The sequence below is a fragment of the Micrasema longulum genome, unplaced genomic scaffold (assembly GCF_059751315.1).
Source record: "Micrasema longulum isolate JH-2025_06_02 unplaced genomic scaffold, ASM5975131v1 h1tg000309l, whole genome shotgun sequence".
Classification (NCBI taxonomy): domain Eukaryota; kingdom Metazoa; phylum Arthropoda; class Insecta; order Trichoptera; family Brachycentridae; genus Micrasema; species Micrasema longulum.
Window position 1 is genome coordinate 364,421 of NW_028277513.1, and position 226,837 is coordinate 591,257.

The 226,837-nt window shown below is 32.3% G+C and overlaps 3 protein-coding genes across 7 annotated transcripts; 1 reads left to right on the plus strand and 2 right to left on the minus strand.

Annotated features, from left to right (window-relative positions):
- Nucleotides 1–32,374: 32,374 nt before the first annotated feature.
- Nucleotides 32,375–38,741, minus strand: LOC148282624 (uncharacterized). Of its 2 annotated transcripts, none has more exons than XM_088224800.1 (3): nt 38,361–38,741; nt 34,536–34,777; nt 32,375–33,609 (listed from the first exon to the last, which is right to left on the minus strand). In XM_088224800.1, the coding sequence occupies exons 2-3, from the start codon at nt 34,737–34,739 to the stop codon at nt 33,283–33,285; spliced, it is 531 nt and encodes a 176-aa protein (XP_088080926.1). In that variant the 5' UTR covers nt 34,740–34,777; nt 38,361–38,741; the 3' UTR covers nt 32,375–33,282. The 2 variants fall into 2 exon arrangements, with proteins under 2 accessions (XP_088080926.1, XP_088080927.1); XM_088224801.1 differs by having other exon boundaries at nt 38,200–38,739.
- A 39,652-nt stretch (nt 38,742–78,393) lies between these two features.
- On the plus strand, nt 78,394–182,847 carry Zip89B (Zinc/iron regulated transporter-related protein 89B). The gene is made up of 3 exons (XM_088224802.1): nt 78,394–79,175; nt 178,489–179,256; nt 179,960–182,847. The coding sequence occupies exons 1-3, from the start codon at nt 78,857–78,859 to the stop codon at nt 180,040–180,042; spliced, it is 1,170 nt and encodes a 389-aa protein (XP_088080928.1). The 5' UTR covers nt 78,394–78,856; the 3' UTR covers nt 180,043–182,847.
- A 3,727-nt stretch (nt 182,848–186,574) lies between these two features.
- Nucleotides 186,575–225,878, minus strand: LOC148282626 (synaptosomal-associated protein 25). 4 transcript variants are annotated; one of them, XM_088224803.1, is made up of 7 exons: nt 225,777–225,878; nt 224,558–224,599; nt 211,330–211,378; nt 206,860–206,977; nt 205,868–205,996; nt 205,116–205,260; nt 186,575–192,895 (listed from the first exon to the last, which is right to left on the minus strand). In XM_088224803.1, exons 1-7 carry the CDS (start codon nt 225,876–225,878, stop codon nt 192,830–192,832), a joined length of 651 nt encoding a protein of 216 aa, XP_088080929.1. In that variant the 3' UTR covers nt 186,575–192,829. The 4 variants fall into 4 exon arrangements, with proteins under 4 accessions (XP_088080929.1, XP_088080930.1, XP_088080931.1 ...); XM_088224804.1 differs by lacking the exon at nt 211,330–211,378 and adding an exon at nt 213,579–213,627; XM_088224805.1 differs by lacking the exon at nt 186,575–192,895 and adding an exon at nt 195,403–199,230.
- Nucleotides 225,879–226,837: the final 959 nt, after the last annotated feature.

The following is a 226,837-nucleotide window of genomic DNA, read 5'->3' on the forward strand; positions in this document are numbered from 1 at the left end:
TCACAGTAAAAGAACCTTTCATTCAAGATTAATAAAATTTTGAAGAACATTATTGAGTGCATTTGCTCACCATCGCGTAAATTTTTTTTTTTTTTTTTTAATTTGAAAATTTATTTATAAACCCTTACGGATTATTACATTCATTTTACAAAAATATTATATACATTTTTCATTCATACTCTGTTCAAAATAATATTTTTTAAATCTTTTGAAAAGTTTGTCTGAGTCTTTTGTTTAGTTTTGTCTGGTAGTTTATTGTATAATTTCAGTCCTGGTTCATTAGTCTTGATTGTCCTTGTCTTGTTTTAGAAAGTTGTTTGTGGAATTTTTCTGATATTCTCGTATTACGTCCATGTTGACTACAACTTTTAAATGCGTTTTTAGCTGCAATATTTCCTAGTCCTTAGACTTCCATTTAAAATTTAAGATCCACGTAGAAAAAAAATGGCGAAAGATCGTTCTAATCATCTTGCGGATTATGGAAATACCATTATCATAGTTGGGTTAATGGTTAATTTATATACCACAATTTTTGTGAAAACCACCTTAAGGGCGCCGCGACCCGCCGTACGATAATCAAATATCCCAGTGGCTCAATCACAAATAACTATCGACGTGCTAATAAGCGACGTGATAACAATTTCTCACCGTGGTTGTTTATCGTAATCGCGATCACAATGGAACATCCGTGAACACCTAATATTAAATGTCAAAATATTTACGTTTCGTGACGTATGATCCTGTTGTGCAATCAAATATTTGAATTTTACCCGTGTAAATATGGAAAATATTCCAAAACTGCTTTTTTCGTTTTTTTTTATTTATTATTATTTTTTATTTTATTTAAATCTTAAAATAGGGCACACATATCTTACATATTGTTATGTGTGTTCTAATAATAACATTGCAAATATATTTAATTTATAAATTGTTTATCACATATGTCTTGACCATTATTTTAAATTTTGATATGTTTTTTTCTTCATAAATATTTTTTTCCATTTCGTAATACTTTTTAATTGCTTTAAATAAAATTGAATTTTGTGACTTTGCCTTTTTCCTAAATGGAAGTCTAATTTTGTTCTTTTCTCTAGTATTGTTATTTATCATGCTATTAATTGCATTTATCCAGCGGTTGGCAAGCCAAATGTCAAGAAAAGCAGTCGCCATAGTAATTTTTATTTAATTTTCACTTTTTTGTATTAGATAATAATAATAATAATCGAAGTTTACTAACAAAAATAACAATTACTTTATCTACTACATACACACTTAGGTAATAGATTTATCTGGATCATGTCAAGTCTGCCTAACTAGATACAACCTGTTTTAAGGCAGACATTTTTATGCAAAAAATAATCAATAACATTACTACCTAGAGTTAATTTACTATACAGTTATACAATATTAATTTATTATTTAAGAATGTATTTTGAGTAAATTTTCCAATTTTTCTCGACCTAAACTCAGTAACCATTTTTTTTTACAAATTTATTCAATTGAATCCGGGTCATGGTTTTGCAATCTTTGGGTAACATATTGAATATTTTGGGGCCCAGAAACCTGAAATTTCTTTGCCCGAATTAAGAGTTTGTGATAGACCCCATGACTCATCCTCTAGTTTGACTTCTGGTAGTGTGGGACTGTTCCTTTTGGGATTTGATAGAATAATTTACTTTCACAAATATTATTATTCTAAAAATATAAAATTGCCTTATATCTAAGATCTCAAATTCCTCAAATAACATGACGCTGGGGTACCTAAAGGGCTTTTTAAAAATTATTTTAATGATTGATTTTTGAGCAGATTTAAGAGGTTTTAATATAGATTTATAAGTGCCTCCCCATCCTATTATGCAATAAGTTATAATTGAGTCACATAAAATAAAACATAATTGTTTGAGTTTAATTAGGGATAAGATGTTACGTGTTGACTTGAAAATATGGGAAAGTTTTCTAATTTTTTGTGTTTTATATTCTATGTGTTCTGTCCATTTAAAATATTTATCAATAATTATTCCCAAATATTTTATATGGTGTACCGATTCAAGAGCATATTTTTAATTGAAGGTTTTGTTTAGGCTGTCCCACTGTGGTTTTACTAAATGTTATATATTTTTTTTCGTCAATATTTAAAGTTAAGAGATTGTTTTCCAGCCACATTTTTATTATATTGACACCGTTTTGAGCCGCAGAATAAGTTTCATCCCATTTGTCACAAGTAAAAATTAGAGCAGTGTCATCTGCAAATGCAATTATGTCACAATTTTTTATGTGTGTCAGACATAAATCATTAATATACAAAATAAACAAAATCGATACTCCTTACTATTTTGCAAATGCAATATATTGTATTTTTTTTTATAGTAAACGCCGATTTTTTGCCAATGAACTGTATTTATTTACGAGGAAAACAAAAAACAAATCGACACGAGTGTCGACACGAGTGTCGACTTAGAGATTACACACGCGTTGACTCATGACTGCGATATCTTAAGCATGTTCATTATTGTTCATTGTGACCGCTCAAATGCTTGGCATGTTTGTAAGCACGTCGATAGTTATCTGTGATTGAGCTACTGCACATCTTACAGTCGCAGAGCGCATGTACAATTTGAATTCCAGTTCCTTGTTTCCAACCATGATATCTAGGCTTTTCTGACAGAATGCATTAAGTCATTGAAATAAGTTGCGAGATAAGCGAATCGGGTTGTGGTCCCGTGGCTAGTGTTGCGGACTCACGGATCAGAGGTCCGAGGTTCGAACCCCACTCTACCCCAACTTGATTTCCATTTTATAATAGTGAGTTATTTACAACTCGTTGAAAATGGCCACCAAAATTGATATATTCGGGTAAATCGTTAAATATTTCTTTTTTTTTTTAAATTATGTTTATTTTATTATAATATCAAAATTTTGAATTGGTTAACTATGTTATGAAAATCCCTCTCCTCCACTCCTCCGCTCTATTTCCTCATCCCTTAACCTTCTTACGAGTTTTTTTTTCTCATGTCTTATATAATATATTATTTGTCTCTTTACTGTGTAACATATTCTCTCATTATATTTGTGAAAAAAATTAACTGAATGTAGGTACCATTTTTTATATTTTGTATGTATTCTTATATAACAACTGTTGTTTTTCCTTAATAAATGAAAATAAAAATAAAATTAAAAGCTTTTTATTCTTTCAACTCATTATTTCTCTCACAATTTTCTTGTATTTGAATTTTTTTAAAGCATTAAAACAGTAATTTTTATTCTAGGTCATTTTGCATCTATATTTAAAAGTATTTTAGTTATATTTTTTTTTATATTTGAGATACAGCAAAAAGTCACAATGCTTTTATATTATTTATTTTAATTCTTACCTTTGAATTAATATTATATTATTTCCATTTATGTAAATACGTGAGTAATAAGATATACAAACTTTTGAAAATAACTTTTTTACTTTGATTTTTAAACTGCTTACTTCCATTTGTGTTTTTTTTTTTTCGTTCTTATTTGCACTAAAAATAGTTAATTGATAACCTCAGATCATAGAGCAATATTTGAGTTTATCCAAATGTTTGTAGACAAAAGACTGGATTGCACCCCCTAGGAAGTCATTAAGATTAATTACAACAGGGATGGAGAATACTTTAAATAAGGGAATATGGAAGTCTAGGCACTTACATGACTTACATTTAGACAAACTCACATATTGTAACAAAACCAACTGGTCCAAGAAGAAGTTTAAAAACTGGAAAATTGTTTTCAGGCGTTGCCTAGTATGTGAAATAATTCAGTCAGATGAATATCTTCGCAACAATAAAGGTTTCAGCTCTTTATCTTCACTAAAATCGACAGATTGAGGAATTTAAGAAATATGGATGTTCAAACATAGGCAAAATGGTGAATGTTACACAGAGTGTAAAGTGGCCACTTAAACCAGCCAATGACAGGTCATAAGCCCTGTATGTGCCTAGACTTCCATATTCTCTTATTTAAGGTATTCTCCATCCCTGTTGTAATTTGTTAATCTTAGATCATAGAATTAAGATTACGTATAATTATACCTAATATGGAAACTTAACTGGTCCATTTGAATTAAGTCTAACTGTATATACTATAAAAAAACTATGTAATTATACTGTATGTTTCCTTAATAAATCAAAATAATCTCAATAGAATTTCATCAACACAAATTCTTTAATAAAACGTGATAAATTCATTGTAACATTAAGCGGTCGCATCACGTGACATTCCAGTTTCCGTAAAAACAATTATTATTCAAATTCGCAACATACACGAGCTTTAATGTTGTACTAATTCAATGCTGACAGTTCGTCGGTAGGCTATTACCCGTATGCAGAGGCAAACCTTAAGGTGAGGAAAGTACATTATATTGTCTTCACCTTCGGGTTATTCTCTGCATTTGAAATTAGAATGTACTTTCCTCACCTTAAGTTTCGTCTCTGCATACGGGTATATGTCTCACTTCGAGGACGCACAGGAGTTGGTCGTCAACAAAGAAACCATGAAACAATTTTTCATATTTGCATTTTTATGATTTGCCCAAATATTCAATTTTGAGGGCCATTTTCATCGAGTTGTAAATAACTCATTATTAGAAAATGGGAATCAAGTTGGAGTAGAGTGGGATTCGAAACACAGACCTTTGGTCCGTGAGTCCGAGACACTAGCCACAGGACCACAACCCGATTTTATTTGTACATACGAAATGGCACAAAAAACACTGAAAAAATTCGTTTCCCAGTATACGAACGTTTTTTAAGCCAGTTTGCATAGGCAAATGCCCGTTCTAAGAAACCGATTTGTTGCGGCAAAATGCCTTTTAGTTAATACCCGTGTTTGGCAAAAGTATGAATAAATATATTATATTCTTAAAGTTAAACATGATTAAATAGAATTTCAAAATATTTAGTAAACTAAGCGCCCTTGAGGTATTTTTTTATTTTTATTTATTTCAAATTACATTTGTGTACATATTAAGCGGCGCCCGTGTTAAGCCATAATTTCTAACAAAAAAATACAAAGTTAATTAAAATAATTAATAATTTATAAATAATTACAATCAGAATGCAAGAAATAACATCAAATACTTTGTATAATAATGACATATGATACAATATCAAAAATAACAATTTAAATAAAAATGAAATTCTAAATAAAAGAAGTAATATTAAAAACAAATAAAACTAATAAAATATAAATCATTCATAGATGAAGTCACAAACATAAACCAGTATGAAAAATAGTAATATCATTAAAATTAATGGAATATTGCCTTGTGGTGTAATGGTCAGCGCGTTTGTCTACCATGCAAGAGGTCTCGGGTTCGATTCCTGACATGGTTGATATTAAATATTTATTGTCTTATATTATTTCATTTAAAGATTCATTTCATCGTTTCTTTGAATCCCATAAAATAGGTATATTTATGTTTTTCCTTTTTGAAAATGTTTTTTTATTTTTTATATCTGAGCATGTTTTTCACTCTTCATTTTAATTCTTACATTTTAATTACTTTAACAAAAAAATTTCTTTATTTTTAAAATTATTTCCATTTGTAAATACTAACTACAAACTTTCAAATAACTTTTTTTACTTTAATTAAAAATTTTAAACAAATTCCATCTATGTTTTTTTTTTCCTTCCCTTTTTTGTACTTTCATTGATAACCTTACATAATATAATTATTATATAATATGGAAACTTCACTGGTCCATTAGAGTTAAGTCTAACTGTGTAAAATATAAAACTATGTAACTGTACTGTATGTTTCCTAAATATAATAAAATAAAATAATTTAAAAAATTAAAAAGGTGTTTTCACACAAGAATATTTCATAGTCCCTGACTGGTACCTGAATCGTAAGACTGATAGCCTTACCTTCATGTAACAAAATTGATTGAGATATTCTGTGATTGGTAAGTAATCAGTAATGCAACAAAACAAAGAATGGCGCTATGTAAGTTATCCATAGTAATAACAATCATTTTAACAAATTTTTCAGATTCCTTACTATTTTATGTAATTATTAATTAGTGCTTAAACATTTTTTTTTTTAATCATCAATTTACTATTCCCTTTCCGCACCGAATGGTGCTTAGGGCACTGCATTGGTACACTAATCTCAGCGTATATTGATCACTCTTATAACATGAAGGTAAGGTGATCAGTCTTTCACTTCAGGTACCAGTCCAGGGACTATGAAATATTCTTGTGTAAAAACACCTTTTAAAATAAATATTTCATGTCAACCATGACGGGAATCAAACCCGAGACCTCGAGAATTTTTTTTTTACGAATTTTGAAATGAAAGGGGTCTAAAAAGTTGCCGTTTGGATTACTCGGAATGCAAATAATATCAAAAAATATATTCGATACTATTTTTGGCCCTCAACTAGAGCTTTCGAAAAAGACAATTTTTGCGCTAAACCGGTTGTTATTTCGTATTTAAGTAAGAAAATCAGTCCAATTAAATGTTTTAACGTGCATTAAACATTATTAAATAAGAATCTAAGGGCGTGAGTTGCACTTTGTTTTGTAATAAATGGGTAGCATTGTTTTAAAGAGCCATTGTTTTCGTCAATATTAGCCAGGTGCTCAACGGAATCAGTTCCGCGGAGTGTAAACTTTTTGCATTTCGGTAGTTTTAAAACGTGTTCAAATTTATAATGTGATTAAGTTGTACGAGTATCTTTACTAACAAAAAGTAATTTTATAAAAATAGATAATTAACAAAATGTTCAGACAGTGATAAACTTCAAACCTCGATTGAGGGTCAAAAGTAGTATGGAATATTTGTTTAAATAACTTTTACGTTCAATGTGATCCAAAATGCAACTTTTTAGACCCCTTTCACCTTGATGTCTAAAAAAATTAAAAACTTCATACATCATCGGCCCTCTAATGAATATGTGTAAACGTAAAATATGAATTTATTAAATGAAAAACTTTGTTTTTTGTACATCTATTATTTTGATGTTCGTTTTTTGTAAAACTAACCGACAACAACTAGTGACGTCACGGGTGGAGTAATTTCAAAATTAGGAAACTTTAAAAAATCATAGCGATTAGTTCAACAATCTATAAAATAAAAAAATATTTTTAAAATCACTTAACTTCCTCAGTGACGCACCTAGGATTTTTGAACCGCAGTATTTCATTGTTCCAAGACTGCCACCTAAAACGAAAGACTGAACTTGGTTTACCAATGCAGTGTACTATGCACCACATGGAAAGGGAGATGATGATGGTATTTATATATTTGTTACGTATTAACTTAACCAATTAGTTTCAACGGTTTGTTTATTGGTTGGCTGTAAGATATTGCTTTTCGCAATAAGCCCGCCTGAGTGCAGATGTTATTGTATCTACTTGAAGTTTAGCAAAAAAATATACTAAAAAATCCAACGCAAATAATACGGCTTCACGATTATTATCAGATGCATAAATTTAAAGTATATTTATGTACAGCAGATATTGCATAGAAATCTGTCTGATAACATTTATTTACTTACAGTACTTGGTCAAATTTAATAATGGAATTCGCACGAAAAACTTGTTTGGCACGAGATAGCCTTGGATCAGAGATTGATGCTAGACAGCAGTGAATCACAGGTGTGAATACCATTTGAGTGTTTTTTTTAATACATTTCATTATATTTAAATGTCAGTCAATATTGAGAATATCCCTAAAGGATTCAATTTGGGTCGACATTTTTTTTCTCGGCAATGCACTCAAATTTGAATGATTCATGACATTTACCAAAGCTATTGTTGCAATAGTTACAAGATTCTCTTCAACGACAACTTGTGACGTCACGAGCGGAGTAATGTCTAAATTACAAAACTTTAAACATCAGTCAATGTTGAGAATATCCCTAGAGGATTCAATTCGGGTCGACATTTTTTTCTCGGCAATGCACTCAAATTTAAATGATTCATGACATTTACCAAAGCTATTGTTGCAATAGTTACAAGATTCTCTTCAACGACAACTTGTGACGTCACGAGCGGAGTAATATCTAAATTACAAAACTTTAAACATCAGTCAATGTTGAGAATATCCCTAGAGGATTCAATTCGGGTCGACATTTTTTTTCTCGGCAATGCACTCAAATTTGAATTATTCATGACATTTACCAAAGCTATTGTTGCAATAGTTACAAGATTCTCTTCAACGATAACTTGTGACGTCACGAGCGGAGTAATATCTAAATTACAAAACTTTGAATATCAGTCAATGTTGAGATTATCCCTAGAGGATTCAATTCAGGTCGACATTTTTTTTTCTCGGCAATGCACTCAAATTTGAATGATTCATGACATTTACCAAAGCTATTGTTGCAATAGTTACAAGATTCTCTTCAACGATAACTTGTGACGTCACGAGCGGAGTAATATCTAAATTACAAAACTTTGAATATCAGTCAATGTTGAGAATATCCCTAGAGGATTCAATTCGGGTCGACATTTTTATTTCTCGACAAAGCACTCAAATTTGAATGATACATGCCTTAATTTACCAAAGTTATTGTTGCAATAGTTACGAGGTTCTCTTCGACGACAACTCGTGACGTCACGGGCGGAGTAATTTCTAAATTACAAAACTTAAAAAAATGATAGCGATGATAATACGGTACATAATAATATATTTGGATTAGTTTGATTTTCTATCAATAAAAAAATAATATTTAAAAAACCGCTCAACATTTCTACAATTTACCAGAGAAGACATATCTATATGAACATTTTTTTGAGTTTGTCCAAATTTTTGTAGTCAAGGACTGGATTCAACTCCCTATGGATCTGATTATATTAACATATTACAACAGAGACGAAGAACATTTCGGAGAAGGCAATATAGAAGTCTAGGCATCTACATGGCTTATGATCTGTCATTGGCTGGTTTAAGTGACCACTTTACACACTGTGTAAAATCAACAGATGAAAGAACTGAAGGAACATAGATGTTCAAATATGGGCAGAATAGTGATAAATTTAGTAGGTAGCCAACTTGAATACAACTCGGTTATATGGCCTTAAAGTGCTTATAAATAATATCGAAAGAGAACAGCATAAATGTTTACGTTTCGTTAATTTTAAATTAGGAATTCCAGTTGATCATATTAATTACTCATACTTAAATAAATATTTAAATGTACAAACATTAGAAAATAGAAGAAAACTGAATGATTTGTTATTTTTATTTAAAATATTAAATTCAATATTTGATTGATCCTAACTGTTGCAATCAATTAACTTTGCGAGTTCCGGGCCGGGTTACCCGATTTAATAAACTAGGTATTATATTTAAATGTATCTACAACAAACTACAGTGCACACTCGCCAATCGGGAGAATTCATGCGTTTGCAAATGAATACGTAAATGATATAGATATTAATTACACCAACAAGCTACAAAAAGTGGCTTGGTGGGATTTTAGTTTTAGTAAAAATATAACAAGTGAAATTTTTTTAAATTGTAAAAATGTATAATTATGCTATTAAATCAAATATTAAGGCAAGTAGACTAATAAAAATGCTTATATAGTTTTATTACACTTTCATTTATAAATTATAATTGTTATTACCTTATATTTAAATGATTTTAATTTAAAGTCTTTTATTTCCATAATTATATAAAATCATGATTTACAACCCTGCTTGCACTTTTATATAACATAGAAATTCGTTTAGTCTCCCACCAGTCTGACGATGTCGGTTACGACGAAATCCGGCCACTGGCAAAAATTTATTAATAAAACTATTCTGTATTTTTATTATTATAATTAAAAATGCAGTTCCACCAAGAAATGTCCGTAGAAAAACTCAATATGATATAGATATATTAAATATAACACTTTTGAATTTTAAAAGGCAGTGCATCAAGTTACTCTCTTCAAATTGAAATACCTAAATAATACTACGTTGATTTCAATTGTGTACCGTTTATTTACTTATGTACGAGTTTATTCTAAATTATTATTTTTCTAACTTCTTCTAATTTTATGATTCTTTCAATATAACTTTTACGAAAAAATCCACTTCTGTTCTCTCCCCTGCAACATATGGATGTATTATTATGTTTACTCATATATTTTCTGCAGGCCACTGCAGGGTGGATCCATTCACCGTTGTTCGAGCGATGGCGCGATATGCTAAGACCACCATAAGTGCTGCAAATGTAAAATTTTATTTTATGTTTATATTTGTTTATTGTTATATTTACGTTTATTGTTATATTTTTGTTTATATTTATAATTATGTTTATGTTTATATGGTTGAATTGGCTCTGCACTATATAGCCATTTTACTGGAATAAAATAAAATAGTAATAATAATAATTTAATTTTTTGTATGCAATTTCTGAATTCCTAATTTTTTAAATTAATTTTATTGTAATACCTACGATTATAATGCTTCCTGTGCAAAATTTATATTGACTGTTTTTTAAAACTTTAGTGTCTATGTATTCTTATTTTCTGGATGCAATATAAGTAATAACTTTTACAAAATAAATAAATAAATAAAAACATAGCTAAATTAGACTCAAATTAAAATATATAAACGGTTATCGTTTAAGATAACAGTATATAAAAAATATTGTACAAAACTACGAAAAAAAATATTAGTATTTGCTAATCTATTTTTCTAGACTTTGATAACCTTTCCAGGGCCCCGATTACAATGGGAAGTTAACGTTTATCTTTAATTTTATCTACAAAGTAAAATGAAGTTTTCTCTGTAAAAATCAGGATATGCATACATTTTTTTTTTCTAAACATGTTCCACTATAGGTTACCGACGAAGATACTTTAAATGTTCATGCAAATATACTCATTTTCGTACACAAATATCGATTTTTCTTTCGACAGTCGAAGATAACTCTCAACAATATTATGAGTTCGTCCAAATTTTTGTAGACAAAGACTAGATTCAACTCCCTGGGGATTTGTTAATATTAGCATATTACAACAGAGATGACGAAAATTTTTGAGAAGGTAATATAGAAGTCTAGGGCTTATGACCTGTCATTGGGTGATTTAGGTAGCTACTTTTCAAACTGTGTAACATCGACAGGTGAAAGAACTGAAGGAATATAGATGTTAAAATATGAGCAGAATAGTGAATGTGGCCACTTAAACAAGCCAATGACAGGTCATAAGCTTTGTAGAGGCCTGGAATTCTAGATTTCCTTCTCTAAAATTTTCTTCATCTCTGTTTGAAGATAACTCTGTTAAATTCTCATTGTAATCAGGGCCCAGGGCCGCGATTATGAACGGCTATCTTCATCGGTATAAACTGAAACGGTATAAACTAATATAGATATTTTTGTACGAAAGTGTGTATATTTGTATAAAAATTTAAAGTATCTTCGTTGGTAACCGGTAATTAAAACATGTTTAGAAAAAAAATTGTAAACATATTCTATTTTTCATACAGAAAACTTAATTTTACTTTGTAGATAAAATTTATCTTCAATTTTATCTACAAATTAAAATGATGTATTATCATTACATTTTGGCAGCCTCATTTGGCTGCCAGCCGACTGAGATACCCGGAGGATCTTCGTGGGCACCATATGCTTCAACTAGGGAGCGGACATGGAATGATGGTGATGTAGTTTCTCAGGAATCCCGAACTTTAGACTTAATAAACTGAGATATTTAACCTATTTGTTCAAACGGTTAAGTATTGACGCCCAGATAAATATTATGAAAGTGGTATATTATGCACTTGTACAGTCATAGCTTTCCTTTGGAATAATTGGACGGGGGGAACATTTTAACAACCATATTAAACCATTAGAAACTGGTCAAAAATTTATATTAAAAATAACGCTTCTGAAAAATTGCACTTTTCCCTCTTTCCAATTATTCCAAGAAGCTTAACTTTTGGAAATAAGACAAATATATTGTTTTCAATGTTTAAAATAAATATTTAAGAACCAAAATGTATTCGCATGTAATTCAAATAGATCAAGTCTAAGAAGGAATCGTTTGCTACAATACCACATTGTAAAACGAGCACAGAGACCTGCCTATTTTATGGGCTCAATTTTTTTTAATTCTTTTAATCTGATAATATTTCATTTATCCCAAACTTTCAACCTTTTCCCTATTTTAAAAAACACGCACTACCCTGTAATCAAACTAAAGATATTAACTCTTTAATAATACGGAACATTTTATGTTTTTTTATTTCCTTTTTCAATAACTGTAAAATAAAAAAGTACCTTCTTATCTTTTACAGAATATTATCTTTTCTCTTTTTTATATTACACAAAAATATTATAGGTACCTGTCGAATTTTATATTACAATAAAAATGACATTGAAATGACTAAAACCATCAACAATGACGTGCAAAAACTATTAGAATGGACAAACAAAAACTTCTTAACACTAAATGCCAAGAAATGCAATATAATACATTTCGAAACACAAAAGAAGAACCATAACATGAACATAAAAATAAACAACGAACCTCTTAAAGAACTAGAACATGTGACTTACCTAGGACTCACAATGGATAGACAATTAAAATGGACAAAACATATAGACGGGCTCACTGAAGTAATGGCATCCCTACATGGCCTCTTTTACAAAATTAAAGATTTTATACCAAAAAAGGAAAAAAATATGATGTACGAAGCCTATGTCAAAAGTAAATTGATCGCCTTCTGGGGAACTGGTAACAAGACAGACATAACAAGAATACAAAGACATCAAAATAAAATTCTTAAACTAACATACAACCTACCCTACCTGACCTCTACGACTGAACTGTACAAAAAAACACACCAGTTTGACATAAACTACTTGACTAAAATTGAGACCTTAAAAATTGTGCACAAAATAAAACTGGGAAACATACAAGACGACGACATAATATTAGCCAAAAATGCTGACATACACAAATATAACACCAGACAACAACAACACTATCATATTGAAAAAGCAAAGACAGATACAGGACAGTCAAAAATACTACGTAATGGACTTAAACACTACGACTTACCTAACTACTTGAAAACTTTTACTAGAGACGAATTTAAAATCAATCTGAAAAAGCACATGATGACTGAACTAACTAGACTAGACGAGACATAAAATGACTAGACAATATAAAATTTCTAATGTAACCCTAACGGGTTTTTTAAAATTGTAAATAAATAAAAAAAAATATAGGAGCGAAAAATTCATAAACATTTCTTGTATACCCACGAACAGGCCATGCCTTTGTGGGATATTTTTGTTTACTATTTTTACAGTTAATATGAATTTCATTGCCATGTAATTATTATTTATTTTTTGATTATTCTGTTTTACCTCTTATGTATATTGTAAAAATAAACAAAAAAATGTAAAAAATAAAAAATAAATAAAATCTGTCAAATCACCTTAATCTTAAATGTAAGACGGCGTATGATTGTTATTCTAATTTTTATTATATAATAATTGGGGTTAACCACCTGCGTTTCAAAAGGGGAATCCTACAGCGAAACAAAAGGAACAGTTGCTTTTGTTCAGTGATCCGTGATCTATTTGTCATTATTTTTTATTGGACATTCATAATTAGTTTGTTCTGTTTTTATATCTCGCCAATCAACCAATGTTAAAAAAACACCGGGGATTTTAAGGTATTCAAATACCTGTTAAAGTACCGCGAAACCGTCTAATTTTGCCCTGGATGGATATTTTGCTCAAAAAGTCTAATCTATGATCAACCTTTAAAAAAGTGTATTTCCATTTGATTTTGGTAAATTTGGTACAACGAAAGTAGATTTATGTCACTAACTTCCCTCAGAAGCTTTAGTCACTAACTTTACTCAGTGGCTTGTCAGAACTTATTTCTTTTATTAAACTTCTTTTAAATTTTTAAATTTCTTTTAAATTTTAAATTTTAAACTTTTAAATTTCTTTTATTAACGTTATTTCTTTTGACCAGACTTTTTGTTTGGCTGAAAGATATTGCTTTAAAATCCCGCTGGAACAAAATTACACACGTTGCGGTTGTGGTTCAGATACGACCCTGTTTAAAAAGTCGTGTTTTTAATTATTTTATGCCAAGTTTTTCAATATTATTTAACCATTAAAATACGTTTTTTTCCAATAGAGTCAAAGACAAAGGATAATTTTTAAATTTTTATTTTGTTATTTAATACGCCCAATTCACACTTTTACTATAACTTGTTAATTGAATCGGCATTTACATCGTAACGCTTCATTATAAATTATTATGAAAATAAAACTTTGTTATTAGTGTTACACAATTTTTATTATTTTACAAGAACACTACTACACTTTCGGGAGAGCACTCCTCCCATCGTCTTCCCACGTATTAAATCTTAGACTTTATTGCAACTTCCACTTATGTGCTAAATTTTAAGAAATAAATTCTACTTAATGTCCTGTCCCTCATTGATCATGTTTTCATGTCTGTACTTTAGATAACTATCCATTTATATGCTAACACCTTAGATAAATGGAACAAAAACCCCTGCTCTAAGTTTCACTGATTAATTTGTTTATTTTTGTTTAAATTCTATGACATTGTGAACAATATACTGTGTTTACTGTATTAGTTTTATATCACCCGTCGATGGTTTTATTTTCATGGTAATTTAATAATTTACTATAACTCGGTCATTGATTTTCATGTCCCGACTTGTTAGAAAATCCTTGTTTAGTCGGGACTAAAATCAATAAATTTATTTATATATCAACGGTTCAAAGAACCTTTTACAATAAAAAGTTTTACAGAAATAATCACAGCAGTGAACAATTCATTATGTAATATATAATATGAAATATAACTATATAATTCAACTAAGTAATTAAAACTAAACAAATTGGTATTTTTTTATTTTTTTTAAAAACTGCAAAAAATTAAAAAAGATACATACCTACAAATACAAGATGACAAATAAAAAATAACAAATAGAAGTGAGAAAACCTAAATGTGGTTCTAAATATAAATATAGCTAGTTAAAATTGAGAATAACTTAACATAAACATAAAGTGACTAGTATTTAGCTAGGTTATAATGAAAAAGAAAAATAGTGCTACAATAAGATTTCATAAATAATACGTTTTTTGGATCAATGTGAAAGCTTAAATAATCTTAAATAATCATTAAATTATAAATTATACATTAATATCCAAAATACATAGTAAAATATTATTTATGTTTAAAGCATTAACTTTGGAGTCAAACATTTTAATTAATGTTAGTAAATATTAATATATAACCACTTACCAACTTTTGTAGTCAACCGGTTTCGAGACGTACCCATCTCTTCGTCCTCTCACCTCTTCCCTCGCACCTCTACCCCCCCTCCCTCACAACTCCCTACCAATTCTTCAATACAAGATATATTATTTTAACTAAGCTTTATGTATGTTTAGACATGGTGGTGTTTGCATCTCTAGATACACAATATATAAACTACGGGGATGGTGAAGGTGGAGGTGTATGTTAGTATTTGCATGTTGGTGAAGTGAGTGTTTTTTTTACATATTCGAGAATTTATAGTACTACCGAGTCTAATCGGATCCATTTCCGTGGGTCCATATATATGTTAAGCAATATGTATTTTTTAAATTACTCCGCGTGTGGCGACTTGTTCTCCTTTCTTTTCGGTCAGTTTTGCCGATTGGTCCATTAACGGTTAGTAAACCGGAAATCTTCCACAACTCTCTTATCATCGATTGATTCATAAGAACTAGTTACGTCGTTCAAAGTAATTCGTTGTTATTAAAATATTTTTTAATATTTTTTCGTACATTTTCAAGAAACTTTGCCGTACATTATTTTTATTGTAAATATATATTTATATTTTTTTTTAATTACACTAGTTTAAATATTTATGAACTTATTAGGGCTTTTTAGGCTATGCCCGTGTCAAGCCACAATAAATAACAATAAAAATACACAGTAAAATTAATTGGATCAAATTATAATGACATAAAATAACAATCTAGATAAAAAAAAGGTAATAAATAATCAAATTCCAAAGAATACAATGCAAAAAAGTTAATCAGAAATATTTTTAAAAATATAAATTATACAAATTACACATAATCAAATATACAAATTAGTGGTATCATTAAAATCAACAAAATAATAGTAAAATAAAGTAGTATTAAAAAAAAAAAAAAATAAGAGTATCATTTAAATCAACAGAAGAAGAATATATATATAAAAGCATAATTGAAATGATAATTGAGATATGTTTTCTATTTTGTGTATAATGTTCCTCATGGCCCTACCAACCGTGCAAATCGCACTCGCTTTTCGAGAGTTATCGTCAGAAGTTTCTCCGTCCGTTCTCTTATTGTCCATCATGATTTGCGAGTGCAAAATTATGGTTACCATAGTATATTTGCCGTATTAAAAATATTTAGCATTTTGTGAATGTTTTCAATGTGATTCTTTACTGAGAGTAAAAAATACTTAGAAACTACATCCGTGAATCCAAATCATTATGTCCTTGAGTTGCTGCATAGTTAACTTTGGTTGGACTTCTTTGTTTAACTGAAGATGGAGTTCGTAACTAGTGTGTTTTTATGGTAATTATAATAACCACGAATTAGTATCTACGTACCTACATTTATACAGAATATGTACGTATGCATATTAAATTAATTTATGTTAGTACATTACGTTTGTTGGATTGTGCCGTGAATTATGGACGCAACACGAGGAAGCGAATTATCATTAGCGATATCAGAAAAAAACATGGGTTTCACAAAAATATTAAAGTCTTCTAGTAATATATATTACTACACTATTCAGTGATCTTCGAACAATTGTAAAACAAAAGATTATTGTTTTTATTTTATTTATTTGTTTTTTTTTTTTTTTGCACAACAACAGGCCAAGAGGCCCAATTACAGTTGTGAATTACATCACAGAACACCCAGGCTTGATAAAAATCACATTGATTTTTTTGTGTTCTCACCGGGAATCGAACCCGGAACCTTGCGTGTGTGAGTCAAGCGCCTTGACCACTACACCACGGAGGCCGCCTGTATTATTGCTCATTGCTATATACACAAAACTGTTTCCTTTTCTGTTAATCCTAGGTTGTTCGCAAATTAAATTATTTGACGCTCTTGTATTTACAAGATTTGAGTTTGTCCAAATGTTCATGGACAAAATACTGGATCTCACCCCCTCGGGGGTCATTAAGATTAACAAATTACAACAGGGATGGAGAATACCTTAAATAAGGGAATATGGAAGTCAAGGCATTTACAGGGCTTATTACCTGTCATTGGCTGGTTTAAGTGGCCACTTTACACACTGTGTACCATTCACCATTTTGCTCTTTAACTTCACTAAAATTAACAGATGGAAGAATTGAAGAAATATGGATGTTCAAACATAGGCAAAATGGTGAATGTTACACAGTGTGTAAAGTGGCCACTTCAACCAGCCATTGACAGGTCATAAGCCCTGTAAATGCCTTGACTTCCATATTCCCTTATTTAAGGTATTCTCCATCCCTGTTGTAATTTGTTTATCTTAATGACCCCCGAGGAGGTGAAATCCAGTCTTTTGTCTATGAACATTTGGACAAACTCAAATATTGTAATGGAACCAACTGATCCAAGAAGAAGTTTAAAAATTGAAAAATTGTTTTCAGGCGTTGCCTAGTATGTGAAATAATTCAGTCAGATGAATCTCTTCACAACAATAAAGGTTTCTGCTCTTTAACTTTACTAAAATCAACAGATGGAAGAATTGAAGCAATATGGATGTTCAAACATAGGCAAAATGGTGAATGTTACACAGTGTGTAAAGTGGCCACTTAAACCAGCCAATGATAGGTCATAAGCCCTGTAAATGCCTTGACTTCCATATTCCCTTATTTAAGGTATTCTCCATCCCTGTTGTAATTTGTTAAACTTTTGTATTTAACAATATTTTTAGTCCGTCCAAATTCCTGCAGACAAAGACTGGATTCAGCTCTCTGGGGAGCCGCTCACATTAACATATTACAACAGAGATGAAGAACATTTTACAGAAGGTAATATATAATCCTAGACATCTACAGGGCTTATGACCTGTCAATGGCTGGTTTAAGTGGCCACTTTACCCACTGTGTAACATTCAGTAAAATGTTCTTCATCTGTGTTGTAATATGTTAAAGTAAGCGGCTCCCCAGGGAGTTGAATCCAGTCCTTGTCTGCAGGAATTTGGATGGACTCTAGATATTGTTGATAAATTCACCCGGTCCATGAAGAAGTATAGAAATTGAAAAAATAACATTTTCAGGCGTTGCCTAGTATGTAGGTGAAATAATTCAATTAGATGAATCTCACCCGCATAAATAAAGGTTTCAGCTCTTTAACTTCACAAACATCAACAGATGAAAGAATTTAAGGAATATAGATGTTCAAATATAGGCAGAATGGTGAATGTTACACAGTGTGTAAAGTGGCCACTTAAACCAGCCATTGACAGGTCATAAGCCCTGTAGTTGCCTAGACTTCTAAATAACCTTCTCTTAAATGTTCTTCATCTCTGTTGTAATATTTTTTGTTAGTTTCAAAACTTTTGATTTTATTTAATATTAGTGAATATTTGCATAAAACAACTTACCGGCTTTTCTACGTTTACCAGTTTCTTCAAAAATAATCATTTAAATAACTTAAAAAGATCCTATTATTTTTATTCATACAACATAAAAACTCTTACCCTTGTCACTTTTGTACTATTTATTTTAAAAATAAGTATTTTTTTAAATAGGACTTATACCAAATATTTTATGTTTTTTTTACATACTTGTAACATATTATCCGAATCACTAAACCTTACGAAAAACTTTAAAAATGTGTCGATATTTTTAAATAATTCTAACTTATTCACTTCTTTTCAGAACAGGGGCAAACGCAAAATATAATTGATACACTAACGAACCTTTCGTGTATAATTCCTAGCATTCTCCCCAATAGATGCTCAGGTATATAAATGATTATTATTGTTTGATTCACTCTGATTTACACTTAATTAATCACTTCAATTTAATTAATCATAAAATAATTGTTGCAGTCCAATATTCCCTGTACAACTGATAAAAAGTATTGAATTGTGACTTTAATGTATATCCTATAGGAAACGTGCGCTTACGTGGGGTATCTACCAACAAAACCACAAAATTACGATATAAAATAAAAATTTTAAAATTACTCATTGAAATGAAATCGTTACTGTACAAATTGTACATACAAAGAGATTCTCAAAGTATGGCTACCTGTGATGGTGAGACAATATACATTTTTAAATTAATTATTTTACATAAATTTATGCAATGAAAAAAGTAAAAAATAATGAAACGTCGAATCAACAAAAAAATGGTTCGGGAGTTCGGGGACATGACATTGGTATTGTCTGACTGCCAATGTTATTATGGCTTGTTTAAACATCTGCGATCCAAATTGCTCACTAGAAAAACTAAGACCATTATTTACAAAACTCTCAACAGACCGGTCATTGCATATGGTAATATCTAGGAGTTTAAATTGAATCTCAATTATCTTTTACAAAAAATGAAGACTATACGAGTAAGAAAATCGCAAAAAAGGTATCCTTATTAGGAAGGATAAGGAATAAACTAGACCTTAAAACCTCTCTGCTGATATTTAAAAATATTATAGATCCCCACATTGATTATTGCTCTAGTATTTTTTATTTAAGTAATAAGAGAGATTGAAAGAGACTCCAAATAATACAAAACAAAGCTATGAGGATAATATTAAGATGTGGGAGACGCACGAAAGTTAAGAAAATGATTCAACTTCTAGATAGTATGACAATTGATCAAATAATCTAATTCAATTTTGCCAATGAGATTCACAAAATTATTAAAGGAATCTAGTATCGAGATATTTTCAAAACAAAAAAAAAATAATGAGTTCCTAACTCTGCAACAAGAGGATCTAAAAATATAAGACTAGAAGAGAAATCAAATCATTATGTACAAGGGAATTAAGTTATTTGAGGAAATGACAGAAAGCATAAAACATGAAAAAAGTGTAAATATATTTAAAATTAAATGTAAAGAGTATATATGTAAAAATATATGGTTATTCATTTTAATTTAGTTATTTATTTACATACTTAAGTTTGAGACAAAAGTACTAACTCCGTGGGACTAAAAGTTCTGTGTTGAGATGGGACTAAAGAACAGTTTGAATATTATAAATTAGCATATTACATTAGAGATGAAGAAAATTTTAGAGAAGGTAATATACAAGTCCAGGCATCTACAGGGCTTATGACCTGTCGCTGGCTGGTTTAAGTGGCCACTTTACAACTGTGTAATATCCACCATTCTTCAATTCTTTCATCTGTTGATGTTTGTGAAGAAAAAGAGCTGAAACCTTTATTTATGATAATGTTCTTCATCTCTGTTGTAATATGTTAATATTAACAGCTCTCCAGGGAGTTTAATCCAGTCCTTTTATACAAAAAATTGGACAAACTCAAAATAATGTTGGTAGAAAGAGTACAATGGTAATAAATAATGTTAGAATAAGTATAGATGTAAATATTGTGTTGTAAATATATATATTAGACTATGTTTATCATAGAAATTAATAACTTTTATATGAATATATATACATTTTTTAAAAAAAATAAAAACCTTTATTAGCATAAATAAACAATACATTCAGTAAAAAAACGGAACTCTTAAAGTTGAACTTGCCAAAAAACTTCCTCATTGCGTTGTTAAATTTCTTTGATTTTCACGTCTGTTCAGATGTGCACAATGAGTTCTTTCTGAGTTACTATGCCGTGTCGTTTGCACTGTTTTCCGACGTTTCGGATCGCATTACAGCGTCCATCATATTCAGTTTGCTATATGCAGCAGGAATGACTGCGACACGGCGCACCGTCGATTCGTAAATCATATTTACATGATGTTTTCTACGTATAATGTCTTCGCAAATAACATCAACCCTGATGATGGACACTGTAATGAGATCCGAATCGTCGGAAAAGAGTGCGAACTACCTACGACATTATAACCCAAAAAGTGTTGTTGCGCGATTATTAGGTTTTTCCAGAATTTTAACTCTGTAATTCTTAAAACCCGCACGACTTTTATTCAAAGACACTTCATTGTCATCGAGAGTGTTTGATATTTTAAAAGAGCACATTAAGCTCTCAAGGACTCTACTCAAATAAATATTTATATTTACTCTTTTTGATTGATGTTCTTAATGATGTGTTGTTGCACTAGTTAGTACCAACTATATTCGTCCCAACTCAACAAAGGACTTAAGTTCCATGGATTTGGGACTTGCGTCCTTATAATGTAAAAATTTAAGAATTTAGAAATAAATGAAAAATAATTATAATAATAACAATACATTTATAGTTTTATTCCTTCTTCTCTTAGTGCCCTGTCAGGTATCCCCGACGTCGGCAATCACTCTGACAAAGGTCTCTCTGTCCTGTGCTGCCCGAAAAATCTGCTCCACAGTCCTGAAGCCAGTCCAGTCTAGTATATTTCGCAGCCAGGACATCTGTCTTCTTCCAGCCCCTCGGTGACCCTAAATCTTGCCCTTTAAAATTAAATTAAGCAAGTGGTTATTTTCTCCACGCATAATATTCTTAGGAAGTCTAGGCATTTACTGGGCTTATGACCTGCCATTGGCTGATTCAACTGGTCACTTTACACATTGTGTAACATTCCCTATAAGCCCTGTAAATGCCTAGACCTCCATATTTCCTTTCTAAAATGTTCTCCACCCCTATTGTAATTTGTTAATCTTAATGACTCCCTTAGGGGTGAAATCCTGTCTTTTGTCTTTGTAGATGTTTGTACATTTGTACAAACTCAAAATATTGTGATAAATTAATATGGTTGCATACTTTTTTTTTCTATTGCAATCTACTTTTGTATATTTAGTTAATCTTAAAATTGTAACTTTACAAAATAGAGACTAGCTTTTGTACTTGGAAAATGGCTTACACTGCTAAAGTTATTTATTCATTTGAAGTTACATAATTTCGAATAATCATGAGAGTTAAAAAAATATATTTACGAAATAAAGAGAAAACTACAGCAATACTCATGAAAATAGAATGAATATTTGAATTTGATAATCATTTAAAATTCGGTGACTTTATGACTAGAGGTGTAAGTAAGGTGGTAAAATTACCGCGGTATTTTACGGGAATTTTACCAGATTTTGGTAAAATACGTTATTTTACGGTAATTTTCGTTTAAAAACGAATATGATGAATTAATTTTTATTTTTCGAAGATATAACAAATACGAGTACCTTTGCCATATTACATGACAGTGAAAACCAGGTTTAGATCGTCAGTTGTCGAGATTTATTATAATTCCGGGACGTTCAAGGTCATTCGGTACGTACTTTTTAAACTTTTTTTGATAAAAAAGATTATGATGTTTTGAAACTTAACAGGATCGGTGGATACAGGGACTGAAAAAGTGGTGCTTAAAATCAAAATCGAGTCGAAAAATAAAAATTAGTCGGTGATATTCGTTTTTTACCGAAAATTACCGTAAAATACCGTAAATTACTGTATTTTACCGCGCCTTTTGGTAAAATTAAGAAATTTTACATCCATACTTATGACCCCCAAAACAAAGAGTGCGTTGAGCGTGGACCGCAAACACTTGAGTTTCTTAAAAAAAAAACAAAGTAGAAATTGTTCAAAAGGTTGAGAAACATTAAAAAATAAGTTGTCCTTTTTGTCTTCTTAGAAGTGAGGGGTATTTTCCCAGAAATTTTGTTTAAGTTCCGACTTGGGTGGACTTTGATTTGAATATCAAAGTAAATACATTTCATCAAAGAGCGTGGCTCTAGCGCAGGATGACAATCATGGCATCGATCGGCAAATCATTGACTATTAGTGATCGCGCCACTCGCCAGATAGCAGATGGACGCTCGAGTTTTGCTTGTTTTACTGGTTCGTGGATTTGGCGTTGCTAACGAATAAATTTCACAATTTTTATAACAAACTACCTCTGATGCAGCGAGGGATTTTGCACAGGATTAAGTCTTATTGTCATGATCTATCATACTTAATCATTATGCCATTTCTTTTGTCGTTAATTATTTTTTTTTACTTTGATTTTATTCATATACTGTTTACTTTTAATTACTGTTTTAATTAATGGCATGTAATTTAATGGTTGACATGAAATATTTATCGAAAAGGGTGCTTTTACACAAAAAATATTGAATAGTCCCTGGACTGGTACTCGGAAGCGTGAGATTGATCATCTTACCTTCATGTAACAAAAATGATCTAGATACGCTGCGATTGGTATGTGAATGCAGTGCCCTATGCACCATTAAGTGCGGAAAGGGAATGATGATGAATTTTATGTTTTTACCTAAAGAAAATTTTATAAATACGTTGTTTTTCATTCAATATTTTACATTACTTTTTATACTAAAGTCCAAGGAGGAATTGGGGCGCGGGCCGGGCGGTTAGAACAAAAACATTGAAGTCCCATAGTTATTTAATAGTCCATATTTTAAATGTTCATATCAAAAGCCTAAAAATCCAAAAACCACCAATAAATTGTATTTTCACTTGGAGAGATACATTTGAAACAGTTTTACAACTGAACAATTTACCAAATGTGACTTCCAGCATTTCAGCTTTAAGGTTCTCCCCAGGGGATTGAATCCGGTTCTTATCTACAAAAATTCGGACAAACTCAAAATATTACTGACCTGTCATCAACTCTGCTGTGCCACATCTATTGGCGGCCCTCGTGGTGTAATGACTAAGATACTTTAACAATGTTTTGAGCGTGTCCAAATGTTTGTAGACAAGCTGGATTTCCTACATAGGGAGTCATTCAGATCCAAATTTGTTGCAACAGAGGGAATTTTTTTCGATTTAATTTTTAAAGATTAAAGATACTTCATAAATACAAATTTTCATAGATAAATATCAATTTTACTTCATACCAATTTGTTTCGTTTTTGGGTGATACCGTGTCGGTTGGATTTGTTCCGAGACAATTTGTTTGGGGATAAACTGAAGATGGCTCCTGCAATGGTAGCCGAAACGTCGGAATAAACCCAACAGACACGGTATCACCCAAAAAAGAAAAAAAATGGTAACAGCGACCGTGAAAACCTTCGCACGCTGTCTTGATTTGCACCTACCGATGAAGATAACGTTTGTAATCTTGGCCCAGGATACAGAATTATGAAATAAAACTCATTTTGGTATAAACTTTAATTATCTTTATTCACCAAACATTATAAAATATTAAAACAGTTTTAGACTCAAATAAATATAATTTATAATTCGCAATATAATGTTAATAGCTACTCATAGAAGAAAGAGGAATGTAAAGAATGAAATCAGTCATTTTCTAAATTGCTTTATAGAAAAACTAAGCTAAATGTGTATACAGTGGAATGAAAAGAGTGAGGAGTAGAGGAGAGTATTATCATGAGAAGCAAAGAAAAATAGCAACCCTTATCTTAAAATACAAGTTGAAATACATATAGAGATGGTTAACAGCCAAAATATCATAACCAACAACTTTGGCAAAACGTTTTTTGATGGCTGCCAATGAGGAAAAGCAGCGGTTTTTATTATTTATAATCGACTATTATACGAAGCCAAAAATATGTATTTAAAATTTTTATATATCATATTATCAGCGCTATGATTTTTTAAAGTTTTGTATTTATGAAATTCGACGGCCTCGTGCGACTGGTCAGCGCGTTTGCTTACCATGCAAGAGGTCTCGGGTTCGATTCCCAACACGGTTGATATGAAATATTTATTTAAAAAATGTTTTCACACCAGGATATTTCATAGGCTCTGGACTAGTACCTGAAGCGTAAGACTGATCATCTTACCTCTAAGTGACGAAAAAAAATATTAAGATACGCTGCAATCGGTGTACCAATGCAGTGCCCTACACACCCTTAGGTACGGAAAGGGAACTATGATGATTTCTGGAATTACTTCGATTGTCGTCACAAGTTCTCTTCCGCTTCTTCTTGGTCAGATCCGCAGATAGGTCCGTTGACAATAAGTAAACCTAAATATTTCACAACTTTCTTATCATTGGTCGATTCATATGAACAAGTGATGTCGATCAAATTAGTTCTTTTTTTTAAATATATATTTTATTTTTTTTCCGACATTTTCAAGAAATTTTGCCGCTAAATTAAATGCTTTAATGGCAGGTAAAAAATATTTTTTTATTTTTTGTATCCAATTTTCCATAGGGCTGAAGTTCCTCATTTGTTAAAAGGGAATAATATTATAAAACCAATTATTTAATAACTTTTGATTATTATTTGAATAAAAGTTTTATTCTAAGAATACTGTATATTAATAATATTACATATTTTTTTAACAGAGATGAAGCTGTCGAGTAAAAGTAAGTCTAGGCATTTATAGACCTTATGATCTGTTATCGGCTTGGTAAAATTATCACTTTACACTATTCTACCTATGAGTAGTTGACATCCATTTTCACATATGGCATTTTTATACATATTTTCTATATATCAACAATATTTTAAGTTTGTCCAAATTTTTGTAGACAAGGACTGGATTCAACTCACTGGGGAGCTGTTCATATTAACATAAATAAAGGTTTCAGCTTTTTAACTTCACAAACATCAACAGATGAAAGAATTGAAGGAATATAGATCTTCAAATATAGGCAGAATGGTGAATGTTACACAGTGTGTAAAATGGTCACTTAAACCAGCCATTGACAGGTCATAAGCCCTGTAGATGCCTAGACTTCTATATTACCTTCTCTTAAATGTTTTTCATCTCTGTTGTAATATGTATTCTATATATGCTTGATTCGAATATTACATTTCGTATAAGTGTAGGTCTACTATAGAAAATAAATGTATGTGGCGCCATCTATTGTTGAAGTTTTTATACACTTAGAATCTTTATATTGGATTGGTTTTAAAGATAGACACAATGGCGACAAATTTTAACTCTTTTTTTTTAATCCTTGCCGTACTTATTCAGACCAAAATAAATTTATAATTTTTATTTAATCTCCTGTAAAAGTTACTGAATGTTAGTTAAGATAAATAGGCTGTTATGATCAATATTACAGACGTAAAAATATGAATAAAATTTTGCATAACTGAGATTCAAAAGAAAAAAAACTTACAGTAATAGTAAACCATGTAATGAATAAGGTAAATTGTGAAATAGAAAAGCTTTTACGGGTGTATAATTTTAAACTTATTTTTAAAAATGTAAATACAATCTGTACAAGACAGAAAAAAAAAAGATATCAGAAATACAATCATTTTTAGCACAAAAAATGCATGGTTCCTAAAAAATTACTGTAAATGTAATTTTCTTTAGTTACGCTTTATTTTGAGCGATAAGGAAAAAACATTTTGTGCAAAATTGAGAATCAAACATTTGAATAAAACATTTAAACATATATAATGGCAAAATACACAATTTAATACAGTCGAGATAGTAAAATTGTGTATTTTTTTAATCAATTTTCATTTATATGTTTCTTCTGTGACAGATCAATAATTTCACTTGTTATAAATTGAATAAATTAAAACTACATTTAGCTGCCGTAATATTTACATTTGTGAGTAGCAAGAACGGGTTTTAAAACAAAATATTCATTAAAAAGCTCTAAAATATTTTAGTAATGATTTTTGTAAAAAAATGTGCGTAGATATACAAGGTGTGAGAGTACGATTTTCTTTTTTTTTTATGTTGGTATACATGCCCCTGAAGTGTGCTAAAATTTTCAGCCGTATTCATTGTTTACTTTGTCTGTGGCAGCCGCTAAGGTTAAAAATTTGAGAATCGGACTCTCCAAACCCGCGAAATTGAAAAATTCCCGTTATTTTCTGAACGCAACTTGTATATTTCTATTAATTTTCGAGAAGCAATTGACTTTATTTGTCAAGAGAATATCATAAGTCAACATTAGAAATTTTATTGTTGGCTGATTTTATATCTTTTGATGACTAAGTAAATTATGTACAACATTTGTAAATTTTTGCCAAAGAACACTTCTATAAAAGATATTAGAATAATACTACCAAAAACAAGAGCTGAATATTACAATTTAAATTTATTTTAGTATCTTCTAACCAAAAAATAAAGAAGTTAGAATTTAAGTATGAAAATGTGAAGCATTAATCTGATCAATTCATAATATCGCAACGTGAGTGTAAAACCAACGAGCGAATTTCTCATTTTTAGTTTTAGTGCAAAACAATTGCATTTGTCGCAAGCTTGTAGGTATTTGCACTTGATGTGCGATAAGTAGTTTTTAACTGTTGAAAAAAAGCTTACTCTGATGAAAAATTAAGGGACAAAATTAATCTAAATGGTAGATTTATAAGTTGATTGCATTATGTATTTTTAATTCATACAATAATTAATTAAGCCCTGGGCCCCGATTACAATGGGAAGTTAACATTTAGCTTCAATTTTTTCGACAAAGTAAAATTAAGTTTTTTGTATGAAAAGCAGAATATGCTTACAATGTTTTCTTCTAAACATGTTCAATTATAGGTTACCGACAAATATACTTTAACACCCGTATGCAGAGACAAACCTTAAGGTGAGGAAAGTACATTCTATTGTTTTCACCTTCAGGTTATTCTCCGCATTTGAGATTAGAATGTACTTTCCTCACCTTAAGTTTTGTCTCTGCATACGGGTATAAATGTTCATGCAAATATACTCATTTTCGTACACAAATATTGATTTTTCTTTATAGACAGTCGAAGATAGCTGTTAACTTCCCTTTGTAGTCGGGGCCCAGTTGCATAAAAAAAGTTTAAAGTCAAATAATTGTGGCTTTTTTATAAAAATGGACAAAACGTCTTGTAAGAAAATAGTAAAATGAGACCATCTGTCCATTTTAACAAAAATGCAAAAATTTTAACAATAAAAAAAATTACATTTTGTGGTTCGGAATGAAGTTTAAATCATTCTCATTTTCAGAAAAATGTGCAAAACAGGTTGCTTTATCTCCCTTTTTTTATGCAACCTATTTTGAAAAATTTTGGCAAAAACAGAACATTTTTGTTACAACTGGTGCTTCTACTATGTTAAATTTTACAGAAATACAAACACACATGTTATCATATCATGTTATATTTGTCCTGAAAATGTGCTAGCCAACCGGTTGACATAATTTTTAAAAAGTGTCAAAATAAAGTTTTGTTACATCGAGCCATAATCGGCAGAACAACGTAAGTGACAAATAGTGAATTGTGCAGGAGAAGGTTTTTTTAAATTTTTGTTCCATATATATATTTTTAACAATTCGGTAAATGAGATTTATAATGGTTGGTTACTGCCAATACTGAAATGACAGCCTAATTGTTTAAATACCTTCCGCTTTTAAGATAGTGGTGGTAATTCTGTTTTGCTTATAACTCTGACAATGGTACAAGCTAGCGAAACCGCCTACATTGTCGTCGGTTATGTTGTTATGGCTCGATATTAAAAAAAAACATATATGTCTTAAAAATTACATTCTTACAACCATTGCAATATGAGTGCATCCAAATATAATAGATTTGAATCGGACTGAGTATAATTTATTAGTTTTATTAGCAAACAAAAAATAAATACATGTTTTAATAGCCTCTCAAATTAGTTGAACATTGACACTTTTTGGAGAATAACTTTTATAAAATATATATTTAATAATAATCTCTTTTCACGGTGGATTTCACCACAGAAATGTGTTTTAAAAATCTCATTTGACAATAGTATTAAATTGTAAAAATGATATGATTTTGACAATTGCACACAGAAAACTTTGCAAAGATGAAATATGGGCAGTTGCAATTACAGGTGCGTAGGTTTTCACGGTCACTAATATGAATATGTATCTTTTTTGGGGTATTCCATGCATGTTGGATTCGTTCCGACGTTCGACAACCATTGTTCACTGATTTTACATTATTTCTACCGACCGCTTTTATAGCTACACAAACCGTTTCACAAAACAGTTTAATTTGTGAAATGCTAACTGATAATGCAACTTTTTTTGAATAACCAAAACGCCCATCTCTAGTAAAGTGGTTAATTTATGGATTTTTTTTTTACATGCGACTACACTTATATGGCTACACCAATGATTAAACGTCAAATGACGTAAAATAACCAGTTTTATAATTGATAGTATAAAACTGTAAAAAAACGAATACGGTTAGGTCAATTCAACCTAATTAAGTATTTCGGATAGTGCTTAAGGTCTTAATGATGTTCTGAATGAAAATAATCATGTTTGATTTGATGTGTTCGTATTCATTTGACGTTTAATAATCAGTGTGGCCATATATGAAGCAAAGTGTAGTTGCATGTAAAAAATAAAAATTCCCAAATTTCCTTATTTTCTACGCCCGTGCGAAGATTCAGAATAGCAGATTAAAATTTCGAACAAAAATTAAGAACCATTACATTTTTAAAGATGATATTTATATACATAGTAGGAATGTGATATAACATTTATTTATACATAACTTGTTTTCGGAGCACATAATTTCTCGAAACTAAATTAAGTCCAAAACGGATTCACGCTCGAATTTTTCCTCAAAAGTAAGATAACGATATTATTAACATTACTTTATTTGGTGGTATTTTAGGCGTTTCCCTTTCCTTTACTAACGCCTAATGGTGGAATGGACACTTCAGTCAGAAAACTATTCAAAGCAAAATAATCAATCTCACACTTCAAACGTGAAACTGATAATCATTGTACAAATTTCAAATAAAAATATTTTTTACGAGATAAAGATTCATAGATTATTGCTCCCGTAGTATTTAAAATAAGGATGTAAAAATTCATCAAAAGTAGAAAAAGACTTATCAAATAGTAGAATAATTAAAAACTAATATAAATATAAAATATGGCTATCAACGATGAAGGTAAACTTATTCAAATGTACAATTATTACATGTAATATTTATTAATTCGTTGTTGTAATAAATCTTAAATGAATTTTTATTGAAAATTCATTATCAAATTCACTTTGGATATTTAGTACAGGTTTTAATTGACAAATAATAAAACTGTAAAAAATAACACAATTCGCTGCCCTAGTTCTTGTATGTTCAATAGACCATTCTGCAATTTTTACAAACGACATTTTATTTGTTTTTAAAGTCAAATAAGTAAAATCAATAAGTGGAGATTGGCACTCAAAAAATGCTGAAATTACTATTAAATAACGTGGATGCGTAATAAGATAATGAACATAGTGGCATTCGTAACTCAATTTTCTAAAAATGGTTTATTGAACATACAAGAACTATGGCAGCGAATTTATAATACAACATACATATTGTACCTTAAAGGATAAACCACAGGAGTCACATTAAAAGATACATGAAATGTTCAGGAAATGAGATTTTGTTATTGTGCGATTTCCAAAACATGATAACTCTTGAACCAAATGAGATAATTTAAATATATTAAAAACTTTCAATGTAAAAAATGATTGTTTTAATAAAAGTACATATAAAAATAGTGTATCTGATGTTGTTTGCATTTAAACAAATTGTACTTCAGATTTTTATTTTAACTTAAAAAGCATTTTTATGGTGAAAATGACCTTCGGTGTTTCACGTATAAAATAGCTTATTGCAATAATTTCTGAATTTTTAACTTCAAAGCGGCAAAAAATTTACTCCCGTGTTTTATCCTCTAAGCTACAGGTTATATTCATCTTATGAGAAATTGCAAAATTTTACTTGCATCTTTTATAGACGTGGAGTAATTTAAATCAAATGAGAATTAATAAAGCTAATATCAAAGTAAACAAAACTAAAATTAAAGTCGAATGAAAACACTAATTAGCTAATTGATTATGCTTTTATATTTAAAAAAATAAATGGAATGAGAATTCAATCTAGGAAAGAACAAAATGGGTTTTGGATGAGGAATAAAATATTGCTTATGTCGACAAGACAAAACTGATACTCTTCACAGAGATCATAAAACCAGAGTTCCCCGCTGGTAATATTCACATTCTTATAATATACCAAAGTAATTTAATTTTGGGGGCCATTTAAAAGGAGTTGTATATAACTTACTATTATAAAATGGGAATCAAGTTGGGGTAGAGTGGGATTCGAACCTTGAACCTCCAATCCGAGCCACGGAACTACGACTTAATTCTGCCACTAATATTAATAGCAGGTTTGTAAACAGAGATATATTCGGGTCATCATTTTGGAATAGATTATAAATAAGTAATATGTAATATGTGTTAAGAAGCTTCCGGACCAGTGATAATTTTTATTTAGACATATTTTAATTTAAAATATTGTATATTTTTCTGTCTAAATAAAGGATGTAAAAGAGCCTTTAAATATAAGTCACCACACATCTGACCCTAAGTCGTGGAGAAAAAATAAATAGCTTTTTGCATTACAACTTCTATTTAAATTATGAAGACTTTTTTACAAAATCATTAAAATATAAAGGAACCACAAGCGATGATTTATGACGTGTTTTTTTTTTTTAATAATGTACTACCTTTATTCAATCCAATGCATATAATTAATTCTTAGTTAATTATTTTTCAAAGTAATGTGTAATAAATTAGCCATTGTTTACGATAAAATCAAATGCATAGACAAGACAAATTTAAAGAGTCTGCAAATATCTGATAATGATTAATGGAAATATTGACATAAATATCTATAAAAATACATTTGTATCAATTTAAATAATTAATCATATGAATAATACAGGTGGTTTAAATATTTTTTAAGCTGCAAAAACCAAGAGTTCTGTGCGCTATCCAATGCAGAGAGTTCATAGAGCCAGTTTGCCAATGGTACGGTTGTATGAATATTACATTTGTATAAAAAAATGCAGGTAAACATCTGAAAATAGAATGTAACAAGTAATGTTTGGAAGCTCTCTGTTTAAGCTCGTATTACACGCGTCAGAAAATGGTACAAGATCTTATACAAGATTTGACCTGATGAATGTTGTGTCGTGTAATACACAAATTTATGAAGTATCTTTACTTAAGAGAGTACGGATACTGTCCGCGGTTGTACCCGTCACACTTTATACTGGAAATGCTTGGCTACAGCAGTCTGGAGAAAAAAAGAAATGCATAACTGCTTATGTATTTTTTTAATTGATTCGTCGTATTACGATCAAGTTGGATGTAATGGAGAGTATTTTTCTTTGCGTTTCTAATAACTACCTTAGACATAGCCGGCTTAAGCTGTTTAATCTTTCTGTAATGCCAGTAGGAAAAGCAACGTCTTTACTCAACCGTATCTCTTCGGATATTGACATCTTTAGAGAAAGGTTTTTAAAATAGAACTTATTTTTAATTTTGGTGATGCTGTTGGGAATACGAAAAGAGATTGGTTGCAACAGAGATGGGACATCGCATTAAGCATTTCGAAAATGCGTCTATCTCTGTTCTACTACATGTTACTGAAAGAAAGTTCAGAGAGGATAAAGTAAAAATAAAGGCTTCCTTTTACTCTAATTACTGGGCATTTTTATTTTACCAGTTTTTCACATTCTAATTGCATTGCTAATTTTTTTTGTGTTATTCATACGCCTTGAATATATTTTTTGTAATGTAAATAAACATATTGAAAAATTAATTGAATTTGGGTAAAATCTGTGTCAAATTCAGAAAAATTAAACCACTATTATAGCATCCTATTTCTCTACAAAAATTTGAACCAAGATTTGGCATCCACGCCTGTCATACTGTTTTAACTGTCAACTTTAACTGTCAACTTTAAGTGTCAATGTACATTTTTTGTTGCTTGTGTCATTTTATTTATTCATGTTTATTACGATCCATGTTATTTTAGATACGTCACATTGATTATTGATAGCATAATAATATATTGTAAGTAGACGCGTCATCACAAGATAGCTTGCTGTGTCAACTTTGAAACTGCCCGTTGTCTGCCATGGCACAGAAAACATCCACGTACTGAGCATGCTAATGCGCAATTTTCAATCATAGAAATCCAGTAAATAAAATGGTCCAAGATTTGCCACAAGAATTATAGATCTTGTACCATTTTCTGACCCATGTATACGAGCTTTAAAATACATTTTTTATTAAAGAAAGCTTCCAGAGGAATGTAATTGTGTTTCAGAGATAACTGTACCATACATACTATCAAACTTTACCCAAGGGGCACTATCCCGCTTTATGTACTCCACTTACGTATGGATAATAGAAAAATAATAATCTACAAACTATGTTTATTCCGCAGTGATCTGAATGGGTATATTGCTCTCGGCGAGATGAATCGGCATCGCTTCAATCTGTTCTTCGATGACTTCTTGATTTTCGATTTCCACTTCTTCGTCAGCGTGATGGACTCCGTTCTCCGCAATGATGTTCCCGGGCTGGGCGGTGACCAGAAACGCTTCTTCCTGGGATGGTTCTCCGTCAATTACCTGTTTGTTTCCGGTTATCTCCTCCTGCAGCTTCTTGCCAAAGTCTTCATCCGTTTCGGAGATTCTGTTTACGAGTTTGTCGCGGTCCTCGTTCGTCCAATTCGTGAACCAGTCATTGAACAATTTAACCTGAAATTAATTTTAATTTAAAAAAAATAAATTTTTTTTAGTCGCTCTCAAGGTCAAGGGAATATTATTTAATAATATTTTTAATTTGTCCAAATGTTTGTAGACAAAGATTGGATTTCATCCCCTTATTAAGATTGACATATTACAACTATTTGGTTCAGCAGGATGAATCTCACCCACGTGATAAAGGTTTCAGCTCTTTTACTTCACAAAAGTCAACAGATGGAAGAGTTAAGGAAATGTGGATGTTCAAACATGGGCAGAATGGTGAATGTTAGACAGTGTGTAAAGTGGCCACTTAAACCAGCCAAGGACAGGTCATAAGCCCTGTAAATGCCTAGACTTCCATATTCCCTTCTCAAAAATGTTTTCCCTCTCTGTTGAAATAAATTTTAAAGAAATATGGAAGCTATGCATTTAAAGGGCTTACGACCTTTCATCAGCTGGTTTAAATGGCAGCTTTACATACTGTGCAACATTCACCATTTTGCCAATGTTTGAGGTGTGTTCAGAAAATAATGGGAATTTTTTAATTTCGCAAGTTTGGAGAGACTAATTGTCAATTTTTTCAGACAATCAAGACAAAGTAAACAATGAATACAGATGAAAATTTAAGCATACTTCAGGGACATGTATACCAACATAATAATAAAAAAAATAGACAATCGGACTCTCCAAACCTACAGGTTTCAGCTGTTTAATCGCTTAAGGACGACACCCACCCGAGTATACTCGGTCGGCTATTATATGCGAAAATTCTAACAACCGAGATAGAACCAACCAAACTTAGATGCGGTAAGGACCAATCTCGAATATACTCCGGTAAAAATAAATAATGCCACAAGGTTTTTTAGTTCTTTGCTTTTATATATATTTATCTGAGTCTATTTTTATATTTTGTATATTAAGTTCTATTTATATCTCACCCGACATTGGAAGAGATTCATGGGTTTATCCTGACAGTTGACAGAATTCATGGAGTTGACAATGCCATTGACGTAGGCACCGTTGGCGGCGATTTTCTCTGCGAGGATGGGCAGGAAGTCCTGACGCTGCAGTTCACTCCACTCCTCGAACCACTGGACCATGTACCGCAACTGGGCATCGTTTGACAAATTTGGAGCTGCCATCGTTTGTAACTGAATAATATTATTGGAGCCCGGAACAACTGGAAGGCAAATATGAGACCTTGAGAAATGTCTGACGAATGAAAGAAAAAACTTGGAACAGATTTTAAAATGTATTTATTTTTATTTATTTATACCATATCATATACATAAAATTATACATTTAAACAAAGTTGCTTCGATTGTCTAACAAGGGTTATTTAAGTTACTACAAAGGTTTTCTGTATGAAAAGCAGAATATGCCTACAATTTTTTCTCCTAAACTTGTTAAATTATAGGTTACCGACGAAGATACTTTGAATGTTCATGCAAATATACTCATTTTCGTACACAATTATCGGTTTTTCTTTATAGACAGCCAAAGATAACTCTGTTAACTTCCCATGTAATCAGGGCCCTGGACAGTAAAAACATAAAAATAGTAATAAATACACAATAAGTTTTTCTGGGTCATTATGCCATGTGTCATTGGTACTATTTACTGACATTTTGGATCGCATTAGAGCTGATGGTTGGGTCATCAGGGTTGATGTCATTTGTGTAGATAGATGTGTGACATTAAGTATCTATGGCATTTCAGTCTACAATTTTACATGATTTCTTTATAACTTGCTCAGATTAACCTTAATGTACCTTACCGTAATTTGCGTACCAATGCTGTCTTTGCTGTGGGAAATTATAAAACCAACATAGGATTCATTTCCCCTCGGCCGAGGAACCTCAGAACAGTGAATAAAATCTCATTAAACGGTACTGTCGATGTGTTCTTACAGCAAAGGCAAGCATTCAAGAAGCAAGCGGTGTTGTCACTCCTGACTCGCGATAACACACTTGCCATGTCCGCCTAGATTATGCCATAATTATACCTTTGTAAATTTAAATAGATTTTAAGATTGTTTAGATTAAGTGTTATTATATCATATATATACTCATTAATGACAACCTGTTAGGGCTTCCATTAGCCTATTGATTGGCCTAAAAATAAAAACTTGGTACCAGAATGATTTCCATCGTTTATACAGGATGTTCATTAAACCCTGTCACATCCGAAACCACGATAATCAGTATGAACAAGAAGACATATTGACTAAAATTTAAAAAAATACAATATCAATAAAAGCCAATGGTCGCTTACTTCTGCAGGGGAGAAACGAGGGGGGGAGGGGGGAGCCTGATACCCTGACAACCGAGCTCCCCTCACTTCTCCCCTGCAGAAGTAAGCAACCATTTGTTTTTTTAAAAATTTTATTTAAAAAAAATTATTTGATTTAAATATTTTTTTAAATATGCTAATATGTCTTTTTGTCCATACTGATCATCGTGGTTTTGGATGTGACAGGGTTTAAAGAACACCCTGTATTATTGGAATGTTTGTAGATTTCGATTGCCTCTTTTACCAATCTAGTTTGGTGACTTTTTATTATCTCTAAGATTATCCACTCGCAGGAAAACTTATGCCCCGTTTCTATGTGGTCTTTGGCTAAAGTCGATTTTTCGGGATAGCCGAGCCTGCATGCACTCAAGTAATAATGAGAAAGTTCAGTGCGTTTTTTATATATTTTTATTTGTTCATTAATTCATTCTATTCAACTAGGCCAATATTTTTTATTTTATTATGTATTGTATTATCGGCGTTATGATTTTTTTTAAGTTTTGTATTTCTGAAATTACTCCGCGTGTTACGTCTCGAGTTCTCTTCCGCTTCTTCTCAGTCAGTTCTGCCGATTGGTCCGTTGACGGTAAACAAAGCAGAAATCTTCCACAATTTTTATCATTTGCTGATTTGTATGAACTAGTGACATCGTTAAAAGTATTTCGTTTTTATTAAAATATTTTTTTCTCTGGAGGATCTTCGTGAACACCATATGCTCCAACTCGGGAGCGGACATGGAATGAATGAATGAACTGTTCTACGTTTCTCTAATGAAGACAGATTAAGAGATTGATCTATATCAGCGTAGGAATAATTACCCTTTGTAATCCGAGCAACCGTGCCAATTTTCTTAGAAAACGGTGTTGGACAGACGCGATATGGTCAATATGAGTCCTATAAATGGAAACCAAATCGGAGAAACATATCGAGCCATAATCGGAAGAACGACGTAAGCGTCATTTTTGGAAAATTGCAATTTTTTAAGGAAAAGTGTTCTTTATTGCCCCCTGCACAAGTGTTAAAAACATCATAGCTCTATAAAATTTACCTGCCACATTTAAGGATATTTATTTATATTTATTTTATTTATCAAAAGAAAACAACAGCCATAATAAAAAAAAAAATACAATATTTACAAATAAATTAAAATTGTAGGCCAATTAGTTTTCTGTGTATTACTCCGCATCATTCCACTCTTAAAAAAAAGTATGCTGACATATTATTTAAAGCTAAGCAAAACAACGTAACTGACGACAAAGTAGGCGGTTACGCTAGCTCGCACCACTGTCAGAGTTATAGGCAAAACAGCGTTACCGCCACTATCTTAAAAGTGGAAGGTATTTAAACAATTTGGTTGTCATTTCAGTATTGGCAGTAACCAATCATTATAAATCCCATTTACCGAATTATTAAAAAACATATATATGGAACAAAAATTAAAAAAAACCTTCTCTTGCACAATTCACTATTTGTCGCTTACGTTTTTTTGCCATTATGGCTCGATATTCTAGATGGGGTCGAACTAGTGAGCAGTAGAGATTTTTGACGGTATCAATATTTTTGAAGTCAGTTGACATTCTATTGATAAAAACAAGTAGTTTAAAAGATTTGTTTTTAATATTATCAAAATAGGCGAGTTTATCTTTATTAATTCCTCAATATTAGCAGAGTACCCTTTAAAGTCAAAATCATCAATCCAGTGCAACGTTTTTCGATCATTTGTTACATAAAGGAAAGGTGATCGGTGCAATGCTACAGGCGCCAGTCCAGGAAAAATTAAATATTGCAATTCAAACATTTAATAATTAAATTTAATTAGTTTAATATACTACAATATTTCAATTTCACTCCCAGGAATCGATCCTAGGGCCTCAAAAATGGCAGGCGACGCCCTAACCACTACACAACAAGGCGAACTTATCTCAACTCGATTTCCTTATTCAGGAATTTTACCTGAGAGCAGCCATCGAGCTTAAAACACTTGTCCAGGGTTCACACACAAAACTGAATTCTTTATCTGCCTGGACACAGACAAAATCAATACAAATATGAATAATTATTCTGGCAATCAAAGTTAGACACAAAATTATATATTTAAGTCAATTTATAGACTTAAATATTGATAAAAATAGCTTTAAGCTAGTTTATTTTTTATCGTTTTAATATAATTCCCATTTCAGACGCGTTATATACGATACGATTAGTTAAATATTAGAGGTGTTCACATGGATAAATAAATTACAATAAATGAAAGCATGCTCTCAATAATTGACAGCAGAAGAAATAAAAATGAAAGTAATTATTAGTTACCAAAACAATTGTATGATAGAACTTTAAGAAGTAATAAGATAGACGTTTGTTTGAAGTAAGGTATTTGTTGACATCTCGTATCAATTTATCACAATATACAAAGATTATTATCAAATATTGGAAATGTGTCAATTTCTAGTACCAAGAATGTTTTCACATACCGTTACGGAGAAATTTCACTTTGACAAATGCACTTTCTACGCGATACAAAAGCAATTAATAAAATTTGCAGACTTGCAGTAATGGCGTTGATGGCAACAAACTATAAATATGTTAATGTAAGAAACAGATTAAACAATGTCAACAAAAACTCGTGACAGCCAAAACGCCGACTATCTTGACAGAAAGTTGTAAATTTTGTAAACTAAGCCCTTAAAGTTGGTAGCAGTGGGTACGACCTCAAGGTCAATTTATGTCAAACGCGGCAACTTGAAGATAATTTGGTTAAGAAAGTAAGCCTTCCAAAACCTACAATCTTATTCAAACACGCTGATGAATAAATTGTATTTATTATGTCAAATACTATTTCATTTTTATGAAGTGTTGTACATATAATTGTATCTTTCATTCAACTTTTATTATTTATGTCCTACAGTAGAGACATCTGCTAATCTTTGTTTGTAAATCTCTTATAATATTGTTTGTTAATATATTCGCGAGATGCCGCTCCAACAGTAAATTATCAATTTTATTTATGTGATAAAATCATTATTAAATTTTGGTGTAATTAACAACATATTTCACTATATAATTCGATTTTTCGAATTATATAGTGAAATATGTTGGGACAACAAATGCCTTCAAGTTTTTATTACATAAATGGTGTTAACAACCAAAAATCGTCATTTTCATGTTTTTATAAAAAAACTTTTGTCTATTTTTTTTATCTAATCACTATATTACAAATAATTTTACCAAAAAATTCAGTTAAAAATATTAATTCTGGACCAAGTTATCAGCTCAATGGTTAACCCTTTTCTTACAAATAATGCCTAACTGTAGCTATCTTCAGTAGGTACTTCTTAGCGGTTTATCTAAATTCAATAAAACATGTGTTTGTCCAGTGCCTAATCGAAGCTTAATCAGAGGAAAAATTATTTGATATTTTATTTATGTTATTTATAACCTTTCCAATTCATGTATCTCAAATTCTTTCTTGTACGAATTGCTTATTGATCCATTCTGTTTATATTTTGTTGTATTTAAACTGTTCCTTGTTATGATATGTAATATTTGTTCCATTGAAATAAAATGTTTTAATTTATTTTTTACAATAAATTTTGTTTTAACTTTTCTAGTCATTAGTTTTACCATCTTATATGTATTTTACTGTAAGTTTCTAGTATCAGGTTTTTGGTGGGTTTTTCTAATAGTGCCTTTTGAAAGACATGTTGGAATTATGTTAATTTAGTTATATGTCTTTTATTACAATGATCATTTTATTTTTTCCTGTACACAATATTTTTGTTGTCTGTTTGTGTTCATATTGTTATTCCTTTCTGTTTGTATTGTTATTATAATTTGTAAATACGTGCAACTTGTTTTTGGCTGATGTTGTCATATTTTGGTAGAAGAGCTAGGAAAAAAATCGAAGCTTTTTTTCAAATTGAACAAAATGGCGGGCTCTGAATAGATACTTATGCATTTTGAGGAAAATGGCGCTCGTTAATTGTTTAAAAATTATTTTTTAATTATTTATTGAATTATATTTCATTATTATATATTTACATGATATTTGAGTCAATCTAAACTGCCTAACTAGGAATAGTTTTTTCGTTCATTATCTTAAGGTGATTCCAAATGAAAATATGAAACGAATTATTCATAGATGGCGCTATTATAATTTTTTTTTGCAAAATACCATTTTTACGTTTAATTTCAATGGAAATTTTACAAAACTTGGTTTGCGGAAACTTTACACTATATTGATTGCAACAAATACCATAACAATGTAATTTATGTAATTTTTTGAAAATGGTGTACAAAACAAAAAATAACTTATCTTGTTTTTGTTTTGTACTCACCCTGACCAATACCAAGTAAAAATAAGACCCTCACCTTCCTCATCCTGGCAACCCCACCTCCCTTCCATGAATCTGAGATGAGGTAGGAAATATATTTTTGGACCGACGCCGACGCGACGTAGTATTGTTGCCTTTGAGCCAAAAATGTATTAACCCCACTCTGTAGAATCAGATCCCTGTTCGAGTGTCTAGTATTGTGATTACGGTAAATTAATGGGTGTTTTCCCCTATTGAGATGTGTGACCGCTACTTACTGATCTCAATATATAGTGTTGACGAATATCAGAACTTCTCTATTTTTTAAATATTTTTTTATTACCCTTATCACTGATTTTTGTGACATAGCTGCTGAAGTCATCCCAGTAGCTCAATCACAAATAACTATCGATGTGCTAATAAGCGACATGAAAATTATTTCTCACCATGGTTGTTTATCGTATTCGCGATCACAATGGAACATCCGTGAACACCTAATATTAAATGTCAAAATATTTACGTTTCGCGACGTATAATCCTGCTGCGCAATCACATTCTTGAATTTTATCGGTGTAAATATGGAAAATATTCAAAAATTGCTATTTTTATTTATTTATTTATTATTTATTATGCCATTTAATGCATTTAGCCAGCGGTTGGCAAGCCAAATGTCAAGAAAAGCAATCGCCATAATAATTGTAATTTAATTTTCCCTTTTATTGTATTAGATACTTCTTACTATTTTTCAAATGCAATATATTGTATTATTTTTTATAGTAAACGCTGATTTTTCGCCAGTGAACTGTATTTATTTACGAGGAAAACAAAAAAAACAAATGGACACGAGCGTTGACTTAGAGATTACACACGCGTTGACTTACGACTGCGATAACTTAAGCATGTTCATTTTTTCTTTTTTTTTCTTTAAAGGATTAACCCGCTAAGCCTACATTTAAAGGCTTGTCAGCAGGTGGGAAAGAGGGGATATGGAAAGAGGCTATGAAAAATACACCACAACACCCTGACCAATTGAGAAAAAATCTTTCTTGAATTTTTTTGCAACTGGCGGGAATCGGACCCGCGACGGCAGTTTAACAGTTAGCCGTCTGACCAACTGCGCCACGGTGTCTGTCCATATTATCATTGATCATTGTGATCGCTCAAATGCTTAGCATGTTTTTAAGCACGTCGATAGTTATTTTTGATTGAGCTACTGGGCTGCTATTTCGAACACTTTTATCTCGCGTATTTTGTATGCGAGATAAAAGCTTTTTCTATGGCCGCGAGAGCGTTTGAAATAGCAGCCCTGCGGTAGTATTCTGAATGCAAAACAGCGCGTAGAAAACGCATTTTTAACCCTCCCTCCCCTAGTACACATTGCGTCTAATAACCATAATATCTTTATAAATATAATAAACATTGAGTTTAGATTTTCAGTATTCCTCCATTACACATTTACGTATCCACTAAAATAATTTGTTATTAAATTATAAGTACTTATTAGGCACAAAAAAGCATTCGGAAATCGGGGATAAATTACAAATATAATCAAAAGTATATTCACAGTTTACCAATAACACATGGTGTTACATGTCCAGTCACGTAGTCCAGTACCAGCTACTTATTAACTGTTAGATTTGAAATATTATCATCTTTGAATTAAATTATGGTTAATTAAAGTCATTCCCTATTAATATTCCATTTTTCCCTGTTTAAATCTCTTATATTTTTAATGTGTAGTGACTACACAGCACCGTAACGCGCGGGTGTTTTTAGGACAGTAATGAAAAGGTTAACGCGGATGTACGTACTAAATACATGCTAACAGAGCGATCGCTTCGCGCGCAATTCCGTTCAGAATACCAGCCCTGAACATTTCATTCAATGTGACTTCCGTGGATAGTATATAGGTACTAGGTACTAACTTAAGTACACAAGCACCTGGGCAGGTACCTACGCGATGTATCACTATCATCATTACGAGATAAACATAATTTTAAAAAAAATTAATCCAACTAATCTATCTATCTATATATATAAAAATAAATCGCCGTGTTGTGTCTCGCAAAAACTCGAAAATGGCTGAACAGATTTACGTGCGGTTTTTCGCAAAATTTTCTAATCCACATACTGAAGGTTTACAAGTAATAACAATTTATTATATAAATAAAACACGAGTGATACTTTAATCCACAAATTTGGAATATCCTGTGACCGGTTTCATCGCTTTCGCGACATCTTCGAGACTGGTATCTTTATTAAAGAGTTAAATGTATTTATAGAAAACAGAGGTAAGGATAGATAATTCAAAGTTATATGTAAGTAAATTAAATAAAGTTATTTTTATCTTAAGGATCATTATCAAAAAAAATTCTTTGGGTAAACTAATGAGTTGATATAATGCTATTTTAATGAGTTTTAAAGATTAAAGTATCACTCGTGTTTTATTTATATAATAAATTACAATGAACTTCCATCAAGAATTTTCACTTACAAACTTAAATGTTTTAATAGCGTCTATACAGTTAGATATTAATAAGTGCAAGAATATCAAACCAGCCAAAATCCTTCTGAATTCTAAACTTAAGATATGAAAGCACCCTTGACGATTATAATAGTTAATTATGAGAGTATTTGATCCAATTCTAAATATTATATGTTGTATACCATTATTGGTTAATTTTCTTATTTTTTTTTTTAATAGGCATAATATTGTCAATTACTTTCATCACAAAACGATATTCTCTTTCATTTACTTCGCATATGGTTGTTTCATTATTCTAATTTTCTTTTTGATAATCCATACTTATTTTTTCTTTGTTGTAATTCTGTTCTTTGACACAAATTTTCGAAAAAATCCAATAAAATTCTATATACCGGTTTCAAACAGTCTATTCCTCAGGACACCAATTACACTTACATGCTAATACCACTATACATAACATTAGTTGATAGTTGCAGAACATTTTGGCAGTCCGAGAAATAATATAATATCATATATATGGCATCCCACAAGGTACTATTCTAGGTCCTATACTCTTTATAATCTATGTCAATATAATGTTCAATTTACCACTTAAGGGTGAAATCATTTCTTACGCCGATGATACTGTGATGATTTTTAATGAAAAAACTTGGAATGAGGTTAATAAAGTGGCAAATATTGACTTAAAAGTTTTTAAAGAGTGGTTAGATCAAAGTTACTTGACAATGAACTCAGAAAAAACCCATTACCTAACTTTCACATTAAACAATAGAAATAGACATAACCTTATAGACCTAAAATCTCACGACAAAAACTGTGAAAACCATACAAACTGTTCTTCTCAATGTGTTACCCTGACCGAAAAATCTAAGATAAAATATCTGGGAATAATAATCGACCAAAATATTAAATGGAAAATATAGAAAAAATATAGATTCAATGTGCAAAAGACTAAGAAAATTATTCCACATATTTTTAAAGCTTAGGGGTATTTTATCGACGAACCAATTGAAGACAGTTTATTATGCTCTCGTACAGTCAATCATTCAATATGAAATAGTTGGATGGGGAGGGGCTTATAACGCTCATCTTAGACCCTTAAAAGTTCTACAGAAAAAAATCATTAAAATAATACTTTATAAACCATCCTTGTTCCCAACTACCGAACTATTAAAAAAAAAATGTTTTAAGAGTGGAGGATATCTACGGAAAGTGTTGTATGCTCCAGGTCCATAAGGAGAGCCTCCCATCGGACCGTATTACGGGAAGGTTAAGAACAGGATGCCTTGCTCTACAGACTCTACAGAGAACTAAAACTACCCCAGCCAAAAACATTATACTTACATAGGACGGAAGCTTTTCAATAATTTACCACAAAATCTAGGTCAAAAAATAAATTACGGAAAATTTAAGGATAAATTAAAGAAAAGCTTCTTGACATAATTAACATTAACTGTATTCTGAAACTGGAGATGTATGTTTAATATGTGCCTGTGTTTATACATTTTATGTTTTTATTTAATATTTTTAAGTGTTATATTTTCTCAATTTTTTAAAAATGCTTTAATTTTTTATTTATTCTATTATTATTTTGTTTTGCATTTTTAGTTTCTTTTTTATGTTATTTTGTAAACTTGCCAAACACAAGAGCCAGACTCTTTTTTGGCAAGTTCAACCTTACGTGTCCCATTTTTATATTGAATGTATTGTTAAATGTTTATTTATGCCAATAAAGGTTTTTATTTAAAAATAAAAAAAATAAAAATATACATTATATATATATATATATATATATATATATATATACATATGTATCATAAACCTTTTAAACATGCAGAGACATATGAAAAACTCTACAAAACATTTGTTCGTCCCCGGGTAGAATACTGTACTCCTATTTGGTCACCTTACTATAATGTAAGTATTAATAGACTAGAAAGGGTCCAACAAAAATATTTTAAGCAGGTCGACTACCGGTTGAACATTAACTTTTCTAATCATGCTGAAAGTATGCAGTACCATGGAATAAACTCCCTTAAAAATCGAAGAATATTGTTGGACCAGTTATTTTTATTCAAATTAATAAATAATAAAATTGATTCTCCAAACCTACTTGAAAGACTTTCATTCCGTGTGCCATCTAGACCGACAAGACTAAATCTTCTGTTTTACACTGAAAACGCGTCAACAAACTATTTTAAGCAACCTACAATACCTAGAATATGCGGCCAATATAACAATTTATTTACCGAGGCTGATATTTTTTGTGACTATGTATGTAAATTTAGGTCAAAAATTATGGAAATTTTGAGAGAAGCAGACATTTAACTTTATTATTATTGTATACATATTTTTTCATTTCTTTTCTTTTACATTTATTAAATTTAACATAATTTAAATTATTGTATTAAGTGTAAACAATTTTTTGGTGTGTGCATGAGTTTCTTACACTAATATACAAAGAAATTGGCAATATATGTGTACATACTGTTTGTTTACCTAATAAAATAAATAAATATACAAATATTAACTAAAATTCATTTAAATGTTTGCCCACAACGTTAATGCTTATATAAATCATTGGGGTATATAACTAGAGTAAACATAACCGTTCGAAATATGTTCCCTTAACCTGCGGCCAATTGGTCTATGTTTGATAGAACAGGCTTTAGTCTGTTGCGAGTTGCGAGCGTTCGCCGGCTATGTACGCTATGATACTGCACAAATCGATCTAAAAAAAGCGATGGTATAACCTTTCACCGGCAAGTAATGTTCTTATCTTAATCAATACTTCTTTAAAATAGCTATTTTATTGCCAAAAAACGTCTTATTAATGTGTTATAATTCGTGAGTTATCTCCTGTCTCCGTCCTGCTCAGTTAATCGGGCGTAAAGCGAAACGAGAAACAAAGGTGACGCGTATGCGGAAGGGAGCGACATACTGAATAGAACTTACAGTAGACCGATGTAAACAGTCCGTGCTTTTTACTGTACTACTTGTTTTACTTGTCAAAGTCAACGTGACAAAACTTGCTATCTCCGCTGGTCAATCCCTGTCCTTTCGGGGCGACTCTTTAGCTCGGATTTGTATGAAGTGTTATCGCTATACATTATATCTCAATGATATAAATAATATTTAATATCATGAGATAGTGGACACCTGCATAAATTGGCTGATAACTAAAAAAGCTCAACGCGTCTTTCGGAATTATCAATTAAACTTTTGAACTTTTTCGGCTTGCACTTTTATTTTACTAGCCTTTCTTCCAGTTTTAGCTTAACGGGGTCAAATTACTGAGAAAGTACAAAATTCCGGAATCAAAAAGTGAAAGCTAATGCTGGAAGAAATCATATAAAAAATGGACCTTCTGCTTTATTTGTGTAAAACAAACAGCAACATCAGATAAGCCTCCAATTTTTGCATAATAAAAATATAATATTGTGGATGAATTATATCATTGATATAAAAAATAGGTTTCTCAACGGGAAATCTCGCGTCGAGAATACATTTAACAAATAACAGTTTTTTTGAAATTCACAAATAATTTATTTTTTTCAGAAATTTCTCCGTGCCGGGTCGTTCACACTGTCCGTCCAGAGTCCATTATCGGGGTTTATGTAATTTGTACACCTGTGCACTGAAATATCGGCGTAAGTATAGCCTGTGAGCTCGCCAATACATGACAGATGACAGTAAACATAACCATAGAAAAACATAGCAGTTGAGCTCTCAGAAGTAAAGCAACGTGAATGCAGCAATGCTTGAACTACATGTCAATAATATTCTAATAATAAATAATATTATTTGGCCACACGGAACTTTAAAGCACACCTTGGTTTAATTACTAATAGTTTTTTATCGGTTAGGTAGGTGTATTTAAAAAAAAATGTTGCGTACCTGAAAAAAGCACAAATAATTATGTTTTTGTAAATGATGTCAGTAGCGACACTCAGAGAGTGGCTTTGTGACGTTTTGACACTTTTTATAAGAAATTCATGGCGTAGCCGAAATACTGTTATAAAAACGAGGATGTTTTGTTGATTGACGTTAGCAGGCGCTACCCAGGGGCGACTTTGTGACGTGAGAAATTATTTAAAAAAGGAGATTCATGGCGTAGCCAAAATATTGTAATTAAAACGAGGATGTTTTTGTTGATTGACGTTAGCAGGCGCTACCCAGGGGCGACTTCATGACGTGATGAAATTATTAATTTAAATATTTTTTTTCATTTTACATAGCGTAGCCGAGATAAGAAATTGCGTGGTGTTTCGAAATTTAACCGTGTAGTAGCCGCTTAGTTACAATATTATTTTTGTATTTGTATAACTCCTGTTTTATAATGTTTATGTATTTATCGCTATAAGAATTAAACTAAAGATAGTTTTTACTTTTAATCGCTATCCGTTTTTTAAATTATGTTTGTAACACTCAATATTTATTTTTCAAGTATTCAATGTTATTTTTGCATTTTAATTAATATTGTTAATATAAAGCGTATTTTTATTTTTCGAATTTACTAGACTGTTTTTATTACAAAAAATAAAAATGCATATTTCTCTATGTATTTTTCTGTTATAAACAATCTATTAAAATAATACACATCAAATTTCCATTGTCTGTTGATTTCATTTGCAATCTTCTTTTTTTTTCGATGGTTAAAACTCTAGGAAATTCAAAGACAATAAAATTTTTACTGTCATATATTGGCGAGCTCACACGCTATACATAGCCCAAATATCTCATTGCGCCTGGGTTGGCATCTGAAGCGTAGGACTGATCACCTTACGTTCCTATAAAAGAAATATAAATGTTCCTTATTAAAGCGATAGTAATAAAACAAAAAACACCATATTCGACTATTGTTTTGCCGTATTTCAAATATCGTTCCTGTACTCTCTTTTTTGTTATGTATTGTGGGCTCCACACAACAGATGCAAACTCCGAGTTACTGCGTACCAAAGTGTGGTAAAAAGTTTTCAATTTGCTTGGTTTTTTAAAGGGTTTGAAAATTCTTAAAATGAAGCCCAGTATTTGCTAAGCTTTTTCAACAATATAATTTATGTGAGACCCAAACAGCAATCTACTATCAAGAATAACTCCTTAATCTCTAATATCGCTACACCGTGATATGGAATTATCTTTGATCGTATAATTGTGCGTAAATTTGTTTTTACTTTTAGCAAATGTCATTGAATAACATTTTGAGGTATTTAATGTACAATTGATTTTTATTACAGTAATCAATTAGACGATCAATATCTTCTTGAATATTTACACAGTGCGATATATCGTTGACATTGGCAAAGATTTTTGCATCATCAGCAAAAATGAATAATTGATAAAATTTAAAGCAATGATTTATATCATCAATATAAAGAGAAAATAAAATGGGACCTAAATGGGAACCCTGCGGAACACCAGAGCTGCAGTATTTGAAACTAGATAAGACCCCGTTTATAGCTACTGCCTGGGATATATTCGTTACGTAAGAGTTCAACCATCTTAAAAGATCGCCATGAATTCCATAATATTCTAGCTTATTAAGCAAGATGTTATGGTTAATTTTATCGAATGCCTTATGAAAATCGGTGTAGGAATATGGCGTCAACTTGAGATTTTTTGCAAATAGAATCAGTAATAAAATTAGTGAATTCTAGAAGATTAGATTCAACTGACCTACCTTTGTAAAAAACATGTTGCTGTGTTATAATAATGGGAGCGATAGCAGGTGTGAGTTGATCAACTACTGTTATTTACATAATTTTACTAAACGTTGATATTTTTTAAATAGGTCTATAATTTTCTACATCATACTTGCTTTTACATTTTTGAATAGAATACATACACTGGGGAAAATGCCTTCTGTAAAAGATTGGTAAGATATTGGAGCAGAGAGTTCATCGACACAGTTTATAATAAAAGAGGATGGAATACTATCAAGACCATCGTTATTAGATGAGCAGAGGCTTTTAATTATTTTTTAATATTAGATCAATAATGATTTCAATATGATGAAGATCAATAATCTCAATAATAATGTCAGGAAAAATATTCAGATTTGGCTTGAGGACGATATTGAAGTGTAGCATATAAACAAAATTAAACAGGTTGTACCTAGTTAGGCAGACTAGACATAATCCAGAGGAATCTATCTCCTTCACAAATTTTATTACTGATTTTTTTTGCAAAAAATCTCAAGTTGACGCCATATTCCTACACCGATTTTCAAAAGGCATTCGATAAAATTAACCATAACATCTTGCTTAATAAGCTAGAATATTATAGAATTCATGGCGATCTTTAAAGATGGTTGAACTCTTACGTAACAAATATATCCCAGGCAGTAGCTATAAAAGGGGTCTTATCTAGTTTCAAATACTGCAGCTCTGGTGTTCCGCAGGGTTCCCATTTAGGTCCCATTTTATTTTCTCTTTATATTGATGATATAAATCATTGCTTTAAATTTTCTCAATTTTTCATTTTTGCTGATGATGCAAAAATCTTTGCCAATGTCAACGATATATCGCACTATCTAAATATCCAAGAAGATCTTGATCGTCTAATTGATTACTGTAATAAAAATTAATTGAGGAATCAGGAAGAATCAGGAGAACAGAGGAATCTATTTCCTTTAATATGTAGGTGATAAAGTAATTATACTTCTTGTTAATAAATCGTAATTATTATTATTATTAACATAACATTTTGTTCATGGTGCTGAACATGCTTTCGGCCAAGTAAATAATAATTTAAATACGTGATTATTAATCTTCAAATTCAATTTTGCCCCAATACTTGTTTATTTATTTATAAACTTAGTCTGATCAAAGAGGATGATTCGAATCCCACATATCAATTTCACGTCAATAGCTAGAGTATTATTAGAGCTATTTACTCTATATTTTTTTGTAATTTCAAAAATAACAGAATGAAACATTTTCCATTTTTTTATTTTAAATTTTCAAATCATTTAGTATTTATAACAAAATATCATTAATAATATTACAGGCGATTTCACGATATGTACATTACCATTCGGCGAGATAGCAAAGTGAATGAAATACACGAAAAAGTAAAAAAAGGGTACGCGATAACGTGAATAAATTATTGCACGATGATACTTTTTACTCTCGTGACGCCTATACACAAACAGGCGCTGCGCTGGGGTCGTTTGGTCCCCTTGTTCGAACCATGTATAACACTAAGTGGCCCTACACAAGTATGTTTTTTTGGCATTATATTGGCCTATAATTTTGGTTTATTTGTAAATATTGTAGTTTTTCGTGTTTCATTAAATGCATAAATAAAACGATCTGAGCGGGTAAATCAGTTTTTTTTAATACATTAAGATGCAAAACCCTGATTTCAATAAGCTCGAGAAGGCGCCGCGGAGTCGCGTCGGAGTCGTCTCGCAACGGATTTTTCGTTATCGTTAAAACACAGAAAAGATAACGAGTCAGACGTTATTCGTTACATAAACAATGAAAACTGCGTAGGTTCTAAAAACATTTATCCACAACGATAATCTAGTCGCTAGGTCATATTTGGTATCTGTCGTTAATTCCGTTAGCATTAAAATTTCCAAGAAATTATTCATTCGGCTTTGTTCGTTATAAATAAATGTAATCCGTTATAAATTTGCCATTGTAAACACTCAGTGAATAATTTTATATGACATTAAGTCGTTACTTTATTATGATGTATTTTAAATTAAAATACACCCATTTTCAGAGTACTGACATATGAGTCGATATTACAGCAAGCCGGCATCATTCTCCTTTTATTTAAATACTCAGGCCTCAGATATTCCTAATCCATATTGAATTATTAACTCAACTAGTCTCAAGTAAACTAGTCTCAGCACTGAATATGGTAGGTATGATTTTAAATGGTACATGTTAAGCTGGCATGGTCTAAGCTTATTGCAAACGGCTTTAACCTGTTCTTCCCAATTCATTCTAAATTAAGGAAACCTATATCGTATTACTTTCCGCAAATTTTTCTATAACTCTAATATTTGATTATTTGTGATATATAGTAATGGCTAGATATTTGATGTATTACACAAGATAATTTTAGATTTTTTTTTACTACTTCTCAGCACTTTCCCGAGGTCCTCCAATCGGTAAGATTTTAGCCACAAGTTTCTTAAATCGTACCACAGGTTATTTTTTTAATATTTTTAATTGTTTATTTTTTCATACCATTACCAGTAGGTCATTCCTTTTTTAATGATTTAAAAGTTTATATCATATAAATATGGTATGACATAACCATGAAGAAGAAAAAACAAACAAACAAGATTAACATATGCTGATAGAACAAAAAACAGGATTTATTTGCAGTATTTCATTATAAATTTTAATTGTTTTTTTTTTTAAAGAAGGTGTATATCTATTCCTTCCATGCTAATCCAAGACCTCAAACATACTTTAAACGGTATCAGTGATTTAATGTTTTGTAATTCTTTAGGTAGAAGACTAAAATTAGACAGCGGAGAGACTATCACTCCCTCTCACTTCTGTTCAATGTACTTCATAGTCCTAACGCTCCTATATACCTGTGTGAAAAATTTCAACGCTTATCAGTTCATGGTTTACCTCTTCGTTCTCATTCTCAAGGCACTCTCTTAATACCCATACACAATTCCTCTTTCTTCTCTAACTCATATAGTGTCCATGCGGCTCGACTGTGGAATCATCTCCCATCCACCATCAAAGATGTTACTACATTATCTCTGTTTAAATCACGTCTGAAGAAACATCTCCTTTCTCTTCCTTAATCTCTCCTCCTTTCCTTTTTCCTCTTTCCGCTTTTTTCCCTTTTCCCATTGAGTAATAGTTTTGATTTAAGGTAATTTATAAACAAATACGTTTATTTCTATTTTTATATATTTTTCACTTTTTAATCTTTTTTTTTCTTTTTTCTATTGAATATGTTCTGTAACTTGAATTATAAAAATAAAACTTTTATTTTATTGGTTGGTTGGAAGAAATTGCCATTTGGCAATAAGCCCGCCAATGTACAAATAACATTATGTACAAAAAGTTAAATAAATAAATAAAAAATAAATAAAGGATCTTGGACCAACATGTAAGGAGTGCCTCTGTGCGAACTTAGTTCTGCATCCTGGAACTGACAGTACATTATCGAATACGTTTGAATACTACGTACTTGGATCGAATTCGAACTCATCGATCGAACTCAATTTGAAAATAGATAATAAATGGACCGTGCATATTTCAAAAATACTATCCACTAGTGAAATGAAAAGTATGAAAAACTATTGAACGTACAATTAAACGCTCTAATTTTTACCGTGTGAAATAAATTGTTTTTTCTATCCAATTACCCGTAGCACTGAACTACCCAATTGAATGTAGTAATGCATTTCATGAGACTTATGAGGGTAGATTAATTAAGAAAGACACAAAATTATTTTTAAACTTTTCCCATGGGGTCAGGTAAGTTCTCATAGAAGTACATTGTGCAGAAAAGGGGTACTTTAATTTTTCCCGCTAGGCGATTAGGGGTGCACAAAACGTTTTCCCATCTAGTATTTAATATCAATTTTGCGCACAATAATTCATTATCTCGAGTCACGGGGTTGTACCACGGGGATGGTCCACACAAATACGAAAATTGCCCGGGGTTCGCGACGTGGACGCTAACGAGTTGGACTAGTCAGTAGTGTTGCCGGTTTAATGCAACTGGGCGTTCGCAGCATTTTGTAGAATCACACCCTCCAGCAAAATGTGACTCACTGCGACCCTACTGACGGTTCGAACCCCAATTAAACTTCGTTAAATTGCATAAATCATTTATGTTATAAATTATATTTTGGTCCAATTAACATTTTTAATTTGGTTTTCGTCATTATTGGTGTTCACAGTCACGTACAATTGGTGAAAGATGTTTAGAGCCATTATTTTTTATTTTATATATTGTGATATCTTTTACTGTCTGTGAACTAAAAATAAATAGATAAATAAATAAGTATGGCGAATGATGGTATTCTACAATATTACTATAAGAAAGTGTAGGTTTTGCCCTTGTCCTGGCGTCGATTTCATCGGTGACCTCTAAACTATTATAAAAAACCATAATAAAAAAATAATATGGGGAAGATGAAGAACATAAACTTAAGAAAGGAATAATGAATCTTGTGCTTTTACAGGACTTATGACCTGTCATTTGCAATACACACATGTTTGTTCAAAATTTATTGCAACACAGAGAAAACATTCATGGGAAGGGGAAGTCTAGGTATTTACAGGGCTTATGACCTTTATGGGGGCGATACGGTTGGCTAAACCATGTACTGCGGATGCCTCCTGAGAGCCTTAACCACGCTTGCCTACATTACAAGGCATCAGGTTCTCGACGTCCTATACGTCCACTGCTGACCGTTTGTCGGCAGTTCATGTCAGAACTACGGGACGCGAACCTGACTTGGGAGGACGCACGGGAGCTAGCAGCCGACAGAGATACCTAGAGGATCTTTGTGGACACCATATGCTCCAACTAGGGAGCGGACATGGAATGAAGAATGACCTTTCGTTGGCTGGAATGTGGTCACTTTACACACTGTGTAACATTCACAATTATGAATGTATTTGAACATCTATATTTCTTGATGGAAGAATTGAAGTACTTCTCTAAAGTGTTCTCCATCTTTGTTGTAATATGTTAATATTAACAGCTCCCTATGGGGTTGAATCCAGTTCTTGTCTACAATTTTTTTAACAAACTCCATATATTGTCGAATTATTTGTGGTGTTAAACACTAAAAATACGTAGTTGTCATTATCATTTCCCTATCCAAATCTTGTGGTGCATTAGGCAATGAATTTTAAAACTAAATGCGGAGTATCTCAGGCATATGCGGCACGGGAGACCCCAGTGAGGAAACAGTATAATAATTATTTTTAATTAATTTATTGCATATTGTAACGATCATATTTCACACTGCCCCATTTAAGCAGCGCGTAATTAAGCACGGGTCCGAATAATATTTTTGGTATGTCAAAATTTGAGTATGGCAATACCGCGACAGACTGTGCATTTTGGAAAAGCAAAGGCCGCCCGTGACAGGCGAAATTTGTGAATAAACGTGTAACTTAACAAAATCTAAAATGTAGTTTGTTATATCGAGGGAGCATCGCCTTACGGCATGCTTCCTAAAAACCCCATTATATTTTTTATATTTAAAATTTATTTTACCATTTTTATAATGGATTATCATTGCATCTGTCTAAATCTTGAAAATTTACGTCAAGTTTTATATTTAAAATCTAAATTGTTTAATCCGACAATAAGGTCGGTCTGAGTTTTATTAAGAGGAATGACGCGGTCAGCTGTGGCTTGCGCCATGATGTTACCCGGATGTACCTTTAAAAACTGGGACCTTTCACAAACTACTCCGGCTATTTGAAGCATAAAAAAAATTGAATGTCTACAAAGAAGATTTTAAGAATTTAACGTGGATGATTAATGTCAAAAATCAAGTATTTTTTAAATTTTTTTATTCAATTTCCAAATCATTCGCAATTTGGAATTCTAGATTTTATATTTAGCTAGGTAAACGCATAAAACTTTATAATGTTTGCTTGTAAGAATAAAATTATAATTTCGAGAAAATGCCTTTGTTATTTTGCAATTACCTGGTTTACATATTTTAATTAGCAATACACAGTGATTATTGAGGCTTTGAAGTTATTTAAATTTTGAATCCTTTTTTTATCTTGATTCTTCACACATCTTGTGTGAAGGTCGGACATAATTACTGTCCACATTTTGGAGAGATTCTCGTCTTTACTGGTTGAGCGACACTGGTGAATAGCGTATATTTTGTGATGGATGGACCTGCATTTATTTGTTCGGCTCACTCTTTACATTGTCTCACTACAATACACAGAGCGTAGCTGTCAACCAATAAAGGCACCATTGAATTTTTCAGTATAATTGAGGTTCATTTTTTTTTTATAAATCTTTGAAATCTGTTGATACATTGAGTGTTGACATTCTCTTATTTTATCAAAATTGGTCATTTTTCACACTCCTCACAAAGGGACGCTTCAATAAATAAGTATGTATACATAATTAATACCAGGGAATCTATATAAATCTTGTGAATTAGAAAATGAATACGGAGCGTCCTCTGGTTAGGACAGTCTCTATCTAACATGGCTCAGCCTGGTTTTTAAATATTATCATTAACATAACTAAAATCGACGATTCGTTGTCTTGTTTTCCGCACCTCAAAACTGAACCTATTGTTTTTTTTAAGAAAGATTGTTAAAATGAAATTTTCTGTGTCAGTAAATTTTCCGTTTTTCAAAATTATTATCATATTTGTATAGAGTAGGGGAGAGTGGGGTTATGGTGAACTAAGGGTAACTCCGAGCGATGGTGTTCTAGAAGGTTCCAATACCGCCACTCCCACACAAACCACGCTACGTGAAGGTTATTAACATAGTATAAATAAGTAACTGACAAATACTTATTTTTTCAGATGATGCAGGGGCGAACCGTGTTTAAAAGCGATTATGCACAGCTTACCATTATATTTGACTAACTAATGATGTTTTATTGTAACTTTATTTACAGAAAAACAAATAAATAATTTACATTTCTTTTAAATCATTTCCACCGTTTGTATTTTTATCCTAATATAAATATAAATTTTAATAAAGCGCACCCAGAGCCTGCGGTGAGCCAAGAAACTAGCCGATTATTTCAGCTTTTTTTTCATACACATAAGTATACTATATTTTGAATTTATTAACCCCAGTGCGGGTTTTTTCCCCTAGAATAAACTTGCAGATTACACAAATTATTTGAAGATTCTTGATTTGAAAAACAGTATTTCGAACATTGTTTTTTAAGTACTATTTTTCTTTGATATGGTACTTTTGACATAAGACCATAATTACTTTCATGCGTCATATTCCAGGATATATAGCGCTCCACGCGGCCGTTTTTAGCACTTTTAATTACTAGAACAATTCGGCCAGTTGACATTTCAATTTAATTACTTATATCGACTGAATTCATAGTGGTATTTTTTATTTATTTTTTAATGAATTATATATTAAAGTAATGGATAATATATTTATATAATACACTTTATCACTAAGTTACATCGTTTGAGTTGATTTCATGGATGAGAGTTGTTGTATCACACAGAACCACAAAAAAATATCAATTTATAGTATATATACTTCGCAAGCTTTGGAACATTGGTATACGGGGGAATCTGTTTCGTTGGATATGTTCCTACATTAGTAACCGCAGTCAATTGCTCTCACTCAAAGGATTTAATTCATCATTTAAACCAATCCCATCAGGTGTCCCTCAAGGTTCGCGTCTTGGACCCTTATTTTTTATTATTTCTATCAATGATATAAGTTTATGCATTCAAAATTCAATTTTTTTGTTATACGCTGATGACAATAAAGTATTTAAAATTGTGTCTTCAATAAATGATTGCGAAGTTCTTCAAGGTGACTTAGATAGAATCTGTTGCTATTGCATGGACAATCAGTTATTATTGAATTCTGATAAATGTATTGTCATGTCATTTACTCGAAAGAAAAAAAGTATACTATTTGCCTACAAACTATCTGGGAAAATTGTCAATCGTTCAATGAAAGCGAGAGATTTGGGTGTACTGATGGATGATAAGCTTTTATTTAGAGATCACATAAATACAATAGTAGATAAGGCGTACAGACTTCTAGGGTTTATCTTACGAATCTCCAAGCCATTCTCATCACCAAATACATTCGAACTTCTTTACTATACTTATGTGCGAAGTCAACTCGAATTCGCTTCATTAGTATGGTCCCCTCAATATAATGTTTATATCAATAAAATTGAAAACATTCAAAAGAAATTTATAAGGAGCCTGGAATATCGTTTTGGCAACATTAAAAATGATTACGGCGCATCTTTGATCAATTTTAATATAGAATCACTACAAAAAAGGCGCCTTACATATAATTTAATTTATCTTTTCAAAATTCTCAATAATATAGTTGATTCGCCGTATCTTTTACAAAATATTGGTTTCCGTTGTCCTCTTCGCTATACTAGATTAAATTCCCTTTTTTATGTACCAACTTGTACAAACAATTATACCTCGAATTCATTCATTAGACGTACCTGTAGAAATTATAATGGACTCAGTATTGATGTAGACATTTTTAACTGCACGTTGCATTTGTACAGAAAATTTCTTCATGGGGTCGATTATTTGGGATAGTTGCTGAATGTGCATCTTGAGTGGTTTATGCTATGTATATGTGCCCCATGTAATGTTTATGTTTGTGTATGTTTTATATGTGCGTTCATGTGTGTGCGTGGATGGCTCGGAGTGTACATTCGGTATTTTTATTTATTTTAATTTATTACCTCCATGGAAAACGCAAATGTCAACAATTATTCTTTTCTCACTTAAAATTCTTATTTATTTTTATTTTTTTGTCACATTTAATGTTTATATCTTTTGCATAATTTATGAAAACTTAATTGGTCTTTTTATGTTAAAAGATTGTTGTTTTTAATACTTATTATGTATGTCTGTATGTTTTCTGAATAAAATTAAAAAATATATATATATATATATGTATATATTACTTACATTATATTATGTACCTCCTATGTTCCTAATTTATGATATTTTATTATAGCTTACCTGTAAATAAAGTCACCATTCGCCACTGACGTATAGCCATCAGAATCATAATTCCGAATGCATTTTACGCACACAACTATATTCTCCATTTTCATAAAAGTAAGCGCATTGATAACAACGAACTATTTAAAAATAAATAAACGCCACAAACCATTTTATCGATTGGTATATTTTTATCTTATCAATTTATACATTGTATTGTTAAAAGTATTACTTAAAAGGTAGAACGAGATATTTTCGTACCGAAGTAACTCATTTCCTTTGTAGATCTTCTGTTCTCTCTACTGTTTGACGTATTGATAAGAACTTAAATATGAGACTTTGTATAAAAGTAAACAACTGCTATTTGATTTACTGACTTAAATGATAAAATATAATGTTTTCCTTACCTCTATTAACAGTGTACCTATATCAGCAATCGGCATGTGGCGGCATCTGTAAAATAATTTTATTTTTTTAAATAACTAGGGTACCGACAGGGTTAGATGGAGGGCTTAAGCCAAGATGGGTGGTTTTATATTTTTTGGAAGTATTTAACATTTAGAACAAGTAATTATTAACTAAAGTTTTGTCTGAAAAAAATTTGTTTCAGATTTTTAACGTAAAAGTTTTATTTTATGCTAATAAAAAATATTATTTGTGTTTTGAATATGTGTTTATCTGCGAATTCAGAAGTGTGCATGAAATTGCATGTGGAGATTGTAATAGTAAATACTCTTATATTGATTTTTAAAACTGTTTCTTAAAGTAAACTTGTTACCTATTTCTTTTTTAGCTTGTTAATAAAAAAATAAAGAAAATAGGTACACAACATGAATCATAAAAATAAACCAACAATGAGTTTTTTTAGATATTATTTAAATCCTGTTTAAAAAGATATGTACATTGAACGATCTATTTAATATTATTATGTATTTATGTAAAATGATTTGATAATCAGCAGAAATGTTATTGCAAAAACACAAAACAGGCAGACAAAGAGCCATCGCTCATTGTATATTCCGTCGTTTGTAATATAATTGTGAAGACTCAACAGTGCGTGAAATGCTTCAAACATATTATTTATTATGAAATTAATTTTATGTGAAAATAATACTGTTTGCGTATTGTGTGACGGCATGGCTTATCTATAAAACTTAATTATCTTAATATTCATATTCACAATTTTATCGCTAAAGCTGAAGGAATATTATCTTCTTCTTTTCCATATCCGCTCCTAAGTGGAGCATGTCGACATCACCAGTTACCTCCAGCAGACCCTATCGCTAGCCAGCACTCTTGCCTCCTCCCACGTCAATCCAGCGCCTCTTAGTTCCGCCGAATAAAGTCAAAAGATCGTCATCGACGGCCTTCCGGGACGGCGTGAGCCCGCAGATTTAAAGAAGAGGTAACTCGGGTTTAGGTTCTCTTGAGGCATGCGCAGCGCGTATCCAAGCAAGGTCCACCACCGCATCCTCGAAGACGCTCGTTATAGGAGACTGCTGCATCCGTTCTCGGACTTATATTTATATTCTTCTCAAGCACTTTTTTTTTGTATTTATTTTTATTAAAGAAGGTTGACATGAACAGAATAATATGAAAGGAAAAATAATGAAACCCACTTAACCGCGAAATCGGCTTGTCAGCAGGTTTCTTATTTTTCCTTTACAAAGAAAAACGTTAGAGAAATTATATCATTTTAAAAAGTAATATAAACATTTTTAAGAACTAAAAGCATACGTATTTTTACACTAAATTTACATACAAAAAATTGTTAACATAAAATAATAATCAATATAAAGCCTTGTTACATATGAGCCATTTTTTATTTTATTTATTTATTTACAATTTTAAAAAACCCGTTCTAATGTAACCCATTAGAAATTTAATATTGTCTAGTCATTTTATGTCTCGTCTAGTCTAATTAGTTCAGTCATCATGTGCTTTTTCAGATTGATTTTAAATTTGTCTCCAGTAAAAGTTTTCAAGTAGTAAGGTAGGTCGTTGTAGTGTTTAAGTCCATTATGTAGTATTTTTGACTGTCCTGTGTTTGTCTTTGCTTTTTCAATATGATAGTGTTGTTGTTGTCTGGTGTTATATTTGTGTATGTCAGCATTTTTGACTAATATTATGTCGTCGTCTTGAATGTTTCCCAGTGTTATTTTGTGCACAATTTTTAAGGTCTCAATTTTAGTCAAGTAGTTTATGTCAAACTGGTGTGTTTTTTTATACAGTTCAGTCGTAGAGGTCAGGTAGAGTAAGTTGTATGTTAGTTTAAGAATTTTATTTTGTTGTCTTTGTATTCTTGTTATGTCTGTCTTGTTGCCAGTTCCCCAGAAGGCGATCATGTAACTCAATTTACTTTTGACATAGGCTTCGTACATCATTATTTTTTTCCTTTTTTTTTCCTTTCTTGGTATATAATCTTTAATTTTGTAGAAGAGGCTATGTAGTGATGTTATGTTTAATTATATTTTCCTTAAAAGTTTTATCAACATTTACTCTCAAAACTCAGAAGGTGTGTGCGTGGTAAGGTGCCAAGATTCGCACCCATAAAGAAGTGCTGGCATTATACAAGAGTTAAATAATCGGAATTTTGTTTTGACCGAATATAGACTAGAGTTCCAGACAACACGCATAACAACATTCCAGACAACACGAAATAATTATATTTTTTATTAATTTGACTTTTTGAACATAATGTTATTTGTACGTTGGCGGGCTTTTTGCCAAATGACACTTTCTTCCAACCAACCAATAAAATAATAGTTTTATTTTTATAATTCAAGTTACAAAACATATTCAAAAGAAAATAAAGATTAAAAAGCTAAATATGTATTGAAATAGAAATAAACGTATATGTTTATAAATTACCATAAATCGATACTACTCGTATTACTCAATGGGAAAAAGAAAAAAAAGAGGAAAGAGGAAAAGAAGGGAGATTAAGGAAGAGAATAGTTTCCTATGAAAAGGGAATGATCATGATGATAAAACATATAATTTAACCCTTGCCTTCTCTTATGGATTCATAATTCATATCCTTATCTTCAATACCGTATTACCTACCAATTCGAATCCTTATCTACATTTACGCATTTCCTGTATTCCCAATTGAAATACTACATTCATTCACGCATTCCCTGCATTTTAAATTCAAATCCTCGCCTTGATTTAGGCATTCCCAATTCAAATCCTCAACTTCATTAACACATTCTTTGCATTCCTAATCAAAATACTACATTTATTCACAAATTTCTTGAATTCCCAATTCAAATGTGTCGAAAAATTATGACTTGACATGGGCATAGCCTAAAAACCCTTTATAAGTTCATTAATATTCAAACGAGTGTAATTTTGAATGAATAAATAAATCTTCACCTTAATTCAAGCATTCCCTGTATTCACAATTTAAATAATACATTCATTCACGCATTCTCCGCATTTTCAATTCAAATCCTCGCCTCCATGTTATGTGCATTACTAATTCAATTTTCACGTTTATTGGCGCTTTCCAAATTCTAGCCTTGGGTGGCTTTTAAAAGCTTTTATAGTTGATTATCATTTATTTATTTTATTGTATGAGCGACCCTCAAAAATACTATAGGTACGTGAGTACTGTATTTCCGGGCTGGTAGGCCGCGGAGGCCTTCCACTGAGCAGGAAAGGGAAGAAAAAGTCGAAATAATTCCACAAAATTTATTTCACGGAGAAAATTACTTTTAATGGCCAACAATGTGGACACGCTAATTTATTCCTTGGAATCGATAAAAAAAACCTTGTATTATTGCACTGGGTACCTGAGCCGATACCTTCATAAAAATTGGAAAAAAAAACTAATATCTCACTATATTTCTATCAAAATTCTTTAAAATTTTTATAAAAGTTCTAACTTTTTGATGTTTATGTGTTCATCGACAAGTCATAAATATTGTTTAAAATATTGAAAGAGGGGTTATTTTAAATAAAATATAAAGGATATTTACATATAAAAGATACACGATATGAAGGATGAATGTCAAAAAATAAAGTTTTTAGATAGAACGCTTTAAAGCTCTTGGACATTAAAATAAACTTATAAATAAAAAGAAAACTATTTAATGTAAAAAGCATGAATATAAATATAAATAATATGTTTACCAATTATATTAAGTACCACGTGTTTTGATTTACTTATATATTTTTTTTAAATCTCTCGCTACACTATTTATATATGCAGTTATTTTTATTTTGAAATTTGTTTTACATTTTGAAATTTTATATTTGGCAATAAATCATTAAATATTTTTGGAGCAATTACACTGTATTGCTTTTTGCCAAAGTCGGTTGATACAAATTGGACAATACAGTTCATTTGTGTTGCTGAACGAGTGTTTATATTTTGTTGGGTTCTTTTGGCCTCACTTAATTTATAATAAAATTTACATCTGACATCTTTAACTCAGCGAATAGATCTTCCGTTGGATACCTCAAAGATTTTTTGAGAATGATCTTCATGATCCATTTTTGTGCTATTTTCACTGGTTCAAGGATTAAAGAGAGAGAGAACATTTGTCCTTTATTTATTTCTTCTTTTTCTTCTTCTTCTTCTTTTCCACATCCGCTCCTAAGCGGAGCATGTGGACATCACCAATTGCCTCCAGGAGACCGGACCCTATTGCCTGCCATTGCTTTCGCCTTCTCCCACGTCAATCCAGTACCCCTTAGTTCCACCGAATACCTTTGAAAGATCGTCATCGACGGCTTTCCAGGACGGCGAGAGCCCGCGGGTTTAAAAAAGAGGCAACGTAGATTTAGGTTCTCCTGAATTTATATGAACAATCATTTGTACAAGAAACTGAACAAATAGCACATAAAACTATGTAGCAAAAACAAACCTGGGCAAAAAATAATGGTAGACAATATATTCAAGAATATGATAAATATACAAAATGTCGAGCTACGCCATGCCAATCCATATTTATTCTACACTGTGTTGATGGCGTAGAGATCTACGAAAAACAGGAAGATCTATCACAAAGAATTCTAAGTTGTGTGACGAATTGACTAATCTACGCATTCTGGACATTGGGGCATAAAAACCAAAGTTGCTCCTAGAAGATTTGATAAATAGTGGATTTTGACTTCTGGTGACATGGTTGGGAACGCAGATATATTAAATACCTAGATTTGTGAAGTGGGCGTGTTCTCGTGTCAAACGTTGGTCAAAATTTAGCTAATACGAAATTTGATTGAGCCCGGCACAACAATTGCTTCCAAATCATAACCGTGTGCAGAGCTCCTAAAAATTTTGAAAATGCCAAGTTTTACAGCGAAATCATGCACAAATTCACCCAAAATAAAAATATCACTAAATTCGGCATCTCATTCCATCGGTTAGTGCATAATTACGCCGTGATATATATGTTTATTGTATTAAATACGTCAAAAATGATAAGCAAAGGCCGCCATTGAAACTGACATTAGCATGCGATTGTTTTCAAAAAATAGTCATGTGAACATCAGTATTTTATTTTAAAATAAGTCGATTGATCGATAGTGTTTTATTTCCAACTTAACTTATTGGTTCTCTTGGTAAAACTCACTTACGGCACTTCTAGTGTATCTATTCAGTGGTTGGGAACATGAAAAGAAATTGATTGCAACAGAGATGATACATCACTTATAGCATTGAGTATTTTGAAATTGCATATAAGGTCCATCTCAGTTCAAAAATTTCTCCAAAGGAGACAGATTAAGAGGTTGCACTACTAATTCATCCCCTGTATGTTTTTTTTATTCTTGTTTAGTTATCTTGGCAAGTGCAGCTTTAATGGCAAATTTTATTGAACAGAAATGTAGAAGACGTGGCCTGCCCAGATATACCAAAATCATAAGTCTAGTAATGTCAACAATAGGCAAAACCGAAGGGCGTGTATGATAAGATCAGGAATGTATGCCAGGATAGACGTGTGAGGCTGTCTATCCTCTCTGCTTATCCCTACGGCTAGGTAGGTATGGTAGTAGTAGTAGTAGTAGAAAATATCTGACTTTTTCAACCCAAATATTTCAATTTCAAAGCAATTTTCAAAAATATGTATTTAGAAAAATATATTGAAATAATAACGGACAATTAGACATAAATACTTAAATAGATTATGTAACCGTCCCGCTACAGGGGGGGGGCGGCTTCGTCTTTTTGGTTAAGGGGAGGCCAGAGTAGCTCAATCACAAATAACTATCGACGTGCTTAAAAACATGCTAAGTATTTGAGCGATCACAACGAACAATAACGAACATGCTGAAGTTGTCGCAGTCATAAGTCAACGCGTGTGTAATCTCTAAGCCAACGCTCGTGTCGGTTTGTTTTTTGTTTTCCTCGTTAATAAATACTGGGCAAGTTTAGCGTGTGAGCATTCCAATACAGTTCACTGGCGAAAAATCGGCGTTTACTTAAAAAAATAATACAATATGGTGCAATTGCGAAATAGTAAGGAGTACCTCTCTAATACAAAAAACTGAAAATTAAATTACAATTACTATGGCGACTGCTTTTCTTGACATTTGGCTTGCCAACTGCCGACTAAATGCAATAAATAACATGATTAATAATAAATAAACAGAGCAGTTTTGGAATATTTTCCATATTTACACCGGTAAATTTCAGGCAGGGCAGAAGGATTATGCGTCGCGAAACGTAAATATTTTGACATTTTATATTAGGTGTTCACGGATGTTGTATTGTGATCGCACATACGATAAACAACCACGGTGAGAAATTGTTATCACGTCGCTTATCAGCAAGTCGATAGTTATTTGTGATTGAGCTACTGTAGCTGGATGCTATTTCAAAATTATCCACATATATTCATAATTCATTGGACAAATCATCAAAGTGTATTCGTATATTTATTTACTTAAAAAAATAATTTGATAGTGTATCACACTATAAACTTATGTCAAAAGTGGTGCATATGCCAATATATAAAACACTTTTTAAATCGCACAAAGATTAATTATAAAAGTAATTTTAAAGAAACCCATAACATTCAATACGGAAAGTCTATATGAAATACTTGAGGTTCATACAGTAGTCACTCTTTATAAAATAAATTATATTATACAAATATATAAAAAAGAAAAAATAAAAGAATTTGAAATGAATAAGTCACTCAGATACCGACATAATATTAAAATTCCTAAATTCCATACAAGTCATGGTCAAAATAGCTTTGTCTTCAAAGGTGTCAAAAATTGCAATATCAAAAACTATGAAAACTAATATATCAATAAATATATAGAAAGTAAATTTAAAGAAATATTTTAAACAAGTGTAAAAACTGCATTCAGTTTTAATTAGCATAAATGTATTATTATTTTCTGTTTTTCCTATTTTATACTATAAGTTTTTTTTCTCATGTACTCGTTTATTCAAAATTATATAAATTTTAATAAATAAATAACTTTAACAGTGTAAGTCACTCTCCAAGCACAAGAATTGTAACATTTACTAGATGTATAAAAGTAGATTTGTGTAGAATAAAAAAAAAACATGTACCTTTTATGAAATATATTGATTAATAAAAAAAACATAGAATTAAGAATAGTCCAGAAGGAGCGTAGAATCATATTTGAATACATCGGACTGTGTCCAATAATTCCCCCATTTAGACACACTTTCGCTGCGCGCATACTTGAAGTCACCGAGTAATATTGCCAGATCGCGAAGAATATAACGATAACACATATGTAAGGTAAAAAAAAACAACAATTTGTTAATTTTTCTAAAATTTTATTGTGCACTCGGAAACATTGATTGACACAACAGAGTAGATAAGTAAAGGGTAATTGAATAAGAGTAATTGAATTCAGAAATTTTATTTTACATAAAACCAATATTTTTATATCATGTTAAATAATATTTCATGTTTCAAAGGTAATATCGGCCAAATGTCCACCACGGCGTTGTTCAATCCGAAGTTCGATTTTCATTATTTCTCTTACTATATGAGCAAGTAGGGTAAAAAAATTTACTACCCTGGCAATACTAACGAAATTTCCATTTTGTTCCTTCGACAATCTGACAGATGGAATAATAATTTAATTTTTACGTAATGCATTTGTGACAACACATTCATTTGATAATTATACATGAAATGTGATTGCATCATGTTTCTTTAAGATCCTTGCAGTATTTCTACACTTTTAAAGGACACAACACGGCATGGTTGAATTCGAATCAGGAGTTGCGTAATGAACGACGTCTACAAAGAAACTAATGGGTCAAAACGTAAACCTACTCATTTTTGAGTAGTTGAGTCGCCTTCTGTTTGATGTGCGTATGCGGTTTTTGGACTATTCGTAATTCTATGAAAAAAACCTTAAAAAATTATGGCGCTGTAATACGATTCATGAAAATTTAATGAATAAAATGGTATTTTAACAAATATTTTTTTTTTAAAACATTGATCTTTCTCGTTATTTATTTATGAAAAAGCAATGCCAATCCGTTAGTGCTATAATACCAATTATTTTTTAAATAAATATATCACCTATTTTTTAGATGATTTGTTCCAGATGCCCTAGTCTCGCGTTTTGCGTGATAAATTAATTATTGACATCCGGCCGCTCAATACCATTGATAATTTCAAGTATTTATTTGTATCGGATACTATAACTGCATATATTTGGTATTTACATGAAAACTAAACTTGTATTATGCTCGAAACCAAAATATCGACCACGAAACGCGATCTGACTTTTCTTCGTACGAATGTTTTCCCGTATTTTCTCCTTGGATTATGGCACTTGAGCAGTGATTCCTTTATGCAATACACGAGTAGTTACTATTAGCGTGTCCCTGTGGTTTTTCTTTTTTAATAAATTAATTCTCGTGGAAGCTAGGACCATCCAAAAGGTGCCGAAACAGAAAATTTATTCTGATACTTTTTTGCTATGAAAATAAAAAATTCATATTATTTTTTGGGGTGCAGAAAACGGGACAGTGAAATCTCGGTTTTGTCGATTTTTTAAAAAAAAATTATTTAATTTTAATTTTAATAAAAATAGATATTTGCGTTCTTCTGATTTAAATTTTCCACGAGTTGTAAATAACTCACTATTAGAAAATGGGAACCAAGTTAGGGTAGAGCGGGGTTCGAACCTTGGACCTGATCCGTGAGTCCAAAACACTAGCCGCGGGACCACAAACCGATTTACGTTATCTAGTTACGCATAATTAGTCCGACAATTTATTTATTTATTTATTAACATACATAAGTTTATTGTACATTATTAAGACAATAAGTCCTAACTCCATGGGACTAAAAGTCCTGTGTTGAGATGGGACGAGCAATTATATGACACGGACACTTGAGTATATCACCACAAATATAGGATTAGAAACATAAAAAATAATTATAAAAAATATTTTTAAAAACATATGTATGGCACATCAATATGGTAAACAGTAAACTCGAGCATTTGGAAAATCATCTAGGAGTTTCCTACTCAAATCCCTCCTACTAAGGAAAATCCAGTCCTTAACTCCTTTCTTGAAAATAATTTTTGTCCTTGAGAGTTTAATACGTTCTTCCAAAATATTGAACACTCCCGGTGCGATAAATGAGAGATATCTCTGAGCAAACGGGTTTCGGGTATGACATAATTCATGCTCTGAGAAAACCTCGTACGGACATTTTGCTGAGACCTCTTCTTATTGTTCGACCAGAAGTGTTTAAGTGCTTCTTTTAGGTACAGTTGTCTCATATCCAGCACCTTTATGTATTGAAACAGGTATTCTGACGGGTATGGGTACAATATCATATTTAAATAGATGCGAAGGTTTTCACGGTCAGTGTTATCAATATGTTTCTTTTTTGGGTGATAACGTGTGTTCCGGCTACCAGTGCAGGAGCCATTTATACACAGCTTACCCTGAAGATGGCTCCTGCAATGGTAGCCAAACGAAGGTAGAACGAAGATAGAATGCAGGCAACACCAACAATCCAGAGCAAAAAACACATCGCCAGGTCAAAACTGCCATTTTTTATTTAGACTGGGGGGCTGGATCAGTGGGGTACTGCTATGTCTGCTAAGGCTGTACAAATATACCCTGAGCTCTGTCTGAGCATGATGGCCGCTGGTTACTGACTTCACCCTTAACCAGTTGTTTATTTAAGAAAAAAATATGTTTTGTTATTTAAAGTAGGCTGCTGTGATCTGTGTTTGATGATATAGGGAAAGTTGGTTAGTGTGTTTTATATAATTTGAATAAAAAGTTTCGTTAAAAGTATCCCATGATGTAATACTTACATAGCGTGTCCGGTTGGATTATATCCTTCCACTCCAATATGCGGTGACAGATATCTTCCTCCATGAGCGGGCATGTCAATAGGTAGCTGTTGTCTTGGGTCACACAATGTATCATCACCAGAGAGGTACCCTCACCTTTAGAGATTTTTTTACATCGTGTAACACCCACCCGTAATGTATTCAGGGCGATCCATAGAGAGTATGGTAGGTGTTCACATCCTTGGATACCCTCATTTGGATCCATCCACGTCTCGCTCCAGGATCCTGTTGCCATAGTTCTTCTCTCCGCTGTTGTGAGGATTCAACAGGGGAGGTGGCTTTGATAAAACTGTTTCTAGATCTCAGACGCGAAGCCGTCGGTTGATGGTGGTGCAGGGGATGTCTAGGATCGTAGGTTTGTTTGTACCTCTCTGCTTCTGCGGCTGTCCTTCGAATGTGTGGTGGAGCGATTCCGATGATTGGGTATACTTTATCAGTCGATGTTGGCTCGAGGCATCCTGCTACTGTTCGTGCCATTTCATTGACTGTTATGTCAACCTGTTTGGAGTGGGCAGATTTTTGCCACACCTGGCACGCATACTCCGCCGCTGATATGCATAAGCCTTGCGCCGAAGTTCTAAGTACTGGTGGCGTTGGACCCTAAGTGGTTCCATGAGTTGATGTAATTTATTAACCACGTGCACTTTTTTTTGTTATTATCGATTCGAAAGTATTTCGATATTATCGAATATTCTCGAAGTCTCGTAAAGTCCCAAAATTCGAGACTTGTTTTCCGAGTCTCGACTTAACCTCGAGACTCGAATTTGAGTCGAAACTTGAAGCCCCAAATGCGAAACTTCAGTGTTTAAAAAAATTTATTTATTAATAGACTATTAAACCAAGCCGGAAAAATATATATTTATATTTTTATATATCGTATAAGTAGCGCGATGATTTTTTTAAATTTTGTATTTCTGAAATAACTCCGCTTGTGACGTCCGAGGTTCTTCTCTGTTTGTTCGTTCTCCTGATTGGTTTGTTTACGGTAAGCAAACCGGAAATCTTCTATCGCTCTCATATCATTGGTTGGTTTATATGAACCAGTGACGTCGTTTAAAGTAGTGCATTTTTATTAAAATATTTTTTATTATTGTTTTTATACATTTTGAAAAAACTTTACGGTAAAATTTAATGCTATAATTTTTACCGCGCGCAAGAAAACATTTTTTGTATCCAATTTCCCGTAGGCCTGAAGTTCCTCATTATGATACACATGAATAGTTGGTTTTTTCTTTTACGTAATAAGAAACGTTAATATAGTATAATGTATTGTATTTAATAAAAAAATTAATTACTTCACAAGGCGTCAGTTTCTCGACGCCGACGTCCTAGACGTCCACTGCTGACTGTTCGTCGGTAGTTTATGTCAGAATTACGGGACGCAAACCTAACTTAGGAAGACGCACAGGAGCTGGTAGCCGATGGAGATTCATGGAGGCTCTCTGTGGACACCATGTGCTTCAACTAGGGAGCGGACATGGAATAATATATTAAATCTCTATAAACATTGTATTTCATTGGAATATTATATTTTCCTTACAAACTATAAACAAAAATATATATATTAAAACAGTTTTTTATACGAGAGTATTTCGAAGCCCCTGGACTGACACATGAAGCATAAAACTGATGATTTTACCTTCATCTAACAAAAATTATCGAGATACAGCGCCTTACGCCCATTAGGTGCGGAAATGATGACGATCCATAGCAAAAACTCAGATCATATTTCCTGGTGATATTAAAGAACCTCGCTAGCACAGTAGATATGGTTTAGCTGGTAACACGCCTGACAAACACATACAAGGTTGTATGTTCGATGATCACAATGTGCAAGGCTTCTAAAAAACGCCTTGGAAATTCGTCTCGGAGCCGGTGGTTTAAAACACGTTTTTGTTAAAAATAGAAATAATGCATTGTATAATGGCGCCCTCCGCGGCGCAATGGCGACTCGCCCAATTGCTTGAGTTCCGGATTTGATTCCCAATATGTATACATAATTACAAATAGTAAGTACAAAGTTGTAAAGCGCCCTTAATGTGATTTTTCACTCAACAACGCAATATAAATTTACCAAATATAATTACATTACATAATCACAATAACATTTTTTATTAGATTAAATGTAAACAATAGACATTTTTGAAATATTTAAAAAAAAAATATTTTTCAAAAATATTTACAAAATAGTCTTAAATTAAAGTCCTGCTGAGTTGCATACATACAACTCGTCAGCAGGTTCTTATAAATTACATCGATTATTTACACTTAACCTACATTAACAATAATTTTACTTGAAAAACAAATACATATTACGTTATGAAAAATTAAAAACATTCACTAATACAAAAAACTATTTTCTAATAACCATAATTTGAGCAAACGTCTCACTCCTGTATTTAACTCAGTATTTTTAATATTGTTTGGTAGCATGTTAAATATTTTAGGTATCCTGTATTGCAGTGTCCTTTTGCCATATTTATTGCAATATCTAGGAACAGCTAGCCCTTCCATACTAGTAAACCTGGTGTTGTAATCATATACCAACTTGAGTTTATACTCGGAGTGCGACGCATGCTGACAAATTAATTTGTACCAAAGTAGAGCCCTAACAGATAATTTATTTACAGATTTATACATAATGATCTTGAAATATTGTGTCTCTGGCGGTATACATCTTTATGAAGTAGCAATTTGATCATAGAATTTTGTGAGGTTTGAATGAAATTAATATTAGTTTTACTTGATAACCCCCAGGAGTTATGGCGTATCATCAATGTTTTTTTATTATTTTTTATATGGGAGTTGCTTTATTATTTACCTTGCTTATAATATACAATGTTCAAATATAAAAAGGTGGATTTTTCTGCAATTAGATTTCTTTAAATTTATCTAAACTGTTTGGATCAGAAGGGATATACTTATGTGGACCAATCGGGAACTTCTCAGCATTTTCCCACGTGGAGAGGAAACCACTTAAAACTCTTCAGGAGAAGCCGGCCTGTTGGCAGCAGTCAACGGGCCTTCCGTTCCACTAGAGGAGTGTTCGGCATTTTCTTCCCAATCATCAATGTTGAAGTATGTCTAAATGCTTGCAGACTGGCTGAATTTCCTCCCTAGGGAGTTATTCATATTTAAATTTGTTTCAACAGAGAGAGAAAACATTTTTGAGAAGGGAATATGGAAGTCCGGGCATTTACAGGGCTTATGACCTGTCATTGCCTGATTTAAGTGGCCACTTCACTTCACTTCACTGTGTAACATTCACCATTCTCAAAAATGTTTTACCTCTCTATTGAAATAAATTTAAATATTAATAACTCCCTAGGGAGGAAATCCAGCCAGTCTGCAAGCATTTGGACAAACTCAAACATTGTTGAATTAACTACCTGGTAAAAGGAGAAGTTTAAAAAGTGGAAAATTGTTTTCAGGCGTTGTCAAGTAGGTGATTTGGTTCAGCCGAATGAATCTCACGCACGTGGTAAAGGTTTCACCTCTTCTGCTTCACAAAAGTCAACAGATGGAAGAGTTGAGGAAATGTAGATGATCAAACATGGGCCGAACGGTAAATGTTACACAGTGTTTTTTTTATTTTTATTATTTATATCCCTACAGAGATGAGGTAGAATTTTTTCAAATTCAAGATTTAGGATTATGGATATTCGAGCGTTTACAGGGCTTATGACCTGTCATTGGCTGGGTTAAGTGGCCACTTTATGTAGGTATTACAACATTCCCCATTACGCTTATTTAGCGAATACCCACACCAGGTAACATTTTTGGTTTTTGTAAATATGCTACGAATCAAGAACCCATCCACAAGCGAGTTGGAAGCGCCATCTATGCATTGATATTGAAGTTAAGTATTTAATTAGCAGATTACTTTATTTTATTTTATGTATACGCTAAATAAGCGTAATGGGGAATGTTGTAGTACCTACATAAAGTGGCCACTTAACCCAGCCTATGACAGGTCATAAGTCCTGTAAATGCTCGAATATCCATAATCCTGAATCTTGAATTTGAAAAAATTCTACCTCATCTCTCTAGGGATATAAATAAAAATATATACCTACTCCCGTCTTGGGAGAAAATCCAGATTTGTGTGCAGGTACACGAACCAAAAAATGTTTAAAAAAAATAAAATGTTACACAGTGTGTAAAGTGGCCACTTAAACTAGTCAATGACAGGTCATTAGCCCTGTAAATGCCTAGACTTCCATATTCTCTTCTCAAAAATATTTTCCCTCTTTGTTGAAATAATTTTTAATAGACATCATAACTAATATAATAAGCCTTAATAAGTTCATTAATATTTAAACTTGTATTGTAATTTTGAATGAATAAATAAATAAAATATCTATTTATTAAATATTTTTACTGCGGCATTTTCCTAATTTTTTATTTATTGACTTCATTTATATTGTTCATGTTTTTCCATTTTTCTTTTTTTTTGTATATGTTTTTGGTCAGACCGTAAGAAATTACTAGTGGCTATAAGCCGCCATTTAACCGTGCATCCATATTTTTTTTTGAGAAAATTAAATGCTCCTTGTGAGCTAAACGTGAATTTTTAGTACCCCACTAGCGATAATTCTGCTTATTCACATATCCACAGAAATAGAAATCGGCCTCGTCGCTCATGATGATTTTCAATAAAAACTTGTCTTCCTCGTGGTCGAGATTTAGGATGGCTTGAGCGTAGGTTACACGCGCTTGGCTGTCAACGGCTACCAGCTGATGCACTTTTTAGGGGGACATCTTCAAGTCTTTTACCAAAATTCTCTATGAAGACTGCCGATTGATGCCCAGTTGCATGGCACGTCGTTTGGTCGATACTCCGGGGGCCTCTGCGACATCTTCAGCCACAGCCGCAATATTCTCAGCAGAATGGCAGCTCCGGGGCCGGCCAGACCTGGCAGCATCTCGTGTTGTCCAATACTCATTTAGGCGAGGGGCTAAACGCCATAGTATTTGCCCAGTTGGTGTCGGACGATCGAGAAATCTGCGTCTAAATTCTCGCTGCGCCAACACCACCGACGAATTATTCCGCAAAAAATCGAAACAATTTTTCCACTTTCTTGTGGAGTATAGTGCGTCATGTCTTGTTGACATGTATTTTGTATCTGTTTACTTCACAAATGTCATAGCAGAACTGACATTTGCCGCCATTTGCAAAAAAATATGGCATCTTCCGATAGGGTGATGACTTTTGCGCCACCTTGTATAAATAAAGTAAATAAGTATAAATATTAACTACCAGGGAATCTATATAAAACAAGGGAATAGAAAATGAATACTGAGCGTCCTCTGGTTAGAATAGTCTCCATCTAACATGGCTCAGCCTGTGCCAAGATAGAGATGTTTTAATATTTTAAAGTACTTAGGTATTAGCATTCATAAGCATTTAGGGTGGCACGATCAGGTTAACGAAGTTAGTCGTAAACTTTATAGCAGTTTGCACTCACTCAAAAGAGTAAAGAATTTCTTGCCAATTAATGTTTAGCAAACATTAGTCCAGACCTTACTCCTTGACTATGCGGATGTATGCTATCCAGATGCTAACTCTGAATTACTTGATAAGTTAGAACGATTGCAGAATATTTGTATACGTTATATCTTTGATCTGAAAATTTGACCACGTAACCGACCATCGCACGCAACTACACTGGCTCAGTATCAGGCACAGAAGAAACATTCACATTCTATCACTTCTTCACAATATTTTAAATAATCTCACTTCGCCTGTTTATCTGAGAGAGCTCTTCCAACCTCTTTTACAACGCGGATTATCTATTCTCGTACAAACGATTTAGATATATATATATATAAAGATTATCAGCGCTACGATTTTTTAATGGTTTCGTATTTCTGAAATAACTCCTCGTGTGACGTCAGAGGTTATCTTCTGTTTCTCGATCAGTTCTGTCCATTGGTCCATTCACATCAAGCAAACCGGAAATCTTCCGTAACTCTCTTATCATTCGTTGATTCATATGAACCAGTGACGTTGTTCAAAGTAGGTTAAAATAATTTGTAAAATTATAACATTTTCAGGAAACTTTTCGTTACAATTTAATACTCCAATTTTCACCGAGCGCAAGAAAACATTTATTGTATTGTTTTACACATTATTCTTACCAAAATATGTGACAAGTAGTGAACAACGGAAACTTTAAAACAACTGTGCGCCTGTTAGTTTTAAATAATAAAAAAGTATATGAATTTATTGATGATATTTCTTGATAAAACTCCATAATTAATGATTTTGATAAAATTATAAATAAAGTTATCAATAAAACTTCTTATTTGATTGATTGATTTGGTGTTTATTTTGTAGAACTCCATATTTAAACTTATAATATTAGAAATTTTTGTTATTATATTTTTTTTTTATATTTGTAAAAATAAAATAAAGTGTTCGGTGCTATCAGTGTTTGATTTCTAATATTATAAGTATAAAACTTCTTGTTTAACTTTTTTTATTATTTTGACCAACGAGCGCTTTCGCCTAAGTAGGCATCTTCAAGACTGGTAAATTGTTTACAACGTTTACATCTTTTATACTATTTATAACATATTTTGGAGATAAGGAGATCAAAAAAGTATTTTAACAAGGGACAGAAAACATAAATATTTACAACTAGTTTGCTAAACAGCTCATTTTTGGGAGTTCTTGGACCAAAATTGGGATTAAACATGAATTATTTATTTATAAGGTGGGAAAAGAACACAGACAAAAACAACAGAGTGGAAAATACATATTTTAAAATGTTAATTAAGCACAATACTTTGATTTTATGACGAAATATTTTTAGATACATATCTAAATAATGCATTTGTTTATGGAATGAAGTCATTCATTTTAATAATTAATTTGAATTAAAACCGTTTAAAAATTTATTAATTTAGAAATTCTAGACTCGAAAGTACTTTAACCCTTACGCTGCTACGCAGTTTTTCAAGAATCTAATCAGAAATCTTATTATTAATACATTTTAAAAATATTTTATCGAATACTTTGTTTTCCAAACACACTACTATTTTAAAAATTAATAGCAATTTCAAGAAAAATCTTCCATTTCATAAATTTCTAATTCAAGCCTAGTGGAGTGAGCAAGATAGACAACTCGTGCCGCCCGCAACACATTCTCGTACAGCGGTTGTAAACCCTTTCTTAATCGAAAATAAAAACAAACAAAAATGATCTCGCACAGCAATCTCAAGGCGCATTGTTTTAATAGTTATTATTGAAACGACAGTATTATGATGGTTTTTTTGTTGATTGCGGGGCAAACTGCCCTTATTATCAAACCTACCACTTCCATCAATGCATGCTAAATAAAATTTGAGTAAAATATATCTTGGATGATTCATATGAACAAGTGACGTCGTTCAAAGTAGTTCGTTTTTATTAAAATATTTTATATTATTTTTTTATAATTTTCAAGAAACTTTGCTGTACAATTTAATGTTCGAATTTTTACCGCGCGTGAGAAAACATTTTTTGTATTAAATTTTCCGTAGGGCTGAAATAGGTACGGAACTGAATAATAACCCATCGAATAAGTAATTTTCATGTTTTGAAAATATTTTATACCACTGACGGCTAAGTGCAACAAGCAGTTCCCGAATTCATTTACCCTTTTGGGGATTATGACGTCAGCATCAGTCCAGTTAGAACTTTATGATAGGAATTAAAAACAACGATATATCGTTGTTTAGCAGTCTAAGGGTTAATTAAACGATCTGGAACACTACCCCTTATTAAATTACGACAATGCTACTGAAAGTGAACTTTTTGTATTTTTATAAAGATACGAGTATAATGATTAAATACCCTCCTTAAGACAGAGAGAGAAACAATTCAGACCAAAATGGACACCCAGTAATAGGATCAATACGCACCATACCTCGGTAACAGCACATATGTGCATCTACCATCTTCCAGGAATCAGCGATCAGCCTGTTGGCAACATTTCCGGCAGCAATTATGATACTTACAGTCTACAATAGCTGCCCTTAGGATATCTTTCTTTATTTTGTTAACCATAGTGTAAAAACAGTGCTTTATCTACTTTTTTTTTTTACTTTTTAACATGAATATTTGACAAATCATCTACTATGCTCAATGTTATTTTGTTGTTAATTTATTCATATGATTTTAAGTTGCTAGAATTCCACTCGACCATGCTCTTTGTAGCTGCAAGACGATTGGTAATCTTGCTTCAATATGTGATGTTATCAACCATAAAATACTTGAATTTTGTAAATGGGGTCTAGAGTTTCAATAGGCCATGCGCTCAGTGGCTGCAAGACTTGTTATAATCTAACTCCTATTTTTAAAACTGGGTTTTTGTTTTTTTACTTATTTTGGTATCATTCAAACTTATTTGTCTTTACTTAATTGTCAATTTAAAACATAAGGGCTAGATTACTTACCGGCCATGCGCTCTGTAGCTGCAAGACTAGCTGTTAGCTCTTGCTTGTTATAATTGATATAATATATTATAATTGAAAAGGAGAAACTAGAATCACAATCGACAATGCGTTCTGTAGCATTTTCACAAAAATGGCGCCATATAAATTATGGAACTTTAATAATAAAAATACTCTAAGGCTAAACTAAAATGGTTTTCAATCATATTAAATGATGATTTATTTATAACTGACATCAGCGTCGTTGTTAGTCATCGCGCCCTTAGGCCTCAATTATGATGGGAAGATGAAGACGTCATAATATCTCACCTTGACGGTATAGTTGAAGATAAATTCTCAAGATTTGATGTAAGTATATCGGTTTATCCTGACGGGTCTAGAACCCCTCGATACGTTTATCTACGCATTAAAAATGACAAAAATTTTGTTCCACCGAGAATTTTTTTCTTTGATTACGATTTTTATAAATTTTTTATCGTTTTGCGGTTGGCACTTTTTTTCTTAAAAGCCTATTAAAAATATAAGAGAGAAATAAGTCAATTTTGAAGTCGAATTAAATTCTGACATAACTGTCAGTTTAGAAAACGAGCGCCTAGATGCAAGAAATGATGTCGCTAGATGCTGTCCTATTAACATATAAGGGTATCTAAGCGTTTGAAAGTTGACACTGTAAAAAATAAATTTAGCTGTTTTACTATCTTCCGGAGTCTACGTATCGAGACGTTAAAGACAAAGAGCCGGCTTTGTAGTCACTCGGTAGATAAATACAGACGATCACCTCCCTTAGACTGTCGTAAGTCAAATTGATGTATTTTAAAGAATACTAGCCCTTATGAAAAAGTATTGTACGACTAAATTGCATTAATGAAAGTTGCAAGATTTTACTGTAGTCGCAAGTGTAATTTTTCGAACGAGATTCTAAAGTTTTAGGTTAAAGACGTAATTGAATTAGTGATTTTAAAGGGAGCAGAGTAATCCCGTGTAATCCAGTAGTAATAATTTTGGCCAATAGAGGCGCAACTGGTCGCTGTATGGAATAAAGGAATATGATATAAATTTAATAACCAAAGAAAAGTAATATATTTTTTTGGTGATGTGTTTTTTCCTAATAATACTACAGTATTATAAAACATTACTTACGATGTCAAAAAAATACGGTAAGCTGCATGTAATCGATTATAAGGAGCATTCGCCCCCGCCGTCTCGATATGTACAGATGAAGATAGAGTTCATAATTAAGGCCCGGTGAGATTATTAGATAAGACTATTCTTCTCAAAAGTTCTCCGTCTCTGTTGAAGTATTCAACATCTCAATATTGTAACCATGCAGGTGCTGTAAAAAATGCCCTTTAAGCGTAAATTCATATTAAAAAGAGGCGGTTTTGTCACACCAACTGCAAAATGACCTTAATGTATATTGACTGTCATTGGCTGGTTTAAGTGAGCCACTTTACACACTGTGTAACATTCACCATTCTCCCCATCTTAAAACATTTACATTTCCTCATCTCTTCTATCTGTTGACTTTTGTAAAGTAAAGGAGCGAAAACCTTTATTTATATTTATATCAGTAAACTGCAAAAAGTCTTGAAGATTACTAAATATAAAAGGCTGTTCTGACTTAACGCTAGTAACGTCTATTTTATTTCGTTCAGTAGAATCAATCGGCATATTAACACTAAAAAAAAGACGTTTACTTAATTACTAAATAAAAAGGGCGTTTCTAGCTAGAAACGTCTTTTCATTGAAGTACAACATATTTTTTTACTAAAAAGAAGACGAAAATGTCAATTTTAAAATGTAAAATTTATTTAAATTAATATACATATTCCGTTAGGGCAAACCATTATACATACTGTCGCATAATAATATACTTAATTTTTGTAGTATTTTTCACACAGCGAATTTTTCAATCCCGGAGTTACAAAATATTTATTTTCTCCGTTTTTTGTTTTACATAGAAACGTCCTTCTTTCTTATGACGGCAGGATTGACGTGTATTATATTAAATTTAACTGCATTTACATTTATTAAGTGCAGATCACAGCTTAGGACACCTAGAAACGATCCATGCCTGTGAATATTTAAAAAAAAATCTCGGTGCAATTTGCTCACAGTAAGAATCTTGTTGGTATTTGAGAACTGCTTTGTACCCCCGCTCGCACGGCGCTACTAACAGCTGACTGACAACAACTTGCCGGCTACTTTATATAAATAATTATGTAGCATGCTTATTCAATACACAGCTCAGGCTATTCGTCACTATACCTGTGCACAGTACACGATATACCGGGTACGTTCTCCGATTCTCCAGTCAGTTGGAAATCGGCGAGCGACCGTGCCGGCCGTCCCACGTCCCATGAGAGATCAGCTCGCGACCAAATCGACCTTTCGATCGCCAAACCCGCGTACAATCGAACTCGAATTAAAAAATCAAATAAACAATGAAAAAATCAGTATTTAAATCACTCTCGCCCACTGACGTGTAGATTACCGGCATCTTATCAGATAATTTAATCGTTTTTTGTTAAAATATATCGTATATAGTTGTTTGTTACGGTCGCCCGCTTCACACTCGCGAAATATTCTTGGACAGATGTAAAATAGTAGCATCGCATTTTTCCGGCTTCGAAATACCCGTGATAAGTGCCTGACACTCGCCTTTTGGTCAGCGAATCAAAACAGTGTTATATTTTTGTATTTTGTTTTTGTTAACTAATTAAAATGGCGCTTAGCATCGATCGTTTGATAGATCAGAGACATGGCACTGATGCAGACGATAAAGAAGAAGGATTGTCAGAAGTTGTCGTAGCTAAAATAGTAGCCATGGTCGTTTTGTTCTTTGCCTCTCTGCTCTTCGGCTTGGCCCCCATGTTTCTGTCCAAGAAGTTCAAGTGGATCGGTGAAGGACAAACCGCGGCGGATATCAAATCCTCAAACAAAATAGTCCTTGTGCTTCTTTCCTTCGGAGGGGGTGTACTGCTATGCACGACATTTTTACATCTTCTTCCTGAAGTGGGAGAAAATGTGCTGAATTTAGTAGGTAAGCCACTTCAAAATTCGCATTTTATTTCTTTTGTTTATTTACTTAATTTCCAGGGCCTCGATTACAATAGAAAGTCAGCGTAAATAGAACTTTATCTTAGAAGTAAAATTAAATCTTCTGTATGAAAAACAGAATATGCATACATTTTTTTCGTGGGTGGGAAAACCATTGAATTGCCAACAAGTTATCTATTCCAACGACCACAACTGGTAAAAATAAAATATGCGTATAGTCAAATTGAGACTTGCGATTTTGGAATACCTCAGGGTACGGTGATAGGTCCACTTTTATTTATTAACTATGTCAATGACATATTTTGTCAAGATTTAAAATAAAAAATAATATCATATGCCGATGATACGGTTGTTTTAGTTGAGGAAGTTAACTGGAACTCAGTTAATTTAGTAGCTAATGACGTTATGAATAAATTGAAATTATGGTTTGACAAAAATATATTATCTTTGAATACGGAAAAGACAAAAATCATCCCATTTTTTATTAACAAGACAAATTTAGATTTAGTAGTAAAATAATTATTCACCAAAGCAATTGTAACAAAACTAACTGCGATTTCACATGTTCAGTACTTGATACAACAGATACAATTAAATATCTTGGTGTATACATAGACCAAAACTTAAAATGGAAAGACCATATCAGTGAACTAGTTAAACGAATTAGAAAATGTAAGTACATATTTATTAGATTAAGAAATAGTTTAAAAATCAATCATTAAAAATAGCTTATTACTCAATTGTACAATCTTTGTTACAATATGGTATTGTAGGATGGGGTGGTGCATAAGGCAATATATTAAACCCTCTTAAAATAGTACAGAGATTAATTATAAAAGTAATTTTAAAGAAACCCTCAACATTCAATACGGAAAGTTTATATAAAATACTTAAGGTTCATACAGTAGACACTCTTTATAAAATAAATTCTATAATGCAAATATATAAAAAATAAAAAATAAAAAATAAAAGAATTTGAAATGAATAAGTCACTCAGATAACAACATAATATTAAAATTCCTAAATTCTATACAAGTCATGGTCAAAATAGCTTTGTCTTCAAAGGTGTAAAAAATTATAACAATCTTCCTAATGAACTAAAAACGAAGATGAACTTAAAATAAAGAAATTTTTTAACTCGTGTAAAAACAACATTAAATTTTAATTAGTATGAATGTATTATTGTTTTTTTTTTCTTTATATATCCTATGTTTTTCTTTTTCTTTTCATGTACTCGTATTTAAAATTATATAAACTCTTATAAATAAACAACTAAAACAGTGTAAGTCCAAGCACAATAGTTGGTCTATTTTTTTTAGAGAGTTACAGTGACTTTACTACAACATTTACTAGATGTGTAAAAGTAGATATGTTTAGATATTTACAAAAACATGTACTTTTTATGAAATATTGAACAAAAAAAAAAAAAAGTAACAAAAACGTGTTCAATAATACATAAGATACCAATGAAGATGCTTTAAATGTTCGTTTACTCATTTTTGTACACAAATATCGATTTTTCTTTATAGACAGTCGAAGATAACTCTGTTAACTTCAATTGTCCATAAAGTAAAATAAAATTTTCTGGATGGAAATGTGGATATTTGTTTAAATTAATTAATTAATGAAACATGTTTAAAAAACGATTTGAAACAAATATTTATTTTTTGTAGAGAAAATAAATTACTCTATACACAATTAAAGATAATCCTGTTAACTTCCCATTGTTAACTGGCCTTAGGCCGCGATTACAAACGCTATGTTCATCGATTCATATCAATACGGCATGAAGTAAAATCTATATTTATGTACGAAAATGTGTATATTTGTACGAAAATTTAAAATGTCTTCGTCGGAAACCTGTAATTGAACATCTTTAGAACATTCTATTTTTAATACAGAAAACTTAATTTTATGAATATAAATTGTAACGTCCCATTGTAATACAGGACCTGATTAACATTAAAGTATAACTAATGCATGTACTAACACGTGTATATTTAATATATTTATATTATAAGTACGTACTTACAATTTATGTCCGTATTTGCCTACTTACAGTTTGATTTATTATTTTATTTTATTAAGATGAACATTATTAGTTCATGGTTTACCTCTTCGTTCTAATTCTCAAGGCACTCTCTTAATACCCGTCCACAATTCCTCTTTCTTCTCTAACTCATATAGTGTCCATGCGGCTCGACTATGGAATCATCTCCCATCCACCATCAAAGATTCCATAGTCCAGTTTAAATCACGTCTGAAGAAACATCTCCTTTCTCTTCCTTAATCTCTCCTTTCCTTTTTCCTCTTTTTTCCTTTTTCCCATTGAGTAATAGTTTCAATTTTAGGTAATTTATAAACAATTACGTTTATTTCTATTTTTATAAATCTTTAGCTTTTTAATATCTTTTTCTATTGAATATGTTCTGTAACTTGAATTTTAAAATTAAAACTTTTATTTTATTGGTTGGTTGGAAGAAATTGTTATTTGGCAATAAGTCAAACAAATAAAACTGTGCACAAATAGTTAAATAAATAAATAAAATATATATATATATATATATATATATCGAAGGTATTTGAAATAGTATCGAATTACCAAAAAATAAGTTTTTACTGGAGATGTCGTATTAATAATACGAAATATTGTATGTGCGTTTGTTTTCAAATTGCATAATATTAAAAATATATAAATATGTTAAGGAAACAACATTACCAAAGAAATACAATATTTACTATAAACCAAAACCATATTACTAAATATAATACCAAAAAAGCATACTTGTGTAAAAAACTAAAAGAAAACTAAAATTAACCTAATTATGAACGACGTTCTTAAGGTTACATCATTTTGCAAAAACATTAGAGATAGGACAAATTGATCAAATAAAAAATGATTCATTTGTTGTTGTTCATGAAAAAAGTATAAATGTCTCAATTTTTGTTGAATAATTCTGTTAAACACACTATAATAGGCTTGTTTTTGCGTTTTTTACATCAATTTTCGGAAACAGAGTTTCACGATTGCATGAAATAGCTGATAAAATCGATTTGATCAGTGATCAGTAATTTCCCATCACGAATGAAATTAGTTTGACAGCTGTCATTCTAATCAAGCTATATTTTAAGAGCTATAGTTAAATACTTTAAACAGAATTCAGATTAAAATCAAAAACAAAACAACATTAAATTTGTAGTAAATATTTACATATACGTTACAATGTAACTTCGTTACCTGCTACATTCCTACAAACTACTTTTTTTCTGTTTGTCGGGGCATTCATTTACATGATTTATTGCCCATCTATTTATTATTTTCATTTTTTATAATTTTGACGGAAATCAGTCCCTTAAATAACATTTTGCTTAATCAAGAAAATTTAATTAAAAAAAGCAGCAACGACAACTTAGGATATAAACAAAATAAATTATATCTTCATCGGTACGTACCGAGACGGTGTATTTAACTTCTATACTATCTCTATCTACCTCGGTATGCTCTACCGACTTATCGTCTCTGAAGGCATGTGATCGTATTCTACCTAAAAAAATGTTTTTGCAATGTGCTGATCTGAAAAAAGGTCTCAAGACTTTTAAAACAAATCCGTGTAAGTGAGTGGCTTTCAATCCCAGAACCTTAATTGCAAATTCAACTTTACAAACGATCAAGAATGTTTCTTGACTATCACCTTTCTATTTTTCTTTTTGTTCCCGACGTAGGTAACTTTTGAATAACTTAGAACTATTTTGGTATTTTATTTTCTTTGTTCTATAAACCTAATCTGGGGTTGCTCCAAAAAAATACATTAGCAATAAGATCTTTTTAAAATATCGTAGTTGTCAATAATATTTTTATATTGATGTTTGTTGTAGATATTTCTTGATAAAACTCCATAGTCAATGATTTAGATAAAATTCAAAATAAAATTGTCAATAAAACTTAATGGTTTAGATTCACTTTTATTGAATTTTGACCAACGAGCGCTTTCGCCTAAGAAAGCATCTTCCGGACTAGTAAATTGTTTACAACATTTTATAATTTTATAAAATGTTTTACATGGTTTTGGTATAAGAAGATCACATAAGTATTTTATTAAGGGACAGGCAACATAAATAGTTTTACAACTGGTTTGCAAAAACCGTTCATTTTCCATAAAGTTTTATACTGAAATTGGGATTAAGTCCAAGTAAATTTTATAATTCTTATTATTCAAAAGGTAAGGAAAGAACATATATAAAAAGTCACAGGGTGGGAAGCGCTGGTTGGTTAAAATGAAATAAAAGTGAAACTAAACCATGAAGTTTTGTTGATAATTTTATTTATAAATTTATCTTAATCACTAACTATTTTTTTTTATGTGTATAATTATTTTAAAAAATGCAAGTGAAGTAATACAAAGTATCCCTAACTAGTGCTTTTTTTGACATTGTATTCAAAATTCTATAAAAAGAACTTTTTTGTTTTTGTTTATTAGTAATTATTTTTGTTGCAAAGGCTGTTGTTGGGTAGCTAGCGCGGTATACGCTACTTCACAAGGTGGATTAAAATTAATAGTTCCACTTCTTTAAAAACAGTAACTAGCGAAATCAAATAAATTATGTAATTTTTTTTATTTTTAATGTTTTATACCACTGACGGGAAAGTGCAACAGAAAGATCCTAAATGTATTTACCTTTTAGGGGATTATGACGTCAGCAACGATCTGGTCAGACTTTTATTGCCCGGATTAACAACAATATATCGTTGTTTAGCTGTCTTAGGGTTAAATAATGAAATCTGATGAGACGCGTGTTGCAATTCTCATTGAGAACACGTGTCATTCAGAAATAAATAGATAAGAGACACTTCATAATAATTATGTAAATACTACTGTAAAAATTTCATGACACCCAGGTGGGCAATCACAAACGCTATCTTCATCGGTACATACCGAGACGGTGTATTTAACTTCTATACCATATCTATCTACCTCGGTATGCTCTACCGACTTATCGTCTCTGAAGGCATGTGATCGAATTCAACCAATGAGTGACGCCAAAATTTTACTCCGCGTTCCTTACTTAATTAAAATTTAAAATAGTTCTCATTCGTATTTTAAAAAGGCTTCTGTGATAAAAAGCAGCCACTTCAAAACGATTAAAATTTTAAATAAATCTCAATTTGTTTAACAAATTTATATACGTGTAAATAGTACTTTAAGTCATTATACTTTTTTTTGCGGCACGTTTATTTGTTTATATTCTATTAAAAAGATCATGGAATATTTATTGGCAGCAGTTCAACACGACAAATCACCCCCCGTCAAAAAAAGGAAAAAGAAAACTAACCTTTGAATACCCAATGGCATTCACTTCGATTCGTATTTGTTGAGAACTCCAATGTGGTGATTTGTGTGGGTTTTTATGAGCACAATGCACGATTTACAATATTCAAGAAGAAGTCAGAGCGGAGGAAGTCACAGAGAAACAAGCGCAAATTATCAAGTCCGCGTAGTTTTTTTTTCACTCTACGTATCTGCCTCGAGCGCGATCATACCGACCAAGCGAAAACGATCCCGCCATCTCTGGGTGAAGGATTCAACTACACATTTAATTCAAAATTCTTTTCAATGTGCAGTCAATTAATCGATTTAATAAATCTCTTCTTGACCGGGATAATCATCGCGTAAATTGAACCGCTGGCCACATCACAATTTTTAAAAAAAGTTTCAGCTTAATTTTATTTTTTCAGATAAACAAATATAAGTACACAATATTACTACTAAATACAATTTTTATATAAATTCAATACATTTACATTGAAGTTTCCCATGACGTAAAATAAAAAAACAATTTTGAACATGACTTTTATACATCTGACAATTCCTCAGACGGTATAGTTAATTTTTGAATATCTCTATCTACCTACGTATTACAAAGCTGGCTCAATCGAGATCACGATACGTGCTCTCAGAAAGAAAGGAAAATATGTGGATCAAATACAATAATTAAATTATTTTTTCAAGTGGATATGTTTTTATGGCCTTGTGGTGTAATGGTTAGCGCGTTTGTCTGCCATTTAAAAGGTCTCGGGTTCGATTCCCGACATGGTTGATATGAAATATTAATTTAAAAGGATGTTTTTACTTTGGACTTGTACCTGAAGCATAAGACTGATCGTCTTACCTTCATGTAAAAAAAATGATCAAAATAAGATCGGTGTATCAATGCAGTGCCCTATGCACCATTTAGTACGGAAAGGGAATAATGATGATGATGATGTATTAATAAGGCAGCATCTAACCACATTGTCTCTGCATCTAGTCGTTCGTTTTCAAAACTGATGTGTCATTTGTCACATGATTTAATACCCTGTCATCGCTCTAATTTTCTTGCCTCCTCTTTCACAGTAGTAGCCGCTCGATTGTGGAATAATCTACCCACTAATGTTAGAGACGCCCCTTTTATTTGACATTTAAGTCAAGATTGAAATGTCACTATCTAAATATTTAAATTGTTCCTTTATCCTTCTTTTTTCCTTCCAATCCCCTCTCCTCTCTTCATAGTACAGTGTTAATTTTTTTATGTATTTTTATTTTGTTAATCTTTGTTTTTAATTTTTGTATATAATTGAAAGATTCGATATGTCCATGTATTTGTAATTTTCTCAAACTGAATATGCCCGCCCTTATATGTATATGTATATAAAGTGTAAAATAAATAAATACATTGTCAGTTTTGAAAAAGAACAACAATGAATTTAATTCGAGTTTAAAATTATCTTATTTTTCTTTCGTTTTTTAATACGTTTATACGCTGTCAAGAAAAAAAGTGCCCACCTCAGATTGAACAAATTTTTTGTCACTTTTAATAAGTAAATATACTCGTATGTACCGTGTGGAATGCCGACTAGGACACGATACAAATTACTAGTACTTAAACACATATTTTTTTCTACAAAACACTCAAATTACCCTGAAGATGGCTCCTGCAATGGTAGCCGACACGTCGAAACAAATCCAACACACACGGTATCACCCAAAAAATAAACATATTGATAACAGTCACCGTGAAAACCTTCGCACCTAAATACATTGTTAATTGTTTTTCTTTCTTTGTTTGGGTTCCTGTCTCTTAAATATAAATAAAAAAATATATATTTGAATAAATTATCAATACAGCATTCTGTACACACCAATCAATGCATCACAAATATAAAAAAAATATTTTAAATCCCGTTATGTAAACTCAATGGGCCTTCCTATAAACTTGGCATAAAGTTACGCCTAGACATAGTGGTAGAATACGAATGGGAATACAATCAATGGTATTAACCATCCTTATTCTACCACTATCCATAATCCATCCTTTTTTTACCACTATGCCTAGGCGTAACTTTATACCAGATTTATAAGTAAGTCTGTATTGCGTTTCAACATTAATTTGCTGATTTTTTACAAAAATTCGTGACTTATCACTTTTTATCACAATTAATATCATAACGTATTTATCATTTTTTTAATGATTATTTAATTGATGTTTTCTTCTGAATTTGCCTATCACGGGTAGAAAAACATTAATCCGAATTTTATCTACGAATCTCACCCACACCAATAAAGATTTCAGACATATTACTTTACAGAAAAAAAACAGAAGGATGAATTGAATAAATACGGATTTTCAAACGTGGACAGAATGTAGCTTGTCATACTGTCTAAACTACTACTACCATCACGCCATTTCCCCGTAGGAGTAGGCAGAGAGGACAGAACGCCATATCCCTCTGTCTTTGCATACAGACCTCGCTTCTTCTACATTCATACCTCTTCTCATCCACGCCCGCCGATTATTTCTACTCTTGACATGTCCATCTTCAAGTATTCGATAGACTTGATCGTATCATGTCTTTCTCGATCTTCCTCGTTTTCTGCATCCATCAACGCTCGCATCGTAGATCCTTTCAGCCGTTCTTTCGCTGTCCATTCGCTCTTCATGTCCAAACCAACGCTGCACCCCTTTCTTGATTCTGTCGAAATTGCATGTCTCAGCCTTACATAGTCCGCGGATCTCGACATTTGTGCACCTATCATACTTACATCGTTTTACCACACATTCGCCTGAGGGATCGCATTTCGACAGCATTTAACCTACTTTCATCATTATTTTTCCAATTTCATTCGACGCTCCCATAAATAAGAGTTAACATTAGAACTCCTTTGTGAACTGCTAGTTTTGCCTCCTTCGACAAACATTTGTTTGCCAAAGTAGATATGTCCTCAATCAATGAACTGAAAACCCCACAAATTTACATAAACCCCCAAAGGGCTTGGTTGAGCCGATAATTTGTTTCGATGTGTTTTAGCCAGAATAATCAAATGTAAGTAGATACTTTTAAATCCAATACCTAGCAACATATATACTGGAAGTAAAACTATCGGTGCTGTCGACGAGTACATTTACCTTGGGGACAAAATAAAATTAGGAAAATTTAATCAAACTGCGGAACTGCCTAGACGAATCGGGTTAAGTTGGGCTGCGTTTGGAAAGCTGAAACACGTTTTCAGAAACAAGGGAATCCCAAATAATCTGAAGGCCAAAGTCTACAACTCTTGTGTTCTGCCGGTGGCAACATACTGTCTTGAAACTATGTCACTCACTGCTAGAAGTGTTCACAAAATTAAGTGCCCTCAGCGGTCACTAGAAAGACAAATGATGGGTGTCTCCTTAAGAGACCAAATAAGGAATGAGGAGATAAGACGCCGTACGAATGTGGCCGATATCGCGGAAAGAGTGGGAAGACAAAAATGGCAGTGGGCGGGTCATGTGGCGAGACAAGAAGTCGATAGGTGGACTCCCAGAATACTAAACTGGTGACCCTACGAAGGTAAAAGGAAAGTAGGGAGACCACAGAGAAGATGGACTGGCGACGTCGTCGAACTTGTGGGCCATGGATGGAAACAGAGTGCTCAGGACAGAAAAACATGGAAAAATCTGGAAGAGACAAGATAAATTAATATGTAATAGAACTGAATAACCTGGTGTTGAGTCCTCTTCCTTGTCGGCGATCAGCTCACGCTGTCAGGGAAATTGGTGATAAGAAACACTGCAGGCACACAATTTCGTCTGGAGGCGGCGGATGATGATGAACGACGGTGAATGATGAAATGTTTGCGGCGTTGTGCGAGTTTAGGCGAAGTTACTCTTATAATAACTTTCACGGCGAAAATAGCGAAATACTTTTGTCAATTCAAAAATGCGTGCGTCACATGACTGACTCGTTGAAAAAGCGAAGGGAAGAGCGCGCGGGCCAAACAGTGTAGCAACCTCAAAAAACTAAAATTAGCCAGTATCTACTAACATATTAATATCTACAATTAGGAATATTTGAATTTTTAAAAATATTTTTTATTTCCTCTTTTGATTACTATGAAATTATACCACTAAAATATTATACCCGTCTATTTATTATAGGAGCAAAAAATTCATAAACATTTCTTGTATACCCACAAACAGGCCATGCCATGCCTTTGTGGGATTTTTGTGTTTACTATTTTTACTGTTAATATGTATTTCATTGCTATGTTATTATCCTTTATTTTTTCAATACTCTGTTTTACCTTTTATGTATATTGTAAAAAAAAAAACAACAAAAAAAAATATATATATTATTCTGGCTAAAATACATCGAAACAAATTATCGACTCAACCAGTAGCTCAATCACAAATAACTATCGACGTGCTAATAACCGACGTGATAACAATTTCTCACCGTGGTTGTTTATCGTATTCGCGATCACAATACAACATCCGTAAGCACCTAATATTAAATTACGAAATACTTACGTTTCGTGACGCATAATCCTGCTGCGCAAACACATATTTCAATTTTACCGGTGTAAATATGGAAAATATTCCAAAACTGCTATTTTTATTTATTTATTTATTATTTACCACGCTATTTATTGCATTTAGCCGGCGGTTGGAAAGCCAAATGTCAAGAAAAGCAGCCGCCACAGTATTTGTAATTAAATTGTCACTTTTTAGTATTAGATACTCTTTAATTTTTTGCAAATGTAATATATTGTATTATTTTTTATAGTAAACGCCGATTTTTCGCCAGAGAACTGTATTTATTTACGAGAAAAATAAAAAACAGAGATTACACACGCGTTGACTTATGACTGCGATAACTTAAGCATGTTCATTATTGTTCATTGTGATCGCTCAAATGCTTAGCATGTTTTTAAGCACGTCTATAGTTATTTGTGATTGAGCTATGGGGCTTTTACATGAGTAGGGTTCAAAGAGAAAACTATACGGAGTAGCGGAATAAAAAATGTTATCAATGCGGTGTCCTATGCACCGTCAGGTGCGGGTTTGGGAATGATGACGATATTGGATAAACAGCTGTACGTAATGTATATCCAGTCGTGTGTTTATGGCTCGTGTTAGGCTCCCATAACTAGCAGAAATCGATCTCAGCGCCAATATTAGCCAACATGCCTAGCTCGCTAAATTTCCTCGCGGCTTTCTGCCACTGTAGCAACTATAAAAAAATTACTAATCATTTATTCCTATTTCTGCACCAAATGATGCATAAGTTTAGTCACTGTATTAGTGCACAAATCGCAGCTTATCTTGATCTACAACAACGTAGAACTAATATTAATTCCATATATATGTTCGGCATACTAAATAGTATAATCGATGTTCCATCATTACTGGGACAAGTAAAATTCAATATTCCGACTCGTAGGTTGAGAAACAACGAAGAACTGTTCATCGATCAGCATAGAACAAACTATGGCCTTAATTCTCCAATGACCCGTCTTTGTCGTATTGTTAACTCAAGACAAGAATTTACAATGGTTTAAACGAGCACTAAATAAATAGTCCAGATCTTGTCTTGATGTCCGTTATGTTTGTCAATGCTTCTTTTTTTTAAATGTTTTTAAAATATTATTTTATTGTTATATTCAAACCCTATAAGTTGTATACATGGACAATGTCCGTTAGTAAATAAATCATTTTTTGTTACATGACGATGAGATGATCAGCCTTACGCTTTAAATGCCAGTCCAGAGACTAAAAAATAGGTACTCTAGTGTAAAAACACCCTTCAAAATAAATATTTTATGTCAACCATGCTAAGAATCGAATCCTGTTGTATATGTTGCTAAAATTCCACTCATCGATGCGCTTTGTAGCTGCAAGACTTTTTGTGATGTAAGCTTTCATATTATATCTAAATTAAACTTCAACTGTAAATGGGGTCTAGATTTTTAACCGCCCATGCAGTCTGTAGCTGCAGGACATGTAATCTAGATTCTATTTGTGAACGATTTTCTATAAATTTAGAATACTTCCTACTTTTTTTTGTGCAGTGTAAATTGGGGTTAGATTTCTAAACGTCCGTGAGCTCTGTAGCTGCAAGACGTGTTGTAATCTAGCTGTTATATAATTATTCAATTTTAAGTTGAATGGAAATGTGGATCTAGAATCCCAACTGCCTATGCTCTCTGTAGCTGCGAGGCGTGTTCGGGTGCTTATTGTCCTGCACTCTTGAGGTGATTCTAACAAATTTGACGCCATATAAATTATCCTAAATAAATTAATAAAATCTACGTTTATAAAATACTCATGTATAGTATTTTTATTACACTATTTCCTTATTTACTTGCTGCATTTGTCGTTTAAAAATAAATACATAACACAAAACGTAGTAGAAACACAATTATTTTTGTCTAAAAACCACGGATTTTGTTTTCATTTCCTGAAAAATACAATAAACGAAATAATTCGCTGAAATCGGCAATATTAATTGCTTTATTGGTCACGTTTACCCTTCGCTGCTTCAACCTGTGCGTGACATTTTTTATATATATATATATATATTTTTTACATAACGGTATTTTTTTTATGTTGTCACATATCTTTCACGGTGTATATTCTGTATCCGGGTGGATTAACGTTACAGTTATGTGTGTCAAATAGAACCATATTCCTAGAAGAGTGCTTTCGACTCGGCTGTAAAATAGCGACCGGAATATTTTTGTAAACAGGAAAAAAGTCATTTTCACAACACCAGATATAAATGGAAATAGGGAAATGTCACATACAAATGGATCAAGAAAAATTAATTGTAATTTTAAAAAATGTTTTCATACTTGAATTTTTAAAAGAACTTACAAAAAATATGTCGCTAGAAAAACGCAACATGTTTGGCCTTTTCAGTTGTGACGTCAAAATTCGTGACAATGTTCTAAACAAATTTGTATGGTCGGAACAAATAAACATGAATCGTGTCGTATTAGGGGCGTGGCCAATGGAGTGACAGTTTTTGCGGGAATTACAAATTACAAATTTTAAAATATTGTTTAAGCTACTAATAATTAAGAAAAAATATTTTTTTTACTAGACAGTATTTCGTAGACCTTTATTACTTTTAAAATGCTTAAAAAACGTGATATCTCCCTATTGCACAAAATAATATAAAATAGAAACTAAAATGTATAACAAATAAAAAATAAATAATCATTAAAAATTGAAAAAGTAAAACACTTAAAAAAAACAAAATTAATTAATTTACATGGGCGCATATTGACATACATATATATATATATATAAATATATATATATTTAAATATATATATATATATATATATATATATATATATATGTATACATATACATGAACAAATTATGCAATACTTAAATTATCATATTAATATTTTAAATCGGTCAACCATATTATGAAAATCCCTCTCCCCCACATCTCCACTCTATTTCTCCATCCCTTAACCTTCTTACGTGCTCTTTTTTTCTCGTGTTATATTATTTATTTATTTTTTCTTTACTGTTTAACATCTTCTCTCATTATATTTGTGAAAAACTTTAACTAGATGTATGTATCAATATTTATATTTTATGTTCTAATAAAACAACTGTTGTTTTTCCTAAATAAATTAAAAATAAATTAAATTTTTAAAGAATACGTCATGTTTTGAAATTATAAAAAATATCTCCCTCGGCACGGGACAGCCTAGTGAGGAAACATTGTCTTTAATAAAAAAAAGTAATACATAAGTTGTAAAATAACAAATTCAATTCATTTTCAGGTCATAATTATAATGTTTCGCTTAATTATAATTTGAGTAATTAATTATCGATTAATACTGTCACGGTTATTGTTAGGTGTGTGCACGTCTGTTGCTAACTGGAAATAATATACTTAAAAAGTTGTAGCAATTTTTAAGTAATGATTTGCAAAATCTGTGATTCATTGGGGCCACAGATTGAGGCCGAGCCGTCGTTTGGACTCTCAGATCCGCATCACCAATTTCTATATTTTTATTTGTTTGACTATCCGCTCCAAGTGGCGCTCAAACAACTGCATCGGTACACCAAATATAGCGCATTTAGTGACTGACCGAAGTTTCGGTTTCGACCAGTGTCGTTTTCGGCTGAAACCTCCATTTGGCCGAAACCTGTGCTAAATAATATATTATCCTTGTAAATGCCCACAGTAAATACATCCAAGACTAAATGTATGTTTGCAAGAAAGTCACCAATAAACTATGTACAACAGGCAATTGACGTTAGGTCACACCACATAGACAATGTCAATTCCTTTAAATATTTAGGTACTGAAATAATCAATGATAACAATTATAGTACCGAGATTAGAGCACGGCTATCGGCAGCAAACAGATGTTATAATGGCTTGTTTAAACATCTGGGATCCAAATTGCTCACTAGAAAAACTAAGACTATTATTTACAAAACTCTTCTCAGACAGGTCATTACATATGGTGCCAAATGCTGGGTTATGACCAAAAGAAATAAAAATATGATATTAGTATTCGAAAGAAAAATACTGAGGAAGATATTCGGTGCTGTCAACCATAACGGAGTGTGGAGGAGACGGTTTAATCACGAATCAGAGGCACTGTATGGCGAACCCAACATTGCACAATTCATCAAAAGAAGATTACAATGGTTGGGCCATGTGTATAAAATGACTAATAACCGTACCCCAAAAAAGATTCTTTATACCACTCCGCACTAGGCGTATATAAAAAAAAATGAAGGTAGGGTCGTCAGTCTTACGAACCAGTACCAATCAGGGGACAGCGAAATATTGCAGTAAACTACATTTCATCTTAACCCTGCCAGAAACAGAACCCGGAACCTCGAGTCAACTACTTTGAGGTGGACTCATTTCCACTTTTTAGATTTTTAAATTCCAAATTGTTTCCATTCGTTTATTTCAAATTTCATTTTACAGGATTTTTACATTTGAGTACCCATCAAGTAGGCCTCGTGGTGTAATGGTCAGCGCGTTTGCCTACCATTCAAGAGGTCTCGAGTTTTATTCCCGACGTGGTCGATATGAAATAATTATTTAAAAGGGTGTTTTCACACTAGAATATTTCATAGTCACCCGGGCACGAAGACATCTAAGCCTTTAAAAATGTATTTTATCTCTGCTTATTGTTTTTGCGTTTCTTTATGAATACTTATTATGATATACAAATAAGTAAACATGAGTTGTGTCCATTTATAAGTCAATAATGTATTCTCTTTCATTATTTTACGACAAATTAATCAATTACTCATAGCATCTTCATCCTACACTGCGAAAATATCGCGGGCAGCTTTATTCCCTCGGTTGAACGCCAGCAAAAGGAGTTGTCGAAAATACTCACCGTCGTCTACTTGAAATTCTATTTCAAAATCTTGTTTTTCTTCTTCTTGCGGTGCCTGATCAGGGCTCCCCGACGTTGGCGATCACTACAGCGAAAGCATCTCGGTCCTGCGCTACTCCGCAGCCAGGACAACTGCTTATTGGATGTACTCGCCATAGTGATTCCCGGTAAAGGTGACCAGAGTAGTTTCCCGTTGCCTTCTCTGGTGGATTTCTCTGTCGGGGTTACTTTCCCTTAGCTGGTTGGTTCTGGTTTGGAGGTGCCAGAAACTCGCCTTTCAACCTCTCGTTATCTGCTGTGATCACGTCGTTATGAGTGTGATCCCATTGCCCGGGGTTGGCGACGTAGACGCTAACGAGTTGGACTAGTCAGTGGTGTTTCCGGTGGAATGCAACTGGGCGTTCGCAGCATTTTATAGAATCACACCCTCCAGCAAGATGTGACTCACTGCGACCCTACTGTCGGTTCAAACCCCAGTTAAAAGCTTGTTATCAAATAAAATAATACATTTAACGAAAAAATTTCTTTCGAATGACGTATAACCTCTACCATTTTTTAAAAACTTTTAGTGTTCATTTTTAAATTTGGAAATAAAGCGGACACAACTTATGAACACCTAAAAACTAGACTTATCATTGTCTTTCTGAGGGCTTTAAGATGTAAAACATCTAAGGCCCAAACGATATAAAATTGGGTCAATGTTATGAATTATGATTGGTGCTTATTCCACCAGTGGGGTCAGGGGTATAATAAATTAAATAATTTGTTATTCTTTGTCTCAAGACATCAGTGTTTTGATAATTGGGACCCGGGTCTTATTGAAAGATGGGACAGTGATATATAAATAGGTGTGATATTTCAATTTATTTCAACAGAGAGGGAAAACATTTTCGAGAAGGGAATATGCGGATGTTGGGCCACCGGGAGCTGACAGTAGCTTGTTACTTGACCTAATGCCTGCGCAGTAGTTAAATGTTTGAGCTGAACTAATAATATAATATTGTTTTCTTTTTCTTTCTTTTTTATTTTTTTTATCTCTCTTACTATTATATATGTATATATATCTCAGTGGATTTAACTGTGAATATATAATATTTTATATGTATTTTATATATATTTTTTAGACACTATAAGTATCATTTATTAAATCATGTAAATGAATGCCTCGACACGGGTTGTGCCCAGTGAGGTATTCATTTTTTTTTTTAATGTTTTATGTAAAACGTGAAATAATAAATAAATAAATTAATAAAGAAGTCTAGGCATTTACAGGGCTTACGATCTTTCATTGGCTGGGTTAAGTGACCACTTTACACGCTGTGTAACATTCACCGTTCTGCCCATGTTTGAACTTCCACATTTCCTCAACTCTTCAATCTGTAGACCCTTATGAAGCAAAAGAACTGAAACCTGTATCACGTGGGTGAGATTCATCAGGCTGAATCAAATCATTTATAAATAACTCCCTAGAGAGGAAATCCAGCCAGTCTGGAAGCATTTGGACATACTCAAACATTGTTGAGGTATAAAATTATTTAAATTTGTTGTAACAGAGAGATAAAAAAATTTGGGAAGGGAATATGGACGTGTGGGCATTTACAGGCCTTATGACCTGTCGTTGGCTGGTTTAAGTGGCCACTTAACACACACACACCGTGTAACATTCACCATTCTGCCTATGTTTAAACATCCACATTTTCTCAACTCTTCCATCTGTTGACTTTTGTAAAGTAAAAGAGCTGTAAAATTGGAAACATGTTTTCAGGCGTTGCCTAGTAAGTGAATTGGTTCAGCCGGATGAATCTCACCCACGTGATAAAGGTTTCTCCGAAAATGACAAAATATCGAGTACCCTAAAACAAATACACGAAAAACTCATTTGAGAGAAAGATATATAATATAATTGGATCACTAAGCAAGACACACATACACTGTCTAAACATTTTATTAATTATCTCCGTATATTAAGTCTTCTTTGTATTTTCTCACATGTAAAAATATACATTTTTTAAAGTTTATTATTAAGTGTCCTCAACACGGGTAACTCCAGTGTGGTCACATTATTTTTATTATAATTCATTGTTTATAATGTGGAAAAAAAATAAAAAAATAATTTTAATAAGATGAAAATACACAGTGATCATAAGGCGATTATTTTCTAACCTCATGTTACCACAAAGTGAGTGACTCAAGGGAGTTTTTTCACAAAGTATGAGGTTAAACCCGCCAAAGTCCATATGCGAGTATGTATGTAGTTGAAGCTCAATAAATAAAATAGGAAAATGGTCAAATTAAATATTAACATAAAAAAATGTAAGTAGTTAGAAGAAAACAATAACTTCTGGACAATGTAGAAATGACTGTACATAAATATTTTAAAATATCAATAGGATTTTGTAAAACAGATTATCTATGTATCAGTAAACGGTAAATTTTATTTTGTAAGTCTAAAAATTTTCATTTAATTTTTGTTCACTGTCGGAATTAGGGAAATATTTGCACAAAAAAAATACAGTTTTAAAAAACTGTATTTTTTTTAATTAATAATGGTTAATGAAATACGGTCGAGTAAAAAAATAATTTCACTGTACTGGCATAAAAAATAATTTTTAATTTCCGTGAAAATGGTTCATTGCGTTGGCCACGCCCCTAATACGTCACGATTCGGTTAAATTTTGAACTTTGTGACTCTTTAAATTTAAATAAAATATCGCCACGAATCTTGACGTCACAATTATCTGAGCCAAAGTGTTGCGTTTTTGTAGAGACATATCTTTTAACAATTTTATTTTAAAAGTTATGTATGAAAACATTTCTCCACAATATCCATTTTGATTTTAAAAGAACAATCGATTTTTCTAAATTCATTTAACGTATTTTTGTGATGTTTCCCTATTATGGACGAATCCTAAAAATAATGTAAATGAATTCATCGCTTTTTACTACAACCGCCATTAAACCTTTTAAACTTGGCGATTTGATTGAAAATGACACAGCTTGCAGTAATTTAATTGTTTTTTTTTTTAAATAAAACAATGCTTATTTCACAAAATGCTAAGATTGTCAATGGTACTTCTTTGCTATGTATATTGATTTACCTTTAAATAAAACTGTTTTTTGTTAGTGTGGTATATGCCCTTCTACGTGGGCACAATTCAATCATTTGTAATATAATAAGTCAGAAAATGTCCGACAGTGGACGGAGTGTGTATTCAGTACAAACCGCGAGTTACGCGAGTAATTCCAAGAACAACCATTAAACCTCTCGTGATACCTGTATCTAGACACTATAATATACGATTCACATGCCGTGATGCAGATATGAAGGACAACCACAAAAGAGGATCTACCGAGCTTATGGAAAGCGGAGACACATAAATAATTGTGGCGGTGTGGTGCCATAAAGTGTCCTTTACGCATCCTTATATATTTTTTATTATTTTCCGACATAGACACAGCTTGTTTACCACATACCGCACACCGCATCTGAGGACATGAGTCTGCTTGGCGGTGCACACTACACGAAAAAATTGCTCGTTGCCGAACGAAAACTGCCCGAAGGAGCACTCTGTAATCTGGTAGGTTCAGCACCTTTGTGCTGAAAGAAGGCAATCCAGAAGTACATAATATTTATTTATATATCAACGGTTCAAAGAACCTTTTACAATAAAAAGTTTTACATAATAAATAATCACAGCAGTGAACAATTCATTATGTAATATACAATATGAAATATAACTATACAATTCAACTAAATAATTAAAACTAAACAAATTGGTTTTTTTTTTTTTTTTTAAACTGCAAAAATGTAAAAAAGAAACATACAAATAAAAGATAACAAATTGAAGTGAGAAAAACTTATGTTCTAAATATAAATATAGCAAATTAAAATAGAGAATAATTTAACATAAACATAAAGTGACTAGTATTTAGCTAGGTTATAATAAAAAAGTACTTCTTTCATATTGCTACAATAAGATTTTATAAATAATACGTTTTTTGGATCCATGTTAAAGCTTAAATAATCTTAATAACACTTCATTGGATTCAGAAAAGAGGGAAGTAAATTATTCACTGACTGGGATTAAATTGATTGGACATGATCACATCGCCGAAATGATGACAAAACTTTTTAAAAGCCTCGAAATTCTTTTTGGAAGCCATCAACAGCTCAATCACAAATAAATATCGACGTGCTTAAAAACGTGCTAAGCATTTAAGCGATCAAAATGAACATTAATGAACATGCTTAAGTTATCGCAGTCATAAGTCAACGCGTGTGTAATCTCTAAGTCAACGCTCGCGTCGGTTTGTTTTTTGTTTTCCTTGTGAATAATTACAGTTCATTGGCGAAAAATCGGCGTATACTATAAAAAATAATTCAATATATTGGATTTGCAAAAAAGAAAGGAGTATATAATACAAAAAAGTGAAAAATAAATTACTATGGCTACTGCTTTTCTTGACATTTAGCTTGTCAACCGCCGGCATTATGCAATAAATAGCATGATAAATAATAAATAAAAATAGTAGATTTGGAATATTTACACTGGTGAAATACAAATATGTGATTGCGCAGTCGGATTAAAAGTCGCGAAACGTTAATATTTTGACATTAAAGGGAGTGGCCTAAAAAATGCTAAAATGTGATATTTTGATGGGATATTTAAAGTACTTGTAGTGGTTCTAGCCAAATTTAAAAATATTTACTGGGGCTTTGTATTTTTTATTTTTTTATTTTTATCTTGTAAGTTAGTGAAAAAAATTCTCAAAGATCATGAAATCACTAAAAACAGTCAACGTTTCAATTGGTATTTAACGTATTTGTAAATATGGTACGGTATTATTTTTTAGTTTATCGTAATGCTTAAATCTTCTTCTAAGTCTCAATATCTCGTTTTTTATAGTTGGGTCATTATATCGTATAAACTGTTGCCATTTTAAAGGTGTAAAAATCCTTTACAAATCTTCATACAAGAAAGCCAGATTACAAATGTCGATTCATTCGCATTTTACTCGCCGAGGATAGTGGACGTCTCCAACACTGAGCCCGCGGAACTTTTTTCAAACAAAAAAAACTGTATTTTTATGTACATACACAAATAATCGCACAATGGGGAATCGTAAAACATAATGAAGAAAAGCAGAAAAAAGCAGCATTTAAGACTTCTTCACATCTCTAGTAGAAACAGGAATGTAATTTAATAATATAGAATATAAAATATTGCAATTCCTAGGTTTACGGGCCTTCTTTTTCTAACGGACTTTCATCATATTAAGATGCGATACTGAGCAGAAATATACACGTCGCGTGTAATGAAAGAATATTTCATTTGTAATTCATTTTCATTGTGTAAAAAAGTATAGATATATTTTTTTATGGCAAAAAGAATTATTTATCTATACGTGGAATAATAAGGTAAATAGTACCAATTTTGACAAATATCAGCTAGTGTTGTAAGTATTCTTAGTTTTCTTCATACATAAGTAAGAAACTCGGTCAATGGTTAAAATTTTAAATAAAAGTGGAATAAAACTATAAGCGTATTTTAATTATTATAATTATACATAAGTGTTGTGTGTTTTGTTTTTATTGTATTTTTTTATATATTGTTGAAGGCATAAAACCGTTTAACAAATGAATAAATAGGGCAATACCGTTGTATTATTTTCTTTCATAACTATTTTAAAATCAACAAAACTATGTTTTTTTTAAAAACAGAACGTTGTATTAACTATTGGGATGTAAATAATATAATATTTAGATTAATAACATGTTATTTGTTTGTATATTTTAACTGAAATTATATTCTTGAAATAAACTCATCGTAAATTAAAAATATGCAAATAAAAACGTAAAAAATAATTATTCACAAACGCGATTTTTTTCTAGCAATGCAAAGGAAACTTCGTTTAGGTGCAGAAATAAAAAAATAAAAATGCATTAAAATATATTTTAAAAACAGGTTTTCAAAAACTAACTTAATTGACATACTTATCAGTTTATTACAAACGTTCTAATAAATGAATGTGATGCAAGTTTAAAATCCAATACTTGTATATGATATAAAGGTATCAATACAGCTCGCCTGATAGTTTTCGATCTAACATCATTGATAATGATTGAAAAAAACAACAAAAAATATTATGTCAAGATTAATACAAACTCAAGAGAAGTTTTTTTTACTTACGTAATAAGCAGTTCTAGTTTTTATTGGTCAGTTTTTGTCATTATGTCATAGAATTGAGAGTTATTTAGCGACAGATATTTTTTTATAATATAAAACGTTATTGTTGACCTTTTAATTGATCATTGAATTAGGACAAACAATTAAAAACATAATCAATTGGTAATGTTACAGATATAATTAATTAGAGGAACATTATTTTCTAGTTCAGTTCAGTTCCGAAATATGGCGTTTATTGGCAAAAAAATTTAGTACGTACTTGCAATACAAAATAAGAGTTTGACATGTAAAAATTGCAGGAAAATATTACATGGCTTCACTAGATACAAAAATAATTGTTCTAAAGCTTTAAATGTTATATATATATATGTACTAGGTATTACACTATAATAATATCTGTACCTCAGAGGCAGACGGATGCAAATCCAAACGTCAAATGTTCAACAAGAGTCTAAAGAATCTACTTTAAAAATGAGGAAATCACAAAAATAAAATACTTGAAACATTTATGAAAACTAAAAAATTACAACAGAGATGGAGAACATTTTAAAGAAGGGAATATGAAACTTGTCTACAAACATTTGGACAAACTTAAAATATTGTAATTTATAAAAAAGTTTCAAAAAATAAAGATAAAAAATATAAAACAAAATTCCGACTTTTAACATGTCCATCTTCAAGTATTTGTTGGATTTGGTCATGCCATGTCTTCCTCGGTTTCCTCTATTTCTGCATCCATCAACATTCGCATCGTAAATATTTTTAGCCGTTATTTCGCTGTCCATTCGCTCTACATGTCCAAACCAACGCAGAGCTCTTTTCTTGATTTTGTCGATAATGCTTATTTCAGCCTGCATAATGTACGGATCTCAACATTTGTGCATCTATCGTACATAGTTTGACCACATATTCGCCTGAGAGATTGCATTTAGACAGCCTACCTTAATTTCAAAACCGTTTTAAAAATTATCGATGAATGAAGTGCTTATCTTTTTTTGCACATTTGTAATTAACATTTTTGAATGACTCTAAATAAGTAGTCGTTAAAATGATCAGCAAACAAAAGTATTATGCAGATTAATATAAAAATAAACCATATTGTAGGGGAAAGAAACGTTCTAGTGTGCTTTATACGCGGAACCATCAAAATCAATGTTATTTTAAACTAAGTGTTTCGGATTCATTATCTTTATTCAAGTGTCAAGCGACTCCTTCGTTTGATTCCGGTGGTCCTTGTTTCGAATCCTAATGTACCTACTCCTCCCTGACGGCGAGTCAAGAAAGCAACGCGTGACAACACAACAATAAAACACAACAATAAGACAACAACAACGAAAACCGTACCGCGAGCGTGACAGTGATTTCGAATCTCCAACATACAAGGTTAAAAGTGACCTGTGCAAACGATAACGGTGTTTCTGGACCAGTGCCAAAGGGAGGAAATCGTAAGTCCTTACTCCTTTCATTAATTCCAGGATTGACACTCAAACCATAACATCAATTAGTTTACCTAAAATCAAACGTCCCCCGTTTTCTTCGAGCACGCGTATCGCGAGAGGGCAGGCCTTGTTTACAGTCCCGAGGTCGAAGGTATCGAACATCCAACACTCAGTGACATTCCAAAAAAAATATTTTGGGCTCAGAGTTAGTTTTCGTCAAGTGCCTGGACAATATGAACGATATTATTAGCAGAATTTGAAAATGGTAAAATTATTATTTTCGAGATAGAGTCAGAGATAATGAGTAACTCACGAAAAGAATTACAGTAATATGGATTTTTCCACACGCACTGTTGAGATCCGCCTGATCAGCGACTGACTACGCTTGTTTCTTAAAATTATGCGCAAACTTCGAATCTTTCTTTTTCATATCATACTGACCGCTCCCGTTTCTTCAGCTTTCCCCAAAATTTTGGATACGTTTTGCCAATGATTGGGCGTATATTAAGATATTTTGATAAGACACACGGGTGCATACTGTAAATACCTACAACTTGGCATATTTCACTCAAATCTGTAAAAATCATGACTCCGCATGTTTCTTCCGCTCACCCTTCATATGTATTATATGTTTTATTTTTAACAAAAAAAGTAAAAAATGTATTTACTGACATTTGATACATTTTTGAAAAGCGCATTCATTATGTTGATAAATCGAAAGTGATGGTTTTTGAAAGGAATGAAAATATAACTAAATGTGAGATCAGTGTGAACGGAGATATTCTGAATCAGGTAGAAGAATTTGTGTATCTGGGAAGTATGTTTACTAGGGATGGAAAGACCGAGGAAGATATCAAAAGGAGGATGAGTGGCGGGAACGGGGTAAACGGTGCACTAAAATCTACTTTAGCAAACAAATGTTTATCGCAGGAGGCTCAACTAGCAGTTCACAATGGAGTTCTAGTGCCAGTTCTAATGTATGGGAGCGAAGTATGGAACTGGAAAAGTAATAGTAAATGCTGTCGAAATGCGATTCCTCAGACGAATGTGTGGTAAAACGATGTATGATAGGTGCACAAATGTCGATATCCGTGAACTGTGTAAGGTTGAGATATGCACTATCGACAGAATCGAGAAAGGGGCGCTGCGTTGGTTTGGACATGTAGAGCGAATGGACAAAGAAAAAGCGACTAAAAGGATCTATGATGCGAATGTTGATGGATGCAGAAAGCTAGGAAGGCCGAGAAAGACATGGCACGATCAAGTCCGTCAAATACTTGAAAATGGACATGTCAAAATTAGGAATAATCAGAGTACGTGCATGAGAAAATGTATGAATGTAGAGGAAGCGAGGTATGTATGCAAAGATAGAGTGATAGGGCGTTGTATCATCTCTGCCGTAATGGTTTGTTTATTTGTTTGTTTGCATTCATGAATAAAGTGCACCCCCCTTGTCTAGGTCCGCTAGTCATATATAAATATTTTATAACATTTAATGACAAAAAATATTATCATTTACCACAGCCCTGCGGAGAAGGCGTTCGCTGGTTACCCCGTGTGTTGTGAGATCCGTAAAAGTTCAAAGCCTTTAAGATCTACTCACAAACTGAGAGTAAATACAAGGTACGCGTTCATATTCAAATTATGGCAGCCGCCAAGTCCCGATAAGGGGCCGCCAGTAACTATCGCTGGCTGACAACTGTAGCCGATCGCCGGTTGACGTCTGACGGCTCCAAGCAATGAAGACAGATGACGTTTCGTCTATCTCGTCAACGTTTACAGTTTTCTCCTCGGATGCCACTTAAATTCCGACTTAACTAAGGCCCGTTACATCAAAAAAGTTAAGTAAATAAATGCTTACTATTTTTTATATAAAAAAAATGATTAAGATACATTTGATTCGTGTGCCAATGCACCATTAGGTGTGAAAAGGGAATGTCGGTGATGATAAAATAATTAAATTTAAAGTAATCTATAAATACCTCTAATTCAAATTTATTTAGCACATAATAAAGCTTTATACATATAATTTCTCTGTACGTGTGATGTCACTGAACTCCTAAACGGCTTAACCGATTTACGTGCGGTTTTCAGAGAAATGTAGATCTCTGCGCTGTGCGTGAAATCTTCAATCTAATATGTAAAAAATAAGTAAGGAGCATAAATGTTTTATTCGTCGATCTACCAAGGTTACATGCGAGGAGAATGCATTTCCAAAAAAATTGAAAGATGTTGGTTTTTTGGGTATAAAAGAGTTTGTTTTTGAACGTTTACAAACCGTATTTGTTTTTTGTGAATCTCAATCAGATTCTTTCCTTAAATTCCCAATAATTTCTACCCATTTATTTCTTTTTACTGGGTTTTTGGTAGTACAATTTTTTTTTTAATTCAATACATTTTTAAAAACTGTATTCCTACATAAGTAAACCCCTTTGTTGGTTAGAAGACCGGAGTTTGACGTTTGCAAAAAGAATGCCATATTTGAAGAAATATTTATTTTATGTTTTGGAATTCAACCATAAACAAGTACCTAGGTACCTACTTAAATTCAGTATTTGAATATTAACAATTTTTAGTTTTGGAATTTGATCGCAAACAAGTGCCTATTTATCAATGAAAAGTCTTTTGCCAACGTTCGGACAGGACAACGTCTGTCGGGCCCGCTAGTTTCTTATAATTTTACGAATTATATTCGAAAATGAAACATTTAAATGTATTTTAAAATTAATTTTAAAACAGAATTGAGAGATATTTAATTACGGTAATAATGGTAATATCAGACTCCATTTTGAATTTTGTAAAAAAAAACATTCAAAGAACAATTATACGTAGCTTTATTCTACACTATTTTTATTCAATACTTGTACAAAAGTTAATAAGAAATACCACGATGACATTTGACAGATATTATTTCCATTATGATGTAACTATCAACGCTGAGCACTGGCCTATTCCTTTTAAAATTAATAATGAGAAAAACGGCCGATGCAAATGCCACATCATATGTGATACATAATGGTATCCTATCTAAGAAAAACAGTCCTTAGGAAATAATGTTCAAAATACTAGTTTCCAAGTGGAGAATCTTCAAAAAACATTTGTAATATGCAAGCTTGTTTTAGTACTCAAATACCGCGACTGGGTTAAAGATGTATTTTTTTTTTTTAAATTTAAAACTTAAGTTCAAAGAATAAGTACTTTGGCGGACTTGTTACTAAAAGCAATATCTTCCAGCCAACCAAAAAACAGATTGGTCAAAAGAAGAGGCTGGTCAAAATTTAATACTTAAAAACCATAAATATATATCAAAAGATGCATACATAAGTTAAAAAAAAAACCTAATTAATTGCAAATAACAGCTTTTTTTTCAATTGGGAGATAAGGCTTGCACATTTTCATATTAATAAAAAAAAATCAAAAGCTATATTATTTTATATATATATTAAATGATGAGGAATGTGGGATCAGATAGGGAGTTAGGAAGAAGAGAGAAAGAGGAACCAGGGAAAGAAAAAAGGGATAAAAATATATATTTAAGAAAAAATATACACATATACAGTGTACTTTTTTTGTATGGAGGAATAAGCTGGGGTAATCGGCTAGTTTCATCGTTCACTGAGAACGGGCTAGGCGCTGGGCGCACTTTATAGATATATTTTTTGCAGGAAGATATTAACAGTGGTGGAGATTTATTAACGATTCTTTAATGTATTTTTCCATTAACATAGTTACTATAAGACATTATTGTCGAAAGTCAAAAATATTGGTAAGCTGTGCATAATCGCTGATCAGGACTATTCACCCCTGCTATATGACCAGCCCAGCTCCATTTCTGGTTGGTAACCCTGTGGACCACATCGACGACCATTGATCTCGCTCTATGTGTTGGTTCTTCTGTCTCTCAACGACAGACCCAGCATTGTCCTTTCCACAGCTCTTTGTGTCACTGATAATTTCTGTAAATCTTTTTTCGTGAACATTAAAGTTTCATAGCCATGTGTTAATACACAGAGAGCACAAACATCTTAAAATTGATTCTTCAAGTAATGTGGGTACTTCGGAGATACGAGAACTTATCAAAGGCTGCCTTTGCTAGACCTAGTCTTCTTTCTATTTCCTCGTTTAGATTATCTTTCCGGAGCCTTATTGCTTGACCTAGATATGTAAAACTTTCAACTTTTCATATGATTTATCCATTAACTAAGATGTTTCATGATTCGTTTGCATCACTCATTAATTCAGTTTTTGAAACATTCTTTTTCAAGCCTTTTTTCAGGGATGCTGTATTAACTTCATTTATCATGTTTTCAAGTTCCTTCTCGTCTTTTTTATGCATTTTTTAGTCTTAAAATAGTACCTACAAACATAATTCACGAATGACGTAATAAAATTTATACTAATTATTAACATTTCTAAACAATATATGTACACTTGAAAGCTATAACGAAAAATATTGCAGAGAACAAAACATTTTCAATTTCAAGTTTTGGTAAGAACCAGAAGATTTGTTGGTATGGGTTCATGTAAAATCACCTACAACACAATCACTGAACCACACACCAACCACTACAACAGCACATTATCCTATCTAACCATGACAAATTTGAAACAAATTCACCATACTACTAAACAAAGCTCCAAGAAAAAATACAGAAGGGTAGTGGATGCTTAATTACTTAATCTTTGGTAAATAGGACTTTATTAAATCCGAATCTGAGATTGTTAATGAGTTCGCCGTTGATGTTAATACACTTGTCGTTTCAGTCAAGAGTTTTGAAGACATCTTTCAGAGCTACTGTAAATAATTTATCATTATATGAGGTGGCGCAAGTCATCACCCTATCGGAAGATGCCATAACTTTTGCAAATGGTGGCAAATGTTAGTTCTGCTTTGACATTTATGAAGTAGATAGATACAAAATACACACGTCAACAAGACATGAACCACTAAACTCCTATAAGAACGCGGAAAAATTGTTTCAAATTTTTGCGGAAGAATTCGTCGGTGGTGTTGGCGCAGCGTGAATTAAGCTCAGATTTCCCGGTCGCCCGACACCAACTGGATATGCACTACGGCGTTTAGCCGCTCCCCTAGAAGTGTATGGGACAACATGAGATGCTGCCAGGTCTGACCGGCCCCGGAGCAGCCGTTCTGCTGAGAATATCCCGGCTGTGGCTGAAGATGTCGCAGAGGATCCCGGGGTATCGACCAGACGACGTGCCACGTAATTGAGCGTTAATTGGCGGTCTTTACAGATAATTTTGGGATTGCAGAATATGTAGTTTCAACAAGATGAATCAACGGCGCATACTGTACGAGCCCCAACCAATATTCTGAGGGCTGTATTTCCGGGTAGCTTAATCTCTCGCTTTAGTGATTTGCACTGGCCGGCAAGATCCCCGATTTAACCGTTCCTGACTTTTTTGTGTTTTTTGTTCTTGAAGCCAAGAGTCGATGTTAACAAGTCTCAGACTCTTGAAGCCCTCAAAGAGAATACGCGTCAAGAATGCGAGAACCTAGCGCCGGAAATTCTGGAAAGAGTGAAGGAAAACGCCTTAAATCGGTCTAGAATGGTCATCAATTCTGGCGGCGGCCCCTTGACCGATATCGATTCTTAACTTCATTGAAAATAAGTTAAGATATCAAATAAACACAATCCGAAAGCAGAATCAATTTTTTTCTTTCATAAAAAAAATTACAGTCAAAGAACATCGGGTGACAACTTTTGCCCCATCTTGTATAATTATATCTATGTAAATGGCAGAAATAATGTAAGTAAACAAATAAATATTAAGATTATGCGTTTTGGTGAAAAAGCCACTACTTATCAGTTATCAGTTTTCGCGTATAAGTTATGAAATGCGTAGAAACTTTGATTTATAATGACACATCGCGCTGCAATGGTTAAACTTATCTGTGCGCATTTAGTTTGGATTCTGAGCTACATTACTCCTTGAAAACCGTTATAAGCTATGTTTAATATAAACTACAAACTCTACAGAACATACTCACGGAACCCACTTTTATATCAAAAGGAAAACATGTTTTATCCAACGCGATATTCATTCTAAAACGTAATTTAAAATAAATTCTTTAAAATTGTGAACTTGACTTACATTTCATTATCTTTTTTATTGCAACAAAATTCATAAAACAAAATACAAAGCACATGTTCGAATAAATACAACAAAAATTTTTAATATCTCCAAACAAATCGTATTTTTTTAATCCTGAAACCATAGAATCAAGAATAGTCCAGAAACCGCATACGCACATCAAACAGAAGGCGACTCAACTACTCATAAATTAGTAGGTTTACGTTTTGACCCATTAGTTTCTTTGTAGACGTCTCTCAGTACGCAACTCCTGATTTGAATTCAACTATGCCGTGTTGTGTCTTTTTAAAGTGTAGAAATACTGCTAGGATCTTAAAGAAACATGATGCAATCACATTTCATGTGTAATTAGCAAATAAATGTGTACATAACAAGTGCATTCCTTAAAAATTGAATTATTTTTCCATCTGTCAGATTGTCGAAGAAACAAAATGGAAATTTCGTTTGTGTTGCCAGGGTAGTATTTTTTTTTACCCTACTTTGCTCATCTAATGAGAGAATTAATGAAAATTGAACCTCGGATTAAACAACGCCGTGGTGGACATTTGGCCGACATTATCTTTAAAACATAAAATATTCTTTAACATGATATAAAAATATCAGTTTTATGTAAAATAAAATTTATTTTAAATGTTAAGTTTAAAGTTCATTTATTCTATTACTCTTTTTAAACGACCCTTTACTTATCTACTCTGTTGTGTCAATCAATGTTCCCGCGTGCATAATAAAATTTTTGAGAAATTAACAGATTGCTTTTTTTTTACCTTACATTTGTGTTATGATTATTTTTTTCCCATCATGCAACATTACCCGGCGACTTCACGAATGCGCGCGGCAAAAGTAAGGCATAGTGGGGGAATTATTGGACAGTCAGATGTATTCAAATATGATTCTACGCTCCCTCTGGACTATTCTTAATTCTATGCCTAAAACAAAGGCTTGTAATCAAATAAAATAATAAATGTAACGTAAAAGCAAATACAATATATTATTGAGCAGAAAATTTTCTTTCGAATGACGATTATTTTTTTTCATTTTGTTTTACTTTAGGTACTCATTTTTACATTTTAAAAAAATGGGCACAACTTACTCCTAACATTAGTGATTTATTATTGTTTATTGGCATAAAAACATTCACATGCCACATTTACAGTCATCTGTAGATTTTCCAAATTCATTTTGAACGACTGTGCTTAAAAAATCTCCTTTCATTTCCTCTTCGGTTTAAAAAACGAAAAATTACGTTCGTCTTTGGTGACGACAACCGTCGAACGTTCGGCCTCCAATGTTGAACAAAATTGGTCATTATCTTTTTTGGGTGTTTGACATTCACTTCTGGGTATTTCCGATGCAACAAACAATGAAAAGGAATCGCTTTAGATAAGAACATTAATGGCCTTTTAAATTTCCTTTAACAATTAAAAATATATCCTCATTTATTTATATGAAGCTTGATTTATTTACATATTTCATTACAATTGTAAAAACAGTGCATTACCAAAAAAAGAAAAAAAAACTCTTGTGTATTTTAAATTTTAAAACAATAAAAAAATATCAAAATAGTATAATTAAAAAATGTAGTACACGCATAGAATTAATAACAGTCCAGAAGGAGCGTAGAATCATATTTGAATACATCGAACTGTGTCCAAAATTCCCCCAATTTGCCCCACTTTCACCGCGCGCGTGCGTTAAGTCGCCGCGTAATGTTGCCAGATCGCAATAAATATAATAATAACACGAATGTAAGATAATTTTTTTTTTTTTTAAATCAATTTAATTTCTCTAAATTTTATTGTATACGCGGAAACATTGATTGACACAACAGAGTTGATAAGTAAATGGGTCATTTAATAAGAGTTATTTAATTAATGAACTTTTAGCTGAAAAAGTATAAAAAAAAATATTTTACATAAAACGGATAGATTTATGTAATGTTGAAAAATATTCGATGTTTTAAAAATAATGTCAGTCAAATGTCCACCACGGCGTTGCTTAATCTGAGAGGTCAAATTTTCATCAGTTCTCTCATTATTAGATAAGCAAAGTAGCGTAAAAAATTTGACTACCCTGACAACACTAACAAAATGTTAATTTTATTTTCTTAGACAATCTGACAGGTGGAAAAACAATAAAAAAATTGAGTAATGCATTTGCTACTTACACTTAAAATGTGAAACCATCCTGTTTCTTGTTGATCCCAGCAGCATTTCTACACTTTAAAACGACACAACACGGCATAGTTGAATTCAAATCGGGAATCGCGCACTGAGCAGCGCGGCGTCTACAAAGAAATTAATGGGTCAAAACGTAAAACTACTCATTTAAGAGTAGTTTAGTCGCCTTCAGTTTGATTCGCGTGTGCGGTTTCTGGACTGTTCATCACATTTATAAGAAAAAAGGTACAAAATGGTTACAGTAGGTAAATATCAAATACTACAAATACGTACCGATAAAAACACGTGACATGGATTTTGAAAAAATAATTGTATTCTCAAAATCGATATTTCAAATTCAAATCAAATTCGAAGTATCCTGAAAATTCGAACATTTTCAAAGGTTACCGCTCTTTCACTTCACAAATATCGACAGATGAAAGAATTTAAGGAATAAAGATGTTCAAAAATTGGCAGAATGGTGAATATTACACGGTGTGTAAAGTGGCAACTTAACCAGCCAATGACAGGTCATAAGCCCTGATAACCTAGACTTATTTATTACCTTCTCTAAAATGTTCTTCATCTCTGTTGTAATATATCGATTTTTCCTTATAAATTTACTTGGTTACACGCAATATATCGCCCTTGAATGATATTTATTGAGAAATTGGCTCTATATAAATATTCCATCGAACCGAATTTTACTAAAAACCTACCGTTCGCATCCCTTTAAAATCGATAGCCTGGTTTTGAAACTTAAAAATAACTACTTACCCAAGTAGTATCGATTGCAAAAACAATCACGCAAATGCACGCGCATTTCGGAAATATTGAAACTACAATAGTTTGAAAATACACATTGATCTAGTTGGATCGTACAAATCCACACGGCACAATAAAATTACAAATGGTGGATCGATTTTTATTTTATTATTTTTTATATTTTTTATGTAATTAGTGGCAGGCAAATGCTAACTAATCTCCACTCGTTTCCCTTTTGCAGGATTTTTATCTAGGCCCCGATTGCAAAAAGAAGCCAACAGAGTTATCTACAATGTAAACAAAAATGTGTATATTTTGTAAGATTTTTAAAAATGTTTTTATTTAATAAAAAAAATATCTATTATGTAAAAATATTTTATGCTCGTACATATTATATAATATTTTATATGATATGCTTAACGTTTCGACCTTTCTAATAATATAGCAAGACACGAACCGAACCCTGTACCATGCAAGGCTCATATAACTTCATTCGATTTATTTTTTCTGTTAACTAGCGAATTACATAATGTAATAATGTTTACTTAAATCCCTTGAATTTTCATCTCAATATCGGAGATATATATCAATAATTTGGGTTGTCGGCAATCACAAAACTTAACACTTTTACTGCGAGGATTAATATTTTTTTTTTTTTTAAATAAAAAAGAAATATTTGCGTTCTTATGATTTACCCAAATATTTAATTTTGATGGCCATTTTCAACGAGTTGTAAATAACTCACTATTAGAAAATGGAATCAAGTTGGGGTAAAGTGGGATTTGAATCACAGACCTTTAGTCCGTGAGTCCGAGACACTAGCCACAGGACCACAACCCAATCAAATATATATCTATGAATGCGGCGGCGGTCAGAAGATGAAAAGGTGTGCGGATGCGGGCAGAGGATTAAAAGGGTGAGCGGATGCGGGCAGAAGAATTATGAAAATATGTAGTTGTAGGCAGACAATAGGGAAATATGACTTTTTTTATTTTAAAGTAATGAAGTTCGATGAAATACTGTCCAGTAATTAGAGTAGAATTTTTTTTTTCATTCCTGCAAAAACGGTCATTCCATTGGCCACGCTCCTTATATGTCACGATTCATGTTTATTTGTTCCTGGCCATTAAATTTTGTTCACAACAACCAAGGCCAAACACGTCGCGTTTTTCTACGAACGTATTTTTATTGAATTTCTTTTTAAATTTATATATGAAAACATTTCATATTTCTCCACAATATCCAAATTGATTTTGAAAATACAATTAAATATTCTAAACCCATTTCATGTATTTTTATCATGGCCATAGAGACGAGGAGAATAAACAAACATTGGATGTTGGGAAATCACGGGAGGGGTAGGATAGGTGGGTGAACCTTTATCAACTGACGGTCCATCCAGCCACAAACCACTCAACCCCACCAACAACTCGCGCACCCTCATACATCTATTTCTCTAAAACGTTTTCAAAATCGTATTTCGCTCTCGTTTCGTTTCCTGCGAACGAGCATTCTGTGACACTTGCGCTAACTATTCTGTCTCGTTCTTTATTCTATTTACTTGCAAGTAAAATGAAACCTCATTCTGCACAGTATTTACTGGTCACGCATTCGGCCCGATGGTATGCAGTCAATCGTTGCAGTCAGGAAATCCAAAATGAATCACCAACCGAGTGGTGTATTATTTCACCGGCTATTTTGTTGACTCGGCCTTCTACACGAGTAACGAGTACCGTTAACATTTTAAACCGCATGCATTCATATTCAGAGGCAAACTCAAACATTCGTCATCTTTTATTTGTTTTTGAATAAACATACAGCTTAAATCTTTATTTATTTATAAAAAAAACAACAGTTATTTATATTTCATACAAAAAGTAAGAATAAACAGGGTGTTCTTTAACCCCTGTCACACCCGAAACCACAATGATCAGTATGGGCAAGAAGACATATTAGCATATTTAGAGGTAAGAAGACCAGTCTTACGCTTTAGGTACCAGTCCAGGGACTATGAAATATTCTGGTGTGAAAACACACTTATAAATAAATATTTCATGTCAGCCATGTCGGGAATCGAACCCGAGACCTCTCGCATGGTAGGCAAACGCAATGAACATAACACCGCAGGCCAACTTGTATTGTAATATATGAATATTGATAACTCCAAAGGGGGAATGAATTCCGTTCTTGTCTACAAAATTTTAGACAAACTCAAAATATTGTTGAAATTTGGATGATAAATTCTGAAAAAATATGCCTAGCAAATACGCTAGGTACAAAAATACCTGCTAATAAGCTACAAATTTAATATAATAAAAATATTAGTAAATAATAATAAAAATTCGGAAATTACCAAAAGAAAACATGAAAAGATTTAGTTATTATTTTTTGTTTTAAATTGCACTAAAACATTTCATACGTACCTCGCCTCTTCCACATTAATACATCTTCTCATGCACGCACGTTGATAACTCCGACTAATTAAATGACATCAAGTATTTGTTGGATTTGGACATTGCATGTTGTTCTTTTTCTTTCTCGTTTTTTTTAGTCCACTACGAGTGCTTGGCCATAGTGGCGAGTGTTTTGCGGCGTGGCGTGGGCGCGGTGACCTCAAATATACAGTAACAAGTGTAGTGTCCATAGTGACCTCGCGGGTGCGGCAAAGAGCCGCGTAACGCTCGCCGCGCCGCAAAATACTCTACTTACAAAATACTTTATTATGATTACAGATTTTTTGAATGCATTTTGTAGGAAAAAACTTAACTGTTAACAGTAATACATAAATAATATTATCTACATGTCTGTTGCTTTGACATTTTCGTTGGTATAAAGTATCTGTCTTTGAGTACCAAGGTTAGCCAGGAAATGCCTTCTACGAATTTTAAGCATTACATTGCAAAATCACCACGACCTTTTTTGTGATTTTTATTAAATTGTATTATTTGTTATGGTAAAACTTCCTTATTTTTGTAATTTATATAACAATCAAATGTCCTTGTACAACCATAGAAAACTATTGCGTAAATCAACTGTAAAAAAAGCTCATTCAAGATCAATGTTAGCCGTCGTTCAAATCATATTTTTAACATTGATATGATGACCAAACAATGGTGGTAGAATATTACTTCAAGATCGCCACGTTGTGACTTGATAAAAGTATTCTAGCGGTTATATTTAAATTTATTTTAAATATAAAAAACACAGGGGGGCTTAAAACTATTTTCCCTTTGGTTCTTACCTCAAACGGGTATTAACCCAGCTGGATAAAAATAATTAATCTGCCATTACAGTTTGTCTGTGGCCAACCAATTTGATAGCTAAAAAGGCGGGATTTTTTTTATTTCCTTTTAATAAATAAAGATGCTATTTTTTTAATAGAATGCACAATTTCAAGTCATCACTGAATTGCCTAAAATTACTTCTCGTCATCCTTATTCAGTACAAATTATTCATTTGTCATCTGTAATATTTTTGCGTCTCTTGTTTATTGAAATACCTGTGTTAAAAATATTGTTTTCGCCTGGATTCCAAGTCGTATATCAGATAACGAAAAAGCCGATTCTCTTGCAAGATTTCTCAGATATTTTTAATTCGATCAGAGGAGTTAATTTTGATTCCAGGAAAGCGGAATGGAATTCTTCTAAATTATCAAACGGCATTTAAAAAAATAAAACTAGTTAAATCTAAAATTTCAATTCATATCTACAGAAAAAAAAAAAATAAAATTAAAAGTACCTATTAAAATTAAGATCTAAAAAATGTAAATAAAATTAGAAAGAACAAAAAGAAAAGGTTAACCTAAGAAAATAACAAAAATGTATTCAATGATAGATAAAATTCCATTGTGTTTTTCTAAAATATTGTCAAAATTTGTTATTATTGTAAGATTATATTTATGTTATCTTTTTTTGTCATTTATCTACCTATGTGTATTTTGCTTAAATAATTCTTTTTCCTTTTAAAATAGGCACTAAAAGGTTTTTAGTGGGCTTTTTTCTGAAAGTGCTTGTTTCAATTAATGTTGATTTTTTTTTGTTTGGTTATTTGTTTATTGTTACGACTATAATTTTGTGTTTTTTTTTTGTATATTTGCAGTGTTTGTGTGTCTGTTTGCACATTTTTATATATTATCCTTTCTGGTTTTGTTGTTCATAATATGCTCATTGTAATAATTTGTAAATACATGTAACTCGCTTTCGGCCGACACTATCATGCTTTGGTAAAAGGCCTACAAAATTGTTTTTTTTAATATTACAGCTGAGTATTTTAGCGTTCGGCACTACACTAAAATTATTATTTTTTTAAGACGCGTGCAAAAGTAAATGAACGGGCAGAAATCAACAATAAATGTATTACAAATGCAAAACAAAGCGTTAATAACAAGATTTTCCTTTCGATAAAACATATCGATTCACCATTTAAATAACCTTTTTACTTTTATTCAGATAAGACATCTCTAATACATCTCTTAAACCTACATCTTTGTTTTGAAACACAAACAAATAATAAGCGATTACCCCGTGATTGATAGGTTTTTGAATAGTAATTATTGACATTAATTGAGATACTATAATTTAAATCTTATCCAACATCTGATGAAACAATAATTTCAAACGATAGATTTTCTTTTTTTATTGCTCTCCAACAGTGTTTTCCAATTTGTCAGTCACAAACCCCAGGGGAGTCGCAAAGCCTCGATCGGAGGGTCGCGGTCGCAAGTAAAAGTAACGGTAAAAAGCGAATGGTTTAGGTTAGGTTAAGTTAGTAGTAGGTTACTACAACGATTTCAGTGAGAAGACTCTGCCTGATATATTTTTTATTTTATTTATAAATCATATAACACAAAGTATTTTACAAGTATAATACATCGAATTACATTCCCAGGAGTTACGATAACTCAATTCGGGACATAAATAATATTAACATTTAGAAAATAACACATATTGAGAACAACAAAGAAACAAAGCAAGTTTAGCACCTTTATAACTAAATATACAACAACAATATATATGCCTAAAACCTTTTCTTACACAAGCAGAATAAATATATACATAAAAAAAACGCTTTTAAGAATAAAAAAAGGAGTGAATCTACTAAGGGAGATAAGGTCATAAACATTACATGCCATACAGATGATGCTGTCATAGTAAACATCTGGATGCCTAAGAAATGTCGTATAGTACAATGAACACATGATTATTGGAAACATAATTCGGAAACATATATTTTTTTAATGTCTCATTGTGGTTCAATGTATCAGAAATAAATAACCAAATTATTTTCTGATTGGAGTGGTCAACGAGGTGTGTTCAGAAAATAACGGGAATTTTAAAATTTCGCCGGTTCGGATAGTCCGATCATCAGTTATTATGTTAGCATCATAGAATTAAGAATAGTCCAGAAGGAGCGTAGAATCATATTTGACTACATCGGGCTGTGTCCAATAATACCCCCACTTAGACACACTTTCGCCGCGCGCATACTTGACGTCACCGAGTAATATTGCCAGATCGCGAAGAATATAACCATAACACAAATGTAAGGTAAAAAAAAACAATTTGTTAATTTTTCTAAAATTTTATTGGTCACTCGGAAACATTGATTGACACAACAGAGTAAATAAGTAAAGGGTCATTTAATAAGAGTAATTGAGTTAATGAACTTCGAACTTAAAATATAAAATAAATTTTATTTTACATAAAACGGATATTTTTATATCATGTTAAATAATATGTTATGTTTTAAAGATAATGTCGGCCAAATGTCCACCACGGCGTTGTTTAATCCGAGGGTCAATTTTCATTATTTCTCTTATTATATGAGCAAAGTTGGGTAAAAAAAATTACTACCCTGGCAACACTAACGAAATTTCCATTTTGTTTCTTCGACAATCTGACAGATGGAAAAATAATTAAATTTTTAAGTGATACATTTATGACAAACACATTCATTTGATAATTACCCATGAAATGTGATTGCATCCTGTTTCTTTAAGATCCTAGCAGTATTTTTACACTTTAAAAGGACACAACACGGCACGGTTAAATTCAAATCGGGAGTTGCGTACTGAGCGATGTCTACAAAGAAACTAATGGGTCAAAACGTAAGCCTACTCATTTATAAGTAGTTGAGTAGCCTTCTGTTTGATGTGCGTATGCGGTTTCTGGACTATTCTTTTTTCTATGGTTAGTATATATGCTCCTGAAGTATGCTAAAAGTTCAGCTGTATTAATTGTTTATTTTGTCCGTGGCAGCCACCAAGGTTAAACGTGTTCGCCGTGCTCGGCGATTTTCGTCTTGGCGATCCAGAATGCTTCCATTGGCACTGGGACGATTGAACCTTAGTTCCGACCTCATATCCGTAAACCCGTGTTTTATCACATGTACTAACATGTTTCAGTAATTCTGCATCGTTGTTGACTTCATTTAGTGACACCTGAGCAACTTCCATACGCCACTGTTTATGTTTGAAATTCAAAAATTTTTGAACAAATTTTTCTGCCACGCGTTTCATACCCTAAACATTCGAAAAAATATCATGACACGAGCCAATCGATATGCCAACATCATCAGCAACTTTTCTGATTGTGATTCAGCGATCGCTCATAACCATTTCATTTAATTTTTCCACGTTTTCATCGGTTGTTGATGTGCTGGGGCGTCCGGGCCGTTCGTCATCTTCAGCGTTCACGCCCATCTTGGAAACGCTTATACCACTCGTAAACTCTTGTTTTACTCATAGCAGACTCATCCTAGGCCTTTGTTGACATTTCGCACACTTTGTTACACTTTATTTCATATTTTACACAAAACTTGATACAAATCCTTTGATCCATTTTTTAACAAACAAAATCGCCGAGCTCATAAAAACACGTCTAACCTTAGAGGCTGCCACAGATAAAGTAAACAATAAATACTTTTGATGTTTTTTGTTGATATTTCTTGATAAAACTCCATAGTTAATGATTATGATGGAATTATAAATAAACTTTTTAATTAAATTTATTGGTTAAGTTTTACTTTTTTAGCGCTTTCGCCTAATTTATTATATAAATAAAACACGAGTGATACTTTAATCCACAAATTTGGAATATCCAGTGACCGGTTTCATCACTTTCGCGACATCTTCGAGACTGGTATCTTTATTAAAAAGTTAAATGTAATTATACAGAACAGAGGTAAGGATACATAATTCAAAGTTATATGTAAGTAAATTAAATAAAGTTATTTTTATCTTAAGGATCATTATCAACAAATTTTCTTTGGGTTAGCTAATGAATTGAAATAATGCTATTTTAATGAGTTTAAGTATTTTATTTTATTTTTGGTGTCCCATCCTTCGTGAGTGTGGTTTTGTAAATAATGATTTCTGAAAAACAAAGGGTAAAAATTCATTAGTAAAATTATATTACAATGGGTAAAGTAATGGAGAATGCACATGTGTTATCTGTTCATTAAGTAATTCTACGTCGGGTTTATTTTTTAATCTATTAATTTCGAGAATGTCTAATTTGTCAAGTTTATGGCCTTTAGGTGCAATATGAATTATTTTTACATTATTTTTTAATTCGAAGGAATGTTTGTTTTCTATTAAATGATTGACGAAATTTGAATTATCTTTATTATTAGACCATGATTGTATGTGCTCTTTTATGCGTGTATCAAAGGCTCTACCCGTTTGGCCTACGTAGCATGTATTTTTACAGTCGTTACAATTAAGAAGGTAAGTTCCTGAGTTGGAAAACTTATCTTTTTTGTCTTTAGTATTTACCAACAAATTAGCTAAGGAATTATTATTGTAAAAGGCTGCAGTGCATTTATTTTTATTTTCTTTCGCCTAAGTAAGCATCTTCACGGCTGGTGAATTGTCTACAGCATTTACAGTTTTTATACTATTCTTAACATATTTTAGAGATAAGATCAAATAAGTATTTTAACAGAGGACAGAAACATAAATATTTACTACTAGTTTGCTAAACAGTTCATTTTTGGGAGTTTTTGAACTGAAATTGGGATTAAGCTTTTATTATTTAAAAGGTGGGAAAAGGACACATCGCGAAATACAACAGAGTAGGAAATACACATTTTAATATAAAATAATAAAAAGTAAAACTCGACCAAGAAATTTCATTGATAAGTTTATTTATAACTTAATTACAATCATTAACAATAAATACTGCTGAAAATTTCAGTATACTTCGGAAGCACGTATAGCAACATTTTTTAAATTTTTATTTGACAATCGGACTCAACCCGCGACACCAAAAAAATCCGGTTGTTTTATGAACACAACTCGTATTTTATTTTTTATGACCACCATTGAAAAGAGCGTTAGTTCACATAGGTAGGATGTAGCAAATGGCGCTAAAGTAAAATTTAAAACTTCTCTTGCTCAGTATATTATGTTTTTTTTCTCTTAGTTCAGAAACCGTCAATCTTATACGAAATAAATCTCATTTTAAACGTGCCCGCAGCAGCTAGATATAAAATTTATTGATCTTACTGCCGACGGCCTGCTCCTCTCAGTACTCGTGTATGATTTTTCGATTAGATCTGGCACTGATTATCTTGTTTATTTTCAAGCTGTTCAAATTATTTTATTAGTTGATTGAGTTTGTTTTATGATAGAACACATTGACGTCATCCATTGTTCATAAGTTGTTTTTATGATTTACCCAAATATTTAATTTTGAGGGCCATTTCATCGAGTTGTAAATAACTCACTATTAGAAAATGGAATCGAGTTGGGGTAGAGTGGGATTCGAACCACGGACCTTCGGTCCGTGAGTCCGAGACACTAGCCACAGGACCACAACCCGACAAACTATTGAAACGACAAAAACTACATACCCTTGAAAAAACATTTTTTTTTTTAAAATTAAATAAATATTTGCGTTTTTATGATTTACCCAAATATTTAATTTTGAGGGCCATTTCAACGAGTTGTAAATAACTCACTATTAGAACATGGAAATCAAGTTGTAGTAGAGTGGGGTTCGAACCTCGGACCTCTGATCCGTGAGTCCGGAACACTAGCCACGGGACCACAACCCAATCAAATATATATATCTATGAATGCACAACCCGATTCAAAGTTCTAATATTCAAAATTCTAATATTCACGAAACAAAAAGCTAGTGTTATTTCTGGAAATAAGTTCTCTTGACTAAATGCACTTTCCTTGACAATGCGTGTTATTTTTGTTCATTGCTTATTGTTTTTACGTTTCGAATTTCCATAGGATAGGTCTTGCATTCGTTCATTCTTGTATGTTTTCTAAAATCATATTCCGAAATTCCATAAGAAATCTGGAAACGTATTAGTCTGGCAACCCTAAAACACACATCAGCGCCCCCCATTACGCCAACTTAAACTTGTGGGTCTGAAAAGTGCGTAAATCATACAAAATAGTGTTATTTTCGACGTCGCCCATTTTTTATAAGCTGCTTATTTCTTTATTTTTATTATTAATCGAGTAAAAACCAAAAACGTTTTAAACCGGCAGTGTGCAATAAAGGAAATAATGATTATTTATGCAAAACGAACATAATACGTTTCTATTTTTTCTTTAACACTCCGTGACATTGAATTTATGATAATATCTGCCCACTTAAAAAGTGAAGGCTATCTTTTAAAATGTATCCTAACTAGAGATGTAATGCCGGTGGTATACCATTGGTAGTTTATTCCTAGAAACGTATTCTACCGTATAATACCGTATAATACGGTAGAATACGGTAGTTTTCGGTAGTTTTGGTAAAAAAAGATTTTCTTAATAAAATGGTTGTATTATCACTTGATTAGTAATATTTGGTATTTTATAGTAAGAAACTTTATATGTGTAAGAAACATATAACAACAGAGATGAAGAACATTTTAGAGAAGGTAATATAGAAGTCTAGGCAACTACAGGGCTTATGAACTCTCATTGACTGATTTATTTGGCCACTGTACACACCGAGTAACATTCACAATTTTGCTTATATTTGAACATCTGTATTCTTCAATATAACTTCACATGCATCTACAGATGAAAAAATTGAAGGAATATAGATGTTCAAATTTGGGCAGAATGGTGAATGTTACAGGGTGTCTAAAGTGGGTACTTAAACCAGCCAATGACAGGTCATAAGCCCTGTAGATGCCTAGGCTACTATATTACCTGCTTTAAAATGATCTTCATCTCTGTTAAATATGTTGATATTTACAGCTCCCCAAGGAGTTGAATCCAGTCCTTGTCTACAAACATTTTGATAAACTCAAAATAATGTGTTAGAAATCGTATAATACGTTAGAATACGGTATTTTTTTATGTATTTTTCATAGAAAACATTCTTTGTAATATTTTATTATTTTCATCCATACAGCACTGCCTCATTTCAGTCCATAGGGAACTTTTCAATATTTTTATTTTTTCGCTCTTCTCACGTAAATTTTCAGTAAAGAAGCCGTACTGTCACGAAACATGAAATTATTCATCAATAAACTAATAAACAGACGGCAAGGGGCTCAAAATAAAACAAGAATAATAAAATCATAGTAAAAAAGTATTTATTTTATCAAAATATTTCCTATTTTTTACCTAAAAAATAAACCAGCAAAACTCCGGTAGACTACCGGTTACTACTGAGCGATTTGGTAGACTACGGTATTTTTGCAAATCTTATCCTAACTCATAAAAAAAATAAAATAATAATAATAATAAAATAAAACATTAAAAAAAAAATAATGAAAAATAAAAAAATCCTATCTCGTAAAAAATATTATACGTCTATTAACCTTTACCCGCGCTGTTAGATCTCCACATAAATCAAAATTAACTCCTTGTTTAGCGTCCCTACAATACTGAAAAGCCCATTTCACACCATGGCAAAAATTCGCAAGGCACGAAAAAATAATGTACAGCGAATTGATATATATTGTATTATAATTTTTATTAAATTGGATTTTTTTTATGACAGGCAAACGCAAAAACTAGTACACCATGAGGCAGGGACGAATCGTCCAAATATGCGATTATGCACAGCTTATCTTATCTTATTTTACTATAGTGAATATGTTCATGGGAAAATAAATATAATAACTCTTATTTATTATAAATCACCACCACCGTTTATATCTTCTTACAAAAAAATATCTATAAAGTGCGTCCAGCGACCAGCCCGTTCTCAGTAAACGATAAAACTAGCCGATTACCTCACTTATTCGTCCATTCAAAAAAATATACTATATTTCACGTCTTAAACCCAGTCGCCATTTTTTAGTACTAAGTCAAGCTTGCAGATTAAAAATATTATTTGAAAATTCTCTACTTGGAAACTAGTATTTTGAACATTACTTCCGAACGACTACTTTTCTTTGATAGGATACCATTGACATACGAGTAATATGTATCACATATAACATGTGGTGTTCGAAGTGGCCGTTTTTCGCTTTATTTATTTTAAAAGGAATCGGCTAGTGCTCAGTGTTGACATTTTAATTATAATAGAAATATCTGCTGAATGTCATTGTGGTATTTTTTAGTAAACTTTTGTGCAAGAATTGTATTCAAATAGTCTGTAATAAAGCTACGTTTATCGCAAAATTAATCATAATTGTTGTTTGGGTTGATCTTCGCAGAACCACAGAAAAAATAGCCATTTATAATTATGTTACTTTTATACATATTATGTACTTATTAATTTCTTACATTTGATTAGCTAGGCGTTTATAATTAAATAGTTTTAGTTGTTATTTTTATATAAGTATAGAACTACTTATGCATTAAAAGATAAAAAATCTCCATCTTAGAACAGGCTGAGCCATGTTAGATAGAGACTATCCTAAACAGAGAACATTCCGTTTTCTATTCACTAGTTTTATAAAGATTCCCTGTTATTTAATATGTATAATTATTTTATACAATAAATTTATAAAATAAATAATAAATAAACGTAGGTACAAATTAATTACTATTTTTTGTAGATTATCTTTCAAAAAAAACTCCACTCGCCACTGCCATGGGGTCGACTAACCTCCACTCGATTTACTTTTGTGGGATTTTTAAATGAGAATAGCCGCTTAATAATTTTAAAATAAATAAAAAATAGTATAATAATTGTCAATCTACCCTAATGTTACTGTGCCATGCAGATTTTTACGATACGTGTGAAATAGGCCAATCAAATAGTCGGTTGTATTTAGGGACCGGATTGCAATGGGATGTTAACAGAGTTATCTTCAATTGCCTAAAATAATAGCGAATTTTCTCGATAAATATTAATGTAGTTATTTTTTTACATCTTCAATATGACAGGTTACCAATGAAGATACTACTAATTTTTATACAAAAAAATAACACATTTTCGTATAGAAAATTCCATTTTATTCCATAGACAGTGTAAGATAATTATGTCGGCTTTCCACTGTATTAGGTTCCCAGTAATTTCAAAACTAGTAAATAAAATAAGGTGGTCGGTTGATCATAAAAATATTTTAGTATTATAAGCGTTAAAATAAAAATAGTAGCTATTAGGTATGCGATACCTTTTTAACGTTTCATGAGCTTCAATAACATGTTTGTATTAAATTTTTCAGAAAAACTTTAATTTTTCAAACGGTTGTTATTTTCGCGTCAAAATCGTAAAACAGGTAACGTTGTGCTTCTTAAAACTTTTGAAATAATCATAAGTGTACATTATGTTTCGCAAATTTTAATAGGAAGCCTTGCGAAAATTACTAAAAATATTTATGTAAATTTTTATCAATGCATTAAAATGATAAAATCGCATAATACGTACAGTTTATTATACAGAATTGCGCGCTCTGTGATAGTGAAATTCATTCAAAGTTCGATTGAAAATTTGATAATATATTTATCTCGTATCTAAGGTTATTTACATAATATACTCAGATTGAATCTATGGGTGTTTTATAATATACAAGAGCATAATAATACAAAAATACATTTTAAAAAGGATTTTAAATATTCCATCATAATATAAGATCAATAATATTGTCATGAAAAGTATCCAGTTTTATCTACGTAATAATACATATACTCGTATATAGTATATATATATATGTGTAACTTTTGGGCTTTATGCCCGTTTTCCCGATCATGCAGAAAAAAAATGATTTTGAGCCCATTACAGGTAAAGTGAACTGACATTTTCAGGGGTTATATCCCAAAAATAGCGATTTTTCAAGATTTTTTCCTGAGAAAACGTTTAAATTTATTAATGTAAAAATTTGTACACCTATTTAAATACCTTTCAACTATATTTAAACAGTTTTTATTTATGAAAATAATAATTTTAAAAGCTGCTATAGCTGATCTCCACAAGAGCTCTTCTCAAAAAAGGCGCCTTGCGATGACCACTCTTCAATTATTTTTCAAATATTCTCAAAAAATCTTCAATTACTCTCTAAAAATTATACTTACAAAGCTTGTGTTAAAATTTGAGGCTGATCGGTTTAGCCGTTTCCGAAAAATCTTGGTCACTGACTTTAAAAACGATGTTTGTTGTTATCTAGATGCTAACTCTGAATAACTTGATAAGTTAGAACGATTGCAGAATGTTTGTCTACGTTATATTGTTGATAAATCCACCTGGTCCATGAAGGAGTATAGAAATTGAAAAATCTGATTATGTAATGAATATGGGCAGAATGGTGAATATGTTGATAAACATATACATTTTTATAAATATCTACATTATACTATGAAGAGAGGCGGGGGAAAAGAGGAAAGGAAAGAGGCAGGAAAAAGGAAAAACTTAAATATTCAGGAAGTGACATTTCATACGTGATTTGAATATAAATAAATATGGGGCGCGTCTCGGACATCAATAAGCAGATTATTTTATAATCGATTAGCTACTACTGTGGAGAGAGTACTAAGAGGAGGCAAACAAATTAGAGCGGTGAATGGGTATTGAAAGGGTTCTCTCGTTACTAGAACGAAGAGTTAGCCCATGCTGTGATAGAGGTTGGAAGAGCTCTCTCAGATAAATAGGCGAAATGGTATTATTACAAATATTGTGAAGAATGCTTCTTGTATGTCTGATACTGAGCCAGTGTAGTTGCGTGCTATATTCGGTTGAGGTCGAATTTGCGATGATTAAAAATAAAACGTATACAAACATTTTGTAATCATTCTAACTTATCGAACAATGCAGAATTATCATCTGGATAACATACATCTGCATAATCCAGGATTGGAAGAGGTAAGCTCTGGATTACTGTTTGCTTCACATTGATTGGCAAGAAATTCTGAAATCGTTTAAGTGAGTGCAAGCTTTGTTAAGCAAGCCTTATGTTTTCTAGATTAACCCGAACACGTAGTACTTTTACTTACACGTTCGGTAGACGATTATTTCACAGGCCCAACGTCCGATTGCCAAATAATTTGGCGAGAGTTTCAGACTTGGAGCTCTAAAGACAATAGACTAACTGATAAAGTAATCGCCGTGGGAGATATTGCGAAATCTGTTAACTTATTGCTCACCAGTTCTTGTGCGGATTAGAAATTATCAGTTAACTTTCAACTCTCCCAGGCATAGGGTTACCATATGACAGGCGTTCGCCACACCGACGGAAACAATTTATATTTTATTATAATATTATCTTATTCATTATTTTATTGACTGGTTTTCTACTACCTGGGAAGCTAACATAGTTATCTACAACTGTCTGTAAAATAAAACCATTTTTCTGTAACATAATGTGCACGTATATTTGTATTTTGCAATATCAGTAACCTGTTATTGAATAAAATAAAACCTATTATTTTTTTTAAACATTTTTTATTTTTAAGTAACCGACCGAAACAAAATCGGCCTCGTGGTGTAGTGGTCAACGCATTTACCTACCATGCAAGAGGTCTCGGGTTCGATTCCCGGTATTATCTGTTGTGATTTATCTTAATAGCTCCCTAGGGGGGGAAATCCAGCATTTTATCTACAATCATTTGAGCAAACTTAAAAAATCGTTAATTTTTTTAAATAACATTTTTGCCATGTATTTTATAAAAGGAGAAAAGTGGGGATAAAAATTTGGTAGAAAAACTTTCATATAATCAGTATTTAATCATAGAATATCTTTTTTTGTTTATCCTTAATTAGTTAGTTAATAACGTCTGAAGAACTAGTATAAACATTTAATAACATTTTATTTTATATCAATGTTTATCAAGAACATATTTTTTCTAATTGATTTTTAATATTTCAAGGCGTTTTTTATTTCCTTTATTATCTAAAACAAAGTTTTAATGTTTCAATATTTAAAAGACATATTTTATTATACATTATTTTTGCGGTTAAATATTAGTCTCTTTACCGCGACAGTTACATTACACATTCCATGGAAATGAACTCTGATATATTGTTATTACCTACCAGGCATGCGAAGCTTGTGCATAAATAAACTTTTATTAAGTCGGTTCTCTAAAAGGTTCTTGGAATGTGTGGTAAAAACTGGTAAACATACAGGTATTTGGTAACAGCTGCTGGTTAGGCACCATTTTGTAAAATGGCGGATGTTTTCGGAGAACTGTCATCCGCGGGTTTTCCCGCGCATCGCATCCGACAAAAAAAGTTATCTATGCATTTATATTTATAAATATAGTGTGACCACTCTTATATATAATGAGCTGAACCCAGCAATGCTTTGCTATTGATTTGAGTTCTTGCCATATAGATTAAATGAACACAATCGAAAGTTTGATATCAATTATTGTATTTAGTCCAAATTCGATATGTAATTCATTTTCAAATACTGAATTAAAGTACCTTAGTACTTGTTTGTGTTTAAATTCCAAAACATAAAATAATTCATTTTTAAATGTAGAATGATTTTAGCAAATGTACAACTCTGCTCAGGGGTGCATTTTAGTTAGGAATTATTTTAGAATTACCAAAAATCCAGTAAAAAGAAATAAATGGGTAGAAATTACAAGGAATTCAATGAAATAATCTGATTGGGATCCATAAAAACACGCATGTTATTTGTAAACATTCAAAAACAAACTTTTTTATACACAATAAAATAACCTCCATCCATTTTTTTTGTAAACGCATTCTCGGCGAATGCAACCCTGGTGATGGATAAAAAAAACATTTGCGCTCCTAACTTTTTTTGTGCTAAATAAATTGAAGATTTTATGAGCTAAAAACCTTCCCGTGGCAAAAATTTGAAATAGGAATATGGGAGTCCAAAAATTTTTATCTATAGATAGTAAGAATAATTATTCCTTTTTTTTTCATTTATTTAAAGCACATAGATTAGGATTTACAATGTTAAACATTTATTTACGTATTATTTCTTTGTTTAGAATCACTAAAACAAAATGTATATTCTATAGGTACCTAGTACCTACTCTTGAGTTGATTTTCACAAAAATGGCGCTATATAAATTATCCAACTATATATATATATAATATGTGTGCTTATTAAGTAAATACCTACGTACCAAACAGTATTATTTCTTGTCTTGCGTATTTTACTAAGAAAAATCAATAATAAATAAACGCAGTTAATAAAAAATCACTCAGATAAGTGAATCCAAGGTACTTACAGTAAATGCATAATTACTGATTGTACAAAATCATTGACAATTATCGTATTAAATCCATCGTCTTTGTAGTCAATAAACCCCATTCGTGAATCCATTAAAATGAAACGTCAATCAAATTATGTATTCAAGAGTTTCTTTCCTTATAAATTATTATGAAAATAAAACTTTGTTATCAGTAATCATATAATAGACAGTAACCACTCATTTCATAATCACACCCTAAAACTCCTGCACCATGCAAATTATAGAAATTCACAAAAAATTAAATTCTGAAAACAACCTAATTAATAATCACACATTCAACCACCCCTCGCCTTTATTGACTATGTTCCCTTTGCGACCACCCTCACCGCACTCACCCTCTAAAGCTAGGGTTTCCTAGGACAGCGGCGCCCGTATTTTTACGGCCGTAGTGAACGGTGATGCGGTGGACAGCCGTCGTAAAGGTGACTAGAGTGTGGTTTTCTAGGAAAACGGTGTTATCAACACCATTTAACACCGTTTTTCTAGGAAACCACTCTCTAATCACCTTTACGACGGCTGTCCACTGCATCACCGTTCACTACGGCCGTTAAAATACGGGCACCGCTGTCCTAGGAAACCCTAGCTTTAGACTCGCGTCTGTTAACACTCTCTTAGCCGAGCGACGTCTTCCCACACATTAAATCTTAGACTTACTTATTGCAACTTCCACTTATGTGCTAAATTTTAAGAAATAAATTCGACTTAATGTTCTGTCCATGTTTTCATATCTGTACTTAAGATAACCATTCATTCATATGCCAACACCTTAGATAAGGGAAAAAACCCCCCTGCTCTAAGTTTCACTGATTAATCTGTTTATTTTTTGTTTAGATTCGATGACATTGTGAACAATATTCTGTGTTTATTATATTAGTTTTATATCACCCGTCGATGGGAGGAGTGCTCTCCCGAAACTATAGTTGTGTTCTTGTAAAATAATAAAATTGTGTAACACTGATAACAAAGTTTTATTTTCATAATAATTTATAATGAAGTGTTACGAAGTGAATGCCGATTCAATTAAAAATATTCTTTCCTTATTTTTATGAATGACGATAATCGATTAATTTATTTTATTTTATTTGATTTACAATATTTATTTTTTATTTTTTACATAAACGGTATAAATTGCCTTTAACATATATTGAACATAAATATGAAAAAAAAATACCTATATTAATACATAACAAAACATGATAAAATTGCATAACTATAGCAATAGTAACAAGTAGGTAAATATCCATAAGCAACCAAAATTAGTAATAAATTAAAAAATAATAATAAATATGAAAAAAGAAAACATTTTTAAATATAAAGAAAAGTTTAAGAATTATATTGCGAGAGAAAAAAAGAAATCAGACTCGTTTTATAATTGTCAAGTCCAGAACCAAATATACCAGCCTTGTCCTCATACTGATTTCCATTTTTGTGGAGCCTAGGGATAGGCGAGTGCATGTGATAGTTGGCCCTAGAACTTGCAGAGCAAAAAGGAGATCTGTGGCGGGTATGTTGACCAGGTAGTCAGGTACACAGAAACACACCAACTCCAGCAAATCTGGACAGTCAATGAATGAATTGATCACTTTATAAAATAATTTTAGGTCAGTTAGGATTTTTCTACCGGAAAGTTTAAAAAGATTTGCTGAAGATAACAATTGATTATAACTAAATAAAGCAGCTGAAATATGTAGTTTAAAATTAATACATGTAAAATTTCTTCTTCTTTTTATTTATTTTCAGTTTTTATATTTTAATTTTCAGAATACAAGTATTTTTCGAATTTCTTTTTATTTTTATTCTTCAACATTTTTTATATTAAGTAACAATCATACACATTGTGTTTAGCTATTTTTTTTATTATATTTCATTCGCGATTATAATTGGTTTTACTAAGGGGAATTATTATTAATCTGTTTAACAAAGAGTGAAAACTGGCCATTTTATGTGCAATTGGGTGTAAGGAATTTGCAGGAATTGCAGTGTCTGTGTGTGTAGGTTTTCAGTCAATACTGTGGGTTTACTTATTTTTAAAGTAGGTTTTTATATTTATAACGAATGTAGTTATAACTCGCCAGCAAAAATGCCACTGGGGTAAAGACTCAAGTATTTAACCACGTGTCCCACTCGTTCTTACATTCAGCGCGAAGACTATGACTCTGACAGAGCGATCTTCTCATAAATTGCAAGCTCCACAGAGAAGTATGGATGTTTTTAAAATTCAAAAAAGATTTGTTAGGAAAATGGTAAATGCTGATTACCTGGCAACATGTAGGCCAATTTTTATTAGTTTATTAGTGTCGGGTATTTACATAATGGAATTTTGTTTTATTGTTGAATCAAGACCTGAATTTTAGGACACAGGAAAAAATACACTTTCATAGCATTGAGCATGTTAGGTTTCATAATTCGAATGAGTAAACACTTTGATAATCCAAAGGCCCTTATTTCATTATATTATACATTTGTCAGAAGCCATTTGGAATACGCCTCTCAGATATGGAATCCCCAGTATGCCATATATATAAGTAGAATAGAAAATATTCAAAACAAATTTATAAAGTACCTTAAATACAAAACCGGTATTTCTTATGTATCTACTCTCACTGCCTCCACCTTCCATGGAATCATTTCTCTACAATACCGCAGAGTGTGTGCGGACCAACTACTGCTTTACAAAATTGTGACAGGAATGGTTGACTGTACAGAGCTGCTTGGTTTAATAACAATACATGTGCCAGCCAGGATTTGTAGACGGTACCACCTGTTTCATGTACCAATAAGTAAAACATCGTATGTTAAAAATGCTTTTTTTCGTAGGACTTTTTCAATGTACAATACAAAATTTAAAAATATAGATTATACAAACATCATTCTGTCAGATTTAAAATTTACACTAAAAATGTATTATGTAACTTAGTAGACATTATAATAATAAATATGTACATCTCCCCCCCCCCCCTCCTTATCCTCTCTTCAAGCATTTTTGTCCTTATCCCGCCCAATTTACAGTAACTTAATGTTCTTAAAATTAAAATTTAAAAAATCTTTGATTATTGAGTACATGAAAATAACATTTTTATATGTATAAATTGTATGTATTTATTTGAAATGTAATATATATTTTCTTTACTAACTTTGTATACTATGTGGAAATCTGTTATTAGTTCTGAGTTTATACACTATATATGTTTGTTTACTAAAAATATGTATGTAGAACTGTTGATTTCCCTAATAAAATAAAATAAAATAAAATAATAAAATAACACCAGGAATAAAAGTAAATGTAAAATTCCATTAACGAAACAATCTTTTATACAAAGAGGGCCCGTATGCATGGCAGATGGCAGTAACAATATATAATAAGCTCCCCAATAAAACTAACGAAATAAATTGTGTTGAAAAATTTGCAGGTGTTTAAAAGTGTTTCTAATCGATAAATGTTTCTATAATAAAAATGAATATTTGGAAGATGTGATAGAATAATTAAAATGTATTTAATATAATTAGTACAAGCAATACACACCATAATATTGTGTAATATTTTTACCGTTTGTGTTTTTTCCAAACTTTTTCATTTTTTTTTTTTTTAAATATAATTTTTATTCCATTTTTTTTTATTTAGTTGTGGTTAGACTGTAAGAAACTGCAAGTGGCAATAAGTCCGCTATTTAACTGTGTATACCTTTGTAATTATTTTTGTGTGTATGACATTGTATACGGTTAAAAGATTTATTATTATTATTATTATAAAAGTTACAACAGTAAACCAGTTTATTTATCGACAAAGTGAATGATGAATTATTTGAATTATTCCTGATATTAAATCGGTGGTTTTACGAAAATATCGAAACTGAATTATTGCTAATTGATTCGATTTGCTCATTCTTGCTAAATTATTGAGGCTTTCGGCAATAGCAATATTCTTATAGAAAAGTTGCTTTCTTAGAAATAACTTTGATGTGAAATACAACGGAGGCAAAACCTAAAACGCGAAGGCGAAAAAACTCGGAGAGTGAAAATGGTGTAATTTTACCTAGTGCAACATCGTGGATTTATTATTTACGAACCATAAAATAATTATTAATATTCAAAGCATTCGCTTTCTTTAGAATTGACGCTACTGACTGGGAAAACATTTTTGAGAAAGGAATGTAGAAGGCTAGGCATTTATAGGACCTACGACCTGTTACTAGCTGGCATTTTACTTTACAAAAGTCTCGAGATGCAAGAATTGAAAAAAATATAATATTTAATCATAGACAGAATTGAGAATGTTACACAGCGTGTTAAGTGGCCACTTAAGCCAGCCAATGACATGTCACTTCTCAGAAATGTTTGAAATCGAAACAATATTTAAGACGCTTACAATTCAGCAAGATTTTAATTTTAAAACTACTGTGTAAATATTTCATCATCATCATTCCCTTTCCACACCTAATAGTGCATAGGGCACTGTATTGGTACACCGATCGCAGCGTATCTTGATAATTTTTTGTTACTTGAAGGTAAGCTGATCAGTCTTACGCTCCGGTACCAGTCTAGGGACTATGAAATATTCTAGTGTAAAAACGCCTTTTTAAATAATATTTCATATAAACCATGTCGGGAATCGAACCCGAGACCTTTTGCATGGTAGGCAAATGCGCTGACCATTACACCACGAGGCCGACAAATATTTAAAAAAATATTTTAAATGAAAATTAAAAAAAATAAAAAATTACTCATGCAATAAATTCCAATGTAATTAACTCCCTTAGAAGTTAAATCGAATTTTGTCTACAAACACTCACTCAAAATTTTAATTGTTCATTAACTTTGTCGTCAAACGTTTCAATAAATTTTAGTTAATATTTTTACATAACCACTTACTGACATTTTTATGCCTACCGGATACAAGACGTACCCGTCTCTTCGTCGGGACACTAATCACACCAACATGCAAACCCCACTGTACACGATGACTGTTGCACAAAAATATGAAATCAACATCTGGAAACATGCTGCTAGAAGCTAACACCAATATACAGTGATTATAATCTTATGATGATGATCAGTCTTACGGCTCTAGTGCCAGTTCACGGATAACTTAATATTTTTAGTGTAAAACAACATTTAATACCAAGCATTTCACGTCAACCTTCCCAGGAATCGAACCCGGGACCCTAAGGGAATATTTCACCTAACTACACTGACCACTGACTCAGCATTAGGCATAGAAGAAAAAATCACATTCTATCACTTCTTGACAATATTTTAAATAATTCCACTTCTATTGTTTATCTGAGAGAGCTTTTCCAACCTACATCACAACATGGGCTAACTCTTCGTTCTAGTAACGAGAGAAAGAATTTTAATACTCTTTCATCGCTCTAATGTTCTTGCCTCCTCTTTCACAGTAGTAGCTGCTCGATTGTGGAATAATCTTCCCACTAATGTTAGAGACGCTCCTTCTTTATTTAAATTTAAGTCAAGATAGAAATGTCACTTTCTAAATATTAAAGTTATTCCTTTATCCTTCTCCTTTTCTGTCCATCTTCTCTACTCTCTTCTTAGCAAAGTGTTAATTCTTTAATATTTTATTAATCTTTGTTTTTAATTTAGTATAAAATCGTAAGATTTAATATGTCCATGTACTTGTAATTTTCTCAAACTGAACGGTTTGGGTAGGTAGGAAGAAATTGCCTTAAAGCAATATGCCCGCCCTTATATTTATATAAATTGTATAAAAATTTTCAAATAAATAAATAACCACGCGTACGCACCATCTACACCTCGAGGTGGACTTTTCTCCTTTCGATTTCCTTTTTCGTAATTTTTACCTGAGAGTAGCCATCGAGTCGAAATTACTCGTCCAGGATTCTGGTTCTATTTCATTCGCAGAACTGAATTGACTTTCGAATTGCTTCTTTAAATTTATTTCTATGAAAATTAACGTCTTCGAAAAATGCAGATTTTAGAATGAAACAATAATTCAAAATAGATTTTTGCTAGCTAAAGGACCTGCATACATGTAATAAAGTTTTTGCCGTATGTTTCAAAATGTTCGCTTTTCGGAGTCGTTGCTAAATCACACTTGATTGGTGTGAATTCCTTCACCAAATATGCCATTCTAGTTTACTGACCACTCGCGCCTGCGATCCACCTGTCTATCTACCTGTGCGCTGTCTACTGTCCAGATACTGGGGCCAGGTAGGTACCCTGACTACAGAACAGCCAACCTTGGGCCCGTTCTGGTCGGACAGTGCTGTGAACTGTCGAGGAACTACTTGGATAGAGACTTTCAATGTCCCTTTCACAAATAATGTACGAACGCAATTGCCACAAGGTTTTGTTTATTTATAGTAATATATAATAAGTCATTTCTGCCTCTGAAAAACCTGAGATGTCCTCCATCATACTCATGCATTATGGTAAAAATGCGTAACATTTGACATTTTATCATTATCACCCATTGGACAATAATGCTTTGTCGAATTTCTATTTTTGAAAACCTTCGACAATTTAATTACAAAGTACGTATTAACTAATTTATTTATGTTTGAAACCAACACAGTCATAGTAATAAACAATACATAAAGAATAACAACAAATAATAAGACCATTTATGGAATTCATACAGCAACAAAAATAAAAAAATAAAAAAACGTACAGTTCGCTAGGGGTGAAAGGAAGTGGGATGGAAAAATAAGGAAGGAAGAGAAGAAGAAGAAATAGTAAGTAAATATAAAATCATGAAAAAAGAAATCAAAATGTCTATAAATGCAACACATACAACATACATATATATACATACACACACATCCATATATATACATACATACACATACACAAATGAACATGCATATATATACATACACATACATACACACATGAACATATACGCATACACAAATGCACATACAAACGCTACACATATATAATTAATAATAAAATAATGAAAACTAATAAAGAAAACGATAAAAAAATAGTGACTAAAAATTTTGCTCTGATAACGTCTCTATCGCAATTTTGATGTATTTTTTAAAACAGTATTTTCTTTCGTTGAAAAGATCTTTCGTGCTAAATTTTTTATCGTATGACAAGCATACTCGATAGATGTATTAATTTTTCTATGCCTATCTTGGTCCCATTTTAAATTTTATTCCACTTTCAATTGTTTTAGTCGAACTTATTTCTTTGGGTATTTTATGAATGTGTTACATTTTTGTCAAAAGAAAATAGGCGACCTCAGTGGTGTAGAGGTTAAGGCTGTAGTCTCATAAAATGTACGGAAATCGTGCGTTTTAGGTATTCTGTTAAAAAATATACCATGGAGTTTTATATTACAAAAATATAATTCCTTTGCCTCCGGCAGAATAGGCCTCTTAAAATTAAGACCCAACTTCGGAACATTGGTTCTCATAGAAAGTGAAATTTCTTCAATTGATTTAAATGTAATAAATTCATAAAAATAAATTGAACAAAAGAACTGTGACGGCAAAATCTGAGTTTTAGTTTTTGAAAAGAAATACAAGCAATTGAATTGCATAAATTGTTTGGTACAATTTATCATAATAAATTTAAACGTCATTCGACGGCCAATATGAACATTCATATATTGATAAAAATGTTCCGCAGAAATTAAAACCTTCTTTAAAATAAATTCAAAATATACAATTCCATAAAAAAGGGTATGAATTAAAATATTTTTTGTAACGATTATTAAATGCATTATTTTACGTAGAATTAATGAAAAAACTCTACTAATTATTTATTTTGGGCCTGGGCGTTCTTTGCTGTAATACACCACTATAATTGGGCCTACTGGCCTGTAATGCTGCTATTTTTTTTACTGAAATAAGACAAAGGACGTAGTAAACTCCGATAGCAAATGTCATCAAACGGAGGCGACAAAAAAAACATTTGGCCTGGTTGAATATTGCGGATGCCTCCTGATAGCTTTAATAAAGTTTGCCTACTTTACAAGGCATCAGGTTCTCGACGACTGCTGCTGAATGTTCGTCGGCAGTTCATGTCAGAACTACGGGGATGCACAGGAACTGGTTGCTGACAGAGATGGCCGAAGGCTCTTTGTGGACCCTATGTGCTTCAACTAGGAAACTGACATAGAACGATGATGAGATATTGCAACAGTATTGACTGGCTTTCATAAAACACATCATCATAAGTTCGACACTCCTGGGTGGATCTTGAATACAGATCCAGGGATATCCTCCGCTCTTGCCGGTCTACTGCCCTTCCTCTCCAGCTCCTTATTTCCAACGTTGTCGTTTTCGCACTGATGCAGTCCATCCATCGCATTTTGTGTCTTCTTGGTCTTCGTCGTCCGTACGGCACAGAAAGAGTTAGGCGTTATATGGGATTTTTGTCGTCCATCCTAATTATTTCTACCTTAAAGGATAAATCACGGGAGTCACTTTGAACCAAATGTTCAGAAAACAAGATTTTGTGACTGTGTTATTTTTAAAACATCATTGAACGAACCAAATGAGATCATTTCAATCTATTTAAAAATATGTGTATTTTATATCTGTAAAATATTTTGATGATAATAGCACATATTAAAATAGCAGATCTTAGACTACCATTTTTTTTTTTGCATTAAAACCAAGTAAACTTTAGATTTTTATTTCAGTTTCAAAAAGCAATTTATATGACGAAAGTGGGCTTCGGTGGTTTATTGACGTATAAAAAGCCTTTTGCGTTTCTGGATTTTTAACTTTCAAAACGGCAAAAAGTGGGCTCCCGTATTTTATTTATTCATTCATTATTTATTTTGTATTTACAGATCAATGTTCTCTCACTGGGGTGTCCCGTGCCGAAGGAAATATTTTACAACAAATATAATGAAACGTGCGTTAAATTAGTTATTCAACATAGTTAACATAATAAGAAAATAAAACGTAATTAATCTAATTAACCTAATTATCATCGTAAACATAATAAGCAAAATAAACTAAAATAATCATAAAAAACGCAATAAAATTCATATAAACTTGCAGAGAAAATTTAATAATAATGAAATAAATTTTTACCTATTTGGCTTGATCCACTCATCGATCCGTGCGCAACCCACCTCCACTATCCATTTCTCAATAGCTATTTGATATTGAGAGTACTTACTAATTGTCCTTATGGACAATGGAAGTAGATTGTATACTTTAACCGAGTAGTAGTAAGTTGTTTTTGCAGCATCAGGGTGGAGTATCTAGTAACTCTTGTATGTGTGTAATGAGTTATGGAAGGAAGAGAATAATGTTTGTGTGCGTACAGTAACAGAGCTTTTTCATAAAGTTGTTTTACAAATGTAACATTAAGATTTACGAATACACCTAATAAAACAATAAAAATAATGTGAGCTCACTGGGGTTACCTGTGCCGAGGACAATTAATAATATATATATATATATTTTTAAATGCGAGAATATATAAAGAAGGTTTTATGTACATAGAGAAATTACAAAATGTTGAGACAGTTCTAAACACTATGTATTTATGTTTATATTTAATTTATTTTTACCTCTATTGTTTATATTATTAAACGCACAATAAAATAACAATAACATAACATATTATACAGGTTTATGGAGCGGGTGATTTAATATTGGTTTGGGCGAATGAAACAATTCATTTTACTTCTACCCAGCTCCACTATCATATATCATCTGAGGTATAGTTATATGGCCAACCGACCTCGACCTCCCAACCTTGATGAAATGGTAGAACACATCAACATAAAAGCAAATAAATCAAGATAAACTAAATTAATTCGAAACATGCTTTCTCCTAGCCAATTTCGCTGCATGTATTTCATTTCCTTTACTTGCAATATGTTATTTACCATTTCCTTTACTTGCAATATGTTATTTACCATTTCCTTTACTTGCAATATGTTATTTACCATTTCCTTTACTTGCAATATGTTATTTACCATTTCCTTTGCTTGCAATATGTTATTTACCATTTCCTTTACTTGCAATATGTTATTTACCATGTCCTTTACTTGCAATATGTTATTTAGCACAATAAACAATAAAGGTCGGTTTCGGATCAAAAGTCAACAGCTCTTTTTTTTAGAGATATATTAAAAAAAATAAACAAATTTAAAATAGTCTCAAAGGCTTCAAATGAAATAAATTTTGTTGTGTTATTTTTATTTTCACAAAATAAAATATTAAAAATAATGTTGAAAACATAAAAAATTGTGTTCATTTGATTATTTATTTTATTTATAAATTTATTGCAAAAAATAATATACATACTTAATAACGGGGAATCTATATAAAACCAATTAATGTAAAATGAAAACGGAGTGTTCTCTGTTTATGATAGTCTCCATCTAACATGGCACAGCCTGTTCTAAGATGGAGATTTTCTATCTTTAGAGCATAAGTAGTCCTATACTAATAAAACAATAACTTAAAAAAGAAAAACTAAAACTACTTAATTATAAATGCCGAGCTAATCAAATGTAAGAAATTAAAAATCATTATTAAACTAATATAAAGTATATATATGTGCCAATAATACATGTTACTTAAACATAAATAATATAGTATAATATATGATAAAACAAATATAAAGCAATGAAATACATAAAAATATAAATAATATGTGTATCAATTATATAAAGTACTACGTTTTTTGATTTACATATATTTTTCAAAAAAATCTCTCGCTGCACTATTTATATGTGCTTTATTTTTATTTTAAATTTTGTTTTACATTTTGAGTTTTTTATATTTGGCAATAAATCATTAAATATTTTTGGAGCAATTACATTGTATTGCTTTTTACCAAAGGCGGTTGATACAAATTATGATTTGTATACAATCTAATTATTGTAATATCGATGAGTTATTATTATTATTATTAAATGACAAATACCTATCAATAATATCTATAATAATAAATTATTAAAAAATTAATAACAAAGAAATTCGAAAATATTTATCATAAAAAGTCTACATTTGAAACCGCTATGGACAGCGTATTTTGGTTTTCTGACTTTTATTACATTTTTCACAATAACTTCATGATAGGCAAATTTTGGCAGCTAATTTTTATAAATGTTTTTTATGAATACCTAGACTACAAAACATCATTAAATGTAAAGCATGGGGAGACTTGGGTGACTGTCAAAAGTCTAGATAAACTTTTTTTTTTAATATTATTTTATTTTATTATGGAAATAAAAGACGAGTTATACTTTAATCCACAAATTTGGAATATCCAGTGAATGGTTTCATCGCTTTCACGACATCTTTGAGACTAGTATCTTTATTAAGGAGTTCAATGTATTTATTCAAAACAGAGGTAAGGATAGAGCATTCAAAGTTATAACAATCATTTAATGGAAAATAAACATCTCTTTGATTAAAAAAACAATGTAAAAATAATTCATATTGTACCTAAAGGCCATAAACTTGACAAACTAGAAATTCTCGAAATTAATAGATTAAAAAATAAATAAAATATATCAACTCATTGGTTATCCCGAAAAAATTTGTTAACGATCCTTAAATATAAATAATTTTATTTAATTTACTTTAATATAATTTTGAATTCTCTATCCTTACCTTTTTTTGTATAAATACATTGAACTCCTTAATAAAGATACCAGTCGCGAAAGCGATGAAACCGGTTACTGGATATTCCAAATTTTTGGATTAAAGTATCACTCGTCTTTTATTTATATAATAAATTACAATAAACTTCCATAAAGAATTTTCACTTAGAAACTTAAATATTATTTTATTGCATAATTATTTCCTAAGAAGATCCTAAGTACATAATGGTACACATTAATCTAAACGACTACGACACGGTACAAATCCCAAATACATAACGTCACACATAAACGACTACGACACGGTACAAATTCTAAGTACCTAACGTAACACATATTCATACACAAATAACATCAATCCTGATGATAGACGCTGTAACGCGATCCGAAACGTCGGTAAAAAGTACAAACGACACACGGCATAATAACCCAGATAAACTTATTGTGCATCTTAAATTTAAGAAGTTAAATCAATATAAGAACGTTCTGACTACTAACCACTTTCGAAATAAAAACATATTTTTATTTTTATTATGACATGTAAAAATCACTTATGGTACGCCGCTGTTCTTCCATTTTCCATAGCGCGTCGCGTCGGTTTTATATTTAATAGGAAAACCTACCTCAACACGTAAAACTATCAACGAACGTTAAGAGTTGACGTTGGCGTTGGCGTTCTCATGAACACAACATACAACACACAACGACTACGTAATTATAATAATATGTAGGTAGCAGTGGCGAATGGTGATTTTATTTACAGGTAAGCTATGAAAAAAGATCATATATTTGTACCTACATAGGAGGTACACAATATAATGTAAGCAATAATCACTATAAATAGATATTTTTCTGCGGTTCTGCGTGATACAACAACTCTCATCTATGAAATCAACTCAAACGATGTAACTTCGTGATATATTATATTATATAGATATATTATCCATTACTTTAATATCTTATTTATTAAAAAAATATAAAAAATACCACTATGAATTCAGTCGATATTAGGTAGGTATTCAATTTAAATGTCAACTGGCCGAATTGTTTTAGTAATTAATGGAGCTAAAAACGTCCGCGTGGAACGCTGTGTGTCCTGCAATATGACGCATGAAAGTAATTATGGTCTTATGTCAAAAATACCATCTCAAAGAAAAGTAGTCCTTAAGAAATAATGTTTGAAATACTGTTTTCCAAATCAAAAATCTTCGAATAATTTGTGTAATCTACGAGTTTAATTAATCTAGGAGAAAAAACCCGCACTGGGGTTAATACATTCAAAATAGAGTATACTTATTTGTATGAAAAAATAAACTGGAATATTTGGCTAGATTCTTGGTTCACCGCAGGCGCTGGGCGCGCTTTATTAAAATTTATATTTTTATTAGGATAAAAATACAAACGGTGGAAACGATTTAAAATACATGTCAATTAATTATTTGTTTTTCTGTAAATAAAATTACAATAAAACATTATTATAGTTAGTCAAATATAATGGTAAGCTGCGCTTAATCGCTTCTATACACGGTTCGCCCCTGGAAGGTAGTCACTGTTCTAAACACCGGGCGCAACAATGGAATATGTATTCCGAGGCAGCTCCAAGTTCATGGCCAGTGGCCAGTAGGTGACTTCGTGACTCAGTGACTAGTAGGTAGTGAGGTAGTGTTTCAAGAATGCTTTGAGTATGTCCAAACGCCTGCAGACCGCCTGGGTTTCCTACACAGGGAGCTATTTAATTCTAAGTTGCAACAGAGAGGGGAAACATTTTCGAGACGGGAATATGGAAGTCTGTCATTGGCTGGTTTGAGTGGCCATTTTACCACCGTGTTACATTCACCATTCTCAAATTACAACAGAGACGAAGAACACTTCAGAGAAGGTACTATAGAAGTCTAGGGCATCTACAGGGTTTATAGCCTGTTATTTTTTTCAATTTATTTTTTATTTAATGCACAAAGTACACAATTTTATCATAGAGCACAGTTATATTTTTTTATGTCCAGACTTGTTAGATAATTCCGTGTTTAGTCGGGACTCTTCTGTATATAAATTAAAAACATTTATAAACATATTAAACAATATACAAAATAATTAAAACAATATACAAAATAATAATAAAAAATACATATAATAAAAATTTATACATGTCAAAAAATGGAATGCAGAAAAGTTATATAATAATACATGGCAATATGTAATCAATAATTTATAGTAAGCTAGTGTAAATTCACCATTCTGCCCATATTTGAACATGTATATTCCTTCAGTTCTTTCACCTGTTGATGTTTGTGAAATTAAAGAGCTGAAACCTTTTTTTATGCGGGTGAGATTCGTCTGATTGAATTATTTCACCTACATACTAGGCCAACGCATAAAAGTTTACAATATTTGAGTTTGTCCAAATGTTCGTAGACAAAAGACTGAATTTCACCCCCCTGGGAGTCATTAAGATTAACAAATTACAACAGGGATGGAGATTACCTTAAATAAGGGAATATGGAAGTCTAGGCACTTACAGAGCTTATGTCTGTCATCGGCTGGTTTGAGTGGCCACTTTACACACTGTGTAACGTTCACCATTTTGCCTATGTTTGAACATCCAAATTTCTTCAATTCTTCTATTTGCTGTTTTTCGTGAAGTTGAAGAGCTGAAACCTTTATTGTTGTGAAGAGATTCACCTGACTGAATTATTTCACATACTATGCAACGCCTGAAAACAACTTTTCAATTTTTAAACTTCTTCTTGGACCAGTTGGTTTCATTTCAATATTTGGGTTTGTCCAAATGTTCGTAGACAAAAGACAGGAATTTACCCCCCGGGAGTCATTAAGGTTAACAAATTACAACGGGGATGGAGAATACCTTAAACAAGGGAATATGGAAGTCTAGTATATGAAATAATTCAAATTTTTACGAATACGCGCAGCGCAAACATCTACATTTCGCTGAAAACCGCACATAAATCGGTTAAGCCGTTTAGAAAAAGTTCAGTGTCATCACACACATACAGAGGAATTATACATATATATATATATATATATATATATATATATATATATATATATATGATCTTTATCATATATATATGATCTTTATCATATATATATGATCTTTATCATATATATATATATATCTTTATCTTTATATAACTTAGATCATAATATAATATTATTATGTACCTACTATGTAGGTACAAATAAATGATCTTTTTTGTAGCTTACCTGTAAATAAAATCACCGTTTGCCACTAATGTATAATGGCCACTTGGGTCATATGCCCCGTAAATTCTACGACTTATATTTTTCTTTTTTCTCCCTGCAAGGTGAAACACTGGAAACGTCAAATATGTATTACCAAAATCCCCTGATTAAAGCCCGCGCGTTTATACAAAATATAAAATCAATAATGTCAGAAGGGAAAATGAAGTTTTCAGTTCTTCAACGAGAAAAAATAAACGCAGAAACCGATAACCTATATCACATTATAGCAAAACTAGTATCAGAAAATGCGGAAATGAGAGGAGAATTGAAGATTTTAAGGCCTCTGTCTACTCAAATAGTAAAAAATATATCGGAAACAAATGAAAAAATCAAAATATTGAATACAAAACCAGAACAAACCAAAACTACGTACTCTAACCAAACTAAAAAAGCGGACCCAATAATTATTATCAAACCAAAAAGCGAGCAATCAGCTGAGACAACGACAAAGGATATTAAAAAACACATCGGCCCTGTTGAAAAGGGAGTAACTGGTATAAGAAACTTGAAAAAAGGATCTATATTTATAACATGTAAAGGGCAAGAAGACACAATCACTATGCGAGAAGAAGTAAGAAGAAAATTCGGAGACAAATATGAAGTAAATATTCCAGAAAAGAAAAAACCAATTTTAAAGATCATTGGCCTAACCGAAAAACTCGATCCAGAAGAGATTGAGGAAAAAATCCAAATACAAAATAACTTTGAAACAAATAGTAAAATTTCAGTTAAGTATATAAAAGAGATGAAAAATCGTAAAGATGAAACATATTTTGTTGTTTTTCTGGAAGTAGACGGAAAAACGTATGAAAAGATGCTTCAGAATGAAAAAATCAACATTGGATGGGATAAAAATAGAGGCAGTAAAACGGAAAACAGATTTTTTAGATTAAATTCAGGGAGATAAGACATGAAAAAAATAATAACATTAAAATTCTATACTTTAATATCCGAGGAATCAAATCGAAAATAGATGAGCTTAACATGCATATAGCAAACATGAAAATTAAGCCAAACATAATTATACTCACTGAAACTTGGCTGCAAGAACATGAAACAAACACATACAAAATAAAAAACTACGAAGCAGCGCACCCATGCAGAAATGGAAAAGGAGGAGGAGTATCCATACATTTAGATAATCAACACGGTTTCGAATTAGAAAATAGCGAAGCCTATAAGGAAAAAAACAAAATCATTAAATTACAGGTAATAGACCCAAAACTCAAAATATATGCAATTTACAGGCAACCTGGAAAAAATCAAATAAAAGACTACATCGACTACCTCGACCGAACACTAAATAGTCACGGAACTGAAAAAAGCATCACTATCGGAGACCTTAACATTAATTTACTAAACACACATAACAACGTTAAAGACTACATAAATATGATTAAAAGCAAAAACCTAAAAATTATCAACCGAAAAACTGACAAAGAATACACCAGAAAAAACAAACGAAGACAAAATTCAATAATAGATCATGTAATAACAAATATAAAACCAAAAGAGAAAATAGAAGTTTACCTTACCGACACCCCACTAAGTGACCACAGACAAATAGACACACAATTGAAAATACCACCAAACAATCCCAAAAAAAGCCTACAAAAGTATGCCTCTAAAAAAATTGACTATGCAAAACTTAAAGAAAACATAACAAAAATAACAAATCATCTCAACATTGAAAGTTTTAAGGAACTAGAAGAAATAATTCAAGAAGAAACGAGACAAAACACAAAAATCACCATTAAAAACTATACAACTTCAACTAAAGAAGGCTGGATGACAAAATTAAAACAAGAGACCAACTGTATAAAAAATTGCAATACTTTCCATCATTTACCCAACAATTTAAAATTCTGCAAGCAGAAGTTAGAAAAAACATAAAAAGAACAAAAAAAAAACACTTTGCTAGTCGCATAAATGAAACTAATGGGAACAGTTACAAAATATGGAAAGAAATTAAAAACATTACCGAAGAAAATGATACCAAAAAAACTAATATATCTAAATTAAAAAAAGAAAATGGTGAAGAGACTCAGAATGCAAAAGAAATAGCCGACATAATAAACAACTATTACACAAACATCGGAAAAGAACTAGCAAGCGCTATAGTAAATCAAAATACAACCAAAACAAATTTTAGAAAAATAGAATACGACGCAGAAATTTACTTAAGATATACGAGCAACAAAGAAATCAGCAAAATAATAAACGGGCTCAAAGACAACACATCACCTGGCCATGACGAAATAAAAGTTGTAACAGTCAAAAAAAAAAGGAAGAAATAACCACGACAATAGTGAAATTAATAAATAAACATATAGCAGACGGAAGCTTTCCAGAAGTAATGAAATTAGCAAGAATAACACCAATTTACAAAGGAGGAGAAAAAAACTTAGCTTCTAACTACAGACCTATTGCAAACTTAACCATTCTAAGTAAAATATTTGAAAAAGTGCTACACAATCTATTATACCAACACCTCGAAAACCTTAATTTTATTGCAAAAGACCAACATGGATTTCAAAAAAAAAGGGTACCTCCACAGCAATGACATCAGTTTGCAACTTTATACAAACCAAAATTGATAAAGGAAATACAGTGACTGCACTCATACTTGACTTCAAGAAGGCATTTGACACAGTCCACATAGATACCCTTCTAGATAAACTACAACATACAGGAGTTAAGGGACAAGCTCTCAAAATATTTAAAAACTATCTACAAGGAAGAAAAAAGTTTACGAAAATTGAAGAACACAAAAGTGAAATAACAACAATGCAATTCGGAGTACCTCAGGGATCAATATTAGGACCATTGTTTTATATAATATACATTAACGACGTATTATGATACACAGTGACATAATGGAAAAAAAACAATCTATGCGGACGACTTAGGAATTTTATATGAAAACAAAAATGACATTGAAACGACTAAAACCATCAACAATGACGTGCAAAAACTATAAGAATGGACAAACAAAAACTTCTTAACACTAAATGCCAAGAAATGTAATATAATACATTTCGAAACACAAAAGAAGAACCATAACATGAACATAAAAATAAACAACGAAACTCGTAAAGAACTAGAACATGTGACTTACCTAGGACTCACAATGGACAGACAATTAAAATGGACAAAACACATAGACGGACTCACTAAAGTAATGGCATCACTACATAGCCTCTTCTACAAAATTAAAGATTTTATACCAAGAAAGGAAAAAATTATGATGTACGAAGCCTATGTCAAAAGTAAATTGAGTTACATGATCGCCTTTTGGGGAACTGGCAACAAGACAGACATAACAAGAATACTAAGACAACAAAATAAAATTCTTAAACTAACATACAACCTACCCTACCTGACCTCTACGACTGAACTGTACAAAAAAACACACCAGTTTGACATAAACTACTTGACTAAAATTGAGACCTTAAAAATTGTGCACAAAATAACACTGGGAAACATACAAGACGACGACATAATATTAGTCAAAAATGCTGACATACATAAATATAACACCAGACAACAACAACACTATTATATTGAAAAAGCAAAGACAAACACAGGACAGTCAAAAATACTACATAATGGACTTAAACACTACAACGACCTACCTTACTACTTGAAAACTTTTAATGGAGACAAATTTAAAATCAATCTGAAAAAGCACATGATGACTGAACTAACTAGACTAGACGAGACATAAAATGACTGGACAATATTAAATTTCTAATGTAACCCTAACGGGTTTTTTAAAATTGTAAATAAATAATAATAAAAAATAAAAAAAGTGTTCTTTATCTCTGTTATAATATGTTACATAATCACCACTTACGGGGTGTTAGTTTTCAATACAGTGCTCGGTATGAGGATAAGTATTTGAATATGACATTATGCTTCATATAGCGCAGCGGGGAATTCTCGAATCCTGATTTCTCACCAAGACTTAAGTACTCTTCCCACGTAAGTGCACATTAAACAATGCATGACCTAAGAATACGAGTACAGATCGATTAAGGCTGTAGTCTGGTAAAACGCACGCAAAATGAAGAAATCATTCGATTTTGCCATTTTAAAACGAATGTTTTTTTTAATTGCGCAATAAAAAAGTATAAAAAAACATAAATTAGATAAAAACAATAATTTTTAAAAGTATTTCTGTTAAAAAATATACTTATTAAATTTCCTATCTTGATTTTGTCGATATTATCTCAGCCTTACATAATTCACGGATCTCGACATTGCAAATATCGTACATAGTTTTACCACACATTCGCCTGAGGAATTCAATTTCGAAAGCATTCAGCGTTCTTTTGTCTTTGTTTTTTCAATTCCATACTTAGTTTGAACTAATTGTCTTTTTTCTTTTGTTTCAGGTAATGTACAATGAACATTTTCAAATATTGGATTTTAAAGATTCTGACTGAAAACTCAATGCAATCAGCACTAAAGGTTTGATTCTTAATATTTATTTTTCATTTACTACTTTAATTTCAAAAAGTAAGATCACATAGTACCTTTAGGACGAAAATGACTTAACTAAAAAAGCTTAAAATGAGTTAAGATCATAAAACGAATTAAATGAACATCATACATCTTTCTGCATTTAAAAAAACGAAATATTTGTGTGGGAAAAGGACAAAACCGTTGCATCGCTCTCTCTATTACTAAGATAATTAAGATTCTGTGTCAGTACGAAAGCGACGCAATTAGTGTTATATTTATATTGCTGTGTGAAGGACGCAACGCAGACAAACATATAGTTTAGTTAAGTTTTTATTTATTCTTCAATATAGGTATAATTTATACGCTAATTGAAAGTCAATATATAAATTAATAAACAAAACAACACAAAAAGATAGTCAGTTTTCAATAAATAAATAACTACACATTCCAAAAATAATCAAATAAACTAACACAAATAAAATAATACTATTATTTTTATATACTGCTATCTTCCATGTACTCATTAAGTCCATAATAGGCCTTTTTTTGAAGTACGCTTTTGGTGAACATTTTGAATTTATTGTCCGTCATAATTAGGACATTGTCGGGTATTCTATTGTAGAAACGTACGCAGTGCGCCACAAACGATATGCTAACCTTACTTAGCTTCAATTTCAGGATTACCAATTTGCCCTTATTTCTAGAATTATGATTGTGATTGTCGCTTTTTTTTGAAAGTGAGATATATTTTTACGCACATACATAATATTATCATAAATATACTGACAATAAAAAGTCATTATTTTTATAGTGACCGAAAGTCGGTTGAGTCGATTTTATTCCGATATAAATGGCATGTTTACTTTATTTTTAAAAATATTAAAACGACCAATCTAGCTTTGTATTTGTTTCGTTCCGACTTCCCCATAATCTTAGTGACTTTTTTCAGTGATTGTAATTTTATTATTTAAATTATCGATAATCTTAGTGACTTATTAACGTTTTTGTCTTTTCGTGAATAAATAAAAACATGTGTTTGGTGACCTGATCTGACCTAATAAAAATTACGTTATAATCTTATTTATCAATGTCCTTTTTATTCTTTTTTTCAATCTTACAATGACTCATTAAATAAATGTCTTATATAAACTTGTTATAATTTATTTTTATTACGCTTTTTTTTCATAGATTCATAGCTAAAAGCCTTCGGTATAATTTTTAACTCAAAATTCGGTGCTTACATCGAAATATACTAAACAATCGACGAGAGAATACGAAAGTGTCACAATTTACATTCTTCTTTTGCTATTTCCCAAAAAGTTGATTTTTTTAGTTAAGTCGTTTTCGTCCTAAATGTGCGATTTCGTACATTTTTTAATTTACATAATATATCACTTTATTTATTAAAACAATAAGCATGGCCTTCGCGGGGTATACTAAATATCGAAAACATTGGTGTCGATGTTTGTACGAGTATATAAAAATAAAAATAAACATACAAAATAAAAAATCAAAGCTACAACCAGTCAGTCAACTTTTCCATCAGTTGACTTTTGTGAAGTAAAGGAGCTAAAACCTTTATCATGTGGGTGAGATTCATCCAGCTGAACCAAATCACCTACTAAACAACGCCTGAAAACAATTTTCCACCTCTTATACTTCTTATTTTACCAGGTAGTTAATTCAACAATGTTTGGATATGTCCAAATGCTTGCAGACTGGCTGGATTTTCTGCCTAGGGAGTCATTCATATCTAAATACGTTTCAACAGAGAGGGAAAACATGATAATGCGGGGTCACATATTCACCAAATTTTAAAGACAAGAAAAAAATAAATGTCTGTAGACACAGCTTTCTAGTAAAAAATAAAAAAAATAAATAAATAATAAACCTAATATGTTGGAACAGAGGGGGAAAACATTTTTGAGGAGGGAATATGAAAGTCTAGGCATTTACAGGGCTTATGACCTGTCATTGGCTGTTGAGGAAATGTGGATTTTTAAACATGGAAAATGAATGCAGAATGGTGAATGTTACACAGTGTGTAAAGTGGCCACTTTAACAAGCCAATGACTAGTCTAATAAATACCTAGACTTCCATATTCTCTTGTCAAAAATGTTTTCCCTCTCTGTGGCAACATATTTAGTTTATTATTTATGAATTTATTATTATTTTTTACTAGAAAGCTGTCTACAGACATTTGTTTTTTCCTTGTCTTTAAAATTTGGTGAAAATGTGACCCAGCATCATTATTGAATAATTTTGTACACCGCATAGCCACGTTCTCGTTTTTCAATGGTCTTACATTTAATTTCTAGTTTTATTATCTTATGGCTGTCTTCTAGTAGCTTTTTCTTAAGGGTCATTTTTGCAAAGGTTATTAAACATTGCAAAAAAAAACAATGTCTGACCTCAAGTTTGCAAAATTGTGTGATCACACGCGACACTAACGTGCTAGCGGAACGAGTGCTTACCAGAGACTGGCGCACTAGCGCGGAAGTCCCGTCTCACGAGTGAGTGACGTGAAGATGGGAGTTCTTATTTCTGCGTCACTCGTCAAGGGAGCATTTAAGAGCAATCTATTTTGCTCGCTATGCGAATTACACGATATGAGAGGTTCCACCGTACGAGCATAATTAATGTGGTTTTTGAGAATGATTCAGTCGATTTAATTATATTTGAAATCATAAAAATTTAAGGCGTCCAAGATCGTGCATTGAATGCAAATTGGCTATTACAGTACAATAATAGACACCTCACTCCACTTCCTCGCGAAAGCAGTTCCATGAACACATGACATAAAGATTGGAATGGCCTATTAAAATCATGTTACCGTTTCTGTTTGTAATGCACTGGCCTTGCAATTATAAATAAATACATTATATAAAGTACAAAACTAATTAAAAGGTAGCGTAACGGATAGGAATGTACTTCCTTTTGACAATAATTAATCAAGTTATTTCTCTATAAAAACTTGTTTAAATAATTGATAGATGTTGAGTTAAGAGAAAAAAGTAGCTTTATTATAGTGGTGCTCGAGTGCACGTCATAGTCCAAATTCTTGAATTTTTGTTCTATAGGTAATGCTGTAGGTAACTCTTCATGGTTTAATCAATAGAATTACTACAGACAATAGCCCTTAAAATATAGCTTGATTAGAATGACATTTGTCAGAAAAGGTGACGACATAAGTTTGTAGTGACGTCTAAGGAGTTATTTATATTGACGCACAAAAAATCATTCGTATCTGGCGAGTTAATTTATTTTTTTAATACAATGCTTGACACATAAATCAACATAAATACAGGGTGTTCTTTAAACCCTGTCACATCCGAAACCACGATGCTCAGTATAGGCAAGAAGACATATTAGCATATTTAAAAAAATATTTAGAACAAATATTTAAAAAAAAAAAAAATATGTAAAAAAACAAATGGTTGCTTACTTCTGCAGGGGAGAAGTGAGCGGAGCGCGGCGCAGTATCAGACTTCTCCCTCCTCCCCTCCTTGTTACTCCCCTGCAGAAGTAAACAACCATTTGCTTTTTTTGATATTTTATTTATTAAAATTGTATTCGTTCTAAAAAAATATTTTAATGTGACAATATGTCTTCTTGCTGATACTGATCATCATGGTTTCGGATGTGACAGGGTTTAATAAACACCCTGTATTTATATATATAATGCATTTTATAATAAGCTTTAAAACTAAAAAAATAAGCCTAATTATTAACGACGTTCTTACAAGGTTACATCATTTTGCAAAAACGTTAGAGATGGGACAAATTGATCTATGTAAATAGATCGAAAAAAAAAAAATCATTTGATGTTGTTCATGAAAAAAGTATAATTGTCTTATTTTCTGGTGAATAATTGTCTAAAACACACTATAATAGGCTTGTTTTTGCATTTTTATATCAAGTTTCGGAAACAGAGTTTCATGATTGCATGAAAAAACTGATAAAATCGATTTGATCAGTGATCAGTAATTTCCCATCACTAATGACATTACTTTGACAGCTGTCATTCTAATCAAGGTATATTTTTAGGACTATAGGGTAGACTGGGTACGGTTGTGACAGTCGTCGTATTAGCAAAACTATAAGGTGCAAGGGGGGTGAAGAACGACGTATCCGTCTGAACGTTTTCCACACTAACGTCTGCAGAGGCCTACATTACTTTTTTGTAGTAAAGTATTTTTATTCGATTTTTTTAAATAATTGTTGTTATATGGGTACAGATAGAGTAATGAGTGTTTTTCCTTGTTTTAAGTTTGACATTAATAGTTAAATACCAGTAATTCTTTTGTACGTTAAGTATTTAGTATTGTCATGGCGGTTGTTTTTTTACGAAGGAGTGCGCTGGGCACTGTCACAACCGCAGTGGTGTAGTCGGGCCGGACCTCACTTGAGCGGCGCTCCGGCACTTTTTATCTGAGCGGAGCGGCGCTCCGGCTCTGAGGAACAAATATTACGTTTCAAAAATATATCTACTTAAGTATCTTCGAACAATTCGAAATAACAACAAACGTATTTATTGCCGATAGCTGGCAAAAGTCTAAACATGTCCCCTTCCCCTCCCTCCTCCCACTTCACCAAAGTGGCGGCGGTGCGCCCCGGTACTTTTTCATTAAGGACCCCACTACTGCTGGGGTGTGGTCGGTTGTGACTTTTTTTTTCTATTTTGCTCCTATGAGTTAACCATTGTATTTAAAGACTCAATTTTAGTATATATACGTAGACAAATGTACACTTTACTCTATAAAACTTTTTTCTTTCAGCTAATTGGCTTACAAACAAAATTATGAACGATTAAAATAAAATTGTTACAACCGTACCCAGTCTACCTTACTATCAAACCATTTTATTATTATTAACTACGAAGTTGGCTACAGTTAACTGCAATACAACGGGCCGTTAGTACTCAGGTCAAGAATTGCAAGCGCAAACTGAAACCATACGTTACGCGTTTGTTGCTAAACTAAAAACCAACTTCGAACAAAGCTCTAAGAAACATTCTTGGACTTAAATGGGATTCCCATGTCATGGATATCTGTCAAGGATATCTAAAAACCGCCCTTGAACCTGTAGCAATTGCACAGAAATCTTTAATCCGAGTCATCTTAAAAAACATTTCGCTATCCAAGTGACTTGCTCTTCAAAGAATTCAGAGTACTGAATATTATTCAACAGTATATATTGAGAACGGTAGTGGTTACACACATAAAGAGAGACATTTACCCAAGCGTCAACCACAACCATAATACAAGATACTCTAATAGGGATCTGATACTAAGTGAAGGGGTCAACACTGTTCTGGCATCGAGACAACACTATAACGTAGGCAAAAAGGTCCATAACCTTTTGCCAGAATCGTGGAAAGACGGGAGTGTTGTCAAGTTACGGAAGGTGTTGACCTCGCTCTTTCATGACATTGGTCGTAGGGAGTCAGAAAAGTAGATGCATGCCACGGATTGGAGAACCTTACTGGATGTCAAAAATAAAATATAAAAAATAAAGAATAATTTTAAAAATATGTATTTATAGATGACAACCATGAAGTTTCGCATAAATAAATTGTCTATGTTTTTATGAATGTATGTATGTGTATGCGCATGGGTGTATGTACGTGTGTGTGTATGTTCATGTGTATATATGTGTATATTTATATATACATGTGTGTAAATATGTGTATGTCTGTATGTATATGAATCAAAATGTGTTTCCGAATAAGTTTATATTTGGTTTGTCTGTGCTCTATATTAATTTGTTAAGTATTATAATATATTAAAATGTAATTGCCTAGCTTGGAACGGGGTATGTACCCTTGTTAGCTGGGCAAAGTGAATATGGAATTGTATTTTGATAAAGAGTGTGAATAAATAAATAAATAAAAATAAATAAATAAATAAATCTACCGACAAACAAAGATATTTCATTTCAAGGTAATGCCACTGCATGACATAACCAATACAATTTTAAATATCATAAACTTTTCTGCTCACTCAAATTTAAAATACACATTTGGTCATGATATTCACAATTACAATACGCGTTACTCAGGGAACCTTCATGTGTCTAAGTTTCGCTCAACGAAGTTCGGCAGTAGGTCCTCGGAAAATATTGGCCATTCCGAATACAATAAACTGCCCGATGAGCCAAAACATGAAAAATCGAATCAAAAATCCAGAAGTGTCACAATAAAAGAATATTACTTAAATCTTTTTGATAGGGATTAGATATTAAAGTAATTTATATAGATGGTGTAAAGTTTTGTGTTTTATGTTTCTCATACAATAATGTTTTCTTTCTATTTCGGATGTATTTAAATGTATGATATTACGTATTTAAATTTATTCCAACAGAGAGGGAAAACATTTTTGAGAAGGGAATATGGAAGTCTAGGCATTTACAGGGCTTATTACCTGTCATTGGCTGGTTTAAGTGGCCACTTTACACACTGTGTAACATTCACCATTCTGCCCATGTTTGAACATCCACGTTTCCTAATAACTCCCTAGGGAGGAAATCCAGCCAGTCTGCAAGCATTTGGACATACTCAAACATTGTTAAATTATGTATAGTTAAAAAAAAAAAAAAATTATGTACAAATGAGTTTTTTTAATAACACCTGGGAGTGTTCTTGTATTATATGTTTTATTGATAATAATAAAATAAAAAATTACACGTTTGTAAAACTAAAAATCAAACTAAAATCAAATCAAAAATTGGAACGTTTTTGTTCTATGCAAAATTTCTAAAGGGGTTTTCTAGATAAGTATTACTCTAAGGCCCAAGGTGCACGCAATATATCTACAGCCTACAATACGCAAGAAGAGAATTATCGCAATAATTGTTTTCACAAGCGCGGACTTTAACAGCAAATAATGCCAACGACAGTTCACTGACCTCTTAAATCTGTATTCCGGCGCGATATGTGAAGCAATTAACATATTGTATTACCTAACATGGATGCAACTGTATTTTTAATTCATTTCGAATACCTCAAACTATAAATAGGCTGTACCGGGATCATTTTCAAAAAAGGAATACCTTCTAATGCGCCTGCGAAAACACTTTTTTTTAAAACATTTTGATCCGGAAACAACTACAAACGATATCTTGTATACAGGTGTTCTTTAAACCCTGTCACATCCGAGACCATGATGATCAGTATGGACAAGAAGACATATTAGCATATTTAAACAAATATTTAGAACAAAGATTTTTTTTTAAATTAAAATATTTTTTAAAAAAAGGTTCTTTTGCTGGGGAAAAGTGAGGGGGATCAGTTGCCGGTGTATCAAACCTCCCCTGCAAAAGTAGGCAACCATTTGTTTTTTTTTTGTATTTTATTTTTTTAAATTTTATTCGTTCCAAAAAAATATTTTGATGTGCCAATATATCTTCTTGCCCATACTGATCATCGTAGTTTCGGATGTGATAGGGTTTAATGAACACCCTGTATAAAAATATTGATAATTGATAATTATTTTAAATGTTAAATTAATAATTAGGTACATTTAATACGCACATAATCCGAAGAAAACATAATTATAGGTATAAATAAAATGTCATTTTGTGAATTTAGAGGTTTCTATTTGCATTTAATAAAAGTTTTAAGATAAAAAATATTAATTTCATTTCATAAAATATGTTTACTATAAAATACATTAAATAATAATAAAAAAAATAAAAAACGTTGAGAAAATGATTATTTTTTTGTATCTTAATTATCAAAAATTGAGCAACGGAAAAAACTTCCTTTTTTTATTTATAACATAATATTTAACGCGATTAGGAAAATGGTAAGCAAAAAAAATGTCTACTTAAATTAAGATTTGCGGAGGGGGGAGGGGGGGTCGCTAACTGCACTAAACTGTTATTTTTTCAACGTCTTCACGAAACAGATTAATTTGTGAAACGGTAACTGTTATTGATATTTTTATAAAAAACTGAAATGCCCACCTCTAATTCCCACATGAACGTTGCGTTTTTTTAATGCATAAGTCGTTTTATCGAACTCATTTTAAGTTTTTTTTTTTAGTCAAGTCGTTTTCGTTCTAAAGGAGCGAAATGTGAACAGTAAAATTGTAAATAGACAAACAAATCTGCCGTGTTTGTATGTTCGCTATACAAATATGGGAACTATTTAAAAGTAAAAATTAACCTAACGACACATATGATTTATTTCTGATACTCTTTCTTGCCGGGAAACGGAAATTGAAGACTCAATTTCTTCGGTATATTCAGTTCGATGTGCAGCTGACTTTTTCGCAAAATATTCGGGGAGGCGTCTGCCAGAGAGTGACAGAAAAACTATTCCAAAACTACCAAATTCCAATACCGATTCATCGAACCGCGGTGTTCCATACGATCCGACCTGGTTTTCAATACCACATCATTTAACTCGCGTTACGTATGGCTTACGTCACAGGTAGGAGACATCTATCACGATAATTTCTAATCATAACGCGGGAGTTACGCAACTTTCCAGCGACATTGACATTCTCGACATTCTTGCCGCTTGTCTGGTTGATGACACCGGCTATGCGTAGGTTGTATTTGTATGGAATTCGCTATCATAAGAGCACTAGAAATAAAGCTTTTCTCTATTTCAAAAGAAGAGCGAATTCATGGATAAAATCAACCAATATAAAATTGTCCAAATTTTTGTAGACAAGGACTGGATTCAACTCCCCGGGGAGCTGTTTATATTAACATATTACAACAGATAGGAAGAACATTTAAGAGAAGGTAAAATAAAAGTCTTGGCATCTATTTATTTTATTTATTTATTTAACTTTTTGTACATAATGTTATTTGTACATTGGCGGGCTTATTGCCAAATGGCAATTTCTTCCAACCAACCAATAAAATAAAAGTTTTATTTTTATAATTCAAGTTACAGAACATATTCAATAGAAAAAAAAGGAATTAAAAAGTTAAAAATATATAAAAATAGAAATAAACGTATTTGTTTATAAATTACCTTAAATCAAAACTATTACTCGATGGGAAAAGGGAAAAAAGCGGAAAGAGGAAAAAGGAAAGGAGGAGAGATTAAGGAAGAGAAAGGAGATGTTTCTTCAGACGTGATTTAAACAGAGATAATGTAGTAACATCTTTGATGGTGGATGGTAGATGATTCCACAGTCGAGCCGCATGGACACTATATGAGTTAGAGAAGAAAGAGGAATTGTGGATGGGTATTAAGAGAGTGCCTTGAGAATTAGAACGAAGAGGTAAACCATGAACTGATAAGCGTTGCAAGCGATAAGCATCTACAGGGCTTATGACCTGTCAATGGCTGGTTTAAGTGGCTACTTTACACACTGTGCAACATTCACCATTCTGCCCATATTTGAAAATCCATATTCCATCTGTTGATGTTTGTGATTAAAGAGCTGAAACCTTTAATTATGCAAAATATTGTTGATAAATCCACCTGGTCCATGAAGAAGAAAAGAAATTGAAAAAATAATATTTTCAGGCGTTTCCTAGTATGTAGGTGAAATAATTCAATTAGATGAATCTCACCCGCATAAATAAAGGTTTCAGCTCTTTAACTTCACAAACATCAACAGATGAAAGAATTGAAGGAATATAGATGTTCATATATGGGCAGAATGGTGAATGTTGCAGTGTGTAAAGTGGCCACTTTTTTTTTTTTTTTTTTTTTTTTTAAAGGAATAACCCGCTAAGCCTCTATTTTGAGGCTTGTCAGCAGGTGGGATCGAGAGGATATGGAAGGAGGTAATGAGGAATAAACCACAACACCCAGACCAATTGAGAAAAAAATATTTCTTGGATATTTTCTTTCAACTGGCGGGAATCGAACCCGCGACGCCAGTTTCACAGATAGCCGTCTAACCAACTGCGCCACGGCGCCTGTCTAGGCGTAAACCAGCCATTGACAGGTCATAAGCCCTGTAGAAGCCAAGACTTTTACATTGCCTTCTCTTAAATGTTCTTCATCTCTGTTGTAATATGTTGATATTTAGTTATGATAAATCGAGATGCAAACCTTGGACCTTAGATCCGAATCCTTAGAAAACGTTTTTTTTAATTACGACTAAACTTCCTTAAACTAGTAACTAGGATTCATGGGCCCTTTAAATGGCTAGACATCCATATTCCACATTCCCTTCTCAAAAGTGTTTGCTCTCTCTGTTAAAATAATTTCAGCCTGTATGTTATTTCAATTCAAACCCAGAATCTACTTTACCGTTTTAAGAATTGTAAAGGGCAAAACAAACACAATATAAATGCATTACGTAATTGTTATTATTACCGCTTGATCAATGCGAATTATATTAATTATGAAGTATTTATATCAACCGCTTCACAAGCACTCTAGTTCATTTCCATAACAAGTTGTCATTTCAATATTATAGAAAGCAGTTAGCAATCTGCTCGATGCGCGGTAACGATATTAAAATTTCTCTCTATGGCGACGTTAGTTCGATACTTAAAAGATTTTAGTTTTTAATAAAATATAAAATAAACACGAATATCTCAGCATCAACGAAACAATTATTAGGAAGTCTAGAGCGTTAAATGTCTTATGATCTGGAGGAAACCCGATCTGAATTTTCTTCATTCGAATATATCCCATATTTTCTCCCAGTAGCTTAATCACAAATAACTATCGATGTGCTAATAAGCGACGTGATAACAATTTCTCACCATGGTTGTTTATCGTATTCGCGATTACATTGGAACATCCGTGAACACCTAATATTAAATGTCAAAATATTTACGTTTCGCGGACGTATGATCCTGCTGCGCAATCATACATTTGAATTTCACCGGTGTAAATGTGGAAAATATTCGGAAACTGTTGATTTTATTTATTTATTCATTATTTATCATGTTATTTATCGCCTTTAGCCGGCGGTTGGCAAGCCAAATGTTAAGAAAAGCAGTCGCCGTAGTTATTGTAATTTAATTTTCACTTTTTTGTATTTTTTATTTATTTTTAATAAATTATATGTTAAATTAATTGATAACATATCACGAAGTTACATCGTTTGAGTTGATTTCATGGATGAGAGTTGTTGTATCACACAGAACCACAGAAAAATATCAATTTATAGGATACATTACTTACATTATATTATGTACCTCGTATGTCGGTACAAATATAAGTTTTTTTTTATGGCTTACCTGTAAATAAAATCACCATTTGCCACTGCAATATATGTATGTACAATATGTATACCCATATATAATTTTTACTAATATCTAAATATTGTTTTTTACACTTTTTATTTTTCTCATTCTTCTAAATTCATTTTTAGTTTTGGCCACTTTTGTGTAAAATAAATGTCTGTCCTTATTTGTAAAACATGTAAAAGTCTACAGGGCGTTTAAATAAATAAATAAAAATTAGTCCAACGTGCGCTCCTCTTTCGCACAATACCGGGGATATACCAAAAGCAAAACTGACTTAAAAAATATCAATACCCTTAAAACTATCTTCTGTTCCCTAGTTCGCCCGCACCTAGAGTATTCCTCTGTTATCTGTCTCCATATTATGATGTTCACATAAAAAAATATTGAATCAGTTCAACATAGATTTTTAAGAAAGATGGGCTGAAATATACCTTCTCTTCAAGACCATCGAAATAAATCCGACCTTCTAATTCACAACTCACTCTTTGATGCGCCTGAACTACTGAGCTCAATAAAATTAAGTATCCCAACTAGAAACCTCAGACAAAACTTACTATTTCATACCGATAACTATAAAACTAACTATAGTTTTCATTTCCCTATGCCCAGAGTTCTTAGGTCTGCCAACAAACATACCGGTCTTGATTTCTTTGATAACAAGTTGTCTTCTTTTAAACGATCACTGAATCAAATTCAATTATAAACACTTCTCTCCCGCTTCCACTCCCACCAAGTCTACTATATACCATTGTGTCTACTATAACCATTGTGGCCGAGAGGATAGAACGCCACATTACTCCATCTTTGCATACAGATTTCGCTTCCTCTACATTCATACACCTTCTCATGCACGCGCGCCGATTATTCCGACTTTTAACACGTCCATCTTCAACATTTCAACATTCAACATTTCAACTACATTTTTTACTATGTTTTTACTACATTTTTACTATGTTTTTACTACAATTTTACTATGTTTTTTACTACAATTTTACTATGTTTTTACTACATTTTTTACCATGTTTTTACTCCATTTTTTACTTTGTTTTTCACTTTGTCCTGTATCTTTATAACTGTTTCTATAAATTGATTAATGTTTTTTATATTTTTTTGACTGTTTTAGAACGGGGTAAATAGCCCTAGTTAGACAGTCAAAGCAACTTTACATAAATTATAATTTTGTGTATGTAATATAATGATAATAAATAAATAAATAAGTAATTGTTAGGTTTGGTCATGTCATGTCTTTTTCGGTCTTCCTCTTTTATTTCTGCATCCATCGAAATTTGCATCGTTAATATTTTTAGCCGTTTTTTCGCTGTCCATTCGCTCTACATGTCCAAACCAACGCAGAGCTCCTTTCTCGATTTTGTCAATAATTCTTATCTCAGCCTTGCATAATGTACGGATCTCAACATTTGTGCATGTATCGTTTATAGTTTTACCACATTCGCCCGAGAGATCTCATTTTGACAGCATTCAGCCTCCTTTCATCCCTATTTTTCCAAGTCCATACTTTGCTCCCATACATCAAGGTCGGGACCAGGACTTCACAGAGAACTGTGGCATTATGCTGTATCTAATTCGTTTCGTAAATTTATTCGTATCGTATGAGAGAGAACGAGAGCGACATATGGTTTTGATTGCGTTAGAATGAGATGGATATGTGACGAATGAACGAACTTATAAAACGAAATTGTGACAGAATAAGCCTGCTGCCAATTTTGCCTCTTGGGACAAACATTTATTTGCCAAGGTTGATTTAAGTGCACCTTTCCCTCTGTTCCCTTTCCATCTGTTCACCCTCCTTTCAATATCTTTCTCAATCATTCCATTCCTAGTAAACATACTTCCCAGGTACACAAATTCGTCTACCTGTTTTAGTATAACCCCATTCACAGTGATTTCACATTTAGTCATACTTTCATTTCATTAAAAAACCATCACATTCAATTTATCGACATTCATTAGCAAATCGCTTCCCTTGCATTGGATTGTGATTTTGTTCACTGAACCGAAGCAATCAATATATGGAAGAGTGTTGAAAGAAAACTTTTTTATATTACTCGTGTTACACTCATACTTATGTAATGTTACGTATCGCAATTTGGTAATAAAAAATATAATTTTCAGTAAGCCAGAGTGTATGAGAGGAAGTTGAAAGTACCTACTGCTCGCCAATAGAGTTCAAAAGCATTTAGAAATCTGATTTAAACCTGTTTTTATGCAAATTTATGTGGGTCACCGCTTTGTTATGTTTATTTGGTTTAAAGCATATCCGATAGAGAGTTTACAATATTGCTCGTCCGACATTTTGATTTTCCTAGTTTCATAGACAATACCACGAAAACACAGACTAAAATTGTTGATTTAATCGATAACCGCAATCGAATAATCAAATAATCGGTTTTATTTTATTTCATTGGAAAGCCAACAGACATTTATACATTTATAAGAATCAATTATACCATAAATACATATCATAAAGTCCAATTAGAGGCTTCCACATAATATTGTTATTGTAAATGTTGTCACATGAAAGCGTTAAAAAATCGTTTATCCAAAATTGTTTACGGATATTCTAATTTTCGAAGGCCGATAAAAACTCATCAATCTTTTAGATTAATCTAAAAAAACTTACTTATGGAATTCAGTGCTTTAAATTACTTTGAACTCTTGTGTGGCTGTGGTGTTACACGAGTCTACATAGGATATAAAACTTAACATATCTCTCTTATTTTTTTAGACTATGAAGTTGTACATTTTGCGATCTTCAAATGGGTATTTTCAGACAGGATTTGGAAAGTAAAATTCAAAATAAATATATTAAATTTTCTCAGCGACGAAACGCATTGCATCTTTGTGAAAAAGACGATGAGACATTAGATAATCTGTTCTTTGACCGTCCGCGTCCCCTTTACAACAGAAGAGAATTTTTTTTAAATATTTGTGAAGAATACAATACCTTTTTTACTCGCCCAGAACGAGTTGGATACTTTTTCACTTCTGACTAAATTTTTAAAGATAAATAATAAAAATATTTTTATTAGTTTTATGTTGTTAATTTGCTGCAACATAGGTCTAGGCATGTACAGGGTTTATGTACCATTCTGTAACATTCACCATTCTGCCTTTGTGAATGTTACACGGTGTGTAAAGTGGCCACTTAAACCAGCCAATGACAGGTCATAAGCCCTGCAAATGGTTAGACTTCCATGTCCTCTTCTCAAAGAAGATAAAACAGCTTAAGCTGTCTATGTCTAAGGTAGTTATTAGGAACATAAAAAAAATATTCTCCATTACACCTATGTTGATCGTAATTCCACGGATTAATCGGAAAAAATGGGGAACAAAATGCCGAACACTCCTCTAGTTGAACGGAAGGCCTGTTGACTACTGCCAACAGGCCGGCTTCTCTTGAAGAGTTTTAAGTGGTTTCCTCTCCACGTGAGCAAATGCTGAGAAGTTCCTGATTAGCCCACATTAGTATATCCCTCCTGATCCCAACAGTTTAGATAAATTTTAAATTAGAAAAAAATACATAAGCAAGTATGCATTTCTTCTTTTTTCCAAACTGTTGTAGACAAGCATTCCCAGTATGAAGTCAGACGGGTACAACCACGGACAGTATCTGCACTCTCTTAAGTAAAGATACCTCAGAAATTTCTGCTGAACCATCTCCAGCATAACAGAGTACTTCAATTCGTGGGGCGCCCAGATCAGAGATCCACACTCAAGTCTGCTTCGCGCCAATGAGTTACAAAGAAGCCTAACACCTTAGCTGTTTGGAGAACAAATCCCAACATTTTGCGCGCACTGTGCCTATGTGAGTATGAAATTTCAGTCTAGCATCAAACATAACTACCTTAAGCGAACACACTCCCATACAGTACCGTATAAAAATAGTTTTTAGTGCCCTTATATATGACAAAACATAACATATCGTTTAGAAACATTAAAATTTTGTTGGTTCTGAGTTCCCCAATCAAATATATTATTTATATCAGACTGGAGAAGGCGGTAATCATCCAAGGTTGAAATCTCCTTATATACCTCAATGGTCACTAGTTGATTCGAGCATCTCACATTTTGAATCGGGTTGTGGTCCCGTGGCTAGTGTCTCGGACTCACGGACCAAAGGTCCGTGGTTCGAATCCCACTCTACCCCAACTCGGTTCAATTTTCGAATAGTGAGTTATTTACAACTCGTTGAAAATGGCCCTCAAAATTAAATATTTGGGTAAATCATAAGAACGCAAATATTTATTTAATTACAAAAAAAAAAATGTTTTTTCAGGGGTATGTTGTTTTTGTCGTTTCAATAGAGCGAATATTCTTTAAATGTCTTATTCTTGTTTTTAAGAGCTAACATCTTTCGCAAACGAGTGGATGTGCATAAAAAAAAAACAGCATTGCATTACTGTTCCATACGAAAATACAAAATCATAAAAACTGTTATTTATTTGCACAAGTGTAACGCGGAAGCGTGTAAGGCTCCTAGTGGCGTCATGCGAGTGTCACATACTATGTCAAAATAATAAATAAATAAACATAAAATAATAGCATATATTTTTAATAACAACTTGAAATTCTCAGAATTGAAATTCAGTTCGACAAACAAACATCTAATTGCGTTATTTTAAGATTATTCAATATTCTATCGAAGGCCATTATTTACACAGAAGATCTTCAAATGAAAAAAAAGACAACAGTATTTTGACCATGTCCAAATGTTTGCAGACAGGCTGGATTTCCTCCCTGGGGAGTTTTATGGATCTTAATATTATAAATTTAAAATTTAACAGAGGGAAAACATTTTTGAGAAGGGAATATGGAAGTCTAGGCATTTACAAAGCTTATGACCTGTCATCATTTTTTTTTTACTCCTATAATAATTTCTCCTATAAGAATTTTTGCTCCTATAATAAAAAATAGACAGTTATAATATTTTTGGGTAACATAAGAAAGAGAAAATAACATATTCTGTAAAAGATTATGTGGTATTTTTTTATAGTAACTAAAAAAAGAAAATAATAAAAAAAATAAAAAATAAAATATATTCCTTATTATTACAACAATGAAATAATATTACAACAATGAATCCACCTGGTCAAAAAAGAAGTGTATTTTTTTTTTATATTTTCAGACGTTGCCTAAGTATGTAGGTGAAATAATTCAATCAGATGAATCTCACCCGCAACAATAAAGGTTTCAGCTCTTCCAGCTTCAAAAAAGTCAACAGATGGAAGAGTCGAATGAATATAGATGTTCAAGTATGGGCGGAATGGTGAATGTTACACAGTGTGTAAAATGGCCTAACCTAACCTAACCTAAATAATCTTAGAAACTGTTTAAAATTACAGTAAGTATGAAAATAGCATGATCTAGGCAAACATGGCAAATGTGGCATCTTTAAGCACACCGCTTGCTTCTTGAATGATTTCCATTGCCATTGAATCTCATCGACATCGACAGCGCTTTTTAGGGAGATTTAGGTGACTATTCAGGGGTGCTATTCTGGACCGCTCTCGCGACACGAGAAAACAGTTTTTATCGTGTATTTTCGTATGTTGTATGTTTACTCGTGTATTTTGTATGTTTACACGAGATAATACGGCCGCTAAAGCTTTTGGAATACCACCCCCGAGGATTCTCGGCCGGGGTGAAAATAATCTGACGTTGGTCCTAAAATTTCCCACATCTAAAACGGCATCGGTACGCAAGTGACGATGAGGTTCACTGGGGTTTATATGAGCGAGGATATCATGGTCATCTATCGTGAAAACATATTAAACCTTCTAAATTCTAAACTGAAAACGTGAAAGTATTCTGGATGAAATTATATTCAATCAATACCGTTTTTAAATTCGTTTAGTGATTATTGTTAATAAAAGAGTCATCATTAGTTTTCCGTTTCTTGTGATGATGTCCTCTGCTTGTTGAATGACTAAATAACCGGTTTAATTACAGAAATAACAATCTACAATAGGTGTATTAGTATTATGATACTCAAACCAACAACTCGTGTGGTGACATTGTAATTTATATTTTCAGATTCGCCACTAAATAAACATATTGTTTATATTATTGACAGGAAATGAATCATTACTTCCGATTAACAGCACATTGAAAAATATATAACATGTGAATATAATGTACAGATCTGTATGTGGAATAAAACTTGAACGCCGGGCGAGTATTTAAAATAATAATTTTCTTCCAGGAAAAGGTCTGAAAGGTGCAGAGCCAATTTCACCATACAAACAAAATTAAATGTATTGAAATTTTTTGCACCAGATAGGGAAAACATTATGGAAGTCTTGACGTTCAAAGGGGCTATGGCCCATATTTATTGATTGATTTGGTGTTTATTTTGTAGAACTCCATATTCAAACTTATAATGTAAGAAATCAAACACTGATTTGAGTTGAGTCTACTGAACACTTTATTTTATTTTTACAAAAATAAAAACAAAAATTTCGTGACAATTGTTTCGCCTTGTAAGGGCATTTTCGAACGAATGTGATGATTAGATGGATTGAATGTGCTTATATAGTTATATAATTCAAGGTACTTAAGTAAAAAATATAAATAATCTTATGAACTATAGCATGTACATTAATCAAAATTGTGGGAAAAACCAATAGTTTAGGGCAAGGCTAAAGCTAGGGTTTCCTAGGACAGCGGTGCCCGTATTTTAACGGCCGTAGTGAACGGTGATGCGGTGGATAACCGTCGTAACGGTGACTAGAGTGTGGTTTTCTAGGAAAACGGTGTTATCAACACCATTTAACACCGTTTCCCTAGGAAACCACTCTTTAGTCGACGTTACGACGGCTGTCTACCGCATCACCGTTTACTACGGCCGTTAAAATACGGGCACCGCTGTCCTAGGAAACCCTAGCTTAAGTGTTTAATAGGTAATGGGGAATTTAGGTATTTATATTTGAATTCCGGAAAAAATTATAACAAAGTAAGTATTTATTGACATGCATGTACATGTTTGTATTGTGAGGTAATCAATGAAGCTTTATAGTTTTATATCTTTACATAAAAGTTGTGGAAATTGGATTAATAATATTATAAGAGGTTGGTGTTTTCTTTTTCATTTTAATACAAGATTGAAATATTGCAGCGGTTTTTATATTTGTAAAAATAAAATAAAGTGTTCAATAGACTCAAATCAGTTTTTAATTTCTTAAATTATAAGTTTAACTAGTATTTTTTATTATTATTACATGAAGCTACAGAGTGTCATGTAATGCCTAGTAGGAAAAATCCGTGTTAGGGCAAACTAACATACAATAGAACTCTGTTTATCTGAACTCCAGTCATCCGGATCGCCAAATATCCAGAGCTGTATCTGGAAATTTTGCTGGAGTTGTTTAAGTAAGTTTTAATGTGATTTTAATTCGCTCTATTATTCAACAAGAAATCAAATCTGCCACTCATTAATATTTGAAGTCTGAATATTATGTATGTTGATTTACATATATGTATATATTTATTATTTATATTTAAATATGGAAGTAGGCCACACATAAACATATTATTATGGGCACTCTAATAATAATTATATTATATAAACATAAATTTCATGTTTATATTATTAGACTATAAGTCTGAATTTTGAAAGAAACCTTGAACCTTGAACGAATGAACTCCTCGCCTCATTTATTACCATACAATTTTATTCAAATTTATAACGGTTTATCTTTTTTTGCATTTGTTAATTTCTATTATGTATCAATTAAATTTCCTTTCGAATATTAATTATAAAAATTAAAAAACTAAGAAAATTGATAAAAAAACATTTAAAGTGGATAATACTTTTTGACCAGTCTGTTTTTTGGTTTGCTGGAAGATATTGCTTTCAACAATAACTTCGCCAAAGTACTTATTTTTTGTACTTGAAGTAAATAAATAAAGAAATAAAAATTACAGATTAGAAAAAATATATATTATACTCTCTTAAAACGAGGAAGCTATCTCTAGTTAGGCAGTTTAGATGTATCAACAGTAATACCATAAACTATGTATGCATACTTTTATTACTCATCAGAGCTATTGTAAATAGTACTAATATGTTAAGAATTTTATGGCAATGATATGGTTTGAGATTAGTATCCTATTTACTAATTTATTTTTAAAATGTTAAATCTTATAATGCTGGTATTTGGACTATTCTTTCTAAGATATTTCAATTTTATTAAGAATTGTATCTTCTTCTTCTTCTTCTTCGGCCTTATTCTCTCCACTGCTGGATAAAGGCCTCTTCCAAATGTTCCCATTCCTTCCTATCACCCGCTTTCATCATCCATGTTTTACCGGCAATAGAGGCAATGTCGTCGACCCACCTTTTCTGTGGCCTTCCAGCACTTCTGTTGTTTGCTCATGGTCTCCACTTTATTATTCTGGGTGTCCACCTGCCATCATTTTGTCTCGCCAAGTGTCCTGCCCACTGCCATTTTAATTTCGCTGCACGATCCATGATATCCACGACTCCGGTCCGGCGCCTTATTTCTTAATTTCTTACTTTGTCTCTTAGACATACACCGAGCATCTGTCTTTCCATGGACCGTTGCGTGCATTTTAATTTCTGGCTACTTTTTGATGTTATAGACATGGTTTCTAGACCGTATGTTGTCACCGGCAATATGCACGGTTCATAGACTTGTCTTTTCAAGCATATAGGGACTTCTTTATTTTCAAAAATATATTTAAGTTTGCCGAAAGCAGCCCAACTTGGCTCTCTTCTTCTTGGTAACTCCGCTATCTGGTTATCTTTACCAAGTTTGACTTTGTGTCTTAGATATATATATATTCATCAACCACTTCGATTTTATTATTGTTAATGAAAATGTCTCGTCCTGTTGGACTCATAATCTTTGTTTTATGAATTTTCATTTCCAAACTAATCCTTTTTGAAGCCTCATGTAGTTCACTAATCATTTCGCCTAGTTCATCCATGTCTTTACTTATGACCACTATATCATCTGCGAATCTGTGACTCAAGTACATGCCATCGATCTTTACACCCTTATTTTCCCAATGGGGGGTTTAAATTCATCCTCTAAGGCTAGCGTAAAGAGCTTTGGCGATATTGTGTCCCTTTGTCTGACACCTTTCTCTATTTTGATTTCATCAGTTTTTGTGTCGTCATTTATCCTCACATCCATAGTAGCGTTGTCATAAATGATTTTTTATTAATCTAATGTATCTAGAATCAACTCGGGCATTTCGGAGTGCTTCAATAACAGCCCATTTCCAACTGAGTCAAATGCTTTTCGATAGCCGATAAAAGCTAAATGTAGTGTTATGTTGTATTCAGTTGACTTTTCTGAGTAGTCGAAGAATTCGGAAGAAGGCCAAATAAGACTGGAACATGAAGTTGAAGATATCAAATGGGATATCCTTGGAATATGCGAAACAAGATTGAGAGGAGAGGGAGCCGTAACATTACCACCAGAGGCCACCTTCTCTATAAGCATAATATTGATTCTTCAATCGGGGAAGTAGCTATCCTAATAAATAAAAATATTACGAAACGTGTTTCTAAGAGGACTAGTTTATCTTATAAAATTATTTATGTCTTATTAAAATTAAATAAACTATTCACAATACAAATTATTCATGTCTATGCTCCCACAAGTGCCTCTGAAAATGAAGAAATTGAACAACTATATGAAGATATTTCCAAAGCTAAACATTTCGAAAAGGCTAAACTAGTCATTATTACTGGCGACTTTAATGCCAAAATAGGGGAAAATAAACAAGGTGATTACTGCTGACTACGTACTGGTAGACAACAAAAAGAATTGTATGATATAACTAAATGTTAATTTCAGTAATAAATATCCAACCATAAATAAATATAACACGTGCACGCGCGTGCACGTGTCATGCATACAATAATGCAGTATGTAAATATTTTCTGTAATGCTATTGTTTTCTCAAACTGAAATAAAATACTTAATTAAAAATAAGTATCCTTTCTTCTAACTTACGGGAAAACCCTTGGTCCACTGGCTGTTGTAAGTCATATTATTTATGTTTCACGTATCGTTACGATTTCTTAACGATAAAAATAATTTATTTGCGACTTGTTTGTGAGAGAATCGCAGACGTGCTTTGAAACAGCAAACAAAAATAACAATAACTCGAACGTTTTAATTGCAACTCATTAAAATTACCTACATGTTGATGAATGGAAAATATTGTATTGAAAGAACGATTTATGCTAAACATCGGCTGTATCATCTCTACTTAGCATTCATCAATATGAAAATCTAAGCCAATTCGATATGAATAATATATATTTGTTTATGAAGAAAAGGATTTTTTTATTTTTTTAAATTTGTTTATTTTTCCATAAAAATATAATTACAAAAATACACTTTAGAAAAATACATCTTAAAATTAAGCTATAAGATGAATGAGGAAGTTCAGTGGTTTTTAAAAAAAAAAATATTTGTTAATTGACTGTTAAACTGAGTCAATTTTTTTTTTCAATTTTCATATATCGTATTATCGGCGCTACGATTTTTCAAAGTTTTGTATTTCTGAAATAACTCCGCGTGTAACGTCAGAGGTTCATTTCCGCTTATTCTCATTCAGTTCTTCCCATTGGTCCAGAAGCGACAAGCATACCGGAAATCTTCCATAGCTCTCAGATCATAGGTCGATTCACATGAACCAGTGACGTCATTTAAAGTAGTGCGTTTTTATCAAAATATTTTTTATTATTTTTTCTGTACATTTTCAAGAAACTTTGCCGTACAATTTAATGCTCTAATTTTTACCCCACGTAAGAAAACATATTTTGTATCCAATTTCCCGTAGGGCTGAAGTTCCTCATTGGAAAAAATGCCCACAAAGACTACAGTGTCTGAGCGTGGGCCATTCCTTTTTTAAATATTAAAAAGTTTATAGCACATATAAATGGTATGACATGGCCATAAAAAGAAAAGAAGAAAAATAAAAGAAAATAAAAGAAAAACCAAATTAACTGTTGCTGAAATTACGAAAATATGATTTATTTGCACTATGTATTGATTTTTTTTATTTTTAAGAATGTCTCTGCTCCTTCCATGCTAATCCAAGACCTCAAACCTACTTTAAACTGTACCAGTGATTTAATTTTTTGTAGTTCCTTGGTTAAAAGATTGAAGGATCTCAGACCAACATGTAAGGAGTGCCTCTGTGCGAACTTAGTTCTGCATCCTGGAACTGACAGTACACTATCGGATCTATTACTATTACGATTTAAATTATTACTTAACAATTCCCTATTCAAGTAAACATATTTTAGGCACTGAAATAAATATAATTTTGTGCATAGTGTTATTCATGAAAACAAAACAATGATATTCAAATAAGAACAATATTTACATATTACAACAGAGATGAAGAACATTTTAGAGAAGATAATATAGAAGTCTAGGCATCTACAAGGCTTATGACCTGTCATTGGTTAGTTTAAGTGGCCACTTTACACACTGTGTAACATTCACCATTCCGCCCATACTTGAACATCTAAATTCCTTCTACTCTTCCATCTGTTGATGTTTTTGAAGCTGCAAGAGCTGAAACCTTTTTTGTTGCGGGTGAGATTCATCTGATTGAATTATTTCACCTACATACTAGGCAACGCCTGAAAATATTTTTCAATTTTTACACTTCTTCTTTGACCAGGTGGATTCATCGTTGTAATATCAAACTATTCCCCCCATTAAAAATTTGATGCAGTATCCGGGACGTATATCGCCTTTATTTCAAATTAAACATATCTCTCCCTCTAAACTTACCCCGTGCCCTTCAACATTATCTCCAGATATTATTTGGCATATTCCAAAGGTTTATTATTCTGATTGACGAATGCAGGCAGTACTTTTCATAATTATTTATTTAAATAAATTGTTTTCGTTCCTAATAAAATAAAAATACACATACATATATACAGGTGTTCTTTAAACCCTGTCACATCCGAAACTACGATAATCAGTATGGGCAAGAAGGCATATTAGCATATTTAAAAAAAAAATTAAAACAATGAAAATTAAAAAAAATTAAATATTAAACAAAACAAATGGTTGCTTACTTCTGCAGAGGAGAAGCGAGGGGAGCGCGGCCGCGCATTTTTGGCGTATCAGACTTCCCCTCCCCCCCTCCTTGTGTCTCCCTTGCAGAAGTCAGAAACCATTTGCTTTTTCTGATATTACATTTTTTAAAATTTTATTCGTATCAAAAAAATATTAAAAAAAAAAAAACAAAAACCATCTCGCCGTTTCCCCGTAGGGGTAGGCAGAAAGGATAGAACGCCATAACACTCTATCACACACACTATCTAGGCACACACACCTCGCTTCCTCTACATTCATACATCTTCTCATGCACGCACGCCGATTATTTCTGCTTTTGACATGTCCATCGTCAAGTATTTGATGGACTTGATCGTGCCATGTCTTTCTCGGTCTTCCTCGTTTTCCGCATCCATCAATCCATTTGCATCGTAGATCCTTTTAGCCATCCTTTCGCTGTCCATTCGCTCTGCATGTCCAAACCAACGCAGCACCCCTTTCTTGATTCTGTCGATAATGCGTGTTTCAGCCTTACACACTTCACGGATCTCGAGATTTGTGCACCTATCATACATCGTTTTACCACACATTCGCCCGAGGGATCGCATTTCGACAGCATTCAGCCTACTTTCATCATAATTTTTCCAATTCCATACTTCGCTCCCATACATTAGAGTTGGCACAATTTATTTTAATGTGCCAATATGTCTTCTTGCTCATACTGATCTCCGTGGTTTCGGATGTGACAGGGTTTAAAGAACACCCTGTATTTATATTATTTCGAATTAGGACAGTTGATAGTTTTTATGTATTGAACGAGATGTATATACTCTAAGATTGAACGTGAGTATTAGTAGCGATTAGTATTTCCCAATCAAATGGCACTCATTATATCATTAGCCGGTGTTATTCACCCGATTAGTCAACACTTCACATACAATACACAGCTATAACCTCCGCACGCAGCGTAGCTACATTATACACTATACTTTACTTACATTTTAATAGCTATTATGTTTTGTCTTATTTAAAAAAAAAAAAGATGTGATATTTTGTACAATTGTTTACATTCATTATTTTAAATTACAACTTACATATTTGAATAAGTGTGAACTAAGTATATATACCATAAGCTTAGATTATACCCTGTCTGCGTAATATATAAGTGTGAAAGCATTACACGTTCCTTTTGAGAGTGATAAAGAATCACCAGGCAGAACATTTAAATTAGATAATTTCTGCTCAGTGTTACAGGCTGAACTACTCGCAATACGAGAAGCTCTCGAATGGTTATTAAAAAAACCACCGGAGAGATGGGTTATTGCAAAAATATTATCAGATTGTCGTACGGGCGTTCAAGCTATAACTGATACTCGGTCGGTAAAACCATTCATTGTAGATATTCAGAGTCAAATTAAGCATCTAAAAATAAGAGAGATGATCATTCAAATATGCTGGATAAAAGGACATGCTGGTATCGTAGGAAATGAGAGAGCGGATAAAGGAGCAAGAGCCGCAACTTGTAAAATAACGGCATCTTTCTTCTCAGAATTTCCCCTTAGCTTTGCTGAACGCAGTATAAAACAAAATACGCAGCAGCGTGGGGAGGTAAAATCACTCAAATGTTTTTCCCGACGCTGGCTGATGCAGCAAACTTCCGTCATCATCGCCAAAGTACTTTCGAAACGACCCAAATTTTCCAAATTCACGTAGCTATGAGAAGTTATCTATATAGGTTTAAATTAAGGAATGATGACTGTTGTCCATGCGATGATATTTCTTCACAGAGTATCGAATATCTGTTATTTCAGTGCCCATTTTTCAGTTTACAACGCCATAATTTTGAAGCAGAATGCAGGAAAGATGGAATATCCTTAACAGATATCCACACTGTAGTTAAAAGTGGTTATCACGCGCCATTGTTCTTGAACTTTGCAGCAATGGTGATTGGACTCATAAAGGTAATAAACCAAAATCAGTGATCGAACATCCCATTTCCAAGACAACATGAACAAGACAGAACAAAAACGTTAAAAATAAAATAAATAAAAAAAATTCCGAGTACCTTAGCCTTGTACATGGCACGTAAGGCTACTAAATACAGGGGTCCAAATATATATATAAAAGAAAGCACTACAATTAATGATATGAATCCTACACGTATAAAACATTGCGAGTCGAGGTCCTGTAAAAAAATACCTGTAAACTTTAAAAAAAACATTCAAGTGTGTTAGTGAAAATTCTTGAAGGACGTCATAGACGGGAGGAGTGCTCTCCCGAAACTATGGTAGTGTTCTTGTGAAAGAATAAAAATTGTGTAACACTAATAACAAAGATTTGTTTTTATTTGAAGGACTAACTTTGCGATTATTCATTATAAAATAAATAAATTTGTTTCATATTTACTTCATATAGGAAATAAAGTGTCTATTATACGCATTGGTGGTCATGTCTCATTATGCACGACTCAAACGATTTTGAACTAAACAGTTTCATTTTTTGTATTGCCTACTGTTGATGCAAATGCAAATGAAGTTTTTCGTATTTATTTCCATCATGGAAAAAACGTATTTTAAATACGTAATACATCTTTTAACCATTTATCTTAGGATGGAACGAAAGATCTTCAACTCGCGGATATTATGCGCTTTGTCCAAGCCATTTTCTTCTTTGTTAGGTACTTTACAAACAGTTACATCATAGGATCAATTCAATCAACGTATGAAGCCTGTGTCAAATCTAAAATATGTTTCATGACCAAACAAATAAAACCCAAATGACATAAACAGACTACAACGACAGAAAAATAAAATATTGAAGCTAGTATAGTGTAATATTCAAAAGCCCAAAAATTGCAATTACATTGTATAAATCATTTATTCGTAGCTTGCTTGAATTTAATTCTATCACGTGGTCTCCTAATTATAATGTTTTTATAACACAGATTGAATCGGTGCAACGTAATTTTTTTAAAGCGTTAATATTTAGAATTTCATTCAACTATTATGATCGTCAGGGGTACTTTCATGTCTTTAGTTTAGAATTCAGAGGGATTTTGGCTGGTTTGATATTCTTGCACAAATTAATATCTAACTGTATAGATGCCCATTATATCCTTGCCCAGATTAACCTTAATGCACCTCACCGTAACTTGCGTACCGATGCCAATACTGTCTTTGGTGTGGGAAATTATAAGACCAACATCGGATTCCTTTCCTCTCTGCCAAGGACCCTCAGAACAGTGAACAAAATCTCATTGAACGGTCCTGTCGATGTATTCCAACAGCAAAGGCTTAAGAAGCAAGCTGTGTTGTCACTCCTGACTCGCGATGACACACTTGCCATGTCCGCCTAGATAACGCCATAATTATACCTTTGTAAATTTTAATTGATTTTAAGATTGAGTGTTATTATGTAATACATACTCATTAATGCAAATCTGTTAGGGCTTCCATAAGCCAGTTGATTGGCTTATAAAAAATAAATTTAAAAAAAAAAACACTATAGAACTGTTTTAAACAATTAAAGTTAATTAACTTTTTAAACTATAATCTTTAAAATGTATTCATAAGTAAGCCACTAGTCATTGTAGACATAGAAATAAAGCATGGACACAATACAAGAATATTTTTAATTTTTAATTTTAATTTTAATTTTATGTTTGCACCACAACAGGCCAGGTGGCCCAATTACAGTGGTGAATTACATCACAGAACACCCAGGCTTGAGAAAAATCACATTTTTTAATTTTTGTGTTCTCACCGGGAATCGAACCCGGAACCTTCAGTCTGTGAGTCAAGCGTCTTGACCACTACACCACGGAGGCCGCATATATCAGAACCATATCACATACAACATTCCGAAACATCTTTGTGCAACAACAATGGTGAAGGTGTATAGTGGGTTTTGCGTGTTGGTTTGATTGGTATCCTGACGAAGAGACGCGTACTAAAAAAGTCGGTATGTGGTTATACGCAAATATTATGTGAAAACATTTTCGAACTGATTAATGTTGCTTTCGTTCATATAAATCCATCAATCTCGTAAGTTTGATTTGAACTATTATAAAATGGGCAATCATAATTCCGTTCCATTTAATTTAGTTCTAGTCTGTGACGGTATAGTAGAAGATAAATTCTCTCTAGCGATTACTAAGATACACTGCCGACACCCCCCCCCCCCCTTCAAGTTTTGGGTAGGTACATCGATATGAAGCAAGGGGAAGCGTACGCACTTGATGACAGCATCAGTATGACGTCTTAGTTGAAGAGAAAAGTCTCCCGACCGACTACTAAGATACACTACCGACCCCCCCCCCATCAAGTTTTGATGTAAGTACATCGGTTTATACCGACGGGTCTAGAACCCATCGATACGTTTATCTACTCATTAAAAGGGACAAAAAAAATCCACCTAGCAATTTTTCCTTAATTTACGATTTACTTAAATTTTTCAAAATATATGAGAGAAATAAGTCAATTTCGAGGTCGAATTATTTTCTGACATAACTGTCAGTTTCCGAAACGAGTGGCTAGATGCAAAAAATAATGTCGTTAGTTTCTGCCCTATAAACATATAAGAGTAAGAAAGTTGCCACTATAAAAAAATAATGCGTTTTTGTATTTTTTCTGTCTCTTTTACTATCTTCTGGGGTGGGCGTATCGAGACGTTAAATGAGCCGACATTGTAGTCACTCGGTAGATAAATACAGACGATATAAAGCATATCGCCTTGGCAAGTGCAAAAGTCTTTTAAAAATCACGTTCATGCGAGCATTTTTTGCTTGAATTGGGATTTATTGGAGTTTATAATCGCCTTGAAGTAGGCACTTTCTATCATAGAAGCCTATTTAAAATATAAATTAGAACTATTTTTAATGTTAATGATGTAAGGAACGCAGACTTATTTTTACGGTCATTCATTGGATCGTTTCGATCATATGGTGTCGAGATGACAAGTAGTTAGAACAAACCGAGGAAGATACAGATAGTACAGAAGTTAAATATACCGTCTCGATATGTATAGATGAAGACAGCGTTCATAATTGAGGCCCTGGGTCTCAGAACGATAAAACGATAAAACGGAAAAATTGCTCGATGGAGCAAAATTTTTATCACTTTAAATGCGTAGATAAACGTATCGAGGGGTTCTAGACCCGTTTATACAAACCGATGTACTTACCTCGAAACTTGATGGTGGAGGGATCGGTAGTGTATCTTCGTAATCGGCCGGGAGAATTTTATCTTAAACTATGACGTCATACTGAAGCTATGTCATTTTAGTGCGTAGATATGTGTACCATGAAGTACGCTTCCCCTTGTTTCATATCTATGTAGGTACCTACCCAAGACTTGAAGGTGGGGTCGGTAGTGTATCTTTGTAATCACTAGAAAGAATTTATCTTCAACTATACCGTCATGGTGAAGGTATGACGTACTTTGATTGTACTCCAAATGCAAATCAAACTTTGGAGATTCGCCCCTGCAGTCTTTAGGTGTCAATTCACTGATTTTTCGATATGATTAGCGGCCTTTGAAGTGAGAACACTCTTCCAAGATTCTGAATCACGGAGCTGTATCCTGTACATAAACAGTGTGCGTACGTTGGGTATCTGTTTTATTTGTCAAATTAAGTCGTTTTATGCAGTAACTACCTGCAAAACAAGCGTGACGTCACGGCTCTGAGCAGTAAACAGCGCGGGAAATGAAAATCGAGAGTTCTCTGGCATTGGGAGAAAAGTTAATGAGTTAAATTAGCGTAAAAATGCTGCGAATCTGCGCCGTAGACAATAATAACCAGTGGCGGTCGACTGTACCTAACCTAGTAGGTACTATAGACTATACTGTAGTAGTGTAGTAGTGATGCTTATATCGTGTTCAAGGCGTTGGCGATGCGCGAAGGCAATAAGTCATGTTAAGTGAGACTTCTTGCGCAATGAGAATTAATCGATATAATTTGTATTATCGCGATCAAATAACCACTCATTACAAAGTAACAATGATGTTTTTATCCACATATTCAATATACCCAATGTTTGATTGAACTACACTGAAAATTTAAATACTTTGAAGCATTGAGATATAATATACAGAGACAACCCTCCATACAAATCCGAGCTAAAAAGTCGTCTCCGAAGGACAGGAATTGACCAGCGGAGATAACAAATATCGTCACGTCGACTTTGACAAGCAAAACAAGTAGTACAGTAAAAGCGCGGACTGTTTACATCGGTCTACTGTAAGTTCTATTCAGTATGTCGCTCCCTTCATACGCGTCACCTTTGTTTGTCGTTTTGCTTTACGCCCGACTAACTGAGCAGGACGGAGACAGGAGATAATTCGCGAATTGTAACATATTAATAAGACGATTTTGACATTAAAATAGATATTTTAAACAAATATTAATTAAGATAAGAACATTACTTGCCAGTGAAGGGTTATGCTATCGCTTTTTCAGATCGATTTGTGCAGTATTTTAGAGAACATATGGGCATTTTAGTAATTTCGAGGAGAAAAGTAGTCGGTGAACGTCCGCAACAGGCTAAAGTCCGTTCTATCAAACATAGACCAATTGGCCGCAGGTTGAGGGAACATATTTCGAACGCTGGTGTTTACTCTAGTTTTATACCTCAATGCTTTGAAGCGCCGAATATTCGGCAAAAGATGTGTGCATTTTGCGCGGGACAGGTTTATGACCTGTCTCATTGCGGCGCGTGCGGGCGTATTTGTTTCATTTTTTAGTAGATCGTGTCGCGACGCGCGTTAATGTTCATTATTACATCACACTGTGTTAGTAATAGCCCTTATTAGAAACAATTATTGGTAATTATTTGTTTGTGCATCATGGCACCATTTTATAAAAATCACATATTTGGGAGTATTATAAGATTTGTATTGAAGATAATAAACTGGTTGTGTGTTTGCTTGATTTATATTTTATTTTGTTGTCTTTGTAGTCTGTTTATGTCATTTTAATATCCTGTTCCCCACAGTAGTCGCATTTAACATATTTTAGTTTTTACATTGTCTTCATACATTAGATTTTTTTCCGTTTTTGGAACAAAATTTGTTGTTACGGAATTCCACAAAAATGAAAAATGTAGTGTATTGCGGTAAGTTTACATACTAACGTTGAGGTAAATGTATTCTGTAAACCAAATACGAATGAGCAATAAAGATCACCCATTGTGGAAGTACCGGCGCGGCAGTGATGACGTCATGGTTCGGAGATGTCTCCGGCAGGGTTGCTGCAGAGTTCCGGTCTGGAAATAGATGATGGGCGGGAGCTGGGGCGGGGGTGGGAGGGTATCGATCCCCAACCCCCGCCCCCCAGCGAAGGCGGAAACCGCCCGATCGAGCAAACTGCAGCGAGCAGCGCAAAACCAATTAGGAAGTTATAAATAACTCACTATTAGAAAATGGGAATCGAGTTGGGGTAGAGTGGAGTTCGAACCACAGACCTTTGGTCCGTGAGTCCGAGACACTAGCCACAGGACCACAACCCGATTAACTTTTAGAGAAAATTTTTACTTTACAAACTATTTGTCACATAATTCCGAACCCGTCTACATATAATTTTAAATTGGATTTTTATTTTTTTTAATTTGTTTATTCAGAAAATCAACAGCAATACAAAAAATATACACAACATTATAAAAAAATTGAAATAAAGCCAAATCAGTTATCCAAAATACAATTATAAAAATACAGTTCAGGTAGATATTAATTTATAGAAGTGCATGTGTGCGAGTTTTTTGTGTGAGGATGCGTGTGTGAGTGGAGTGTGGTTTTGGTGGGTATGTGAATATGTGTGTGAGTGTATATGGGTGTGAGGGTGGGTTTATGGACAGGGTGAGTGTTTGTTTAATATGAGAGAATAGAAACAACTTAAATTTATAATGTAAAAATATATTTTTTTTATAAAGAAACATATTTTTTTCATATAATAGTTTTTTAATTCTTGTTTTAAAAGTGAGTTTACTGCAGTTAAATAGGTCTATGTTATTAAAAAATACATTATAATTACGCGCCAAGCGAATCAGAGGAGAGTTCTGTGCATAGTTGGTGCGAACTGTAGGTACGTGGAAAAGAGATAGAATGCAATTTTACAGAGAAAAGGTTATCCTTTAAATTTGTCTCGAAAATTTGTTTCAACCTTCACAGAAAAATGTCGGCTATTCGACGGCTGGTAAAAACATTAAAATTTTGCTAAAATCATACTGTAAAATTTGAATATTTACAACAAAAACTTTTTTTTTTATTATTTACAAAAAGGGACAATTGAATTACAATTACTATGGCGACTGCTTTTCTTGACATTTGGCTTGCCAACCGCCAGCGAAACGCAATAAAAAGCATGATAAATAATAAATAAATAAACGAAAATAGCAGTTTTGGAATATTTTCAATATTTACACCCGTGAAATTCAAATATGTGATTGCGCAGCAGGATTCTACGTCGCGAAACGTGACATTTAATATTAGGTGTTCACGGATGTTCTGTGATTGCGAATACGATAAACAACCATGGCGAGAAATTGTTATCACGTCGCTTATTAGCACGTCGATAGTTATTTGCGATTGAACTACTGGTTGGCGATACCCGTCGCTGCATACCGGAAATCTTCGTAAGTATACCTTCAATGGACCAATCGGCAGATCTGACCGAGAAGAAGCGGAAGAAAACTTCCGACGTCACAGGCGGAGTAATTTCAAAAATACAAAAATTACTTATCCTAGGTAACTCCAAAATGGTGGTTCGTATTTAACAATATGAGGCTAATTGTGTTTTTCTCTCTTTGCAGAAAATGGTACGATACCCGAGCTGCCGTTCCACCTGGAGTCGATCCTAACATGCGCTGGGTTCTTCGCCATGTACTTCGTGGAGGAGGCGGTGCACTTCTACCTGGACCGCCGTGCCGCGCGGCAGAACGGCGCCACGCCGCCCGACGGCGCGCTGGTCCGCTCGCTCAGCATCCGCCGCAGCCACAACAACAACCACCCCGAGTCGGCCGTCAAGGACCCAGAGAAGCCGCAGCCCAGCGAGAACGGCCACGGCCACGGCCACAGCCACGACCACGACCACAGCAAAGGACACTCCCACATGCCGGTGATGAGCGGAGACGACGACCCCGTCATCGCATCCCTGCGCGGCCTCCTCATAGTTCTGGCCCTGTCCGTCCACGAGCTATTCGAAGGGCTCGCCGTCGGGCTAGAGTCTTCGGCGTCCAAAGTCTGGTACATGTTCGGAGCTGTCTCCGCGCACAAACTGGTAATCGCGTTCTGCGTGGGAGTCGAACTGGTCACAGTCAAGACCAAGACATCGCTGTGCTTTATCTATATCATCACCTTCGCCGTGGTGTCTCCTCTGGGGATCGGCATCGGCATAGCCCTCTCGGGGGGCTCGGGGGCCGCGGACGGCGGCCTGGCTTCTGTCATCCTGCAGGGGTTGGCGAGTGGAACCCTCCTGTATGTCGTCTTCTTCGAAATCCTCCAGCGAGATAGAGCCGGGATTCTTCAGTTCATCTCGGCGCTTGTCGGCTTCCTGGTCATGTTCGGGCTACAACTTGCCAGTGAGTATTTATCCACAGTCATTTAATATTCTTATTCCATTCCATAATGTTATTTAGAACAATATCCATTAGAAAGGGGATTTTCACTGAACTTATTTATTCCTATTTGTCTAAATGAGAAAGTTCAGTGCTACAGGAAATTAGATATAAAAAAATGTTTTCTTGTAAGAAAGTGTGTGCGTAAAAATTAGAGCATTTAATTGTACGGCGGAGTTTCTTGAAAATGTATAAAAAAATAACTACTCTGAATGACACGACGTCACATCAATCAATCAAACCAATGATAGCTTTGACACGTGTTGTGATTTGTCATTTGCATAGCACTGACCCCCACCACTAAGAATAAGAATAATACTATTGGCTTAACTTTAAATTGGGAGCTAGAAAAAAAGGAAAAGAAAAACAAAATTAAAATAATAATAGATTTAAATATTACAAACAAAATAAAAATCCTAGTGTCGCCAACAAATTTATATTGATGCAAATTATTTATTTCCCATTAGGGAATAAATTATTTTTCCTTTCAATTTATATATTCGGTGTTATTGACTGATTTGTGAACCAATTTAAAAGGTAATGTACAGTAAATATTTGTTTGCTGACTTTAGATTTCAATTTTTTGTCCCGTTGTAATTCCAGAAAATTTTTATTTCATAAAAATATACTCATTTCTCTAAAACATGTTTTTTTTTCTTCATTTTAGCTGGTCATTCTCACGACCACGATCATAATGATGAACCCGCCAGAACATCAACCAGTGGACACGGACACAGCCATCAACACTAGCGCTAACCTAACCTAACCCATTGGAAAACACACGGTATGGGATCAGATCGAGTCGTGGATCAAACATTGTGTGATTGATGACATCAGCCAAAGAACACAAGTCATAACTTCCAACTAATTTCAACACTTGATATTTTGTGACACTCCTCGTATCTTGCATACGCTAATTAGTGAGATTTTATGAACACCATAGCAAGTAGATGGCGGCCATTTTGAGATTTAACAATACAAATTCGTTTAGTTTAACTTTTGAATTGTGATAATATTATCTATACCTACACATCGATTGAAATTTTATTAAACTGCTTAATTACTAGTAAATATATTATATTAATGAATGTGATATTGAAATTTATAACTACTGGTAATAATTCAAAGTATTTTAGATCAAATATAAAATCACATAGTAAAATGCAAAAACTCATACATAAGTATCATAATAAAACATGTACTATAGATCGGCCCAGATCTACAATACTTGGGTGCAGAAAATATAGTGATATTAATTATTTTTAATAAAAAATTTACTAAACTTATTGGCTATGTCAAAATTTATTTGATATAAAATTATGTGCAAGTAATTATTATAAGATGTGAAATAGTATTATGCTTAGGCATATTGCATTAGTGCAATATCAAAAACTGATATTTTATTACTCTGAGGGACTGTGCTCGAAAGAATGGTTGTGCAAAATAATTATTACCATATTTGACTCCCCCCTTTGTTGTTTAAACATATTATTTTAATCAAATAAAATTAAAATTTATTTACATTGTTGGGTCGACATTTTGTTTAAGAAGAAAAATGTTACATGGTGTATTCAATTTACCCATCCTAATAAAATCAGTCTTTGCTACGCAAACTGCAAGTTGCTTCAGTTTTCATATTTATGATAATAATAATCAGAGTTACTTAATATCTACAATAAAAGTATTGTTACTGTTCCTGTATTGAAAAAAAAAATAGGTATCCTATTGTAAGATATATTTTTAATTAGTGCATAATTTTTTATTCTAAAAGGAATACTTGAATACACTACATTTAGTTGGTATCTTATACATTCAATAAAATTTAGTTGATAGTCCGTATTTATTGTAAATATTGGATTAAGCGTTTTTAAAGCAATCTTATTTTATTTTATGAAATATGTATGTGAAAATGACATTTAAAAGATGGCTTAGGCTTAGTGGAAATGCAATAAGGAATTCAATTTATTTTTCTAATCCCATTTTTAGCGTAAACTTTTGATAAATTTAGAAAACCTTCATTTCTAATTCCTGTTGTATACTGTGGACTCACCTACGTCACTTAATTTTTATTGTGCTAAAATAAGACTATTTAGTGACACAAAATAAATTCATTCCCTTTCGCCCGCTTTCAAATCATTTAAATTTCAAAACATACAGTTAACTTTACTGTTGGGTCAATAAAAAGTATATTTTTGGCATTAAGTACTTTATTGCGAGATTTATGCTCGCCTTTAAAAGCTGACCAATAAAATAATTAAGAGATTTATTTACACCACGCTTTATACTGTGATATCAGTATGAATGAGCTTACTTACAAGTTACAAGACATTATTCCGAAAAGCAGTATTTATATTGACATATTGTATAGGATTATTTCTAACATTGCTGATGTTTTGACATTGCACATACCTGTTTAGAAGATTAATTAATATTTTTAATACAATACATATCTTCAGCAGCTATTAATTAACCTTTGGTTTATCTATTATAGCTTTATCTATTTTTTTATTATATTCAGTCTGCTGTTAAACTTATACTAATGTTCATGATTTTTTCATGAACTTATATGTTATATTTTTAAGATTATAATTAAACTCTGAAAACTTCAAATGTTTAAAACAATGAGTTTTCTCACAACTTCCTGATAAATTTGTTTGTTTGAAAAACATAATTTTATGTGCATATTATAATACGTAACCTTAAGACTTCTTGAAACAAGTTTTTAACGCGTTTCTTTTTTTATATGTGACTTTTAAATAACATTAATTTACAGTATTCGAGTGTATTTCAAATAAATATATTTTATAAATGAATATTATAATAATGGCATGGTTCACCTTTTTATTTAGAATAAAAGACGCTATCTAAAGATCCCTTTATTTGTGAAGTAAAAATGAATCATTTTTACATAAAAATCAATGAACATATTATTAATTCATCTTATTTGATGCCAGTTATAGTCCAAAATTGTAAGCGTAGAGGAGAATCCAAGTTTGGTCAGTTCAGATCCATTTATATTTTTAATAACGTTGAAAGGTTGCATTTTGACGTTTCTCTATAAATATTAAATTAAAATGTGCAATAATTTCTAATTACTCATTAGTAATAGTCTCATTAGACTAATACCACATTCAAAAGCAGTACACTATAAATAATAATTTAGCGTGTTATTTAGCAAATCCAATACTTGTAATATCAATAACAGTCGCTGTGACATGTTTTGTGTTGACAGTTAAAACGATTCGTGAACCGTGCCACCATCTTGTACTATTACACCACTATTGCCCCATTTAGAAAGAGGCAAAACATATTCTAGCAGCTATAAGCTGATTGTTGTCAAGAGATCCCAAGATATTTCTTTACTAATTGTGATAAATTATATATTATAATTGATGTACAATAAACATTGTTTTGAACAAGTATTACTTTATAAAAGGACAACGTAATGTGCCTTAGTAAAGATTATAGATGTAAGAGAAGTATATTATTACACTATTTGCTAAGTGAAATTCATAATAAAATAACCACATTATATATTTTTGAAAATATTGAAAACTTTTTTTTATTTCTAACCCTATTTAATAAAATAGTAAAGTTCCAAGCAACACAATACATATACGAAAATATTTGAAACTTCACTTAAATTTCCATCCTCCCGGGTAAATTCTTTTCTTTCTCTATGGGAACTTAAGAGGATATGCGTCGGGAAGGAATTTTGATGAATAGATTTTTGAATATGGTTTTTCTCTCACTCTCTCGCAGATACCTCCCAGATACCTCCCGGATACTATGCGAAAAAGACAACTGCATATCGGACCGATTATATTTAACTAAAATGTAAATAATACCTTAACTTCTTCTTGCGGTGCCCTATCAGGTCCCCCCAACCTTGGCGATCACTACAGCGAAAGCATCTGGGTCCTGCGTTACTCTGAGGCCGGGACAACTGCTTGTTGGATCTACTCGCCATAGTGTTTCCTTGGAAAAAATGACCTGAATGGTTTCCCGTTGCCTTCTGTGGTGGATTTTTCTGTCGCGGTTACCTTCCCTCAGCTGGATGGTTCTGGTTTGGAGGCCCCAGAAACTCGTATAATAATACCTTAACTAAAATTTCAAAATTAGAATTGGCTAGAGCCAAAAAATATAAAACCTGCTTCTTACACTCAAAATAATATTGGAAAATTACTAATAAATTAACACTTTTTTACTAAATTTTTTTTTAGATTCTGTTGTTTTTTTTAGAAAGAGTATCCACCTTTTGTGTTTTTCAGATGTAATTATCGTATTTGTATACCGTACGTGCAATAACAGCGAATAAAACTGGGCGCTTTTAAAGGTTTATTTGGATGGTTCTAGTTCCTATAAAATTAACCATTTATCAAAAAAAAACAAAACGATAGGGACACGCCAATGGTAAATATCTATAGCGTGTAAAAAAAAATATTGATCTAGTGCGACAATCTAAGGTGAAAATACGGAATACGTTTGTTTGAAGAAAAGTAACACACAAGTGACAGAAAAGTAACAAGCTTTTTTTTTGTCTTTTGGCAATTCATCCTATGAAGGATGATTTCTGCCATCCACGTAAATGATTTAATGTAGACCGGGATCTACAATGTACTATTAACACTATGTACAAAAGGATAAATAAAAAGAAATAATTAGAAACCTCCTAAAAGTTCACACCGTTCTCACTCAGAAATCTTCCTATGTGATGAATCAATTCGGGGGTAAGTGAGGATAGGAGAGAAGTGACATTTATGGGAAAATTTATGTTTGTAAGTTTGAAATAATTCTTATGTCCTTCCGTTATTGGGCAGCCAAAAAGTATGTGGTCAGGCATTTCCAAGTCTTGGCCACTCTCACACCATGGACTCTGAACTACGTTAATTTTAAACAAGTGACTGTCAGCGCAGCAGTGTCCCATTCTTAACCTGCAATTGTTCGATACTAACCTTTTAAACAATTTTGCAGACTTAAACCAGGGTTGAGAAGGGATATGATTTTGCAAGCTTCTATAGTAGGAACCCTTAGTTTTGCTGCTTTCAGTCCGTTGGACATCCCAATGATGTCTAGCCTGTTTCATGAATAGAAGGGACAAGTCTGAAATCTGCGAATGGAAGAAAGAAGGAGGTAAACCGCTTGTCAAAGCCTCTCTTGCCAGGAAATGTGGTGTTTTTTCATTAATGATGCAACTTTATTTATTACTGTAAATTACACCAATGGTAAGATCATCAATTTTCCAATTTAGGTGCAACTTCAGTAGCACAAAACATGACAGATGTGACAGATGGAGGATAGTCTGCCATCTACAATCAGCTCCTTTAAGATGAAAATATTTGGAAATGGGTACTAAGGACAGACAAAAATTATTACATATTTTATTAACAAAACTAATTTAGATTCAGTAATAAAAATAATTATTCACCCAAAGCAATTGCAACAAAACTAACTGCGATCTAACGTGTTCAGTACTTGATACAACAGGTAAAATTAAACATCTTGATGTATACATATACCAAAACTTAAAATGGAAAGACCGTATTAACGCGTATTAGAAAATGTAAATACAGATTTATTAGATTAAGGAATATTTTAAGAATAAATAATTCAAAAATAACTTTTACTCAATTGTACAATCTTTATTACAATATGGTATTGTTGAATAGGGGTGGTGCATATACCTTAAACCCTCTTAAAATGGCACAAAGATCAATTATCAAAGCAATTTCAAAGAAACCCTCAACATTTGAAATGGAAAATCTGTACAGGGTGTTCTTTAAACCCTGTCACATCTGAAACCACGATGATCAGTATGGGCAAGAAGACATATTAGCATATTTTTAAAAACATTCAGAACAAAGAAAAATTTTAAAATTAAAATATTTAAAAAAACAAACGGTTGCTTACTTCTGCAGGGGAGAAGTGAGGGGAGCGCGGTGCAGTGTCAGACTTCCCCCTTCCCCCTCCTTGTTTCACCCCTGCAGAAGTAAGCAACCATTTGCTTTTTGGTATTTTATTTTTTTAAATTTTATTTGTTCTAAAAAAATATTTTTATCTGCCAATATATCTTCTTGCTTATACTGACCACCGTGGTTTCGGATGTGACAGGGTTTAAAGGACACCCTGTATACAGTAGACACTATTTACAAAATAAATTACATTAAGATACAAATTTACGAAGAAGAAAAAAAAACAAATTTGAGATGAATAAGTCACTTAATATCAAAATTCACACAAATCATGGTCAAAATAGTTTTGTTTTCAAAGGAATAAAAAATTATAATAATCTCCCTAATGAACTAAAAACTATTAAAACTAATATATCACTAAATAGATTCAAAGTAAATTTCAAGAATTTTTTGAACCCGTGTAAAGACAGCATTCTATTTTAATATGTATTACTGTATTATTATTTTCTGTTTTTCTCTTTATTTCTTTTTTTTCTCATGTACATTCAAAATTATATAACTTCAAATTACTAAATAACTATAACAGTGTAAGTTAGGGCTCAAATTTTGGTAGGGCCGCGATGGTGCATATTTTACTGGAAAATATGTACATATAAAATGCCGTGTAATGCCGCAGTTGCATTCCATCAGCAACACTACCAATAGTCCTACTCCCTAGCGTCCATGAGTGGTCTCTTTGGCCCCGCGAGCCCTGGGCGATGTGGCCACTGGCATTAACATCAGTGCCATAGCAGATAGGGAGAGGATGAATGGCGAGTGTCCGGCGCCATAAAACGGGACCTCTCCAACTAAGGGTAGGTAACCCCGACAGAGAATTCCACCGAAGAAGGCAACGGGAAACCACTTCGGTCAATAATTCCCAGGATATCACTATGAAGAGAACCAAACAATGGCCCCGAGTCCCGGGCGGTCCTTAAATAGACCAGGGGTGCGAAGAATCTCCCGGCTAGACATAGAACTGTGGAGGAGCTGTTTCGCACTGCTCAGGATAGGGAAGCTTTCTACCAAGTGATCGTCAACGTTGGGGGGACCCGACATGACACGTGAAGAAGAAGAAGTGTAAGTCACTCTCCAAGCACAAGAGCTAGTCTCTTTTTCGGAAAGTAACAGTTATAAGATTAACTAAATATATAAATGTAGTTTGTAATAGAAATAAAAACATGTATCGTTTTATGTAACTATATTAATTAACATATTTATTTTTTAAATTTAAATAGCAAATTGAATTTTGTCATGTTGAATTGAATGACATAAAATTAAGAAAAATTATCTAATAGAGGAGAAAATAAAAAACGGAATTTCATGTAATATTTTATTTTTTTATTGATAAATATTTTTATTTGACAGCGGAACAAGCTGGAACCGTGACAGCCATAAATAGTATGTATCTAGGAACAGGCATCCATCCATCAACAGGAATTATATAGTTATATAATGTTAATTAGTATGTATTTTTGAAGTTAATACATAGGTAACCTGTGTAATATAACACAAAATTTGTTTTTATTTTAACAATTTTATGGCAAATCTAAATGAAAATATGGTACATAATGAAGTTAAATTTAGAAAAAATGGCCACTAGAAACTTACAGCTATTTTCTGCTATTTAAAGTGTTCAAACCAAATTAAACAAACTTCCTTGGTACAGTAAAACTCCGTTTATCCGAACTCCAGTCATCCGGATTGCCAAACATCCAGATCGTTATCAGGAAATAAAAACATAAAGGAGATGTTATATAAGAAATAAATAAGGGCGCTGGCAGCCGGTGAGTTTCTTCATCAAAGCAATTAACTTTACTGGACATGTTTAAGTAAGTTTATAATGTGATTCCAATTAGCTGTATTATTTCAAAGGCAATAAAAAAGGTGATATTAGAGTAAATTTTGTGTTTACTATCAAAACATTGCCTTAATTTAATGTTTAATCCAATTATCCGGATAACGTCCGGCGCTTATTAATCGGGATAATTGAAGTTTTTCTGTGTATGTGATTATTTTACTATGTAAGGTGTAACATTCGAAACAATCTCTTAACACTTATAACTACGGACATCAGAGATCTTCCGAAGAATAACATTATTGCAATCCTTAACAATTAAATTTGAAACAGAGAAAAATAACAGTTTAATAATGTTTAAATGGTTAAGAGCAAATTATTTCCATATTTCTACCGACTCAATGGAAATTACGCAAACATTTACAAAGTAAATAGATGCTTCTCAAGGTTCGACGCTTCTTAAATACTCTTCTATATTACAAAAAACTATGGATGTTTAAAACTTTATGAAATGTAAAATTAAAATAACATTTACAATTAAATCTACCTGAATGAAATACTACTGATGCTATGTTGTACGTTGACAGAGCACTAATTACAATATCAATGTCTTAATGTTTACTAACACAGCATTCACATTTTGCCTTTATACTAAACCACTTCACCCTTTTCTATGATAAATATATGATTTAATCAACAAAAGTGACTCACGCTTATTTGACTGGCGCATTTTTAGATGAGTAATGTAAAATAACATGTCCAGTGTGTAATCTGTCAAATAATATATAGATCAAACACAGAGTATAGGAAGCATATGTAGAGGGATCATTTCAAATAAAAACTATTTTGTATAAACAGAGTTTGTAAACATTAGGCCTTTTTAACAAATGCTACTTAGTAAACCAAGGTAGGTTAGACAACAGGCGGCTCCTGACCAAAAATACTGACAGTGCATTTCTTTATGTTTTATAAACTTGCGCTAATAAGACGGGGCCAAATCTAACAGTATCTAATGCCCTGTCACTAAAAGGAACGGGAATATACGTGTTTGTAAATTAATCTAGCAAATTATTCTCCTCCTCTTTATAAGCGAGGTATAATATTATAATGTAATAAGTCTAGTATGGTGTTCAACGATATTCTGCGCAACAGCAGCCTACGCATCAGATCACCAAATATGCCATTGCTTTTGTCTGTACCAAATTGTACCAAAATTCTGACATTAGGCATATTCAAAGTTAGGTTACAAGCTAATTATCTGGGCATGCGCCGGCACTGCTGGATTATTTATATTTCTCCCTCTAATGCATGATTTTCCGATATGAAGCACAGTCTATCTCGCTCAAACCTCGGTTTCGCGACATTTCATATTTTTCAATATACATATGTACGGTGACGAATAGCACATGTGTAAGCTGGAAAGATACGGTCGTCTGCTAGAGACGATCTTAATTAATCTTTTAGCGCTAGTATTCAATAAAATATACATATTATAAAGCGGAAATGAGTCTCTGTTTATTTGTATATCTTATTTTTAGTATCAATTATTTATTTATATTTTTACTTGGCTGCACTGCACTTACGCACATACATATTAAGAAACCGCCTTTGAATTAAATCCTTTTTTATTCATGGATAGAGCAATAATTGTAGTGGCTATTCATTTTTAATCAATTAGTTTTATCCACCTGGCAGTCTAGTAGTTAGTGTTGTCTACCATGCAAGAGGTCTCGGGTTTGATTCCCAGCATGGTTGACTTCAAATATTTGTTTAAAAATATCATTTTACATCGCAATATTTTATAATCCTCGTACTAGCATCTGAAGTCCAAGACTGATTATCTTGAAATCCTGCAATTGGTGTACCAATACGATACCCTATGCAGCATTAGGTGTAATAAGGAAATTATGATGACAACAAGATTTAAGTTAGAATCGAAGAATAGAAGAAAGAAAAGATGATTAAATATTTTATTTAAAAAGCAAGTAAGAGGGCGAAGCATTATGTAGTTCTGGCAAGGATATGCACAGTTTTCTTATGAACCAAAAATAGCCAAAGTATGTAAAAACACATCAATATACATAAGGCAAATACAGTGTGTTTGAATGTTTAATATAAATGTTTGACAGATTACAAGACAAAGCGTCAATCAATTTGGAATCCCATGGGAATTTAACAAATAAAAAACACTTCTAATATTGCATTCACAAATATGTTCATACATATTACTAAGTTAAATAATAATCTCTTCACACCACCCGTTTGTTGCTAATTGCATATCACAAATTGTTTTCTATCTCCCATTAACATCAATATGTTTGGAGGGCAAATAACTATGTATTATTAAATGTACTCAACGAAAATCTAGCTACATAAAATAGCACAAATATTATGCAATGAGTTACTAATACTTAAATAAGTTGTATTAAAAAATACAAATAAACGGGGAGAGGGAACACATTCCAATAGGGGGCACCTTACTACAGGGCATTTATGTCTAACAAAGATTTGAAAAATGGATTCTTTTTATTTTATTCGAGTGGCTACAGTGCAGCAGACATCTATCACTTTATCTATGCTCATTCATAACTCAAAATGGAACAATGTTTTATTTACTTGGTGTTTTTTTTTTTACAATTTATTACCACACAATGATTTTTCGTTGATGAATAAATGTTTTTTTTCTAATACACAGATTTTTCCCAAAGTGTGTTTTTTAAATAAAAGAGAATATAAGCGATAAGCCTCTATTTTGAGGCTTGTCAGCAGGTGGGATAGAAGGGATATGGAAGGAGGTAATGAAAAATACACCACAACACCCAGACCAATTGAGAAAAAATCTTTCTTGGATTTTTTCTTGCAACTGGCGGGAATCAAACTCGCAACGCCAGTTTCACAGTTGGCCGTCTACCCAACTGCGCCGTGGTGCCTTTTGAAGAAGAGAATATAGAAGTCTAGGCATTTACAGGGCTCACCGGCTGTCATTGGCTGGTTTAAGTGGCCACTTTACACACTGTATAACATCCTTCAAACTCTTCCGATTTTTGTGGTGTTTAAGTGCTGAAACCTTTATTGATGTGGGTGAGAGATAGAGGAATGCATGAACTAGTTATTAAATTAATAAAATATTTAATACATTTTTAAAGCCTACAAGATGTTGATTATTAATTAACCTAAAAATAAATTAATTGGAACATGCTTCACCATTTTTAATGATGGGATAAATATTGACAAGAGTTTTAAGTTTAATTTTAAACTCTCGAGGTCTCGTTTTTAAAGTAAATGTTAATTTAACAGAATGTTGATAATCTAACCATAAATTATTTTACATAAAAATGGCATGTTTCATAGAAAGTACTGAGGACTTTTTACAAAACAAATTTAAACATTAATAATGGATCCTGGTAAGTCCACGTTTCAATGTTATGGTCCTGTAGGACATTGTAATGTGAAATGTAAGATTTTTGCAATTAATTTGAAGAATTACTTTACACAGCATCTCAAAAAATAAAAGCTCCCAAAATATTAATTGTGGTGCAATATTCATTTATTTCAAAGATGAAATAGATGCGTCTTCAGACATTTAATTTTTAACAATAACCATTTTATTTGCTATAAAATATGTGACCTAACCTTACTCTAAAATTAATGGCTACACCCTTTCAAGTTATCCAATACTTTATGGTCAAAATAGTAGTGGTGTCATAACAGTGGTGTTGAAAATGCCATAAACTAATATTATTCTACATTTACAAACATTTAAATACGGTGGCATAGCGTAACTAAAACAAATTGAGCAATTATTCTTACATACAAATATAAGTAAAACTACAATACAAAACAGAGATTTAATGTTTATGTCGCCGCCAAATCGTTAAGTCAGCCACGCAATGGGACGGCTAGGCTGCTCATTAAATGCCGGTATTCAATTGAATGGCTAGGCCGTTCGTTGAATGAATTAAGATAGCTCAACGTTCCACATGTTGGCTGGTTGAAAGCTAGCTGCCGGGTTAGGATGGATGGGTTGGATTAAGTCAATTTGATTATTTTTTTATTATTATTAAACTGAACCCAATCTATCCTCACCTAACCTAACTTCACATAACAAAATATTTAAAATATATATATATATATATATCATTGTTGTATTAAAATTAAAGAGGCTTTGTTGCTTTCAACGTGTTGTTTAAGCGTCCGTTAGCCATTCAATTTAATTCCGGCATTTAATGAACAGCCTAGCCGTCCAATTGAGTAGCTGATTGAACTATTTGGTGGCGACATTTATACTTACAGATTGCACAAAATAAAATTTATGGAGATGTATAATATTGAGTTCAAACATCAAAAAACAGATTTGAATGTATTTCTTACAGAAATAATGATTTATACTTGCAATTTTAACGTCAGATTGCTAAGGATGTCAGGGGTGCTAGCGAGCTGTGACTTACTGAATAGGGACGGGAATATACATGTCTGTAAATGAATACGAGCATATTATTATCTCATCCCTTGTAAGCAAGTGTCTGGTTTTGAAAAAAACTATTCAAGCAGATTAAAGAATGTCATTTTGTTCCTTTTTGGAAGATGTATTTGGAATTCAGTAAACATTGTTAATTTTTACTGGGTGTTATATTATTGGTCAATTTTTCAAAAGTTTTACAGATTAGATGTGAAATTTGATATATAGAAATCTGGGTAAGGTTAGGCCACAATTTCCTCACAAAAAATATACTGTTCATTAAAAAATATTTTTATTATTGTATTTTAACTTTGGCAACCGACCTACCTACACTTCTGATTTAAAAAGTACTTATTTGATGTATAAACATACACATTATAATTATTATTACGTTAAACGGGATAAACTTTCTCTTACGACTAGGATAACTACGGTCAAAATTGGTGCTAACGTTTACTTAAGCAAAGAAGAAAAAAGTTCTTAAAGAACCACACTTAAATTAGGAAAAATACATACATATTATCATTATTTATATGTTATTTGAAAACTCTCTATTTTCGCTACTCCCTTTACAGTGTTTAGATGAAAAAGCCTAGTTAAATATTTAAAAAATATCAAGCTGACATCAACAATGTTAAATTAATACAATCGGTACTTTGAAGCCAAACTCACGCTCCATACAAATAATGTAAAATGAATTTATATTTTTATTAGAAACCCGTAAAACGCCATTTTTAATTTACTCCTTTTTTTATTAAAAGAAGTATTCGTTGCTTTCAGAAAGTAAAGTGTGAGACATTAAAAATGATTAATTGGGATTTTTTTTTAATAATATAATTACAAATATTGCAGATTAGTGTTGACCTGTGTATTTCAAATTGACAAACTGCAGAGTAAACTATTTCTGAAGAGTAACTTTTTCTATTCAATGCATTTTAGATATGATGCAAAAAAGTACATGACTCCAGTAAATTAAACACTTTTGATGGGTATGTAAATAGTTTGATATCAAAATGTTTTTCTGCAATTAGTCAATTTAAATTGCACGGGGCCCATACTAATAAATTGAAGTAAGAGCGAACCGAAAATAATGTAAAAATTACAAATTAATAAATAAATAAATATAAAAACAATAAGTAATTTTGAGGATACTGCTGAATTGAAAAGGACAAAAATATTATATAATGTATACAGTTTCAATTAAGGTCATGGACTTGTTAAATGATAGGCCGATTAACATAACATTATAACATCTTTCTTTTACACATAGAATGGCTTTCCGCCCCCAAGAAGTCTCGCCCTTGAGCCGGGGGTTCCCCGAGTGCGGACTTAAGACTTGAGAAGCTTATTGGCTCTCTGGTTGGCTACAGCAATACGAGTCTCGTTACTTTCACCCTAAACAGAGAAACAAACAGATTAGCGGAACCGCATACAATATTATTTCACACAATACAGGATTAATGCAAAACTGATTTATTTATGCACTAATAACATTTTATTTATGAAACGTTCTCATACCAAATTGATTGCCATTTAAATATTGTAATATTTTGTGCGTAATTGAGATTAAAAACTTAATCTTTTAATATTAATAAGTTTCAAAAAATAGATTTATTATGCAAATGTTCAGTAATGAATTTAACGTAAATGCTATTGGAAAGAAAAAAGGATCAAAAGCAGGTGTGAGGGTTTTAAAAAATAAATGCCTGTATTCCTGTGATAACAAAAATCATTTTTTTTATTTTAAAGCTAATTTTTTAAAAATGACCATATACCTGATTGAATATTAATAAAAGGCCTCTAATCTGGAGTTACCATGAGACCACTAACAAATAGTTAAATGAAAATAATAATAATAAATTTTGTCATTTTTAGAGCGTCATTTTTGTGAGTTATCACTTCCAGGGGCACTGTACAAATAGAGTATTATTATAGAATGTCAGATTCGCAATTCCTGATAACTTCAATAGTCAATGACACAAAGTTATCAATTATCTGACTTAATATATTATTATAACAAGCTCATCTGCATTTTGTTCTTCCCACTTGTGATTTAAAACTAAATGTGATGACGTTAGATCTTTCCGGAATGTACTTATATCTCATTTTCTCGGTGACCTTGATGTCGCCAATTTGTTATTGGAGTAGCCTTCCCAACATTTACTTTTGCACATAGTAATCAATGGTCTGACAGTCCAACATCGATCACCTTTGCCTCCGGATGGTCGTCACATCTTTGTATTATGATGGCGTCCAGGATTCCTCCAGCATCATGTGTAGCAGCAATCGAAATCACGAAATGATCGAGCAACAAACTTTTTAGTTGCTCAATCATTTTGGTATTCAAGATTCAAATCACGATTTTCGTGCGAAATATGACCCACTCTAATAGTGTTTTAAGCTCAGTAGAAAAAATTGTTAGAACTATAGAAACTAATCTATACAATGTTTTCAGTGAAAAATTATCTCCCGCTGAAGTGATTTTGCCACACGCGAGCGCCCGGTCACTTACTGGAAGGGAATATACACGTTTGTAAATGAATACGAGCGTAGTATTCTCTCCTGCCTTGTAACCGAGTGTCTGGTTCTTCGTGCCAACTGAACCTGCGGTAGGGCCGGCTCTGTCTGCCACCGAGGCATTAGAATATTGGGAAGGTGCAGGTTTTAATTTTCGTAGTTTTAGTAATTGGTTTGGTAATATCTACAACTCCACCGTGATTTGTCCATGAAATGGTGTTTTGTTTTTCGAGATGTAAAATGTATCATTAAATCTCAAAATACCTTGCTTTTTAAATACCTTTTTTATTTCCAGCATCAGTATGAATAAAAATCATTTGTATAATTATTAAAGTAATTATTTTTAAATGTTATAAACAATCAATTTCTTTTTTTCATTTGTTAATAAAACACGCTAATAAAAAACACTAACATCTCAAAAACATAATTTGTGATTTATTTGACATTCATAGTAATTTTTGCTTCATAATGTACAAACTTAACAAGCTTAATTAACATTTGTTTGAGTATGCATGTATAAATATTTTTATTTTCAAAACAGCAACACTAAAAATTAACAGTAAAAATATTTTGAATGTAAATTTTATACATCAGTTCATTGAGAAACATCTTTATTCGTTTTTAATATGGACCGGTCCACGCTTCATGCGAACTGTAATAAAACACAAAAGTAATCCAAATAATATTTGATAAAGTATAAACTGCAATAGACAAACAGTTGAGTGCGACTAACTGACACATAGGAATGCACTAGAGTAGCGATGTGCAGTGTTGCATTCAAACACCAAAATAATATTAGATAAAGTAATAATCACAAAGGGTACTTACTAAGTCCATGTGCTGAGTCGATGTGTGTCCGTGTGTGAATGTGTACATTGTGCGAGTGGGTATTTTCAATAAGAAAAAAAACATTTGCTCTCTCTCTCACAACCAAAATAAAGATCAGATATAGATTTGAGTGGAAAATGACTGAAGGCGCTAATAATGTTTTTATGGCACAACACTTTAGGCACGGCTAATTCAGTACCTACTGAAGTATAACATTGTAACCCTACAAAACAAGCCACTTATAATTTGGCGTAGTACCTTTACAAGAAGTCTGAGGTGACTTTAAGGCGAGGTGTATCGTTTTCAACAGACTAAAGATATTTAATTTCGAGACTAGAAAAATTTGTTATTCAATTATAAATATCACAATGTTTTCAAAATATATTACGAGGTTTGTAAATAAATACAGGGAACTGAATCAAAACTAGAGATAAAACAATTTTTTATGCTAGCTACATAATACTTTTAACTTTGGGCGGTAATGTAAATATCTATTTTGGTTCCCAGAATAACATAAATTATACTCAATCCGGGAGGTGTAGAGAAATAAAATACAATTTCGTTGTTATATTGAAATTTATATATCATTTACAATAAAATATTTTTACACAATAATTAAGACTTCAAATAATGAATCTCCCAACTAGAATATTGGTGTAGAAAGAATAATAAATATATATGTTTTGTATAAACAAACACTAGTAGAGGTATCTAATGTTCAAATAGTAACAGTTAATATGAAATTTACAAGAAAACATTCACAATAAACTATCATATTTAAAGAGCTAAGTTTTATTTAATTTATTTGTTTAATTACATATTTTAGGAATAAATTGGCTTGGTATAAGGTTAGATATGTCATCATGATTCAACTCGGCAACTGTTTTGTTTAATTAGATAGAAAAATATTTATTCGTGTGGGTTATTTGCAATTTGTGTAACATTAGCGAGCGAAGCAATTTTGGGTCGAGATTTTACAATATTCCTAAAGTAATGTTTATCCGAGTGGATGTAAGTTATAACTTAAATTAAACAATAGTATACCAGGCACACGATACGAAATTACAAATTAATGGACGTCGATTGATGTAATAAATAATGTGAAAACTTATCGTAAAATGCACCAAAATAATGACTATTTACAAACCATAATACTAGAGGGATTTAATTTCACAGCGGTGTAATATCTGTAGACACTGAGGCTATAAAAAATCATTATAATACAGCATTTGGTGGACTTGTTAGCGGGTTAGGCTATGTATTGATGAGTGCATGTGCTATTTTCAAAAATTGTTTCATAACTGAACAGAGAATATAAACGGTATTTTTAAATGTTGTAATCTGTAAACTTTGAACAACGTTGGTAGATATGAGTACAGCCTCATTGCACCATTCAATACTAAATAAATATGTACTCGTTTATTCAAAATGCAACAGTGTCAACAAATAATTTCAATTAAAACATTTTTAAGAAATGAGCCTGGCACAGTCGAAGAAAATAAACAAAGTATGATTATAAAAAATAAATAAAAATAGAACCTTATATATAGACACATTTATTATAGTCTGAGTTGCTTTGATATTGAACTATTTGTTCCATAAAGCGAGGAAATAATCTTAAGCAACATAAATAAAACAAATATTTTTCGATTCATCTTTGTGACTTTTTTCAAGTAAATTAACTGTCAAATTCTTAAGTCATTTGATGACAATTTAATACACGCTAACCTACATACTTTCAATACAAAATTCCATACAAATTATTGCGTTTTCCAAAATTAAAGAGGCACCGCCCTAAATTTCATACAAATTTTAGGTACCTTAAAATAAAATTTTAACTCTTCGATACATCGGCTAGCGACACCAATATATTATTTAAACTATTTATTTTTACACAGGTTTTGTGTTAAGTAGAAATGTGAGAAAAATTATCGCAAGGTTTGAAAACACAATAAAATCTGTTGAATATTGTAGGATTCCAAATACATTTGATAGTGTTGTCAAAAAAACTCATTCAGAAATATTTAAACACATTATGTAGCAAGCTGTACCCAAAAGAGAGAGGTTCTCGTAGTTACGGAAGGGATACTTTTTTTGCTGAAACTAATCAATAATCTTAGATTTTGTATTTATTATTTCAATATTTTATTACTTGATTCAATATGAGAGTTAAAACTGAATAAGTGACATAGAATAGAATAAGCACTTAATCAGTTTTACTTTTGAAGTGACAATATTTTATGAAAAATAAAAATACCTCTCACATATTTTCATCACTTATTAATGATTTTCCCATAATCTTGAAGATAAAAAATGATTGATTGATTCTTGACATTAGAATTCGGTCTAAGGAAAAGTACGATTGGTGGTTTAGGTGGGAATCAAAACCAATAGAGCACATAAACAAAGATACAATATTATATATACTTGAAGACATTAGAATTTTGAATCGCGTTCTTCTAACAAACATGACAAACTTTTCTCAAAATTTCACTTAACATCACGCTGGTAAACAATACAATCGATGGATAAGACCAACAATATTGAGAAATTTTACAGAGTAAAGGTATTCCCAGAAAGAGAGAAAGTCCACAGACTTCGCAAGAATACTTAGTAAAGATACATTTAACTAACACGAAGAATTATATTTAAATCATTGATCATTTCATTTATTTTAGTATAAATTGCGCTAATGAGATTTTAAAAGCTAATAAATTTATTTTAAAATTAAATGCACTTGTCTTATTAATAAGAGAAAATCATCCAAGAGACTATTTAACATTTTTAATAAGTTGGGAGTTCAATTTTAAGCGCTGAGTATGGACATTGTGGCATACTGTGAATGTGAGGAAACACGGTGACAAATATGGATATTTGTCTCGGCGTTAAGTGAAACTCATCGCCACATCCGTATGGACAGCGTGGTTTAGCCAACATGGAACCAATCAGATCCAATACTACAGCAATAGTTTCAAAAACTATGTAAGCAGTTTCAAATAGATTTTTTATATAAGAATACTGGCTTTTTATCTATTGTTAATTTAAAATATATTCAATTCTTTTGTTACGGGCTTTGTCAAAACTAAAATAAAATGACGATAAATTGAAGATATTTTTTAAAGTAAAACAAACATACGCACTGTTGGATCTATTTTTAATAGTGGTACATGGCAAACAAAAAATATTTTCACAAACAGCCCGTTTTTATGTTATAAATAACCCGGAGATGCAAATAAACAACGTAAGAAAACTTATATCCTGAATAGAATAAAAAATAAAAGTGTAACATTGCCCATAACCAAAGAATATGAGAAAACTAACATACATTCATTTAGCTTAAAATTTGTGTCAGAAAACCAGTGACATAACAAGTGTCAAGTAACGGGAACATGGATACAATATGGAAATATAATAATATAATTAACATTTACATTTTGACTTAAGTCTACCTGTCCCCCCCTTCCCCGCTTGCATAACTTCCTGCCGCTTCTCCTGACTACTAACTGTATGTAATTAGTCATTACCGATCACAACACAACTTTGACAATAAAAGGAAAGCCATTTTGACATTATCACAATACGCTTCTTTTTGCTTTCTCCATTAACATTTAAAAAATTGAATCAAATAAGACACTTAACATTACGGTTCGAATTATATAGCAGATTGTATAAAACAGTAAATATCTTTCTTTAAATTCTCTCTCAAGTTTGACAAATAATAATATTCATTTGACAGCAAACTTTCTAAAGGCTAGGGGTGAATACTCTTTGTTATTTTAACAGACACCCACACATCGAGTCAGATTTCAACTGAAAACTTTATAATGAGTTGCAGAATGTACTATTCTACATTAGCAGGAAAATTGAATGCTAATACATTGATTAAATTCACAGAAGTGATGCCCGGTTTCCAATTTGGTAAAATCCATAAATGATTATTTGAAAGTGAGGATTAAATATGAAAATAAAACACATTGAGTTCTTTAACTAAGTAAAAATGAAAAAATGTGACCATTTCTGGTTGAAATGAGGGTATTTGGATTTATCATTATTTAAAAACTAGACATCACAAATACACTTAAGATGGTTTACAAATGCACGCAAATGTCCTTTAACCCTAAGAAAGAAAATGAGCAAAGACGCTATTAAGTACAAGATACATAGATGGTAAATAATGCGGCACGTTAGACGTGAACCGTAGCAAGTGGCGGAGAATACACAGAGAAGTAGGTGATCCTGTAGGTATAGTGTGTGTGGTGGCGTGTGGGTGGCATGCGCTAGAGTTATCTCTGTCTGTGAGTGGCCCCAGGGAGGTCCGCAAGTTACTTGAGCAGGTCGTGAGCGCGCTGGTTGGCCACGGCTATCCGCGTTTCGTTTGATTCGCCCTGACGAGACAACAGGACATTTGGTTTTGTATTTCTGACAGCCATCGGTTTATGGGTGAATATGATGGCTCTCCGATGAAAATATTGGGAGGGAAAGGTTATGCGATTGTTTAACACACATTATAAATACCAAACATTACATTGTACGCAACACACAATTTAGTGCAAGTTGTTAGTCCTTGTAATTGTGATTTGGCAACAAAAAAACATATTCTTTAAAATGTCATTAGCTAGTTGATTGTAAAAATCGAATATTAACAGTTAAAAATATAATACCAAATGATTTCGATCAGTTAGTGTTGAAAATACAAACACCATTTTGTAGTTTAGTTTTCTTTGGAATCTTTACAAAAATGGCAAAGTTGAAATTATTCCGCAACAGTTTTTTTTTTCCAGCAACGGATTGTGTTAAACCAACACCATTTATAATACAACTGAGTCAATATTATCTCGAATTATCCCTGCCATTAGTTGGCAATTAGGGATTACTATCGCCATGGTTAAATATTAATTTTACCAAAGAATATTCAACTAATATTGATTGAAACTTATGTCACAACATGGGCAAAAAAATAAATTTGATGAATAATGTCAATAAATTTAAATACCCCAACAATGATTGAGTACAATGTAACCAAAATACCTGACAATAACCACACAAATATGGTTTTTAAAAAAAATAAAAATTGTAACAATGTAATGCTTATTGTTAGTTTAACAATTGCACTGCCGAGAACACAAATGCCTGAGGATTCAGGTGATACAGAGGAATGGATAGTAGAAAGATTAAATGGGAAATGAAAAGGGGTTGTCTCGAGAAGTCGGGCATGTTTTAGTCAAATTAAAATGCAAATAGTAATGTCAGGTCAATACAAGGAGTCATTAACAGTCAGATAAGAGAGCAGAAGTCTTGTGAATAAGGTTGATAAACTAATTGCCATTTAATTGACCTTCGAGGTAAGTTTGTCCTGGTGTAAAATAACTCGTATATGAGAATGCATTTAATATAACTAATCACTGTTTGCACATATTTTAACATTTTTGAGTAGTTCGTTAGTTAGTTAAAATGACTCCTGGGGATCAGTTTTATGTAGAGCTGTCACCCGTTTGATTGTGTAAAATTACTACTCCTTTACAAACTTCAATATAATTATGATAGCAGGTAAGTTTTTTTTTTGCAATATTTTGGTTTTTCATTTATTTTTGTAAATACATCGTATTGAAAAAATAACAACTTTTGCAAATCAGCAAGCTATAAATAACATAACTGAAAAAAAACTTCAAAAACTCTACTAAATCTATGTTCAGGGATCAAAGTGTTAAACTAAAGATCATTTCTTCAACCAATGACAGCCAAAGGAACTAAAAGATCAGCCATTATTCAACCAAACAAACAAACAAACAAACCATCACGCCGTTTCTCCGTAGGGGTAGGCAGAGAGGATAGAACACCACAACACTCTATCTTTGCATACAGATCTCGCTTCCTCTACATTCATACATCTTCTCATGCACGCACGCCGATTATTCCGACTTTTGACATGTCCACCTTTAAATATTTGTTGGATTTGGTCATACCATGTCTTTCTCGGTCTTCCTCTATTTCTGCATCCATCAACATTCGCATTGTAAATATTCTTAGCCGTTCTCTCGCTGTCCATTCGTTCTACATGTCCAAACCAACGCAGCACCCCTTTCTTGATTTTGTCGATAATGCTTGTCTCAGCCTTACATAATGTACGGATCCAATGACAATAATTCATGTTCTTCATGTTTCGAATTTTCAAAAAAATTGTAAGAACTTCTCTGGGAGCTATCTTTTTAAACTGAGTATTAAGCCTGCCCGGTGGATTAGAGTATCAACTTATGTCTGTATATGTTAGCCAGTTCGAACACATAGAAAGAAGTCTGAGAAAGAATAAGGAAAACACTCAAGAGTATTTTTGGCCAACATAGACATTCGCCTACGAAGGGTGTCGCTGGTGGGGTACTAAAAATCGTCAGAAATTTAGCTTTTGAGTACAGTAAGTGAGAAATGAGAGTAATTCGGGAAAGAGTTAAGTATAGGACAATATATTATGTCATACAGGAAGAGTGGGTTCAGTTTGAAATGATCACTTATTATATTATTACCATTATAATTTGTGAATAATTTTGACAGTTTATGCAAAACAGGTCTGTAAAACCAAAGGCGTTTAATATTTCAGAACATGAATATTACCAGTATATTGTTACCACCAATCTTATATTTCATTTTAAATTTTAAAAAGCTGTAAAAATAGAGGATAATTAATAACAAAATGATTCAGCTTTCAAAATAATCAATTACTGAAAGAACATGTAATAATCACAGCCCTTCAAATTATTAAAATAAATTTTATCAGTAAGTTATTTTTCCTTAATGGCTGGTAAATATTGATAAATTGTTGGAATAATTAATAAGTAGACCATGTGATCAAATTCTTTTTGTAGCAGAACGTAAAAGTCGGGTGAGAATGAGTGGAAGGAATGGCAGAGGGTGATGTCGGTGGTAGAGATGTGTATGATGTTGCCAATTTGATATGCCAAACATTATTCTGTTAAATGTATCCGACAGTGAGTTGTCATTTCACTATTTACAATGGCGGAGGTATATTTTTGTAAAAGAAGATAGTTTAGAAAACAGCATGCTCTTAGGCAGAAGTGTGAATGTTCCTCTAACAGTGACACGTGTGAAAATAAATGGCGGGAAACAGAATCAGAAATTATGTACATAAATAATTTACGAAGCGTACGAAAGATTGAATTTTTCTACTGAGATTTCTTGGTAGAACTGCATTATAATTCGTGGGATAATTATTACAATTAAGAACTTCAAAATCAGCATTTTTTAGTTATCCACTAAAAACACATGTTTGTATCTTCCTCCGCGAATGCTACAAATAGGAAACTCGTGATTCATTAAAATAATATTATGATAATTTAAATGCATATTTTATTTGTGGCATTCATTGAGGATAAAAAATATGTTTTTAGTAGGCAACTCACAAATGCTGATTTTGAAGCTACCCAGTTGTAGTAATTACCAGGCGAATTATATAAAAAAAAAACTGTATTTAGTATTTTTCCACTCTTGATTATTTTTTTTTTCTAAGTTAATTTTTTAGGTTGGATCTTTTATGTATGTAGTAATACCATAATTTATAACTGATTGAACTTATCAATATTCTTCAATATTTTAGAATGACAGTAGAATTCCTTTTATCAGCTTTAAGGATAATTTGCTCCCGGCCTGCCCGTCTATCTCAATACCATAATTTATAACTGATTGAACTTATCAATATTCTTCAATATTTTAGAATGACAGTAGAATTCCTTTTATCAGCTTTAAGGATAATTTGCTCCCGGCCTGCCCGTCTATCTCGGAGGCGATGTCCAGAGACAAAGTCTTGTCCTACAAATTGCTGTTTAGGACAATGGTCGAGTCTTGGGACAAAACAATATTGTATTGTCCACGTGTAAACAAGGCCTTAGATATGATGAGATTCTGTTCAGAGATTTTGGATTTTACCGGTTTTATTCTGAAATAATCTGATGAATTTAAGTTCTTTTTGTTGAAATTCATTAATAATCAATAAAATTTAAAATAATAGTTTAAATTTCGTAAACAACTGCCACGGGACGACAACCCACATAATGGAACTTACACAACCAATGATTATGTTGATTCACATTTGGAGATATCACAATTAAAATTTCTGATTAAGCTTCCCGTAAAAGATAAACGTGTGCGAAAAAACTATGATGAAATAACAATTAAGAGATGTAAAGGAACATACACAAAGCATTAGTCACATGAAAAGGGCAGACACAACGCATGGACAAGGGGAAGTAATGAAGGGAAATATATAGTTGACAAAACATAATATTGTACACAGAACTAAACGGTCCCAGAAAGTTTCCTTATTTGTGGGTGAATCGTCTAAAAGAATTGCGACTAATTTGTGTTGTGGGTTACATATAATAACCAGCCTATTGATGTGCCATCTTAAATAACAACTATGAAGAAACTTTCTGTCCATTTAAATGCTTTTAATGCTTCAAATAGATTCCTTAAAACAGAATGTATTATTAGGAATGTTAATAAATTTCAGTGATAGGGGAGGTCATTAGGCCATTGCAACAAAGCTCAAAATGGTAACTTTTTGACGAGATTATTAAAAATGGGACAAAATGTCTATCCCGATACATACAAAAATAAAATTGAAAGATAAGATGTTCTTTGCATCACAGTAAAAAAGGAAGCGAATTACAGCACAGAACACCCAGACTTGAGAAAAATCACATTTAATTATTTCATCATCACCGAAAATCGAACCCGGAACCTTCCGAGTGTAATTTAAGCATCTTAGCCATTACACCACGGAAGCCACCGAAGTTTCTTATTGATGAAGTACAATTTTGTTTTCATTATTTTTCAACTAATTTGAAATATAATTTTTAAGTAGATAGTCAGTTTAATTTTTCCCAATTATTAAATCATTAGATATTTACAAAGGTGGCTTACTCCAAGTGATTAATTTAAAAATGCAATTAGGATTTCAAACAGTAACAATTTTTTGGGACCAATAATAACAGTCCGTTTTTTGGTTGGCTGGAAGATATTGCTTTTTGCAATAAGCCTGCTAAAGTGCATATATTTTTGGATTTGATGTTTGAAGTAAATATAATATGCATCATTAATATATTATATTATTATCAAAAAGACCTCTTCTTTCAGTGAAATATTAACATTTAAACTAATACACCCATATAACATGATTTTTTGCATTATATATTACATTAAGTAAATGAGAAGGAAAAATTCATGTTACACACATTTGTAATTTGGAGGAACCTTTTTGACAAATTAAAAATGACAAAGCCCTCGATAACAATTCAAATCGAAGCCATCCAAGATCATCAGAATAAAATTACTCGGTAATCAATTTTCAAATACGAAGACAAGAAAAAAAGAATTGTATAAAATGAAATACGTCAGATTGAAAAAATTGCTTGCATGCAGAAAAGCAAGATTTTAGAACTGTTTTTTTTTTTAATATTTCATATTTTTAAGATGAATTTTAATTAAGCAGCAAGCTGGAACCAAATTCCTTATGGAAGTTATTGGCCATTATTGACTAGTCATAAAGTCATAAATAACTGTGCTAGAAAATGGGAACCAAGAAGTGGTAGAGGAGGAGCCTCAAAACTCTGATCCAGAGTCAAAGACAATACACAGGGCCATAACCCTGATCTTATTCAATCTTTTCTGTGGAATCATAATTACTCTCGATTTCATGCAATCATTTTTTTTTTTATACGCACCAGTGGGCACAATTATCGCAGTGGTGAATCACAGCGTGTAATTACACACAAGTCACATTTAATTATTGCGGAATACTGGGAATCAAACCCAGAACCCCATGCGTGAGGAAAGATTTTTAGCCACTACGCCATAGAGACTTTCACAGCAATAATATTTAACACCGTTCCCCTCTCAGCATCCAGTAGTGCATAGAGTACTGCATTGGTAAACCAAATGCAGCGTATTTCAATCATCCGTTATTTTGGGTCCACCCTGCCAGGAATTGAACCCGGGACCTCAAGAATGGTAGGCGGACGCGCCAAGCACTTCGCAACGAGGCGGACTTATCTCTGCTCGATTTTCTTATTCGGAATTTTTATCTGAGAGCAGCCATCGATCGAAAAAAACTCATCCAGGATTCTGGTTCTACTTCAGTTTTTTGTTCATTTTATATTTTCATTATACTTTTAACATAGGAATATGATACAGCTTGCTGCTAAATATTACAGTTCAGTTCTGTGAAGCAATCTGTTGTGACGTAGCTAATGAGATTAGTTACCTTGCGGTTGATGCGGTCGATCTGTCTGTTTTGGTTCTCCAGTTCAGATCCCATGTCGATGGCCATGTTCCTCAGGTTACCTATCATGGTGTTCACCTGCCCCATGTTGTCCTCCATCTCGTCTTCACGAGCGTCCTTTGTTATTCTAGAAACAATTTTTATTTTTTACAAATCAACTTATCTATCCTGAGGTTGCTCACTCTAGGCCCTAGAGTCTAGGGCATTCAACGTCTCCTCCACTAACTCGGATCCTGTAGCCTCTTTTCAGATACGCACATTGCAAAAACAAATTTCAAGCTTTAATGAGCGGATAATTAATATTTTTCTTCGTCAATAAAAGATTTGCGTTTTTTAGAATTTACATTTACTGCTTTCTCAGTCTACATAGTGAATCTGTCCATCACCATCAATACATTTTCCCAATTGCTATGGCTAAGCGGAATGTTAGTTCATTAGCTTGTTAGTAGACCAGGAGAACTAAGTCCGATCGGGCAAATCGGAGTTGTTGCCATCCCTCCACCAGTCGTTCTATGACAGCTCATACAGATCGACCCTTTCACAACAATTTGCAGTTTGCAATCTAGGGCAGTGATAGATTGTATTATCAAAAGTCTAAAGTAACATTGACGGTCTTCATCACAATAGACATTCACAGGTCGCAGTGATGTCGGGACTCTATAAGACCCTGATATCCAATTACTCTTTAAGTAAGTAATGTCGGGTTAGGAGAGAAAAGGGTAAGGATAGATTACCTCCCAATGTATCCCGCCTGCGGACCCATCCCGTTGCGATCGTCCATGACCCTCTGTGGCTGATTGTTCACCACCTTTCCATCATCGTTCCCCTTCCACGTGCCATCATCCTCCTTAAACGATGCACTCCTGGAAAATAAATCAACAATCAAAACACAAAAAAAAGTTTGAAAAGTAAAAATATATTTAATTTAACCTAATTGATCAATAATGTGCCTAAAATATGTAATAATAGTTAAAATTAAGAGCATTAGGATAATATGTCAGACAGGATCATCCAGAATAAACTGATGTTTGATGTGATGACACAAAACTCACTCAAAGACACAAGTAGTCCAAGATCTCAGGAAATCAATGAGGAAGTTCAGTGGCTTTGTGTTATTTAGTAGACTATCAAACTAGGCAAACATTTAAAAAAAATATTTTTATGTATCGTATTATCAGTGGAATTGTGATTTTGAAATTACTCCGCCTGTGACATCACAAGTTCTCTCCGGCGAGTTCTGCTGATTGCTGAATTGGCTTCCAGCAAACTGTAAATCTATCACAACACTCTATCGTTGGTTGATTCGCAAGAACTAGTGACGTCATTCAAAGCAATACATTTTTATTAATTTTTGCATGCATTTTTGAGAAATTTCACCATACAACGCTATAATAAATGCTATAATTTTTAGCAGGAGTAAGAAAACACTTTTTATATCCAATTTCACATAGCACTGAACTTCCTTATTGAGTATATAAGTCTTAGGAAGATAGCTTAGTTAAACTTGATCACTCATAAAGATACCGTATGCAAAACACCCAAATCAAAATCAATATTTATTTTTAAATGGCCAGAATACGTATTTAAACTTGAATGTTCACATATTAATTTTAAAAACTTTTATACCGTCAACAAAGTAGTGTTTCATATTTCAGAGGGAATTTAATAAATTAGTAACAATACCACAATAATATTAAATAAAACAATCAAACAATAAATATAATACTTGTTGCAAGGGAGAACGCATATTCCACAGCACTTTTCCATCCCGGAGAGATTCTTCTCGGCTTCCTTCATGTCCGCGTTAATCTGGTCCATTCCCTCCTCGATACGATCCAATTGTTCTGTTTATTGCCAAAAGCAACGGAACACAAAATCACCGGTTAGTTGGTTTACTTGTGGTAGTAAAAAAAACTGCATATTTAAAATCAATCTCCAAAACTGTTCATTGATGGTTACAAAATATATCCTAAACTGCAAGGAAATGTTAATTAAACATTTATGATGAAAGTTACATTTGATTTAAAATTACTTTTAAAATTTATATTTTTCCAAAGCATCCAACATTTTAAAGTGACTTGTAAAAGTTGTGGATAGAAAATATGTATATAAATTGATGAAAATTGTCTCTTAATTATTACCGAAATTGATTTTAAAATACAGCCCATATTAAGTCTATAATAATAAGGAAACTTTCAGATTTTTCTGTATTTTAAATATTTTAGTTTACTTACAAATTATCAAAATTATTTTTCAAAAAATTTCCTTATTAAAACTCTCGTAAACGTTTTATTCTGAATGAATATAGTTTTACTTGAGTTCATAGTTTAAACAAGTTTGATTGATTCAAATTAGATTCATATCTAACTTTAGCTGGCTTCAAAAATGTAAATGCTGGCTGTATTTTATTACAATAATTTATTTTTTTTATTCAAAAAGAGGTGCATAAAATACAATAAAATTTGAATCAAGGAATCTTGTTTAATATGTCTTGTCCGTTGTGTCAGATCTGTCTGAAGATTTCTTTTGTTGCCACGAGAAACCGACAAACAGAGAGGACACTTTTTAAACAGTCACAAAATGAAATACACAAAGGCTTTTTTCTTAAGAAACTTCATTTGTAAAAAAGATTTATCATTTGAAACATAAAAATAATAGAAAATCCCTTGACAATTTTGTATACTTTTTTTGTGATATTAGTTATTACAGATCAGTGAACAGTTGTTAATAGTTTTTAGGACAGTGTCTATTGAAAAAATATAGTTTGTATGGCTGGAAAATCGGGTAAACATGATGGTTTAATAATTTATTTCATTAATCTACACTTTTAATTTAATTCGATCCAAATTATGATTAGGGATCAATAGATTCAGTTCTGTCATTATTAACTTTTAGAATTGCCAACAGGACGCCTCGAATAATTGAAAGTACAGAAAATAGCCTGTTGTATATTCCGCAAATCTAACAATCATATCAGAATATCGAACATTAAGCAGCAAACCTCAGTGGGAGGGTTAGTTCCCGGCACATTCGTCATACATTACCAAGGAAAGCCAAGAGACACAGAACAGTTAACGAAATATGTTCCCGGTGTGTGTCGTTTGGTTGAAGCCAATATTATAGAATGAAATCAATTTGAAAAGTGTGTTTTGTGTCAGTATAGAGAGAAAGAAGGCGAGCGAATTAGTGTAAAATTTATTATAAAGTCATGTGTGGAATCTTTTTGAGTTCTTGGTAATGAAAAACGAGCGTTGGTTTGTAAAAAAAAAACAAATTTACAATGAATAATTTACACCAATTATTATATGATCGAATTAATAAATTATGAACAGATTAATTATGCAGAAACAAACACTATTATGACATAATTTAATCGATGCATACATTTTCATTGTATAATTTGTCTTTAATAAATTGGTTAGTTTTTTGTGAAGTGTCAAATATATCTGAAAGAGTAAATTATTAGTTTATTAATGTAGACATTAATAGACACACAGCGGGTGTCAGGGAGGCTTTTGAAATACAATAATCATACATTAAACATAAACACGATTAGTTAAAAATGGGAATATAGGTTCATTATTAAATCTCACATCTGTAAAATAAAACTTTCGATTTTGAAATTTTGCACCGAAGCACTGTTTAAAGAAAATTACATTTTTCAAAAAAATAATTAATAAAAAGGTAATAATTATAATAGCAAGAAAAAAATATGATTAAAGTTGTTGATAAGTGTGGTTTATTATTTAAATGGCACCTCAATTCTTCCTATCCGAGCTTAACATATTAAAATGCCAGATATATGTTTTTTAAGTAATCAATTCATTTAATTAGTTTAGTATGACCATTTTAGTATGTCATAAACCTCACTGTGAAAATAAGATATAGCTTATTGTTTATAAATGGTTTTTAAAATATTTGTAAAATTTATTTAAATGCCACAAAAACTATTTGTTGTTTACTTGTATAATTATTTTTAAATTTTGTATAGTATACTTTTCATAAACAATAAAATATCCTTATTATTAAGAATAATATTTGAATGTTAGTACATGTTATTCATTATAAATTTGTGGATGTCGTAGAGTAATATTATTTTGAAGAGAGTTTCTGTAAACACCTGAGGAAGAAAGATTATTTGTTTTCTGGAAATTGTAATGTGAATGTATGGCAGTGGGGATATAATTTATGAGTTGCCTTAACAGTATGAGTATAGATATGTCAAATTCAACAACAATATTACAAAGTGGTATTTTTTCTACAGCAAAAGCAATTTAAATAATATAACTGAAAGCGGACATCTGTCTTTCTCAAAAAAAGATTATTTTTTAACATTGATTGATACAATAAAAAAATACATGTATTGTAGTTTCGTATTATTTCTTTTTCAGTATTTAAAAGCAAGTTAATCACAATTATTTGTCGCTAATAGATTCAATAAGTTTAAAGTAAAAATCATCATAGGATAAGTTGAAAACATGTTTTAGAGAATTTGAAATAATTTTGAGTAACCTTTTTTACATTTGCAGAGTTTAAAATATAACGGATCAACAAACTATATCTCACCTTAAAAGCGGCAAATGTGATAAAATTATTGACAGCAAATATTCCTAATAATAAATAACGCGTGAGTTATTGTTAATCGGGTTCGATCGTAATATTTGTTCTTGTAAGTTCTGGAGTGTCGGGGCATTGCGTAAGAGAGAGATAATGTATGGAATGTGTATTAAGCCGGCTGAGATGTGGCGGAAGTAAGTTGCGGGTGATGAAAACTGGTGAAGGGAAAATGTTTAGAGAGTCGGATCCGTGGGAGATTCTGTATAGAAGTGAGTGGTATATATTTCAAGCGCTACAATCTACACTGTGCTCGACTAACAAATATTATGCAATGTTTCATATCAACTTCATGGACAGAGGAACACACAGATGGGGGATACGATACGTAGAATACATTCGGAAGAAACAGATATGGAGTATTCACTAATGCAGAGAGATGGTATAACATCGAGAAACAATTAATATATATAGCTGCACGATGCTGTCAACAATCAGCAGAAAACCAAATAAAACAAATGAAAAAAGATAAATAAAACAGAGAAAGATTACATCAGTCAAATAGAGATGCTAACATCGCATCGATTCATTACGGTGAAAAACATAACGATGTATGTACATAAATATAAATCCAACGCATGAAAGCGTGATATAGCTAAAAATAATAGCAGTTTAATTCTGATTACAGATTTCCACATAGGGATATTAGCACCAGCCGTATCTTCTTAACTTATTTAAATCAACATATTCAAGTGTAACTTATTTTATACAGAATCAAATTAGACTACCGTACTGACAAATTTACTTTAGAAAACATAGAGTAGATGAACATAAAAGAATTCTAACTGAGGTAGGCAGTTGTTGTGAATAACATAAATAATATTATGTATTTATTATACTTTCTATCTTTACTGCATTAGATGTCTTCAGTTAGAAATTATTAGATTTGATTATAACCTCTCTTAAAGTTTTCTGTACAACTGTAATTAATTAATTCTAGGCCGCTATTTGGTAAAGTTTAATATGAAACATTGCACCGTCAAATCGATTCAATTCATCGAAACTGATAAATGAAGAGAATAGAATAAAACAATAAATCATAACTGGCGTCTATGAGAGAAATTAAACAACTAATAAATAAATTAAATAAGGAAAAAACCAACAAGGTGCTCTCAAAATAAATTAATAATACGACAAAACGGTGACAAGATACTGTTCCCAATTTTAAAACACACATCATTTAATTCCACTGGTTAGTAAAAATACTTTTACAAGAAGTCAGAACGTTCCCAAGTCTTATTATTATGTATTGAAAAGACAGTTACAATTATAGATTATAAAAAGAGTAAATAAAACACAGAAATCTGTGAACAATATTCAAAAATGTATCATTAAATATCCCATTTTTGGTACAAATATTAACTAATTCAATCAGAAAAATATTCTAGTAGAATGCAATCAATTTAGCTGATATTCATATATGCACATAAAACGTATAGTTTTCTATGCGAGCTTTCATTTAATATCTGTAAAACGGTATCTTGCCACATCACAAAACTAAGGTTAATAATAAATCAAAAGAAATGAGAAATGGTAGAAAAAAATCTGTTTTTGTTTATGGTACAAAGGTGTGGATGCTTACCCCCTTGCTCATCCAGCATGACGAGGGTTTTCATGCCCACCTCGTGGCTCTACAAAACACACACACAGTGTCACTATATCTGTGGCCCACATATCGCCATTCTGGAGGGAACCATAGACTATAAGCGGCCATAGGGAAAGGACACAGAAAGGTTTTGCAATTTGTTTACAGCTCGTGTCCGCCTCGCTAAATAAACTAGCTAACCTAACCTTACAATGCGACAACTTCGTTACTATCCTGACCTCACAAAACGACAACTACGCTGCTATCCCAATGTAATAATAACACAGATAGTGCCAATAGATACGGGGAATCTTAGAGGAAGGGAATATAGAAATTCATTTTACAAGGGTTTATAACCAAACGTTGACTGGTTGGAGTGATCCTGTATCCACTGTGTATAATTTACTAATTTGTACATGGCCATATTTTTTTTAACTATAGTATATTTGCTGGGAAACTTCTAGACGCGAGTTTCTACAATTCTTAACGTCACCCGTTGATTCTAACCTAACCTAACGTAACTACCTAACTTAATTACACACGTTTTGATGCTTGAACCAACATCAGAAAATTTAGGATGAAATATCCTTTAAAAGCGAATAATTATATAACTGCCATAGCAAAAATTATAAGTAATATCACCTAATCTTACTTAAAACTGCTAAGCTGTCTTAACCTATCATAACACCTATTAACCTTAGTTAAGTTATTCTCTCGTAATAATACTAAAAAGTTGTATTTTGCGTATATTTGCTTGGAAAAATGTATAGCTCAAAATTGTATACTAAAGATTATAATCTCCTTAATGAATTTAATTAAAATTTCAGTGCACTCAGTACTGTCCCTAGTTGGGAACTGTCAGTTAACAGATAGAACTTGTAGACTGCTTGTTTTTATAAATCTAACAATAGTTGAAGCATTAAAAAAAACATGAAATTTTACAAATATTTCTACTTTTAAACTTCGAAGAATAAAAATGTGTAAAGAACAATTTAAAAAAATACATATTCTATGCTTTTCATGTAGTCCGTTAGTCAAAGTAAACAAATTGCAAAAGCTTCCCTCGGAAGGTACGAAAATCAAAAATAAATCAAAAAAATCAAAATACACTTTAATAAACAACTGAACAATTCTACATTGGAGGTCCATAATCTGACAGTACAGAAATGATAAGTGATTGAGGATTCCTTTTATTATACTACAGGAACATTTATGAATACGTTATTTTTACTTTTGTGCAAATGTGCGAGACAATCTAAAATTAGCAGTAACAAAATTATGGAACTCCAATAAACTCAGGAACAAGATAATGGGAAAAAAAGGAAGATCATGAAAACAATGATATCTGATGATGGAAGAAGTCAAAAATTCATTAACTGGAAACAAAAATTATAAAATTAAGCCAATTAATATAATCAGATGTAAGCCATTCCTAAAAAAAATGAAATCATTTCAAGAGCTTAATATTTACTGAAATGTAAATAATAACTTAAAATTACCAAATAATAAATAAACATGAAGCAATATGGACCGCTGTTCTTGCGGAGTTAGGTGAGGTTAGGTTAGGTTAGGTTAGGTCGGCGGGGGGAGGAAACAAGAAGAGCGGTCCGGGTATTGCGCAACAGGAAAGGTGGAAGAGCCATTAAACATTCCTCCGAACATCGCAGATCCAACATCCCGAACGAACAATGAAATGCTTTTTCTCTATAAACATCGAAAAGTAAACAGATCCCAAGTACAAAATAAAAACAATCAGAAATAAAAACATCTTTCCTAAACAACTATGAAATAAAACAGTATAGAAAGATCCGACAGGTGTTGAAGATGAACCTTCTATATAAGATAGCTTTGCAACAATCAATCGGCCGCTCTATATTAAGATGAGAGAACTTCGACCCCATAACACAAGAACCAAGAACACAAAAACAAACAAACCAGTCCCGCAAAGGGGAGAGTTAAGGGAGGTGTGGGAGGGGTGCGGTGCGGCGGTGCTTACCCCCCTGGTGGCCTAGCAGCCGGGCGCTGGCCTCGCCGCGTTCCTCGCTCTATACAGAAGTAGGTAGTCAGTAGGGGACCTGCGCTAGGGACGCGGGCGGGAGCGACAAGCGGGCACAGCGGGCTACAGACGGCATGCGGCTACACTACGCTACCTCTACTGCCGTGTGGTGAGTGAGTGTCCCGGGGCGTGCCTGTGGCGGCGTGTGGCGTGTGGTAGTCAGTAGGTAGTTAGTAGTATGTTCACTCACCTCCCTGGTCGTCTAGGGCGACCAGAGTGCGTATTCCCGCCTCCTTGCTCTACGGGCCCGGCCAAACAAACAGAAAGGGACACATCCATGTTAGTATCGAGTGGGCGGGGGGCGGGGCAGCTGACCCCGCGGGGCCAGCTCTCCCGCCTCCCCGAGTGTATCACAGTGAGAGACCGAACATATATGTGAGCTTAGCCGCGACATAGCCAAATATCACCATGTAGTAAAGAGAGATGGAGAGACCGCCGCCATCTTGTCATTGCTGTCTCCCATCGCGTGGTCTGTGAATCTGCGGAGAGTAGTGCCCGTGTTAGATTTAGTACGACGCTGACCGGGAGCCGTGACTGTCGGTGAGGATGAGTGACGTGATGCAGGATGAGGTGCTATATATTCCCGGGAGGTGAGACTGTGATGGGACAGTACGAGCACTGCACACTGCACATTGCGCACACTGAGGGGACCTACTACTAAAAGGCTACTACTGATGGTACACTACCACAAACTACACAAATATAACAAATTTCACATTTTACATGACAGTAAAATAATCATTTTCATTATTTAGAATGTGTGAAAATATTATTTTGACTGTGAATGGGTTTTATTATCATTGTGATAGTGCAATCTGGAATGTGTTTAGAATGAAAAAGAATTTATTATTGTAAAGAATAGCTCAATCCAATCGATGCTTATAGCATTAAAGGCATTCTCATCAGTAAGTACGGCACAGGTATAAATATTGGATTATTGAAACAAGAAAGTTGATTGTGTTTAATGCCATCTATTGTACCGGTTACAAAGCTTCAAATTGTATGCACGCTAATGAAAACAGTAAAAAATCCCAAGCAAACTGAGTGTGTTTCTAAAGGAAATTAACGTTTAATAGCAATATAGGTCTCAATGAATAGAGGGCGATTAACCCAAATCATGGTATTTACTTTGTCGAATATATATGTTTAAATATATAGTGGGCTCTATGCTATTACTAGATAACTTCAAAATCAGAATTTTTAAGTTGACCACTAAAAACATAATTATCTTCCTTCGTGAATGTTACAAATAGACAAGTCGTGCATTCAAATCATCAGACAGATCACGGAGGAAGATACAAATATGTGTTTTAGCGGTTAACTCAGAAATGGTGATTTTGAAGTTTTCTAATTGTAGCATTCTGCGGTTGATGGTGGATTAAGAGACGAAATGTCTCCCAGTTCTAGATGAATGGTTTCTATAGGGAGAGTGCATAGTTGATGGTTCGGTGCAGTTAGGCAACAAGGCGATATATCAAGTGGAGACACATGATGATTATGAATGAGTTACGACGTCAATGATGTCCAAAAATGATTGATGTGTCATGTCTCGATGTTTTTTGACCAACGCTGTGAAATAAAATATTTATGGCACCTGAAATGGTGAGTTAACAAACTGCCGTTCAAAAAACATGGATAAAAAACAGACTTCCGTGAAAACATTGTGTCACAGTATAGAGTAGTTCTGAAAGTTAAAATAGGTTAGAAGTAACTTGAGATTGATATTTTATTTATTGGTAAGTATCAAATTGCGTTATGATTAGTGCATTTTAAAATTTTGAAGGCGATATAAATAAAAAAAATCAATCAAAAGTACGTAATGGGTAATAAATTAATAGTATATTCATTCTTGTTTGGGTTGTCGTAGTCTTCAATGACCTGTAAAGTGGAGTTTGTATCCCTGAACATGATGATGGAAAGTATGGTAGGTACTGTCTTTAGTCATGATCGGTGGCTCCCGAGTTGTCAAGTGCTTGCAGAAGAATAATTCTTGATTATAGTTCAGCGTGATATCTATAAAGACAGGCTTTATATATTCAGAGAGATAGGGTTATATAAAGAGAGAGAGTAAACCGGAGAAGTCATATTGTGTGTACAACATGCTTAATTACACTTCATACGCTGCTAGCTGCCTAGGATGCTGCCCCGGTAAGGAAAGAGTCCGGACTGAAGTTTAATACATCAATCAAGTCAAAAAGGAATAAGGTATTTTCTAACATCAAGTAAAACGCCTTGATGGCTATTGTCACCTTTACACTGTTCTACAACGAATGCTTTCACAAGGCAATTGGGAACAATGAGAAATACCCTGATGTGATAAAAATGCTATCTATGAAGATACTCTTTCGCTAAATAATTTAAATGAGCACAACATACAGTTTAAAAACATTTAGTTAAAATTCGGTAATGAAAACATTTTTAATTGACAGGTGATTGGTATAAAGTTGTCAATCGTTTAAAATTCTAAAATGTATCGGAGCCGAGCTATTTTGAATACGGGAGCAACATCCCAAAACGCATTTGACAGACAGATCTTATCAAGGTACAACAGACGTGTGTATTTTATACAAAATCATATAAGGAATATCCATATAAAACACACATTCATAGAAAAATTATAGGAAGAAGTAAAGATATACATAGACAGTAAATATACATATGGAAACAGTGATATACAGAAACAGATAGGGAGCAACAGTCAGCAGCCACTAACAGCGAAAGGACGGTGAGGGATGGAGGAAGAAGGGGGAAAAGAGATTATTGTGCCTTTATTAAAAGCTACAAGATCAAAACTAGTACCTACCGAAATAAATTATTAAAATAAAGATACCTCGTTCAATTTCAAGGAGATTGGGAGACCAAAAATTTAATGTTACTTTGAAGTCGCACTGTACTTTCATTCAAAGAATATAAATATTAGAACAATGATTTAATATGATTGAGTTATTACATACTTAGTTTGTAATATTTTGCTTATGAATTCAAGAATTCAATAACAACATTAGGGAGAATACTTAACCGGTGATATTTTTTTAAACTAGTTTGATGAAAAAAAGCTATTTAAATATTATACTCAAATTGCATTGTATTTTCTATTGATAAAAAATTACATTTTTAAAATATTTTAAACATATTAAAGATATGAAAAACGATGAAAGTGAAATCAACCAACGCAGGTTTAATTTCATTCAGAAATGTTAAGTATTTTAAATGGCTGTATTGTTTTTAAAAATGAAACTTTCAATAGTATGTTTTATTCTTAATTAGGTACTCGTGTTTTAGAAGAGGGTAATAGATAGCGACAGACTAAAGATAATCTGGAGAGGGGTGGAGAGGGAGCAGGCGGGTGTGTACGGTGATGTTCCATACTGCCAAACATTTCCATCAGCAGGCAGTCAAATCATATTCAGCATCGCACCTTAAGAGAAGAAGCTCGGGGAAAGCACATTGAACAGAACATACCCAAGGGAAATGCAAACATTACGAAACAGGTCAAAGACATCAAGAGCATGCCATATTCATAGTTTATTTTCTCTTTATACGATCCTATCAGACACATGAGAATGAAAAACTTTTTGAAATACTTAAACGGGCCGTTTACATGGACAATACAATAGATATGACAATACTGTCATGTCCCAGCTCCGTGAACAGCCTCGAGCGAGCAGGACAGAACGCTGGGACAATACGAAAATTCTTAAAAAATATTATTATTTATTTTATACCATGGAGTTGTTAAAGGTAGAACAAAACAATAAAAAGGGTTGAAATTTTTTTTGGGAGCTACACGTTGGCCACGCGCAATGGTGGAGGTTGGTCATTGTTCCGCGGAGATAGCCTGCCCGTCTATCTCGCTGGCGATGTCTCAAGACAATGTTTTGTCCTATGAATTGTTGTTTTCACGTGGACAGTGGTTGAGTCCTGGGACAAAATAATGTATCGTCTACATGTAAACGCTACTAAAACAAGATGTTTAACAGTGTATAAATCATTGACGTAATTTCTCGAAAGTGAATTCCGAATTGGTCAATAGGGAAATGCAACTTTTTTTTACAATTTTAAATTAGTCTATGAATTAGGTCTATGAAATATACTGTTAAAAAAAAACCTTTTTTTTACTGATTACTAAAAATAGTTTTAAATTTATAATTTTAAAACCGCGAAAACGGTTCACTGCATTGGCCACGCCCCTAATACGTCACGATTCGGTTAAATTTTGAACTTTGTTTATGACCGTTTAAATTAAAATAGAAAATCGTCACGAAACTTCACAATAGGGAAATATCACATACTACAAATGGCGAAAAAAATATATGAACTGGATTTAGAATAATTAATTGTATTTTCAAAATCGATATGGATATTGTGGAGAAATGTTTTCATACATAAATGTAAAAAAGAAATTTAATAAAAATACGTCGCTAGAAAAAGGCAACATGTTTGGCCTTGGTGGTTGCGACGTCAAGATTCGTGACAATGTTCTAAACAAATTTGAATGGGCAGGAACAAATAAACATAAATCGTGACGTATTAGGGGCGTGGCCAATGGAATGACCATTTTCGCGGGAATTCTGAATTACAAATTTAAAAATATTTTTTACGCTACCAATAATTAGCAAAAAAAACTTTTTTTACTAGACAGTATTTCATAGACCTTTATTACTTTAAAAACGTAAAAAAAAAGTGATATTTCCCTATTGTCATGGCCAAACATGTCGCGTTTTTGTAAAGACATATTTTTTAACAATTTATTTTTAAAAATTACGTATGAAAACATTTCTTCAGAATATCCTTTTTGTTTTGAAAATACAATGAATTTTTCTCAATCCATTTCAAATGTTTTTATCGGTATTCGTAATATGAGATATTTTCCTATTTTATTATAAAAATCGCTCTTTCTCACCTTTACTTTATCTCTTCATACCTAAAGTATTCCTTTTTTCTCCTAACTAATTTGTCCTGATATTATTCTATTATATTAATACTGTAAAAAACTTAAACTGGGTGTATTTACTATCTTTAATACATATTTATTAATATTATTCATATTGTTTTTACTTTTACTTTTTATGTTGCTACTCTACGGTGGAGGCTGGCCATTATCGTGGAATTTTTTTTTTTTCGTAAAATATTTCAGTATACAAATTTAATTAACATCGACCCTCTACAAAATAGCGACATGAAAAATATGAAATCTGACATTGGCCCTTCCAGATCCAAGTCACAGATTAAATTGTTTCTGGACCGGCACCTGAAGAGTAGGACTGATCACCTTACCTTCGTGTAACAGACGATCTAAATACGCTGCATTCGGTTTATAAATGCAGTGCCCCATACACCACTGGATGCGGAAAGGAGAATGATGATGATAATAATTTCATTTTGAAAATTCGAATGTGCCAAAAGGCAAAATAATTCTTGCTTAAAAATTCCCTAGTTAACTCCTCTATCACGTTTTTACAACGAACGAAGCGTCTTCATAGTATAGTGTAGATTTTTAGTTTATTTTTGTTTCAATTTTTGTACAAAATTGTAAGATTCTGTATTAATACCTAGAATTTGTCCAAATACTCCTTATTTTCTCAAACTGAACGGTTTGGGTTGGTAGGAAGAAATTGCCTAAGGCAACATGTATATAAAATGTATACGTCTATTAAACTGTTTAGTAATGTTTGCATTTTGTAAAAACATTAAAGGGAAAGGAAAAGGGTTGTTCAATTTTTTTCAAATCTACAATTTTCAAAATAAAAACACGAAATATTGTAAAAGGGGCCTCCTTCAATCGCTTTCATTGATTACTCGAGATTCGCAGATACGTTAAGGTGATTCTAAACGACAATATGTAACTAATTATTCATAGATGGCGCTTTCATCATTTTTAATTGAAAGATGCCATTTTTACGTTTATTTAATGGAAATTTTACAAAACTTGGTTTGCGGAAACTTTATACTAGTATATAAATTGTAACAAATACCATAACAATATAATTTAGGTCTTTTTCACAAAATGGTGTACAAAACAAAAAATAATTGATCTTATTTTTTGTTTTGTACGCCATTTTGTGAAAGGACCGATTTTATATTGCTATGGTATTTGTTACAATAGTGTAAAGTTTCCGCAAACCAAGCTTTGTAAAATTTCCATTGAAAATAGGCGTAAAAATAGCATTTTTCAATAAAATATTATAAAGGCGTCATCTCTGAATAATTAGTTTCATATTTTCGTTTAGAATCACCTTAACTAATTTATTATTATTATATTTTTATTAACATAATGAATTTGCAGAATTTATTATAATTCAAAGTGACCGGTAAAATTAAACAAGAAAAAACATACTGACAAATGAACTGAGTCAAAGTAGTCCTAAAAGAAAATCGAATTAATCTATCGATTATTTTAATCACGAAAATGTTTTAAAAGGGAAGCTTCTTTGGTACCAAACTGGTATAATTAAAATCTTGTGTAGATTTAAAAAAATAAAAAAAACTATTTCTTGCGACCTGAGTAAGTAAAAGTAATCTCACAATTTTGTTTCATTGAAATTGAATTCTATGTTCATAATTAATAAAAATGGCGATTGAAGGAGCGACTTGCCTTATCGCGGAACGCGACTCGAGGGAAAAATAAAAAACGAACTTTTCAAATGATCGAATAAGAAATTCGAACGAATGCGCTCGAAAAAAACAAAATACAATAATTGTACAATTTTCCCTCGGCATGACTCCCTTAGTTAGGAAATAATTGAAAATCATTGTATAATTAAATATTTAGAAGTTTTTTAAAATGTCGATTGAATTTTTTGTTTCGCAATCCGCGGTATCCACGATTCGTTCGATTTAAAGTACGACCATTTTACGAATTTATTCAGCTTCTCGTTTTAATCGCGGTAGGTAGCTTATTGTTTTTTCATCATTTTTTAAAATAGCGGGGCAATATTGAACAGTCGGGGATGGGACAGCTCGGGCGGTAACAGTACAGTAACAATTATAATAATAACACTGAGCAACAGTGACATTGGCATTGGGAACATCAAGGGAACATGAGCAGGGACATTGGGGGCAACATGAAACATTGGTACGACACATGTCAGCATTACACAAAGTCGGGTGCGTGCGCAGGCAACAAATGCTCGATATCATCCCATAATGTGTACATGAAAGAACACTTTTCGCGAACAATCAAAAGACAAGTTAGAAATGTAAAATTAATCAAAGCTAAGTTTAATCATTACTGTGGCAAACGATCATTACCACTTTCTAATCCTAGAATCTTCAATTCTCTGGATGTAATTAGTATTGGTAACATAGCAGTATTAAAAAGGGCCATACTTAAAATCTTGCTAAATCACCTTCGAATTAAATCCAATGTTTGCATACAAAATTTTAATAATAGTAATTTATTCGCATCCAATAGTTAATAGAGCATTGGATTGGTAAATCAATTGATTTATTAAATGATTTGTAAATCAAGATGATTAATTAAGGGCCTTCTTCTACAGGTAAAACCACTAGTGTTTTTCCCAACGCTGGCTGATGCAGCAATTTCCGTCGTCATCACCAAAGTACTTTCGAAACGACCCAAATTTTTACCGGACACGGAGCTATGAGAAGTTACCTACATAGGTTTAAATGAAGGAATGATGACTATTGTCCATGCGATGATATTTCTTCACAGAGTATCGAGCATCTGTTATTTCAGTGCCCATTTTTCAGTTTACAACGCCATAATCGTGAAGCAGAATGTAGGAAAGGTGGAATATCCTTAACAGATATTCACACTGTCGTTAAAAGTAGTTATCACGCGCCATTGTTCTTGGACTTTGCAACAATGGTGATTGGACTCATAAAGGTAATGAACCAAAATCGGTGATCGAACATCCTATTTCTAAGACAAACAATTACTATTTTTTTCGAGTACCTTAGCCTTGTACATGACACGTTAGGCTACTAAATACATAGGTCCAAATATGTATATATTTTTTAAAAAAAGACCAAGGACCGTGAAATGTTGAAATAAAAGACGATACCATAAACGAGGTTACGGGGATCGAGCCCGAAACCTCGTTTATGGTATAAAAACACGCTGACCACTATACCACAAAGCCAAAATATAATCAGATGAACTTCTTTTCATGCTCCGAAAATGCTTAATATTTTACAAGGCCAAAAAATGGACGGACCGTTTTCTTAAATTATAAACAGACTCGTTTCTTAACAACTTGATTAAAATAAAATGATTTAAATACGCAAAATGGTTTTGTTTTAAGTAGGAACATTTTAACCTTCGCAAAACAAAAATTAATTTAGAGGCTTTGAAGCCAAGGACAACAAAAGAGAGATCAAAAGAAAACGAAAAATAAATATTAGGTCAAAGTGGGAAACCGGGACGTTTTCAAGCTTCGGGGGAAAATATTGGAAGGGGTTTTTTATTAACTCTCCCTTCCCGGTGATGTGTAGCTAGTACACATTGCATCTAATAACTTTAATATCTCCATAGACATAATAAATTATGGGGTTAAGATTTTCGATATTCCCCCGTTACACATACATTAACGTATCGGTTAAAATATTTTTTCATTCAATAATTTATGCTTATTGAGAACAGAAAAAACATTTTACCAAAAATCGGAGATAAATCACAAATACAATAGAAAGTTTACCAATGTGTCGCATGTTGCGGAGTACGTAGTAAAAGACTAATCCAAATTTCTAATTGCCTCGCACACTCGTATTCGGGAGCGAGAGACAATTTCACACGTCATACGCGCGAAAAGCTAAGTTTCTAGTATTTCTCCCAGACGCCAGTTAGTAGCTTTCCGACTTTCATCGGGGGTGGTTCTTTCACCAGCGCTGCGAGCATGAGCTAATGTTTTTTTCGTGTTGCTATACACGAAAATTGTCAACAATAGATTAGAAATATCATCACTTTTGACTTCAGCCATAAATAATTTAAGCAATTGCCTATGAATATTACATTTTTCCGATATCAAATCTCTCACTTTTTGCATGTGTAATGACTACACAGCACCGTAACGCGCGGGTGTTTTTGGGACAGTAAGGGAAAAGTTAAATTATGCATACAAATTGGAGGCAATTGGTAATTTAATACTGGGTTTCTTAAATGCCTTGATATAGTTAACTCAAAGCGGCTTTCCTAAACGTAAATTAACTTTCCTTTTTTCAAATGGTGCAATCATCTTCTTCGCTGTTAGAATTTTTGCAAGTTATTTTCAAATGTTTCAATTTAAAAAAACCTTCAAAAAGAATCGTCTTATGAACAATGTTTTAAGAATATCCAAATCCATGTAGAATAGTACTGGATTCAACCTCTCAGGGACCTAAGGACTTAAACATCCATTCTCAAAAAAGTTATACATCTACAATAATTAAAATATCAAATAATGGTTGTTTAAAAAAATCGATATCGCGCTTTCTTAACAGACTTAAGATGCTTTAAAAGGAATGTGTATAATTTATTTTAAAATATAATTTTAATTTGGTTCTTTATGTTGTTAGATTTAAACTAATCTATTGACAAAAGCGAATGGTGAATGAAAAAAATATATATTACATTATTTATTCCCGTATTAAACACAAGCATCTTGCTTTTATAGGAGAGGTAGCAAAGTCATACGAAAACAATGTTTGTACGTATAAAAAATTATATTGTTTGTGTTCGCAAATTTAATGAAAATAATAAAACGTGATCTAAAATTTGAGACCTTTTGGTTATCATTGCTTATTGAGGGTTAACTTGAAATCAATTGTAAATTGAATCTCTCTTGCGTAAGAGTTTCCCGAATAGTTATGCCGTATGATATCGAGCAGTTGGCGCATGCGCAACGATTGGGGTCATGCAGCGGGAGGCGGCGGTGGCCGGGCTCTGGCCGGGGTCAGGGGCCCCGCGGGGCCGACTCCAGTCTGAAACAGCCTCGATCTGGTACCACACAAAAACCCAACATCGACCGATTGGCTGACTCCGAAAAAAAAAACAATTTAAAAAAATTAACCGCTATTATAATCAAATCAATTAAAACTCGTATTTTATAATGAAAATCGCGAATCAGCCGAGCAGCCAATGAATTGGAGTGGAATTCAGACGATGCTTTCTGAATCCTTATACCAAAAATTTTACCGTGCAAATTGGGTCAGATCTAACTGATCTAACTCATTTCGAACGAGAATGGCCAAACAATGGCGTAGCTTTCGCGAAAATTTGTATCAAAAATTGGCAAAGAGCCAACAGTAATCGATCGATACATGGGATTACATTCTACCTTGAACTTGGAACGATCGATTAGGTGTTGGAGTATGCAAAATGTGAATTTCACAAATTGATGGGAATATTTTGGTAGGGATCAGTTTAACATCTGGGAATAATAAATCGGATCATTTTTCCAACGGAGAATTTAGGATTTATCAAAAAAAAAATTAGAAACGGTACCAGATCAGGCGAAGAAGGGTCCGAGAATATTCTTAAACCCTAAAACATCTTCATACTAAAACAACTCGTACCCATACAAATGAACCTCAAAGTTTGTTCTCGGGATACTTTCGTTTTGCTTGATGTACCGAAAAGAAAACACCAAAAATGGGTATTATAACTAAGCATTAATAATTATTCATAAAACTGCATTTGCGGTTTTTCTTTCGACAAGAAATTATTCATTTCAAAAAGGTGTTTTTCTTCCGGAACATTCCTCACATCAATTGTATTTATTTAGTGGAAAGATGGACACCAATTACGATTATTACCCCGAGGTATGGGACGGGGAGAGTGACGTAGTCTCCACCTCCCATAACAGACCAAACAAACACGCGATCAACTGAAGTCACGGGAAACCACGCGGCCATGGTAGGAAACAATACCGACAGAATTAACGACAGCAATACAAACGACAACTAAACTAGAAAAAATCTCATTTATGAGTTCATGTTTTTTACTAATTTTGTTTATTTACCATTTAAAAAACCCATTATGTTTACATGAATATATTAAATGGTCAAGTCATGATATGTATCGTCTAATTAGTATAGTCATCATGAGCTTGATTGATGATTTCAGTTGATCGCGAGGTACCATCAAAATTTTGAGACGAAAAATTTCACAGGAGTTAATTTAAGGGGGAAAGTATGAAAATTGTTTAATATCTGTATTTGACAACTTACCTCCTCACATAGTGACAGCATCCGTCTCGTACTATCGAGGGACTGAAATAAAAATTACGGCAATTAAACGAAACACGATATTAGAAATATTAGTAAAAATTACGACAGTTAAAAGAAGCGTGATATTGGCAAAAACGTAGTATTACCAAGTCTGCAAAAATAATAATGGTTAAAACCCTCATTCTTCCTATATTCTTGTACGCCACAGAAACGTGGACCTTGAGAGAAAGAGAACGAAGAAAGAAAGACGCTTTTGAAATGTAGTGCTGGGCGTCGAATGCTGCGGATACCATGGACAGCCCATAGGACTAACATCTCTATAATCCGAGAACTTGGTATTGAACAGCGTCTTTCTTCCACTGTACAAATCCGTGTTCTCGGGTACTTCGGCTACGTTGCGAGACGAAGAGACGATATGGAAAAAATAGTGGTACAAGGCCGATTAGAGGGAACTCGATCTCGTGGAAGAAGTCCCACCCGGTGGCCAGATTTGGTGACAGAAGCGACTGGCGTTCCTCTTGAGGAGGCCCTCAGAAGCGCTGAAGATAGAAGAGGATGGAGGTGGATCGTAACGACGGGATTCCCTCCTGCCAATGTGACCACAACTGCTCTGCCAAGACCAAAAGACCGAGAAGAAGAAATTAGCTTAATTTCCTACAATATTTTTTGAAATTATCTATCCAATCCTGTACTTACAACTTACAACCTGTTCTATTTGCTTACCTCTAAAAGAATCTTTTCAAATATAAAACAAAGCAATGATCAACATCTTAATAGTAATCATTATGTAATTTGATCAGAAAACCTAGTTTAGGTTGTTTTTAAAAGACGGTCGAAAGTTAAATCAATGAACTAGTGACGGGTTTCGGCATTTTCCCGACTTTCTCTAATTTTAAAACAGGTAGATTATATCATTATTACTAAAATTAGCTTTCTTTTGCAGTATCAAATTTTAATGCTACATTTTCTGTCTGTAATAAATGATGCGAATAAGAAAAACTTTTTTTCCTTTTTTTTAATGACTTTTATAAAACGCTTTTTTCTCACAATTGATTGTCATAATCATAGCCTTATGACGAAATTTAAAAAAATACGTTTTCATCAACATCATCGCGATTTACTTGATCGAAAAGTTTTTTGCGTTTTTCTCGAAAGTGGATTTTTCGAGTTACGGCGGTTTAGGGATCGCACGGCAGTACTGCTGAAGCATTATACTCACGTCATCGGTAACTTGTCCAGCTTTCAACTGTAACTCCTGAAGCTCAGTCCTGGGGACTCCTGGCGCCTCCCCCGCCGGTTCGGCTGGTGCTCCTGACGGCATCCTGGGGACGAAATTAAAACATGAGTAACATGGAGGAAGATTGATTGTTTCGAAAGTGAAATCCTCCCCAACCCAAAGCCTTCTCACATTTAAACACTTCGTGAATAGAAAAGTAGTTTTCTATAATCAAAATAATGTGTAAGATTAATGAAATTGCCAATACTAGTTCTTAAGAAAAATAAATATAACAATGTAAAAAAAATGAGAGATGAACTAAAATGGTTATCTGTAAGAAGGAGACTTAAATTTAATATGTTGATATTTATACATAATTTTTTTCACGATAAATTACCAAAATATTTTAAGGATAAAGTTGTCTTAAACAAAAATTGTCATGAATATGCTACTAGACAAAAAGATAATATAAGACTACCATTATTGAAAAGAGCTGAGTCGCAAAATTGTTTGATGTATAAGGGTTTAAAAATGTATGATGAGATGCCTGAATGTATGAAGAATGAAAAGTGTCTGAAAGAATTTAAAAATAAATGTATAAGTTACTGTAAGGAAATGTAAATATATATAGATGATGTAAATGTACATAATAGTTTATATTCGTTTTAATATAAGCTAACTTAAGAAATAAATAATAAAAAAATAAAAAAATACTGGTAAATTAATTTCGTGTTATTATATCGTGTATGCATACATACATTGCACTCTCAGCATCAACCCAGCGGTGCTATTCTGAACCGCTCTCGCGGCCGTAGAAAACACTTTTATCTCGCGTATTTATATACAAAATACGCTAAAGTAAAAGCTTTTTTCTACGGCCGCAAGAGCGTTTGGAATATCACCCCAGATGAGACTCTGAAAGATTACGGCCAATGCGTTGCATTTACTCAAACTATAATTTAATTGACATAATTGTAAATTATCATAAACGGATTTCCAAATCGACGAATACAGTTCTGTGTGTGAAATAGAACCAGAACCCGGGACGAGTGTTTAGACTGGAT

What these genes read in the sequence shown, in the direction of transcription:
- LOC148282626 (XM_088224803.1), bottom strand. Translation starts at nt 225,878, where the DNA reads ATGCCGTCAGGAGCACCAGCCGAACCGGCGGGGGAGGCGCCAGGAGTC. An exon ending in TGCTGTCACTATGTGAGGAG is followed by an intron (nt 211,379 to 224,557) that starts GTAAGTTGTCAA and finishes TGTGTTTTGTAG; the next exon opens with AGCCACGAGGTGGGCATGAA. An exon ending in TGCGTTCTCCCTTGCAACAA is followed by an intron (nt 205,997 to 206,859) that starts GTATTATATTTA and finishes TTTATTTTCCAG; the next exon opens with GAGTGCATCGTTTAAGGAGG.
- LOC148282624 (XM_088224800.1), bottom strand. Translation starts at nt 34,739, where the DNA reads ATGGCAGCTCCAAATTTGTCAAACGATGCCCAGTTGCGGTACATGGTC. An exon ending in TGAATCTCTTCCAATGTCGG is followed by an intron (nt 33,610 to 34,535) that starts GTGAGATATAAA and finishes AATTAATTTCAG; the next exon opens with GTTAAATTGTTCAATGACTG.
- Zip89B (XM_088224802.1), top strand. Translation starts at nt 78,857, where the DNA reads ATGGCGCTTAGCATCGATCGTTTGATAGATCAGAGACATGGCACTGAT. An exon ending in AAATGTGCTGAATTTAGTAG is followed by an intron (nt 79,176 to 178,488) that starts GTAAGCCACTTC and finishes CTCTCTTTGCAG; the next exon opens with AAAATGGTACGATACCCGAG. An exon ending in GTTCGGGCTACAACTTGCCA is followed by an intron (nt 179,257 to 179,959) that starts GTGAGTATTTAT and finishes TCTTCATTTTAG; the next exon opens with CTGGTCATTCTCACGACCAC.